This window comes from Aedes aegypti, chromosome 1 (assembly GCF_002204515.2).
Source record: "Aedes aegypti strain LVP_AGWG chromosome 1, AaegL5.0 Primary Assembly, whole genome shotgun sequence".
Taxonomy (NCBI): Eukaryota; Metazoa; Arthropoda; class Insecta; order Diptera; family Culicidae; genus Aedes; species Aedes aegypti.
The window spans coordinates 168,227,518-168,495,767 of record NC_035107.1 but is presented as its reverse complement, the minus strand read 5'-3'; the positions used below and the strand labels follow the sequence as shown (position 1 = coordinate 168,495,767).

The following is a 268,250-nucleotide window of genomic DNA, read 5'->3' as shown; positions in this document are numbered from 1 at the left end:
TTTTTTTCTATACCGGGTACGAATTGAAAATCATAAAAATACCGAACCTTCAGCTTTTCGATTGAAAACTTCTGAGGTTCAGTAATAATTTTTACTTTTTACTGAACCAGAGAATTTGTTAATATAGAGAAGCGCGAATTCTGAAACCAAAGGTTCCAATTGAACCGTCAAACGTGGTTCCAATCGAGCAAATTCAATGAGACTCAACAAGATGTTACGCAAAAGAGACGATGGATGTGTGTTAGTGATAAGCGATACGTAAGTGACGTCATTGGTAAGCTTTGTTTTTTATGGCGACTGACAGGATGACACGCACACTAAAATATTGTTTGAATGACCTCAATTATTGCAAATGTTATTTATAAACAAAGTCAAAATTCTCTCCGCGTTTCTCTAGTATAATCATATTCTCTGTACTGAACTACGGTAGCTGTCAGACCCAATTTTGCAACATTACCGAACATGCCGAAAAGTCAGTAAAAACAATTACCGACTATTCAGTAGTTGATGTTTTTTACTGACTTGTCGTCAAAATCAAATCAAAACAAACTGATGCGCATGCGGGAATGTGTCAAATGAGAATCCCCTGATGCTGTAGAATCATTCGGCGCCAGGAGACACGTCTTTTGCAACCATACTTTTCCTGCACCTATTTTGCGCTTTCTCGTCGTAAGTAGTAGAAATTTAGTGACAAACTCAACTATTTTAAGCAACCAAAAAGGCTCAGCACGATTTAACTGCTAACGTTGGTAAATTCGGTTGGTTTTCATACAAAAGGTAAATTCATCTGCATCATTGAGTTTGCCTCTTGTATGCAAACCAAATAATAATGATTTTATCACTCATTTTTCGATTACTTCCATTGAAATATGATCATACTGTAGATGTTAATTCTCACGAAAAATGCTTAATAAGGGACATTTCCATGTCGATTGTTTTTTTTTTTGTATAGATTTTTGAAGAATGGGAAACTATAAAGCGAGTAAAAACGCTCTACAATTTTACTGACTAAGTCAGTAATATCCATTAATCAAAACTTATTTTAATTTACTGAGTTTTTTCGGTAATCGTAGAAATTACCGAAAAATCCGTAGTTCCAAAACCCAGTAAAATTTTACTGGGGTCGGTAATCTGAATAGTGGTTTCTGCGCTCGTGTACATACACGTTACATGTCACCAACACTACTTAAAGAGTGCTGGTGGAAAATATAAACAAAGATCAGCTGTTCTCAGCAAAATCAAACGGCAGTATTTTCAACCAGCAAATTTGCGCATGTGTTCGTGACACCGCTCGGCGAGAGCTCAATTGGCTGTGTAAATTCCTCGAAACTGGGTACACTACCACCAGACCACCCGGTCTCTTCCCAAAAGGATGCAGCGGGTTCAAGTGGTCCCTCAAACATAGTGATTAGGAGGAATTATGAGGAATGCAAAATTCGACTCCACTAAAAGTCTGCATCGCACCTTAACACGATGTTCGAGAACAATGAGCAAACGTCTTCCCCAAGTCGAGCAAACAATAGTCCAGCTCGAGTGGATGCTGTAAAGGAAACACCGCTGATTGCTGAGATTGCTACCCACAACGAGATTGATATGCTGGCGATTGATGACGACCAACATGAGGATCTAGGGAAAGTGTACCAGTTATGGCCATAGTGGTTCCCTATTTAGCCATATGTAAAATTTTGATAACTTTCACATTTTAAATCTTTTTGAATGCTTTAACATCAAGTTATATCTTAAATCTAACTGCTACAACACACACAATTTTTCAAAATTTGAAGACATGAAAGTAATCACGTATGGCGAAATAGGGAACCACTATGTCCATAACTGGTACACTTACCCTAGCTCAAATTCACAACGAAACCCCAACGTGCAGCAAAAATAGTGCGCTGTCCACCCATTTACGAGTACAACAAAAGTGTGACCGAAATCAATGCGATTGCTACCTCATTAGCAATTAGCAAAGGCGACTACATTCAACGCATTGGCCGAGGAGCGATACAGATCACAGTGAAAAGTCAAAACATTTTCAACACATTCGTTTCACACTGCAGAGATAACGAAATTTGTTCCGTCTCCCCGCCGAAATCCCAAACAGATTTGTTCTATCTGGTTTGCCAGTGTTCAGCATTGAAGAAGTGACCGCAAAATTGAAAACTTGTGACGTTGATCCACTAAATGTGAAGATGTTAAGGTGAAGATGGATCGAAGCCAAAGTTCAAATTTTCAAGAGCACGGATCTGGAGAACCAAACATCCTTTTAAGCTGAAAACCTAATCGATTGGTCATCACCAGCTAGTGACCAATCGATTAAGTTTTCAGCTTAAACGAAAGTTTGGTTCTCCAGATCCGTGCTCTTGAAAATTTGAACTATGGCTTCGATTTATCTTCACCTTAAGTGCGTCGTCGTCTGGCGATAGTGCTCTGTTCGCGGTTGCCTTCAAACGTGGAACATGCAAACTGCAGGAATTGAGGAAAGTTCGATACTTATTCAGTGTAGTCGTTGATTGGCGTCTATACTACAGTTAACTCTCCCTTACTCGGTATTCCGTATCTCGATATCGAGTTAGAGAACCATAGTAAAAGTTGGTTTTCATGGCTAACTCGATGGTCCCTTGGAACGCAATTGAACTGCTTTCGTGTTCTGTAACTCGATACCTCCCTAGCTCGATGGTCCCTTCAATAACGAGTAAGGAAGAGATGACTGTAAAACAAAATCATCGATATCGTACAGTGCTACCTCTGTCAGCAGTTCGGACACGGCATAAGTCACTGTAATCTTCAACCCAAATGTGTCAAATGCGGGGATCTACACTTGACGAAAAACTGCACGATTCTGAAGAAAGTGAAGGTAACTTCAGGTCAAAATAACGATGATCGTACTCTTTTAAAATGTGCAAACTGCAGTCGAAATCACGCAGCTAGCTACAGAGGATGCCCCACTAGACTACCTTACTTGAAACGGTTGGAAGAGAAGAAAAATCAAGCTCTTAACAGTCGAGCTACGTCCACTCATATTGGGCGTCCACCATCAGCTCCTGTGCAACCGGTGTTTTTTTTCGCAAAAAGTTAGGGGAGAAGTTGGAGCCCAAAACTCGAAGGTCCGAATTCCTGAGCCTCGCCCGTGAACTTTTCACCAGACTGTCAGTTTGTACAAAAGGTTCTCGCTCTTTCGGAGCTGATGGCGAAGTATGTTTGCAATTGATAATCTAGCATCAGCAAATGTCTTGAATTGGAACGGGAGATCTTTACGTAATAAAGCTCCTGAATTATTCGACTTCATGATATCACACCAAATCGACGTGGCAATAATAACAAAAACTTGGCTGCAATCGAGTAACTCGTTTACATACGGTTCTTTTTCCTGCATAAGATTGGATAGAGACCCAAACTTAGCACAACATGGAGGAGGTGTAATGATTGTGATTCGAAAGGGAATCTCATACGAGTGTATTGACAACTTAGGGATGGTACACAAATTATGTCACGCTAAATTTCAACTTTTACGACCCCCTCCCCCCCCTTTGTCACACTTTTTGTATGAGTCTTCCAAAACTTTTGTAAGGCTTGTCACGCTTGGCTTGACCCCCTCCCCCCCCTTGGAGCGTGACATAATTTGTGTACGACCCCTTAAGCATGATTCGCTGCTGACAAGTAAATTCTCGGCCTATGTTGATGCATGGAAAATTTCTGCAAGGAATCGATCAAGAATGCGCTATTTTTCTGATCGCAGTACGCAGTTGAAAAGTTGGTTGGTTGGTTTGACTTTATTAACGAGATTTTTAGCCCTAGGCTAGTTCATCTCGGGACCAACGGCTTTACTTCCCTTCCGAAGGAAGTCGTCACTATAACTTTTTACGTCATAAGTGACTATGTCGGGGATGGGATTCGATCCCAGGTCCTCGGCGTGAGAGGCGAGTGTTCTAACCACTACACCAGGTCCGTCCCCTAGTTGAAAAGTAATGCCAGCTCAAATGGGAGTCGCTGTAGAAAATTTCTGCAAGGAATCGGTGAGAAATTTCTTTAGCGATTCAATTTTAAGCTAGGTATGCTGTTCAGCTCAAGAAAGGTAAAAATTTCTGCGCAAGTAATGGTCAAGAAACTTTCTACAGTGTGCTCCATTTGAATTGACATTTCTTTTCAACTGCGTACTGCGATCAAAGAAAAATGCTTTTCTTGAGCATTTCTTGCAAGAAATTTCCCACGCATCGAGATAGGCGATTACTTTTCTGTTGAAGTGCATACTTCCCATTAGGTGGCAAATCAGGCTTTAACCTTTCAGTTGTCGCGCGGTTTGCCACCGCCAGAACCACCACGCTGCTGTTGTTAACGAAAAGCGAGGTTTTTTCACCAGTGTTGTACAAAATACAACAGCGCGACTACTGAAGTGTTAAATACAAAGTGCATAGATACAGTAGGCGTAATTATCAACACCGCTTAAACTTTTATACGATTCCAATCAAACGAGCCCCTGTTTGTAAAGGCGATTTCAACACACGACATCGAGCTTGGAACTGTGTGAAAGCTAATAAAGCCGGGAATGTTTTGCACCGAACTGCCAGGAATTTCGGTTTAACCATTCACGCACCAGAATCCCACACCTACATCCCCGCTGGAAGAGGTAATCCTTTTACGCTAGACCTGACTATGTCCAACAACAGATTCAACTTATCAGTACCGAAAGTGATCCACGACCTGTCTTCAAACCACCTCCCAATAACTTTCGCGATTGATATAGAAATACCATTCAATCTGACCGTTCATCAATACCGATGCAACAATCGTGCAGATTGGATTCGTTTCCGTAGACAGTTGGATGCAAAAATTTATTTGTCGGATAGTGTAGTCACTATAATTGATTGCCCAGAGAAAATCAACGAAGCAATCGACTCTCTGGCGGAAGCGATCTCCGAGGCTGAAGCTCTCTCTGTTCCGCTCGTCAACTTATATAAATACCCCAACCCTTCCAATGTAAGACGGCGCCAATACTATCGGCGAAGAAATCCAGTGATGGGAATGATCGTGTCAACTCTAAAACTAAGAATCCAAAGGGAAGTAACAGAACACAAATTCCGTAAATTTAGCAATATGCTGGAAGAGCTGGATGCTGGTAGCAACCAGTTTTGGAAAAATAGCAAACAACTGCGAAACAAGTGTAATCCACCTCATAAAGTCGGGGAATCACATATCGCCTCACCAGCGGGAAAAGCGGAAGCACTCGTGGTAAGTTTCGCAAAAGCTCATAGGAACTTCTTGACAGGTGACTTCAACACCAACACTGCATTGAGTGAGTATATACAGGAGATCTCTCTACAACCAGATCTAAATACAGATGCTAGTACCTACGCTAAACCCAAGGAAATACGTACCATTATACATAGGATGAAGTCGAAAAAAGCACCCAGTAAAGATGGTATAGGTAACATCTTATTGAAAAATGTATCACGCAAGGGGTTAGTCTTCTTGACAAAGTTGGTGAACCCATGCCTCAAATTTTCATATTTTCCTGAGTCCTGGAAATGCGCCACAGTTATTCCCATAGCCAAACCGAATAAAGATATAACCGACCCTGGTAATTACACAACACCAACGCTTTTGCCAACATAAAGTCTGTAGGAATAATTCTCCTCGACATTGAGAAGGCGTATGACTCTGTGTGGCATGAAGCGGTAGTGTTAAAACTACATCGAAGCAGATGTCCTACATATCTCGTAAAAATAGTGCTCTCCTTCCTTAAGTGCAGATCGTTTCGAGTCTCTGTAAATGGTAACCTATCGAATGCGTTTGATATCCCTTTTGGAGTACCACAAGGCTCGGTTCTTAGTCCAACTCTCTTTTTAATTCAGACGTCATCATGATCGATGGAGTAGTTTACACATTCTTTGTCGATGATACAGGATTCTTGGCGATCGATAAGGACCCCGAAATAATCGCTACGCACCTATAAGCAGCTCAAAATTCACTTGAACAATTCCAAAGGAAATGGCGCATAAAACGGTAAAACGAAGGCGATATTCTTCACCAAAACACGTTCACACAGACTTCTATCTTCAAGACAGATTAATGCAGGTGGTGTTTCTATCCCTTGGAATGAAGAAGTCAAGTATCTAAGAGTGTTGTATGATAAGAAACTATCGTTTAATAAACATGTGAACTATAGCATTAAATGCAATAAACTGATTCGATGTCTGTAGTCCATGATAAAGCGGCATTCTAGACTACATACGAGTAACAAAATGTTAGGTACTTTACAAGAGCATTTTTCGGGCAGTAGGGTGATGTGCTAGTATCCACCGTATTAAGCATTGATCAGTGAGAACTGCAATTTTTCCAGTATTGCAGTGAATGATGCTGATACAAACCGATGCCAAACAAATCTTTCTTAAAACGGCTTTAGCATTGTACAATAACATTTTGATAAATCTTGATCTCTTTTTGGAAATAATGCAAAGAAAATGCATCTTACTGTATTCTCAATTCGTCGTATCGTTTTCAACTCCGTCGCAATCAGTTTCCAGATTCGTCTCACAACTTACGGCTCACTGTGTGTATTGAGTGGTTAAAACACAACATATCAACGCTATAATAAAATGTTTTACTAGAATATATAGATCTTCTGGCATCTCCCTCCATTCCTTCAGCATGATGAAATATACTAATTTCCTTTAAAATTAATTGTTCGTCATCAAAATTCCGTCCGAACATATGAACACAATTTATTTTGACCGTACAATTATGGCATTTGCTCACAGTACAGCGAAAACAACACAATCAAAGGAGCCGTATTTTTACGTCGAGCGTCTCGCACACATTGATGCGCACAAGCTTTTTTTTTTCTCAGTACGACGGATTAAACTTTGTTTACATTCTCAATTATTCGCGGCGTTTGAGGAAATTTCGTAAAATTTGGTGATTTATGGAAGTTTCACGGCGTGTGATTGGAATGAAATCCTTCAGTGAAGAAGTACGAAGGTTTTCCATAGTGAAAATAAGTGCCCGGTGAAGTAAGTCACCCACCGGGGCGGGAAGAAACTTGTGTTGGAAAGTGGTGTGGCTCAGTCGATCGCTAAGCATTTCTCTCAAATCGTGTTCGTCCATGCGATTTCGGTGAAAAAGTGTAAAGTGGATAATTGAACTGAAGTTATTTACCGAAATACAGTAGTTTTATTGCATTTTTGGTGTACAAGTGTGCAAACCATAACAGTTTTCACAAAATTACACTTGGATAATGAATCTATGTTGCAGGTAAGTTTGAATATCCGCCGTAGTGGAACAATTAAAGTTTGATACGACGAATAGTAGGGCTTAAGACGAAGTAGAACAAAACCCTATTTGTCTATGGTGTACCAGCATGGAAAGACTGCGCAGTTTAGCATGTATTGAAACGATAGAAGAATTCATAGAAAAAAATATGTACAAATTTGCTTCAAGTTGTGCTATGTCAGAAAATCCACTTATTCAAGAATTATTGGCAACCCTGTGATACTAGTATGTAAGATAAATTAAGTAAATTCCTGAGTTTTTTATTTGTGATAAGACTTTTTCCTCATCTACCTGATTTCATTGTTGTTGCAATCTAGTCCTTTAGTGCTGAAGATATCATAAAGTATAAAGTTACAAATGAAAGTTAACCAAAACACTGTTAAGTATAGAAATTGTAAACTGTATTACTCCAACTTGCATTGAACAATGAATAAAAAAATAAATAAATATTTTTAACGAGCAATCGTCAATATAATTTTCGGGTCATCTGTTCGCTGCCCTTGTGCAAGTTGTGACGTCATTTTTGACATTTTACTGTGCTTCGTAAAACCAAAAATCCCGAAAAAATAGTATTAAGTGTTGAATAGGGTCCTAAAGCCCTGTTCCGAATTTAGTGCCAAACGCTTAAGTTTAGGCCAAAAACACATGTTTACTCTATTTTCTAATGTTTTCCGTTGGTTTAAGTCGAAAAAACATTTTTTTAGATTTTGCTATATCCCTAGGCTTAAACTCAAATTTTGGGTGTATTTTGATTTCCGTGTCCCTTCCGAAATGTCAGATAGGAACAACCCCAGTGTTAAAACTAAAACCCCTGTGGTGTTTTTGTCGACTAAGCGAACGTCAAACATGATCTCAAGTGTCAAGGTTCATTTATGGACCCAATTTTTAAATTAAAGTTTAAATATGTTATAGCCGTTATTTGAACGGGAAAAAATGCTAAAATAGTTGAATTAACATGCTCTTTCGGGTTTTTAAATAAAAACAAGATTTTATTAAAAATTTTAGGACCCAATTGGCTTGCTTAGGGGTATTCTGTGTTTTTTTACATATTCTGATTCTACATTAAAAATTGAGCCAGAATCCAAAGTTTCATATTTTTCCGTGCCTTCTTTAAAAGACGCCGACACGTTAATGCTTCCAGTGGGCGATTTGCCCTTTGAAGGAAGCACCAAAGTTGGTGGCATTAATGTCCTCACTGGGACAGAGCCTGCTTCTAAGCTTAGTGTTCTTATGAGCAGTGTTGAGAAAAACTCAATTTCTCATAAATAACTCACGCTTGAGATTTTCGATGCGTGAGTTGTCAATCATGCAACTCAGCAGTCAAAAAATCATGGATGAGTTGTCTCACCTTTCTGACTCATTGTCTCGTATTTCCACAGTTTACTCACACACGGCAATATTTTTTTGTTAGTCTGGTAAAATTATAGTAATCCTTTCTAACGTAAACAACAACACTCGGGTTTAACGAGTTTTTGATGGATTTTGCGACTGAATCATTTTTTTACGGTTTGAGTAGATTGAGTGATTTTGCATCAAAATCTCAAGCGTGAGATTTGCGAAGCAGATCTTCAATGAGTTTGCTCTCACGGGAGAGCGTATTGATTGAGATTTGAGTGTGAGTCTATCAACACTGCTTATGAGCACTTCCACAGTTATTCACTGAGAGCTTTCTTTGCGCACATTTTTCTCTCAGAGAGTTTTATAATGTTTCTTACCAGGACATGACTAGACATGTTTGAACAAAATTCTTCAAAAGCTCCGAATTGGACCGACCCTGTTTCTTTTCGGACCCCCCATGTTTTAATTCTAGGGGCATTCCTTAGGCGAGTGGTTAGAGTCTGCGGCTACAAAGCAAAGCCATGCTGAAGGTGTCAGGGTTCATCATCGTAAATGTAAATGTGTAATGTGTAAATCGTAAATGTGCTCTAATTGGGTACAGTCAACTCCCTAACTTGATTTTGAACGTATAATCATGTATGAGAGGTATCGAAAAGAAGAACACTTGTTTTTCAATGTTTGAACTTTTTGTTATTTTGACAATAAATAATCTAGAAAGTCATTTTAACTTTGAATATAGGAAAATTTCAACACATTGAAACTTTGCATAAAAATATAGGGATAGAGAGGTGATTTTCTATGGAATACTGAAACAGACAGCATCGAATCTAAGTCTAAGAACATCAAGTGGTAGAAGTATCGACTTACATTCAGGGGTCAAAGTATGCTATATTGAATGGACTGCACACACCATCGAGCAAGAGAACAAAAACACAGAAACTCAAGTATCGTAATCCGGGGTATCATTGATCAGTGGGGTAACATTGATCGGAATGACTCATCTCGCAATAAGTTGGTAGCATCATTTATTGATGAATCATTTCCAAAGCATGAATGTTGCTTGTCTTTCTTATATTTATAAGCTATTAAAAATTAAGATTTTTGCAAAAATTGCGTTAACTTTATGTGTAAATTTGTCAAGTTTGCGAAACAATGATTTCAATGGTTAAGGATGACACTACCGAAGATTCATGTCTCACATAAGTTCTGCAAGCGATATGAGCAAGTGAAATGCGATTCTCACTAAAAATGGCATCGCCGAAAACGATTCCGCTGTCAAAACTTTTATAAGTATGTTCAATTAGGCAACATTAACGAATTACTGTTAAGAATGTAGAATTCCCTTAGGAAATTGGCTACCTTTAGGCGTATTCCGCTGTTCGAGATGTTTTTAATTTTAAAATAACTCAAAAAGTAAATGAGATGTAAGCGTTTGGACATCATATTGGGCTTCAGGGGCCATGATTTATGTAAGTAACGACATTTTCAATATTACCGAACGTTGTTTACATGGATGATCAATGTTACCCCATATCAGCTAAATGAAAAATTCACATAAAACATTTTTGTAAACATGCTTAAATATTTCAAAAAACAAAATACAGTATATAGTCACGAGCTATGGGTGGCACTACTTGTTTTAAATACATGAAACTCACAACATTTACATTTTTGGATGAAATATTTAAGAAATATCCTAAAAACTGATCAATGTTACCCCGGATTACGGTACCTAAGGGAAAGTTTACTGCAGTAAACATGTATTGTTTTCACAGGTTTTCACCACTCGTAAACGTGTTTTGTATTGTATTGTCAAACTATTTTTTGATTGTTGTTTATTTATTGATGATATTATTTAATGATTTCTCTATTTTTTGGTGGTCTACCGTATATCTTTGATTTTTTACGAATACTTTTTATTGGCAGCAAAATAAAAAAGGCACCATTGATCAATATTGCAACTTTTATGATTTGCCACAATGTCGAGGAGACTTTCACGAGTCCTCGGAATGGGCTGAATGCTCGTTGGAAATGAATCTTATCAAAAGGTCCGGTTCGGACCAATACACATTTTGTGATTTACAAACTAGTTGAGCACAAACAGTGCAAAGATGTATCAAAACCACATGATCAGATAAAAGCTTGAGCTGAAGGGGTTCGATTAAAAACTAACACAGAAACATTGAAGAATTATTGTTGCTTACAATAGCTTGGAAATTTTGCTAACCGGCAGTACACTAGAGTACTTCAAAACAACGAACAAATATAAAAAGCAAACGAAATAACTGAAAAGCGGCAAATTTATTGTATTATCTTATATCCAAACCAGACGGAGGATAGAAAAACTGTACACACGATCTTTACAGTAGCGCCAGTATTGAGCAATGTTTGATGCGCCACATTAAAAGCTAAGTATTCTGTTCCGCTCAAGAAGTGTAAAAATTTCTGCCCAAGAAATGGTCAAGAAATTTTCTACCCTGCCCTTAGGTGATGGGATTGACGGTGACTTATCAAGTGATTACATATTGTTGATATTGTGAAAAATTACTCTAATGCTAATATATTGATCGCGAAAATAATCGTAGTTATAACTTATAAAATGTAAGCTAGTCTAATAGTTTTAAGTTAAATAATGACATGTGTTTCAATGCTTAAATATATTTTACACTTGATTTCTTACACCTTCAGCATGAGTTTAGTTACTGTCGCATGATCTAACACCAGATAACTACGCGTAATGCTGGAGGGACGGGCAGGGCCTACTACCAGTCTCTACTAACACTCAAATCACTAACAAGACTGGGAAACCGATATTTCTAATACAGTCGAATTTCGTTCGTTGCACTACGTTTAATTGCACTTCGTTTTAATTGGGCTCTCGTTAAGTGGGCTATAGCCCACCTAAAACGAAGGCAAGCGTCACTTTCTGACATAAACCGCAATTTGTCAATGTTGGTAGCCCTGAGTTTCTATTGTAATCGGTGTTTTGACAGCTCAAAACTTAGCCCGATTAGTGAAAGTCTTTCACTAGTCGGGCCACGGGTTTAGTGCAACGAACGAAAGTTGACTGTAGTAGTATTAGTTCAATATACATATTTTTTTTTTCAGTAGACCACGACGCGCAAGAGTTGGTGCGGGTGGTCTCTACGTCTCACAGGTCATTGAAAATAGACATTTATGTTAGGTTCATTAACAATGTAGTAATTATTACCTTAGTAATACCGTAAGGTGCCGTAATTCAGCGCATCGCCTAAATACGCGTATTTGGTATAAAATTTGTCGAAATTTGAGAAAAAAATTTGAAATTTGCCCATACCGCTTTTTGTATATGCTGGTAATGCATCATAATTCCAATTGAAATTATCATTCACAATGATTTACGATTTTTGAGAAATATTCCAAAATGTTCTGAATTACGGCATTTTACGGTATTGCGTTATTTAGTAAGGTAGGTTGTAGCGGTATTAGAGATAGTTTAGTAGTGTTACTGATATATGTATAATAATTAGAAAACTGATGGCGCTGTTGTTACTGAAATGTTTCATTTTTAAATATCTTTTATAATATAATATTGTCGCACCGCCACCAAACCGGATCGCGCCAGTGAGACTCGCGACGCGCCTCAACTCGCGCGATTTTAAAATCAGTTTTTTAGTGTGGCGCTGCATTCTTACGATTTTTATGAACACAGCGCACTATTCACATATTAGCTGCGACGCACGGGGCCCGAGAAAACAATAATTATAAATAAATGTTGGTCTTGATTTCTACCGGATACATAATATAATATAATATTGTTGAACAAAATGGTGTAATTTATAACTTATTCAATTCTTTAAGCATTTTTGCACTACTTTGCATTTATCACACCAACACTGGCGACATTAGCGTTCTTTGGGTAGTATTTCTGTTATGTAGTAGTAACCTCTATCGTTTTATTCTAACGATCATAACATAATTATCGTGAGCGTAGTAGTGGAAATAACATAGAAGTAGCTTTTGTATTTGTAGTTAAGGTATCATGGTAATAGTTCCCTGTCCTTTGGTTTAGAAAGGGGTATGGGCGCGTTCTGTCAACTTGGTCGAGGCAGATTTCTTGTGTGAACAAGTTACAACATGGCGTTCTAAAGTTCCAGAATGAAGTGTTGTGCATTTGAAGATGGGATGGATTCGCGTTCGTGCTTTACTTCTGCTTATCTATAAAGTTATATACAATAACTGACCCTTAGCTTAACTATTTAAATTAACAGTTGCAAATACAATAATCGTTTTGATCTTACTAACATGTCGTCGCGTTACCATTCTGAATGGCCGTTGAGAGAATATCACCAAGAACTTCTCACATGCAATAAAGCTGGATTGTCATACATTGAAACATCAAGGTTCTCGCTCTTTCGAATAAATTTTATGTGGTTCATAATCTGTTTCAGGGATTGTTATCGTGGGAATGTAAAGAGCGAATTTTGTATGACTTCAATGTACGCCAATACTGCCATAAAGCATGTAACAATCACTAACATTCCTTCTCTCTTTATCCTTGTTTTCATATCTAACCCGCTTCGAGGGATAATTCATCGAAGAGGAAAGGCATCTCTTATCATGGCAGCGTAATGGCCGAGAAAACGTCGGTTTGCGGTCGCATCTCTCCATCCTCGGTTCTGCCCCACGCTCGCCAAATCGATACGTACTTGATCCGCCCACCTAGCTTACTGTACTCCACGCCTTTGATAAGTATAAAGTTTCTGTAATCATTGAATACTAATTGAAAGGTAAATCAAATGAACTTATTATTTAACTAATAACAAATTTGTTCCACAGAGCGATTTACAAAACACCACACAAAATCCCTCCTTTCACATATACTTAGGCAAAACACTTCACTACCGTTATATGTATGACTGATTCATGTTCTTTCGACCTTGCATCATTCATACGTGTAGGGGAAGTCTAGAGTAAAAGCAAAACTTAAAGAACCTTCTGGTCAAAGATGTTGCGTTGCCTACTTCCAAAACTCCAAATCCCCCGGTGTATTATGGACGGTATGAGTTTTCAAACTTATGCTGGAGACTTGGCCCCTGACCCCCTTGTACATCAATAAAATAAAATAAAAAAGAAATTTTCTACAGTGAGCTCCATTTGAATTGACATTTCTTTTCAAGTGCGTACTGCGATCACAGAAAAATGCTTTTCTTGAGCATTTCTTGCAAGAAATTTCCCATGCATCGAGATGGGCGATTACTTTTCTGTTGAAGTGCATACTTCGCTAAACGCTTTTTGTATGAATAATCTACAAATTTGGTATGAGCTGCTACATTTTAGACACCCACCCACCCCCTACAACGTTAAAAAAATTGTGAACGGGCCCAAATGCTAAGTCCACTAGTTGAGGACCTCTCCCTCCCCTTCGTCAGAAATTCGTGAAACCCCTTTTCCCCCTTTAATACTATGTTATTTATGAACAACCCCTTAATGCAATGCTAAAGCCTGATTCGCTGCTGACAAGTAATTTCTTGGCCAATCTTGATGCATGGAAAATTTCTGCAAGGAATCGATCAAGAATCCGTTTTTTTCTGATCGCCGTACGCAGTTGAAAAGAAATGTCAGTTCAAATGGGAGTCGCTGTAGAAAAATTCTGCAAGGAATCGGCGAGAAAATTCTTTAGCGATTCCTTTTCAGTAGCAAATCAGGCTCAAAGAAAAAAAAAACGACCATGAATTGATTGTATAAAATGTAGAAAACAACTTACTTTATTGATCTGATCTATATAAGTGTATCTTCGGATCTTATGTACTCCCCAATATCAGCTTGATGGAAGCATACTGTTACCAAGGGATCAGCAAGTTTGCAGTCTGCAGTCGATTTTGCCGCCACGCCGAATCCCAGAGGTGTATCGTTCATCGACATCACAATTACGCCTTGATACATGGGGGTATTCTCCGTGATTCTGCCCAAGCCGGTTTTGGTAATGTGGTTTCCGTACAGGAACTGCTGCTCTGTTGAGGGTTTAACCCAGATCTTGTACTGAGCATACGGCGCCAAAAATGTTAACGCCGTGATGTGAAGGATGAATTTGTTTCCTTTCGTAAATTTACCGAAACACGTACCGAGGGATACAAGCTCATTCTTCTTGAGGCCTTCAGCAAGTTTAAGAATCTTCTCTGATACATAGTACACGCGGGAGTTCATTTCCCTAAAGCAGTAGGTTCCATCTGGTCGATCGATTAGAAGCTTCACGTTTGGTCCAATACTGAAAATTTGAAGATTAAAATGATGCCATAAAACATAAAACAAACTACTTACTATTTAGACAGCTTCTCAAATAAGATTTTTGTTTTCTCCTCCGTTAAACGTTTCATATTTATTCTTGTTTTTAATTAGAACTACTTACAGAAAAGTGAGGAAAGTTTTTAGGAATTTTTCAAACTTTCAACCTGCAGCACGTTGTTTGTTTTTAGTTCAACACGCTGCTGTGGACCGGACTGATGATGAAGATTTGACAGAATGATGATGACAGTCGAACACACTACCACATTCGAATCAGCACGCTAATCAAATTGTACTCATCAAATGGAGATTAACACTCCCAGGTTAACACCAATAGGCCTGTTCATCTAAACGGAGACGGAATTCAACTCAATTTTGGGTTGTTTCAACGCAATTCCGTAGTTGAGCCCAATAACTCAATTTTGGCTAAATTTCCAAGGTCCCCACTAGGTAGTTTGGCTTTAATTACAATAGAAAAATATACTCAATTTTGGGTTGATTTAACGCAAAATTGAGTTCTTTCGACCCAAACATAAAAAATTTGGCTTATTGGGCCAAAGTACCCCCATTGGGTAAATGCAGCTCTCTCTATTTTTGACAACATTCGTGTGGGAGAATGAGAAAACCGAGAGATTTTGGGTTGAAACTATAATCGATATACTTAATTTTGGGTAAAGTAAACTCAAAAATTAGGTAAAAATATTTCTCCGTGTACACTTAGAAAATCGAGAATAGGCAGCATCCATTTATAGGCCTTTTCATGTGACAGGTCCGTCTATGCATTTGTTTACATCGGTAGAGGCTCGGTGCATACACGAGGCTGTCATTTTCATAGAAGAACTGTCAAAGAGCTTCCCGATCAGCTGTTTTGGAACGTCATGTGAATAGGCCTATTACAGGCTATCGACATGATGGAGACACCATCTTCTATGGTGACAGAGGGCTCGATTGGCTTGTCAGATAGATCGGGCCCAGGACATCCTGTCTACTGCAAATCGCTGCAGTTGATATAGGGCATGTCCATTGCCTGATTTATTACGTAACGCTAAAATTGGAAAGGGTTCATTCAAATATTACGTAACGCAAAATGTTTCAAATTCGTACCCCCTCCCTCCCCCACGTAACAGCTCTTGTATGGAAAATTTTATATTTTTGTATGGACAGTAACACCTTGCAAGACCCCCTCCTTCCCCCTGTTGCGTTACGTAATATTTGAACAACCCAAATGTTTACCCCCCCCCCCCTCCGTAACGCTTTTTGAATGACAAATTTTAAATTTTTGTATGAGCCGTAACGCTTTAGCACAGACAAACAGACGTCACACTCTCACCATTGTCCATCGACCACCTTTTTAACGGTCGATATAAAATTATGGTAGGTGGCCAATCCGCCACCCGCAGCGCTCGCATCGTTTTTGTTCGCGTTTGACGTTTACACACTACCGCCATCTGTTGGCCCGTCGGCCAAACATACTAATTTTAGCATTGGGCGTACATGTCCTCGTGACTATGATTTTGATCGAGATTTGTTCTAAGTGTTACGTCTGTTTGTCTGTGGCTTTAGCCTACTCCCCCTCTCCCTAGAGCGTTACGTAATTTGTGGATGCCGCCATACTAGTTCACTAACTAGTATGGCGTATGATTAATATTGTATTGTGCATTTCTTTCACAACTGGACTATCGCAGAAGTTTTTACAAGTGCGGAAACGCTAATAAAAATGATTAATATTGTATTTATTATTTATACTGCTTCGCGACTAAAAATGTGTAGCGGGCCCCCCGGCTTGGTCACTGGTTTTTTTTCGGAATATTGATCAATCCTTTTCTTCGGGACTCGAAATCCAGTTTCGTTCGAAGGGATTTCTAATGGAACACAGACACGAAGCGGCATTCTGACAGACTCAAGCGGCAAGGAGGTAGGTGAATCATCTTAGAGCAGGGAAAGAAGTAAGGAATAGATTAGTACGCGTTTGCAAAGGAAAAAAAAATCTTTGTCTTAGAATGTAGAATAGTCCTAGGGATACTCTTTACGCTAGCCAAATGCCTACTGCAAGTTTTTCTTTGCTTCACAAATAAAAACTTAATTTAAGGGGGGGCGGATGTAGCGGTCCTGCCGACCGAAAGAAGCATTCCCCTCCCCGTATCGAATAATTCGAAAGATCAATGATCACCATTGATCTAGGAAAGAACCCTTTTATTTTTTCGATGATGTTCCACGCAAGTTGGTGGATTTCATCAGATGTGGGTTTTCACTAGGTTAACTATAAAACAAGCGATGTAAGCAGAAGACAAGAACCTTACTGCTTGTTGCTCGTTAACGTGCTCCAATGCCGGAGAATGTTTTTGTTTTAATTTTGTTTGTGTGTCAACAGCGCTGACTGAACGCCCCAACAAGGTCTCGATCACATGGCTGTACTAACTGAGCCAGAGCAACGCTCGTTTTGGCTTTTCTCTTTTCTCTCTTTATTTTCAGATTGGAAGATTGAGTTCCCCGCGGGAGCGCGATAAAACGCCCCGAACGCTGGCGGTGAGGGCGCTGTTCTGACGGTCTGTTCCAGGCGTTCGTTTTCGACATTTTCGTTCAAAGCTCAGTGGGCATTTTCTGCCAAATTGACGAGCGGGCCAATTCGGGTCGAGAGTGTTTGATAGTGATATAAGGTGGATAAAGTATAGGTGGATAAAGTATATTTCGGGGAATTGGTGGAACCACCCACATACGCGATCAGAATCGAGGGAAAAAGTGAAAGTGTCTCCATCGATTCCTTAAGAACGATTCTAAGGGCGGAAAGCTAGTGAATTGTGACGACTTTTTAATAATAAATAAAATTGTGAGAAGAAAAGGATTGATCAATATTCCGCAAAAAACCAGTGACCAAGCCGGGGGGCCCGCTACAAATGCATGAACCAACGTGTGAAGTTCGATTTTTGACCAACTTCGCCGCGCACTACATACAGACTGGTAGCCAAAAATATTTTTTCCATCAAATGTCGTATTTATGAGTTTTGTGATACAAATTTGATGTTTTATTTTCAAAAACAAGTTTTCGAGAGTAACTTTTGAATAGGGCCTATAGCGAAATAATAAATTTTTGTTACTAATGATGCATATGAGCCATTTATGCGATAAACGTTTTGCAAACCATTATAAATGTTATAACTTACAGAGAAATGATGATACGAATGATTGAGTGATGTTCATTTATTCTCTGAATACTTTTTTTTAATAGAAAATGTTTAAAAATATTGTACGGCGATTTCCAGATTGGACTCGACTGTTCAGAACAGCCGCTCACTAAAATAGCCGTTCCAATAGTCGGTGAGGGAATTGACAAATGAATCTGTCAAATTAATTCAAAGTGACAGTCAAGATTGACAAGTTAACATCTGGTCTCAGTTTGTTTTGTACCGCGGTGCCCGTTGGTGTTTCGGATCATTATCCCTACATCAGGGAATCATACGCGCACGATAAGTACGATTAAAACTACTTTATTCGCGACACGTTAAAACGGTACATACAATATACTTGCGAGACGTAAACAAACTGATCTTAATGGACAACACATAGAGCACAACGACAACCAAATTAAAATACATAGATGCGCTTCTCATGCATCGCACATGACAGTTATGCTCTGCCAGTGCGAGCCCAGCGGCGTGCGTGGTACCATAGGGTACACCGCAATAGGGTTGTCCACAACATCTCCCCTCTTAAGGCGAAACTGGATCATTTTCCTGTGAAATTTTTTTGATTTCCCCTGAGCCAACTTTTGCCTTTGCACGCCGATATCTCGCAAAGTTGATATGGAAACGCAAAATTTGGAACTCGTCGAAAGATGGGGAATTTTACAAGGAAAATAATCGCCGAAGACACTATATGTGAAAAATGCGTTTTTCGCGAGATTACCATTTTTCTAGGGAGCGTTCCACGGAAATTTTCATCACCCAGTAGTATCATACACATGCGTGTATGTGTAAACCAAGAAACCAGCAGCAGATGACCGGTTTGCTCGGTCGATTACGGACGGCACAAAACGGAGAACGAAAATCATCAAGGACGGGTGGGATATTTGAACAGATTTCTGCAGCAGCAAACACATTTTAGCCATAGACTGGCGGATTGATGCAATGAGAGAGTTGGCATCATTCCTTCTGTACTCGTTTGCCTGTTGCAACCGTACAACCGTTGTCAATTTGTTTGGCTCTATAAAATCATCATTCGCAAGTCTATAGAAATAGTGGCTATACTCGCTATTTGCATTGCGTTGAAGCGTGAGCGTAACTTCTATTTTGAGCAAATCGATTTACTCTGTTAAGGATTTATTAACGTGAATATCAATAATTTGCAACAAGATTGTTCATGGTGGATCAGATTAGATTATATTCTTAGGTATTCAATGGCTATAAATTCAAAACTGCTAGTTTTGAGTACAACCAAGAAACACATACGAGAAGCAAATTGTTTCTAAAAATGGAGGAACTGTTGAGGACAACGAAAAATACTGAGATTTCCTTTCCACTTTTGGTCGATTTACAAATAATGGGGATAATTTAAGTAACATAAGACAGTCTGAGAATTATCGGATTTTCTATGTTGTTTTCTGGATTAGTAATGAATGCTCAGGAATACTGAACCAATGATTCTGGCAGTGACATATATGATTTTTGCAAATATAAAGAAATACTGGAATAGTTTATTGATGATTTTTTATCACATAATGTTTAATATGTGCAACATGGGAATACTTCAGATTCACTGTGAGTTTCTTCAATAATTTTCAAACTTTTCGTTATTGTTTCGAGCTGCTGGAATAATATTTAAGTAAATCGGTAGTTCCCAAACTTTTCGCGGACCTCTAAAAATGATTGAGAGATCATCAGCACCGAAAGCTTTTGAAAACTTTTGGTTAGTTGGTTGGTTTGACTTTATTAACGAGATTTTTAGCCCTGGGCTGGTTCATCTCGGGACCAACGGCTTTACTTCCCTTCCGAAGGAAGTCGTCACTATAACTTTTTACGTCATAAGTAACTATGTCGGGGATGGGATTCGATCCCAGGTCCTCGGCGTGAGAGGCGAGTGTTCTAACCACTACACCAGGTCCGTCCCCTACTTTTGAAATATTCATTATGAATCAACATAAACCTTTCAAAGACTCACCTACACGGAGAAAATGAAGTACTCAAAAGTGAGTTCATTCCACTCAATTCCGGGGGTTCGTGCGTTAACCTAATTTTGAGTTGATGGGGTAGAAGTTGTTTTCATTTGCAGCCATGCAATAAAATACCTACTGGCTAAGTTTTTTTCACTCAATGAGCCATTTTACGAGACGTTTCGGAACAGCTGATCGCCGCAACGGCGTCAATTGACAGGAGACCTGGGATTAAATCCAGCGTGATTTTCAACAACGCCTCATCTTACCAAACGTGGACATGGAGAAAATGACAAAAATGAGATCCAAAAATGTTCGTTACTACAACATTACACCTATTTATTGTATCAGCTATTTCTTTGTTACCCATATTGCACATAAAAAAGCACTTTTGTGATCAGAAATATTTTAATAATTTTTCTCCATTTAAGTTTTCGCCTGGATGAAAAGCTACGCTAGAAATGCGCACAGTCATCAACCATCATCATCACGAAAACTGACGCCGATGATTGAAAAATCCCACACGGAGACGGAATTCAACTCAATTTTGGGTTGTTTCAACGCAATTCCGTAGTTGAGCCCAATAACTCAATTTTGGCTAAATTTCCAAGGTCCCCACTAGGTAGTTTGGCTTTAATTCCATTAGAAAAATATACTCAATTTTGGGTTGATTTAACGCAAAATTGAGTTCTTTCGACCCAAACATAAGAAAAGTTGCATTTACCCAAATTTGGCTTATTGGGCCAAAGTACCCCCATTGGGTAGATGCAGCTCTCTCTATTTTTGACAACATTCGTGTGGGAGAAAGAGAAAACCGAGAGATTTTGGGTTGAAACTATAATCGATATACTTAATTTTGGGTAAAGTAAACTCAAAAAATAGGTAAAAATATTTCTCCGTGCAGGTCTCCTGTCATTTGACCAGGCTTCGTAAAATGGCTTATCGGCAGATCAAATAACTCAACTTCCAGTACTGTGCCACTTACTCAAATTTGAGGTAACGCACTAAGGTTCGGTTTTTGGGTTGTTTTGCTCTTCGCTCTCTGACAACAATAGAAAGAGCGAATGAAATAGGGAGAGAAAAATAACTCAAAAGTAAGTTAAAAAGTACTCAAATATGGGTTTTCGGTTTTCTCCGTGTAAATGTTTTGTCTGTAACCCACCACAGGCGATGCAAGAATTCTTCCAACACACTCAATCACGATTTGCTTGTTCGGTAATTTTTTATACTGGGTACGAATTGTAAATCATAAAAAATATCGAACTTTCAGCTTCTTGATTGAAAACTTCTGAGGTTCAGTAATTATTTTTACTTTTTTACTGAACTACGGTTGCTGTCAGACCCAATTTTCCAGCATTACCGAACAGGCCGAAAAGTCAGTAAAAACAATTACCGACTGTTCAGTAGTTGATGTTTTTTTATTGACTTGTCGTCAAAATAAAATCAAAACAAACTTGTGCGCATGCGGGGAAGTGTCAAATGAGAATCTCCTGCTGTAAAATCGTCCGGCGCCGGGAGACACAGCTATGACAACCAATCTTTTCCTGCACTTATTTTGCGCTTTCTTGTGGTAAGTAGTCGAAATTTAGTGAGAAATTCAACCATTTTAAGCAACCAAAAAGGCTCAGGACTGCTTACGTTGGTAAATTCGGTTGGTTTACATACAAGAGGTAAATTCATCTGCATCATTGAGTTTGCCTCTTGTATGCAAACCATCCAAATAATGATTTTGTCACACATTTTTCGATTACTTCCACTGAGATATGAGCATATATACCGTAGATGTTTATTCGTACGAAAAATGCATGTCGATGTCCATGTTCATGTCGATTGGGTTTTAATTTGTATTGATTTTTGAAAAAAGCAGTATCCGGAAAAGCAAAGCATGGAGCATGGGAAACTGGAAAGCCAGTAAAAACGCTCTACAATTTTACTGACTAAGTCAGCAATTTCCATCAATCAAAACATTGTGATTTACTGGGTTTTTTTAAATTTTACTGGGGTCGGCAATCTGAATTGGCTGTGAACACCATTCGAAGTTCACTAAAAATCTTACCAAGAGTCATTCAAACATCTTAGTAACGTTTGATAAGCAATTTCTAAATGATCATACCACAATCCAACAAAAATCAGTTGGTTGAGAAGATTTCAACAAAAAACTACCGACAGAAATTTTTCAAAAGTTTTTACAAGATTAACCCGAGAAACGTTGTAAATTTGTTTTACAAGATGTTAAATATTTTTTCGGGTATACCCAAGGCTTCTACAAAAATCCGCGAAATCAAAATATATAATGATTCCATCTCTGCAAGCTGCTTCGAATATACTAAAATACTTTTCTAATGAGCTTTTAAGGAACCAGATAACAGCCTGTTTAAAACCCTCATGAAAGTGAATGAAATTTCCAACACATTATTTTTAAATTATACACCGCACTCGTGTGCAAACCCACCGTGCAAAGTCACAACACGCAGCTGTCAAACTGCACAGCATAGAAACTTGTAAATAGTAGCATAAGAGAAATAAATCAGTTGAAATCGTCATCCCGCCGCGTTTGCACACACAACTTGTTGCGTTCGGTTTTGTGGTGTACGAATGGTTCCCGCGGGTTAATAAACCAATTCTTATTCTCCCGTTTGTGCTGTGTAGTGTGGTGGGAAAACACTCCCCCAAGAAATTGAGCCAAGAAGGGTAAAGAAAAGGCCAATTCCAGTACGAGGAACAGAATCCTCATCTCTTAGTACGAAGAGTGGTTAAGTGCTTACCATAATTTGGTCCTTCGAGCCGGATATTGGACCGCCGGTGTTGTGAAAAGTGTCCACCGAAGGCCTAGAAGAGGCAAACAATCACGCCACTGATGCAAGTTTGACTGCCGCTGTGAAGAATCAGAAAAGTGCGCAGAAACTGATTCCCGATAGCGTTTGTACGCCAAGAACCGCCATCTCGGTTAACAGAAGTGCGATTTCCTCAGAAGGTCTCCCATTTTGCCAAATGCCCTTGCCGCGAGTGAAATTCAACGAATAAAGTCAATCACTCGCCGTTCAACTCCTGACGGCTGTTAGTGTGTGGTTATCATCTGCTGCTGAATGCACAGTGGGCCAAAGTGGTGAAGTGGGTGAACGAAATTCGAGCAAGATAAAGTTTTGCAAATCAACAACATTTTGATTGTTAGACTATTTTTGGATTTTTTGGCGGTGGAAAAGTGTGTGTGTGTGTGTTTGTGAAAAAGAACTTCCGGAAAGCATAATGGCGGAAGAAGCGAAGACCATTGATGAGTGGCAGCAGAAGAAGCAGAACGTAGTGGATTCCGTGGCTTTGTTGGAGTACTACGTGAAGAACTTCGACAAGGAAGAGTCCCGCAAGGAGCAGGTAGAGGCTTGGGCTGAGAAGCTTGAGCGTTTCTACGATGACTTCCATCGTATGGCTGTCAAAATCGAAGCCTTGTCATCTGAGGAGGATCCCATCGATTTAAAAGGTGAGCGACAGAAATTTGACAGTAGATATTATGGCTTGCGCGCATTCTACCTGAAGCAAATGGCGAAGGCCACCAGTACCTCCTCTTCCAATCATACCCAACCCGGCATGTCAATGAATATTCGGCTTCCCGAGATCAATCTCCCGAAATTCAGCGGCCGTTTGGAGGAATGGTGTGTCTTTCGCGATTCATTTCAATCTGCTGTCGGTTCCCGGAGCGATATCGGTCCTGTCGAGAAGCTGCACTATCTTAAAGGACTTGTTCAAGGAGAAGCGGCACGGATTCTTGACCCTATAAAAGTCAGCGAACAGGGCTACAAAGACGCATGGCGGGCACTCAAGTTGCGCTTTGAGAATAAGCGGCAGCTAATCAAGTGCCACATTAAGACGCTCTTCGATACTCCAGCAATGTGTGAGGAATCGTCCGATGAGCTCCTGGCGCTGGTCGATCGCTTCCAACAGCAAATCTCCGTGCTGAAGAGTTTGGGTGAACCAGCCGACAAGTGGAGTTCGTTACTGGTCTACCTACTGACGATTCGCCTCGATCCTTGTACGCTCCGAGAATGGGAGAACTACTGCACCAGGCTCGATACCGACAACATCGCATCCGTTCTGGGAGGAATCGCTTCAACATCAAGCAACATTGCTGATGATTCGACTTCCATGCCATCGTACGTACAGATGGTGAACTTCCTCCAGAACTATTCGCGAGTCTTGCATGCTGTCTCCTCAGCTACGTTCGATACTTCTCTTCGTCAATACACCAAGTCCCCGACAAAATCAGCAGGATATCTCCTCGCATCGACGCCGAACAAGGCATCTAACCCGATATCATCCAGTTCCAGTCCCAGTAAGCCGGAAAGGCATTGTGAAAAGTGTGGTCAGAATCACTTCCTGTTTCACTGTCCAGAGTTCCAGAACCTAGACGTCAGCTGCCGGACCGACCTGGTAAAGCAAGGAAACATGTGCATGAATTGTTTGCGCTCCTCTTCCCATATCGCCCAAACATGCTCGGGCACCCGCTGCCGAGTCTGCTCTCGAAAACACCACACGCTGCTTCACACGGATGCCAGCGATATCATGCCCACTTCTAACACTCAGTCTACAGATTCGACTTGTTACGTCGCCCTCGAACAAGTCCGTCCAAGTACGGAGCCATCGAAGTTCGTTTCTCAGCATCTAATTCAGCAACCGTCAACTTCTACTGCTTCCGTTAATCCTTATTTCAGTGTTCATGACACTACCGAGAATCTCCAGTGCGCGCTGGTTTCGCAATCCCAAGCCGCGATCCCTGGAACCGTCTTTCTTCCAACTGCGCTCGTGAACATCCGGAATAGTAGAGGCCGTACCATCACCGCTCGTTGTTTGCTGGATTGTACGTCCCAACGAGACTACGTGTCTGCCGGACTGTGCGACAAGCTACAACTGCCGCAAGTTCAACTACCACTACCGATCACTGTCAGCGGAATTGGCAACACTACCACGCTTGTCGAGCATGAAGCTAAAGTGACCGTTTTCTCACGGGTGTCGCCAATATCCGTGGAAAGTTCGATGCTGATCCTCCCGTCGATTACCACGAAGCTGCCACATTGTTCCGTCAACGTTCGTCAGTGGTCGATACCACATCACGTTAACCTCGCTGATCCAACCTTCGCTGTCACCAGTAACGTCGACATGATCCTGGGAGCTGCCCAATTCTTCCATATTCTTCGTGACGGACGGATTCCTCTCGGCAACGATCTGCCCTTGCTCCAGAACACTGAATTCGGATGGGTGGTCTCCGGAGAATATGCGCTGGAGAATCATGAAAATTCCAGTAACCGTTGCATCAACAATCGAGGCACCCTCGGAGAACCTACCGAGAATGCTCCTCTCTGGTCGAGCGGACCTTCATGTCTTGACGAGTTGGACCACTCGAGGCTACCCAAGCACGTTCCAGTCAAATCAAACGCTTTGGAAAACTCCGAAGACTGCTCGATCGTCCTGCCATTAACTGAGAAGGTTCATCACAAAATGAATCTTCAGTTCCAGCTTGTGAACGACGAACTCATCGCGATGAGAGAGCACCATGTTGATCCCGGCTTGCCGTTGTCATGCTCTTCGGCAGAAATTTCGGTCTCTTGGCGGCCGGAATCTGGTACAGCAGAGCGTCTACTGTCACATAATTCCCGTCCACGCAAAACCACCAACACTTCTCCAGTGCGAGTCACCCAGGTGCAGTCTTTCGAATCCGTCGGCACTGTTCTTGCCACCAAGGTTGTTCACCAAGATATTCAACGCCAGCCTCAGCCAATTCAACAGTCACAGGAGAAAGATCACGCGCATTTACTGCGACAAGCAGCAAACAGTCCGCCAGAAGATGGCCCTCGCTCGGGGTATAGAGCCGCCGGACGAGTTCCCGGCCCCTACTCGGGGAAATGAGTCGCCAGACGAGTTCCTGGCCCATGCTCGGGGGAATCGAGCGGTTCCTGATGCAACTGTAAAGAGTTAAGCCTTCCATGTGGGTTCGCCCCATGGACCGGACTTAACCTAAGTTAAGTACCACTTTTTTTCATTTTCGTTTCCAACAATTTGGCCACAGATGTTCCGCTTTTCTAGCAATGATTCGTTACCATCCATGGAAATCCCGGAGCTGGAGAGTGGCCTGTGCCAGCTGCGCCACACGTGTACGCCAATTCCAGCTGAAGACTTCTGTCCGAAGAAGTTCCTCCGCCGATGATAAGGAAAAATCACGAAATTTCATGGCGGCCGGAATGTTTAAAACCCTCATGAAAGTGAATGAAATTTCCAACACATTATTTTTAAATTATACACCGCACTCGTGTGCAAACCCACCGTGCAAAGTCACAACACGCAGCTGTCAAACTGCACAGCATAGAAACTTGTAAATAGTAGCATAAGAGAAATAAATCAGTTGAAATCGTCATCCCGCCGCGTTTGCACACACAACTTGTTGCGTTCGGTTTTGTGGTGTACGAATGGTTCCCGCGGGTTAATAAACCAATTCTTATTCTCCCGTTTGTGCTGTGTAGTGTGGTGGGAAAACACTCCCCCAAGAAATTGAGCCAAGAAGGGTAAAGAAAAGGCCAATTCCAGTACGAGGAACAGAATCCTCATCTCTTAGTACGAAGAGTGGTTAAGTGCTTACCACAGCCATTGAAAAAATTCGTGAAACTTTTCATCATTAACTCTACAAAAATCTTGTCCGATATCTGTCAAGAATTATCCTGATGGAAATAGTGAAGAATCTCATTTTGTTCTTTTGAATCCCGTCAAAATTTCGCTGAGGAACTGCTCAGAAGCTTTTCGAGGATCTCATCAAGAAGCTGGTGAAATCTGATATGGATTAGGCCAAGAAAAATTTGCCAGGAATTTTCCAATAACAATGCTATAGAAATGATGTTCATTCTGTTTTCTAGTTTGCTCTAAAAAACATGCAAATAAATGACCGTACAATTCGTAGTTGCTACTCCATGATTGACCAGAGCAATCGAAGTTGCACAGGGATTTAGTGAATGGGGCTTGGGATTAGCTTACCATTTTTCAATGTGACTAAAAAACATGCAAATTTTGTGAGGTAACGTTATACTGCACATCCCGCTAATTTGAACGATACTCCATGCAAACCATCGGGGCTTATTTTTAATTTGAACTTGTAGTTACCCTAAGCACAACGAAAAAACGTGTTTGTTTTGGATTCTGTGTCCTGTTTCACAACGTTCCATTTCTCTTCAACCATTTTTAAATTGAACGATTGATGGGGTCTTCCTTAGCCGAGAGGTTAGAGTGCACGGCTACAAAGCAAAGCCATGCTGAAGGTGTCTGAGTTCGATTCCCGGTCGGTCCAGGTTCTTTTCGTAAAGGAATTTTCCTTGACTTCCCCTGGGCATATTCTTCTTTCTGGCATTACGTCCCCACTGAGACAGAGCCTGCTTCTCAACTTAGTGTTCTTATGTGCAGTTATTAACTGAGAGCTTACTGTGCCAATGACCATTTTTGCATGCGTATATCGTGTGGCAGGTACGAAGATACTCTATGCCCTGGGAAGTCGAGAAAATTTCCAACCCGAAAAGATCCTCGACCGGTGGGATTCGAACCCACGACCCTCAGCTTGGTCTTGCTGAATAGCTGCGCGTTTATCGCTACGGCTATCTGGACCCCGCCACACGATATACAAATGCGAAAATGACAACTTTGGCAAAGAAAGCCCCCAGTAAATAACTGAGAAAGTGCTCATAAAAACACTAAGCTGAGCAGCAGGCTCTGTCCCAGTGAGGACGTAATGCCAAGTAGAAAAATGTGATCGAGTCCTTTTAAATAACGATCACTTGCAAAATAAGCGATGTTAAAAATTCCTCTTATTTACTTATCAATTCAAAACTGACAGTTATATAAAACAGCTTCGCGGACCCCCTGAGAAATCTGCACGGCCCCCTAGGGGTTCACGGACCACCGGTTGGGAAACTCTGAAGTTAATAGGAAGGATAATTTTGACATTATTTATAAATGTTACAATAAATTACAATATTTTCAAATTATTAGTACCTAATAAAATCTTCTGAGAGTAATATTGAGAGAAATAAATATGGAAGTGTTGAGATTACTTCAGAGTTATTCGAAGAATAAGAGATTATCTTTATTTTTTGATGTATGATCAAAACTATAGATTAGATATTTGGGGGATATAAGAATGTTTAAGGCTTATGACAAATTTTTTGATAATTTTTAAGAAGTTTGTGAATAACGTGGTATTTTTGGGATATTTTAGAACGATTTATGAATGATAAAAACTCTTAGGATAATATTTAAAAGATATGGGAACGCTTGATAATTACATGGGACTCTCCGATTCTTGATTTTTTTTGAGGAATACAGGTATTTAGATTTTTTTTTAATTGGTGAGAGGACGAAAAATCTAAGAGAATATTTGAAAGGAATGAGAACATTTGAAAATATTTGTCAAGTTATTTAAAGAAAGCGATGTATTCTGACAATATATCTAAAGACTTGGTGAGTGATCAATACTTCTGAAAAAATATTTAATCGTATTAGAAAAATATTTCTGATATTATTTCTGAGATTTGTCTTAAACCCTTTAAAAATAAGCAAGACATTTGTTTTCAACATTCAACTTTGACCAAATGTATCCAAAGAATCTTTTAGAATTAGGACTCATCAAATATTGAAAAATATTCTTAAGGTTGTATTTAATCCTCAATTCGCTCAGAAGTATTTTCTGAATTTCTCATCAACATTCGAATTTGTTGTGAAATTCTTCAAGAAATCCAAAGCAGTAACCATAAACAAAGGAATAATATACTTTAATCTTAAACTAATTCTGAATATCTAGAATACTCGAAATCTTTTATTATATGATAATTAAATCATTAATAAATAATGAGTTGTCTGTAATGCTTAGAATGCAATGTTCAGAAGTTATCTAGACATTTTTGGTTCTCCATTCATATTCCCAGTTTATTCAAACATTCTCTCAGAAATATTAAAGCATTCACCAACTATTTTGGATTTAAAACAATTTCCTATCGTCCTTCAAAAATTTTGAAATAATACTAAAATAATAATTGTTAACGTTCAGCGTTCATATATGCATTTCTCAAATATTCCGAAGTATTCATCAATAAATCAATAGTACAAGGATTGCTATTGATTGAAGCTTCAACAAATTCACAAATATTCTATAAAACATCTCATTCTCCTTCAACATTCCCAGATTGTCCCAAACATATTACCAGAATTCTAAAGAATTCACCAATAATTTAAAAACAATTCAAGTATATTCTGTAATCTTCAATAAGTTCAAACATTAAATTAAAAAAAAAAACTTATGATAACACTTCTTCATTCCCAATTTGTCTCGAAATTTCTTCAGAATTTCAAAGTATTAACGAACTATTCATAAATTTTCTGTCATCCTTAATTTATTAGGGAAAAAAATTCAAAAATCTCGTCAGCATTTCAAATATGTCCAGACATATTTCAAGAATTCCAAAATATTTTCAAATAATTCACAAATAATCTTAGGGTTCCAAGTGATAATCAGTTATTTCAAATATATTCTAGGAATAATGTTCTTCAATACTTATTTCTGATTCATTGGTGAATAGTTTGGAATTCTGAAAAAATGTCTGGACTAATTTGGAATGATGCCGCTTAACGAGGGATTCTTAGGTTATATCTGAACTAATTGAGGATTACAGGGAACTTTTAGGTCATTTTTGAATTTTATAAAATGTTTCATACTTGTAGATGAATACTCTGGAATACTGAGAGAATCTCAGAACGAATTGGGCATGTTAAAGAATTACCAGAAATTGCTAGATTAGTTCATAACCAAATAAAGATCACATTAAATTCTTCGAATATTTCTGAATCGTTAGTAAATACTTTTGAATTCTAAGATACTTTCTGCACAAATTGGGAATGCGGAGAACAAGAAATCCTAGAATATTTCAGAACCTAATGAGAATCACAAAGAATTTTAAAAATATATTTGAATTGATATTGTATACCTTGCTATTCTTAGAGAATGTCTGGACAAAATTTTGGATGTAGACAGATAACGACAAATTCCTGGAATATATCTGAATCGATCATAGATCACGAAAATATTCTTTCTGAAAGTATTTCAAAAAATAAGGATTAACTAATTGAGAATCACAGAGAATTGGTAAATTATTGTTGTTGAATATTTTGGTATTCTGAGAGAATGTCTGGACATTTTTGGAATGTTAACGATTAACGAGAGAATCCTAGGTTGTTTCTCAACTAATTTAGGACTCCTAAATTAGGAGTACAGAAATTGAATTTGCAAGATTATTTTTAAGATCAACAATTTACTTTGGAAATCCTGGGAGAATGTTTCAACGAATTAGGAATTTTCAAGGATAACTGTAAAATAACTGTTGGAGAATTTCTGAACTGTTTGTAATACTTTGAAATTCCAAAAGAATGCCCAGGCAAATCGGGATTGTTGATGATAACGAAAAATTGCTTCTTGACGATCTCAGAGAACAATAAAAATATTTTTGCATTATCCACATTTTTTCAATTGCTGTTGAATAATTTGGAGATTTGAGATAATGTTTCAATTGAGAATGTTGAAGGATAACGATCAATTCATAGAATATTTCTGAACCATATGAAGATCACCGAGAGCCCTGAGAGTATTTTTGAATTTTTGAAAATACATTGAAATAACAAGAGAATGTCTGGACAAATTGGAAATGTTGAAGGGTAACCTGAAGGTTAACATAGACCTCTAAGATCTTTTACGAAAAGTTGGTAAATACTCTGATAAGAATAACGAGAACTTCTCAAAATATTTCTGAATATTTTTTTCTAAATTGTTGAAAAATAATTTGTAATTCTCGCTTTAGACTAATCGTAAATGTTGAAAAATAACAAGAATCACATATAATATTTATGAACCAAATGAAAATCACAGAAAATGCAAAGATTATTTCTGAATTTTAAGTGAATATTTTGGATTTCATGAATAATGCCTGTACACATTTTGAATTATTGCGGATTCAAGAGATTCTTAGGATATTTCTTAGCAAGTTGAGGATTACAGGAAACTTTAAAATTATGTTTAAACATGCAATATTGATATGGATTGTTCGTAAATACTTTGGAGGTTTGAGAGAACGTCTGAAAAATTGAGAATGTCGAAACATAACCAGAAATTCATAGAATATTTCTGAAATTATTAAGGATGCGTAATTCTGAAATGTTGGTAAATACCTTAAAATTATGGGAGAATGACTGCGTCATTTGGTAAAGTTGATAGATATTAAAAAAATTCAGAATTTGTTTAAGCTAATTGAGAACCACATGAATCTTTGAGTATTTATGAATTGTTGGTTAATACTTTGAAATTCAGACAAATTTAAAATGTTAGATTCTTAGGTTATTTTAGAACAAAATATAAAAATAAAGAATTCCAGGGATATTTTTGAATATTTAAGATGATTGTTTAAATGTTGATAAATACTTTGGAATTCTAAGAGAAAGTCTGAACTTATTTGGAAAGATATACATAACGAAATATTCTAAGAATATTTCTTAAGAAATGAAGGATTGCAGAAATGTTCAAGCATATTTCTGAATTGTGTTTACAAACTTTGACAATCTGAGAGAATATCCGTACAAAGTGGCAATGCTGAGAGGAAATTGTTTTGAACATTTTTGTTCCTATTGAGAATTTTAGAGAATCCTGAGTGTATATTTGAATTGTAGTTGAACACTTTGGTTTTATGTGAAAATGTCTAGACAAATTTAGAATATTGATGATAACGAGCAATTCGTAGAATATATTCAAACTAATTACGTTACACAGTGATCTATAAGAGTATATCCAAATTGTTAATGAATAATTATAATGAAATTCTGAAATAATGTCTGGGCACTTAGGGAATGTTGAGAAAAACGAAAACTTTGTAGTATATTTCTGAATGTATTAAGCATCACAAAGAATTCTTGGATTATTTCTGAATTGTTGTTCAATATTTTGGAACCCTGGAAGAAAAAAACAAATTAGGAATACTGGTGATAACAAGCAATTCCTAGAACATATCTGAACTCACCAAGGATTTCAGAGAATTCCTGGATTATTAAAAATTGTTGTTGGATACTTTGAGAATCTGAGAGAACGTCTGGAAAAAAATGTTACATGGAAAGATAACGAGGGATTCTTATGTAGATTCTAAACTCATTGAAAATAACAAAGATTGCTAAGATTATTTTTTAATTTGCAAGATGATTTTTTAATTGTCGATGAATACCTTGGAATTCTGAGAGGATATCTCAAAAAAATAGGCGTATTGAAGTATAACGAAAAAACCCCAAAATATTTTTTAATTAATTAAAACGCAGAAAAACCTCATAACGTATTTCTGAGTTGATGATGAATGCTTTCAGAATCCTAAGAGAATATCTGAATAAATTTGGGGACGTTAAGGGATTACCAGAAATACTTAGAATATATCTGAACTAATAGAGGACCACATAAATCTCTAAGCGTATTTTAAAATTGTTGTTGAATACATTAAAATTCTGCAAACATGTCTGGGTACATGGGAAATGCTTATGATGACGAGAAATTTCTAGTACCTTACTTTTTTTTTTATCTTTATTAACGAGATTTTTAGCCCTAGGCTAGTTCATCTCGGGACCAACGGCTTTACTTCCCTTCCGAAGGAAGTCGTCACTAAATTTTTAGTGACTATCTCGGGGATGGGATTCGATCCCAGGTCCTCGGCGTGAGAGGCGTGTGTTCTAACCACTACACCAGGTCCGTCCCCTAGTAGTACCTTACTGAACTTATTCAAGATCATAAAGAACTCTTGGACTGTTTCTGAATTGCTGGTCAATTCCTTAGGAACTCTGAATGAAATTTTGGAAAATTTGGAAATGTTAATGATTCAAGACTATTTGTAAATTTATAAAGGATTTCAGATAATGCTGAATTATTTTTGAATTTTTGTTGAATACTTTGATTATCACAGAAATAAATTAAAGTATTTCTGAATTGTTGATAAATAATTTGGAACCCTGGGAGAATGTCTGAATAAATTTAGAACATATAAGCATTATAAGAAATACCTAGAATACTTCTTAGCTTATTCAGTATCACATAACTCTTTGAGAGAATTTCTGAATTATTGGTATGTCTGCAAGAATGTCTGAGCACGTATGGATCTTTAATGGTAATTAAAAATTTCCGATATTTTTCTGAACCTATTGAGGATCACAAAGAGCACTTTGATTATTTTTGAATTGTTGTTTAATAACTTAGGCATTTTTTGGAAAAACTGGGAATTCAGATGATAACGAGAAATGTTTAGAAAACTTCTAAACTGATCGAAGATTTTTGAGTATTTTAAAATTATTATTAATTCGTTGTTGGATACTTTGAGAATCAGAGAGAACGTCTGAAAAAAATTGGTGTATTGAAGGATAACTAGAATTTCCCAAGAAATCTGAGCTGATTGAGTAGAAATCTATGACAATATTTCTGAATCGTTGTTGAAAACTTTAGAATTCTGAGAGAATGTCTGAATAATTTGAAGTGTTGAAGGATGACCAGAAATTTCCAGCATATTTCTAAATAATTGTAAGACAATACAGAACTATAAGATTACTTCTGTATTATTGGCGAATATATTGGAATGCTTGGAGAATGTACGGACAAATTTGGAATATTTACGGATAGTATGATTCCTAAGTTGTTTCTAAACACAAGAAAGATTACAGAGTACTTCAAGTTCTCTGAATGAATGAATTAATTGTCTTTAGTAACGAGACTTTCAGTCATCAAGTTCTCTTGTAGTTCTGAATGTCTGAATTTATTTGAAATGTTGAACATAACTAGACATTCCAAGAATATTCCTGAACTAATGAGGGATTGCAGAAATGTTCAAGGATATTTCTGAATTGTTAGTAATTTGAAAATCTGAGAGAATATCCGGACAAAATGGGAATGTTGTGGGAAAATTTCTGATCCTATTGAGGAGTATAGAGAACCCTGAGGTTATATATGAATAGTAGTTCAATATTTTTGGATCATGTGAAAATGTCTAGATAAATTGAGAATGTAGATGATACCAAGAAATTCCTAGAATATATTCAAACAAATTGCGTACAACAGAGTACATCTAAATCTTTGATGAATACCTTGAAATTCTGAAAGAATGTATGGGCACATATGGAATGTTGCTGTTAGGGAATGTTGAAAATAACGAGAAAATTGTAGTATATTCTTGAATTTATTGAGGATCACAAAGAACTCTTTGATTATTTCTGAATTGTTGATCAATATTTTGGAACTCTAGAAGAAGTTTTGTACAAATTGGGAATGCTGATGATAACGAGAAATTCCTAGAATATTCCTTAACTAATTGCGGGTCGCACAGAATTAAAGTATTATTTCTGAATTGTTGATAAATATTTAGAAAATATAGAAAAATGCTTAGAAAAATGTGGCATGATGACGGGACAAATTTGAAATGTTGAAGAGTAATCAGAAATTCCTAGAATATTTCTGAACCATTTGAGGATTATAGAGAACTACATGTTTTCTTCTGAGTTATTGGTGAATATTTTGTAATTCTAGATATTCGTATGTTTATTCTGAACTAAGTAGAGAATTACCTAAAATATTTCTAAGCTGAATTAGGACTACAGAAATCTCTGAGTTATTTTATGATTTGTTAGCAAATAATTTAAAATTATGCAAGAATGTTTGAATACTTATGGAATGTTGCTAAAAAATTTACAGTAGGGGGAGATCCCCCAGTACCGGACACTTAAGCCACTAAATTCATAATTCGAAAAATATTGATTTTATGGGCTCGTGTTACCCATTTATGATAAATATTATCATTTTTATAGTGTACAAAAATAAATTTGAAAATATAAATATGAATTTTGACATTGTGTTTTGATGATGTATTTTAGTACCAAATTGATCGATCTTGAAAGGTGGCACCCAATGCCGGACACGATCTGGAAATGCCTCGAATTCTGTAAATTTGAACATCATTGAATGTATACACTATAGAAATAGTTTAATATTACCAATTCAATGCAATTGCAACATTTACAAAAATAATTTAAATTTTTCTTAGTTTGCAAGATGCCTATCAAAAACTTCTTTCATATATGATGAAAAATAGCACATTTTACGATGTTGTTAAGAATGTTTATTCTTCTTAATTTTATTGCATGTTTGATATCATGGTCGACGGAACCCATGAAAAATGAAAGTATTTTGAGACACTGATGCAATAATTACAAAGATATCATATAACAAATCAAGCTGTCCGAAACTGAGGGACAGGAGGTGCTTAACCAAAATTGTAATTTGTCCATATTTAGTTCAATTATGGTACAAAATACATTCATACTATCAAATTAGGATTATGTTCGATCATGCTTGCGGGATCCAAAGTATTTTTCCATATTTAAAATAATTACTAAATAGGCTCAAAATTAAGAAGATACGTCAATTTTTTAAAGATTTTCAAACTTTTCTACTTTTTTAAAAAGGGATGCATATTTCAAGGATGTGTTATTCTACGCAAACATTAGTCTACATAATAGCTTTCTTTTCTACTAATACACCATCTTGATTGGACCATGATTTCTCAATGTTTCAACTTTGTCCGGTATTGGGTGCTGTCCGGCACTGGGGGATCTCCCCCTATATTTCTTAACTTATTGATGATCTTAAAGAACTCTTTGATTATTTCTGAATTGAGGAAATATCTGAATAAATCTTTAGTGTGAAAGAATAACCACAAAATTTTAGAATGTATCTGATTTATTTTAGGCTTACAGAGATCAACAAAATTACTTCTGAATTGTTGATATATAGTTTGGAATTTTGAAACAATGTCTGAATAATTTGAAAATGATGATTTCTCCTGGAAATTCTTGAAATATTTCTGAACTAATTGAGCTTAATAGAGATCTCTGAAGCTATAAATAATTTTTGTCAAATATTTTGAGATTACGAGAGAATTTGTGAACAAATGGTAAACTTATTTTGCAACACAGAGATCTGTGAGAGTTTTTCTAGATTGTTGTTGAATACTTTGGAAATCTGAGCGAATGTCTTGACAAATTTGAAATTTTGAAGGATTATAATGGATTCCTTGAATACTGATTAACTAATTGAGGATCACAGAGAGCTATAAGAGTAATTTAGAATTTTCAGATGGATTGATGGAATTTTTAGAACTTACAGATAAGTTCTCTTTGATTCTCAATAATTTTAAAAATAAACTAAGAATATCTCAACATCCATCATAATTGCAAACATGTCTCGACATTCTTTCATAATTTCAAGCTATTCATTAATAAATCAGAAATAATTTAAGAAGTCTCTATAAATCTCAATTAGTTCAGAAATATTTTAAGTATTCCTTCAACAGTCCTAATTTGTTCAAACATTTCCTCTATATTCCTCCAACGTATTTACTAACAATTTCGGTATTCTGTCAGAGTCTCTCTGACCATCTAGTTATTTGCAACTGACCCAAATTGTCCAGATATTCCATCAGTAAAACAATGAAACTACCAACCATTCATAAATACTCCCAGAGGTCTATGTGATCCTCAACTCTTTTGAAATAAATTCTAGAAATTTCTGGACATCCATCCACATTCCCAATTTGTTCATACATTTCCTCATAATTTTAAAGTATTTTTATAAAAATCATATATACCCTCAGAGATCACTGTGATCCTCAATTGGGTTAAACACATTTTATATTGCCTCAATTTGTTTTGATATATCTTGGAAGTTTCTCGTTATCCTTCTTAATACTAAGTTTGTTTACGCATTCTCTTGAAAAAAAAAACAATCTTGAAAATACCAAAATATTCTTATAGTTCTCTGATCCTCAAGAATTCATGATATTCCTTCAAAATTTGAAATTCGTTCAGATATTTTTTCAGAATTCCAATGTATTCAAAAATAATTTAGAAATACTCTCACAGATCTCTATGTTGCTCAATTAGTTTAACGTTTGTCCACAAATTTTCTCATAATTTCAAAATATTTTCCAAAAATTATTTAAAACCTAAGAGATTTACTCTTTGATTGAGATCTTTGTTATCCTCAATTGAATCAAAAATATTCCAAGAAATTCCAGGGGAATTGAACATTCTCAACTTATTCAGACATTGTTTCCAAATTCCAAACTATATATCAACAATTCAGAAGTAACTATGTTGCTCTCTGTAAGCCTAAAATAAATCAGATGCATTCTAATTTTTTTGGTTACCTTTTATCACTTAAAATTTTATTCAGATATTCTTTCTAAATTACAAGGTATTCATCAGCAACTAAGAAATATTCCCAAAGATCTCTGTGATCCTAATTTGTTCAGATATATAGTAGGGTTTTCTCGTTATCCTTCGACATTCAAATCATTTTCATACATTCTCTCAGAATTCGGAAATATTCACAAACAATTCAATAACAATCTTGCGAACTCAAAGGTTATCTTGAAGAACTCTGTATTCCTCAATGATTTCAGAACGAATTAGGAATCTCGTTATTCGTTTATTTTACAAATTTTTCCAGACATTTTCCAACAATTAGTACTCTGTGATCCTCAAATGGTTCAGAAATATTCTGGGAATTTCTGGTAATCCAACACTCCAAATTTATTCAGACATTTTCTCTGAATTTCAAAGTATTCAATAAAAAAAACAGGAAAATTCTTATAGATCTCTGCTGAATAAGTTTAGATTTTTTTTTTAAGAAAATCTCGTTATCCTTCCAAATTTATCCCGACGTTTATAAAATATAAATATAATATAAATATAAAATATTTAAAAATAATCTAAGAATTCCCTAAAATCTTCGATTAGTTCAGAAATGTTCTAGGAACTTCGCGTTATCAACTGCATTCCCAATTTGTCCAAAATTTCTTCCAGAATTCCAAAAATAATCAAAGAGTTTTTTGTGATCCTCAATAAGTTCAGAAATATACTGGAAATTTTTCGTTATCAACAACATTCTATAAGTGCCCAAAGATTTTTGCAGAATTTTAAATTATTTACTAGCAATTCAGAAAATACATTGTAGATTTCGGTAGTCTTAATTAAGCTTTGAAATATTCTATATTCGATAGTTCTTTAACATTCCAAATTTATTCAAACATTCTCTCAGAATTAAAGTATCCATCAACAAAACATAAATAATATCATTTATTTCTGTGATTTTAAAATAATTCCTCAATATTCTAGGAAATTCTAGAAATACTTCAATATTTTAAGGAAAATCTTATTTGTTCACATATTTTTTTCAAAATTCCATAAACATTTATCATAAATTCTAAAAAAATCTAGTACATAAATAATTTTAGAATTCTCTACTTAGTTCAGAATTAAAATACGAATCTCTAGTTACCCGTCCAGACATTCTTCAAGAATTACAAAATATTCACCAGTTATATTTTAGTTCTCTATAATTCTCAAATGGTTCAGAAATATTCTAGGATTTTCTGATTATCCTTCTTTCAAATTTGTCCAGTTGTATTTTAAGAACTGAATGTATTCATCAACAATAAAAAAAAACCGTCATCATGCCACATTTGCCTAAGCTTTTTTCAATATTTTCAAAATATTACAATTCAGAAATAATCTTTAAGTTCTCTGTGATCTTCAATTAGTTAAGGAATGTTCTAGGAATTTCTCGTTATCATCAGCATTCCTAATTTGTACAAAACTTCTTCCATAGTTCCAAAATATTGACCAACAATTCAGAAATAATCAAAGAGTTCTTTGTGATCCTCAATAAATTCAAGAATATACTACAATTTTCTCGTTATTTTCAACGTTCCCTAACAGCAACATTACATATGTGCCCATACATTCTTTCAGAATTTCAAAGTATTCACCAAAGATTTAGATGTACTTTTAGGGATCTCTGTTGTACGCAATTTGTTTGAATATATTCTAGGAATTTCTTGTTATCATCAACATGCTCAGTTTATCTAGACATTTTCACATAATCCAAAAATATTAAACTACAATTCATATATACCCTTAGGGATGCCTTTACTCCTTAATAGGATCAGAAATTTTCCTTCAACATTCCCATTTTGTCCGGATATTCTCTCACATATTCAAATGAATTTACCAACAATTCAGAAATATCCTCGAACATTTCTGCAATCCTTAATTAGATCAGAAATATTATGGAAATGTCTCGTTATGTTCAACATTCCAAATCAGTTCAGACATTCAGAATTGCAAAGCTTTCACCAACGATTTAAAATATTCTTAGAGATCTCTGTGATGCTGAATTTGTTCAGATATATTCTAGGAATTTCTCGTTATCCTTCTACTATCAAATTACTTTTAGGCAATTTCTCAGAATTCTGAAGTATTCGCCAACAATTAAAAAACAATCTTGCAAATTCAAAAATAATCTTGAAGTTCTGTTCTGTCTTTCATGAGTTCAGAAACAATTTAGGAATCTCGTTATCCGTATATATTCCAAATTTTGTCCATACATTCTCCAAGAATTCCAATAGATTCACCAATAATTCAGAATGAATCTTATACTTCTCTTTAATGCTCAAATAATCTAGAAATATTCTAGGAACTTCTGGTCATCCTTCAGCACTCCAAATTTATTCAGCTATTCTCCCAGAATTCCAAAGTTATCAACAACGATTCAAAAATAGTCTCATACATTTCTGCTCAATCAGTTCAGATTTTTTAGGTAATTCTCGTTATCCTTCCATATACCATTTTTTTCGAACGTTCTCTCTGATTTTCAAAGTATCCAACAATAATATAACAATAATTTTAAAATTCTCTAAAATCTTCGATCAGTTTAGATATTTTCTAAAAATTTCTCATTATCATCTGTATTCCCAATTTGTCCAAATATTCCTAGAGTTATTAAATAACAATTCAAAATAAAATCGAAGAGTTCTTAGAGATCCTCAATAAGTTCAGAAATATATCGGAAATTCTTAGTTTCCATTAACATTCCATCCGTGCCCAGACATTCTTGCAGAAATACCAACAATTCAGAAATTCTATTAGAGATTTATGTGATACTAAATAAGCTAAGAAGTATTCTAGGTATTTCTGATAATGTTTATATATTCCAAATTTATTCAGACATTTTCCCAGGATTCCAAAATATTCATCAACAATTCAGAAATACTTGAATTCATTTCTGTGATTCTCAAAGTATTTAACAACAATTTAAAAATAATTCAGCATTATCTTAAATTCTCTATAAGTTTACAAATGATCTTGGATCATCAGCATTTCCAAATTTTCCAAAATTTCATTCAGAGTTCCTTATGAATTGAACAGCAATTCAGAAACAGTCCAAGAGTTCTTTATGATCTTGAATAAGTTCAGAAAGTTACTAGAAATTTTCGTTATCATCAACATTTTCCGTGTTCCCAGACATTTTTTTTCAGAATTTTATTGTATTCAACAATAATTCAAAAATTCGCTTTGAGATTTCAGTGGTCCTCAACTAGTTGAAAGTATTTCTGGTAATCCTTTAACATTCACAATTTATTCAGATATTCTCTTAAGATTCTCAAAGCATTCATCAACAAATCAGAAATACTCTATGAGATTTATCTGCGTTTTAATTAATTACAAATATTTTTGCCCAGACATTATTTCAGAATTTCATAATAATTATTCATTAACAATTTAGATATACTCCTAGAGATCACTGTGTAACGTAATTAATTTGAATATATTCTAGAAATTTCTCGTTATCATCAATATTATAAATTTGTCTAGACATTTTAAAATAAAACCAAATTATTCAACTACAATTCAAATATACTCTCAAGGTTCTCTATAATCCTCAATAGGGGCCTTCCTTAGCCGAGTGGTTAACGTCCGCGGCTACAAAGCAAAGCCATGCTGAAGGTGTTTGGGTTCGATTTCCGGTCGATTCATTATCTTTTCGTAATGGAAATTTCATTGACTTCCCTGGGCATAGAGTATCATTGTACCTACCACACGATATACGAATGCGAAAATGGCAACTTTGCTCTCAAATAATAACTGTGGAAGTAACGATGTGGATAACGAAAAATTTCCAGTATATTTCTGAACTTGGAACTCTGGAAGAAATTTTGGACAAATTGGGAATGCAGTTGGTAACGCGAAGTTCCTAGAACATTTCTGAACTAATCGAAGATTTTAGGGAATTCTTAGATTATTTTTAAATATTTTATATTTATATTATATTTATATTTAATAAACGTCGGGATAAATTTGGAAGGATAACGAGATATTCTTAAAAAAAAATCTGAACTTATTCAGCAGAGATCTATAAGAATTTTTTTTTTTGAAATTCTGAAAAAATGTCTGAATGAATGAATGAATTTTCTTTATTAGAGAGACTTTCAGCCCTTGGCTGGTTTGTCTCTTCGAAAATGTCTGAATAAATTTGGAGTGTTGGATTACCAGAATAATTCTGAACCATTTGAGGATCACAGAGAACTAATTGTTGGAAAATGTCTGGACAAATTTGTAAAATAAACGAATAACGAGATTCCTAATTCGTTCTGAAATCATTGTATCCTCAATGATTTCAGAAACAAATTAGTTATCTCGTTATTCGTTTATTTTCGAAATTTGTCAAGAGATTTTCTGAGATTTTTTATATATTCACCAATAATTCATAAGTAATATTTAAGTTCTCTGTACTCCTCAAATAGTTCAGAAGTATTCTAGAAATTTCTGGTTTACCTTCAACACTCCAAATTTATTCAGACATTCTCTCAGAATTCCAAAGTATTCAACTATAATTCATAAATACTCAAAGATCTCTGATCAATAAGACCAGATTTTTTTTTGAATTTTTCGTTATTTTCCCGACGTTTTCTGAGATTATCAAAATATTTAAAAATAATCTAAAAATGCTGATGATAACGAGAAATTCCTAGAACATTCCTTAACTAATTGAAGATCGCAGAGAACTTAAAGATTATTTCTGAATTGTTGGTAAATATTTTGAAAATATTGAAAAAAGCTTAGGCAAATGTGGCATGATGACGGTTTTTTTTAATTGTTGATGAATACATTCAGTTCTTAAAATACAACTGGACAAATTTGAAAGAAGGATAATCAGAAAATCCTAGAATATTTCTGAACCATTTGAGAATTATAGAGAACTAAAATATAACTGGTGAAAATTTTGTAATTCTTGAAGAATGTCTGGACGGGTAACTAGAGATTCGTATTTTAATTCTGAACTAAGTAGAGAATTCTAAAATTATTTATGTACTAGATTTTTTTAGAATTTATGATAAATGTTTATGGAATTTTGAAAAAATATGTGAACAAATAAGATTTTCTTTAAAATATTGAAGTATTTCTAGAATTTCCTAGAACATTGAGGAATTATTTTATTATTTATAATAAATGATATTATTTATGTTTTGTTGATGGATGCTTTGGAATTCTGAGAGAATGTTTGAATAAATTTGGAATGTTAAAGAATTATCGAAAATACCTAGAATATTTCAAAGCTTAATTAAGACTACCGAAATCTACAATGTATTTTCTGAATTGCTAGTAAATAATTTAAAATTCTGCAAAAATCTTTGGGCACTTATGGAATGTTGCTGATAACGAAAAATTTCCAGTATATTTCTGAACTTATTGAGGATCACAAAGAACTCTTTGATTATTTTTGGAACTCTGGAAGAAATTTTGGACAAATTGGGAATGCAGAACTAATCGAAGATTTTAGGGAATTCTTAGATTATTTTTAAATATTTTATATTTATAATATATTTATATTTTATAAACGTCGAGATAAATTTGGAAGGATAACGAGATTTTCTTAAAAAAAAATTTAAACTTATTCAGCAGAGATCTATAAGAATTTTCCTGTTTTTTTATTGAATACTTTGAAATTCAGAGAAAATGTCTGAATAAATTTGGAGTGTTGGATTACCAGAAATTCCCAGAATATTTCTGAACCATTTGAGGATCACAGAGTACTAATTGTTGGAAAATGTCTGGACAAATTTGTAAAATAAACAAATAACGAGATTCCTAATTCGTTCTGAAATCATTGTATCCACAATAATTTCAGAAACAAATTAGTTATCTCGTTATTCGTTTATTTTCGAAATTTGTCAAGAGATTTTCTGAGATTTTTTATATATTCACCAATAATTCATAAGTAATATTTAAGTTCTCTGTACTCCTCAAATAGTTCAGAAGTATTCTAGAAATTTCTGGTTATCCTTCAACATTCCAAATTTATTCAGACATTCTCTCAGAATTCCAAAGTAGGTATTCAACAATAATTCATAAATACTCAAAGATCTCTGATCAATAAGCCCAGATTTTTTTTTTGAATTTTTCGTTATTTTCCCGACGTTTTCTGAGATTATCAAAATATTTAATAATAATCTAAAAAATCTAGGAATTTCTCACTATCATCTGCATTCCCAATATGTACAAAATTCCTTCCAGAGTTTCTAAGTTATTCTACAACAATTCAGAAATAATCAAAGAGTTCTTTAAGATTATCAATAAGTTCAGAAATGTACTGTAAATTTTTCAGCAACATTCCATAAGTATCAAAACATTCTTGCATAATTTTAAATTATTTGCTTATAAATCATAAAATAACTCGGAGATTTCTGTAGTCCAAATTCAGCTTAGAAATATTTTAGGTAATTCTTTACATAGTTCAGTATAAACATACGAATCTCTAGTTATCCGTCCAGGCATTCTTCAAGAATTACAAAATATTCACCAATAACTCAGAAAAAAGCATGTAGTACTCTATAATCCTCAAATGGTTAAGAAATATTCTAGAAATTTCTGATTACTTTTAAACATTTCAAATTAGTCCCGTTGTACACTCAGAATTCAATGTATTCAACAAAAATTCTAAAACAAACCGTCATCATGCCACATTTGTCTAAGCTTTTTTCAATATTTTCAAAATATTTACCAACAATTCAGAAATAATACTTTAATTCTGTGCGACCCGCAATTAGTTAAGGAATATTCTAGAAATTTCTCGTTATCATCAGCATTCCCAATTTGTACAAAACTTCTTCCAGAGTTCCAAAATATTGATCAACATTTCAGAAATAATCAAAGAGTTCTTTGTGATCCTCACTAAATTCAAGAATATACTACAATTTTCTCGTTATTTTCAACATTCCCTAACAGCAACATGCCATATGTGCCCATACATTCTTTCAGAATTTCAAAGTATTCATCAAATATTAAGATGTACTTTTAGGGATCTCTGTTGTACGCAATTTGTTTGAATATATTCTAGGAATTTCTTGGTATCATCAACATTCTCAATTTATCTAGACATTTTCACATGATCCTAAAATATTAAACTACAATTCATATATACCCTCAGGGCTCTCTATACTCCTCAATAGGATCTGAAATTTTCCCTCAACATTCCCATTTTGTCCGGATATTCTCTCAGATTTTCTAATTACCAACAATTTAGAAGTATCCTTGAATATTTCTGCAATCCCTTATTAGTTCAGAAATATTCTTGGAATGTCTCGATATGTTCAACATTTCAAATAAATTCAGACATTCAGAACTCCAAGAGAACTTGAAGTTCTCTGTAATCTTTTTTGTGTTTAGAAACAACTTAGAAATCAGCATTCCAATATATTCGCCAATAATACAAAAGTAATCTTATAGTTCTGTATTGTCTTACAATTATTTAGAAATATGCTGGAAATTTCTGGTCATCCTTCAACACTTCAAATTATTCAGACATTCTCCCAGAATTCTAAAGTAATCAAGAACGATTCAGAAATATTGTCATAGATTTCCTCTCAATCAGCTCAGATTTCTTGGGAAATTCTAGTTATCCTTCAATATACCAATTTTTTTCAGACGTTCTCTCTGATTCTCAAAGTATTCAACAACAATTTAATAATAATTTTAAAATTTCCTAAAATCTTCGATCAGTTTAGAAATTTTCTAAACATTTCTCGTTATCATCTGAATTCTCAGTTTTTCCAAAAAATGCCTAAGTTATTGAACAACAATTCAAAAATAATCAAAGTGCTTTTTATGATCCTCAATAGGTTATATCGGAAATTTTTAATTACCATTAAAGATCCATACGTGCTCAGACATTCTTGCAGACATACCAATAATTCAGAAATTCTCTCAAAGAGTTATGTGATACTGAATAAGCTAAGAAGTATTCTAGGTATTTCTGATAATGCTTATACATTCCAAATTTATTCAGACATTCTCCCAGGGTTCCAAATTATTCATTAACAATTCAGAAATACTTTAATTTATTTCTGTGATAATCAAAGTATTCAACAACAATTTAAAAATAATTCAGCATTATCTGAAAACCTTTTTAAATTTACAAATGATCTAGGATCATTAACATTTCCAAATTTTCCAAAATTTCATTCAGAGTTCCTAAAGAATTGACCAGCAATTCAGAAACAGTCCAAGAGTTCTTGAATAAGAGTCTTGAATAAGTTCAGTAAGATACTAGAAATTTCTCGTCATCATAAGCATTTCCTATGTTCCCAGACATGTTTTCAAAATTTAATGTATTCAACCACAATTTTAAAATACGCTTAGAGATTTCTGTGGTCTTCTATTAGTTCAGATATATTCTAAGTATTTCTGGTAATCCCTTAACGTCCCCAAATTTATTCAGATATTCTCTTAGGATTCTGAAAGCATTCATCATCAACTCAGAAATACGTTATGAGGTTTTTCTGCGTTTTAATTAATTAAAAAATATTTTGGGGTTCTTTCGTTATACTTCAATACGCCTAATTTTTTCAGATATCCTCTCAGAATTCCAAGGTATTCATCGACAATTAAAAAATCATCTTGCAAATTCAAATATAATCTTAGCAATCTTTGTTATTTTCAATGCGTTTAGAATCTACATAAGAATCCCTCGTTATCTTTCCATGTAACATTTTTTTCCAGACGTTCTCTCAGATTCTCAAAGTATCCAACAACAATTTTTAATAATCCAGGAATTCTCTGAAATCCTTGGTGAGTTCAGATATGTTCTAGGAATTGCTTGTTATCACCAGTATTCCTAATTTGTTTTTTTTTCTTCCAGGGTTCCAAAATATTGAACAACAATTCAGAAATAATCCAAGAATTCTTTGTGATGCTTAATACATTCAGAAATATACTACAAAGTTTTTGTTATTCTCACCATTCCCTAAGTGCCCAGACATTATTTCAGAATTTCATTATAATTATTCATTTACAATTTAGATATACTCTTATAGATCACTGTGTAACGTTATTCGTTTGAATATATTTTACGAATTTCTCGTTATCATCAATATTCTAAATTTGTCTAGACATTTCACATAAAACCAAAGTGTTCAACTACAATTCAAATATACACTCAGGGTTCTCTAAAATTCTCAATAGGAACAAAAATGTTCAAAACAATTTCCTCTCAGCATTCCTATTTTGTACGGATATTCTCTCAGATTGTCAAAGTTTGTAAACACAATTCAGAAATATGCTTGAACATTCCTGCAATCCTTCATTTCTTAAGAAATATTCTTAGAATATCTCGTTATGCACAACTTTCCAAATAAGTTCAGACTTTCTCTTAGAATTCCAAAGTATTTATCAACATTTAAACTATCATCTTAAATATTCAAAAATATCCCTAGAATTCTTTGTTTTTATATTTTGTTCTGAAATAACCTAAGAATCTAACATTTTAAATTTGTCTGAATTTCAAGGTATTAACCAACAATTCATAAATACTCAAAGATCTATGTGATTCTCAATTAGCTTTAACATATTCTGAATTGTTTTAATATCTTTCAACTTTATCAAATGGCGCAGACATTCTCCCATAATTTTAAGGTAATGTTGGTGAATACATTTCAGAATTAATAATTTCAGAAATATTCTATGAATTTCTGGTTATGTTTCGACATTCTCAATTTATCAGACGTTCTCTCAATCCTCCAAAGTGTTTACGAACAATCCATATCAATATTGCATGTTTAAACATAATTTTAAAGTTTCCTGTAATCCTCAACTTGCTAAGAAATATCCTAAGAATCTCTTGAATCCACAATAATTCAAAATTTGTACAGGCATTATTCATGAATTCCAAAATATTCACTTAAAATTCAGAAATAATCTTTGCATTTTCTGTGATTTTCATTTAGTTCATAAATTTTCTATGTGATTCTTGTTATTTTTCAACATTTGCGATTAGCCCGAAGCGAGAATCACAAATTATTTTTCAACAATTTAGAAAAAAATATTCAGAAATATTTTGAGAAGTTCTCGTTATTCTTAGCAGAGTATTTACCAACTTTTCATAAAAGATCTTAGAGGTCTATGTTAACCTTCAGGTTACCCTTCAACATTTCCAATTAGTCCAGACATTCTCTCATAATTTCAATGTATTTCCAAAAATTCAGAAATACTCTCAGGGATCTCGGTGATCTTTATTGTTCTCTGAGATCGTCAAGAAGCAATTTTTCGTTATCATCAACAATCCCGATTTGCCTGGGCATTCTTTGGGAATTTCAAAGTATTACAAAAAAATCAGAAATTCTCCTATAGATGTCTATGGTGCTCAATAAGTTGAGTGATATTCCAGGTATTTCTGGTTATCTTTGAAAAATCTTAATTCGTTGAAACATTCTCCCCGGATTTCGAAAGTAAATTTTTGATCTCAAAAATAATCTTGCAAATTCAATACTGATCTTAGAGTATTCTGTACTCCTAAATTTGTTGAGAAACAACCTAGGATTCTCTCGTAAACATTCCAAAGTTGCCCAGACATTCTCTCAGAATACCAAAATATTCAACAACAATTCTGAAATAATTTACCAATTCTCTGTGATTCTCAATTAGTTAAGAAATTTTCAAGAAATTTCTCGTTGCTATCAACACTTCCAAATTACTCTGACAATCTATAATAATTTTAAATTATTCACCATCTATTCAGAAATAAAAAATAAAAATTAACTGATTATCTTTAGGAAGAAAAAAAATTTCGGCCGCTGTTTATCCGTCTTTATATTTTGAAATACTTTCAGAGAGAATATTTTTGTGATCTATGATCGATTCAGATATATTCCAGGAGTTTGTCGTTACCTGGCTACAACCAATTTTTTTTTTTTTTGGACTTTCTCTAAGAATACCAGGTTTTCAACAACAATTTAAACATATTTTTATAATTCTTGGCGATCCTCAGGATTTCTTGTCATTATCCGCATTCCCAATTTGTGCAGAAAGTATCATTGAATACAAAAGTTTTTACCAACGATTCCGAAATATTCGAAGATTTTAATGCGATCTTCATTTAGTTACGAACTAATCTAGCAATTTCTGGTTGTTCTTAAACATCTTCAATTCATTCTGAGATTCTCTCAGCATTCCAGAGTATTCATCAAAAAATATGGAACATTAAAAAAAATATCAAAAGTAGTTCAGAAATAACCTAAGAATCCCTCGTTATGCGTCATCATTCCAAATTAGTCCAGACATTTTTTCAGCATTCCAAACTATTAAAATTAAAAAAATGGATTTTCGGAACATCTTAAAATCCATTAAAAAATGGATTTTCGGAACATCTATTCAAAAACACCAAAATTATAAAAACTTCAAAATAATCTTATAGTGCTTTGTGAAGTTCAGAGCTTTTCTTCCCTTTATTATTATCCATTCAAATATGTCCTAAGCATTTGCCAATATTTCAGAAATACTCAACGAAATCTGCTTTGAAAAATCAGAGCAGATTGAGGTTCAGAAATATCACATATTTCCAATATGTCCAGGCAATCTCCCAGAATAGCAAAGCATTTACCAACAATGCAAAAATAATCTGAGAGTTGTCTTTGATTCTCAATTAATTCATTTTATGCTTTAACAATCTGATACTGATGGAGAATGAATGGACTTCCCCGCTATTTGGATTCTTTCGATGGCAAAACGAAGTTTTTTGTGGAGGAGCTGAAAATCAAACCCATGATCACTAAAATTTTATGCAATAGATATAAAAAAAATGTTGCTCACATTTTGTTTGCCCAAAAATCGTTATTGTTTTTTTTTCAATTTTTATCAAACGTTTCGCAATACTTCTTATAATTTATTTGATACTAGTGAAATGGAAAACTAGCCTATATGATTTCAAAACCGTGTAGATCGAATTTTCGATTCACAAAATATAGTTCATATCTATGCTATATAGTTCGTCGGAAATAACAATTCTCAAAAACTCATATCTATGACTATAGAGAAATTGACTGAAAATTATGATATTTTGCCCACTGTGACAGGCTACCAAGGTCGTTCAGCCTAAAGTAAGTTATTTCAGTTCCTTGAGTAATTGTTTTGTTAATGTCCACTCGATTATGGCATTCTTACATTTTCCGTTATTTGAATTACACGCGATTACAATACTCCCCATAGCGGTACTTGGATGAGCTCACTACTACCAAGAAAATTTGAATTTGAAATCTGGCTATGTAAATCCCAACGGAAAAGCCTCCAGTTTCGCCTTAATAAAGGTGGTACGAGTCAAACCTGACTGGCGGTCTTCTGGTACGTGAAGAACGCCTAGGAAGATCTACCATCGATTCCACTTCGATAGCGGACTCGAAATCGGTTGATGTTGACGTTGCTGATGACGAAGACATTGACGGGACAGCCGGTAGTTCGTGACGTGGTGTAGACGATGCACAAGCCGGCTCTGAACCTAATAGGGTAGACTCGGGACTGGAGACTGACACTGCTCTTGGCGAAGGCGCAGATGCAGCTGACGTTGGAGTGCTTGGTGAAGGACTTGGCAGATTCCAGGCTTCCAACAGAATTTCGAGTGGCAGCGAATGCTGGCGAGAGGTGGCTTGACTGGCGGATTGCTTCGGTGTCGTATCAGCAGCTTGACGACTCCGGAGTTGGTTGATATGACGTCTCCAATCTTTTCGACGACCTTACCGGGAACCCACTTCCAACCGTTACGGCCATGGAGCTTGGCGTAGACGGAATCGTTCCGGTCGAAAGATCTCGGCAGTTTGCCGTCGTCAGTCGTTGGCACCGGTGTTCTAACCGGCGGAGGACGCAGAAGCTCGAGACACGTGCGGATTTTGCGCCCGAACATGATCTCGGACGGCGATTTCTGGTCCCGTAGAGCCCGGTTGGGCGTGCTTCGGTACGTCAAGAGAAAGATGTCCAAAGCTTCCTGAATGGATCCTCTCCCCTCTCGAATTTTCTTCACGGCTCGCTTGAAGGTGTCCACAAACCGTTCCGCTTGGCCGTTCGATTGTGGGTGGAACGAAGCCGTTGTAAGATGTTCAATGTCGTTGGAGGCGCAGAATTCGGCGAACTCGGCGCTGGTGAACTGGGTACCATTGTCGCTGACCAGCGTAGTTGGCATGCCCAGCCGCGCAAACAACCCACGGAGAATGCTGATGGTCACCGTTGAAGTGATACGGGTCGTTTGGACGATCTCTGGCCACTTGGAGAACGAATCGACGGCGATTAGGTAATACTCGCCTTCGATCGGACCGGCATAATCGACGTGGACGCGCTGCCACGGTGCGGTCGGTTTGGGCCACGGCACTGATGGAGAGTGAGGAGCTGATCTAGCTACGGATGCACACGGTTGGCATGATCTGACGAAGTCGACGATGTCAGCATCCAAGCTGGGCCAGTACACGTAGCTTCGTGCGAGGGCCTTCATTCGCTGCATGCCGGGATGGCCGCGATGGAACTGTTCCAAGCACCGCTTGCGATGCAGCGACGGGATGACGAGCCGGTCGGCAAACATGAGGCACCCGTCTACCACTGAGAGAGATTCCTGTCTGGCTTGGAATCGTTGAAGATCGGACCCTGGCAGTTTGGACTGAGGCCAACCGTTTTGGACGTAGTGGTAGACTTTGTGGAGCAGTGGGTCCGCCTGGGTACTTTGCGCGACGGCTCTGAAATGGAGAGGCAACACTTTAACTGAACCAGAAAGAACTGACCTGAGATCCTCTTCTAGGTTGATGCTGGCGATGACGTAATCCTCGTCGGGTTTCACGTGCTGGTTGATCAGCCTTGAGAGCAGGTCCGCGTTGCCGAATTTGTGAGTGGCACGTATTCGATATCGAAGTCGTACAGCAGCAAATTGAGCGCGAAGCGTTGGAGCCGGTTGGCAGTGTAGTAGACCGGTATTCCCTTTTCGGACCCGAAGATACGGAGCAGCGGCTGATGATCGGTTTGCAACCGAAAGTGCCGCCCGAAAAGCATTTTATGGAACTTCGTGATGGCGAAGACGATGGCCATGTAGGTATTCGATGATCACCTCTCCACTATACACACACCTTGGTTCGCCCCTGGTGTTGCCATACCTGACACATCGCCTCATATTGAGCGCGGGAACATAGAGGAAAAGTTCATTCCAAACCAAACTTTCAACGAAGCAAGTTCGTGCGTGTTATTTCCTTTCTTTCAATAAAAGTACAGTTACTAAAGTAATCTTGCGTGTGCAAATTCTTTCTGTACCGAATTCCTTACGCTGTTATCCACTGTGTGGTTTGCTCTGTCCGCTCGTCAGGTTATGACCCCAGCCGAATTGGTACAGAAAAAGTGGTGAAGGCATTATTCCGGAACAGCTCGTGCGCGTCGCTGTAAAACAGCTCGTGCGTGTAGTGTAAAAACGTTTGGAATCGTTCTCCAGTGTTGTGGACCTGCCGTGTGAAAATGAGTGATCTAAAGTTTGCGATTCCGAAACTGAGCGGAACGAATTGGCAGACGTGGAAGATCCGCTTGGAAAGTTTGCTTTCATGCGAAGATTTGTGGCATGTTATTGCCGAAGAAATTCCTGGAGAAGATGAGCGTGACGATAGTTGGGAAAGTGCAGATCGTAAAGCAAAAGCTACGATAGTGTTATTGCTGGAGGACAACCAGCTACCGCTCGTGAAAAACTGTGTATTCGCTCGGGATGCATTTAACGCTCTCAAGGCCTACCATCAGAAGACGTCGCGGTCAGTGCGTGTGTCTCTTTTGAAGAAATTGTGCTCAACCAATCTTCCAGAACATGGTGACCTTGAAAAGCACCTTCTGGAAATTGATGATTTGTTCGATCGATTAAGTGCCGCGGGAACGGAGCTTGATAAAGACACTCAAATTTGTATGTTCCTTCGTAGTTTGCCTCCATCGTTCGACGGTTTGGTGACGGCATTAGACAGTCGATCGGATAATGACATATCTCTTGACGTGGTGAAGTCGAAATTATCGGACGAATATCACCGGCGTCTGGAACGGGATGCTTCCACTTCAAAGGTGGAAAAGGCGATGAAATCGGTGGGCAACACGCCGAGAAATGATACGCGCGTTTGTCATTTCTGCAACAAACCGGGACACATCAAACGGTATTGCCGCAAGTTCTTGTCGTCGCGTAAGGACAACGAAAGTGCTCCATCGGGTGCGAGAAGAAATGATGGTGCAAAAGCGAAAGCGGTGCAAAGTGAAGGTAGTAGTGTCGCTTTCAGTGCCGATAGTGAGGTCAGTAGCGAAAGTTCGCGTGCGTGGGTGATTGACAGTGGAGCCAGTGCCCACATGACAAACGACCGATCCTTCTTCAAGTCGTTGCGTGAGTTCGACGGCGGACTGATAACGTTGGCTGACGGGAAGAAGACAGCCATTCGCGGCGAAGGCACCGGTATTCTGTTGGGTATCGATGGACAAGGAAAAGTGAAGCAAATAGAATTCGGTTGCGTGAAATTTGTGCCGGGACTTTCGACCAGTTTAATTTCGGTCGGGAAACTGATTGAGAAGAAACTTGAAGTGAAGTTCAACGATAAAGGTTGCCAGATTGTGAATTCCGGCGGATCGGTAGTGGCAACAGGAAATCGTTGTGGTGGATTGTACAATTTGCGTCTTGCGGAGCGGTCAATGGTTGCGTCAGCTGGATGCCACCGGGAGGATTGCCAGCACCGGCGGCTCGGCCACCGTGATTGGGCGGCCATCGAGAGGATCAATAAGGAGCAGCTGGCAACAGGTATGAGTGTGACTGATTGTGGCTTGCGCATTGTGTGCGAGTGCTGCTTGGAGGGAAAATCGTCCCGATTCCCTTTCCTCGAAGTGATTGAGCGGAAGTCAACTCAGGTGCTCGATATCGTCCACACGGATCTCTGTGGACCGATGTCAAACGTTACGCCCAGCGGAAACAGGTATGTTCTGAACCTAGTTGATGATTTCAGTAGATTTACCGTTACGTACCTGCTGAAAAATAAGTGGGAGGCGGCGGAGCCTATTAAGGCATATGTGCGATGGGTAGACAACCATTTCGGGAGGAAGCCACGCGTTATTCGGTCCGATGGCGGTGGCGAAATTAACAACAAGGAGTTGCGGAAGTTTTATCAGGCGGAAGGGTTACAGCCTCAGTTCAGCACACCGTATTCCCCCCAGCAGAATGGTGTGGCTGAGCGGAAGAATAGGAGTCTTTCCGAAATGGCCACATGCCTGCTGCTCGATGCGGGACTAGAGAAACGTTTTTGGGGAGAAGCAATACGTACTGCTACGTATCTGCAAAATAGGTTGCCATCCAGATCAGTGAAGCAGACGCCGTATGAATTGTGGTGGGGGCGTAAACCAGACTTGAGACACTTGCGTGTTTTTGGCAGCGAGGCTTACGTTCACGTGCCGTCTGTGAAGAGGACCAAGATGGATAGCAAGGCGAGGAAGCTGACCTTTGTAGGCTACTCAATGGAACACAAAGGATACCGTTTCTTGGACCGTGAAACCGACCAAATCACCATCAGTCGCGATGCAAGGTTCATCGAGTTGAAGAATGGGAGTTCGTCGGTGGAGGTGCCGATTGCGGCGCCAGCTTTAGGTGAAAAGAAGAAATCCAATGGCAAGAATCGAGGCGACCAACGTGAAGATGAAGAAGACATCCAGCTGCTACCGCTTATAGAGAAGAAGGAAGAAGATCGAGCGAGCAGTAATGGAGAATTTGAAGATGCAGAAGAAGGCGAATCACCCGTAGTGCGCCGGGGAGTTCGGTCGACGAGAGGAGTTATGCCGAAGCACTATGAAGATTTCATTGTGGATTTCACAGCCTGTGCAACGGAGGAGCCAAAGGACTTCCGAGAAGCGATGAAGACAAACGAGTGGCGTAGTGCCATGGAGGACGAATTGGCATCTCACGCCAAGAATGGGACCTGGGAGCTCGTGCCATTACCACCAAACAAGAAGGTAGTTGGTTCGAGGTGGGTCTTTAAGGTCAAACGTGATGAGAACAACAAGATTGTGAAGCACAAGGCTAGGGTGGTAGCGCAGGGCTACACCCAATCGTTCGGCGAAGATTTCGATCAGGTGTTCGCTCCTGTTGTGACCCATGCAACGTTCCGAACCTTTCTGGTGATAGCAGCTAAACGGAAGCTTGTTGTTCGACATTTGGACGTCAAAACGGCGTATCTTTACGGATCATTGGAGGAAGAGGTATTTATGAGACAGCCTCCAGGATACGGAGCTGAAGGTCAGGAGGAGCTGGTCTGTCGGCTTAAGCGAAGTATATATGGATTACGCCAGTCGGCAAGATGCTGGAACAGGAGATTGAATGCAGCTTTGGTGAGACGAGGATTCGTTCAATCGAAAGCGGATCCTTGTTTATACGTACGGAACAACAATGGAGTCAAAACGTACCTGTTAGTGTACGTTGATGATTTCCTGCTTGGATCGTCTAGCGAGGAGGAGATTCGTCGGATTTGTGAGAGCCTTAGCGAGGAGTTCGAGATTAACTGCCTAGGAGGAGTCCGTCATTTCTTGGGCATGGAAATTCAGCTAGAGGAAGGTGTCTACCAAATCAGCTTTTCAAACTACATTGATAATCTGATCGGGAAGCACGGAATGCAAGAAGCAAAGACGGCGAAATCACCGATGGACATTGGTTACCCGAAGCAAACAGAAGAAGATGGACTGTTCGAAGATACGACCAAATATCGCAGCCTAGTTGGAGGATTATTATACCTGGCCGTGATCGCTCGGCCGGATATTGCTGCTTGTACTGCCATCTTGGGATGAAAAGTGAGTGCACCATGTGAGTCGGATTGGTCGGCCGCAAAGAGGGTCTTGAGATACCTCAAGGGGACGAAGAACTATAAGCTACGACTGGGAGGAGACCTTGATCAACCACTAGCCGGTTATTCGGATGCTGATTGGGCCGGCGACATGGAGAGCAGACGTTCAACAACCGGATACGTCATATCGTTCGGCGGAGGAGTCGTGTCGTAGGCAAGTCGCCAACAAAACGCAGTTACGCTATCAAGCATGGAAGCTGAGTATGTCGCTTTGAGCGAAACATGCCTGGAGACGTTGTGGATGAGGAAGCTACTCAGTGACTTCGATGAAGCTCAGGATACTCCGACTGTCATCAAAGAGGATAACCAGGGATGCTTGGCGTTTGTGAAGACAGAACGATCAAGCCGCCGTTCTAAGCACATAGATACCAAGGAGCGGTTCATTCGGGAGCTATGCGATAAGAAGGAGATTGTCCTGTTTTATGTCCAGCCGGGGGAAAAACCAAAGTAAAGGGCGGAAGCAGCGAAGTACAATAATCGAACCTTAGCAAGATTTCCTTTAAGTTAAATAATGAATTTAAACACTTGTTAATACTTTGTTAGCCGAATGCCAAAAGAGAACTCTCTGAAGGCCTGTTTATTCTTTTATACCCTTAGCATATTGTTACAAACGTTATGTAACACTTCATCAGTTGTATCGTATTTGTATTGGTGTTTGATAATAGTATACATTTTATAGCAACTATACACTGTATAAAATACCTAACTAATTCAGAACACAACAACTCCTCCACCTTTTAGTTGTTTCATATCCGAACTCGAAAGGACTAAAAGTAATCTGAGTTTATATAATAGTCTATTAAAATTCGATAGGAAAATTTTCCTTACATGCAAATTCATTTGAAAGTATTTCTTTACTTATGATATATAAATGCATCGTCTTTCTTTTCTTTCCTTACTCTCTTCGAACGCCTAGGTGGCGGTTCCACCCAATCGACAGGCTTTTTTCTTTTACCAGAAGACTTTTCTTCTTGGTGATATCTATCACTATAGCCTTCATTCACTGCATAGCCTATGGAATCAGAAACAGGATCGTTCGTTACACCAGCCGGTTTTTGCTTGGATACTATGACGTTCGGACGAATCTGTGACCCCTGACGATCGGCAACTCCTGTTGTCCTAATCTGTGCCCTGTGGGCCGTGGCCACGACGCTTACAATCATAACCTGGAATAAGTTTTTAGATATTTGTTTTAAGTAAGTTGCTTTTATCCATTTGGCTGGATGGGTAGGCTTATGATTCTGATACCAGATTTCATCACCTTCCATCAGATCAGCTAAAGGATCTTTCCGTTTCATGCTAGAAACGATCCCTTGCTGGTTATCCTCATTGGAGTTATTAGCCGGTTTTAGTAAAAGTTTTTTATAATGTTTTTTTGGATTTAAGAGATCAATTAGCGTTTTGGGTAGGTAAGAAAACACTTTTTCCGATGGAAAATGTCCATCAACCGTCAATGAATTGTTTCTATAATTGATTAAAAACAAATTAATCAGATCCTCCAAATCCAATTCACTATGCTCAGGTTCCAATAGAAACTTTTTCAATACGTCTTTTACCGTTCTTACAAATCTCTCCGCTTGACCATTGCTAGCTGGATGGTATGGAGGGCTTTTGAACACTTTAATTCGTCATCAAACGTCAACATCCTACCGCAAAATCGATAGTGTTTGGAGGGGATTTTAACCTCCAAATTGCCAAATAACCTCCAAATCATCACCTCCAAGTTAGTTCCAATACCCTCCGTTATATGAAATATGGTGGCGCGTGAATCGTCGCAAGTTTATCGTTAAACAGTTAATACCTTGTTTCTCCAGAAAAACTACAAAATCAAATGAATTGAATGGGGGACCACCGTCTGAAACTAACACATCAGGGAGACCGAACCTGGCGAAAAATGACACTAACTTTTTAAGGACTTTTCCACAATCTGCACCTTTTTTCATCCATTCTACTTCCACCCACTTTGAGTAGCTATCCACTATCAATAAAAATGTGTGGGTGGAATAATGGAAAAAATCAACATGAATTCTGCTAAAAGGTCTAGTTGTAAGAATCCATTCGGACTCAACTTTGCAATTTGGAACCACTTGCATGCTGTTGCATACGTCACACTTTTTTACAAAATCCTCTATCTGTGAGTTTATGCCAAACCAATACACGGACTGCCTCGCCAACCTCTTCATCTTAACAATTCCCGCATGGTTTCCATGCAATAGATTTAAAACTGGCCTTTGTAAGTCTTTGGGAATCACCACACGGTCTTGATATAACAAGCAATCATCAACTATCTCCAAGTCATGCTGATTTGCAAAAACATTAGCAAAATGTTTCTCAATTCTTTGCGGCCATCCATTTTTCATGAAGGACATGACTTTTAGTAAAAAATCATCCCCTCTGGTTGCAATTGCTACTTTTTCATGGTCCAGTGGAACATCTTTGCTAAAATTTATGCTTCTTATGAAATCCGTACATAAGGCATTTGGAACAGATTGGGGCAAAGGAAAACGGGAGCAGAAATCCGCGTTTCCCATCTTGGCAGAAGGTCTGTAATGAATCTCGAATTCATAAATGGACAAGTCTAAAACAAATCTTTGTATTCTTGTAACAAAAATGGAATTTTTCCCTTCCTTGCCAAAAATTCCCACCAGAGGTTTATGGTCTGTGAAAACTAAAAATCGTTTGCCGTAGAGGTATTTATGAAATTTCTTGATGGTCCATACTAAAGCAAGAGCTTCCAAATGCAAAATGGGGTACGATTTTTGACATTTATCTAAAGAAAATGAAGTAAAACTAATCGGTTTTTCAACTCCGTCGATAATGTGGGCAATGACACTCCCCAGTCCATATCCTGAGGCGTCCGAAACAACCACTATTGGCTTGTTTGGGTCATAAAACTCAAGTAAATCAGTTTTTAAAAGCGCATTCTTTGAGTCCTCAAACGCTTTATTGCATTTACTGTCCCAAACAAACTTGACATCTTTTTTTAACAAGTTGTACAAGTGGTATAATTTTGCAGAGAGGTGAGGTATAAACTTTTGATAGTAATTAATCAAGCCCAAATAAGACTTCAGTTCTGTTACGTTTTGGGGCACATTTGCATTTTTAATAGTGGAAATTTTATCGGGACATGGGCTTAAGCCCTCTTCACTAATAATATGTCCCAGATAACCTAACTCCTTAACAAAAAACTTGCATTTATCTAAATTAACCTTGATATTTGCTTTTGATAACCGGGACAGAACCTCATGCAGCTTAGAAACACAATCTTCAAAATCTTTCCCGGCAATAAGCACATCATCCAAATAACAATAGACACCTTCAATATTACGCAAAACTTGATCCATTATCTGCTGAAATATGGCGGCACTTGAAGAAGCCCCTTGAGGTAATCTGTTGTACGTGTATAAACCTTTAGTTGTAATAATTACCATAAACTTTTTTGAGCGATCTGTTAACTCTAGCTGGGTATATGCGCCTTCAAGATCAAGAGCACAAAACATTTTACAACCCGCTAATCTTGCAAATAAATCCTGTGCAACTGGAAGTGGATAAGTATTAGGAATAATCATTTTATTTATTGATACCTTGCAATCTATCACAAGCCTAATTTGGTTATTCTTTTTCATAACAATTATTACGGGAGAAGCCCATTCGCTAGTCTTAATCGGAGTTATTACCTTTTCGTTTTCTAATTTGTCCAAAAATTCGTCAACTTTGTCCCTTAACCTGTATGGCACATCGTAAGCTTTTTTAAATATAGGCACTTCCGTTTTCAGGACTAGTTCAGCTTTATATCCTACAATAGGAGTTGAAAAATCTTTGACAAAAACTTTAGAAAACTGTTGCATTAAATCATTAACCACTGCCTCATTGCTATCAGTAGCCAAACTATTGATAACAGAAAAATTAGAAAAAAAATTTCTCCAATTTGGAAAAAGGACATCCAACCAAGTTCGGCCCAACAGAGGAATAAAATTATTATTGCAATTTAGCACTAAAAGTTTTAAATTTGTCTCTTTTCCCCTAAACTTGACCGAAACCATTGCTTCTCCAAGTACGTCAAGTTTTGCGCCGTTGACCACCGCCAAGTTTTTGCTGCATTTTTGTAAAGATTCATCAAATATGGAAAAATATTGTCGCTTATTTATCACAGTCACCGCAGACCCACAATCTATCTCCATACTAAGCATTTTGCCTTCCACAGCCAGCTCCAATAGACAAGGATTATTGCTTTTGTTATTAGAGGTGATATTCATGCATTCTAAATCTTCCTTTTCGCTCTCACCTTCGTCCATCTCCTCATCTTCCGTGTCCGAATCCTTTGTAGTCATCCTGTTGATCAAGTCATGCAGATCCTCGTCTACCGTTGGAATTGGCTTCAAGCTTTCAACCATGTTGACCGCGTCTCTCTTTAAATTCTTCAACTTGAAGCAGCGCTTTTTTATGTGACCTTTTATTCCACAGTAATCACAAATTAAATTTGAAAAACGCGATGACCTTCTGTTGTCCTGATTACGCCATCCTCCAGGCTGTAACGACCTTGATTTATCCCAATGGCTGTGCTGCCGCTGATAGAATCCTTGGCGCGTTGGCCATTGTCTGTACCCTAAACGGCTCTTAACGGAGCCTCTAGAATTTTCACCCTGGTTGGCCAATTCAAAAGTTGTGGCTAATTTTCTCATGGCTGTCCCAACCGTGTTGGAATCCGCCATTTTCAAAGATGCTATTTGATTCCAGCTTCTTTCCCTATTTCCCAAAGCTTTTGCGTTTGTTTCGGCAATTTGCCACGTCGTAATTATCTTTTCAGCCGACTCCAACGTCAGCTTTTCTTCATTTAATAGCCTTTGTTGGAGGGCTTTGTCATTAACCCCAGCTACAATACGATCCCGTATAGCCATGTTTTTAAAATCGCCGAAGCCGCAAAATTCGGCTTGAAGCTTCAATGCTAAAACAAAGTCCTCTAAGGTTTCCCCAGATTGCCTGATCCGGGAGTTAAATTGGGCTCGTTGTATTACATCGGGCTCCACCTTGTCAAGTCTAGCTTTCAATTTCGAAACAATATCCGCATATTCAGCGTTATCTAATGCGCCATTTGGGTACAACAGTTTGAGTTCCGAGTACATAACTGACCCTCCTAATGTTATCAAATGGGCTTTTTTCATATCATCGGTAATGGCATTGGCCTGGAAACAATAAGCAAGCCGCTCTACCCAGTCACAAAATGAGGAACCCTTTCTGTAGGGCTCTATCATTGTAGCCATTCCGTTTAATGCCATGGTAAAAAAAATACACAATCTGAATTGTTGAGTGAAAAAAAAAACAGTCACCAAAGGACCAGCACACAATCCACAAATCCAATTTATCACACAAAAGGCAAAATTAAATGGCAATCGTGAAAAGTAAGTTTTGTTTCGATTTCATAGATCAGTTTTATCGATTACGTACAGCAGCAAAATAGCAAAAAGGAAAATTCCAATAAGAATGCTGTCGCCTTATGCAAAAATAAACAAAATGACTCACCGCTTTCTGCTTAGGGGAAGTGGTGGTAAAATGAACAGGGTTGGTAAAATGAACACCGTGTCTTTTACCGAGAAAAAACAAATTTCGATGATTTTTTAGCACGCACGGGCGATTTAGAGCATAAATCTGAGCGTTCGAGTTGATACGTAGGTCAATTGAAGTGGAAATATCAACGAAAACTAAGATTTTAGAAAATCACGCTTGAAAATTAGAACTGACGTAACTTTTAGCTCGGAAGACTTGAGGTTTTTCAGTGAGGTGAATATCGTTATGATATAATGTCAAATCTGATACTTTTAGAATTCTTTTTGAATAGGTTACAATCATTAATGGATGTATTTTCGGTGGGGCAATAAAAAATTTCAAAAATATTTGTTTTGCTCACGTTTTTTGCATGGTGTTCGTTTTACCACCAACCGCTGTTCATTTTACCCACATAGTGCAAGTAAAATGAACATTTGCATCGCTTTTTGATAGCGATGAAAATATATGAAAATTCAGCTATTTTAGTCTGAATCTATGTCGCTGCTATAGATTACATCCCTATTTTTGATGTTATGCGATAGAACTTTACAAATTTCTCGTTTTTCTATCAGAAACAAGATGATTTCCTTAAGGTGTTCATTTTACCACCCCTTCCCCTACTCACTCGTCTATCGGTCGATGAACTAACCCGAGTGCAACGACCCCGTTTCTCGAGGTTAGGCTGTCTTGGTGGAACTCCGTTTATCCGTTGAATGACGTAGGAATTCGCCTGGTGTTCAAGGATCGCGGGGGCGAGTCGTGGGGTCGCTTTTCCTGCACAAACTTGCTCTACGGTTTCTGCGTGGGGCACGAAACCTTGGATGGAACGAATGACGACGAAAAATCACAGGATCAACACCACCAGAAAAAACTAGATAATTATACAAAAAAAAAACACTCTTAAAACAAAGCCTTTGATTTTTCTTCAACTGCACGTCGTACTAGAACAATGGCCTTTTATTAAGGCAATATAATGCGTCGAAAACAATACACTGACGCTATCATAGAAATTGATCGATTCGGCTGCTACCACTGCAATTTAGCCACTTAAATATTAGCTGAAACCTAATTTCCACCACAAGTTGCTTATTTCTACACCGGGAATTAGCCGGTCTTACTTACTCCGGAACTACCAAAAGGAACGAAGATTACCTCCGCGAACTCCCGAACCCGTTGTTTTTTTTTTTTTTGTCGATCGCACGCCAAAACCGCACCGTCCGATAAGCCGTCCGTACTCCAACTGAACTGCCAGCTAACTGACAGCTTTTACTTACGCCTATGGTGCGTTGATGTCCGGTTGCCTCGTCGCCAACTTTTATGTCCAGCCGGGGGAAAAACCAAAGTAAAGGGCGGAAGCAGCGAAGTACAATAATCGAACCTTAGCAAGATTTCCTTTAAGTTAAATAATGAATTTAAACACTTGTTAATACTTTGTTAGCCGAATGCCAAAAGAGAACTCTCTGAAGGCCTGTTTATTCTTTTATACCCTTAGCATATTGTTACAAACGTTATGTAACACTTCATCAGTTGTATCGTATTTGTATTGGTGTTTGATAATAGTATACATTTTATAGCAACTATACACTGTATAAAATACCTAACTAATTCAGAACACAACATCCTGGAGTACTGTTCTACGGTTGATATGCTGGTTATCTTCGGTTGATATGTTGATATCTTCTAACGAAGCCTCTGGGACCATTGAAGCATCAGAAGTTCTGCAACATGCTAGGGTTCCGGATGAAGACGTGAAAAGGCTACTCATCGCGGAGGAGTGTATGTATTCGATGATCATCTCTCCACTATACACACACCTTGGTTCGCCCCTGGTGTTGCCATACCTGACACATCGCCTCATATTGAGCGCGGGAACATAGAGGAAAAGTTCATTCCAAACCAAACTTTCAACGAAGCAAGTTCGTGCGTGTTATTTCCTTTCTTTCAATAAAAGTACATTTACTAAAGTAATCTCGCGTGTGCAAATTCTTTCTGTACCGAATTCCTTACGCTGTTATCCACTGTGTGGTTTGCTCTGTCCGCTCGTCAGGCCAAACCTTCACGGTCTGGCTGGCTGTAGGCTTGCTCTGCTTTGGTGAGTGCTCTAGAAGCGTGCTGGACGACCCTGATGGTTCCGTCGGGGAACTTGTGGCTGATTGTTGCCCCTAGACCAACGGAAGAAGCGTCGGCAGAAACGATGATTTCCCGCTTCGGATCGTAGTGCGTGAGGAGCAGATCCGAGGAGAGTATTCGCTTGAATTGTTCAAACGCTTTCTGGCACTCAGCGGTCCATTGAAACTTCGTCTCAGCTTTGAGGAGATTGTCGAGCGGGTATCGTAGCTTGCGCATGTTGGGGACGAATTTGCCATAATAGTTGATGGCCCCCAGAAAGGAGCGTACTCCGGATACGTCGGTAGGAGGCGGCAGCTTGGTTATCGCCTCGATTTTGGCCGGATCCGGACGAAGCCCACGACTATCGACGACATGCCCGATGTACTGCACTTGCTGCTTCCGAAACGTGCACTTGTCGACTCGAATGGTGAAGCCGAAATCTTCGATTCGCTTCAAGACAGCCCGTAGATTGCGATCGTGCTCTTCTTCTGTTCTACCGCCGACGATGACATCATCGAGATAGCCGGACGTACACTGCAGGCCGGCTAGCATCGTATCGATGAGTTGCTGGAACGCACCAGGCGCGATCTTCACACCCGGCGGGAGGCGGTTGTAGGAGTAGAGACCACGATGCGTGTTAATGGTGAGCAACTTACGATGCTGTTCATCGACTTCCACCTGTAAAAAGGCGTCGGACAAATCTATCTGACTGAAGACCGTACAGCCAGCCAACTTGGCGAAGATGTCGTCCGGAAGTGGAAGCGGATATTGGTTCGGTTGGAGAGCGGCGTTCAAACCCGTTGAATAGTCACCGCAAATCCGGATTGAACCGTTGGCTTTGCGAACGACGACGATTGGAGCGGCCCATTCGGAATAGTCGACCGGGGTGATGATGTTGAGTCTCTCCAGACGGTCGAGCTCTTGATCGACGGCGTCGTACATCGCGTACGCTACCGGACGCTTTGGGCAGAAGACGGGTCGAACACTTTCTTTCAGCTCCAACTTCACTTTGGTTTTACTGCACAAGCCGAGCTGCTCGCTGAATACCTTGGGAAATGCCGACTTGAGTGCAGACGTAGGAGAGCCCGATACGAAGGTGTCCATGGGAACGGACCAAAGGTTGAAGCTGTCCACCAAATCGGAACCGAGTAGGAGTAGCTGTTTCTCGGTGACACGGATCAACTCACGTCGTGTACTTACTCCGATGGTGACGTCGCACTCGAATTCTCCATCGAGCGACAAGATGTTGCCAGAGGCTGTCCTAGCGTTCACTGTGGCTGGTGTTAGAGCAGGGCTGCCAAGTTTCTGCCAAATTTCGCTGCTGATGACTGTGATGTCAGAGGCGGTATCGAGTTGTAGCCGAATTTTGGTCCCCGAAAGGCTAACAGGAACGAATCGGCGACGCTGTTGCACGCTACACACGTCTACGACTACCACCTTCGTTGACACATCTGACTTCCTGCGTCTGCTTCCAGGTTTTCGGAACTTGGCACTGTCGCAGTACCCCTCGCGATGTCCGAACTGACCACAATCCGAGCATTTGTGATTCTTATAACTGCAGTCTCGGACGAAATGCAACGCACCGCAGAGCCAGCACGGGGAGTTTGGCTTCTTCATGGTGTCACTGGAAGGACGCTTTGTCTCACGGTCACGCTTGCTGAACCTCTTCCCACCAAACTTGCGAATTGCTTGGACTTGGTCGTACGGAGTCGGAGATTCTATCATAGCACTGTCGTGCTTCAAGTTGAATAGCCGCTGACACTCCTCGGAGAGCTGCTCTAGGGTGACGTCGTTGTTGTCCTCGATTTTGGTGAGGAGACGAGTTCAGATTTCGACGTCATTCTCCGATTTCAGGCCGCACACGTAGACCAAGCACTTGAATTGCTCCTCGGAGAGCTTGCCAAGCTCGAATTCAACGCAAGCTTTGTTAACTCTGCAAGCGAACGCCACATGATCCTCTGAGGGATTTCTCGCTATTTGCAGGCATCGATATCGGCGACTGATTACCGATTCTTTTGCACCGAAGAGGCACTTTAGCTTGCTCACGGTCTGCGCGAAGGTGAATTCCTTCGGGAGTTTCGGTAAAATGTAGCTCACATACCTTTCATGTTCCGCTAAGCCCAGTTTTCGCATTAGAAGGCGAACTTTTGCTTCATCGTCCAGCCTAGCAGCATCCTTCTCGAAGAGATCGTCGTATCTCGAGTACCACGCATCGAAAGTGACGTTGCTTTCGGCCTCGTACCGGAACTCCTTAATGTTGCTCGCCAAGGAATCAAGGATTTGTTCCGGGTTAGGTGGCACTTGAACGTTGATAGACGATGTGATGCTACGAAGAAACTGTTGCTGCTGTTGTTGTTGATCTTCGGTATCATTATGCCGCTGAACTAGTCGAGCCAACAACTCATTATGCTGGGACATTTGCTGCTGCATCATCTGCATCATTTGGATGAGCAGAGCTTCATTGCCGGCAGGGGCTTGCGGTTGTTGTTGGAGGGGTGGGAAGGGTACATACTGCTGATGCTGCTGTGCAGTAGAAACGGGAATGAACGGCTGCTGCTGATGGGTTGTTACGACGGGAACGAAGATTGGCTGCTGCTGCTGATGGTGGGCCGCCGGCACGGGGTTGATTGGCTGATTTAATTGCTGCCGATTATTGCTCACTCCCGGGGGGTCGACACCATTTCTTCCACTCTGTTCACGATCGTCGTCAGCCATCGCACTCCACTTACGTTTCTTCCGCGCGGGTGGCGAAATCGTGGGTTAGTTTTTTTCACGACGGAAAAACTACCCGCACTCGCGAATTCTCGTCGCCACTTTTGTACCGCGGTGCCCGTTGGTGTTTCGGATCACTATCCCTACATCAGGGAATCATACGCGCACGATAAGTACGATTAAAACTACTTTATTCGCGACACGTTAAAACGGTACGTACAATATACTTGCGAGACGTAAACAAACTGATCTTAATGGACAACACATAGAGCACAACGACAACCAAATTAAAATACATAGATGCGCTTCTCATGCATCGCACATGACAGTTATGCTCTGCCAGTGCGAGCCCAGCGGCGTGCGTGGTACCATAGGGTACACCGATAGGGTTGTCCACAACAGTTTGTTTTCGAAATTTATTGTTCAAACAAATCCAGAAGAAGATTTCATTTATTCATTTTTGCGTTCGTTTTTGTGATTCAGAAGCATTATATTAGAAAATGTGGAGCACAAACAGGCAAGCTCTAATACAAAATACAACTGCCTTTACGGGTACTACTATCTTGGACTGTCTCTAAGTCAACTGGCTCTTATTTACCACAAATCGAAAACAACTGTCTCGTTATGGATAAAAGCCTACGAAGCGGACAACACATTATCGACAGCTCAACGAATGAAAACTTTCCGGAAATTGGGTCCTAAAGCCCTGTCCCAATTTTAGTGCCAAACGCTTAAGTTTAAGCCAAAAACACATGTTTACTCAATTTTCTAATGTTTTCCGTTGGTTTAAGCCCAAACAAATTTTTATTAGATTTTGTCACATCCTTTGGCTTAAACTCAAATTTTGGGTGTATTTTGTTTTCCGTGTCCCTTACGAAATGTCAGATAGGAACAACCCCAGTGGTCGAACTAAAACCCATGTGGTGTTTTTGTCGACTAAGCGAACGTCAAACATGATCAAAAGTGTCAAGGTTCATTTATGGACCAAATTTTTAAATTAAAGTTTAAACATGATATAGCCATTATTTGAGCGGGAAAAATTGCTAAAGTAATTACAGTAACATGCTTTTTCGTGTTATTAAATAAAAACAAGATTTCAATACACGTTTTAGGACCCAATTCGATGAATTTAAGCGATCTTGGATTGTTGAATTGTATAAAAAGTGCCCCATACTATACTTAGACGAAGCCCGCCAGAGGTTCCGTAACCATTTTGGGATTACCATCAGTGCTTCTTCCATTTGTAACATTCTTCATGCGTATGGCATGACATGGAAAGCGTTAGAACGTCGAGCAGTACAAATACGTGAGGATGATATCGTTAGATTTACCAACGAACTAGCATGTTTTGAATGGAGCTTCGTACAAGTAGTATTCCTTGATGAAGTCGCATTTGCAAATCGCGAAATGTTGCGTGGTCATGGCTATGGAATGAAAGGTAGAAGTTTGGTTTACCGGGGCGAGTTCAGAAGGAAGCCAAGAGTATCTTGTCTATGCTTTTTGGAAGAAACTGGAATTATTGAATCATTTGAAACTAATGGTACATTTACTAGGCAAAAGTTTTTCGACTGTTGTCGTAAAATGGCACTCCATAGTAACAAAGTAAAGAACTATCCGGGGCAATACTCAGTGTGGATTATGGATGGGGCTCGCATACACTGTGATGCGAACATTGTTCAATACTTAAGATCATTAGGAATCATTCCAGTATTTTTGCCAGCATACTGCCCCATGTACAATCCCATTGAGATAGTATTTGGACTTATCAAGCGATACTTAAGACGACATTACATTGAAGAAGATAAAACGCCATTGCCTTTGATTATTGGAGCTACTCTTACGAAATTCACAAGCTATACAATTGTTCTAAATTATTCAAAAAATGTGGGTATTTTCCATATGGAAAATTCGATCCATCTGCTGTAATGTAATATGTTTAATTAATTGCTCTGTATAGTTGAAATTGATGAATAATAAATACATAAAATAATTTGTTTTTAACATTTATTTCTCAAAAATGATTGATTTTGAACATTTATCTCTGAAAAAAAAAAACGATTTTTTATTCTGGTAGCTCAAGTTCAAACATACCACATCAACTCACAAATAAATCATTAGTCCTGATGATCTATATCTTCCAAATCAGCCACCCGAGAGACGAGCTTTCGGCTAAATTCCGTTTCCTCCGGTGGAAGAGATGTTGCCATTGCATCCAAAAGAGATCTTGAGCTGCTTATTTCTGCCTTCATTTCATGAATTTGGATCTGAATCGTCGATGCCAATTTGGCCAGCGAATCAACTTTCTCGCATAGATCATTTACTGTTGCAAAAAGATGGTCGTTCATGTTGTAGGCAACCTTTAAACCTTGCCGAGTCACTTGAAGATGCGATCCTTCTGATACAGGTGGTGCGCGAAACAAATGCAGATAGTCATCCGGTGGAGCCTCATACAACAGTTTGTCTCTTTGATCGGCAGGTTGTGCCAAAATATAGTTTGCCCATTTCTCCCATGAAGACCACAGTGCTGTGTAATGAGAGTGGATTTCCTTCATCTGCGTGACACACTCAAATAATTCTTCCGTCGAAGGTGCACCAGCCCTGTCTTTCTTTCCCGCATTAAGCAGCTGTTTATTCGCAACCTCCCATACAGAGAGTGACGTTATGGACACTGAATATTTGAAAACATGGACCTAAATTTCTTTCTCTCTCCAACCGGTTAATAACTTTGTATTTTCTTGAATATCTTCCACAGTGTACAGTTTTTTGGTTTTTGCGTGTTGAAGTAAAACAAACTTATTCAAATCAGTCCTGTCTGTTGACTGCTTTGGGGACCATTTCACCAGCTTCTGTTCATCCAATATTTCCACAATTATCTCCCGGGAAACATGACGCTCGACGTTCTTCCAAATACAATTCAAAACTTCTTCCACAGAGTTTCCGAATATATTCACTGTGTCCGCAATTTCCGGCAAATGTTGTGTTTTAAAGCTTCTGACAAATACTGCACCAGTGAAATGGTATTGAACATCCTTAAACTCAGTGGCCGATCGATTGATGGTGATGTTTATCTGAGATTTTCCGATGTTTGCTGTTCGTTCCGTGCTTGTACCTGGTTCGTCCTGTCCTTCTTGGAAGCCGTCAGAAGTACCGTCATCAAGAGGATCGATAGAATCTTCAAAATTCGCCAACTTGTCCTCCAAATATTCAATATTGGTAAAGCTCTCACCATCGGTATCAATACCGGTAGCTCCGCCACTTTCCGAGCTAGTTTCCAAATAGCTCATCCTAAAACGAGATATTAATTAACAATCCTGTCAATATTTAACCTGTAGTGAATGGAAAATGATTCTTTTCAATCAATAAAATACTCACTTTATAGAACTAATGATTAAAAAATTACAAACTCAATGAAATGTACACAACAGCAACTGAAATGAGTAGGCACTGATTGGTTAATGTTGTTGTTGTGATTGTGAATGGCAGACGAGTTTATAGGGGTGATTCAAAAAAAAATTCTTATGAGGGGTGATGCACGGAAAGAAAAATCGCCGTAGAAATCTCACTTCGAATCCAATGTTGAAGAAAAATCACAATATTGGAAAAATTCAAAAAGCCCTTAATTAAAAAGTGCAAATTTGTGCAGCTAAATTCTTTACGATCCTTTAGTTTACATCTCAGAGTTCCCTTGGAAATAAATTTTAGCCTGGGACAACTTGGGACAAAAAAGTATGGGATGTGTAATGTAGTAGTTTCGGAACTTTTGAGAACAATCCAATTTGAGTTTCCTTTGAATCTTTTATATTTTTCACGGATCGTCACTTTTTCACACCTCTCTACTATAATGGCGGTCGCAACAATCCTCCCTCCTTTCTCACTTTCCCCCTCACCCACTCTCTCGGTGATGCTCATCCTCGCCCTAGCCTATGTCGCACGAGGGGTGCGCCACTACATCCCCCTTAACACTTCTTGATGTAATGTGGCATATAGTTGTCGAACCAAGCTGGTTCCTTTCTCTTCCGCTTCTCTGGTGCAGTTAATTCATCTGGTGGTTGTCGGCAGACTAGCAAAACAGTGGGAACAGTTTTCTCTCGGGAATCACAAACGCGGTTTTACTATTATAAAGAATGAACGAAAGAAACAACTTTATTATCTTTACTGTTACACAGTCGAATATTGAATGAAGAACACTCTGATGGTACCGTCGGTGGTTAGCCCGACTCGTATGTATGGGTGTGTAGCAAGCGAAAGAGTGTTACCTGATGCGGCTCACTCGCCCGCTGCACAGGGTTGTACTCGGTGGGAGTTGGTGATTGCTATACTGCAACACTCCTCCTCAATCTCCAACTCACAGTTTGGTACGGCTTCCTCTTTACCACTTCTTCTTGAATCTGCCGGTGCCTTCGTGATTTTCCATCACTGCATCCAGCACTGTCTTGGATATCCCCGGTTTCGTAACGGTCACACCATCGTTTACCTGCTTCTTAACTTCGCGATTATCAGTTGACTCTTTGGCGGCGCACATGGCAATGCCGACCACGTAATCCTTTAGCTTGGTAGGCATCATGTTCCGCGTCTTCCGATATGGTAACTGCTTCTTAGAATTTCCATTCACTTGCTCCTCCTGAACTGCTGCATCGTCTAATCCTTGGAAATCTCCATCCACGTTAGCATCAGAATACTCGTCATCCGAAGAAACTTCTGCTTCCGGCAATCCGTGCTTACGCTGAGGCTCTCGTTTCGAATCATTACGGGTATGGATGATCTCAATTTGAGTAGAACCATTCTTCCACTCGATGAAGGTTGCATCTCTGCTTACAGTGATCGTATCTGTGGCGCGATCCAAAAACCGATATCCTTTTCTGTCTTCAGCGTATCCCACAAAAGTTAGCTTTCTCGATCTGGGATCCAGCTTGCGCCGCTTCACGTCTGGAATGTGGACGTAGGCATCACAACCAAACACACGTAGCCGATCCAACTTTGGTTTCGAACCATAGAACTTTTCGTACGGTGTACCTTCAATCACACGAGACGGCAACCTGTTCTGCAAGAACGCTGCTGTGCGAATAGCCTCACCCCAATACTTTTTCTCCATTCCAGCATCTATGAGCATACAAGAGGCCATCTCCTGGAGTGACCTATTCTTGCGTTCTGCTACTCCATTGGATTGGGGTGAATACGCGGTGGTAAACTGAGCAACAATGCCTTCCTTGGCATAAAAATTACAGAGATCTTTATTTACGTACTCACCGCCTCCATCAGCTCTGATGACCTTCGGTTTCCGGCCGAAATAGTTTTTGCAGAAGTGGACAAATTCCTTCACTTTCTCCTTGGCCTCCGACTTCTCTTTCAGCAAATAGATAACAGTAAATCGACTGTAGTCATCGATTAGGCTCAGGAAATAACGATTGCCACTCGGCGTGGCGGTGTTGAAAGGCCCACACAAGTCTGTGTGAACGAGATCCAAAATCTGCTTCGCCTTTCTTTCCACTACACTCGGGAACGGCTTGCGCGCCAATTTCCCTTCGAGGCAGGTTTCACACACCTCATCTCTTCGACACTCCGTTACGATCATACCACTTCCAAGTTTTTCTTTAATTACTTTGTTCACAGCATTTGCATCTCTGTGGCCGAAACGCCGGTGCCACAAGTCATGACACATCTTCGTATGACAATTACCGACCGACTGCATTGCCTGTTCCACTGATTTCAGTTTATACAGTGCACCGAAACGGTCACCCACGACAACGACGCAACCCGAACTGTTCACAATATCGCAACCGACATCCGTGAAGTGCACTACGAAGCCTTTACTTGCCATTTTTCCAACAGACAGCAAATTACCATCCAGTCCCGGAAAAAAAAGCACTTCGAGCAACCGTATTTTAACCGGCTTACCATCACTGTCGACACCTTGAATTAATCCTTCTCCACTGCCAGCGGTTTTTGTTTTCTTCCCGTTAGCTAGCACTACATCCGCTCCGGCACGTTCCACCAGCGAGGTGAAAAAACTTTTATCACTGGTCATATGACATGACGCACCACTGTCCAGAATCCAGGCATTTTTCACAGCTTGCCCCGCGACAAAACATAACGGTTCACTCGACTTTTGCGCTTGCTTTGCTTTCTGCAGTGGCTGTTTACTGTTCGAATCCGAATCACTATCACTCTGCTGTGTTGCCAAAAACTTGCGACAAAATTTCTTCACGTGTCCCGGTTTCTTACAAAAGAAACACACTCTGTCCTTGTCACGCTTTGTGTGCATTTTCATCGCTTTTTCTTGCACCATTCCATCAACCGAGCGATCGACGCGACGCTGGTACGCATCCAACAACTTCGACTTCACAAAATCAAGCGTAATATCCGCGTCGGCCCGGCTTTCTAAAGCCATCACGAGATTATCGAAACTGTCCGGCAAACTTCTCAAAATCATTGCCACTTTGAGCGTATCATCGAGCTGCTGGCCTACATTATCGAGGCGCTCAAACAGCTCATCTAGCACAACAAGATGTTTTTCCATATCACCCCCCTCGGCTAGATTTATCGAACACAACCTTTTCAAAAGGGACACTCGCGACGTCATATTCGGTTTTTCGTGGTATGTCTTCAATGACTCCCACACATCTTTCGCACTTTTCTTCTTCTTGATGATACTGAACTGCGAGTCTTCCAAGCATAATCCGATCGTTGCAACGGCTCGCTCATCATCTCGCTGCCAGTCATCATCATCCACATCTTCCGGCTGCTCTGCACTGACCACACGCCACAGTCCTTCGCGAATTAGCAACATACGCATTCGAAAACTCCACGACTGCCAATTTTCATTATTCAGCCGCACAAACGAGAGCTTCGAGAGATCCGCCATTTTGTTGCTTTTCCTCCTGCACCGATGTCACAAAGCACTACCCGGAACGCTCAACCACACCGAAAAATCTTCCGACCAAAACTCTACCACTTTGGAAAACGAACGATCGCTTTTCCAAACATCCACTGGGCACCATAACCTGTCGGCAGACTAGCAAAACAGTGGGAACAGTTTTCTCTCGGGAATCACAAACGCGGTTTTACTATTATAAAGAATGAACGAAAGAAACAACTTTATTATCTTTACTGTTACACAGTCGAATATTGAATGAAGAACACTCTGATGGTACCGTCGGTGGTTAGCCCGACTCGTATGTATGGGTGTGTACAGCAAGCGAAAGAGTGTTACCTGATGCGGCTCACTCGCCCGCTGCACAGGGTTGTACTCGGTGGGAGTTGGTGATTGCTATACTGCAACAGTGGTGCTTGGCGTTCCGAAGAATCTATTGGAGAAACAGAGCGCTGTTCATTTTGGGGTTTGTTAATTCCGTCCAACCCTCTGCTGATGTCATAGGAAGTAGTTGAGGGTTCAAGTTTTTTCATGTGTGCTGAATTTCTCCTGAACTCTTTTCCAGACGTTAATGACTTAACAGTTACGTCTGCTCCACGTTTGCTAAGAACCACAAATTCCTCATTCATAAATGCTGTGCTCAACTTATTATCCTTCTTCATTCGTTTAAGGAGTACAGTGTCCCCCACAGCAATATCTTTAACCGATGCTTTTCGTTTTGCATCACTATACTCTTTCCCTTTTTCCTTCTGAATTGAATCTCGTTCTCTGGTATCCTCATCATCGACCCGAAAGTTTGTCAAATGTGGAAGTTTTGTACGTATCTTTCGTCCAAACATCAGTTCAGCAGGAGAACGGCCTGTAGTAGAGTGGATTGAAGAACGATATGTGAGAAGGAATTTTTGAAGCTCAACTCTCCAGTCTTGTCCGAGTTCCTGAGATATTTGTAAACGCTTGAGAATGGTTCGATTTTGTCGCTCTACTTCTCCGTTCACTTCACTTAACTGTGGGGCATTATCAGCGGTAAGGGTGATTGGAATTCCAAATCGACAAAATATTGTTCGCAGTTCTTTAATTGTGCACTCAGCTGTAATACAGGTCATCTCACACACTTCAAAATATCTGCTGTAGTAGTCTATAACTACCAACAAGAATTGGCCTTCTGGAAGGGGGCCAAGGAAGTCTATTGCAATATCTTGCCATGGCCCCGTTGGTAAGTCTCGACGTCTCATTGGTTCTGGAGCATCGGGAGCGGACACAAGCATACACCCTCGGCATTTGCGAACATAAGTTTCGACTTCTGCGTCCATCTTAGGCCACCAAACAGAAACACGTAAATGGCTCTTCATCATCCGGGTACCAGGATGACCTTCGTGAGCTAGAGATAGAACCTTTTGTCGTAGAGAGTTGGGCACGACAATACGATCTCCTCGCATTAATATATTGCCAACTTGGCATAGCTCTTGAGCAATCACTCGGTACTCTTTTGGAAGATCGAACAAACGACCGCATGAAATCTTGTTAAGAATCTCCTGTATTTCCTCATCCTGCCGACATAGCGCCTCAATTTCTTCCCATCTTATCGCAGCATTGTTTGCTGCAACGTTTGCAATTTCATTCACGAACAGTTCTTCCGAATAATCGAATGGTGTCGGGTCTAATGTAGACAGTCGTGACAGGACGTCCGCCACATTCTTCTCTCCTGCTACATGTTTGACGGAGTAGTCGAAAGCCTGTAGCCGTAGCACCCACCTTTCGATTCTGGCACAAGGTTTCGATCGTGATGCGAACAAAAACTGTAAGGCCTTACAGTCTGTGACCAGAAAAAATCTCAAACCTAGAAGATACATTTGAAATCTTTCCACCCCCCACACGGCTGCCAAAGCTTCTTTCTCCGTCTGACAGTATCTTTGTTCCGTCTTGGTGAGAGATTTCGATGCGAAACTAATGACTCGGTGATCCCCAGCTTCGTTTGTTTGTGCCAATATAGCTCCCAATGCGGTAGGACTTGCGTCCACTATGACGGACGTGGAATGGTTCGTATTGAAGTAGCCCAAGCTCGATGTGTTCGAAAGTGCTTTTTTGATTGCATCAAAAGATGCTTGATGTTCACTCCTCCATTCAAAATGTGCGTCATGTTCAGTCAATCTCCGTAGTGGTTCATCTAGGGCTGCTAAATTATTAATGAACTTATTCATATCTCGCGTTTAGTATCATAAGGGCGTAACTGCAGTTTGGAAGAAACCGAGAAAATCGATATTGAAGTTTTCAACAAACAAGAAATTCACGTATTTTTTTGTTTTTAAGAGAATTTATCTGAAAATTTATACAAATACTATCTCGACATTAGAGTATCCGGTGCCAAATGAAATTCACGTAAAATATGCTGGAAAATGAAATAAATTGTAGTTACGCCGGTATGTCGCATTGGAAAAAGTTACGCCACGAAGCAAAATCATTAGTTCAACAATTTCTATAACACTAAACAGACTCTGAGAGTCTCTAATAACTTTTTGTTAAAATTTCAAGCCTACTGGAATAGAACCAACTTCTTAAGTACGTACACTTTGGACATATTTACAATTCTTTCTTCGAGGCCCATGTTGGTGCTCAAGTATCGTTTACAGCTAAGATACAGGGAAAGTTTGTTTATTTTTAACCAGAATTGATCGAATTATTACAAGTTATTGTACACTGGCTCCAGATTGTCCTTTTCTGTTCCTACAACATTGCATGTGCTGGAATCCGCTGTGATGTGTTCAATGATGGTAACACAAATTTACTGAAAAATGTTTGGACTGCTTTTTTAACATCACTCACCTTCAACTGCAGCATATTCCTTTACCATTTCTTAAGGTGTAAACCATACTATATCTCCGAATGCATCGAACTTTAGCAACTGTGCCATATCGTGTGTAAAATGAAGAAATAATGCGGAGCAGTAAATATTTTCTGTTAGACATTTTGTAAACACGGAACAGTATCGCAGTTGGCGTAACTTCAACAGATGATGATAAGAAAAGTTACGCCTGACGTATCTTTTTTCCCATTGCAGTTCTGTAGTTACGTCAAATTATGTTTTTGAAAATATGGTATTTCTAGAATGTTTTTAGTAATAATTTTTGGTAGGGTTATAGTTTCGGACCTATAGAATTCAAATATTACGAAATCTCATTTCCCGCCAAAACTGAAGATACGCCCTTATGATACTGAACGCGAGATATAATTTGCAAGCCCTAGGAAGCTTTTCACTTCCGAAACATTAAGCGGTCGTCTAAAAGAAATAAGTGCGTCGACTTTGGAAGGCGAAGGGCGGATTCCATTAGCCGAGATCACGTGACCAATAAACTGCAGCTCAGGAACTCCAATTACACATTTTTCGTGGTTCAAAACTACCCCTCTATTGTGGAGCCGTTCATAAACCTTGTTTAAACGCACGTTGTGCTGTTGTAAATCATCGCCTTCTACGTAAATGTCATCCAAATAGCAAACCGTACCTGTATCAGTGTACTTTCATATGAGGCCGTTATGTAAAAAACATATATTGTCCACTTACCCTCACATCCGGCTAATATCTCCTCCATCACTTTCTGGAATATTTCCGGTGCGGACACTAACCCAAATGGAAGCCTCTTAAATCTGAAGAGTCCCCGGCTAGTAATGGAAGTTGTAATGTCGCGCGATTCTGGAGCCAGTTCTGTTTGCAAAAATGCATCTCGAATATCAAGCTTACTGCCCTTACCAATTCGTGCAAGAAGCTCGTCAACTACTGGCATAGGGTAACGCTCTCGCAGAACCGCTTCATTGACGCGTCTCAAATTCAAACAGACACGAGGTTCACCGTTGGATTTACCCACTACGACTAACGGAGAAACCCATGTAGTAGGCCCTGTTTTGACCTAAAATATTTAACAAAACGTCAGTGAATAGATATTACGCTTAAGCCAATACAACTCTATTGTTAAACAATGCAACAACCAAACAAAAAAAAAATGCGATTCATTTGTTTAGTTTTATTTTTAATATTGCAATGAAGTAAAAAAATAAATTAATCAATCAATGATTTAACATTTAGTCACCTCGATGATATCTTTCGCCAACAACTGATCCAGCTTATCATTCACAGCTGCCTCATACGGGAGTGGTACACGCCGAACTGGTTGAAATACTGGTTTGAATGAAGGATCCATATGAATCTGGACTTGAACATCCTTTATTTTCCCGAACCCTTCGGATTTGTTATCCAGCAGATTCACATCAACGCCAATTTTCAGGATTCCAAGTGCTTTTGCTGTTGTATCGCCCATAATACATCGTTCACCTTCCTGCACAACGAAGAATGTGGCCATTTCACTTCACACGACTTTGGCGCGGAACGATCCCAGTACATCCAAAGGTAAATTGCTTCCATATCCTTTGATGATCTCACGACATCCTTTCCGCATATCCGTAACTATGATTCCTTGATGTTTCAGTTTCTCCCATGCTGTTGAGTGTATCAAGTTTACGTCGGACCCAGAGTCTATTAACAAATTCAATAGCACTCCGCCAACGGTGCACTCAAAAACATTGGAGTCGTTGCCGAAATAGAAACAGTAATATGGCTTTTTATGCGGGTTTGACTGATGCGGTGTGCCTTCTACGAACAGGTTGTTGTTTGAGTTGTCGTTCTTCTCAACTAAACGCACTTTTTTAGTATCTGACGATGAAAATCTCTGCGCTGGCCGTTTTCTGCAAACAGCTTCGAAATGCCCTGTTCTCTTACAACGACGACATGTTTGGTTTCTGGCTTTGCATTCGGGAGAAGACGAGATGTGTCCTTTAGTGCCGCAGTTGAAACAGGTGATTTCTCGATTAACCTGGAACTTACGGCTATGCCCAGCGGGGATTCTATGCATCTCTTTGCGCGCCTCAATACGATACACCTTGTCTGACAATGGTTGCTGCACATTGAGTGAAGTTAGATCGGTGACTTGTTGCTCAACGCCTTCCAACATGGCACCCATTCCTTCGACTTACGTTAGCGAAACATCTCTCTGCAAAATACGGCGACGCAGTTCCTCTGATGCACACCCTTCTACGATAACGTCCAGCACAAAAATCTCGGTTAACACTTCGCGCACATCAGCAGCATACTTTTCCAATCCGCAATCTGCCAATTGCTGCCTGATGCGAAGCACAAAGTGGGCAAATCTTTCGTTCTTCTCCTGGCGTATTTTCCTCAACCGACAACGCTCCAGAATGTACTGTCGTCCAGGCTCAAAATATTCATCCAGTTTAGATACAGCAACATCGTACCAATTGGGTTTAGTTGAAATGAGCGGCAACTTATCGACATCTGGTAAGTTCTCATACACCCTTTGAAGCTGCTTACCACCGAAATGAAGGAGTTTAGCACGCATTTTCTTCTGGTCGAAAATATCGTACGCTTCGAAATAAATTTCCAAGGCCGATTTCCAACTTTTCCATTCCTTTGCCAGCTGATTCTTCCCAATCTCCTCACAGCGGAAAGGAGGAATGGGTCGTGCTTCATCGATCTGCAAAATGTAGCATATAAATAAATAATTAACACATTTATTTACACTTCTGTTCCGTTCAATGTTAGTTCGACTATAGACTCCATTATTACAGTAATCTTATTAACTTCATAGTTTGACAATCAGACAATAAAAGCCCCTCAGGTCACGTCTCTCTTTACTTCTCAAAGTAATATTTTATCTTCCACTCAAAAATCTACTCCTCAGAGTACCCTGTCGATCGACACATGCCAGCTCCTCAGAGCGATCGTTTGTTTATTTTCCATGTCCTTCAATCAAATTTCCTCAGAAAATTTTCCTCTCAGAACATTTTCTCCTCAGAGACAACTTCTATAATTCTTCTTTCGGCCAAATACTTCCAATCTGCACTGCTCACAGTCACATCACTCACTGCAATCCTTCTGCATGTCGCATTACATTGCAACATCTCACATTGGATGTTGCTTCAATTCATCCACAAATTTTATAACCTATCAAAAAAAAGTGGTATTACGCCCTGGGGTGCTAATCAGAAGATAAGCTCACGCAAAATGCCTTTCACTGCACACCAATTTTATTTTCTTTCCCAGTTTTCAATTACTGCCAGATCACTGTTACTCACCAATTTGTCCATCATCCTCGTCGCCAGATGTAGTAGTTTCGGAACTTTTGAGAACAATCCAATTTGAGTTTCCTTTGAATCTTTTATATTTTTCACGGATCGTCACTTTTTCACACCTCTCTACTATAATGGCGGTCGCAACAATCCTCCCCCCTTTCTCACTCTCCCCCTCACCCACTCTCTCGGTGATGCTCATCCTCGCCCTAGCCTATGTCGCACGAGGGGTGCGCCACTACATGTAAAGTTTCGATATAAAAACAAATATATTTTTTTCAGTGCACTCCCCGCATTTTTCCGACCTAAAGTACGAATTTTTATTCCATTTTATTTTTCTTATATAGCTTTTTGAATAAGCTTTCGGACAGTGTATAAAGATCTGTATAAAATATTACGATTATACAGTATATTGTATTCAATGTGTACCTTGTATTTGCATTGAATTCTTCATTTTTCTTAAAAACTATAACTTTGACATACTCTATCAATTAATATATAAAAGATCTTTCTCTGATATTTCAGGAATAACTTAATAGAAGTGTTTACTATGGAATGATGCACGAGAAAAACCTATCAGAACGTCATTTTTTCGATTATTGGCCACCTGATCGCCCATAGTGCCGCGTCGCAAGTCACTTCTCTTTAGTGCGCAGCTATGCCCTTCGCCGTGTGCATTATGCGCTCTATTGAGAATCGAGTTGCGACACGGCGAAGTTGGTCAAAAATCAAACTTCGCACGTTGGTTAACCCATTTTTCAACGCGAAGCAGTATACCGGATACCCCCGTTGGTTTGACCACATTTAATCTGAACACTTTTTAATCTGTACCCCGCTAATTTGCACATCGTTCAGATTAAAAATGGTTCAAACGTCATTTAGCTCATGGAACGGAGTGAAGTGAGATGGAACGCCGTGGAACGGAACGCAGAATCAAAACAAAACAGTGAAAGAGGTAACCAGAAACACGTTTCTAGGGTGACTAGATGTTCAAATTAAAAATGAGCCCCGATGGTTTGCATGAGGTACCGTTCAAATTAACGGGGGTGCATGGTATTTCAAACGAAATGCTTCATTTTTTGTCACTCACAAAATTCTCCCATTCGAGGCTAGTTTTAATGAACATTTTTTCATAGATGTCTTGAAAATTTATAATAGCTGACTGCGTCAAACCACTAAAGAGAAGTCTAGGCTCTTTAGTGGTTTAACGATTTCAATTGATGATTTGACTTTTCCATCTATGATTTTCATGAGCTGTCCGTAATTCGAATCAAAGTGTCCGGGATATGTGGCGCAAGTAAGGAAACGTCCCGAATAAGAATCACGAAAAGTTCATTTATTGAAAATTGTTCAAGTTGCGAAATCAAAACCATCACCCACCATTCGAAAGTTAAGTGGCTTGATAACGCGAAGTAATCATAATAAATGATTTATTTTATAGCTCATCAAAAAGCTATACTTCACTGAGGCCTTAAATGTTCGTAATACGAATCAAAACGGTATACCGTTTAATAGTTTTTTTTATCAACTTGATGTGGAAACAATATCCTGAACGAATATAACATTGAGCCACTGTATTTAGAAATTTGATCAACACTTTGATGATAAATCTAAGCTATAAATTATGGCAGTGATATTAAAAAAGAATTGTGTTCTTAAGTATATGATCATTTATTTTGAATAAATTATTGCCTTATCACAGTTATGTATTACATATGTATAGACTTTCATTCATGCAACTAAGTCACATTTGATATCAACACTTTTGTGTTGCTTGCATTGCGGAAGATTTTTTTTATTCATAATGTTTGCCTCAATTTGTGTTCCTATTTTTGTTTTCCAGGACACTGCCCTAAGGGTAAAATTCCAATTTAAATAAAAAAGTAAGCAAAACTGAAAAAAATGCAGTGTTGTTGGTTTTTACATTCTTAAGCATTGTGCCTTCTAAGCTCTGGTGCAACATTGATGTTGATTATTTATATACTGCTTCGCGACTAAAAGTCGGTTAACCAACGTGCGAAGTTCGATTTTTGACAAACTTCGCCGCTTCGCGAGTCGCTTCGCTATAGTGCACATCTATGCCCTTCACCGTGTGCATTATGCGCACTATTGAGAATCGAGTTGCGACGCTGCGAAGTTGGTTAAAAATCAAACTTCGCACGTTGGTTAACCCATTTTTCAACGCGAAGCAGTATTGCGGCGCTCATTTTAAATCCACATTCAGCGGCGGCTGTAACGCGCAGAAGATATGCGCGCAATTCAAACGCAACAAAGTAGGCTTGGATTTTTTCGTTCTTCATTGACGTAAATGTTTCAAGTTTGCTAAATCTGAAACATTTGGTGATTTTCATTTTCACTGCGACAGTATATCGACATTTTCATATATTCGCATCACGTTGATTAATCTTGCAGAGCACAATATAACACTTCAACACGGACGAACAATCATGAGGCACAAATTATTCTCATCAATGTAAATATTTTTTAGTTGGACATACTTGACGATCATGCTGATGCGACTTCGTAAATATTCAATCGATTCTTTTTCTAGCTGTTACGCCTGTTTGTCTGCCGGTGATCCACATGTCATTTTAAGGTGAAAATGTTTGAAAGTATCATGTGTATCTAGGTTTGAAGAAAATAAAACTAAAACAATATCAATGCGTAACCTCCGCTGCGTATGCAAAGCCTTTCATTTCATATGTATAATTAGATGATTGTACAATACTATGTTATGGCCTGGCGAAAAATTTACATTATGTCAATTTTAAGACTTGAATTTTGAGGATTGTATAAATTAGCAGTGATTGATTATTCTAGCAGGTAACTTTGGTTCACTACTGTAAAAATAGTAAGCTGCTGTACCTTTTTTGCCTTATGGATGATCAAGGGCACTTATCACTGGTTATCAAACATTCAAAAGAATTGTGCACAATATGTACCATAAGAATATTCTCAGTGATTCGGTATTTAAGGTACGTATCAAATACACAACCATTGGTTTGATTCACCATTCGCGTATTAATATTTACAACAAAAAGTCTATTCTCTACACTTTTTTCATTCTCATCATTTGTGTTCGCACAAATATTTTAAGAACTGATGTCGCAAGTTGTTACTACAAAAACAAACATAATACTATAGATGTTATAAACTTCTAATATTTTATATCTGTAAAAAAGAGACTGGAAAGATTCAAGTCCTACTATCTAATAATTTGGTTAAATAAATATTAAATCATCGTTCAAATATGTGCATATACAGTGGAATCGTTCTGAATAGTTGTAGTATTATGTTTGTGTTACTATGTAACAATAGTGTACTTTCTTTAATAAGTAATACTGATTTTTAACCTGAATTGATGAAAATAGAATCATATGAAGTCTAAGCACTCAAAACCTGCTTTGGTTTGTAAGCTTTTTCTTTCATCAGCTCATCTAGATCCTCTTCTCGATAGTACACGATAAAGTCCACGGGAGACAATCCTTCGAATACTGCACAAACGCTGGGTTTCAAATTGTAGAAGAACAATGGTTGATCACGTTTAGCAAAGTCTTGAGTAATACTTTCGATCACCGTTGCGGCGGTATAGTCTGCACCGTACACGTGTGAGCAGTCTATCACAACTGGAAGCGACTGACGAATGGAATGCTTCGTCACCAGATTCCTCACATAATCCACCGAAGGAAAAATAAGACAACGGTCGGGGGTGATGATTAGGTATTCTGTACCGGCAGGGCTCTATTGAAAGAATAATATTCTTGTATGTTATTTAACAGGTTACAATTATTTTATAATCTTACCGTTAACCGTTCGACATTGATCTTAGGTCTAGCAGCATGATATAGAATGAAGATGACGTTCAACCCCACTCCAAGTAGAATACCGATTTCTAACGGTAGAGCCAAACAGGCAATAAACGTTCCTAGCCCGGGAATCAAATCACTTTCTAAAAATAAATTAAAATAAACAATATAACATTTTTTAATACGGCGAAAGGTCTTTTTATTGGTTGAGTAGTTACAAACATGTTGATATTTGTAGTGTACAATGTTTTAACAAAAACACGATTTAAATTTGAACATTTGGTAAACCAAGAGAAAACCCAATTGAATTTTTATTTATTTTTTTCCAAAAGTTTCCAAAATTTCAACAAGAAAATATTTATTTTGAATGATGACTTCTTCTTCTTTCTGGCGTTACGTCTCCACTGGGACAGAGCCTGCTTCTCAGCTCAATATTCTTATGAGCACTTCCACAGTTATTAACTGAGAGCTTACTATGCCAATGACCATTTTTGCATGCGTATATCGTGTGGCAGGTACGAAGATACTCTATGCCCTGGGAAGTCGAGAAAATTTCCAACCCGAAAAGATCCTCGACCGGTGGGATTCGAACCCACGACCCTCAGCTTGGTCTTGCTGAATAGCTGCGCGTTTACCGCTACGGCTATCTGGGCCCCTTAATGATGACATAATAACATAATGACGCTCGCTTTCTGCCATTAATTTGAATGTTTTCTATTTATCGTAAACAGTTTGTTCACAAATTGCAAGGGAGATCATGGTCTTATAAGTTGTTTGAACGAACATAGATAGTTCCATCGCACAGAATTTAATAAAAATGTGTTTCTGGAGTCAATTATCAATAAGGAATATGACAATAAAATAATCTCTAGAAACCCAATTAAACTGAATATTTAAAAGCTACCAATTGTTGTATGGTTGAAAATTTCACCATATTGCTTTCAATTTATACACTTTCAACAACATAGTTCCAATACAAGTAGAATTCGTTTCTAATTAAAGCAAATACCTATAATTGTTGTGCATAGGATTTGTTTTTTCTCGTAAAGAAAAAAGCATGGCCTCAATTATTTAGGCTTTTATGGAAAATGTGCTTCATTATATTTTTTTAAGTAAAATACTTACTCTTAGTTCGCCACATGGGTTTCACGACTTTTACTTCCACCATGAAGACGACCGCGGCAATTATAATAGCAGCAAGTGTGGCTTTCGGGATGAACGAGAAATATGGCGTGAAGAACATGAGCGAAAGTATTACAAGCGCACCAGTATAGATGTTCGCGAGGGGCGTACGGACCCCCGAAGCGTTGAACACCGCCCCACGGCTGAGAGCTCCAGTTCCTGGGAAACCTTGGGCAAAGGAATTGGCAACGTTGGCAACTCCAATAGCGATTAGCTCCTGGGTAGCATCGACGGGTTTGCCATTAGCTGTTGGTTTAATCAAACATTAGAACGGTCACTCGAAGACAATTTGAAGTCAAACTTACAGAAAGCTTTACAAATGGCAATGTTTTCCATAAGAGAGATCAATGGCACTACAATCAATCCCGAACCCAAACTAGAGACCATCTCCGCGAAGCTTTCCTCCCGACCACTGGCTGTTTGGTTGGCGTTAAGAGTAAATGAAGGAACTTGAAACGATGGCAAACCGGGAGGAATATCGCCAATCAGTTTGAATGGTGCCGAAGCTGACGATTGAAATACATATCCTATGGCACCGCAGACTACGACTAGAATGGCATTGCGCGAAGTTCCAATCAACCACATAAACTTATTGATGATTCGATGTTTCTTTGATTTGAGATCGTCTTCGTGCGGTCCCACCTTCAGTCCTGCTACAATCTGGAAGAACGAAACGATTACCTGTAAGATACCATTAGAGTTGAATTTGTAGATAAATACTTACTCTCATGATCAAGAGCACCGCAATGCAAGTTAAGCCAAGCACGGTATCCCACGCTCGAATGTTGTGGATATCTTTGAAGATGGATTGCCAGATCTCCAAAAATGTAGTTCCTTTCGCAGTTATTCCGAGTACGTCTTTGATTTGGGACGTTACAATGATCAGTGAAACTGCAGATGTGAAGCCCGAAGAAACGGGCCCAGATACGAAATCCACAAGAAATCCTAATCCGAAGATGCCCATCACCAATTCAATGACTCCAGCTAGGAAAGATAACAGGACTGCTTTGTGGACGTTACCACGTGCCGTTTGATAGGTCAGTAACGCAGATATGGCAGATGGCCCCATTGGGACATCTTTGCAACTACCGAGGAAAATGTACACGATACATCCTACGAAGGAACCATAAAGACCATACTGTGGACAAAAAACATCATTAGTTTTCCAATTTTATTTTTGAGATTCTTATGTAATTGTTAGTATATGCGAATACATTTTTGAATGATTTTAAGGAAATTATATCCTTTAAGAGGAAATGAGGAATCAAATATTTGCAGAATTTGAAATAATGAAAACTAATTTTATGCTCTATGCAATGGAGGTTTAAAAATGATTAACCTTTAAAATAACGAACTACAGGTTTTAATTTTTATTTTTTCGCAGCTCGATCAATATTCATATGGGTCCAAAAGCTTTATTACAATTTTTGTACCAAACGCTTAAGCACAGACAAACAGACGTAACACCTAGAAAAAATTTCTTCAAAATCCATCGCCCAGTTTACACAATAATCATCTGGTAGGCATGTTGCACGACAAGGTGTTTCGTGCAACAAGATCGGCAGATGGCGGTAGTGTGAAACGTCAAACGCGAAGAAAAACTATATGCGCGCCTCAGTGCTACAAAAACAGTACTTTTCAGAACTTTTCAAAAACGGTACTTTTCAGTGCTACAAAAGCAGTTATTTCAGTACTATTTTTCTACTCTTGATCCCTTCACGATCCTTGTTAACCCGTGCCTTCGATTTTTTGTTGGACCCGTTAGCGAAAGCCAGCGGTGGTAATCCTTCTTGGGCACCGTCTTGGGAAAAAACTAGTAATCCTTTATGAGAGAGATTCGCGGAAGCTGACATTTCTGTCAAAGTGTGAGCCAATCGAGCAGCGAGAAGTGTCAAAGCGTGAGCCAAACGAACACGCGTTATGTTTGTTTTGAATTTTTCTTGAAGAGTAATGTAATCCGCTTGAAATTATTTCGTTAAAAGTTGTTTTGCATAAAGCAAAAAATATGAAATATTTTCCTTTTTTTTATTTTCATTAATGAGATCTTTAATTGTTGATTTTTTCTACTGTTCATTAGTTTAGAAATGTAGCTCAAAGATCTATAACGAAACAAAATACACCTTTTAGCAATGAGGAAGTCATGTCCGTGTTACAATATTATTCTCGACGACGAGCAAAATCAGCACTGCTGGTCTGCTGCCAAATCATTCCATTTTTCTTCCGCTTATCTCTCTATAAAGGATCACTAGAAAAAGGAGGTCACGTCTTCACATGGTTGCAACTACAAATAAAAGGAAGGGTGAATCTCTGAATTCACAACTTCTTTCCAAAAAAGTGGGATTTAAAACTGTCACTAAACGTGGCAAAATGGAAAAAAGGACTTTTCTCCGGAGTGCTCACATTATTCCAAGAATGAAATGGATAATGCTGATAATTGCATCAAAATGAGCAATCAGTTCGATGCTTTCGACAAATTTTCCAAACCGAAGCAGCCTCTAGCCCAGGCTCTTTGATTCAAGTGAGGAAGCAAAGTGTGCCGCCTATCGTGGTCAGTTGTTCCTAATTTGGGGGATGTAGGCAAGAGATCTTGAACTCCATTAGGGGAATCAAGGTTTCCTTCCAAATCACAAAGAAAGGAGACTGTCGTGTTTTGCCGGAAACTCTTAAATATCGCGAACTTCTTTGCAAACATCTGGAAGAGAATAAGCACAAATTCTGACAAAACTGAACATTTATTCAAAGTCGTCTTGAAAGGTCTCTCAAGTGACTATAAGTCATCTGAAGAGATCAAAAATGGAATAAAAGATTTACTTGGATTTTCTCTCCAGTCCAAGTAATCATAAAGAAAAAGATCCAGTATTGCTCGGAAAGGCCTTTCTCAAGAATTTTATTTAGTTTACTCTAACAAAAGTAATTTAAATAATGTTAAAGCTAGACTTATGTTCGATTTTCAAAATTAAACAATTTTAATTTAGAACTTACTAGTCCAATAGAAAATCAAGCTGCTCAGGACTTCGAAAACATTCTCAATCAAGATAACATTTTCAAAAATTCCTGGGTGACTGATTTGGAAGAAGTGAGAACTATTATTAAAAAAATCGAAAATATGAAAGCCCCTGGAGATGATGGAATTTTCTACATCCTCGTTAAAAAACTTCCAGGAAGTAGCTTATAATTCTTAGTTGATTCTAACAAATGTTTCCAGTTGGTATATTTTTATGACAAATGGAAAAATGCTAAGGTTGTATCAATTTTGAAACCAGACAAAAATTATGCAGAAGCTTCTAGTTATCCTCAAATCAGTTTGCTTTCCTCCGTCCATCCAGTTCGGATTCCGCCATGGACATTCGACCACTCATCAACTTTTACGTGTAACAAATTTGATTCGTTCCAACGAATCTGAAGGCTATTGGTCTTGCTCTTCTAGACATAGAAAAAGCATTCGACAGTGTTTGGCATTGTCCAACAATACATTGTAAGAAAAATCCAAAGTCATCTGTCAAATCGTACACTTCAGGTTAATAATCAGAACTCCACTACCCATAACTGCATATTAGTCACATTCGATATTTTTGAAAATTTAGAGTTAATACCGTGGAGAGCCATCAAATGATATGGCTGTATGCGTTTGAAATGCAAATATCAAATGCGGTAAGATTTTTCACAAGAAAAGCGGTGTCAAAGATAGATTTTTCTTGCTGGGGCGGCGATGATTTCTATAATCGTTGCTAGGTGTCCTTCGATTGTTTTGTGTTACCGCATTTGGAGGACGTTTAGTCAAGATTTGCATCTCAAATACAAACAGCAATATATACTTTCGATAAACATACTTAAATCTGTGATTTTGTTCTAGCAAATTAGAAAAAAAATACCAAGATGTTTTGTCACATTGGTAATTGTAACCGCATAACAGTCACATTGAGATTACGCGTAAGCCTCGTAATGCACTAGCAAACCAATTTCTATCAGGATTATTTTCTGAATATTCACCCAATATACAATATGAGCTGAACAAATTTTTAGCCTCAAAGAAATTTTAGTTTCTTCCCATACTGCCATAAAATGCACACTTGGTGCTCCTTTTACTCAATGCCTACTTTTGTCGAATGTTACAAATATGCAGTTATGGGCAGGTCCAGGTCTTACAGACTTCCTGTAAGAGCTGGTGTTCCTCAAGGCAGCATTTTGGGACAAATATTATACAATATTTTCACATCTGACTTACCTGAGTTATCTCAGGGATGTCGAAAATCTTTGTTTGCGGATGACACAGGCCTCTCCGCCAAAGGTAGAAGCCTGCGTGTCATCTGTAGTAGATTGCAAAAAAAGGTTTGGATATTTTTTCTTCATAGTTGCACACAAACTTAACTAATAGTATTCCCAAAATAATATTCCACCAAAAGCTATTTATTTGAAACCTTCCTATTTCGTGTATCATTAAGGTGAAGATGAATCGAAGCCAAACCTCAAATTTTCAAGAGCACAAATCTAGAGAACCAAACATCCGTTTAAGCTGAATACTCGATTGGTCACTAGCTGGTGATGACCAATCGATTAAGTTTTCAGCTCAAACGGGTGTTCGGTTCTCTAGATTTGTGCTCTTGAAATTTTGAAGTTTGGCTTCGATTTATCTTCACCTTAAGCCAACAACTCGATTGGTGGTGTCGAATCTGTGGTTAATTCAATTATCAGTGTAAATGGCACTACCGCAACTATAGGAACACCCACAACTAATGGGTCACATACCCTAGTATCCAATGTTGAAACATTGGAACAAATGTCAAATAAAATATTTAATAATTTTAGACATAAATCGTTGAATCTTCTATTGCCACGATTAATGCGTTATATATTAACGTTAAGTTAGGTTATGTAAATTGAAAACTTTTTTTTTCTCTTATAAGCAGGTGAAATTAACTCATCTGTAAAAATTCTGAACTGCTACGGCAAATGAAATGTAATATGTTGTTAACCAAATGTTAGTAAAAGCTTAATTTTGTTTCAGAGCTAGATATAAGAAGTGGAAGTAATGTTTGAAATGATGCTAATAAACAAAATAGTAACTTGGCTGGCTCATCTAATAAGTATACAATCGAAATCTAGTAACTATTGAATAACATTCCATAGAGCACTAGTGATAGTTTGGGACAGAGAGGTTCAAATGGAAACATCGAAATAATTCATTCATACAGTAAGCCAGTTGACTAACAACTTACCGCAGCGGGAAGCCCGGCAATACCAGAATAGGCGAGCGCTTGAGGAATCACAGTGAGGCCGACGGTTATTCCCGCCACTAAATCTCCTACAGCATCTGTGCCGTTGTAGCTGTTATAAAAAAAGATAGTGAAAACAGATTATACACGTTGCGTGACCACAAATCAATCAATCTGGAAGCTTGGAAGTGTATACAGTAATTGAATTAATTATTTCAACGAAAGCTCCCCGATCATCTATTGCTCACCTTGGAAGCCACCTTAAAATTGGCAATCGTTTGAGTAACATTTTCCTAGAACAAGCACTTTTAGCTTTGCGTTGGCACCATTGATTGACGTCTTGCATGCGACTGTCGGCGGAAATTTTCTGTCCACTTGATGATACTGAAAAGAATAAAGTAAGATATACAGTAGGGTCTCCCAAAATTTCACTTTATATGGCAATATGGGGCCTTAACTTTTAAATGGTTACAAAATTTTACATAACGATTAGACTTTTAGAGGTTGTGTCAGAGAGATTTTGAATATACCGTTTTGATTCATATTACAGACACTTAAGATCTCAATGATTATAACTTTTCAAAAAGCATAAAGTCAATCATTATGAATGATTATTTTGCTTTATCATGTTTTGGATACACTTCACTTTTGAACGAGGCGTTTAAAGATTTTGTTTCCGAAACTTGAATAATATTTAACAAATGGAAAATAATCCAAATACTTTTGGAGACATATATCTAGAAGTTTTTTGGAAGAGTCTTGTACGGATATCTGCAGTACAATCTCCAAGAACTCCAAGAAGAATCATTTATAAAATTTATAGAAGCATTATTTTGAGACCTTTTTCAGGGATTCTTATGAAAACTTCTTCAGAAAACTTTTAAAGGGTACCTTAATTGTGTTGCTTAAGGAGTACAGGAAATTGTGTCACAAATTGTCCAAAAATTTTTGCCATAGATGAAGCCTCCATGGGTTTCTTTAAATATTCTTAGAGTTATTTTCAGGTATTATGTTTTTAAATCCTTACGGAAATTACACCCGAAATAAGGTGATAATTTCAGGCATTTTACTGATGATTTTCAAAGAATCCCTTCCCTTTTTTCAATTTCCAGACGTTAGCTCATTAGTTTTCTTAAGAGAATTTAAGAAATTTTTCAAGTTATTTATTTAGAAAACCCCCTAGAATATCTAAAACTGGAACGAAAAACGAAATCATCACGAACTTAATTATCGGTTTCTTTTTTCTAGGATTCCAGTAGAATCTACAAAATAACTCTTGTAAGTAATTCCAAAGTTATTTTTGAAGGAATTCTAAAAGGTTGTGTGGGCTTCGTGGCCGTGCGGTTAGTGTCGTCAAGGCAATGAGCGCATCGTGTCATGAGGTGTGGGTTCGATTCCCGCTGCAGCCATTGAAACTTTTCGTCAGGAATGTTTCTCGGCTGTACCATTGGAGCATGCTTGTCCGTTGTCTAGTGTTAAGTTACAGTCTGTGCAGCTAAATGGCTGAAGACGGTGTCCGTGTCTTTTTTTTAATAAAAAGATTTAGGCCAGCCTAAAAGAATGTTTTTGAAAATTAATGGGAATCTCTATATTTACTCCAAATACGTCAAATGAAAACTTTCAAACCATATCATGTATGAAAAATATTGTGACTGAACAGAATCCTTTTTTTTCACATTTAAAATCTCGTTGGTCAAAACCACCAGAACCAATTTCAGCCAGATATTTAACTTCTGTTTCTAAAATGAAATCAAGCGAAGAATACATGGTTTAAAAGTGTCTATAAGAACTTGTGGATAGAACTTTGGAGGTATTTCTACGGTGAGTTTCTATAATAGCGATATTACTGAATGAATATTGTGAGGAACACCTGAAAAATATTATGGAAGTTTGCTCACAGTGATTCCTAGTTGAATTCGAGGAGGAGTCATGGACAAATTCATAGCTAAATTTCTGTTACATTCGCTGTTGCAAATCGCAGTTGCAAATTTTCAACAGTCTTCGACATTTTTTTTTTGTGTAATTACTAGAGGCAGTCAGGATGGAATGCTTAGCTTAACGTAATTTAACAATGAAAGCCTTAGAAAGGTGTTTTTAGAATATTTTTGATTAAATTCTTAGAGGAGCCTTTAAACATTACTTTCCGGAGGAGTTTTTGAAAGAAAACCTACAGAAAAATGGTGAAATTCTATAAGAATCCTTGCAATACTTACTTGCAGATATTTTAAAATAACTCCTACAATAATTCTAAAAACATATCTTTGAAAAATGCTGAAACTTCTGAAAAAAAAAATCCTACATGTATTCGCTGAATTTTACTAAAGTTCCTCGTCCTTTGTAACAATGAGAGATTTTCTCCTCTCTCTCGCTCTCTTTGAATAGGGCGATATTCATAACTGAAAAGGCAATAGATGGCTCTTTTTCAGTGGTAGTAAAAACGAAATCCTGAAGCAAAGAAAGCTCTACGGAAGATGAACTAAACACAAAAAGTTATGTGTTAACTTTACACTTGATTTCTAATCACTACTTTTTTGATCCAGTTTCCAAATTGCAAGTAATTTACGTTTTTCATTATTTTCCATACGTTTTGACAGTTCTCCGACTACCATTCTTCCGTGCGCTTGTGTTGAAAGTTTGAGAAATTTGAGAATCCAGCGTAGCGTGATCAGTGGGAGGAATACAAACAACAGTGTCGTCGCTCGGCGGCCGGTGAAAGAAACTGAATGTTCGAAAGGTTGTTGCCTGTACTTTTTGCCGCTGGCGCCAACTGTTAGCGATTAAGAACGAAATAAACAGTCGTTACCCTATTATGACAGCTTATGGGAAGTTTTTTACTATAGATCGAAAGACAATGGGTGATATGAATAAAAAACGATGAACTTTACTACATGTAGCATCTACTCAAGAACAAAATCCACAATGTTTACTACACTTTTGGTATGAATAAAAAACTTTTCCGGACATGTAGTACTTACTACTTTCGAACATGAGCAGTGACTGAAGCTGCACGTTGAGAAATTTCCATTTAGAGTGCAGAGTGATTCTGCACGTAAAGAACAATCTATTCAGAGTGACGCTTAAAATTTATACAATCATGCATATGAAGAAAATGCATGGAATCTAATCGATTACGCGACAATAGGGTAACGACTGTTTATTTCGTTCATAACCGCTAACAGTTGGCGCCAGCGGCAAAAAGTACAGGCAACAACCTTTCGAACATTCAGTTTCTTCCACTGGCCGCCGTGCGACGACACTGTTGTTTGTATCCCTCTCACTGATCGCGCTACGCTGGATTCTCAAGTTTCTCAAACTTTCAACACAAGCGCATGGAAGAATGGTAGTCGGAGAGCTGTCAAAACGTATGGAAAATAATGAAAAACGTAAATTACTTGCAATTCGGAAACTGGATCAAAAAAGTAGTGATTAGAAATCAAGTGCAAAGTGAATACATAACTTTTTGTGTTTAGTTCATCTTCCGTGGTGCTTTTTTTGCTTCAGGATTTCGTGTTTACTACCACTGAAAAAGAGCCATCTATTGCCTTTTCAGTTTTGAATATCGCCCTAATAGGGTAACGACTGTTTATTTTGTTCATAACCACTAACAGTTGGCGCCAGCGGCAAAAATTGCAGACAACAACCTTTCGAACATTCAGTTTCTCTTACCGGCCGCCGAGCGGCGACACTGATGTTTGTATTCCACTCACTGATCGCGCTACGCTGGATTCTCAAATTTCTCAAACTTTCAACACAAGCGCATGGAAGAATGGTAGTCGGAGAGCTGTCAAAACGTATGGAAAATAATGAAAATCGTAAATTGCTCGCAATTAGGAAACTGAATCAAAAAAGTAGTGATTAGAAATCAAGTGTAAAGTGAAAACATAACTTTTTGTGTTTAGTTCATCTTCCGTGGTGCTTTCTTTGCTTCAGGATTTCGTTTTTACTACCATTGAAAAAGAGCCATCTATTGCCTTTTCAGTTTTGAATATCGCCCTATTGAAGATCAACGGAATCTTAAAGGTTGTTATAATAATTACAAAGATTGATTTTCAGAATTACAAATATTCAAACAATAATTCGCAGGAATCCCACCGCAATCTCATAGATTCTTACAGAAATACCGTCTCGAAGATACCCATAGAATTCCAAGAGATTAATATCCGGAATCCCATTCCCACCCCAATTCTAGAGTTTTTACCAGATTTCTTATATTTCAGAAATATTATGTGCGTCGCGAAAAATTCTCGCGCTGACGATCTTAAAAAACGCTTGTAGATCGTCGCAGTTACTTCAAATAGTGTTGGTGCCTTCTGCGCGATCATGCCTTAGACAATCAGGAACAATCGCGCAGAAGACACCAAAACGATTTGAAGTAGCTGCGACGATCTACAAGCATTTTAAGATGTTTTCAAGATCGCCGTCGCGATAAATAATCGCGCAATGCACAGTATTCCTAGAACGGTATTTAAACTTCCAGAATTATCATAAAAAATCCGACATCCCTATTGGAATCCCAAAGTTCCTACAGGAATTCCGGAATTCCAAAGGAAATCTGAGAATCTGGGATGTCAGAATTTACACGTAAAATTCAGAATTACATTATAAATATCTGAATTCCTACCGACATCCTAAAATTCCTAGAAAATAACGTAATTATCGTAATGACAGAATTCACACGGATATTACAAATTGCTACTGCCGGTAATCTTACCGTAATTTCAGAATTGGCGGGGTGAATGTTTTCGTAACCTCAGAATTCCTAAGCAAAACTCAAAATACCTTCCGAAATATCAAAACTCATATCGTTTTCTCATGATTTTTACTCAAAAGTAAATTACTCCATTCAATTCCGCAATCTCAAAGCATGTGTAGCAACCTCTGAAGCTAACTACCAGTAGCTTTGTAGTCAATGCTACCTTTATTCATAGCAATGCGTTGTTTGTAGTATGTTCGAAAGGTGTAGAAAGGAAAATGACACAAACATGTTCCACTCGTGTTCCACATATAGCGTTTACTACCGAGAATGTAGTAAAATCAACTTTACTACATTTTATTCATACGGCCCAATGTCCTTGGCTAGTGATACCAAAATCGGAACAGAAGAGGATAATGTGGCTCAGTTATTTATTAATGAGAAAGTGAACAAAAAGGGTTTCTCAAAATTAAATAAGTCATTTTGAAAGGTTACGCGAGAATGCCTGGCAGTGATGTGTGGAGTAATTTCCGGAAGAATCCGAGCAGAAATGTCTATAAAAAATTAAGAAGTAATCAATAAAGTTTCCTGAAAGAAATCCCTGAAATTCTCAAGGGTATCTTCGAAAAAAACTGCTAGAAAATTTCTTTCATAAAAATCTTTAATAATTTCTGTAGGAGTTCTTGAAGAATCTTCGAAAAATTTCCTAGTGCAAATATTTAAGAAATTTTCATTAACTGAAATATTCTCAAGGGTATCTTTGAGGAAAAGTGCTAGAAAATATCTTGATTGAAATTTCATTAAAATCTTTAATAATTTCTGCATGAATTCTTGAAGAATCTTCGAAAAATTTCCTAGTGCAATTATTTAATTAATTTTCATTAACTGCAATTTCTTAAAAAGTAACGAACTCAGAAGTAGTTTATAAAGGAACATCTGAAAGATGACTAGCAGCTGCATTAAAGCGGATTTTCGTGCAAGGCAGGTTTAGCACAGTCAACTCATGAAAAAATGCTCCAGGAATTCTTTGAAAAAATCCTTGTGTCAGTGAATTCATGGCATAATTCCATAAAATTTACCAGTTTGATTGAATTTATATTAATAAATAAAGAGTTCTGTACTACAGTACCAACATAGTTTAATGAATTTATACAAATAATATAACTGTGAATTTCAAGTAAAAACAATAAATGCTTCCACCTAAATACATGAAAAAATACATGATAAGCTCTATTGTACACCATAGTATGGTGTATAAGATCAAATATTAAAACAATTGTGTTTGTTTGTTCGGGATGCTAAAAACGAATACTCGTCTAAGATACTCATACAAATAAGCGAGAAAGAATCTCAGCTGTTAAAGGGCTCAATACTAGTACTTAAATTATACGTAAAGTGAAAAACTTACAGATGAATTCATTGGACCCGGTAAGACCTCCATGAGGTTCTCCGTTTGGCATTGTTATGTCCAGCGACGAGCAATTCATTCCTTCATTGATGTATGATCCATCCGGGCTGACGTGTGATCTCATCTTTTCCACAGTATTGGAGAACTTGGACAAAGCTTTTATGGTCTGTAAGAAATGGGACGAAAAAAGTAACGTTAGAATAATGATATAATCAATTAACCACAAAACAATTGTCAGATTTTACAGTTACATATTATCTTATTTATATTGCTTCGCTAGAATTTCATTTTTTTTTTTTTTATAATTCAGAGTTCGTTATGACCCACTGTAGCTTGAACTGTTTCATATACAAAATAAATCAAGCTACAAACAACTAAAATTTCTACTACGCTAGTTTGTAACAATGAAACGATGTTTTGAGTTTTTTTTTCAATGCGTTTGATTTGAATCCGATTGGTCGTTAAAGATCTCTTTTATAACGAACAAATGGCTGCCGCCAGCAACACCACGCTTGTGCTGTGAACAATAAGCGTGCTTTTCAGATTGTGCTCTTGAGTTAATAGTAACTGACTTTATGCTGGGAATGCAGAAATATTTTCATTACATACAATGTACATTACCTTCATTCCAAACATTTCAAGGATATTTTTTGAATATTTGAAGCTCAAATCTTCAACGAGGCGGCTGACAAATGAAGCACAAGAAGTTCACAGAAATCTAATTCCACTATATCACCAATTCACAACACTCCTAAAACAGGACGGTTTCTTCGCAAACTTTAAAATTTACAACTATAAACACTGGGTATGTACTTCCTTCTCACGAGGAAAAAACTTGACGACTGAAAATGTTTGTGAAGTACCTATTTTCTTATGCACAATTTTCTACCAGTCCATCAAAGTAGTAGGCAATTCATAATATATTTACCCCCTCCAATGCGCCGGAAACGAGACATACAGAAAAGAAAACCAGTTCGAAAGACGCAACATGGGACGGTGATTGCAAAACTTGCCGCCGTACTCGTGAAAGACGCACCGTCTCGACGCATCTAGGGGTTACTGGGAATTTCCAGACCAATCTGCCTCAAGCTGCCTCGAACAGTGACGGCGCCGAAAGTCGAATTCCAACGGGCGCCGCGGCGCACAGAGGAGTTGCTGGAACAAATTCGCGACATAATTTCAAATTTGAAAAAAATAGGTTTTTGGTCCTGCTATATTTTGCTATATTTTTACTATATAGCTGAATGGTATGCCACATGTTGTGGCTACATTGAAAATATGTCAAAAAACATTGAAAAAATGTGTTAAAAGTGCAAAAAGGAAAGTTTTACAATGCTTTTTCCTTCTCTTTTGAACATATAATTAGAACCTTCTTTTTTCTGCTATGAATTTTCTAAAATTGATATGGTTTTTGCTACATTTTCTACATTTTATGTTTACAAATACAAGACTAGCTTCTGCACAAAACTTTCCAAACACTATATTTTTTTCTTGTATTCTTACATAACAAATTACGGTAAACGACAAGATCCGAAAAAGTTTCGATCAAAGTGTAAAACTTGGAGATGTTATCTATCAGTTACAACATAACACTCTACCGCTTATTTCCACTTAATTTTCAACATTTTGAAAATATGAATTTTTAACATTTTTCCCAAACTGAAATGCTTTGGATGAGATACATGGTTTACCACTCCATGTCTTCGTTTTAAACATGAGAGAATTCAAAGTTACATCGCATTAATTAACATAAAGAATATAAATATTTGCATATGAGAATCCTTTGGACTGCTAACTAATTATCTTCAATTTAAAAGAACCATAGGATAATGTCAGCACTATAGATTTCAAAGTCCTGTTCTAAGAGTTGTATGGGATCAATTCCCAGGTATGATGGAGATCTAAAGAATGTTCATTGAGCTCATTTCATGTCATTTTATTGTTTAAGTATGCATGACATGACATTTTATTGTTCAAGTATGCATGGCATGTTTTTTTAATTCTTGAAATTAGTTAGTTAGTTTAATTAGAAATTAGATGTTAAATTTAAACTTAATCATAAATTTATCTAGTAAGGGTTATGTATATTCAGACAGGTGATATCCAGTTCAGGTATTATAAGGTAATATTCAGTTCAGATATTAAATTCCATAATATTAAAAGATGATGAGCCAATCTTGGCTTACAGCTTTGTTTGATGCGGTTCATATTAACAAAACCTCGGAAGTCGAAATAATCCGATGGTAATATTTTTAAATTTGTTAATCAGGTTTTTACCCAAGAGTGTTTTATTTAAGGATACATAAAAATTATACTAAAGGCATCAAAAACAATGCTTCAGATAAAACACACAAATCATTTCTATTATTCCATTAACATTAATTTGATAATGTTAATTCCATAATGCACAATGCAATATTTCAGTGTATTTCCTTCGGAAAAATAATATCTCATTTTTTTTTTAATTGTACTGCAGCCACGTATTTTTTTTTGTCAAAAATTCTGTATCAAAACTAAGTTTGCATGAGCTGAAATACCAAGGAAGTGCGAAAAATCTAATTTTTCATCAAGTGTTTGCCCCCCTAGCGAGCTAGGAGCTTACTTATTTGTTCCAAACAATTTTCAACTATTTCTCATCTGTTGCAAGAATATTCAAACAATTGGTTATCAAAAATAACTCAAAAACTTTATACCTATAACAGCACGTTTTTCAATACAATAAGTGTCACTGATATATGTCCTGCAACGGTTCGAAATCAATTCTTATTAAACTTTAACCTCTTTTATTCAATATAATAACAAGAACAAAAGAAGCTCACTGAGGGTAGGAAATAGTTTTGGTTATCTTTGACCCAAATTACTCCTGTGTGCCGCGGCAGAATGGGCTGTGTCTGCATAGTGCACAGGGAAATTATCCGACCCCCGGCAGACACCTTGGAACCTGATTGGACAGCATTTGATAACTACGTGCGTCACTGTTTTTAAAACTTTAAACGTCATTGCGTTGATTGGACGAAAGGTGTCTGCCCTAGGTCGCGTGGGTGTGTTTTACGAGAGAAAAAAATGTGGAGGTCTGCGATAGGCTTTTTGTTGTTGTTTGGAAATGCAAATCACGTGCTGAGCGATCGTTATATTAGCAAAATCATATTAATTTGAGTAGTGTGGAAAATATTTGCAGTAACGAAAGAAGGACATCGGGGCAAATTGATGCTGATCCGAAAAGGTTAAATGCGAAGCGTTCAAGGGTATGTTCACAATTGTTTGAGCATGAAGTTAGTTCAATTTGTAAAATATCGTCATTTAGAGTAAAATTGGATTGAAACGAAAACGTAAAGATAGCGTTGGGTTTACCTAGTAGTTTGACTTGGACAAATTTGCCGAGTATGAAAAATCTGCAATATTTCCAAAGCTATGCAGAACATGAAATACAATATGTATAATTGTATGAAAATAATAATTTTAATACAAAATACTTTAAACACATATCTGGAAAGCATGTATGATTTATTGATGAGAAATTGAGACATTTAACAACATTTTCTTAAAAGTGCCGCGTCGTAGTTTATTAGTGTTATATGACAATCTAATACATCCACAAGGCATTTGAAGACATTATTATGTACGAGTTTAATTGTTTCATACACACCAAAAAAAACTTAGATTTACACGTAACGTTATTTTAGTTTCAATCATGTAAAGCCATCTCTCATGTATTATTCAATGATAAAACCTATAAACACATCTATTATATACAACATTGTTACCAAATTCCTTAATATTGAACTCTCAAAGAATGTTGCTTGCAAAACGGCTCGATTTACATGATTTTCCCGCTGAAAATTCAATCATAAATAATGCACATGGAATGACACGCCGTCGATCCATCCATGTGCATAATTTTTGGCAGAATATTCAACGTAGAATCATGTAAACTGAGCGATCCTGTTTTCAATTTCACTTTCAAGATGCAAGAAAGCATGCAACATTGGCGAATGTTGGATGCAAGATCATGAAATGTTTCAGTTTCACTCAAGTTTGCAAGCATTCCTGAATGCAATGAGGCAGTTTACATTATTTATCGTTTAATATCAAATGATAATTCGATTCACATGACAATCATGAAAGCTTACGTGCCATGTAAATTTAAGATTTTTTTGCTGTGTACGATCAATTGATCCTTTGAAACCGTTATTTTTGCATTTTCGCATGGTAATAGGCTGTTTTTCATCACGCCAATCTGTCACGAAACGGCCTACTTTCCTGAACTGAATTATGCAATGTGGTAATAGACATTACTCAATTGAAACCAGTGCTGTAATGATTCATTACGCAACTGTTTTGAGCTGCGTAATAAATCATAACACAACTTTTTTCAGAAATTGTAAAATAATGGTGAATGCATTCCGATATGCACAGCAAAAAAAATTTTAAATTTACATGGCACGTAAGCTTTCATGATTGTCATGTGAATCGAATTATCATTTGATATTAAACGATAAATAATGTAAACTGCCTCATTGCATTCAGGAATGCTTGCAAACTTGAGTGAAACTGAAACATTTCATGATCTTGCATCCAACATTCGCCAATGTTGCATGCTTTCTTGCATCTTGAAAGTGAAATTGAAAACAAGATCGCTCAGTTTACATGATTCTACGTTGAATATTCTGCCAAAAATAATGCACATGGATGGATCGACGGCGTGTCATTCCATGTGCATTATTTATGATTGAATTTTCAGCGGGAAAATCATGTAAATCGAGCCGTTTTGCAAGCAAAATTCTTTGAGAGTTCAATATTAAGGAATTTGGTAACAATGTTGTATATAATAGATGTGTTTATAGGTTTTATCATTGAATAATACATGAGACATACATGGCTTTACATGATTGAAACTAAAATAACGTTACGTGTAAATCTAAGTTTTTTTTGGTGTGTGATTTTCGATACCTCCGAGTGGTCTTCTACGAAATTGTAAAAAAATGTTGTACGCAACGCGTTGCAGAACTCGATTTTTACAGCACTCGTCGTAATTATTCAATTCGGAATGCCTCGTTGGATAAATGCACGACTCGTGCTGTAAAAATCAGCATTCTGCAACTTATTGTGTAAACTTGGTGTCGTAAATTGAAAGTTGTCTAGTTTATGACATTGTGAAATTAATGCTTCTTAAAGAACCGTTTTGTTTCTAATGGATCATTGAAGGTAACTCTTTCGGCACTTACGGCATCAAAACAGCGGCGCTATCATATATGGGATTTAACATTGTGACAGCATAGCTGTTATGTGAAACACACAAGACTGCGGTGGCGCTATCTGTGCTTTTCATAGCGGCCGTTTTGGTTATTTTAATGATTCAAACCGGACACTATGATTATTTTTACATTTTCAATAACATAAACTTAAATTTTCCTCTGAGTATATAAGAATTCTCCTCAAATGGTAAGTAAACTATTGTATCCCATTGCTGTGATGTGGAAATAACCGAAGAATGCATCAGTGCATGATTAATTGTGATACATTTTTGGAGATCGGATTAAGAAACAAATTATCTGACTGATTCGAAAGCCGGAGGTTTGACTTTGAAACATTTGAGGGAAGAAAATGTGTTATATTCGTTTCTGGTGAGATAAATCAAGAGTATATCAAAGTATGCATTGCATTGCATTGTAAGTCCAAGCGCTGATGATCATCAGTTTTACCTAAAAAAATCTATCTATCTGGCGAATTCAGCGCATCTCTAGACTCGAGACTTTTGTGATTATGTATACAGCCATTCCATGGAAAACCGATCTAGTGGGTCACCGAATTCCGTGAAAATTTGCTATTTTGTTCCTTATCCGAAATAAGGATACACGTGTTTTTGGATTTTTTGATTATGGTGACCATTTCCGAAATGGGGTGACCAGAAAAATCGCGAATTTGCTGAATTTTTATTTTAAAAAAATATTATAACTTTTGAACCGCTCGACCGATTTTCAATCTTTTTGGACGAAAATAAGCTTTCATTCCATAAAAAAAAGATTGAAAATTGGTTGGACTGTTCAAAAGTTATGATATTTTTTCAAAAATAAAAATTCTAATGCGCTGAGAATAAGATAAGAATAAATAAGAATTCTAATGCCGATGAAAAATGACTGTTTTTTTATTTTCAAAAAAATATATCTCATAAACTAAAAAACATACATCGCTGAAAATTTGACAGTGAACGTAAAATTTTCTGAACTTTCAAAAAAATAAGAACAGCAATAGCCCCCTTGGTCCCGAGGCCTTCAAAACACGAAAAAACGGAAATTATTGATTTTTTTTCATGTGAAAAAAAAAACAATTTTTGTGAAATTTTATATTTTCCCTTAAAAATCAAAAACTAGCTTCCATTTCGTTCAAAAAGATTGAAAATCGGTCGAGCGGTTCAAAAGTTATATTTTATTTTAAATAAAAATTTTGCAAAATCGCGATTTTTCTGGTCACCCTATTTCGGAAATGGTCATCTTAATAAAAAAAATCCAAAAACACGTGTATCTTTATTTCGGATAAGGAACAAAAAAGCAAATTTTCACGAAATTCGGTGACCCACTAGATCGGTTTTTCATGGAATGGCTGTATAGTAAACTCTTCAAAAACGTAATGTTTAGAGTTGGTGAGTAGAATTTAATACAAAATATGCAAATATAGCGTCAAAAAAAGTTTCCGGAATCCGAAGCAGATCAATAATAGAATCCGGATTTCAAAGTAAGACACATGATTTATTTTTACATATTTAAATTTTTTTGCAATATTCATTACACCATACCAAAAAATAAATCATACTAAGCCACAGTACCTTAATCGATATCATTATTTATAAAGTGTCCAGATTTCGACTCTAAACGGTATTTTGAATGATCTTAGTCTGGGAGGGAGAAACCGATACAAAATTTATGTACGTCAAGGTGAGCCGAGATTCTGCTGTCACGAACTGTCACTGTGAACCCGGATCTCAAAGAATGGACAAACATGATAAAAGTGCGTAATTGATCGAAACACTTATGCATTTCAAAAAAGTTGACAACAATCGGTTGAAAATCAGTTCCTGCACACCCGAAAGCAATGTCATGATGGCACCTTTTAATTTGATCTAATATAAAGTACTGAAACACGCATCTTTTTACTCTTTTCCAATCAAAATTAAATACACATAAAACTATGGCCCTTTTCCATGTTTGTCCAGAAAGATCGACGGTACACAACAAAAAAAAACTAGCGATTTTTCCTAAGCCTGCCTTGATTGTCGTTGATGAGCGAGAGTTATCTGGAATAGTGTTGTTTTATGTTTCGTGTATAGTATCTGTGCCTCCCTCCCAGATCTTAGTATTGCTGTTTGCATTTGAGATGCAAATCTTGAGTAAACGTCCTCTAAATGCGGTAACACAAAACAATCAAAGGACACCTAGCAACGATTGTAGAAATCACTGCCGCCCTAGCAAGAAAAATCTATCTTTGACACCGCATTTCTTGTGAAAAATCTTACCGCATTTGATGTTCCCGCATTTGATATTTGCATTTCAAATGCACACAGCAATAATTGACAAGATACGTGTTTCCATAATCGGACCATCTTTTGAAAAGTTACTCTAGTTACAAAAATGTTATGGTATCGTGTACGTTAATCTCAGCAATGCTTCAACTATTTTTTTTTGTTTTAGGCTTTTAGTGAAGGGAAAAAGTTGTGCTTGCTTTTAGCGTTGTGCCGCTCCGCTGAGGCCCTCCCTGTTTTTGTGAGATGCAAATGTGTCTTTTTTTTTGCGCAGCGATTTTCTGGGCTTCGTATTGAAATTTTCGAGAACTTTCTCTGTGTTGGTATACATTGGCACATTATCAAACAAATTCCATAAAAAAAAAATTGGTTTTGTGTTTAAAATAACTGTTTAATGGCGAGTCGAAAAGGTTGCAACAATGTTGCATGCTGTGATTGTCATGACAATTTTGCTTTTGATTGTATCCTAATCCGCAAAAGTTGGGATGAACGGTTATCAGCGAGCTTGCTTTGTTGTTTGTTTTTGGTCTCCTTTGGTGACAATTTAATTCACTGTTCGAGTGGCATCATTATGACCTGGGAGGGAGAAACCGATACAAAATTTATGTACGTCATAGTGAGCCGAGATTCTGCTGTCACGAATTGTCACTGTGAGCCCAGACCTCAAATAATGGACAAACATGATGAAAGCGCGTAATTGATCAAAACCTATTTTTGCATTTCTATAAAGTTGACAACAATCGGTTTAAAATCAATTCCTGCACACCCAAAAGCTATGCCATGATAGCACCTTTTAATTTTATCGAATATAAAGTATTGAAACACGCATCTTTTTACTCTTCTCCAATCAAAATTTAAATTAAATGCACATAAAACTATGCCCCTTTTTCCAAGTTTGTCCAGAAAGATCAAAGATACACAACAAAAGAAAACTAGCGATTTTTCCCAAGCCTGCCTTGATTGTCGTTGGTGAGCGGGAGTTATCTTGCAATTTAGAAAAGTGTTGTGTCATATTTTGTGTGTAGTATCTGTGCCTCCCTCCCAGATTATGACCATATTTGTCCATCAACAATGCAAACCATCTGTTATGTTCTACAGACGCCTCCACACCTCGATATCAAGATACGAGATAAAGTGAGATCGAGACAAAGAAAATATTGTTTAATGAATAGTAGATTGCAAATCACTTTGTTACCTGAAGAATAACGAAGACGCCATTTCGTGATCCTCAATAGGGTCCTAGAATGTTTAATGAAATCTTGTTTTTATTTAATAACACGAAAGAGCATGTTCCTGCAACTCCCGCTAAAATAGTGGCTATATCATATTTAAACTCTAATTTTATAATGGTTAAAAATATGAGCAACTTTTGTTCATGTTTGACGTTCACTTTTTCGATAAAAGCACCACAGGAGTACAGTCACTCTATTCACTGTCTGGCGAATAGAAAATCCCAAGAACTGGCAACGTGATAATCTCACTAAAATCGCTGGCAACTAAACAAAATGCTTAAGCCTTCAAGTGACTTTCTTGCTTAAACAAAGAAAATATAATATGTTTCCTCGATTAACCAATGAGCTCCGATAGTTCTATACACCAGACTGTGAATTCATATACTCTATAGAGTTACTGTACACAAGGTTTGTAATTTTAACACTGGCGTTGTTCCTGTCTGACATTTCGGAAGGGAAACGGAAAACCAAACATAACCAGAATTGGAGTTTGGCTTGAACCAAGGTATGTCACAAAATCACAAAAAACAGTTAAAAAAATGTTTTTTTGTTTTACTTAAACCAACGAAAAACATTGAAAAATTTAGTAAAAATGTGTTTCTGACCTAAATTTAAGCGTTTGATACTAAAATTGGGAGGGCTTCAGGACGCTATTGTGTTCAACAACCAAAATCAACTAAAATACAACAAGAACACATCGAGATAAGGAAGATGCCGAGATATGGAGAGTGTAAATGTACTTATTTAGAATGAAGGGACCGACGAAATCATCGACATAGGGAGAGATATCGAGAAGAAGAACATCGAGCCTGTATAATAATGTATTCTAAGTTTGGAATAAATTTCGGTGGTCTAGGATGGTTTTTACATATTGACCATTTTCACTATGAACAATTAAAATTATCCATTACATTCTGTAATAAGGAATTCTTATGAGTTTGTAAACAAACGCAGCTGCTTAAGGTGATTTCCATGAACTGACCTTTTTTACCGATATTCCGGATTCTCCGAAGAATCAGATTGTTTACCATTGGAGTCAAATAGTCCTCAATACGTGTGTGCCTATCCCTTCACTGAAATTTTCGAAATTCGGTTGAAGTAGTGCTTTCGGTTATAAATTCGGTTGAAGTATCCTTCAAAGTTTCAAAAATATTAGTTTTAACTTTTTTAAAATTTAATTCAAAATTTAAGGTAAAATGGTATATGAATTATTAGGTTATAGTAACAAACATGAACATTTATGGTTAAGCACTGATTTGTAGAGAAATTTTATCGAATGCCTAATAAGTTATTTAAGTTGTTATTGAAAAATTGTAAAACATGTTATTGTCGAGTATTCTTTTGGAAAATATGTTTCGCTCGAAGATCTTGTAGGCATTCAGTACAATATTTGCAATAAAATCGTAAAAGTTACTTCGAAGAATTTTATATAAAACTAGTGGTCCCGGCAAACTTCGTTATGTCATCAAGTAGGCTGTTGAAAAATGACATGTCCTATCCCATCCAAAATGACAGATTAGTTTTATCTTGTTCTTTCGATTATTCCGGACTTTTCTAAACTTTTTATTCACACGATCACGTCGGAAACCTAGATGAATAAAACACTAAAAGAATTGTGCAAATCCGTTGACCCGTTCTCGAGCCATTTCGTGACGTACAAACACCATTCCATTTTTATTTATATAGATATCCACGAAAAAAAGGTTTTCTCCAAAAAACGACGAATAATTTTACGAGAAATTGACGGATTTCTTGTGAAATCTCAGCAAGAAGATTTAAAATCTTGCACTGCATTATATTTAGAGATACGTTTGGAACTTACCAAATATCTTAAAAGAACATGCAAATCATCATTTAGATGAGCCCACCTTCTTGATTGTGCATCGTTAAAATATTTCCAGAAAAAAATTACAAATCACCCAAATAACCACTAGCCTGCTTATTTGCCATATAGACCATATAGGACTATTATACGGCTAAAAAAGGGCAAGTTAGCTGTTAAACAGTCCTATATTGGCACGCAGGGCGAATCAAAGTGATATTTGGTTATTTGGATATGTCAAAACTACCATAGAAAATCCACCAGTATGCCACCAAGAACAGCTCTGTTAGCTCAGATATGAATTAATCAGTGCCAGTGCAATGATTCTAGTGGAAACATTTAAAAACCAAAAGAGCAAAACTCAAAGAATTTAAAAATGAGTCGAACAAGGAACTCTTAAAGATTTTTCAAAGATTGCACTAACACTTTGGATTTTGAAGAAATGCAAAGAGAATGCTGATCTGGAGAAAGAAACCCAATGAGCACCTCTTATTATCAGATCTTCATCAAGAGCTGCTTGGATGGCATTAAGAGAGAAGTGAATATGCCATTTAATGTCATTTATCAAAAATTGATGATTGTTACAGTTATATTAATAACTGTAGGATTTAAGCAATCTCAGATTTGTACTGTATCTAGTTCAACGGAATAAAGCAATCATTCCGCAGACTGAAGTAAATGTCTTTACATTTTGACGACAAAGAATTTTCATCAACACTTTTTGTTGCAGTGGCTTGAGAGGTCGTCACGGCACCCTAGAGGTCCGTTGTCCTTCGGTTGCCCTAAATGTTTTCTACAATGTTGGGTAAGCCTTATCAAGGTTCTAATATAAGTCATCATTCATTTCTTTGAGTTTATCGTTCGTTGGCGCTTATATGCTGAATTAGAAAAACGGTTGAACTCCACGTTCTGCTTGGTCGCCGCCATCCTAATTGATATGGAACTTGATTCAAGTGTTGTCGATGGGTTCCACCGTTCGAAATTCATGTACTTCGTTTTTTTCGCCAGCTTATTTCCTGGATAGTTCGTTTAGTAATAAATATCGCAGTTTTTTACATTAAATTCAACTATTGTGAACCAATTTCGGCTTCAAATGATTATCCATTCATCTTGAACGGTTAAATTATAACATCACTCAAGTAAACCTACTGTTTGTGAATCATGTTTATCTGCCAATTAGTATAGTATTGCAAAATGAAATCCACTTAACAGTTCAATCATACCTTTCACACTCGTTTATTTTACTTATCTCCCTGTTTGATCGACTGTTTACACATCCAAATGTGTTAAATTTCGAATACAAAAGAGCTAGAGATAATGTAAATTACCCAAATCAATGTTTGTATGCCACTGCTAATTGAAACTGCAGCTTTATTATGCAGAAAAGCTCAAACCAGTTTGATTCTAAGAAGCCTATGGGCTGTCATATTTTGAATACCGTAGGATAAAGATTTTTGATTTTTGGTAATGTAATTAAAAAAATATTGCACAGTGTAACAAAAACAATAATTTTGGAAAAATGTAGGAAAAAAATCTGTGGATTGAAAAAGCTCAAAATTTTAGTTTAAAATTCTTTGACAATGGCACTTGTATGAAGATCTAATTTTTATTATTTGAGATACCCAAATACATGTTGGCGGTGATATAATTACAAAATTTGCACTACCTTGGAAACAGATCAGACCACTTGATCAACCACGCTATAAACTTTAATTAGAAATTTTCTACATTTCATATCTCACAGTAAGAGCCGCGCGTATATTTATTTTTGTATTTGAATAATGCCTTCTGCAGGTCATTTTTCACATAATGTGAAATGTATAAAATGATCGATGGATTTAGATGGCATAAATGATTCATTGGCTATACTGACAGACATCTAATTCATTTTGAGATAATAAAAATACCATAAGTTAGGGATGTAGCCAGCTCGGTAGATTTTGTAGATAGTGAAGACCTCAACTCTGAAGTACTTCAAATACCCTAAATCAGCCCTGCAAAACCTTTTCGAAACCAAATTGTATGGCGACCACATTCAAGCGATCATATTTTAAAATTTACCAGAGCTAAAAAGTTTGTTTGGTGAAACTAAAGAAAATACATTTACTTCTAAGCATCTTTCTCTTACTCTTACTTTACTGCCCAGGATTCTTTGAGAATTGTGCTCCGATTACATAAGAATCTTTCTGAATCCTTTTATACAAGATTTTGCTACATTTAAAAAAACCCAGGCCATGTTTCTCACTGAATTCCAGCAGCGTTCATAAAAAATATTAAGTAAGATTCTGGAACAATTCTTTCTGAATATAAGACCGAATTATGTATCATTCTTATAAAATCCTAGACATCATTCTTGTAGAATCTCATAGCTTCATTGCAGATTCATAAATATCATAAACTTTAACTGTAAAAATTTCAGTTTCTAATTATTTCATATTTTCTTGGGTCTTAAATATTTCTAAAATATTTGCAAAAAGGAATTAATCATTTCACGAAAATAAATAATTTTCCAAAACTGAATGTTTTAAAAATATTATAATTGTCCCATGTTTATTTGGTTTCACATATGCAAAATGAATATGCACATTATATTTAAAATACTTAAGACAAAAATTTTCGTATCCAGAAACTAGCATGATATTGATGGATGAAGTTAACTGAAATTCATATTGATGATTATTGACTGGAATTCAGATTCAAATATTCTTGGATAAGGCTTTCTCAGTCAAGATTGCTACATAAAGAAAATATTCACATGATTCTCTAATGCTCAAGCCCGTTCTCAGACAAAGTACTGTTTAGGATAATTGGTAAATTTTAGTAGCTGATAGTATCATTTCATTTTGGCGATTAAATTGTACAAAACACAAATGTCACAATTAGTTTTTGATGACAATTGCAAAAACATTGTATTTTTGAAACATTATTCTTCGTGGATTTTTTTTAGTAATTTACAGTTTTTTGGTTAAGTTTGATTGGCAATACAAATTTTTGTATGGTTTATAGTTTTATCCAATGAAATTAAGAAGAGCTTGGTGATGAGTGCTACACTTTGATACTGTTTTCCGTTAGTTACAAAACATATCAAGAATAAAGAAAATTGCATTTTTTTACCAAAAACCGTGAAAACTCAAAAAGATATCATCGCAAAAAAAAATGTCAACCGAAAAAGGGTTTCTGCAAAAGTAAAAACGAACAATAACGAAAATTAGAAAAATCTAAAACAAAAAAATCATAAGACATAGAAAAAAAAAAAAGCATTGTCCAAAACGTAATAAGGTCAATTGAGGGAAGCAAAAACTGATATTTAGATCAGAAACACAAATTTGGATATCACAGGGTTGATTTAATATAGAACGAGACCACACCTTAAATTTCCAAGAGCACAATTCTGGAGAGCCAAACACCCATTGTTCGAATCATTTTCAGCGTAAGCTCAAGTTTACAAAAGCTCTAGAAGGTACTTCATCCTTCCCTCGATGGTTTCTTCAGCATATAGTAAAAGAGATTTCACTGTTACCTTTTTTGTGTAAATACAGACCTTCTTCATCTGGGTACAGTGTAATCATACATTTTTTATAGAACACTTAACCTTCTAAGTTTTCCATCATAAAACTGTGCTTAGATTATTAGTACATTTCGGTTATCTAAACAAATGTGAATAAGGTACCTTATTTGTTCACAGGATATGATATGATTTGTTTGTTAACTGCACTTTCACTGGTGTTCTTTTCGTGATACTTAATCAGCTTGAAACAATGTATAACTTCTTTGTTGGTCGAATCACTTCGCTAGTCCCCACGCCCACTTATTGGGATAACTAACAACTTTATTCCACCACGATCGAAATACGACTGCGCAAGCTGAGCCTTTTTTACCCCATTGATATCATAACAAACCCTCGCTCGGGTATCAAACAGTACTAACAACAGTGCCCTGCAACAACTACACTACGGGCAGCGTGGTTGATTCCTAACACCCGCAAGCGTGGCTATCATGCCGGTATGCTAAACAGTAGGCACAGAGCAAAGCTCCCTGTTTCCCACTAATGTGTAAATATAATTAGTAGGGCTCACTGTTCAACTGCACATTCAACTTTAACTCTAAGCACACTTCGAGTTACCAGTGCAGTGGTCAATCTTCAACCTGGTTGGGGGGATTCCGAGTCGAGGGTGATACGCATCGTCGTCTGTGGTTTTGCCTGTTCCGAATCACTTATTTATTACGACTGGCAAGTACATCGGAGGCAAAAAGTCACCCGGTTCCTGACTTACAACACGTTTCCACACGTGTTTTCTAAGCATGACAGAATTCCCGTCGATCACGTTTTGATAGTATGGCAGATCAAGAATGTATGGGAGTATGGAAAGATTATACAGAGCCGCGCTACTTCACATGTACATGTCGAATATTTTGGATTAAAAGTCTCCGTGGGGAATTTCAGGTCATAGATGAAATTATATACAGAGATAATTAACTTTTATGACTTATTTAGCGCCCACTGGAAAGCATCACAGATAACCATTCAATTTTATGATAATCGCTGTTGTTTTCTTGGATAAGGCTCTTAGAGAGGTACCGGATACAGCTAAATGCAGTACAATCTAAAACATTTCATGACTAGATAATGAACTAACATCTGAAATCAGCCTTTAAAATCCAGCAACAAAGATTATCCACCCAACTAAAGAGTCAACTTAAATTATTTTCATGTTATTTGTATTACAGTTTGGACAATTTTAAATCAACAACCATCCTTTTTAACTTTTGACAAAATTGTACGAAAAATGATTTCTGGAACTACGCTGCAGAAAGTATTGTCGAATATGTGGAACGGGGTGCAAGAATCGATTGGTTCAACAAGGAGAGCCAGGAGGTATTGGAGGAGAAGAATGCAGCGCGAGCTGTAATGCTGCAGCATGGTACGCGCCAAAACAGGAAGCGACACAGAATGAGGCGGAAACAGCAAACCCGCCTACTCCGGGACAAAAAGCGTCGCCGGGAAGAGGTAAAATGTCAAGAGATGGAGTTGCTGTACCGTTCTGAAGAAACGCGGAAATTCTATCAGAAGCTCAACGCAACCCGCAGAAGGCTTCGTGCTGCGATCTGAAATGTGCGGGGATGAGGATGGGAGCATCTTGACGGACGGACACGATGTAATTGAAGGGTGGAAGCAGCACTACTACGAATACCTGGATGGCGCAGAAAACACAGGCGCAGAAGGTGAGGACAGCGTCACAGTGGGAACCAACCAGCACAGCGGACAGTGAGAACCAACCAGCTCCCACGATGGGAGAAGGGATACCATTCAACAGCTCAAGGCCGCTGGCAAGAATGGTATGGGAGCCGAACTCATAAAGATTGGCCCGGAGTGATTGGCCGCTTGTATGCATCCGCTTATAGTCAGAATCTGGGAAACGGAACAGCTACCGGAGGAGTGGAAGCAGGGCGTTATATGGTCCATCTACAAAAAGAGCGACAAACTAAAGTGTGCCAATTATCGTGCAATCACTATCGCCGCGTGCAAAGTGCTATCCCAGATTATCTTCCATCGTCTATCATTTACAGCAAACGATCTCATGGGAAGTTATCAAGCAGGTTTCATCGACGGTCGCTAAACAACGGACGAAATCTTCTCCGTGTGGCAAATCCTCCAGAAATTCCGTGAGTACCAGGTCCCTACGCACCACCTGTTCATCAATTTCAAGGCGGCATACGACAGTATTGATCATGTAGAGCTATGGAAGATCATGGACGAGAACAGCTTTCCCGAAAAGCTCACAAGATTGATTAAATCAAGGATGGACGGTGTGCAAAACTGCGTAAAGGTTTTGGGCGAACACTCCACTTCTTTCGAATCCCGATCGAGACTACGACTTTCGTACCTGCTGTTCAACATTGCGATTGAAGGTGTCATGCGGAGAGCCGAACTTAACAGTCGAGGTACGATTTTCACGAGATCCGGACGATTTGTCTGCTTCGTGAATGACATGGATATTATTGGGAGAAAATATGAAACGGTGGCAGATTTGTTCACCCGCCTAAAACGCGAAACAACAAGAGTACAAAGTACATGTTAGTACGCGGAACTGAGCATGACAGGGCCCGTCTAGGAAGCAGTGTCACTATAGATGAGGATACTTTCGTGATGGTTGGCGAGTTCGTCTACCTCGGATCCTTACGGCTGACAACAACGTTAGTCTGGAAATATGAAAGCGCATCATCTGTGCAAGTCGTGCCTACTATGGGCTCCAGAAGAAACCACGGTCGAGAAAGATTCACCCCCGCACCTAATGCACGATGTACAAAACGCTCATAGGGCCGGTCGTCCTCTACGGGAATGATACGCGCACTATGCTCGAGGAGGACCTACAAGCTCTTGAAGTTTCGAACGCCAGGTCCTTAGGACGACCTTCGGCGGCGTGCCGGAGAACGGTGTGTGTCAGCAAAGGATGAATCACGAGCTCGCCCAAAACTACGCCAAACCCAGTATCTAGAAGGTGGCCAATGCTGGAAGGATACGCTGGGCAGGGCACATTGCAAGAATGGCGGACAACAGCCCTACATAGATGGTGTTCGCTTCGAACAAGAAGGTGTGGCGCTTTGCGAGCTAGGTAGATTCACCAGGTGCACCAGGACCTGGAGAGCGTGGGTCGCAGTCGAGGATGGAGAAAGGCGGCCATGAACCGAGTGAATTGGCGAAACATTGTTGGTGAGGTTTTATCAAGTTAATTGATGTATGATCAAATAAATCAAAAAAATAATGGTCTCGAAACTTTAACACATTACATCGTTGAAGCAAGAAGCTTAGCAATACCAATGTAAAATTCGAATCTGTGATTACATACTACGGTCTTAAACTACTGATATGTCTTAAAAACGTGGAAAGAAGGCAATTTCAACGTACTCGCGATCCTGCTGTGAACAATATATGGCAGGCTCTGCAAAAATAAATTAAAAGGCGTTTTACTCAAATCAGAAACAAAAATTTTGAAAATAAATTTCTCAGCTGTACCCTGGCTATAAACTCTTTTGGAAGTCATCTAAAATTTTGAAAAAAAAATTAAAAGCCAATTCCGGCATTGAAAGAGGAAGACAAAATATCAGGGCAAGGGGTGGTAAAGTGAACACCTTAAGGATACCATCTTGTTTCTGAGAAAAAACGAGGAATTTGTATAATTCTAACACACAGCATCAAAAATAAGGAGGTTATCTGAAGAAGCGACTCGAATTCAAACTAAAATAGATACATGTTCACATATTTTATCGATGCAAATGTTCATTTTACCTGCACTATGTTGGTAAAAAGATCAGCTGGTGCTGTTAAGATGAACATCATGCAAAAAACGTAAGCAAAACAAATATTTCGGAAAATTTTCATTGCATTTCTGAAAATATATCCATTAATGATTGTAACCCATTCAAAAAGCAATCTAAAAGTTTCAGATTTGACATCAGATCATAACGACATTCACCTCACTGAGTTTTTTTTATTTCTACGATTGACAGGAATGTCTATTATTTTCTTCTTCTTCTTCTTCTTATTCTTCTTTTTCTTCTTCTTCTTGGTATTAACGGCCCCACTAGGACAGGCCAGTAGTGTTTGATCCGTTGAATCTGCTGCATGCTCCTTTGAGGGCGAGCGACGGAATCTGGATCAATTGTGTCCGGCTCGTGTTTTTCGGGAAAAACGAAAACAAAGTGTGCGGGTGAAAATAGAATCGAAGTGTCAGTAGTGTTTGATCTGTTGAATCTGTTGCATGCTCCTTTGAGGGCGAGCGACGGAATCCGGATCAATTGTGTCCGGCTCGTGTTTTTCGGGAAAAAACGAAAACAAAGTGTGCGGGTGAAAAAAAAATCGACGCGTCAGTAGTGTTTGATCCGTTGAATCTGTTGCATGCTCCTTTGTTAGCGAGCGACGTAATTCGGATCGTGTCCGGTTCGCATAGTAACTGCACTATCGGTATCGATCATCTGTGTATAGGTTCACGTATTCATCTAAAATTATATATTTATCGTTTACCAAAACGAATCCTTTCCCATATCCAAACTCCCAGTGTTTTCTTGTGGAAGTGCAGAGGACTCCTCGGCTTCCATAAAGCAAATGACACGTCAACATTTCCCTACCATTCCCAAATTGACCTGCATTCGGACGCAGCTGGCGCCGGTATTGTTTGTTATAATAATGAGAGCACCAGTACTTACACATTGAAGATGCTACTGATCCTGAGTAGCATCTGTTGGTTCCCTGTGTAAGTACAGCTGTTCTTGCAATAACGGAGTAGCAACTGTGGGCGGTCATTCATGCTCATTCTCATGCATTAACGGCCCCACTGGGACAGAGCCGGCTACTAAGCATTGTGTTCTAAGAGCACTTTCACAGTTTTTAACTGAGAGCTTTGTTTGTAATAGTAGCCATTTTTCGCATTCGTAGATCGTGTGGCAGGTACGATGATATCCCAAGAAACATTTGCCTATTTTATAATCATTTATTAAACAATTTTTCACAACTACATACTGAATAGTTGCTTTATTATATTACTTTGCAGCTGCTACGCACACATTGTTCAAGCAAATCTGGCGAAATTATTAGGCTACTTATCATTTAGTGATTGTAGTAATCATGTATCGTAATGATGTTTATTAAGGTTGCACTTAGCCTAATAAGGACTGTTGATTTAACAACGCTAATTTAATAAGCAACATTATTGCAGTTTAATTCAGCATCATGTTTAACAAAATTTTAATTATTTCCATGTGAAGCCTTTGTTCAGGCGTTGTTCATACAAATTTGGAGCAGTTATAAAGCGTGTCATTGTATATTGACTTTGTTCTATAACTTCAAAATCGCTTTAAAAGCATTTATCTCAGCTTTCATTCAACTGCTACAAAATTAATTGAAAACAAATAAATGACCAAAAATCGCTTAACACTGTACTTCAAATGCAGTGTATACTTTTACCATGAATTAATAACCACTTTCAATAATTACCTGGACACTGGATTCAAACTCGAGACCTTCCCATCGTCAGCGCTATACCTTGCCATCTGCGCCATCCTTGAATTCATATATCAGCCTTCCAGTGCTCAATATAAACCTCTTGTAGCTGAATATTGATCATGCTTGAGCTTCTATTCAACAAAGTTTAATCAACATCCCGCCATCTTAGCCGTTCTGGTCCTGTTGTCGAGTATGGTAACAGGGTCTCCCAACCCTCTCACACGGGCAAGTATTCATCGTTTAGTAGCTCTTCTCCGCTTGATCAGTTCTCACGTTCTAGCGCTGTGGATCCCTCTGCCACCACGAGTAATCGCTTGTATAGTCAAATCGCTGCGACCATGAACTCCTCATATCTGGAGTCCGCCGACAATTATCTCATTTCCATCGACGGCCCTTCAATAGAAGCTCACGGCGCAACCCAGCTATTTTCACAACCAGGACGCACTGTGTACAGCTTTTTGGAAGCCCCTGATTCCTCTAGCGAAGTCGTGCCATCTCCCGCCATCGCTCAGCACAGTCGTCCTGGTCCTTTAGCTAGATGCGGATCAGGGGTCTTCCATCGCGCACTCACAGGCAAGTACATTCAAGCCTCTGTTCCTTCGTCGCCTGATGCGCCCTCAATTTTTAGTGTCAACGACGATATTTCAACTTCATCTGCTGCTGGACAACCAGAACGCATCGTAGAAAGCTTCATGGAAGCCCTCGATCCCTCCGCTACAGTCCTGCCTCTTGCTGCCCACGTTCATCACAGTCGTTCTGGTCCTGTAGTCGGTAACGGAGAGAGGGTCTTCCAACAACCCGACTCTGGCGAGTATTCACCTGTTTCAACATGCACTCATTCGACACCTGACGCACTATTGCATTCCAGAATAAGCGAACCTTCGGCAGCGACTTCGAAACTAGACATCGTTCTGTACTACCAAAATGTCGGCGGCATGAATACAAGTATCGACGATTATCGCTTAGCCGTCTCGGATGCCTGCTACGATATTATCGTCTTAACCGAGACTTGGCTTGACTCTAAAACGCTTTCTAATCAGGTATTCGGATCCGGTTACGAGGTATTTCGTTGCGATCGGAATCCAAACAATAGCTGCAAACGCACCGGAGGCGGTGTTCTTGTGGCGGTTCGCTCTGGACTGAGAGTGAAAGCTCTTGACAACGGCCTGTGGAGGTGCTTGGAACAAGTCTGGGTATCTATCCAGTTCGACGGTCGTACATTGTTTTTGTGCGCCTTGTACATTGCACCCGATCGGGTGCGCGACGTCGAACTTATAATGCTCACTGTCAATCTGTGTTCTCTATGATGGAGTCAGCATCCCCGACGGACGAAATAATCATTGTCGGTGACTTCAATCTTGCTGGTGTTTCGTGGAAACCGTCTCACAGCGGTTTCCTCTACCCGGACCCCGAGTGCTCGTCGTTCCATGCCTGTGCGATTAATCTGTTGGATAGCTACAGTGCCGCCACATTGACTCAAATCAATCACGTTGTCAATGAAAATAACCGTAGTCTGGATCTATGTTTCGTGAGTTTCCAAGAAAAAGCACCAATAATTTCCGAGGCTCCGTGCGCCTTAGTAAAAGATGTCGCTCATCATCCTGCGTTGATGATATCTATTGAAGGCTACCAGATATCCGAATTCGACGATCGCCCTGCCTCTGTTTCGTACAACTTTGTGAAAGCCGATCATCGTAGCATTGCAGATGTCCTGTCAAGTATCGATTGGGCAACTATTCTTGACCCCCGCGATGTTGAAGTCGCTGCAATTACTTTTTCAAATGTTCTCTCATATGTCATCGACAGGCATGTACCAAAGCGCATACATCTTCAAGACGCACATCCTCCCTGGCAAACAAAAGAGCTTCGCCAACTTAAGTCGCAGAAGAGAGCCGCTTTAAGGAAACTAACAAAGCATCGAACGCTTCCTCTAAGGGACGATTATGTGAGGATCAATAACGAATATAAAAGATTAAGTCGCTTATGTTACTCTCAGCACCAGCGAGATATAGAGCTTAAACTTAAAAATAAGCCCAAATCCTTCTGAAAATTTGTAAATGAACAACGTATGGAATCTGGCCTTCCGTCGTCTATGGAGCTGAACGGAGAAATCGCATCTACCACGCAAGAAATCTGTCAGCTGTTCGCTGAAAAATTTGCCAACGTTTTCAACGATGAGGGCATCACCGAGGACCAAGTAAGCCGCGCAGCCAGTTATGTTCCTCTGAATGGTGAATCGTTGAGTGCTATCGACGTACAATTCGACGCGATCACCAAGGCCACTTCAAAGCTCAAATCCTCAAATAATCCGGGGCCAGACGGTGTCCCCTCCGCACTCCTGAAAAAACACATCGACAACTTGCTAGTTCCTCTCCATCATCTTTTTCAAATGTCGCTTTCCAGTGGCACTTTTCCGTCCTGCTGGAAAACCGCATACATGTTCCCAGTACATAAAAAAGGAAGTAAACACGACGTGAATAACTACCGAGGAATTGCGGCGCTGTGTTCCGTCTCGAAACTTTTCGAGCTTGTCGTTATGGAACCTTTGCTCTCACACTGTCAGCAGTATCTCAGCCCCGACCAGCATGGTTTCACTGCGGGCCGGTCAACTACCACTAATTTACTGTGCCTCACATCCTACATCACTAATAGCATGACGGAACGTACGCAGACGGATGTCATATACACCGATCTCTCTGCTGCATTCGACAAGCTGGACCACGCTATCGCGATCGCAAAACTCGACAGACTTGGTGTCAGCGGCAATTTGTTATGTTGGTTCCGGACGTACCTCACCGGTCGTCAATTATTGGTTTCAATTGGCGATTTCAAAGCTAGTAGCTTTTCTGCTTCTTCTGGCATCCCACAAGGTAGCCATTTGGGTCCGTTGATCTTTCTGTTGTATTTCAACGATGTTCATCTGCTAATCAAAGGTCCTCGTTTGTCTTACGCCGACGACCTAAAAATGTTCCTACAGATCCGCTCTACAACCGACTGCCACTTTTTGCAACAACAGATTGACGCTTTCGCTAACTGGTGCTCTCTTAATAGGATGGTAGTTAACCCAGTCAAATGTTCAATTATAACGTTCTCACGACTGAAGCAGCCGACCCTATTCGCCTACAGTCTGTATGGGACGATTATCGAACGCGTTAACCACGTGAAAGATCTGGGTGTCATCATGGACTCACAATTGTCTTTCAGGCAGCATGTGTCGTACACCGTAGACAAGGCGTCCAGAACCCTTGGATTTATCTTCAGGATCGCCAAAAACTTCACGGACATCTACTGCCTAAAGTCGCTTTATTGCTCCCTCGTTCGTTCCACTCTGGAATATTGTTCTGCAGTCTGGTGTCCTGCATACAATAACAGCGCCGAGCGAATCGAGTCGGTTCAACGCCGCTTTCTACGTTTTGCGCTTCGCAAACTACCGTGGACGAATCCGTTCCGCCTACCTAGTTACGAGAGCAGATGCCAACTAATAGATCTCGAGCTACTCCGCACGCGAAGAGACACAATCAGAGCTTTGACGATCGCCGATACGCTTCAGGGACGAATAGACTGCGCATCAATCCTCGAACAAATCGACTTGAATGCTCGACCACGACTGCTCCGCAATAGTTCGCTCCTAAGGCTTCCTCTCCGACGGACGAACTACAGTACTAACGGTGGGATCAACGGATTACTGAAACTTTTCAACCGAGTCGCATCTATCTTCGACTTTCATCTCACTCGTGAGTTCTTACGTCGAAGATTTTCATCCTTTTTTGCTGGACGAAACAACTGACAACGGCTTTGAATGTGCTTTAGATTAAGTTTTAGCTCTTGACTTCCATATGTGTTATTTGTAGATTTGACCTTTCTTGTCTCGATTTGTATGTACCAACATCATTGGGGCCTCACTTTGCCTGTTGATGTAACAAATAAACAAATAAACACGTGCTATGCTGATCAACAACTGAACAAGCGCATTACTTCTGCTGCTGTTCAGTACTGATGCAAGCTGAATTCAGTCGGCTATTTATAGCGCACAGTGAGAAAATTTATGACAAAGCTGGTCAAAAATAAAGTTTATTCACAAAGTAAAAACAGTTTGAAACTATTAATTGAATTTCATAATAAGTTTTAACTTGTTAAAACTTTAATTTAATTGATCATCTAAGTATACTGAAACTCGATAATTTCATATATTATATTTTTCATTAGGTTAATATTTTAATCATCTGTCGTATTTTTACTATTTATTAAGCATGATAGAAATATAGAATATATTTCAATCATTTGTATGTTAAACGTGCTCTTTTTGTTTTTCAAAATCCTACATCAGAAGACTGATTCAAAATATTTTCTAAACATAATTCATAATTCAATTCAATTGTATTGAAAAATGATTGTAACCAATATGTTTTTATATATTAGTAAGTTAGTGACGAATTCGCCAAAGGCGAAAAGCCACTCAAATGAAGATAAATAATAATAATATTAGTAAATTGAACATTGCAATACATTATGAATACAACGCAATTTTTAGATATTTTGTCCACTTTTCGTAAATTTGGCTATGGTGTGACCTCTTTTGTAAGGCTTATTTGTTGCTGAATAATGTGTTTATTAATCGTTATTTTGGCCTTCTTTGGATTAACTGCTCGGATGATATATCTTTGTTGAATTGGGATTTTATAAAATACCTATTCAGCTTTTAATCATGTTCATGTTAAGCATGGAAACAGCTGAAGTACGAAGCAACCAAAACGTTAGTTCGTCTCCTGTACATCTGTTTACACAAATATATTTGTTTGGTGGAATATTGGCTCTTTAATAGAATGAAAAATTACTTGTTCAACTCATTAGTAAAACAATCTTGATAAGTCGACAGAGATGCTTTGGAAAGGTTTAATAAGTGTTGATTCTACTATTATTCATTCCAGTGAAAAATGGTGAACATTGACATAAATTTGGTTCTAAATAGCATCGTCTCAGCTCTTTCAAGGGCATTTTTTCAGCTGTCACCATTATTCAACAATTATCAAATATGTATGTTTATTTGTGACTCTGAACTGTTAGTTGGGTAACTTTCATGTAATTAATGTTTAATTATTATTTATACTGCAATTATCATTGAAAATGTTATGATTAGTAACTATTTCCGATGTCAATAACGTCGCAGATGATGATCACTACATTTGGAAAATTTAAATTATGATCTTTTTTATACAATGTGATTCGAACTTTACCGTCGTTGATCCACATGTCGCCTACATGTCTGAGATTTGATTGAGAAAACATTTGAAACATTTGAAAATAACATAAAAAGACATAATATGTTTTGCTTGAATAAAAGCATACTCATATACTGTTGTTCACATTGTTTATAAGTTTTACTAATCATGCTGGTCAACATTTTAAATATAAGACACTGAAACTTTTGTAGATTTTTTGTTAATCAAATGTTCAATATTCTACTTAAACGATGGCTACAACCTATAGAAGCTTTTAATCAGTCAATTGTTAAACTTCTTATGTGTTGTAGAACAAAAGCTACTATATTTGCATTTCCGGAGGTTTATTCAGCTCTTACTCAAAACACAAACTTAAAGTGAAATAACAGCTTTTTTATAAGCGGAAATTAATTTTATTCAATTAATGATTCAACTAAAAATTTGTTCAGCAATGGTTACTGCAATGCGGCTTGTATTAAACACGTAAGTATCTTAAAAGCTACCAATTGTTCCTTGGGTACTCTATGCCCAGGGAAGTCGAGGAAATTTCCATTACGAAAAGTTCTTGTACTGACCATGAATCGAACCTAGACACCTTCAGCATGGTTCTGCTTTGTAGCCGTGGACTCTAACCCCTCGGCTAAGGAAGGCCACACATATCTCGATCTCAAATTCAGAGACATTCATAAACTTTAATTATGTTGTAGAAAATCAAGAAAAAAGGGGTATCTTTGGCAAAGAAAGCTCTCAGTTAATAACGGTGGAAGTAAGCTGAGAAACTCTCTGCCCAAGTGGGATGTTATGCCAAGAAAAAGATGAAGATGAAGAACAAGCAAAAATCATTGATCATCGTTTCAGATTTGTCAATTTTATGGAAGGAATATAAAATCAGCTATAAAATAATTGAACCATTCATCCAGCTTTTATTTTTCAATCTTCTAATTACATCGTGTGGTTGTATTCTAATTGAATAAGCACACCTCAAATAAAACTGCGATTGAGTGACTACTGATCCCGATCGGATACAAAAAATATGAATAATATCGAGCCATGCACAATAACAGCGCATGAACGACCAGCCATAAGTAGGTATTGCTGCTAAAACAAAAACAGTCGATAGTATCACAGCACAGGAATAGGTTGTTAAGTCATAGACAATGGAGATTGTGCTGATGAACGGTGAAATGTGCAGTGAAACGATGCGATAAAATGGATAACCTTCTAGTTTGCGATGTTTATATGCACTTTTTCTATAGTCAAGAAAATTTGATTTACTATGTGAATTTTCATAGTTGGAGTTATGTTTCGTAGAGCAATAAGCTGTTCCATAAGAATTACATCAATGACATTTTTGATTTATGGAGAGGAAATTTACCCCAACATTGGTCTAATTACCCGAGCAGAAGAAAATAACTACTGAATACCAAATTGAGGTATTCAATACCAGATAATTTCCAATACTTACAACCTGAATGAGGTATGAATGAGCCCTGCATAAGAGGTAAAATACCTCAAATAATACCTTATGTATATTCTACAAATACCAAGCTGATAACTAGATCAGGTATTATAATACCTAAATAATACTTGATGGATTTTCATATAAAAGTGAAATATTTCAATACCTCCAGCAGTCCTCAATAGCTATCGAAAAAAATGAAGTATTTTTAATTGTTTTTCAAATACTATTATAATACCAAATTGAGGTATTGACAACTGAACAATACCTAATTTTGGTATGATACCAAAATATGGTATGCATAAGTTATTGGGGAGTTATTTGTTCCTCCTCGGGTAGTATCACGTAGATTAGTTTATGATAATTTAAGGCCGCCTCCCACACGTGGACTCTTCATCATGGCATAGCACAGCAGAACTTGCACTATCCTGCACACCAAAAAAATCTTAGATTTACACGTAACGTTATTTTAGTTTCAATCATGTAAAGCCATCTCTCATGTATTATTCAATGATAAAACCTATAAACACATCTATTATATACAACATTGTTACCAAATTCCTTAATATTGAACGCGAAACGCCTTCTCTCAAAGAATGTTGCTTGCAAAACGGCTCGATTTACATGATTTTCCCGCTGAAAATTCAATCATAAATAATGCACATGGAATGACACGCCGTCGATCCATCCATGTGCATTATTTTTGGCAGAACATTCAACGTGGAATCATGTAAACTGAGCGATCTTGTTTTCAATTTCACTTTCAAGATGCAAGAAATCATGCAACATTGGCGAATGTTGGATGCAAGATCATGAAATGTTTCAGTTTCACTCAAGTTTGCAAACATTCCTGAATGCGATGAGGCAGTTTACATTATATATCGTTTAATGTCAAATGATAATTCGATTCACATGACAATCATGAAAGTTTACGTGACATGTAAATTTAAGATTTTTTTGCTGTGTGGATTCACACCACAGTTTCCTACGTTATGCTCTTGAAAATCTTCCTTGGAACGACTCTTGTAGGATTACTCCGTACAACGACAGATGAATGCTGGGAATCTGTACTATCTTCATAAGTATCTGATTTTGTGGCAGGTGGGTTAATGGGAAGTTCTTTCCTGAGAAACAAACGAATAATGATTATAATGTTAAAAGAAAGGCCGAGATAGCTGTAGGAGTAAACGAGCAGCTTTTTAGCAAGATCACGCTAAAGGGCATGGGTTCAAATCCCGCTGATCAAAGATCTTTTCGGATTGTACATTTCTCGATTTCCCATGCCACAGAGTATCTTCGTGCTTGCTACACAATATGCAAAAGCAAAAATGATCAATTGGCAAAAATTGCTCTCAGTTAATAACTGTGGAAGTGCTCATAGAATTGTAAGCTGAGAAACAAGCTTTGTCCTACTTAGTTGGAATGCAACTCTATAAAAGATGAATATACTTAAAGCAAGGAACTGAAGGAAATTCATATAGAAAGACCACCCCTATATACCAACTTGGTGAAGCCAACCGGTGGCGGTGGCAGTCTAAAGAGTGGCGTACTAGTCGGCTCTGGACCAACTCCGAGCTATGCAGATGACCACTAGGCCATCCCTCATTTTTATAAAATTCGAAATATTATAAGTTCGTCATTGCAAAGTGCTTGTTTTGGTAAGAAAAAAAACAGGTAAAATTTTGAAGTTCCTACGTGGACGCCTTAAAGGTATCAGGTGTACATGGTCCCCGTGCGTAAATCGAGCTCGCTGCTCTAGTGCACGCTTCGTGAGTACGAAAAGTCACTAGTAACAAGTTACCCTGCGCGCGTTGATAGGGAGCATAGAAGTTTTTTTTTCTTTGTAGTTGTTAATTTTGGGTCAGCGTGCACCGTTATAAAGATGTACGTAGTATAAAATATTATTTTAGTTAGTTAGTTCCGGTCAATTTGTCAAATCTGGTAAATACAAACTTTTATTCCTTTATTTTCAACATTTACCAAACTACGTTGTACTGGCGAAACTAATAACTTGTTTTAAACAATGAAAATCTATTTGATATAACATTCATAATTACGAAGGAAATAAACTTTTATGATGACCATCAACACGCACAGGAGAATGTGTAACTAGCTGCTTGTTATACCCATGTAGCGTGCAATAGAGCAGCGAAACGGAAATCTGTTATACAAACAAAACAATATGAATCCAGAATATATGTGATTATATGGCAAGAAATAAACCTGCATAAAACCAAGACGCATTAGGTAAACATGATCATTTTAAATTGTGCATGATAAAGTGTCCTGCGGAGGCTCAGCAAATTTAGAAATTATTACGGATGTTGTAAAAACATCGAAAATATCTAAGACTTTTGATCCAGCACTTCCACAGTTATTAACTGAGAGCTTACTATGCCAGTGACCATTTTTGCATGCGTATATCGTGTGGCAGGTACGAAGATACTCTATGCCCTGGGAAGTCGAGAAAATTTCCAACCTGAAAAGATCCTCGACCGGTGGGATTCGAACCCATAACCCTCAGCTTGGTCTTGCTGAATAGCTGTGCGTTTACCGCTACGGCTATCTGGGCCCCCATGAAATGAAATGTACATCAATGAAATTATCAGAAAAAGAAACAATTTATCTCTGAGAAATAGAAGGTTTAAAACATTTCATTCACGAAACGCGACGCGAGACAAGTCAGTCGGACATTGTCCCGTAGATGGGCTACATCGTGCCCAAAACCGGTCGTCAGAAAGGTAATTTTTAAACTTTCTTGACGTTTGTAAGAACCAGGGAGTGAAATTATCGGTCACGGCGATAATCATAAGCCTATCGCTCAAACCGATTTTCCGCAGAAAAGAGACGTGCGATAAAGACCGTCCAGTACTGCGAGAGTGTGCTCTCAAGAGATCTGCAGCAGCGAATTTATATTATCAACAGCAACGAAAAGTTGGCTTCCTTCTTTTCTACTCGTGTTTCGTCATTTTGAGTGTCCTTCGCTTCCGCATGTAGCTTTTATATACCAAATTTCTCTTCCCATTCGTTCAGCTGGCGTGGTCGAGTGGTTATGATGCACGCGCGTTTTGAAAACGTTTTTGCTCATGGGCATGGGTTCGAACCCCGTCGGCGGCAAACATTTTTATTATTTCCCTTGTGATAATTATCGCGATAAGTTTAGAGCTTAGCTTTTTTTTTTTAAGCAATGGGGGTATAATCTGCTCAACAGACGCCGTGTGGGGTTGGGGACCATTTACTACATGCAAGCAGTAAACAGGACTACACCCCCGACCCACTAAACCATTTCCATTGCCGCCAAACCCTTCGTCTCTCCGGGACCACCAAGAAGGCATTGCTTCGGAGAGGGGCTATTGCACATCGCATCCTCCAGGTTAGCTGCGTAGCCATGCAGCAACGAACATCGATGACACGCTTAGGGGGGTCCACCAAGGTAGCATGCTGGCGCTTTGCCAGCTTCCCAGGTGGTCCTCACCTCCCGTTGTCCGCTGAAAGCGGGCAGGGTCGACCACTACGCCCGCGCCCAGCTGCACCGCAGGTATCAAGAACTGATACTGCGGGCTTCGCAATTTGACCTACTGAAGGCTCAGGCCCTATCAGCTAGCACCAGCTGGGATTGCTGACGAAGGGGCCTCCACCTGCCCCGAACAACCAGAGGCTCGTATCCAGCCCAGTAGGCCGACGCCACGACAGCAGCGCTACCAGGATGTTCTCCCCGCGGCCACTTAATCGCTGTAAGGGTCGATTTCGACCGTAGGGCACCGGTACGACCTACGTAGCCGACTGCGAACCCTTGGACCACTTGTTGTTTAGCGTCTGCACTAGCCACTCCTCGAGTCCACCCGCCACCTCCTTTGCAGTTCCGAGACGATGTGGGTGATAGCCGATGAAACGGCATTCCAGCCAAACTCGTCTTCACACATCCTCTGGACCAAATTGTCCGAAGTCGTGTCCCGACCGCATGTGGCTAACATGCGGTCACGCATTGTGCGGAAACGCGGGCACACGAACAAAACGTGTTCCGCCGTTTCCTCTAAACCTGCACAAACTGGACATTTCGGGAAAACCCGCATGACCGAAACGGTGTAGATACTGTCTAAAGCAACCATGGCCCGAAAAGACCTGTCAGGTGGAATGTTAGTTCCCCATGGCGCCTATTGACCCAGATATCTAACCTCGGAATCAACCTGTGAGTCCACACTCCCTTGGTGGAACTGTCCCACGCACGCTGCCATTTGACCATGGAGGCCAGTCTGGCAGTCCTGCGTATGCCTCTTGTGCCGCGCATTGAGAAGCACTCTATGTCTTCCATGATAAGGATACCAATAGGCACCATACCGGTGATGACGCAGAGTGCATCGTGTGACACGGTACGGTACGCGCTCGCAACCCTCAGGCACATTAGCCTATAAGTACTCTCTAGCTTGCTACGGTAGCTCTTGGTACTTAAAGCCGTGCCCCAAGCCGGGCCACCATACCTCAGTATGGACGAGGCGACACTGGCAAGAAGCTTTCGCTTACTGGCGTACACCGCAGAGCTATTGGACATCATCCAGGACAGTGCCACAATAGCTGTGGAGGCTCTCTTGCAGGCATAACCGACGTGGCTACCGAAGGTAAGCTTATCGTCGATCATCACCCCCAAGTGTTTGACGGAGCGCTTCGAAGTGATCGTGCAGTCGCCTACACTGATCACCGCTTGCTGCACCGACTTTCGGTTGTTGACAACAACCGCCTCAGTTTTGTGGTGAGCCAATTCCAGTTTCCTGGAGCTCATCCACTCCTGCACAATTGCGATCGAGTGGGCTGCAGTCAATTCCACTTCTTCGATCGATTCACCGTAGACCTCCAGCGTAATATCGTCGGCAAAGCCAACGATGACCACACCCGCCGGGAATTTTAATCTCAACACCTCGTCGTACATGACATTCCATAATACCGGACCCAGGATGGAACCTTGCGGGACTCCTGAGGTTATGTGAAAGCACTTACGACCCACCTCTGTGTCATAGACTAATACCCGATTCTGGAAGTAACTTCCGAGAATCTTGTACAGGTACTCGGGTATCTCCAGACGCAGGAGCGCATCGGCAATAGCCGCCCAACTGGCACTATTAAATGCGTTCCTTACATCCAGAGTCACTACTGCGCAGTAGCGAATCCCCCTCCTCTTACGCTGGAGTGCTATCTCAGCGGTTTTCTTAACCGTCAGAATAGCGTCTACGGAGGACTTCCCTTTCCGGAAGCCGAACTGGTTGCTTGAGAGACCATTTACACTCTCAGTGTACCTCAACAGTCTGTTGAGGATGATCTTCTCGAGCACCTTGCCCGCCGTGTCAATCAAGCATATTGGTCTATACGCCGACGGGTCACCAGATGGTTTCCCCGCCTTTGGCAATAATACCAGGCTCTGCCTCTTCCTCGCATCTGGAAATACTCCCTCGCCCAGGCATATCTGCATAGCAGATCTGAACATACCGGGAGCCTCCAAGATGGCGACTTTGAGGGCCAGGTTTGGAACTCCGTCCGGACCTGGTGCCTTCCCCATGCTTAGGGATTTTGCAATCCCTACAAGTTCCTCATCGGTTACTCTATCCTCATCGCCAGCCCCAATCCCCGGCTGTCCTACAAAAGGAGGCCATGGGCTAGGGTTGTGGCGCGGAAAGAGCCCCTCGATGATCCCCTCCAGCATCTGTGGAGATTGCTCCGTAGGAGCAATTGCACCTCTTGTCTTTGCCATAACGATCCTGTAGGCATCACCCCACGGGTTCGCGTTGGCACTCTGACAGAGTCCCTCAAAGCAGGCCTTTTTGTTTGCCCTTATCTCGGACTTCAGCGCAACTTTGGCAGCGGTGAACACCGCCCGTCGTTCTTCACGCTCCTGCTCGGTACGTGCTCGCTGTATCCGCCTCATGGCCCGTAGGCAGGCACGGCGCAGGTTCGCAATTGCTTGAGTCCACCAGTACGTCGGTGGTCTCCCATTTCTAGGGTGGACTTTCCTAGGCATGGTCGCATCGCACGCACGCAAAAGCACCGCTACCAGTTCGTCCCCGCTTAGGCCGAGTAGGTTACGCTCACGACGGAGCGCCTCCCTAAGTACTTCGTCATTAAAGTACGATGTCTTCCACCTACGAGGGCTTGGCCGTGACCTAGCCGCTTCCTCTACGCGCTGCCTGCTGTTGTTGTAGTCGATACTGTAGCGAACCGCCAGGTGGTCGCTGTGAGTGTAGGCATTGTCTACCCTCCAGTTCGAACTACTCGTTAGGCCAGGACTACAAAAAGTAACGTCGATAATCGACTCCGCTCCGTTTCGGCTTTTGGTACCAACATTAGCCAGATCGACATCTAGCACGGCCAGTGCCTCTAGCAGGATTTGACCTCGCTGGTTCGTGATACGGCTTCCCCATTCCACGGCCCAGGCATTGAAGTCACCCGCTATTACTACTGGCCTTCGCCCTGTCAACACGGTCGTCATGCAGTCCAGCATCTGCGTGAACCGCTCGGTCGACCAATTCGGAGGCGCATAGCAGCTACAAAAGAGGACCCCGTTTACCTTGGCGATCACGAAGCCCTCGTAGGTAGTAGACACCAACTCCTGGACGGAGTATTTACCCGTCGTCCATATCGCCGCCATTTTTCCGGATCCATCCACGACCCAGTTGCCGTTGCCGGCGGGTACTCGGTATGGGTCCGATATGATGGCGATGTCCGTCCCCCACTCAGCAACTGCCTGGTACAGCAATTGCTGAGCTGCGTCACAGTGGTTCAGGTTCAGCTGCGTTACCTGCACTGTGACTTTTCGTTAATGGATCGTTTGAAGGTCGGGCACCTTGAGCCTCCCGTTGGATGATTGTTGTTCACGGACTTGCCGGAACAAATCAAGCACTTGGGAGGGTTCTTGCAGCCTAGTGCCTTATGACCTTCCTCACCACAACGCCTACACAACTTGGTCCTATCAGGGCCTTTACAGCCCCAGGACTTGTGTCCTGGTTCCCTACACCTAAAGCAGATCACCGGTTGCTCATGTATGTTCAGTGAGCATACTGACCAACCAACCTTGATCTTGCCTACCTTAGCGGACTTATTTGCGTCCGCCACAGGTAGGTGTACTAAGGCCACCTGAGTACCTGCCGGACCTTTTCGTAGCTGAACGGCAGCGGTGGGCACCTGAATCTCGCACTGTTGCCGCAGTGCTGTGACGAGCTCTTCTGCGTTGGTGATCTCGTCAAGGTTCATCACCTTTAGAATCACTGACTGCGTCAGAGCCCTCACTTCGACACCCTCGCCAAGGACCTCTTCCGCCAAACTTTTGTAGGCGGCGCCCTTGCGCTCCTTGTCGCGCTTAAGCTCGAGAATCATTTCACCTGTACGAGTGCGTCTGACACTGCGTACGTCGGCTCCAAGATCTGCGATCTTCGCGTCACTGCGCATCGCCTTCAGGACTTCCGAGTACTTGGACTCTTCCGTCTTGATGATGATCGCATCACCCTATTCGCGCTTGGCACCTACCCTCCTACTTTTCTTAGGCCTGGTATCCCTGCGCTCCTGAACTTCCTGCTTCTCCTTCTTCTTCTTTCTCACTACGGTTGTCCAGGGGGCGTCCCCCCCCTGATCCGCCCTAACCTGTGGTGATTGAGGACCTTTCAAAGGTCGCAACCCCCTATTCCCATCACTCCGTGAAGGGCCAGCCTTTTCGGGCCCACCCTTCTCGGCTTTCCGGGACACCTGGCTGGGGTCCGATTTTCCGGCACTTCTGCCGGTTTTCGGGATTAATATCCGCCTGGCCTTGCGAGCGCCGCCGGGTAGCTCCTCCCCTGACGGCTGCCTCGCGCGCTTCTGCGATTGCTTGTTGTAAGCATTCGCTTCCGCACTTTTGGGGCTACCCGCGATGACGAAGGGCTCCGTCTGGGTAGACTTCGGCACCTTCAATTCCACGGATTCTGCCGCAGCCACAGTCGCCATGGGTTTAGCATGGTTCTGCTTGGCCGCCAACATCGACTTACGAAGTCTGAACAGGGCCTGCTTGAGGTCCTTGCTGATGTTAGACTTCGAGGACGCAAAGTCAATTATGGAGTCGAGCTGCTGTGCAGCCACTTCCATCGCAGAGAGTCCATCTCTACTTTTATTGATGGCCCTCATCAACCACGCTCCATCCATAACCTCACCCGATGCGTTAGCCGGGGATGAAATATGGTTTCCAGCACTGGCACTACGTGCACTGCTGCCTCCTCCTGCCCCAGCAAACATATTTGTTCACATAATTGAGATTCAACTCGACAAAGTGAACGCTTGTTCGGAAATGAAAGATTGTTTAAAATGCATAGAGTCCCTCTATGTGAACAAATGTGGAGACCATATACGTACATTCCAAAAAATGCAGTGTGGTGAATACAACTTCAGACGAGTTCGTTTGAAGCTTTCAACAATTTCGTATATAATAGTATTTTGCACTTTATATGACTTTGTTTTAACAAACAAACAAAAAAATAAAAAAAGTAAAACAAGTTAGCTACAAGCCTCCACGCAATGATCTTCAGATCTCTAATCATATTGGCTACCACTGTTCCGTTCAGTCACTATGGAATGACACGGAAATATGGCAAATATAAAACCAACAGTATAACTCATCTGCACGTACGTCTACCCCATCCATACTGCCACCCAGGTTTAAAAGAATTTGTCGACGGTACATTTCGTAAATACATCAGAAAGCTCCAATAATTGTCACAGTTTTAACATGTTCTTAATAATTAACTTGTTTCTCATTAGATTATGATACATTAGCCATTATGTTTATTTCCCAGTGAAAAATGTTGTTCACATATTAGATATCGCATATGCGGTAACAACAAATGATTGAAAATGCACGAATTTTCTCTATTCGCATAAACTTGGAGGCCATATTAGGCAATTCATCATATATTTTGTTACATGAAATTATATGATTTGTTTAGATGCAAATTGAAATCAGATTAAATTAGTGGCTTCATAAACAATTTAAATCAATTCAATTTTGCATCATATCCAATTCCAACGTAAACTGCACATTAATACAATTTGTAATAAACATCCTTATATGATCTCTGATTTGCTGGGGCTTCCGCTCTCCTCAACGGAGACCTAGCTAACCCACTTCTTGCGAAGGGGTTCGCTTCCCTACTACTGCTACTACCTGCACTACTACTATTATTTTGATTTTGGTTTAAATTTGTATTCATGATTGGATCCCACGAGTAGCACGGGAAAAGAGGTCCACCACGCCAGAACCCTGCATTAACGCGGTAAGGGACAAAATACTCTGAGGGGTGCCCAGGTGCCTCACAGGCTCCGTTAATGGCCGAACATCTTTTTCACCCCTTCGACCATTCATTCCTCGGCTCGGTTTTTTGCATCACACCTTGAATTGGGGTTACCCCGTTTGGTGGACTCTTACCACCGGAACAGGTCGTCCGTAGTTCTATTCTATACGCCGGAACTACGCGGTAAGGTAGCTTAGCTTAGCTTAGACTGACTACACATATCAATGGTTGCTATTCCATGATTGACCGAAGTCAGTGAAAATGCACAAAGAATCAACTAGAAGTTCGGCTGGGATTGGCCATAATCTTCTTCAGTGTGCATAATTCAGTGCCTCTATTTATACAGGGTCAATAACGGCGCCGGCCACGTCCTTGCAGTCAGGTGGGATTGGGGGAAGGAATGTTAGTGTGTAACCTTTGCTATTTGGAGACCGTGTTTGCCTCTGCATCTCCACAAAGGTTACTAGGAGGGATGTTTGTTAATGGGGAGGATTAGACCATGATAAATAATTATTTGTGAGATATAAACATGCTTATATGTAAATATAATATTTTCATTGGATATGAACAATATTTATGTAGAGAAAAATTATGCCGACACTTGAGGTGACGAACCTTTCAAAGTTTGTTGAATAATGTGAAACTTTCACAAGTCTACACTTGTAGTGTCGAACCATTCAAAGTTTTTTTTTAATTACAAAAATAAAGGTAAAAAGAAGAAGGTGTTTCGAAAAGAAAAATTTTGACATAAATAATTTATGAATCAGAGTTTATATCGACACTCACAGTGACAAACCATTCATAGTTTGTTGAAAAATCATATTTACGTCTCACCGTTGTAATTATTAAAGGTGCAGTCATACATATTTTATAGATCAGAAATAGTAGCATGAAACGAGCTCACCAATTGATCCGTTATCCTTGAGCAGCAACAATCCACTTTCAGCTTCACTCGTTTGCCCGGCTATATAAAAGCACTCAGAGAAAATAGACGCGCGACCCGAGAGAGAAAACAACTGACGACTGCTCCGGCTTTCTTGACGCACTGCCCAGGAGCAAGCGTCAACAGCGAAAGATCGAAAAGGACTAATCGAACGCGGCACTTTTTCACTTTACTTGACCGATGCGCGACATGTTTGATCCTGTCCTCATCGCCGGCCCTCGCTGGAGCAAGCGTCAAGGTCGAAGGCTCAAACACAACTAACGGATCACGCCACTTTTTCATTTTCACTCAACCGACGCGCGACATGTTTGATCCTGTCCTCATCGCCGGCCCTCGCTGGAGCAAGCGTCAATGTCGAAGGGTCAAACACAACTAAGCGATCGCGGTTTTTTTTCACTTTCACTCGACCGACGCGCAACATGTTTGATCCTGTCCTCATCGCTGGCCCCCGCTGGAGCAAGCGTCAAGGTCGAAGGCTCAAACACAACTCGATAATTATCGCGATAAGTTTAGAGCCGATAAAGTTGGATCAGTGCATATGATCGGATCGATCTTGGATTTTCATCAGTACAATGATCAACAATTATAGCAGTTCACGAAACCTGTTTCTCGCAGATAAAGGCGGAAACTAATTGTCGGAGAGTTCTGTTTGATCTTTTGACCTTGACGCTTGCTTTTGCCGGAGCGAGCGACGAGGGCAGGATCAAACATGTCGCGCGTCGGTCTAGTAAGTGAAAAAGTGGCGTGATCGGTAAGTTCGGTTGGAGTAAGTGAAAAAGTGCCGCGATCGGTTAGTTCTTGTTTGATCCTTCGACCTTAACGCTTGCTTCTGGGCAGTGCGTCAAGAAAGCCCGAGCAGTCGTCAGTTTTTTTTCCTTTTCGGGTCGCGCGCCTATTTTTTTTCTGAGTGCTTTTATATAGCCGAGCAAACGAATGAAGCTGAAAGTGGATTGTGGCTGCTCAGTCAAGGATAACGGATCAATTGGTAAGCTCGTTTCATACTACTATTTCTAATCTATAAAATATGTATGACTGTACATTTAATCGTTACAATGGTGGGACGCAAATATGATTTTTCAACAAACTATGGATGGTTCGTCACTGTGAGTGTCGACACAAACTCTTATTCATGATTTATTTATGTTTAACTTTTTTTTTCAGAACACCTCTATGTGTCGGCATAAGAATAAGAGTGTTCTATGATGTCCCAACCAATCGAGTTTTTTTTTTCTTTTCAAATGAGTAATAATATAATAACACATGCTTTCGTCCTGACAGCTTTAGGAATGTTACATTTAGGTATTTGTTCAACAAACTTTGAATGGTTCGTCACCTCAAGTGTCGGCATAATTTTCCTCTACATAGAAATTGTTCATATCAATGAAAATATTATATTTACATATAAGCATGTATATATCTCACAAATCATTGTTTATCATGGTCTAATCGCTTATCAAAGTGAATCCTGTGACCCAACGATCCTTCCCATTAACAAACATCTCTCCCAGTAAACTTGTGGAGATGCAGAGGCAAACACGGTCTCCAAATAGCAAAGGTTACACACTAACATTCCTTCCCCCAATCCCACCTGACTGCAAGGACGTGGCCGGCGCCGTTATTGACCCTGTATAAATAGAGGCACTGAATTATGCACAATGAAGAAGATTATGGCCAATCCCAGCCGAACTTCTAGTTGATTCTTTGTGCATTTTCACTGACTTCGGTCAATCACGGAATAGCAACCATTGATATGTGTAGTCAGTCTAAGCTAAGCTAAGCTAAGCTAAGCTAAGCTAAGATAAAGGCGGAAGCTTATTGTCGGGTAGCTTGAAAAATGCCTATTTTCGTCTCATTTCCGCGATAATTTCATTCACTGGTAAGAACTATAAGTGTTATGTCTTGTCTCGCGTCGCGTTTCGTGAATGTCGTGTTGTTCTTACGTTAGCACAAATCACACAAATTGATAGTTTAAAAAAATTCTCCCATAAATTTGTAAAAAAATATACCATGACCCCACAGTTATGGATCGAATAGTGTGGAGTCCAACATATAAAATTCAATAAAACGACATGGAAAACGTAAAATTGTTATTTAAAAGCACGAATTGAATCGTTTCAAATTGGAACTTCGGTTAGTAAACTGTTTTGAGTGTAATATTTACATAGGATTGCATAAAAATTAAAAATTGTATCGGTTTCTGAAAACCATATTATGGATCAATTTTCATATTATGGATCAAATTGTGGCATTACGGATCAGTGCGCAAAATCAAGAGATTTTCAACACAATGCATCTGTATTGCATGATTTGGCGAAAGTTAACAATGTGTCACATATTACTGCAAAAAATAGCAGTGTTAGAGCTGGAAACAAGAGTAAAATGCCCTTTTTTGTGATACTGCATTGTAGTAACTGTGACATGAACTGTTTTTGCTCCACACCAAGTTTTCCACCCATTTTTGTCTGCTAAAAAATGAAATTTACAAACCTTGATGTTTTATTAGTTTTATCCTTAGTGCTATTGTCTGAAAATGTCGAATCCAATGCTTAAAATGGCAGAAATCTACATTCTTTGGAAGTGATCCATAACCGTGGTAAACAATCATTTCCTGGTCCATATTATGGATCACTAGTTAGAAGTGCTAATATTCGGTATTTAGAATCAACAATCAAGAAAAATGTTTTCCAAAGAATTCATACTAAATCGAAGCGAACGAGCATGTTTTATGCTATAAAATTTGAATTTTACCATCTGTGAGAGCTTATGAATGCTGACGGCACTTCTTACAGAAAACGACCATATAATTTATTTATTTATTTGATTCATCAACAGGCTGTAGTGCCCCAATGATGTTTTACTTAATACGTTTACAATTAATATACAAACATTTATACTGACATTCAACTCAACAGAATTTAATTTTACAATATACGGCGATCATGTATAACAAACAAGCAAACACATTTTAAGGACATGGATGTATACTGCTGTGATTCACTCAATTAACGTTGCGAATTTCCGTAGGTTTCCAAGTACGTCGTGGATAATTGAAAAATTCTCGAAACATAACGTCGACCGGCCAAGTGTTCGTTTCGAGCGCCTTCTGCTTATACTTCCCATCGATCACCACTTTGTACGATGTATACTGAGAATAGTTGTGAACGTTCCATTTCGGCACCAGTTTAACAATTTCGATCTTCTCAGTTACTTCGTTGATTCCTAGAGATTCGATGACCATCCGAGTAGCTTCTTGCTGGGAAACAGTACAATCGATATTCGATAGGAAAAGGGAAAAATCATTGCTTCTATCCAGTATAAGGCTGTTGGCATCTGAAGAGGAATGAGTGTTATTTGTAGTTATAGATGCATTCATCCTAGAGCCGCAATTAAGTTTCGATAGTGGGGTAGACTGATGAGTTGGATGTTGTATCGAGTTAAGCGTGTCTTCTTGAGATACTTGTGCAACAGTTGGAACTTGCTTAGATATCAGCGTAGATAAGGAATCCGTGATGCTCACTAGCTTTTCCTTTATATCAATTATCTCCTCTTCAATATTTACGGAGGAGCAATCACTTTGCATCTGACGAGAAACCTGGTTGTTGAACACGTCTAAACAATCATCGCACAGCCAAATCACGTTTTTTAGGTGACATCGAGCAATCGCTTCACAAACTCCAACACATGCAGCGTGGAAAGACTTCAAGCAGCTTCCCCCGCAAACTACGAATCCTCTCTCTTGACAGTTGGTAGGTAGTGAGCTCGAGCATTTTGGGCATTCCATTGTTGCTTCAGATTATGCACAGCAAAACGATAACAATGGTGTAAAATGAGGTAATCGGAATTGACAAATTTCTGAACTTATTATGTCGAAACTGATCCAGCAAATTTACCAACGTGTGGTTCACTAAGAGGCGAAGAAGCAGAGTCGAAAATATTGTATTAACGCTATAATTATCACAACGAAATATCGAAACAAAAACTGAGCAGTGGACAGCGATGCCTTCGTTAACGACAACCAACAATTACAATTGCTGTGTGGTACCAACTAAACATTTGTCAAATACACCGTTATTTAGCGTTTGAATGTTGTGCTAAACATTTGCTTTGAGCGAGTTATTCAATGTTGAATGCCAAAGTGATCCGTCACTGTGGGTGATCCGTAACTGTGTGGTCATGGTATATATATTTTCCGAATTTTTTACAATTTCTGAATGTTATGGTTTGGTTAGTCGTAACTTATCATTTTAAATTGCCAGAATTTTCGTAAAGTTAAATGGTTTTCAGTTAGTGTAAAACAGTCTGTTCATAAATTTTAAGGTAAACCTATCAGGATCATGCTAAAATTTTAGTCTAGGATTTCGTCAGAAAATCTGGTGATATCCTTTGAACATTGTACCCATGACAATATGAGAATGACAACCGGTATTTTCACATTATTTATTAGAAGTACTCAGGCTAGTATTCTGTTAGAATGACACCAAGTTTTATATTAAAATCCATCGATATTGTGTTTATTACGATGATTTTGGTTGTTCTGTTTTCAGCAGCTTTGTTTTTTTCGTCAAGGACTGTTCTTTATAAGTTATAAATTATAACCGACTGGGCTCCAAATTCGTATTTTTTGCATGAACGTTTATCTCTCAGTCGCAAATCAAAGTTACCAAAAAAATTACCGAAAATTTCCAAGTTCTATCCTCCTCAAGGACTTTGCCAAGGATTTCATATTAACAGTATTCTATCTACGGTGAAATTTGTTTCAGGATTTCAATTGATTTGTACTCAAGATTTTTTAATATTTTTTGGGAATTTTTATAGGAATCCAGCCTATGCTTCAGTAAAGTTCTTTTTTAATAACTTGGCTGTGACGGACTTCAATTGTACAAGAATTCATCATGCTGCGGAATGTGGTAAAACTAAGTACCTAGTTTCTTGAAAAATCGATAGAAAAAGTCTAGTGTGCGGAATATGAGCCATGTTCGGAAATTGAGGCAAAACGGAACGTTGCGCACTGATAGAAAATAATCAGAAATTTCTACTTTTTTTCTACTGTTATGCGTATGCAATTCTTTTGAAACTTTTGAAAATATCGTCAAGTATGTTACGCGTTTTGGCGCCCCCTCGAAGGCTGCCGCCCTGGCCAACCGCACGCTACGGCACTGCATAGAATATCCAATCTTAAAACATTGGAACAAATGTCAAATAAAATATTTAAGACAAAAATCGTTGCAACTTGCAATCTTCTATTGCCATGATTAATGTGTTGTATATAGGATATGTTATGCTCTATGCCCTGGGAAGTCCAGAAAATTTCCTTTACGAAAATATCCTCGACGGAAGAGATTCGAGTCACGACCCTCCGCTTTGGCTTGCTGAATAGCTGCGCATTTTCCGCTACGGCTATCAGGGCCCACTTTGGAAACTTCTAGATGCTTAATTAAGTAATATTTGGCCATAAGAAGTATTATAAAACAATCGTTTTGCCTGCCCTTAGTGAGTTTAGAAAAAGAGCGGGATAAATTTTCCCCAATTCCTATCGAAAATACTAAAATAGTATTTTCTAGAACGATTGCACATTTTGAAACAGGCGTATTTCATTGTGGTTTGGATAACACCTAAGCAAAATTAAATTGTATTTTTCCGAATACAATAACCCTCTCCTCAGTACTTGTGTTCAATGGAGGGTCAAGTGTTGCCAAATTTCTTAAATGCTTCGTAAGACATATCATTGAAAATCATTTCGATTACGATAACAATATTTTATAATCATCGTGCAATTTATGTTAATGGAAATATGCTTACTGGAGATTCTTTGCCCGAAAAATCATCAAAACAAGATTTCCCTGCAGAGATACGGACAAATCTAGGAAGGGGAATAAAGTCTCCCCAATATCCCCCACTTTATCGTCAAAACAGTAACTATTTAACGCCATTTAACTTTTACCTATGCGGTTGCCTAATCAAAGATCTTATTCAATTAGTAGCATATTGACACCCATGCTTCCTGTTCACGCATCGTCTATGAGCAATTAATTTGCGTTTGATTAAAATCGCGATCAAACAAGTCGCGCGCACCGTTGTGATAATCGTGATGAAACATAGCGGTCAAACCGGACACGATCATGCTCGTTGACACAAACACTTTTGGCGTCGTCCATAAACCACGTGGTCCTCTATGAAGAAGAGAGTGGTGGGGTGGTGATACTGGTCAAAGACCACGGTCCACACAAATTTGGAAATTTTGTATGAAAAAAGAAACACGAGTGGAAGTAGGGGTCTAAAACCCAAACAGAATATCACGTGATTTATGGACAACCCCTACGGGACCTCCAACGCCTCTGTAAGGTAGGAAATTTGTGCTGAGAAAAATTCCATATTTGTAATGCTTTCAAGCGGCATACGTTTTGTGCGCGGGTGGTAGGTTAGTTCCCAGCACTTGATCCGTTATGAGCAGACACGAGTCTCACTCCAATGCAACGAATGTAAGCCGGTAAAGCTGTGAACTCCACCCTCATTTATGCCTTTTATACTGATCTACACGAGTATGGTTGAATAATTTGATGCAAAATCTATAAGCGATTGATTAATGGTTTGCACGACGCGGGGATTACGAATCAATACCAGACACGTGTTTAGGGGTGATCACAATTCAAACCTGTTCTGAACTACCGCTATGTACATAACTTTCCCATATTATTTTTTCTGGTCCCGACTAGGACAAAGTCTGTTCTTCAGTTAAGTGTTCTATAATCACTTTCAGAATCATTTACTACAAGCTTTCTGGATTTCTTAAAAAAAAACTAGGCATTAATCACTTCGAGTTATTTTAGATAGAAAGTTTGAAATTGTATGTTTCTTGAGGAATGGATGGAATGAAAAACATCGTCCCCTATGAGTGTGGTTCTCACAGGTTCTCACAGTTCAAATATAGGGGCCTATTTTTAAAATCATGCAGATTGATGTGACTCGTCTGTAGTCACTGTCGATCAAAGTGAGCATGCTGATTTCAAAAGTCATTTCCGCAAAATTTTCAAACAAAGTGTGTAAATTTCCATATGCTTAGTAAAGTATACATTAAAACATGAAATTTGTGATGAGAAAAGGTGTTGGCTCGAAAACCCATATGGGACAGTTATGCTTTTATGAGTAGCATAGGTGTTGACGGGTGATTTCTGCAATATGTGAGCTCACTTTGATTGACAGTGACTACAGACGAGTGACATGAATCGATTTATAAAATAGGCCCCTTTTAGTTATTTAAACGTAAATATAAAGACTTGTTTCTGCCCATTTTCAAATCGACCACAGTTGGAACCAAATTGTTTTTTTTCTATTCTAATTTCGTGATATTCTGATGAATAATCGAATTGGCATTGATTATTATATTTTTCACTCTTTTTAATATATTCGAGTAACCTACACCAAAGAAGGCTACAAGCCGTAGTCGAAATACGCGTATCTGTCAAGCGTAAGCCAAGGTACTGTATTTGTTCGGATAGCAAGGTATGTATTTGTTCGGATAGCAAAGCAGCCTTGAACGCTTTGAAGTCTAGAACTTACACATCAAGACTTGTTTGGAAGTGTTCCAAGCTACTGCAGCAGTTGTCCTATCGTAATAAGGTTAATCTATATTGGGTTCCTGGCCATTGCGGAATAGAAGGAAATGAAAAAGCTGATCAGTTAGCAAAACAAGGTTCTTCCATGCAATTTATAGGGCCCCAACCGTTCTTCGGAATGGCCTCTTGTGCTCTGAAAATGCAAATAAAGAGCTGGATGAAGGCAAAAATTAAACTAAACTGGAAGAACGCAATGGACTCTCGTCAGTCCAAACGATTCATCGAACCAGACGCCTATCAAACGCTGAGGTTGTTAAACCTCAATAAACACGATCTAAGTTCTTATACTGGCTTATTAACAGGCCACTGCCCCAGCAAACGTTACCTTAAAATTATAGGTAAATTGCCAGAAGATATGTGTCGTTTCTGTAAATTAGAAAGCGAAAGCACTGAACATTTGTTGTGCAAGTGTGTTGCACTATCCACAAGCGTTGCAGATATTTAGATAAAGGCTTGCTAGAGCCTAATGAAATTCAGTACTATCATCCAAAACAGGTACTACATTTTATCCGAAACGTAATACCTGATTGGGATGCACGCCAATAGCTGTGGAGATAGTTACTTCATATAGAAACATATTTCTACAGTACGGCAAAAACAAAGAGGATAACACCACAATAGATCAACTTAATTTCAGTGGTACTGAAATCTTGTTTTTTATTCCATATTTTGAAAACCATCGAAGCATCAAATGTGTGAAACAGGACAGTAAGTAAGCAGATTAATAATTTGTCTGGTGTAAGAAAAAGCGTACTATGATGATGAAAGATGAATGGGATATGATTTCTAATCCTTTTCTGGTGCTAGGGCAGCGTCCATTTATTACGTAACGCTAAATTTGGAAATGTTTGACCCCCTCCCCCTCCGTAACGCTTTTTGTATGAAAAATTTCAAATTTGTATATGAGCCGTTACGCTTCAGCCTACTCCCCCCCTCCCCCTAGAGCGTTACGTAAATTGTGAATGCCGCCTAGTGAAAATCATTAACGCATCGAAGATGCAGATTGAGATAAATATATACCTCCTACTGATCTCCTGTGAAAAAAGATACAACTACAAGCACTCTCAACTTTTTCGGTAAAAAATACTGGATTTTTGACTACCAAAAAAGTCAATACTGTCAAATGGAGTAACGTTGAACAGGAGATACCTTGTAACATATCGACACGATACAAAATTTATGTTTCTTGCAAGATTAAGTAGATTTTTTGTGATCTCTTTGTTTGATTATTGGCAGATTTTTGTTCAAATGTGGATTTAGTTTATCGTTTTGTGCTTAAGCTGAAAGATAAATATGTTTCTTGTTTTCCATTCCTACTAAATGGTTAGTATATGAAGTTGTACGTTTTTACTTAAAGTAGCATTGTTGATTAGTAGTGAAGCCTGATAAAAAAATCAGATTGTCTACAGTTTAATAAAATTAATAGGCAAATATGAATATTTTTGTAGTTTTTAACGTAAAAACTTTTGAATTCTCATCTATTGTTTAAACTTGTAAATATAATATTTAAAAATATGAATCTTATTATCCTTAGAATCTTTTCTATGGATTCTATAGTTTTTTTTAGAATAATAGATAAGTTCCAGTATTACTAAGAGTAGTATAAATATTTTGATATTTCGAATGCCTGAAGTATGTTTTCCGGTAACCATTTGAAAACACTTGGTCTAGTCTGTCTGAACACCGACCAATTGTGCCTAGTTCTTTGATTTTTTTTTGGTTTACTCTAGCAACTTATTATTAGATATACGTATAGGTATATTTTAGAAAATTCAATGGTTTACATCAAGTAGCACTGTGTGTTGTAAGTTACACCACATTCTGGGAGGCTTGAGATATGCACATTTTCGGGATTAGGATACCCAACTGTTTATAATTTATTTAAAACTTTTGATCTTTTGTCTATGAAGCTTTGGAGCTGAAAAGTGTTGCAAGTTACTCCGTTTGACCGAAACCTAATAAAAATGATCAGAAATCTAAAAACAGATAATTTATTTAGAAAAAATACACAAGATGTTCTTTAAATACTGTTTACCGATAAAAAATAAAGCACAATGATGTTGGCATTGCATTCACGCGTGGTAACAATTTCCGTTTACCGACTTTTACGACCCACAAAAAAGAAAGGATACAGCAGATTGCCAACAAAGTTTTTTGTAATATGCATACAAATGCATGCCCTTAGAAGAATAATGGAAATGAAGAACTAGTCAACTAAAAATCTTTAAATAAAAGGTTTTACAATTTAACCCTCTCTTTCCCATGACTTTGATCGTCTATATCTTTATAAAATAAGTGTTTTTACCAAAGTTGTTCGAACAAGCAATGTTGCAAATCGCCTAATTTTTTTAACACTAGTTTTTAATTTATTTTTCAAAAGTAAATTAAATGTTTATCAAATTAATTATGTTAATTATTGAAACAGTTAATTGGCTGTTAATCTTTTGAGTATGGAAATATTTTCTAGTAACTGTATTCATCTATTACTGTTTGTCTCAAGTTCGTCGAAAATCAATGGAGCTCTAGTGCTAATCATGGGAAAAAGAGAGTTCAATAAAAAATGCTTGAAATGTTTACCAATAAACATAGTAATTAACATAAAATGCACAATTGAACAACCCTATTCCGTCACTGTATTCAACTGATCCAGTATTGATAAAAACCTGTTATAATTAATTAACACGGTCAACCATTAATTTACCATATTTTATGGGTTTCTTCTCTAAAACTAACACAGGGAAATAAGAAAAGCGGATTTTGAATATAATGCATACAATTGGGTGATAGGATTCTTAATCATCGAAAATTCAAGACACATGTCTCCAAAGGGTCTATCAAACACATGTCTCAATGCGTATTGAGCGTCTCGTTTATCAAATTAGCTGAATTATTCATTCGGCATCCGGCCACGATTCCCCTGAACTAGTTTCTGTTTCACTGCCATTCGGTCAGTAGTTCGAACTGTATTTGTTTGAAATTATAATGCCCTCGCATATTCACACGCCATATAGTTAATGCACTGAGCCAATATGTATGGTGATTACTTAGGCATAAGGAATGTTAACAGATAGAAAAAAAACTGGAATCCAACAGCTGGCAAACTGCCTCGAATGAATCAATCTATACCAAATGACATGCGGATCTTGTAGAAAAAGGGAGCGGACATGCGGACCTTGTATGAAAATTGAGTTCTTTGCTATTATCAGTACTGGAAATATCTGTGAACCCAACTGCTTGCTTGGTTCACTCGAGTAAGGTGTCTGCCCTTTCCTAAACTGAAAAAAAAACTCACATGTCTAAGCTGTGAACGTGATAAAAAAAATAAAAGAAATATACAAAACTAGTCAATACCAACCAGTTAGACCGGAAGCTGGATGTATGGTACTTTTACACTTAGGAAGCGCAATCCTATCAACATTCTCTTCAGCCACAATTACGTATCCAGTAAATGACAAATTATCTCGCTAGCACACTTTCACGCGGAAATTATTACCCACTAACAAGCCAGACCAGCGTTACGTTTACCACATGATCTCATTTTCTGGATCGGCGATTCCGTAAGTAGAATTGGGATCATAGTAAATTATTTTATCTTGCTCTAATAGTCGAAATCGAACATTACTGTGGATTAAATTTTCCATTGATTGAATTATTCAAATAGTTTTTTTTTTATTCTTTATTAGTATCATTCCGTGTACTGAAGAAAGTACGAAGCTGTTTTGTTCTCTTTTATGTAATCAGTTGGACATCGTCCTGTAGATGGGCAACATCGAGCCCGAAACCGGTCGACGAAAAAGGTAAATGTTTAAATCCTTTTTATGTTTGTAAGAACAATAAGTGTTGTGTCCAGTCTCGCGTCGCGTCTTGTGAGTGTACTATAGTTCTTACGTTAGCACAAAATCTTAAAAATGAGTATCATTCCAAACATTACATTTATTCCTCATATCTAGGTGTTCTGTATTAGACAACACTATCAGCCTACTTTGGTATAACAATATTAAGCTTTTGAGGGATTCCACGGAGGCATGCAAGTCGATTCTGATCGACCATTTCAAAAATATCTGAAACTTTGCACAGTTTTTCAGTTCCATCTAAATCGTCATTTTTCGATATCAAATCTTCAAGTTGAGTCACGACTAACTTTTCAAAAGGGTGTATGTGAAAATGGTTCAAAAATATTAAAAAAGCTGCACAGCAAAAACGGTTCGTTCGATTGTTAGATAACTAAAGAAACAAAGTTAGACAACTAAATAAAGATTCCAAAAAAAAATACACACAGTAAAAAAAATTTTTTTTGCATTAAAAAACATCATTTTTGTCACAAGAACTCAAATATCTCAAAACCCTATCGGAATACCAACGTAATTTTTTGAGGGAAAACGGTCCATTATATTAGCTATCTACCATAAAAATTTGGTGATGGTAAGCCAATAAACAAAAAATTTATGACATTTCAAATATTTTACAAATTTGACACTTAGTGAAAATTTTTTTTTTTCATTGCTAATTTTTTTTAGGACCGCAGTTTGTTGCTGAATTTTTGTTAAGGGTATCACATGAGGTTAACAAGTTGTTTTCATGATATTTTATTTAATTATTCATAACTATTATAGCATCTATTAAAAAGTTAGACGCGATCCAGTGTTGTGATCTAAAGTCTTGATAGTGTCATATTTTTTATTTTACGTAACTGAAGAAAAATTCTCTCAATAGTGTTGAAACCTTTTGATAAAAGAAACCTATAAGAAATCTAATATTGAAGACAAAAGCTACAAAAAAAGTTTTCTATACAGGTATACGACTAGTTTACCTGCAAAAAGTTTACCTCGTAGAGAACAAGGCGGGTCTATACCCAGGTGATCTAGTATACGTAAAGCAGGTCGGTTTTCTCAGCGCTGGTTTTCTCCACAAAGTTAAAATCTGATTACACCTTGGTATAGACCCGCCTTGGTAGAGAATAGACTTTGTTAATCATATTTGGGAGAAAGCGAGTAACTTCAACAACATCAAAAACATGATAGGTACATACCATGAACATACTCACGAAAAAGCTAAAAATATACTACCACTATGGTTATAAAAGATTTAATTGTAAAATTTTTCTTCAGTCAAGCAAACGACACCAAACTAGTCAGTAAAAACTTAAAAGTGATTTTGTTTATTAAAATCTAACGAGCAACATGAGTAGTCGCTTCTCAACTGTTGCAGGCCGTTTGCAGAAAAAAAGTGTTCGAAAGAGCTACGAAATCTCACCGAAAGCACCATAGATAAACTGAAGCGGCTGGTTATTCTCCAATGTCTACATTGAATACAAATTTACGCATTTGTACGTCCTGCCGTTTAAACGTTGACAAACGGGCAATCTGTACATCATCGGTGGATCAGGTTGGAGGAAGTTCGAAAACAACAATAACTGAGGAATTACTAGATGCACCGACAACAACTGAGGAGTTACCAGAAGTACCAAGTGCAGATAGTCTTGCTACGGTACCATCAGCGACATCTGTTTCAACAAATCAATCAGAAGATGAGTGCATCCAGAAGGTCAACATCGAACGCTTCAACGAAGGGATAGCTGGAATAAAAGTGACTCCGATTAAATGGACGAAGATGGGTTACGTCAATTATCCCGAGAAAAAATACCGTGAAATCAACGAAGCTGTACGAAGAAACCTCTTCAAATTAGGACCTGAGGATGTGAAAAATACAGACTACGATGATGTAATTATGAATATGAAGGAAAGGTTCTCGAATCTAGCCACGACAAGGAAAGAAAAATTATTGATTTTGTCGATGCTGCCAAGCTCGTGGTCTATTCAAGACGCCATTGATGAGTTCAAAACCAATAGAAATACAGCAAAAGAGGCAAAACAATTCAAAAATAACTGTCTTGCAACCAAAAATGCTAGGTCGAGTACTTCATTAACAGATGAGACAAAAGAAAAAATAATTCAATATTTTGAAGACGATGAAGTAAGTAGAGCTATGTCTGGCCAAAAAGATTATGTATCTGTAAAAAAAGATGGAAAGCGTCAAGCAATCCAAAAACGATTAATGATGACTACTTTGAAAGAAGCGTATACACGCTTCAAGGAAATTAACGAAATTATTAAGGTAGGTTTTTCCTCATTTGCAAGCCTTCGTCCAAGGCAATGCAAGCTTCTATCCAATTCAGGAACACATAATGTTTGTGTGTGCACAACACACGAAAATATTAACCTAATCTTACATAGTTTGAAAAGAATCAATTTATCAAAGGATATTAAAATGTTAACTGGTAGTCTTTTGTGTGAAAATACAACATCAAATTGCTATCTACGATCTTGTTCGGATTGTCCAGATTCTTCATCATTGGAAAATACTTTATTCGCTGAGTTTGAAGAAAATTATATTGATCAGTTATCATTTGAGCAATGGGTGACCACGGATAGGTGTGACCTAGAAACTATTGTAAAACCTGTAGATGAGTTTGTGTCATTTTGTTGCTTGAAATTAGAAAGTTTAATTCCTCACGACTTTATTAAAACAGAGCAATCCCGCTTTTTAAAAAATACATTACAAGATGGTGAATTTTTAGTCATTTGTGATTTTTCTGAAAACTATAGCTTTGTATTGCAAGATGAAGTGCAGTCCCATCACTGGAACGTACAACAAGCTACAATTCATCCATTCGTTATTTATTTCAATGGAAGTACGCAAATTGAACATTTTAGTTTTATTGTAATTTCCGAAGATTTAAGACACGACTCAGTATCTGTAAATTTGTTCATTGCCAAAATGATTAACTTTTTACGCGTTGATAAGGATAAAGAAATCAGAAAGATATATTTCATGTCTGATGGAGCAGCATCGCAGTACAAAAACCGTAAGAATTTTTCGAGCCTATGTCAATTTAAATCAAAGTACGGAATTGATGCAGAATGGCATTTCTTTGCTACGTCACATGGCAAAGGTCCTTGTGATGCTATTGGAGGAACCATAAAGCGCATGGCCACAAGAGCAAGTTTAGCCAAAGAACGTGAGCATCCAATTAAAACTGCAAAAGTACTATTTGATTGGGCGAATCGCAGATAAGAAGAAGATTTAACAAAATTATCATTTTGTTTTACTACTACTGAAGAGTACGAATTAACGGCATCAGAGCTCAGCGAGCAATATAATAACGCGAAAACGATCCAAGGAACCCAAAAATTTCACTGTTTCATTCCATTGTCAGAAAATAAAATTAAAGCAAAACTATACTCGAACTGTACTGAAAATGATGCAAAAGTGTTCGATATTGTAAAAAATTTGAATAACAATAAATAAATAAATAAGTATTAATAAAATGTTTTCATGATCTCATAACGCATACCCAAATCCAAAACTTTTAAAGTTCATATATAACATTTAGAAACTCATCGATCATACTCTAAAAAAAATATCATGGTCAAAAAAAAAAATATTTTCGTGTAATCTGTTAATTCATTTTAATTTATACATATATACATATACATATAATATTTATACATATACATAATATTTATACATATAATATACATAATACTAATGAATACATGAAAACGACTTGTTTAATTCACGCAAGGCCCTTAACAATAAAATCAGCAACAAACTGTGGTTCCCGTAATAATTTACACCGAAAAAAAAATTTTTTTTTTCTACTAAATGTGAAAATTGTGACATGTTTGAAATGTCATAACTTTTTTGTTTATTGGTTTACCATCACCAAATTTTGGTAGATAGCTAATATAATGGACCGTTTTCCCTCAAAAAATTACGTTGGTATTCCGATAGGGTTTTGAGATATTTGAGTTTTTGTGTCAAAAATTATGTTTTTTAATGCAAATTTTTTTTTTTTTTACTGTGTGTATTTTTTTTTGGAATCTTTATTTAGTTGTCTAACTTTGTTTCTTTAGTTGTCTAACAATCGAACGAACCGTTTTTGCTGTGCAGCTTTTTGAATATTTTTGAACCATTTTCACATACACCCTTTTGAAAAGTTAGTCGTGACTCAACTTGAAGATTTGATATCGGAATATGACGATTTAGATGGAACTGGAAAACTGTGCAAAGTTTCAGCTCAATAGAAAAAAATGAATTAAAAAATTTACCAAATGTTGGTGCTGTTGCTTGGAATCACTCTTTTATTAACATTTTGTTAACAAAAAAATACATTTCATTTGCCGTAGCAGTTACGAATTTTTACAGGTGAGTTGATTTCAACAGCTATGAGAGAAAGAAAAAAAAACGCTTACAATTTAGGGTCGATGTACCAATAGCCGCATAGCTAAGAACAAAAAATCGTAGAAAATCGAAAAATAACGCTAGCGACATTATTTTTACATCATCTGAAAGCTTTTTATCTTGGTTTTGTAGGAAAATTATGAAAACCACGAAAACTCAAATGTTTGTATTTATTATCGCGTGTGCCACTATAGGAATACATGTGCCAATAGTAGCACTATTTCTAATTCCTGTTCCTATAGTAGCACTAGCATCACGGCGTTGGCAAAATACTTATCAAAATCGTATTTTTACAAAACTTTTATATTTTTCCTACACAGCGTGGATCAAAAGCTTTCGTTTGATTTAAAATAAGTTCTTATTTCATCAATTATTTTGTATAATAAAAAATAGTTTCTCTCAGTAGTGCTACTATAGGAACAATAGGTTAACTATAGGCGCAAGGGAGCTCAAATTTTAAGCAAAACTAATTATTTCGATCATTTTTTGAAAAAAATCAAGCTGTGTATAAATGGTACTTAGATTAATAGCTCCTGACCTTCATGTCAAAAAATATTTTGAAAAGATTTATAGCAAAACGGCCGTAAAAAGCCACTAGTGCGACTATAGGGGACTGTCCACTAAGGGAACACCGACCCTACTTAACCTAACTTAACCTAAATATATAACGCATTAATCTTGGCAATACAAGATTGCAACGATTTTTGTCTGAAATTATCAAACATTTTATTTGACAGTTGCTGCAATGTTTCAACATTGGATATTATATGTAATTCATTAGTACTATACCAGGGAGGAAGCGTCAGAATCATATTCAAAATTTTATTTTGAATCTTCTGCAGAGCTTTTTTCCTGGTATTACAACAGCTAGTCCATATTGGTACAGCATACAAAATAGCTGGCCTGAAAATTTGTTTGAAGATCAAAAGCTCGTTCTCAAGACAAAGTTTCGATTTCAAAAAAAGACAATTTACACCGTCTTCAGCTCAAGGCTGCACAGACTGAACGATCGCAAACATTAGGCAACGCACAACACGAAACACCCAGTAGCCCAATGATGAATTTTTCGTTTGACGAAAAGTTTCCACCGACTGGAGCGGAAATCGAACCCACACTTCATGACACAATACGCCTAAACGACTGCCGCCGTTAACCGCACGGCCACGAAGCCTACCTGTTAATAAGTGGATACACACATTTTATATATTTGTTACATTTGGCTTGACTGTGATTTTTGATAGTTAAATTTGTATCTAGCATGAGCCCTAGATACTTAACTTCATCTGACCAATTTATTGGAACCCCTCTCATCGTAACAACATGTCTACTTGAAGGTTTCAAATAAAGAGCTTTTGGTTTATGTGGGAATATTATTAGTTGCATTTTGGAAGCATTTGGAGAAATCTTTCATTTTTGCAAGTATGTAGAAAAAATATCCAAACTTTTTCGCAATCTACTACAGATGACATGCAGGCTTCGTCCTTTGCCGGAGAGACCTGTGTCATCAGCAATCAAGGATTTTTGACATCCCTGAGGTAATTCCGGTAAGTCAGATGTGAAAATATTGTATAATATTGGTCTCAAAATGCTGCCTTGAGGAACACCAGCTTTTACAGAAAGTTTTTCAGACCTGGAGTTCTGATAATTAACCTGAAGTGTACGATTTGACAGATAACTTTGAATTATTCTAACAATGTATGTTGGAAAATTAAAGTTTTTTAATTTTACGATCTTGCCATCATGCCAAACACTGTTAAATGCTTTTTCTATGTCTAGAAGAGCAAGACCAGTAGAATAGCCTTCAGATTTGTTGGAACGGATCAAATTTGTTACACGTAAAAGTTGATGAGTGATCGAAAGTCCATAGCGGAATCCGAACTGCTCATTGGCAAAAATTGAATTTTCATTTATGTGGACGCTCATTTTGTTCAAAATGACCTTTTCAAAAAGTTTACTGATGGAAAAAAGCAAACTGATTGGACGATAGCTAGAAGCTTCTGCAGGATTTTTGTTTGGTTTTAAATTGAAACAACCTTAGCATTTTTCCATTTGTCAGGAAAATATGCCAATTGAACACATTTGTTAGAACTATCAACTAAGAATTATAAGCTACTTTCTGGAAGTTTCTTGATGAGGATGTAGAAAATTCCATCATCGCCAGGAGCTTTCATATTTTTGATTTTTTTAATAATTGTTCTTTCAAATCAGTCTTCTAGGAATTTTCGAAAATGTTCTCTTGATTGATAATGTTTTCGAAGTCCTGAGTAACTTGATTTTCTATTGGACTAGTAAATCCTAAATTAAAAATGTGCGTGCTTCCAAACTGCATAGCAAGTTTTTGAGCTTTTTCCCAATTAGTTAGTAATAATTTGTTTTCCTCTTACAATGCCGGTATTGGCTACTGAGTTTTTTTTTTCAAAATTTTAGATAATTTCCAAAAGGGCTTTGAGCCAGAGTCGAATTGAGAAATTTTATTTTCAAAAGTTTTGTTTTGTCATTGTGAAAATCGTTTTTTAATTTCTTTCTGCAGATTCTGCCATATATTCTTCATAGAAGGATCGCGAGATCCTTCTCCTCATATTCAAGTAGTTGACAATCTGATTTCCATAGTGACCTAAGAATCCACTCATTGTCGGGTCAGTTTTAAACAATCGCATGTCTAGTTTTCTGCTTCATCCATGTTTGTCTCCTTAATCAACTGTAGTGACCTTAGGACCCAACTTGGGCGATATGACAATATTGAGAGTGAATGTCTTGCATTGGGTTTCTGAGATGATTTCATGACGTTCAAGTAGCCGCATATCTTGTTTCGGGTCTAATTTACATTGGTTTGTTGGCCTCTCCTATTACCAGTAAAGTACTTCGGGGGTTTAAGCTTGAAATTATACAGTTTTACACAATAAAAAAATAAATTAAAAGAGTGGTATTTATAATGAAGTACAGACAAACAGACATAAAACTTAGAGCGATTTGCTTCAAAGTCAATTATGTGCAATAAGACTTGCAGAAGGCGTTAGCGTAAATTTTCAAACACCAGTGAAAACGATGCACATCTGTAACCCCTCTACCGGCAGCTTCAGTTTTTACCTTTTATGTTTCTGGCACCAGGCTGAGCAAATAAAGATCTGGAAAACTCTAAAAAACCTCATATCGTAATTTTCAGATTTCTCCAAGAATACTGATCCGATTTGTATGATTTTTTTCCACAATAGCTCCTTATTACCTGGTATTGTATAGTACACAATTTATTTTTGGATAAATTGGCCAAAGACAAAATGGCCGCCAAAGATATTTTATATGGCGAATGTCGGTCCCCCAAGGAAGATCGGAATATCTTCAAATCTAGATCACCAACGATTATTATCGGCACGGATTCTTAAATTAGAAGAGATTTGAATATTTTTTTTTTAGCGGTAAAAAATGAAGCTGCCGGTAGAGGGGCTATGAAACATAGGATATTCGAAGTGATCGTTTAAAGCGTGGTCTATGAAAATTTCGTCAGTTGTACGTCTGTTTGTCTGTGGTACTATGTAGTATTACAAAAAAATACTTCGTATTTTCTCCAATTTTCTAGAACATACTTGTAAATTTTGTTAAGCCTGTTGAATGTACTCATGATTTGATCCTCACAGGGATAAACTCCAAATGTACGACAATGCAAATGTTACGCTTAAATGCAGATATGGGTAGTTATTGTTAAGCAAAAAATGAGAAATTAAATCTATCCATTCAACGATGTACCTGTAAGATCTTTAGTAACTGCTTTTTCCTACAATATACAAAACAGCATGTTCACAATCTGTATGTCATATTGATCATCAAATGATTGTCGGCAGTGCCAGCTCATGAATCAGGTAGCAATAATTTAAGTGAGCATGCTTCTCTAACTAAAGTATCACCGGAATAGTAGAAAAACAAATATCCAAAGCACACAAACTGCTACACTAACCTAATGACGTTTTCAGAGACAGCGAGAATGACCGTTCACAGTCGCAATGCTGAAAGTAACAAGTTAGTAGCTGAAATACTACGCGAGACCGTTTGCTTTCCATGCACGTACAGCGACTAAATATTTCATCATTTAGTTCTCAAGCTCAGTGATGAAACAAATTAGTTCCAGCTGATCGTCACAATTCAATTGTCGGTTAAATGTCGGGTTCCAACCAGTATTGCACGATTTTCATAAACACATAATTAATATGCCTCGTGATATCTTAGAAACACGTTACAACGTCCAATTGCATATGAAGTTTGTTCAAATATTTATGTTAGGATGTACAGGTACGGGTTACTATGTATTCAATTCTCTAATCTAAATTGCTTAATCAATAGCCTTCAGCGTTACGAATCGTCCATTAAGTACGACACGCTAGGGTTCTCGACTAGGAGACAAACAAAGTTTTAGGATTTGAAACTCCCAAATTTTGCATTACGAGATGAACAATTGCCGCCCCCTTACCGCAAAATTTAAAGATCAATTATTGCCCTTCACAAGTCTACCCCCCACGGTCAAGTTTAAGGTAATTTGCGTCTACTTTCTATATGTAAACAAAACGCCTAATGACTCTTATCGCGACTGTTTGGAATTACATAAAGCAGTGTGTTCGGCTGTGGCCGGAATAATGCATCCCCTAATGCGAGACGGTGAACCTAGTATTGCATGATTCATACGAAAAGGAAATGAGATATGGCTAGGTTGAACTATGGGTACTGAAAACGGTACAGAGGTTTAAAGTAGCCTTTAATTAGATTTCTATCACGTTATACCTTATGTTCTTCTTCTTCATATAACGTCTCCACTGAGACAAAGCCTGCATATCAGCTTAGTGTTCAATAAGCACTTCCACATTATTAACTGAGAGCTTTTTTTGTAAAGTGGTCTATGAATTATTACTTATTATAATGAGTTGGAGGATTTTGAAATACAGTCAACTCTTTATAACTCGATATTTGAAGGGAATATCGAATTTCGAGTTGGAGAGATATCCAGTTGTATAATAGAAAATCATTGCAAATATGATTTTTGGGACCATAGAGATTTATCATATTTATAAAAACTAGAAAGAAGTTCGAACTGCTTTTGGTGTGTCAATCATATTTTCAAAACTAACCTGATCCTCCTATAATTTAAGTGTTGTAGATGCACTGGAAATACGGCTGTGAAATTTGGGTCTTATCTCAAAAAAAAAAACAAAACACTGCGTTCTCATAGGCCTGACTTGGAATATATGAAAAAGATTGATTATATACATTATCCTTAGGGGAAGACGGGGTAAGACCGCCCGCCTAAGCAATTTAATTCATATGTCAAAATCAACAATCAATAAAAACTTGTTCGACGCAGCATGTCGTTTTTTGAAGCCTTAGGCATGATCAAAAAATATAACAGATGTTGTATTTGTAAAAAAATATTCATTTCTTGAAGCTTGAAAAAGTGATGTCTTATTACGATTATTTTTAGCGACGGGGTAAAACCGTCCACCCACGGGGTAAAAGCGACCACCACGATTTTCGTACACAATTTTGCGCAAAAGTGTATCAGTTCCCTGTGATTCTAAAAAGGATAATGTTTCATGAATTCTACATTGATTAACGTAGATATCGGATCATTCTTAGGGTTAATTTATTAAAAACACTTAGATATATATTTATTTTCACCTTGAGACACCCATATTTTGGAAAAATCGGTGGGCACTTTTACCCCGTCTTCCCCTAGATCTTTTGAACATCATGAAGTTGGTGTTAATGATATTTACACAAGCAAATAGACTTAACACTCGAATTATTTTTATCGTGCAGCAAAACACTTCTAATATTTAGTAGTTGACGAACGGCTCACCCGTGGTGCTTGTTTAGCTTTTGTTTGAGTTTGACGTTTTCACACTACCGCCACCTAGTTCCCGGTTAACACAACATGTTCAGCATTGGGCGTTAATGGTTTCGTGATTATGTTTCAAATTGATAATTGCTTTGGCTGTTACGTCTTCTGTCTGTGATATTTATATGCCCCATGAAGATTTTTTCTAACTATTTTTTTTGTTTCTGAATATACCTGTAGTTGATCCCTCAACCCTTTTGATGTTGAAAATGGCCATCATTGTACTTTTTGGATAGCTCAGATTATCTGAATCACGTTAAGAGCCAGTTCGCGAGAGCCGCAACCCCTTCTTGTATCGATGTTCTTCGATCAGGCTGAAATTTTCAGGCATCGTTCTTCTACATAAGAGAAGATGTTTTGCAAAATATTAGACTTTAATATTAGGGGAAAGTGGGTCAAAATGACCCTCAATGATTTCATGTCACTAATCATGCAATATCACAAAATCTGATATAACTTTAGTAAAAAAGCACGGACTATGTTGAAATTTGGCATGATTACTCTACGCTATATAAACTTTAAGATAAGCATGGTATTGTAGGGCAACTCATGGGCTTTCATTTGATTTAATCCAGATATGACGTTTCACAAACTATCGAAAAAAAAAAATTTTTCGGGGTAGTGATTTATTTTTTTTAATGCAAAATCAATTAAACTGCTTATAGCTAAAGTAAAAATGCACGGATTTGTGTGAAATTTGGCATGTTTACTTTACGTTATATGAGCTTCAAAATAAACATGGTATTTGGATTTAAAAAATGTTTAAAATCGAAAAAAAATGTTTTTTATAAATTCAGTTTTTTTCTTAATCGACTTATTTGTTGTTAACCGAACTAGGTCAAAAAAAACTAAATATGAAGTTTTGTAGGATAACTCAAGAGCAGTCATGGGAATGGTAGGGGAAATCAGGGTAAAACCGACACTGTGGGTAAGCTCGACACCCTTTGATTTTTCATGTTTAGAGCAGATTTTTATGCAGTTTCCACCACGCTCTATCTTAACATGTGAAATGTTGTGTTTCGAATGACATTACAACTGACACTACCAATAAACTGCCAAAATAAACAACAAAATCATATTGGATAACATAGAAGCAACAGCAGTTGCAATATTTTGCTGTTATTCTTTAACTATTTCGCATGTGAAATTTTTATAAAGTCATTATTTGTTTTGCGTCTACGTCATCATTTACTATTATTACGTTGATACAACATGAAGGAGAAATTAATTTCTGACTTTTCGACAGCTGAAAACGTTATTGAAAAATAAATGTCCACTCGGGGTAAGATCGACACTTTCATTTGGGGTAAAATCGACACCTTACTTTGCTTCATAATCTAACTGCAGGGAATCTTTCTAATCGGAAGACTATCTCTGTAGTTTATGTAAGTCTTTATTTTCGAATTCCAGTGCAGTTTACGGATTGCGAACTTGTTAACATGTAAAATATGACACTATATGACTTGCCACAAGCTATCATTAAGTATTAAAAAATATTTCTATGTTATCACGTTTCAACTTATTGGATGAAGCTTAAAGATGTTTTTCTCATTTAAAATTGAAGAATTAATAGAATTTGAAATATTATCACATAAATTAATCTTATTGTTTATTTACAAACCATGAGATTCGACAGTTTTTCTTATCTAAAAATGATTACACTTTTCTGTTTTGTTAGAATAAAAAAGTATTTATTTTTACAATCAATCATTCGCTACAACTTCATCTTCGTAGGCATTCCATCAACACAAATTAATAATATCCATGTGCATTCATCCCAATTTTATAATCTCAACATTGGACATCTGAAATTTTTACATATATTTAGTGGATCTTTGGCCTCTCCTCAATAATTTACGTAATATGTGATTAGTCCTTTGGAGGAAGGGGTCATAAATGTCGAAAGTCATGTTTAAAGCATTCTTTTAAATATTAATTGTGATGGTGATGTTCACAACGTATAAATTATACTCAAAGTGGATGTGTCGGTTTTACCCCAACAGGGTGTCGATCTTACCCGCACTCTCAATTGTCTCACCTAAAAATGATGAAATATCAATTTGATTTAAATCACTATATAACCTTAATATATCATCTAGCGATCGCAAGGATTGATAGATTTATAACCAATATTTGATTCTACAACAATTTTAGGTTCGTTTAACAAGCGAAAGTACACAAATTTTATCAATAAGCTTAGGGTGTCGGTTTTACCCCGAATTCCCCTAATAGTAGTAGGCTTGAATTTCGAGAAACTCACTTAAGTTTTCCCAGTACAGTAGTTCAAAAATGTGAATCTCATAAAGTAGCCTACGTTGGGTGCACGACTTTTCTAAATCATTAGTGTCATTGAAGACTCTAAATGCGGGAAATGCTGCGGGAGATAGAACATTTTTCTATATTAATTTTGGATTGCCCTTAGCAACGGGTATTTTGCTATTTTTAAGGCTTTTTACCTACAGCAGCGATGGGTGTGAGCTTCGCTAACTGTGAATTGCTTTGCTTGGCTACTGTAGAGTGAATTTCAAGATTTTTCCCAACCCTGCTCTAGAGCTTTCATTCGCGGTGTACCGTGGTGAATCAAAGTTCAGACGGTTTCAATATCCGGACACTCTGATAATATTTACCAATAAGATGCTTAATTCAAGTTTAATATGTTTATTTTATTTTTTTCCTTGTTATAAACATGACTGATCATTTCACACGCATTTATAATTCTGTTACCGTAAATTCGTGTGAAATTGATCAGTAGGGTGAATTTGATCACCGTGTCACACGCTTTAATTTCTTACTAACAGAGCACTTATATCTAGTAAACCTGTGGTAAATGAGCATTGTTTATCGTGACTATTGTAGAATTATATTTTGTAACCCTTTTTGCGTTAAAGAACGTTCATATCAATAAAAATAATGGAAAATTCCAAAATCATGTTTGGTGTGGTATTGACAGATATCCATAAACTTTAAGTTCGAAAAAAGGATTTGGACATGGTGTCAGGCTGAAAGTTTGTGAGGATGCTCAAATACATCCCAAGAACAGAATGTATCATCGATACTCGTACCAATTTGACCATTTTGTTGAAATAATTGAATTTCTGTTAGATGCTAGGAAATTCTATTGGAAATTGCCTACATTTAGGCGTTTTCCGCGGTATTCTTCAAGGTTAATTATTGAATGTCTCCATAAATATTGTATTGTTGAGAATTTAGACATGGATTCAGAGACCCCAAATTAGGTAGAATTGTTTTCAAAACTAACAATTATTGTATTAACGAGCGATCAATTTCACTCCGAAATAGGATCTCACGATTTCTTATTTTAAACATAATTTTTACCACTACGATCACATTTGTTAGAAAATTTCAGTACATGGGTAAATGAGGTTCACTATCGTACTTGTTTTCCTGCATTCAGTTGTTTGACATCGACAACATTCTAGAAAACACACCTGAAAAACCGAGAAAAATGATCAATTTCACCCGAAATTACGGTACCATTGACAATTGATTGAAAAAAACGAAAAGGTTACTTCAAACGAACTTCTATTCTCCGTGGTGAACTTATATTAGTGAAAGTGTAGACGAATACATCCATAACGTTTATACAACAATATTGAATGAAAAATATGATTTTTATATAGTTATTGTAACATAATAATATACAAAATTATAGTTTACTAGTTATTAAAGGCGTGATATATTTAGATGATTTTGAAAAGCTTTGCATTCAATTTTACAATTTCATGTTAAAACATAGTTGTTCGCGTTTTGATTCAATAGTGTCCGGATTTATGATTAACTACATTTTTCGTTGTAGTGTTTGAACTTAATCAGGTAACCAAGTTACAATGAGCACAACTTAAAGCTTGTCAACTATCTCATAATAATCTATAGTTTTTCAAGATGTATTTATTACTTTTCAAAAAGAAACCCATTTGGCAGAACTATACTTTTCTTAAGGGAAATATGAGTCAAAATAATCCCCAATATTTTTGTGTTGGAAAATACACAGAACCACAAGAACTACTGTAACGTATAAACGAATTTTACTCAAAAATATGTTTTTTTTGTAGAAATACACAATTTTCGTGCAAAAATGCATTTATAGAGAAAAAATGCAATTTATAACAATCTTCCTCTCACTTTCCCTTTTTCGTGAAATTTGCAAACATCAAGGCCATTAAAAGTCAAAATCCCATTCAAGATATACACAGTACAGTGTCTCATAGCAGCCATATGTGCAGTCAGTCTAAACTTAGCTAAACTCAATTATTTACAAAATGATCTCTAGCAGACATATAATTATATAAGGTACACAGTGTACTACACACACATGTGGCCCTCCCAATCGATCCCATCAAAACATTACAAAAAAAATATGCGGTAGCTGATTCCCAACCAAACAGTGTGAGAAGAAACAACACTTATTACTAGAGTCTGCCAACGACATTGGTGCAATGCCTAATTGTTATCCACATCATCACTTTCGCAAGGAAGTGTCATTTTTTCAGATATGGCAGCGGCAACACGGTATGATAAAACCGGTATTACAACTACAGACAAGAGGCCTCCATACGCTGCTTATACCGTCCGAATTTTGATTCCCAACGGTACACCTCAAATGAAAGCCCTTGAGTTGCCCTACAAAACTTCATATTTAGTTTTTTGACCTAGTTTAGTTGACAAAAAATAAGTCGATTTGAAAAAAAATAATTTTACAAAAAAAAACAGATTTTATTTGTCAAATTTTATACAAATCCGTGCATTTTTACTATAGCTATAAGCAATTTAATTCATTTTGTATTAAAAAAATAAATCATCACTGGTTATTTTGTACCACTTTCCCCTAATATAAAAATCTGATTTTTGCGAAATATCTTCTTTTGTATAGGAAAACAATTCCTGTAAATTTCAGCTCGATCGGAGAACATCAATACAACCTCTCTAGGTAAGGGGGTTGCGGTACTCGGAAAATGGCTCAAGTTCAAACCTGGCTCAAGTCACACCGAAATTTTTTTTTACAAAATTTGTGAAACGGCATATTTGGATTATACCTCAAATGACACCCCATAAGTTGCCCTACAAAACGTCATATTTAGTTTTTGACCTAGTTCAGTTGGCAAGAAAAAAATCGATTTGAAAATCACTAAAAAATTTTATGAAAAACATGTTTTTTCGATTTGAAGTACTTTCAAAATTCATATACCATGCTTATCTTAAAGTGTATATAACGTAGAGTAATCAAATTTCAACTTAATCCGTGCACTTTTACTAAAGTTATATTGCTGTATGCGTTTGAAATGCAAATATCAAATGCGGGAACACCAAACGCGGTAAGATTTTCAACAAGGAAGGCGAAGTCAAAGTTTGATTGTCTATGCTGGGTTGGCGGTGATATTGATCATGGTTGCTAAGTATCCTTTGATTACTTTGTGTTGCCGCATTTGAAGCCCATTTAGACTGCATTTGCACGTCAAACGCAAACAGCAATATCAGTTTTTGTGATTTTGCATGTTTAGTGACATGAAATCTTTGAGGGTCATTTTGACCCACTTTCCCCTAATACAAAAATCTAATATTTTGCAAAACATCTTCTTTTATATAGAAGAACGATTCCTGAAAATTTAAGCCTGATCGGAGAACATCAATACAACTTCCCTTGGAAAGGGGGTTGCGGTTCTCGCGAACTGGCTCTTAAAGTTAACGTTCCTGTAAATCATCTAATACTCGTGCAGCCAGTGTTGTAAGCAATCACGGTAGTCGACACGTTTTCGCTGATATTCGGCATCGCTTACCTTAAACATGCATAACACGAGCGATCAAACGAATGTCGAAAAGAAAAATGTCAATTGAATGTCACTGACCGCGATAGCTTCGCTAGGAAACATTACGGTTTTGTTTGTTTCTGTTCTGCTTTCACTGTATGTGTGTCGCATTCGACATAATAGGCAAGATCAAACTATTCATGTTGTTTAAGATCCGATGTCTGAATTCTATGCAAAACTTATAATTCGTGTAAGCCGACATTCAGTTGATACTTTTTTGTGTTTGTCGACGTTCATTCTACAGCTCGTGCTTTGATTGCTGACCATGGCAACGAAACGAACGTCGCGCAAAGTGTCGAATGTTTACAGCACTGCGTCGTGCGTACCCAAAATTTGCATTAAGAAAAATCTAAATATATTCAACAGTGCTCAAAACATTAGTTGAATATCCAAGGGCTGGAATCATCCTGAAACGTAGGACCTAAAAATCTTCATTTCTTACGACAGTGTTCTCATTCATTCGGATAAATGCTTGAATATAGAAAGCAATGATTCATTTGATATACAGGTAAATACTAATATAAGTGATTCAAATATTTCATGATATTACATCCTCAGAGCAAGTAGTTATGAACCTGGGCAGAGATCTGAAAAACAAAAAGTTCAGATCTCAATGTTCTTGTGTTATGTATTGTATAAATAAGTAATTGTGGCCAAATCAAGTTGCTCCAAAATTTAAGAGATTTGTTTGCGGAGATTCGAAAAATATTTCATCATTTTTAATCAAGACTAAAACGGCAAAATCGCCAAGTACACGGGGTCTAGCAATTGCCATACTAGCTTTGTACTAGCTATATATGAATATCCAATCAAAACGGGACATCCTTTTTGAGAATTAAATATGGTAGATGTACCAGTATTTGCCATAGTACCAGTGTTCACCGCCCCAGATTATATACCGTGTTAGGACACAAATAGGCATGAATCGTTTCGTGTTCATTGAATCAGATTAAAACGAGGTGTCAACATTCTCAGAAACCTTTCTTTTACTACACCGACACGATAATGCTTCCAGTGGACAATTTGCCCTTTGAAGGAAGCACTACACTAGACAACGGACTAGCATGTAACGCCCAGTGGCGCAGTCGAAATACGTTGGTTTGCTTACTATTTAAACGTCTTTCTACCTCATTTTGCCACGCTGTTCCTAACCCTCTAATGCCCAAATTTTTGTTTTCGATCTAAACATCTATCGATCTAATTTTTGCTATCTAAATCGATCTAAACACGTTTTGGGCAACGATTTATTTTTATTTATAAATTATGAATTTTAGTTTTTGATTTCTAATTTTTATTTTTGAGCAGATGAAAAAGAATAGTTTCATTTTTCTTCTTCTTGATAGGTTGATGATAGAAAAATATAAAATGTACAAATTTTGTATTACATGTTAAATTAGACCCAGACATTTGTAGGTCATAAAATAATACAATTTTGCAAACATTTTTCCAAAATACAAAAATGTTTTAAAGGTCGTATAAAATTTTCCTAATATACGTGTTATGGGACAAAATCATTTTGATTTCTAAACTTTGAAAAAATACACAAAATTCCAAGGTGTACCCCGTCTAAAAGCGGGGTTGGGTATTAGAGGGTTAATTCGTCACCTTCCGTAGAAACTGTAAGGTGGCGAATTAAGGAACAGACATTAAAACACATTTTGAATACTGGTGCAAGTGATCCAGTATTTGTCAACACGAAAACAAAGTTTTTGACCAGTTCTTATTTTTTCCTGATAAACTAGGATTGAAAGCTTTCATTTTACCCTTAAGAGCCCGAGACGTACCTTCAATTTTGAAATACCCACAGTTTGGAGACCGCTAGATCAATTAATTTGAAACAAATGTAAAATTTAATGCGGTTAGTTGGTCTTACAATCCTTGGGTGGGACATCCTCCCCCTTTTCTGAGTAACGCAAAAAGCGTGGACACGAGGGTGATTTTTGGATTCTAATTGTTTATCTTAGATATTCTTATAACAAAACGTTCTGTTTGGAGTGGGTTTTTGAACAAAATGTTAGTTTTGCCTTTTGAGGACCTGGCCACAATGGAACCGGTACCGGAAGTTCCGGATTATTACCTAAAAATCATATCATGCGACATATCAATTCACACCTACGCAGTTGGATACGTTCAACATCTCCCCTTGTGAGAACGATTCACAAGGCTGAATTTCGTTTGATTTTTTGAAAAAGTTTGACCCGCCACGCAATATTTTTTTGCGTGATTTGGCATGCAGTTCAAAAAAGTTAAGCAGGTGGGGATTTTTTATTATTATCGGACAGTTTAGACCGGAGGTATTCCGATTTGTATGAAATTTTCACCAGAGGTTGAGCTCGTGGATATATGACCAAAAGTAAAATTTAAAGAAAATTATAGTGGCCTGTTTTCCCGGAAAACTCTAGATGGTTTTTTTCACGATTTCCCTGTATACCTCAAATTTTAAAAAATCATATATCATGAACTATGCATCGTAGAACCAAAGTCTTATAGTAAAATTAAAAGGATTTTTTCTCAGAAATCTATTAAAAATATAAAAAGAAAATAATTTCCCGGAAAATTTTTCTCCATGGAGAAAATTGTTGGAAAAATAGCGGAAAAGCTATCGTCTGTATCATGAAAAATTTTCGAAAAAATAATTTTTATTCCATCAATCCATACTCTAACTTTCATCCATAGACGCCAAAGTGGTATCTTTTACCATTTGCGACAGAACTAAAAAAACGATGACCACCCGCACGCTTCCTATAGAAAAATGTGTTCTATTGTGGGCCTCATAACCGTGCGCTAACGGCGGCAGTAATTTACACGCATTGTAAGTGTAACGTAGTAAACCATCCTTCCCTTTCCAGTCAGAAGAAGCTTTTCGTCATTCAGAGCACTCTCCATTGATGGGCCTGTGGGGTGTTTTGTATGTCCTTTATTCGTAACCTTTACTTATGAGAATAACAGTATTTAATTGAAAATGATGCTAACATTAAGGCTAAGTACCCTGTCAATCGTTTTAGCAGCAATGATGACTTTGCTGCTTGCAATTTCAAAGTGATAACTCAGTCTTGATAGTTTCTAATGGCTTGAAAAAGTATCACTGTACGCACAAACATGCCCAAAGTATGCTGATACTGTTTCAGCTGCGTCAGTGCAACACCAACTGATTTCATTTGATTCGAATTTGCAACAATCATCATTCATCAACGGTGCGTACAAATTTCAATGACGGCCTACTTCGCCTTACAAATAATTTAAAAAAAATGCCCTACAGTCAAATTGATGCCAATGAAATTACATTTTGTCGCTATGAGTTTTGTTTTATGAGCAAACAGTTTAAAATAAAGAGTATTTATTATTATTTTTATTGTGAAGTAAATTTGGTATGTAACTCTAATGCTCTACTTCTGCTAAAACATTTTCACTACAAAAAAAAAATACTATGTGCCATCGCTTTGAATTTCGTTTTATTGTAAAATGTATTTTTCAAAATGCTAGGAAGCACCGTGGTGAATCAAAATCCGGACGGTATCAATATCCGGACACTTTAATTATATAAATAAATTGGAGTAAAAATTAAGTGATAATACGTTAAATTTTCATTTACTCCCTTTATTAGTAACAATGCTCATCAGTTAACATTCATTTCAATCTAGTTATCATCGTCAAATAATTAATAAAAATCAAAACAAATAATCGTTCGTGTCGGACGTCATTTCGTCGTGGTTCAACTTTAACTCAGGTTAAACGATCGGTAAACGCACGAACATCGTTTGATTGAATAAAAAGCTTGTGAACTATATTTTTATAAAAAGTTTCAACCATAAGTATTAAAGAAGAGATGTTTTAAAAGTTTGGTAACTCCCCTGTTGTTAAATTAGTTGGAAATACATATTTATCGGTGCATAAAAAGACTGTCCGGGAATATGAGCCAATGTTTAAAGACCCGGACATTATCTAAAAGACCCACGTTTAACTAGTGTAAGTGAGTTTCAAGAAAGAAGAAATACTAGAAAACTTGAAAAATAACACTGGAAAGCGTAGTGAGTTATCGGAATTCTATTGATTGTGAAAAAAAATCGTGTATTGCTTTCATAATAACAGTTCGAGCCACATCGAATGTAGTTCAAGCCACAAGCACTGCTAAAAGGGTCTTGGACCAGTTTGGCCACTTCCGGAACATCCGGGGTGCCCTAGCGGAACCCGTAGTAGAAGACATTGTCAATTTTATTCCAAAACACATCGTGTGACAGCTCATTTTTTATGATTTCTCATAACGAGATGTCTCATTACTGCGGAAAGGGTCTTGGACCAGTTTGGCCACTTCCGGAACCTCCGGGGTGCCCCAGCGGAACCCGTCATAGAGGACATTGTCAATTTTATTCCAAACCACATCGTGTGACAGCTCATTCTTTATGATTTCTCAAAACCAAATGCCCTGTTACTGTAAAATGGTCATTGGCCACTTTGGCCGCTTCTGGAACCCCTGAGATACCCCGGCGGAACCTGTAGTAGGGGACAATCCCGGTTTTGCTGAAAAGTGCATCATGCGTCTGCTCATTTTTCATGATTTCTCTTGAATAGGCTATCAATCGGCATAAAAACAGTTATTGGCCACTTTGGCCTCTTCTGGAACCCCTGGGGGTACCCCGGCGGAACCTGTAGTAGGGGACAATCCCGGTTTTGCTCAAAAGTGCATCAATGGACTGCTCATTTTTCATCATTTCTCTTGCATAGGCTATCAATCGGCATAAAAACAGTTATTGGCCACTTTGGCCTCTTCTGGAACCCCTGGGGTACCCCGGCGGAACCTGTAGTAGGGACAATCCCGGTTTTGCTGAAAAGTGCATCATGCGACTGCTCATTTTTCATGATTTCTCTTGAATAGGCTATCAATCGGCATAAAAACAGTCAATGGCCACTTTGGCCTCTTCTGGAACCTCTGGGGTACCCCGGTGGAACCTGTAGTAGGGGACAATCCCGGTTTTGCTCAAAAGTGCATCAATGGACTGCTCATTTTTCATCATTTCTCTTGCATAGGCTATCAATCGGCATAAAAACAGTTATTGGCCACTTTGGCCTCTTCTGGAACCCCTGGGGTACCCCGGCGGAACCTGTAGTAGGGACAACCCAATCAACATTGGTTGCTGAATAACAGCTTATTCAGCTAAAATGCTGTTTACAGAGCTCATTTCAGTTGAATAAACTGTTATTCAGCTATCAATGTTACTTGGGAATCCCGGTTTTGCTGAAAAGTGCATCATGCGACTGCTCATTTTTCATGATTTCTCTTGAATAGGCTATCAATCGGCATAAAAACAGTCAATGGCCACTTTGGCCTCTTCTGGAACCTCTGGGGTACCAAGGTCCCCTGATACATTGCTTTATTCTCTGCGGTGAGAGAAAAAGAGGCGGTAAGATGTGTTCCGCTTCATTCCATAGCATGTTGACATTTGCGTACGATCTTTTTAATAGATGCAAGCGGGATATGAAATCTCTTTCAACGTCGTAATCCCGATTCAGTTTTGTTATGGTTGATAAACGTCAATGCACTAGGCCGTTTAGAAGCATTGACGGTCGTTGTGTACGGCTTATTGGCACAGGGCTTACAAGCACTAAAATAAAGCGTTATATACTCATATACGGCCAATAACAGTGCCTGAGGATCACAGTGCCTAAAAGCATTCGAAAATGTTTTATGAAGCTAGTAGGCACTGAAAATCCATTAAATGGCTCATATATCGCTTATAACAGTGCTTGTTGGTTACCTGGGGAGTCATAATCTTGTTTTTGGATTCTGATTTCTACCCGTGCACAATCTAATTTGTCGCCTTTCTTGTAGAGGGGGAATATTACCCCTTCCTTCCACTACTCCAGTAGCTTTTCTGTTTCCAAAATTGTGCCTATCAGCTGGTACAGACAAATAACCAGCCTCTTCGGGCCCATTTTTTTGAGTTCAGCTCCGATACAATCCTTACCAGCAGCTTTATTGTTCTTGAGCTGATGGCATTCGTAACCTCCCTCAAAGTAGAGGCTGGTTGGTTTCCATCGCCCGCAGTACTGACGAAGGCATTTCCACCGTTATCTCGTCTTTCATTGCCTGTGCTCTCAGCGCCATTCAGGTGTTCGTCGAAATGCTGCTCGCTGCTTCCACCTTTTAATCACCTCACGCTCGTCCGTCAAAATGCTCCCATCCTCATCTCTGCACATCTCGGCTCGCGGCACGATGCCGTTGCGGGATGCGTTGAGCTTCTGATAGAACTTACGTGTTTCTTGAGACCGGCTGCAGCATGACCGCTCGCGTAGCATTCTTCTCCTCGTGAATCTGCCTACATTTCTCGTCAAACCAATCGTTCCGTCGACTCCGTCTCACGTACCCGACGTTGCTCTCAGCTGCATTGTTGATGGCTGCTTTCACTGTTCTCCAGCAGTCCTCAAGAGGGACTTCATCCAGCTCACCCTTTTCCGGTAAGGCAGCCTCGAGATGCTGCGCGCACGCAGTTGCGACATCCGTTTGCTTAAGGTGAAAATGAATCGAAGCCAAAGTTCAAATTTTCAAGAGCACGGATCTGGAGAACCGAACATCCGTTCAAGCTGAAAACTTAATCGATTGGTCACTAGCTGGTGGTGACCAATCGATTAGGTTTTCAGCTCAAACGGATGCTTGGTTCTCCAGATCCGTGCTCTTAAAAATTTGAACTTTGGCTTCGATTCATCTTCACCTTAAGCCACGACGGAGATTTTTGGGCGCAGTTTAACCATCAGCAGATAGTGGTCAGAGTCGATGTTAGCGCCACGATAGGTCCTGACGTCGATAATGTCGGAGAAGTGCCGCCCATCAACCAGAACGTGGTCGATTTGTGATTCTGTCTGCTGTGATGATCTCCAGGTGTATCGGTATGGAAGTCTGTGCTGGAAATAGGTGCAACGAATGGCTATATTCTTGGAGGCGGTGAAGTCAATTAGTCGTAAGCCATTTTCGTTCGTCAGCCGGTGGGCGCTGAACTTTCGAATCGTTGGTCTGAACTCCTCCTCCTGGCCAACCTGAGCGTTTAGATCTCCTATGATGATTTTGACGTCATGGCTTGGGCAGCTGTCGTACTCGCGTTCGAGCTGCGCGTAAGAAGCGTCTTTATCATCATCAGTGCTTCCGGATTAAGGGCTGTGCACGTTTATTATGCTGAAGTTGAAGAACCGGCCTTTGAGCTTCAACTTACACATTCTCTCATTGATCGGCCACCACCCGATCACGTGCCTCTGTATATCACCCATCACTATAAAAGCTATTCCCAGCTCGTGTGTGTTGCCGCTGCTTTGGTAGATGGTATGGTTAACTCTAAACGTTCGCACCATTGATCTCTTCCAAAACACTTCCTGCAACACTACGATGCCGAATCCGCGGTCCTTCAGCACGTCGACAAGTATGCGTGTGCTACGGCTGGCTAGCAGGGCCTGGTACCATCCCCATTGATTTCCAGAGGATCAATCCCCCTAAATGTTCGGAGGGTCATAGTGCATAGTTTAACTTAGAATCCTTTTCTGGCACTCGGGCGATGATCAGACCTTTGACATGGGGAACAGACGCTGTTGTGAGCCGCTCCTAATATGGAATACAGACGCTCCAGGTTTGCAGAAGCAAAAGCAAAAGCAAACCTCCTTCCCTGTCAGCATACGACCAAAGCTCCCACCGGGGTTGGTTACCCGATCTTCCCTAAGGTTACTTTTACCCCGGCCAGTATCGCGAGGAGGTAGGGATAGGAGTTGCTGGGCAAGAGGCTACGGTCCGCACAGAGGGGTCAATTTTATTCCTTCAGGTACGCGAGGCACCTATGGTACGCCATGCCCAGCCATTTACCAACCTTTGCTGACCAGATGATAATTGATTTCGTGAAATTAATTCTTTCAATGTAAAAGGTTTTTTATTCAAACAAAATATTGACAGATTGCATTTAAAATGCCCTAAGGAAAAATACAAAGAATATGAATATATTTCTTTGATCGAAGAAAAAATATTATTATTCACATTATCAAAGTTACGCGCATACTATCTGGAACACCATATACTAAGATCTAACCATGGATGAAGAGAAGGTAGTGGAAATTCCTACTATGTCTTCAGTGAATCAAATTGTCATTAAAACAGATGCACAAAAAACAACAAAGATAGTGCGCTCACAATTGTTTGTTTTAACTTTCACCGATTCGGATACAAACTCAAGAAAAATTGTGATGACACAGGGAGCAACATTAATGGAACCTTTTCAACTTGTGTTTAGTGTAGTCGTTATCAGTTATTTTGAACACAAAATCATTTTTTTAATGGTTGTTATTCGATATTGTGGCAATGTTTAGCAACATTAGGGTGTCCCATTTTTCCCCGACCATCACGGATTTCATCTCCCCTAGATTAATGGATTCCTTTTATTATGGGAAGACTTCCTGCAAAATTTCAAGTCAATCCATCAAAATCTCGAGCATCACAATGGATTTTTCGATTTCGAGCATAATCGGTTATTTGTCCATAAAATTGCATGCGAAAAATTTGTATGCAAGAAAAATCTCCATAGTATGCGACGTGTTTTTTTTTTCATTGAAATCAAACAGCAATCGTGTAATAATCGACGGTTATCTGCTCAAAATATTAAAACTACTTAGACCAGAAAAAAGCTTCGTCACTTCCTGGGCTGTTCGTTTTACACACACTTGGAAACATGGCTTGATGTATATGCTCCTGATACGACGCTTCATTTAATGAACATCCTGCGCCGATTCTTATATGAGTTTTACACAGACGACGGCTGGAATTAAACTACAACCGGTTTGATAGATTTTACTTTAAATGTAATGCTTAAATTAAAGCTGATCTATTAACAGAAAGAATAATTTCGGTTCAACTCTGTCATACATCGATTATAACTGCTGATTTGTAGGCTGATGACTGTGACTCTCATACGGTACGAAACTCTAACGATTAATGTTATATTAAATTGGAATATTCTTGAAAATTAATATCAACGATGTACTAGCATGCAACTGACGATACGGTAGAAACGTTTGCTTCTTGATTAAAAATGAACTGGAACTTCCAGTCAGAATGCGTCTAAATGTCCAGCAATTAGGTATAACTCCTCAGGTAATTGACGGATTTCACGCCAACTCGACACGCGATTGGCAGCACCCCTTCAGAATTCAATGAAACTTTCTGGATGTCAAAAGTATGTGAAACTTATATACTTTGCATATTTTGTTTTTTTTTTCCAAAATACGATCTAGACTAACATTTGGAAAGGGTTAAAGTTTTTTTACTATTCTTTTATAAACCCGTGTAACTCTTTTATAAACCTGGTAAATCTCGAATGGGTGTATCGTTGCTTGGGAATTATTCCAGTGATATCCTTAAGCAGCGTTTTGTATGATAAAACTATAATTTTCAGAACAGTCACTAATTACCAGTATTTTACCTTGTTTTAAGGAGTAATATTGACCCTTTCCAGACACCTGTCAAGATTGGCTTTGACCAAATAAGAAATGAAATATTATTGTTATATCTTTCCAACCATAAAAAACCCATCGGATTGTTGGACGGAGTTGATTTTCTCATAAGCGGTTTGGTGGGAGTTCAATTGTATTTAATTTAAATAAAAAATCTGTATAACTCCGTTGTATTTCTTTTAACTACTCCCAATAAAACAAATATAATCTATTTTGTGATTAAATCTAATTTATCACTTGAAAATATGATCAAACTAGACTATTTAAAGCGAAATAAAAATTAAATAAAAAAATCATTTTGGACTTAAAAAATTCGATGTTAGAAAAACTTTTTTCCCTAAAATATGCCCAAATTGCAATGTATGGACGGCTTTTAGTAAATTTACTTACGAAACTTTCTTCTTAAGGATGATCAACATCTGAAATAACCTTTTTTTTTTTTTTAAATCGACTTTGAAGTTTTGAATCATGTTTTTTTCAGTGTAGAAAATGTTTTTTTTTTATTTTTTCAAAATTTTTTTCTTAAACTTTAGGAATTCTCACGACAGTCCCCCATACAACACTTTTTTGTAGGTCTTACCGTTTTCGAGTTATACGGGTTTATAAAAAAAAAGTAAAAAAAACTTTGACCCTTTCCAAATGTTAGTCTAGATCGATTTTGAAAAAAACAAAATATGCAAAGTATCTTAGTTTCACATAGTCTTCACACTCAGAAAGTTCCATTGAATTCTGAAGGGGTGCTGCCAATCCCTTTGTCGAGTTGGCGTGAAATCCGTCTATTTTTATCAGGATCTTCAATCAATAATCAATCTTGAATGTTTTTCATTCAATCAGAACACTGCCCTTCTACGCCTGCTGCTGAAGAAATACATTGTCCACTTAATAAAGGAGTACAGAAATCTCCAGATCGATTTCCAGTCCAAAGTTCCAACTTCTGGTCTTGACTACATATGCTGAAAAAATAATATAATATAGGATTTCAGTGCTAGTAATGGACCCCTTAGTAGCTGAGATTCTATCTCCACGCTTTTCTGCAATGATATCTTGGATTGATATACGTTTTGTGCAGCCTATCACCAAGTTCAATGTCTTAACTTCATATTGCGTCTTCAAAAAACACAACATCATTCGATTTAACCCGCGAAATACTCTTTTGGTAAACTGTTCTCCTTATGCCTATTATGGACCCCGCCTGTGTCCATAATAGGAATGTTTATAAATTTGACGTTTCCTATTAGGGATGGTCCACTAATTTTGAGACCTCAAACAATTTCGTAAGGGTTGTAACGCTTGGCTTGACCCCCTCCCCCCTTGGAGCGTGACGTTATTTGTGCATGACCCCTTATGGACCCTCCATTTGATTTCCTTGTAATCCGGCTCGCTGCCGACGTGCCTATCATGGACCCCCCTGGAAATGCTAATTATGGACCCCCTTGTGTGGTTTCATTTACAAAACTGTTCAAATATCTGTTTTTATGTATCTCAGACCAAATATTTTGCCTAAAACTGCTGACCAACAATGTATTTTTTTTATTTTATGTTGTTCTGTAGGGGTCCACAATACGCAAAGAGTCCATAACCGGCATCGAATCCCTATAAATAAAAAAAAAAACAAGATATTATAATAATTATAAACAGCCATTTGAAAAATAATCAACAATACAATAAGGAATGCCTTATGCCGGGAAGTTCTGCTGTCATATAAGGTTAATGTTTGTTTTTTTTTTTTACAAATTTCACCGCACAATATGATGATTTTTTATTCCATGCAAGTTGTTTGCATAAAATTTAATGCCCAAAATATTAAATAATTCACATTTCGAAAATCCCATTGCGATGCTGAAGGTTTGGCTTGAAATTTTCCAGGAAGTCTTCCCATAATATGAAAAATCCATCAATCTAGGAGGAAACAAAATCCGCGATGGCCGGGAAAAATGGAACACCCTAGGCAACATTGACAAAGTTCTCGAAAATTGCAAAGCATAGAAAATCGCTACAAACGCGGTGAGCGATCATTGTCATATTCTGTTCAAGTTGCGATAAATTGTAGTTGCGAAATAAGATTGTTGACAACAATAGAAGATAACAATATTTTCATTGCAACGTTTTGGATGACAATTGATACACCTTTTGCTTTTTCAAAAAGTGTATCTCTGTATGAACAGTTTTCTGAGTGGAATTCAAATTTACCGCATTTTTTTTCTGAAAAATGTACCTAGTCCAGTAAACATGTTTTTACTACAATTGACGATGCAAACAGGAGTGACTTTTCAATAAACCAATGTGTTTTTTTTTTCTTCGAACGTTTTCTATGCGTCAGACGAGCGTGGATCAATCAGTTACGACCATCGCACAGTGGGACGGATTGGGGTTTTAGGAGGAAAGATGGAACTCACGCCTTCAATTGTGATTTTACGTAAAAATGATGTTCTACAAAGTTGTTCCTATTTTAAAAACAATTTTTTTGGTCGGAGCGAAAATTAGGGTAGTCCTTTGTAAAAAAAGATAATCATAAAAACTTTTTTATTTAATGAAATATTGGTACAGTTTGTTCTACAAAGATGAAGATCAGAAAATTTTAAACTGATTTGACCAAAAAAGTTTTTTTCTAGCTCAAAAATTGACCGATTTAGAGCATTTTTCGCTTTTGATGTAGGGTGGCCCTTCAAAAATAGGTTTTTGTGTTTTATTTTTATTATTTCAAGTTTTGTCAGAAAGTTGTCTTCCCATCACTTTTAGAGCTGATTGAAATGCAAACATACAAGATATTTGAAACGAATAGATACAAGAATCTTTTCGTCATGAATATTTAATTTACTTTCATAGACATAATGTATCATCGATACTAATACATACTATATACGAAAGCAAAATGACAAATATGACAAAGAAAGCTCTCAGTTAATAACTGTGGAAGTGCTCTTAAAAACAGTAACCTGAGAATCATAATCTGTTCCAGTTGGAACGTAATGCCAAGAAAAAGAACATTAAAACATTTTTTTCTGATGAAGAGTTATAGACTTTTTTATAACAAAAAATAACATTTTATGGGTTTATAGAGCAGGGGAAATAAAAAAAAATCGTTGATATAATTATAGCGTTTTTTAGCTTAAAATATGAATAAAAATTGTATTATTCGTCGGCTGACTGGATCATAAGTAAATAACTGTTCAAAACAGTTTTTGATCATCTTCCAATACAGCTCTACGTATCAAATAATGCATATGATTATATTCCTTAATCTGGACTGTAAAGTCAGCATCGTAATCATAAATCATACTCTAATAATCAACCATTTCAGGTACGCTTTATCTCCTACGATGCACAAATTACTTGTAAACGGATTTCCGGTAATTAGAAATTCGTTACTCCCAATCAGAATGTTTCCCGATGAGGCTGGTGAATCCCATAATAAAAGTGTTCGAAAGTTTAAGGGGATGACAAATTCAACCGTGAGCTAAATTAGATGTTAGAAGACTATTTTCCTTATTTTTATTGCTAACCTCCTTTGAATATATTCACAAGTACTTTTATATAAATATAAAATGAAATATTTTGTTATTCATATTTAAAGCCGAAAGGAAATTATTATCATGCAAAAAAACTTTCTGTTTGCCTCAAATACATCTACAAGTGAAACAATGTTTGTTTTTCATGAAAAATGTTTATAACTCTTCATAGAAAAAAATGTGCAGGCCCCAAAATATGCGTTTCAATCAGCTCTACAGGTGATGGAAAGGCAAATTTGCTGAAATACTTTAAATAAAAAAAAATAAAACACAAAAACCTGTTTTTAAAGGACCACCCTAGATCAATAGCGAAAAATGCTCTAAAACGGTCAATTTTTGAACTAGAAAAAAATTTTTTTGGTCAAATCAGCTTAAAATTTTCTGATCTTCAACTTTGTAGATCAAACTGTACCAATATTCCTTAAAATAAAAACAGTTTTTATGGTTATCTTTTTTTACAAAGGGCCACCCTAATTTTCGCTACGACCAAAAAAAAAGTTTTTTTAATAGAAACAACTTTGTAGAACATCATTTTTACGTAAAATCACAATTGAAGGCGTGAGTTCTATCTTTCCTCCTAAAACCCCAATCCGTCCCACTGTGCATCGTTTAAACGAGCACCGACCCATCTCAGGTGAATGTAGCTATTGAGGTTTGAAAATGCAGAGCACGTGACGAGTGTTATTCCCGTTTAGTGGCTATGAAGGATGACGTGGGTCAAAGGAAGCGATCTTGTAGGTAATTGAATGAAATAAAACCGGTTAAAACTCGACTTGTGGGGCTGGTGCCGGTAATTCACTGGAAGTGGGACGACCTTGTTCGTTTCTTGTGAATCACCGTGTGAAATGGTGACATTACACAAGAAAGTCGGAACTAACACGATGAAAAATGTATCCAAAAACAGATACACATTTATACAAAGAAATTGTTGTACGCACAAAAAATAACACGGTTCAAAATCCGGCATAAAATCATAAAGGGAATGCCATGATTCACTTTGGCAATGGGGGGTTTTCCGGCTATATTATCTGATACTTTGCAATAGGAAGCAATTCAATGCTTCAAATATAATAATTAATAATTATAGACAAAAATCGTTGCAATCTTCTATTGCCACGATCAATGCATTATATATCTAAGTTTATTAAGGTTAAGTTATTTGAAAGCGTTTTTTTTTCTCTTAATGAACAGTCATTTTATAAAGTGGACACCTTGTGCATGCTATATCTTTTTAATTTATTAATGAAATCGCAATCGGTTTTCTGTACATTGTTCGACTAATGTTGTACAATGTTGTGATAATAAAAAAGCCACCAAAATAAGTGAAGTCTTATATAAAGTCGACTAAGAAACAACCTTTAGAACGGTCGATTTTTTTAAGGTTATCGAAATCAATTATTTTTTTAAATTGGTTGGAAAATTCGACAATATATATATTTTAATTTTCAAAAAAAGGCTTGTTCTTATATCAAGTTATTTTTGGAGCAACAATTTTCTAGATATCATAAAATCATTTTCACCGATTTTTTAATGTGAAGATAAATCGAAGCCACACCTCGAAATGAGCACAAATCTGGAGAACCAAACATCCGTTTGAGCTGAAAACATAATCGATTGATCACTAGCTGTTGGTGACCAATCGATTAAGTTTTCAGCTCAAACGGGTGTTCGGTTCTCCAGATGTGTGCTCATTTTGAGGTGTGGCTTCGATTCATCTTCCCCTTAAGAGAAAAATATTTGAAATTTAAAGGAAGCTGATATGAGTAGAATGTTTAGGTTTAAAGTACCGTGGACGTACCATATTTGACGCGGTTAAGGAAATTCTGAATTCAAACATTTGTCGAATCATCAAAATCTGTTCGATTTTGTTGAAATTTGAAGTTATGTTAGCTCAACTATTATAAAATTTGAGAAAAATCAGTAAAAATATATGAAACGTTTTTTTTTTTCTTTATGTCTTAATGACTTTTTGTGTAACACATTATGTTCCTAAATTGTCGCACCAATTCTTCAATGTGCCTAATTTGACGCACTATGTTCCTTATTTGACGCACTAAAAAATAATTGCTAAAGACGAGAATGTACATAAGTCAGCGGGTTTCATGTCGTGCTCCGCGGAGCACTTGGTGCTCCGCGAAGCCTTGGCAGGTGCTCCGTGAAAGTTTTTCAAATTTGTACCAATGCCTCGAAATCGACATTGATTCTTCTTTAAAGCTTATTGATCAATTTCTCTTCATCGTTGCTCTCTTTGCATGATTGCAGAAAACTGATTCACTTTTCACAACATGTTATTGTGCTGTAAGATAAAGAATCACTAAATCTTGTTTATGGACAAGAAATAATACAATTTTTTTTTGATTTGGCGAAGTTATTAGCAAATGAGGGTCGATGAAGAGAAAAAGATCATGTCAGTTAAGCCCTGTTGAAGGAATAGTGTTGAAATAACTCACCTTTTAGTTTTAAAATACGCTATTAGTCATGCTAAACCAAGTAATACAGTCAAAGCTCGTTAGTACAACATCTTTTATAGCGACAAAAGCACTCTATACGGATATTTTTCGATCCCTTGAAAAATAATTCAATGTTATAACTGTTCTCTATAACGACTTTTCTGTATTACGACGGGCACTTCCGATGTCTTCATAACAAGCTTCGACTGTATTTGGAATTTCTAAAAGTGCAAATTTTAAGAACAAAACATCCAATCGTGCTGAAAATTTGAACGATTAGTAACTCATTGATTGCGATTAGATGGATACTCCCGGGACATCCCGGGACAAAAAATCTCGGGATTTGACAAATTTCGGGATTTTTCGTTTCCCGAGATTTCTGTCCTGACATCCCGGGATTCCCGGAATGTACGTAGAATTTGATGAAAACCACCTAATTTTAATAAATAAACAATGACATTTTTCCGCACTATCAAATCTTATTTGATAATATAGAAAAGCATCGTGAAAAAGAGAATAAACGACTAATTATTTTTATGAAAAGACCAATTTACCTACTAAGAAACACATATTTTTATTTGTCTAGTTCACGGGCCCTCCAAGCGTGTCAACCCCATATATATGAACCGTGGCCAACATGATTTTGACATTTTTGGGAAATTGACACTTTTGGGGAATCTGACTGTTTTGGGTTGTTCACGTTAACTTATAACTACTCATTATCGTGGGTTTAAGCTGGGTAAGGCGCATAATGACGAATTTGATTTTAGTGTGCTATTGCTCAAAAGTAACACGAATCCTAGAAATATGCAAGTAAATGAGTAAACAATTGTGTAAGCCACTGAATAAAGGCAGAAACTATCTTCAACGTGTTTTTGTTGTTAGCTACGGGGAAATCGTCTTTTGCTGGCCCCCTGGTCTAGTTGCAAAGTTTCAATGCTTTTCTCTACATTAGCCGATTTCATCATCCTAGGCTGAGAAAGCTTATTTGAAAGTAAACCTAAACTTCAATAAATAATTTTGGGTAATTAACTGTTTACATGATCTTCAACAGTGCCTTCAATGATCTTTAATCGTTTTCTAGAAAGTTTTGATGACTTTTCAAATGTTTAAAGCAAATTTTCTTTGATATTCTGACTTAATTTTTTACCATACTTCCATTCCATAAGTTATAAAGAGAATTTGAAAAGCGAACCCGTAGATAGTCAAGCTAAGTTTTGATTTTTGTGAAGTTGCTTCATCTGAATAAGAAAGTCATACATGAAATGTGATTTGTTATTTCAACCAAATTACTAGTTTTATTGAAAATTTGAGAAATACCGGGATCCCGGAAATTTCCCGGGATAAGCTTAGATTTTCGTCCCGAATCCCAAGACGAGCAAAATGGCTGGGAAATGGACACTCTAATTGCGATCAATCGATGGAATTATCATTCAAAATCACTGATTGGTCTCTAGATTTGTGTTCTTGAATTCTTAAGAAGCTGGTCTTAACTCATCTTCACCGTATGATGTCGACGACGTTATAGTGGATTACGAAACCCATTTTTACGAGTCGATCATTATTAAACTTTCATAAACCTCAGATATTTTACGAAAACGTTTACCGTTTGGGCTAAGATTTTGTAACTGGAAGATTGAACATATTCTGCCGGTGAAAATGTTTCCATACATGTTGTATGTGACAGACACCCTTAAGGTAGAAGATATCCATTTTTCCTGACAGAATATTTTGAAACTTTCAGGGTGTCAAAGATTTGTTGGGGTGCTTATCGTCGAATAAAAAATCTGAGGTATATGCAACTTCAATTTTCAACGAAATGTTGGCACTGTGATACAAAACTAGAAATATTTTACGAGTTTCATCAATATTATGAATATTTTCGTGAGTGCTGAACTTGTGCTTAACCCATTCAGACCATTAATGAAGACTTAATAGAAAATGTTTCGCTGCAAAAACTCGCTCAATTGTTCGAACTAACAGCAAAAGTCGTTTCCAATCTACTTTAATCGTACTTTAAGATTTTTGTAGGAGTTATAGGGTCGTTAAGGTGTAAAAAATCTAGATATCAAACGAAGCGATGATGAAGAACAGGTGCTCCGCGCAACAGTTTTATTTCAAGAAGTGCTCCGCGATACAAAAAGGCTGAAAACCCCTGACATATGTTATAGTAATTAATAGCTTAATTAATTGAAAACAGCGCTTTAGAATGAACATAAGAGTCATAAAATTTAGAACTTTTGGAAAAAGTTTTTAATTGACGCTATCCGGAAGTAACTTTTGCTGTGCGCCCTGTTAAAGTGAAAAAATAAAACCAGCGATTGAGTTCAATCCATAGTCAACCATTATTGTTCAGTTTAATGTATTCGTGGAAAGTTTAAAAACTACGTTGCGCTGGAACAGGGAGTAAAGTTGCAAAAAATAAGAAAAAATGGTCGAAAACAATGTATAAATTTTACTAATCCAACCATTTATCCAACACCTCGCCTGCTGACGTGATTTATTTGAAGCTCCCTTGAAACATTAGAGGACGTCAATAAATCACGCAAAATTTTACCATTTTTTCTACATTTTTTTGTATGGAAAATGCAAAAAAATGTAAGAATCGTTGCGTTTTTCTGACCCCACCCCTCTCTTCCTAAAACGTCACGTAATTTATGGATTGCCTTTTACATGTGATTATATAAAGCATTTGGTTGTCCTGCGGACGAATTTTTTTAATGCAAGCACAATATATATTTTTTTTATATTTTCGATCCAACATTCTGTTCAGCAAATAATAAGGAACATGGTGTGCCTAACTTGACGCACAAGATTTTCATACAAAAATAAGTCTACACCCACAAAAATATAAAACTTATGATGTGAATAAGTGAATAACTTATGAATTTTTGAATAAAATAATATTACTGACTGTTATTGATGATATTGCTGTAAAACAGCGCAATATTTTCACCTAACAATATTTAGCATATACACTAAGAAATGAGAAAATTGACGCACTTGTCGGATGCATTTTCAAATAAATTTTATTTTTTTCCTATTATTAATCAAACATAAACTTCAATAACATGTAAATGAAGATTAGGCATTAAATTTTCGAGTGCTAGTCTGAACTAGAATTAATGTATGATAAAATTAATTAGAAAATGCGTCAAGTTTGGACCCGCGTCAAATATGGTACGTTCACGGTACGTCCTGACAGAAGTACTAAACTAGTATTATTATGTAAAATTATCTACGCCTTCATAGTTCTATACGTTTATTTAGTCCTCACGTCACATTTAAAGCACAATAGAAAAACAAATGCTTTATTTTCAGAAGACCTTTCAAAGCACAATGAGAATCACCAAATTTAGCAACACTGCTTTTATGAAATCCAATTTATTTTCCATGTATTACTTTCATAATATGTTGTTCTGCGATTACCGATTGAAAATAAATCACAAAAGTGACCTAGTGTCTGAGAATGATGTAATATTATTTATTTTTTTAAAGCTCTATCTTTAGTAAAATAATAAAGGATACTAACATACAATTTGTTCATAAAAATATGGATTTTTGTTATGCGTAAAGTAATGCTCAACTTTGACAAACAGCTTTTCTTAGGTGTTTTGGAAAAAAATAGTTCTTCAACCAAAAGCATTTTGTAAGATCTTATGTTTTAATAACATTGTAGAATAATAGTTAAACGATGCACAGAAAATCGATTACGATTTTATCTATAAATAAAAAAAAAAGATATAGCATAAACAAAGTGCCCACTTTCTAAAATGAACAGTCTTTATAAGCAGGTGAAATCAACACACCTGTAAAAAATCTAAACTGCTATGGCAAATGAAATGTAGTATGTTGTTAAGAGTGTTGATGAAGGCTTTGAAATGATGTACCGTAAAATCGGGTGTAATTGATCAGAAGGGTGAAATTGATCATCGTATCGCACGATTTTATTTATTCCTAATGGAGCACAAATATCAATGTAACCTGCAGTTTGTCGTAACTATTGTCGAATTGTGTGTTGTGAAGTTTTTTGCGTTAAAGAATGTTAATTACTATGAAAATAATGTAGAATTTTAAAATACGGTGCATTGTTGACAAACATCCATGAACTTCTAGTTATAAACAAGGATTTGGACATGGTATAAACCTGAAGGTTTGTGAGGATGCTAAAGATATATCCCCAAACCAGATTTCATCACCAAAACTCGTACCAATTAGCTCATATGGTTGAAATAATTGAATTTCTGTTAGATATCATTGAATTCCTAAAAAAATGCATACATTCAGGCGTTTTCCGCGTAATTCTTGAAATTTAACTTTTCATTATTTCTATAAATTTTGCATTGTTAAGAATTTGACAAGCATATTCGGATTCAGGGAGCTCAAATTTATCATATAGAGTTGTTTTGGAAAATTAACAATAATGGCATTGACAAGTGATCAATTTCACCCCGAAATGAAATCCCTTGATTTTTTATTTTAGATATATGTGTGTATGTGTATGTGTAAATTTCGTTACATGAGTCGATGAGGCTCACCTTCGTACTTGTTTTCCTGCATTTAGTTGTTTGGCATTGTCAACATTATAGAAAACAGACTAGTAAAACCGTGAAAAATGATCAATTTCACCCGAAATTACGGTAATGTTTGAAATGATACTAATAATAAAATACAAAAAAAAAACTAGAGATTAGTACAGGAATTTTGATAAATTCCTGGAATAATTTTAATTTGATAATTTGAAAAAAAAAATCGCGGACTATTAGAAGGGTTTCAAACGTTTAATTCATTGTCAGATGGCTTTCAAAACATGACTTCATCTTCTACAATCGGCATAGTTTTGTAACATAAAAAACTGTGTCACAAAGTAGTATTACTACTTTCGTAGTTTACGCGATTGATCCTATTTTCGACGACTCAAATTTCGTTCATATAAAGACGGATATCATAGTGCTACAAATTTGATTGGTTTCTGTTTATAATACACAGCTTGTTTACAAATTACACAGAAATCCATGGTGCGGGAATGGACACTTGGTTGTCTGAACAAACATTAATGAACTTTTTCGTCTATGTTATGTTGTCTGAATTCCAATTTTTTTTCTAAATGTTTTTCCAAATACGAAAATACGGGTTCGAAATTTACCAGATTTTTTCAAAGTCAATTTCGAACGATGAAATAATGAAATAATCTCAACACCCCTAAATCCAATTCAATATTTTTTAGTCTAAATTCAATCTAGCAGAAATTACCCAAAATTAAAAGCAACTATTTGAGCCCAGGTTTTTTGTAGAATTTTAATTTATGTTAATAACTGTTTTTCGGGTAATCGTATCATTCGATGGTGAAAAGTCATTCGATAGAATAATATTCTAGGAGATGACATTCTGTGAACAGTGATGCAGTCTTCAAAATGATGTCTCTAAAATAAACATGATGCAGTATCACTATAAATATAATACGAATTATATGATCAACAGATATAGAGGATGAGCAACGTATACAAGTTGCAGTCAGCAATTATACACTTGCTTCTGCTAATCCATTTCAGAGCATATTGATTTGTAATCACGATATATTCGCACGATAAACCAGGTGTACAAGCGCTCAGAAGCGCGTGGCAATTATTATTAGTGCTATATCATGTTCATCTCTGAATAGACAATAGATTTGATCGAACGAATATCTCCCATCAGTTTTTGCATGAGCTTCCAGCTGCGTGTATCCGCTATTATGAAGTAATAATCAAATAAACAATAAATACGAGCAGGTCAGCAACCGTTCTAATAATTTTTCCACTTTAAAATTTTCCATTGCAAATCCTTGTTGTATGATTCTTGTTGGAATGCATTAATTACATTAGGTTACAGCAATCTTGAACTTATGTATATATAAACGTCGTATTGAGTTGTTACTAAAGAATAGGACTACATTATTTACGTAAATTTATTCAAGGAATTTCAAAATAATATAGAAACTGCTTTGGTAAAAATGCATAATAACTCATCTTAAACAAAATTGACATTCTTGCTCCATGCCACTTTTTTTTCTCATATGCCACTTTTTACGTCTCATAGTTAAACATTCCATGTTTTCTAGTTTATAGATTACACCAAGAAATTTCTCCGAACAAACAATATCGCTAAAATTAACGGTTTGGGTGCTATTCAAAAGGCGCACGAAATCAACAAAATCACGCATAACTTATAATCTCGCATTAAAAGCCATTTATAACCGAGCGCATAGCTCATTGTTTTTACGCAAATGAATGGATCTAGATAAAAACTATCACAACTGGGAGATAGAGGAGGACCTTCTCTTCATTATAACATTATTAAATAACGTGTAAATCTATTCGTTTGTTCAAAAACAACAAGCTTGGTTACCAGTGAGATCATAAATTAAGCCAGAAATAAAACATAGTGCACTGACAATTTATGATTTTAGAAATATAGGTACAAAGCTTTTGAGTAGATGCTACATGTAATAAATATAAGCGATTTTCATTCATACCACCCAATGTTCAGGTTTTCGTTAAGTGCTGAACATGTTTGAATAGGCATAACAAGAGAAGATTATGAGTATGTAAAATAAATGGGCCTACCTTTTAATACACATGGATAAAATTTGATTTTCCACAATGGTCCACAAAGCACTCAACAGCATGTTAGATATCATTTATATTCTTTGAATAGTCTTGCCATTGATGTATACCTGTAAAATAAAAATATGTGTTGATTATTAGAACTACTAGAATGATTTGGATTTCAATTTAGTCTAAGATTTTTGTATGAACTGTGATATTCAGGCGTTTTTTTACAATATTGTCCTTAGGTAAGTTGTTAATAAGTGGGCATTTTCAATCCTGGAATGAACTCATGTACAGTTCGATGAAACGAGAATTTATAGTACGGAATCTCGACTTCTACTGCTTCGATTGACCGTAAATTTTTACCATAACGCAGAAATCACTTAAATTTCAATCAGCGGAAAATTCACAACACAAACTATTTCGTTTTCTTAAGTCTCCTATTTTACCAAACAAAGGCATTTCTTTAATTTTCAAAAAAATTTTGTTTTCATTGTTTCATTGTTTTCAGAATTTAAAATGATTGAAGAATAATATTCTACAATCTTATTTGTCTAGCCAAATTTGAACAATTTGGTGGTTGATATGTTGCTCTCAATATATCAATTTTTAATTTATTTCCAGTTCCAAATTTTACCCAATAAAGTGACCATATTTATTTTGCTCCAAAGCGGGACAAAATGTGTTCGTACATACAGCTGTTCTACAGTGGAAAATATGTTGTAAATTGCAAGACTGAGAAGAAGAGGTACAAAACAGAATAGATTGCAACTTTTTAAAAATCCCAATAATTTCTGTGAAGCTACAAACTAACAGTTCACCTTACAGATAAGGTCGAAACAACCAAGCTCAAGGATTCATCATCATGTTTTCCCTTTTTATATATGTAACAAGCAGCGCTGTTCCCAATACCGCTTTTATTAATTTAAAGCTTACATTTCAGTTTGATTACTTTTAAAATTGACTCGTTAAGGATAATGACTAACAGAATCCATAAAATCTAGAGAAACATACAAATTACATTATATTACAACAGAATTCATACATATATAAAACTCAATAAATTTCTCATAGGATAATTGTATCAATTATTGTAAGATGGATTTTCATAAAACTCTCGACAGCTTTCTTACTCATTCGTCCTTACAGTTCATTAGAACTATCGACCATTTTCGGCCTAATGACCCTTTCAGCCTAATAGCATTCGGCCTAACAGAATAGAACCATTTAGCAATTCATATCTAAATTTGCTTTTACTAAGCTTGTACACTCGGGATTTGTTATACTTTTCCTAACAGTTTATTGAAATCAACGACCTGTTAGTTCACCGCAAAAAGCGACAGTAATGCCAGACGAATTAGGCAAAAAAAGATCAAAACGTTCGCACAATAAAGCTAAAACTAAGTTTAGTTCAGGTTATAAAATAAAAATAAAAACATTTGCCTCTGAACCAGTTTGCTGTGTATTCTCATCTTACCTTCATAAGGAAATGGGTTTTGAGCGATATTATAGCAACTGGTATGCCAGTTTTTACTGCAACGTTGACAAAAAAAAAAGCCAGTAAGCATTCAATTGTATTTTTGTTACTTCCTAGTGGTCGTAATGTAATTGATCCAACCAAATAAATCTATATACAGAGACTCCAGTTAATCTAACGGAAAAGCTACTAATTGCCATTATGAAGCTGTCCAATAATTACGTAAGAATTTTTTTACGGCTTTCGAACCATTCCCCATGGTAAGATGTTTTGTATGAAAATTAGAAATAATTTGCATGGAACGTAAGAAATCTCAAACCTCACCTCCCCCATGTAATTGTGTTTTTTTTAGATCTGGAACACAAAGTATATGTCCTTATATCATTGATACAGTCAATTCTCCCTTACTCGATATTTTGCATCTCGATATCGAGTTAGAGAACCACAGTAAAAGGTGGCATTTGCACTGGTTTTGTGTTCTATAACTCGATACTTCCCTAACTTGATTGTCCCTTCAATATCTAGTAGTGTCCATCCCGGAACATCTTGGGACAAAAAATACCGGGATCTGAGAGATTTCGGAATTTCCCGTTTCCTAGGATTTAAATTATGCCGTCTCGGGAACCCTGAGATTCCCGACATGAATGTAAAATACAATGAAAACCAGTAAATTGTAATGCAAAACAAAGATATTGTTTCACAGCTCATACTTTATTCAATAAAATAAAAAAGCGTCATAAAGGAAAGAGAATAAATAGGTTTTTTTTTCATTAAAAGGCTAAATAATTAAAAGCATGAAAAATATGTTTATTAGTCTTGTTGCAAAGTTCTTAACCCTAGACTGAGCAAGCAAATCTAAAAGTACAACTCAATACCTAATTTTTAATAATTAACTTTTAGTAAGATCCACTACAGTACCGTCAAGTTACCAGTTGACGTGCACATATTATTATTTTGTTGACAAAATAAGGTCAAATTGGTGAAATGAAGTAGTTCTTCTCACAATTCATTTTGAAAAAAAAAGTTTATGTAGTCAAAATCATGTGAATTCGTTTCATAATGAGAATTTTGAACACTCTTAATAGAAATGCCAAAAATTCACATTTTACATTTTAACGTTAGAGTATCGAATTTTACATAATTTCAACAAGTTTTCGCTGCAGATTCTACTAAATACACCAAAACCTCTTTTTACGACCTTTATCGGGGGGTTGTAAGAAAACGGTCGTAAAAAAAATCAGGGTTATCGCAGATTATAATTATGTTTTTGAAAAATGCAACGTCTAAATGCGGAAATACTGATTCGAGATATTCGGCAAAGTTGAAGCATGGGTTGAGAACTTTCCAAAATGGCCGTTCAAGTTTTCATATTTGGGTAATAGATGGCAACACTGCTCGATTGTTATCAAAAGAGCTAATTTTATGAGGGTGTGATATGCAAATACCAAAAATTTTTAAAGATAACGATACTGAATGTTCACCAAAATTGAAGGAAGTGTTGCGTGCCATACAGTCGGCCGAATCACAAATGTTCATGTGGCTGGCAACACTGTTTAAGAAGAATAAAGAAGGGATCAAAACCATAAAACTTGAACGGAACAGAAAATTTCATGAAAGGTTCAAAATTTCGTCGTAGCTGGCAGCACTGCTTAAGTGAAATTGCACCACCAGCCAGTACAAGTGTGCATGCAACTTTTGTTTTGCGGATATCTCAGGATCCTGACCACTTAAAAAGATGGCGTCTTGGGCAAAATTATTCAGTATCTCAAGGACTATCATTATTCTAGCCAAGAGATTCGAGATTTTGCCACCAGGCGGCGCTAGTGAGCATAGAACTTTTGTTTTACGGATATCTCAGGATCCTGACCACTTAGAAAGATGGCGTCTTCGGCAAAGTTGTTCAGTAGCTCAAGGACTATCATTATTCTAGCCAAAAGATTCGAGATGTAGCCACCAGGCGACGCTAGTGAGCATAGAACTTATGTTTTGCGTATAGCTTAGGATCCTGACTACTTAGAAAGATGGCGCCTTCAGCAAAATTGTTCATTAGCTCAAGAACTATCCTTATAAAAGCTATGAGATTCGAGATTTTGCCACCAGGCGGCGCTAGTGAGCATGAAACTTATGTTTTGCGAATATCTCAGGGTCCTGGTCACTTAGAAAGATGGCGCCTTCGGCAAAGTTGTTCAGTAGCTCAAGCGCTACTATAATAAAAGCTATGAGATTCAAAATTCTGCCCCCAGCCGGCGTTAGTGAGCATGAAACATTTGTTTTGCTGATATCTCAGGATCCTGACTACTTAGAAATATGGCGTTTTCGGCAAAGTTGTTCAGTAGCTCAAGGACCATCATTACTCTAGCCAAGAGATTCGAGATTTTGCCACCAGGCAGCGCTAGTGAGCATCGAAATTTTGTTGCGGTTATCTCAGGATCCTGGCCACTTACAAGGGAAGGTCACGATGGTGTTACACGGGGTTTTCAACCGGACTATTTTTGTTAGATTTTACATGTCGAAGTATGAAAACCCCAAAGCCTTTCGGATGATGGACCAGTGCTGTAGCCAGTAGCGGCTCTGAAAGGGTCGATTTTGTACGAATATAATTTTATTAAGTGGATTGAAAATTTGTCAAAAATATTTTTCTCGGTATTTAGTACGATAGTAATGAACAGAACTGACATTATTGCATGTTTATAATGTATTTTCATGCCATTGGCGTAACTAACATGGAATATGGGAACCAAAACAAATTTGGTTCTATTAGAACAGTATACCAATAACAATCGGAATGCGTTTCCCGACTGCGCCTACGGCATGGAAAAATACATTTTAAACATACATGAATGTCAATTCTGTTCTCCACCATCACAATAAATTCTAAAAAAAAATATTTTTGTCAAATTTCCAATTAGCTTAATACGTACAAAATTGTTCCTTTCAGAGCCCCTCCTGGCTATACCACTGGTCCATCACCCGCAAGGCTTTGAGGTTTTTCATATTTCGACATGTAAAATCTAACAAAAATAGTCCGATTGAAAACCCCGTGTAACACTTACGTGACCTTCCCTTGATAGAAAGATGGCGTCTTGGGCAAAGTTGTTCATTAGCTCAAGGACTATCATTATATAAGCTGTGAGATTCAAAATTTTGCCACCAGGCAGCGCTAGTGAGCATCAAAATTTTGTTTAGCGGTTATCTCAGGATCCTGACCGCATAGAAAGATGACATCTTCAGCAAAGTTGCTCATTAGCTCAAGGACTAACATTATAAAAGCCATGAGATTCAAAATTTTGGCACCAGGTGGCGTTAGTGAGCATGAAACTTTTGTTTTGCGATTATCTCAGGATCCTGACCACTAAGAAAGATGGCGTTTTCGGTAAACTTGTTGATGCCCTCAACTTTGCCCAAGACGCCATCTTTCTAACTGGTCAGGATCCTGAGCTATCCGCAAAACAAAAGTTCTATGCTCACTAGCGCCGCCTGGTAGCAAAATCTCGAATCTCTTGGCTAGAATAATGATAGTCCTTGAGCTACTGAACAACTTTGTCGAAGACGCCATCTTTCTAAGTGGTCAGGATCCTGAGATATCCGCAAAACAAAATTTCGATGGCCACTAGCGCCACCTAGTGGCAGAATTCCGCAATTCAATGACCACCATATGTTAGCCCTTGAACTACTGAACAATGTTGCTGACCATCATGATCCTCTATTTTGAATACTAATTAAGATATTCATAATTTATAAAAACGGTCGTTAATCTGAATTTTGGTCGTAAAACGAACCGTCGGTAAAAAACGGTCGTAAAAAGAGGTTGGAGTGTAGTAAAATGTATTTCATCGGCTGAGCTCTAAGATTTTATGCAAATTTGAATTTTATATACCTTAAATTTGAATTTAATGTTTCAGTCGAACCACAAGTGCACGGTGAATTGACCTTTTTTTAATATGTATGGTTCCTATTACCTCGCATTAGTGAAAAGGCATGAAATTATTGGGCAATATTGAATTTACTTATATGTCATGATTCTACTACCTAATTTTAAAGTTTTGAGCGAAATTGAAATGATTTGGAAAATACAGTTATACCTCCTAAAGACTGTGACGAACTCCTTCCTTCAAATTTTATTGAAGTTCGAGTACATGCTTCAGAATTATTGTTCCATGCGTGAAAGATGTTTGCACTTACTATTTTAAATTTGACTAAACATCGTAAAAATCTCTGCCTTATGTTTTTAATATGATTTTGTGTCTGAAAAAAATAAATCAGCAACAACAATAAAAGAAAATCTCCCAAACTTTCAACAAACCCAAGCTTTACGATGATTTTCCTTTCCGTAATCCATGTCAATGTGCCAAAAATGTGGAATAATAGTGACATTCATGCTATGAACTTGAACTGCATTCATTAGCATTAATAAATCAAAGTTTTTTCAAAAATAATCAAGTCTAGATATCTGTCCATAAATAATGAACTTTCGATGTGTTTTTGAATAAATGATATGTTCTGTTACTTTTAATCTGTCTCCCTTTTGCGGGTTTATAAATTATCGTTCTTGCAGTCCTGTATTTTTTTAGCAATTGCTAAATGTTTGCGCTCACATTACGGACGGCATCATCGGTTGCTGTTTCGCACCAACCGAGCGGCGTGCATACGAAAGTTGATTCATTCAACTTTCGTATTGTTCATTTCCCGCCTATCCATCTGCGTTATCATCAGCCCAGCGTGATGCTTCTCTGCTTTGGCGGCAACATCCAAGCGCGCCAACTACACAAAGCAGAACGCGCGAAAGTGATATTGTTTTCCGTACTGTGCACCTATAAAAGGTGCACCCGATTTGTATATAGAATACAGTTTCTTCCATTCCCCACCGAGTAGACACGCTGCCTCTCGGTGGCAATAAAATCAATTAGTAAAGTTGAAACAGTTAATCCTTTCGTCGTCGTCCCCGTCATTCCACCACACAACGTAGGGCTCCACCTTGGACGAAACATTAGTGCCGTGACCAGGATTGGTCGCCAAGGAGCGACCACGAACCGACCAAGACCAGGATTGATCGCACCGCCAGCGATCTCGAAGCGAAAGTGTAAGTGAAATCCCGACGGCGATCGAAGACAACGTAACCATTCATCCTCTTACCGAACCAACGAGTCCATCAGTGAAACAGTGAAACCTCCTTCCGGACCGTTGTGTCCACCAAGTTCATCTTCCTTCCGGACTGGCGTGTCCAAACTCGGCTCAAGCAAATCATCCTTCCGGATCGGCGCATCCACTATCCAAGTACCAAACCGGCAGTCTATTATCAACCCTCCGAACCGGCGTGTTCACATTCGGACTATGTGGCATCATGTCCGACGGCCCATCCCTCCTTCCAAACGATCGTGTCAATCGGCAAAATTCCATTCACCTGCGTGTGGATCTTCCGAAGCTAGGCGCTTCATTTCCAACACGATCATCGGCAGCATCCGTTGGCGCTCAGGAATTCCGACCTTCCACTCGGCGTAGTCAGGTCACGCTTGTCGTCCGTCAAGCAGGAATCTCCCACTGGTCAACTACCAAAATACCAAACCGTGATTCCAACAGACGTTTCATCCGTTCCATTGGTCGAATCAAACGGTCACCCTTTTCACCGGCGTTGTGAAACTTCCGAAGCTACTGCTTCATTCCGATTCGACCAACGGCAGCATCCACTGGCACACGGGAATTCTGGCCTTCCACTCGGCGCAGTCAGGCCAAGCTACAATCCACGCAGCAAGAATCTCCCAACGACCAGCATCAGTACCACTCCAATCCAAAAACAACATCCCAATAGAATGAGGCATCAATCGATCGGAGCATCTAATAAATTACCATCTCCATTCAAACGGACCGCCCCGGCAACGACAGACATCCAAATCCAATCCTACCTACGGCAGTCATCGATCGAGCGAGCAAAGCAGTATTAGAAAACGAATTTTCAATTTCGTTTTGAGGCGCCGGGATGTTTGCGCTCACATTACGGACGGCATCATCGGTTGCTGTTTCGCACCAACCGAGCGGCGTGCATACGAAAGTTGATTCATTCAACTTTCGTATTGTTCATTTCCCGCCTATCCATCTGCGTTATCATCAGCCCAGCGTGATGCTTCTCTGCTTTGGCGGCAACATCCAAGCGCGCCAACTACACAAAGCAGAACGCGCGAAAGTGATATTGTTTTCCGTACTGTGCACCTATAAAAGGTGCACCCGATTTGTATATAGAATACAGTTTCTTCCATTCCCCACCGAGTAGGCACGCTGCCTCTCGGTGGCAATAAAATCAATTAGTAAAGTTGAAACAGTTAATCCTTTCGTCGTCGTCCCCGTCATTCCACCACACAACGTAGGGCTCCACCTTGGACGAAACACTAAAGGAACCATTTCCTTCACACATTCCTACTAGGACTCCAAAATGTATAAAAATCAAATCTGTAAAGGAAGCGTTATTGTCACAGATATACAGAGCTAAAAAGAGATTTATTTACACGCATGACATATTTTTGAGACTATTACTTACTATATGGAACAAACCAGAAGTGTTTGCATGCATTGGTTTAAAAGTTATCATTTTTAAAATTTTACAAATTAAGTTCGGCACAGTCCTTATAACATGAAAATATAATAATTTAGCCATTATTTAAACTTTTTATGGCTTTTATTGTAAATGAAGAATTGAATATACTTAAAAATGAGTACGCACTCTACTAGCAACATAATTGCTCCACCAATAGCGTTTCTTCAATATACAAAATTAAACCATGATGGAAACCGGACGCACGGTAAATAGTGCACCTGCGTACATGGTAAATGGTCACTTAGAACAGTACGAAGTGATCTTAACATTTATATTTTTTTTGTCTTTTTTTTCTTTGTATAACGTCCTCACTGGGACAGAGCCAGCTTCGCAGCTTAGCGTTTTTATGAGCACTTCCACAGTTATTCTTTGCCAAAGTTGCCTTTTTTGCATCATGAATCAACATAAAACAATTTTTTCCATAATCATTCATTTTACTGACAGGAAATAGTAATCACACTGTACTGTGGAGGATGCCCTGGTACTCCAATGACTCGGTTTATGGTTAGATTCTATTTAGACTCACCCAAAATATGGCTTCATCCCGACTCTATGACATTAACCCGAACACCACTACCCCGAATGCCGTTACAGGGTGTCCCAGAAAGTATGGGCATGACTTCACCATACTGCCATTTTAAGACTAGATAAAAACTTGATTTTTACACATTTGATTACTGTACCCAACAAGAGTAGATTGCGATTTTTTAATAAATAATTTAATTATTAATGTGTTGATTACGTAACCTTTCTTTGAAGCATCTTTTATCAGTCTTGCACAAATCACATTATTTTTGAGTGACTTTGTTTTACAAAATTTGGTCTATTTCAGAAACTGCGTATAATTAAAATCTGTAAAAATATGTTTATCAGCGACGATATGATATTTGATCGGACTATCACTAATTCAAATTGAAATTTTAAACTTAAGCATATAAAATTTGTATTGGAACTAAAAATCCGATTCGAGCCGTGGTCCTGTGCTATCCGCAAAACAAAAGTTCTATGCTCACTAGCGCCGCCTGGTAGCAAAATCTCGAATCTCTTGGCTAGAATAATGATAGTCCTTGAGCTACTGAACAACTTTGCCAACACTCTTTCTAAGTGGTCAGGATCCTGAGATATCCGCAAAACAAAATTTCGATGGCCACTAGCGCCACCTAGTGGCAGAATTCCGCAATTCATGACCACCATATGTTAGCCCTTGAACTACTGAACAATGTTGCTGACCATCATGATCCTCTATTTTGAATACTAATTAAGATATTCATAATTTATAAAAACGGTCGTTAATCTGAATTTTGGTCGTAAAACGAACCGTCGGTAAAAAACGGTCGTAAAAAGAGGTTGGAGTGTAGTAAAATGTATTTCATCGGCTGAGCTCTAAGATTTTATGCAAATTTGAATTTTATATACCTTAAATTTGAATCTAATGTTTCAGTCGAACCACAAGTGCACGGTGAATTGACCTTTTTTTAATATGTATGGTTCCTATTACCTCGCATTAGTGAAAAGGCATGAAATTATTGGGCAATATTGAATTTACTTATATGTCATGATTCTACTACCTAATTTTAAAGTTTTGAGCGAAATTGAAATGATTTGGAAAATACAGTTATACCTCCTAAAGACTGTGACGACTCCTTCCTTCAAATTTTATTGAAGTTCGAGTACATGCTTCAGAATTATTGTTCCATGCGTGAAAGATGTTTGCACTTACTATTTTAAATTTGACTAAACATCGTAAAAATCTCTGCCTTATGTTTTTAATATGATTTTGTGTCTGAAAAAATTAAATCAGCAACAACAATAAAAGAAAATCTCCCAAACTTTCAACAAACCCAAGCTTTACGATGATTTTCCTTTCCGTAATCCATGTCAATGTGCCAAAAATGTGGAATAATAGTGACATTCATGTTATGAACTTGAACTGCATTCATTAGCATTAATAAATCAAAGTTTTTTTCAAAAATAATCAAGTCTAGATATCTGTCCATAAATAATGAACTTTCGATGTGTTTTTGAATAAATGATATGTTCTGTTACTTTTAATCTGTCTCCCTTTTGCGGGTTTATAAATTATCGTTCTTGCGGTTCTGTATTTTTTTAGCAATTGCTAAAGGAACCATTTCCTTCACACATTCCTACTAGGACTCCAAAATGTATAAAAATCAAATCTGTAAAGGAAGCGTTATTGTCACAGATATACAGAGCTAAAAAGAGATTTATTTACACGCATGACGTATTTTTGAGACTATTACTTACTATATGGAACAAACCAGAAGTGTTTGCATGCATTGGTTTAAAAGTTATCATTTTTAAAATTTTACAAATTAAGTTCGGCACAGTCCTTATAACATGAAAATATAATAATTTAGCCATTATTTAAACTTTGTATGGCTTTTATTGTAAATGAAGAATTGAATATCCTTAAAAATGAGTACGCACTCTACTAGCAACATAATTGCTCCACCAATAGCGTTTCTTCAATATACAAAATTAAACCATGATGGAAACCGGACGCACGGTAAATAGTGCACCTGCGTACATGGTATATGGTCACTTAGAACAGTACGAAGTGATCTTAACATTTATATTTTTTTGTCTTTTTTTTCTTTGTATAACGTCCTCACTGGGACAGAGCCAGCTTCGCAGCTTAGCGTTTTTATGAGCACTTCCACAGTTATTCTTTGCCAAAGTTGCCTTTTTTGCATTTATATATCGTGTGCCAAGTATTATAATGTCCAGGAAAGGCAAGGAAATTTCTATTACGAAAAGATCCTGGACCGACGGGGAATCTAACCCATGCCTTTGCTTTGTAGTCGCGGACTCTAACCACTCGGCTAAGGAAGACCCCATTTTTTTGTTATGCATCACTAATTGTAGATTTGTTTTCTGAACTATGGTCGGAAATCTAACAGATCATAAGGTTAATTGTTGATTAATCACGCGACAACCGGAAAGTTAAACATATGTACGCTAGATACTTCTCTGAATGCCGTAATATTCATAGACGTGCAGATGTACAAGACTAGAAATACTCTGGTAATCAAAAATTACAATTAACAATCATCAATCAACATAAAACAATTTTTTCCATAATCATTCATTTTACTGACAGGAAATAGTAATCACACTGTACTGTGGAGGGTGCCCTGGTACTCCAATGACTCGGTTTATGGTTAGATTCTATTTAGACTCACCCAAAATATGGCTTCATCCCGACTCTATGACATTAACCCGAACACCACTACCCCGAATGCCGTTACAGGGTGTCCCAGAAAGTATGGGCATGACTTCACCATACTGCCATTTTAAGACTAGATAAAAACTTGATTTTTACACATTTGATTACTGTACCCAACAAGAGTAGATTGCGATTTTTTAATAAATAATTTAATTATTAATGTGTTGATTACGTAACCTTTCTTTGAAGCATCTTTTATCAGTCTTGCACAAATCCTATTTTTGAGTGACTTTGTTTTACAAAATTTGGTCTATTTCAGAAACTGCGTATAATTAAAATCTGTAAAAATATGTTTATCAGCGACGATATGATATTTGATCGGACTATCACTAATTCAAATTGAAATTTTAAACTTAAGCATATAAAATTTGTATTGGAACTAAAAATCCGATTCGAGCCGTGGTCGATTTGAAAATGGTCAAAAAACAAATCCTTAAATTTACGTAAAAACATGAATATATCGAAAATTAAAGTTGCCTATCCAAGAGAATAGGGATTAACCTTTCGTAAATCTGAAATGTATAATTTTTATTATTGTTTAAAATACCTGAAGAAATATAACTTCGTGATGTTGTCTTATGAGAAGTGTTCAACAGAACAGAAGAATTCAACAGAAGTGTTTAATTTCAAGTGTTCTCTAACAAAGCCAAATGAAATTTCATACAAAAATTTATGTAAAATATCTTTGATACAATGTTCTTGTACTCACCACGGCGACAGATTTTGATAAAAACATATTTTACTAGTTATTTTAAACAAAAACAAAATGTAGGGTCTGTGCTGACCAGATAAGAATTGATCTTCTAAAACAAAATTTTCAATGTAAACGATTATTAAATCAAACAAACTGATCAGAGAAGCTGGTTGAAATAGCCTATAGAAAAATACAAAAATATAAAACATGTGATTGTTTGGAAAAGTACTATCATTTTTATTATCAAAGTCGTGCCCATACTTTCTGGGACACCCTATACACCGAATGCCACTACCCTGAACGCCATTACTCCGAATGGGTCATTATCCCGAACGCCACTACCCCGAATGGGTCACTACCCCGAACGCCATTACCCCGAAAGCATAGTGTTTTGAGATTGATAATTTAATGATGTTGTGGGATCTAAATAGCCATAACTAAGTGCGCAATAAGCTTGTGGTGAGGTTCAAATCTGATAGTTGAGAATTATTTAGATCTTTAAATTATCGAATTTCCAGGGCATAGAGTATCTTCGTGCTTCTCACACGACTGGGGTTGTTTGGGCACGTCAGGAGTTAATCATCAATGTTAACTTCCTCTTCCCGATCAGCCTAGATAGCCGGGTAGTGTCGGTAGCGGTTGTTTCAATTGACTAAGAATTAACAGACGACAAAAATCCGAATGCAACTCTGTCACAGCGATCGGTGCCGCTTAAAGAACCAAAGCACCCTAGCCCAAACTAACAGGAGTGCCAACCGGCACATCAGAATTGATGCCAGTGAGATCCTGATTATGGCATACTGGTAGCGCACGACTAAGGACAAGTAACGGTATATGTACTGGATAATATGCTTTGAAGCTGACAGCGGCGACATTCTACTCCCTTAGTAGGGTCGGGTGACACTGGCCAGAAACGGCGAGTGGGTTAATGGCGCAGGCTGCCCCCGTCCCGTAAAACCATGGCAGGCCTTAGAGTACGTTCCAAATCCGTCGCCTGGTTGTGCCAACTGGGCGGGAGTAGGCTCAGATGCCATTACCTGACCTGCGTCGATCAGGCTCTCAACATAGTACCCTATAAAGGACTATGTCAACCCTAGCATGGCCTCCCTGCTTGCATAGATAACCATGGGATCATATAGGCGACTACTCCAGCGGAGATGGATAGCGGCTCTTAGAGGGACCCATAAGAGATGATCAACCAAAACAAACAACTAGCGGAATGTGAAGGAGAGGCTTCTGGACCTATCAGTAACCGGCTAAGGTTCCCGCCAAGGAAGGAGGCGACCAACATCAACTTTAGTGAAAACAGTGTGGACAAAAGCCTAGATACTGTGACGACAGCAGGCTCTGGCCGGTCCAGTGCAACATATGAGGTGACCGATGGCCCGGGACTAATCGAGGCCATGGGTCGCAATAGGGCGTACCTCCCTAAAATGCAGGTAGCTGCTGAGCAACTTGATGTCATCATCGAGTTTGTTAAGAGCAAAGCAATATCAGCAAAGACTTGAAAACAAGTCTACTGAAATAGCGACAATCAGTCCTAGCTGCAAAGCAGGACTACGAGAAAGCCAAGGAACAACTTGGAAAAGTAGAAGGCAAAAAAGACACTAGGTCGTGTCAGACCGAAGTTTTTCCTTCACAAGCAACGCGAATATATCTGATGATATTATTCGATACGCGATGCGGAAGAGGGGACCTTCCGGGGATAAATACTAGACGAAAAGACGTATGTTGCTAAGGGAAAAGTGACCTACGCGGCCATCCTCCAGAGCGGAAAAGCTGGCACGAGCCAAGCCCCGCGATCAAGAGGACATGGCAACAAAAGAGAGGCCAACACCAAGCCTAAGGCCAAAAAAAGCCAAGAAAAAGGAGCCACGGGATAACCCGAACCAGGCAGTGCATCCACAGGAACCACGGACGCAGGGCAACAGAAACCCGTGGATACGAGTTGGAAATAAGAAAAAACAGAGGAAACTGAAAACGGAGCCCAAGGAGAGCGCTAAACCGAAAACAGCGAACCGTAGGAATTTAGGCGAAGCCCTCGTTATCAAATCGGAGGAAGCGAAATTCGAAAGCGAAAATTCGAAAATCGAAAGCGAGGTTCTTAAGGCGATGCGAAGCACGGAGAAGCTATCGCCATTGGGCGCAGACGTGCGGAGAACTAGGATTGGCGAAATGATCCTAGTCTTAAAGAAGGACGCCAAGGAAAAAGGTGCAGTCTATAAGCAACTGGCACAAGAAGTACTTGGCGACGAGGTTGATGTAAGATCCCCTTACTGCTGAAGCGACTCTCCAGTGTAAAAATCTGGATGAGGTCACCGACGCAGCGGAGGTCTCGGCTGCTCTCAAAGTGCAGTGTGACATCGACGTAGCCAGTAAGGCCATCCACCTTAGAAAGGGCCCGCAGGGCATCCAGGTGGCAGCAATCAGGCTGCTGGTCGCAAAGGCCAACAAAGCGAAGAACTTGGACATACTCAAGGTAAGCTGGTCGGTTTGCCGGCTGAGCATACAACAGCCTCCTGAAGTTTGCTTCAAGTATTTCGGGAAAGGCCATAAGTCGTGGAATTGCAATGGTCCCGACAGAAGTAAGATGTGCAGAAAATGCGGCACCGAAGGCCATAGGGCAAGCGATTGTAAGCAAATCGTTAAAGGCTGAGCTACAATGATGTGAGCGGCAACGCGGCGCGGCAAGATTTGATAGTTAACCCATACATTTTCTGTCAAAACCTGCCGCGCCGCGTTGCCGCTCACACCATTGTGGCCCAGCCTTAAGTGCCTAAAATGTGTCGACAGAGCAGACAACGGACACTTAACGGGCGGACCCAAATTTCCGGGCACAAGCGGAGTATCAAAGCAGCCAAAACGGAAGTAACACAGTTAAATTTAAGGTGAAGATGAATCGAAGCCAAAGTTCAAATTTTCAAGAGCACGGATCTGGAGAACCAAACATCTGTTTCAGCTGAAAACTTAATCGATTGGTCACTGGCTGGTGGTGATCAATCGATTAGGTTTTCAGCTCAAACGGATGTTTGGTTTTCCAGATCCGTACTCTTGAAAATTTGAGCTTTGGCTTCGATTCATCTTCACCTTAAACCACTGTGATGCAGCCCAGCAGCTGCTTTGGCAGTCAGTCTCGGAAACCAAGACTGACGTGGTGTTACTATCGGACTCATACCGCATACCAGCCAACAACGGGAACTGGGTGGCGGATAGGTCTCAACAGCTAGCAGCTATAGGGACGACAGGACGATACCCAATCCAAGAAGTAGTCTCTAGCTTAAATGACGGTTTTGCGATAGCAAAAATCAACGGCGTGTTCTATTGCAGATGTTACGCGCCCCCAAGGTGGTCGATTGTGGAATTTTCCCACATGATCGACAGGATGATAGCCGAACTAACTAATCGGCAGCCAGTAGTGATAGCTGGCGACTTTAATGCATGGGCATTGGAGTGGGGTAGCCGCTGCACCAATCAAAGAGGCCAGCTATTGTTGGAATCCCTGGCCGCATTAAATGTAGAGCTGGCAAATGTGGGTTCAGTGAGTACCTTCCGCAGAAATGGTACAGAATCGAATGCAGAATAAGCATGAAAGCACACTGCCCATAAACGCATGTCAGTCCCACGATTGCTGGATATCCTATTCACATGGGACAATTATGCGTTTATGGGCAGCACAGCGCACTATAAATTAAGGATCGCCTGTGAGGTGGGCTTTAACCACCCCATCCATATGAAACAACCGCTGCCGCCACTACGGAAAAAGAAACCCAAGCTGCCTGAAATGTTTCATCCGACCCAAAAAGATACGGGAATTTAATTGTTCTAGTTTAAAACTATTTTGCCCATTAAACAAAAACGTTGCGAAAAATAAATAAATCATTACCCCAACGTCAAAATATATCACACATCCCACTTTACGACATAGGGTAGGACGTAAATTGTTGAACGTGTAAATTTTTCGCCAAATGTAGAACAGTCCATGCTTTCAAATTGTGTCGATCAATAGTGTGGGACAAAATTCAGATTCTCGCTCCAATCCACTTTTTCGATTTATTTTGGGTCTCCTAACAACTTGTGCAGCTTTGTAAAAGTTCAGCTCGATCGGTAAAATCCTTTATTAATATTGTATTGTATTTGTATGGGATTAAGAATGGGAAAACTTACTTTTGCAAAGAAAAATCACCAGAGGTCGCCCATTGACCTCTATATACACGATGAAGAATATTATTGAAGGCCAAACAATCACTCACTTGTGAAAAAAGTTATGAAAACCGATTGTCAAGGTGGCGTCGATTTCCATGTAGAGAAGCAACAATAATAAAACATTGGGAGAAATTTCAAGTTCAATATTTGCCTTGCGGTTTTCTAAAATATTCTTCATCTTAAAATACCTATCGATGAGGTCTGTGCTCATAACCTCTGGCGATTTTTCTTTGCAAAAGTAACTTTTCCCAAAGTAAATCCCACACACTTTGAACGGCTGTCGCTAAAATATAGTTTCACCATTCGAGCTGAAATTTTGCACAGTTATTACGGGGTCCAAATGACACCTATAAGGTAGATTGGAGCGGGAATTATTATTTTTCATTTAACCGTGTACCATGCAAGAGGTCATCATCTGGCGAGATATTAGATCGTTCAACAATTGACAATTTACCTTAGGTAAAACTGGTTTGCGGTTGAACGGTTGGAGAAGGAGCCTTACGAAGTGACGCTAAATACTGCGACAAGCTTTCATGAATCAGTGAGAGTGATCCCCCGGCCATCACGTGAGTTCTCTGAAGAACTAGTTTCATCTGGTTTATTTTCGTCATCGCGTTTTTTCAACCCACGACATGGATGTGCGTAGTGAACCTTGGGTCGCATTGATGATTTAGAAGACTAGCATTATTCTGAAATATTTTAAACTTTGCAGAAAAAACTAGCGATCGGAACTGAATTTGATATATTTCCTAATTTCGTAGTCTTTACGACTAAGCTGAGATAAATTATTCATTTGACATGCTAATTATTCTAGATGATCGGAATTTTAGCTCAAACTGTTCGGCATTCGAAATCAAATTGTAGTTTCTAGTTTCAAGCTTATTCTTACAAAGGAATTCAAATTTCAATTATGAATCAACCTTTCGATAAAGCGTTCAATAATCAGATGAAAACCAACCACTATAACATACTAAATTAAAAAGTGACGACAATTAAAAAAGCTATAAAAGTAATAACTAGTTAGACAATAATTTAGCATCAATCCCAAAGGCTCAGCAAAATTCGAACTCTTAAGTTCATGTCATCCGCAAACGCCTATGATCCATAAGCAATTTATTTCATTCCATTTTGAGTAGCATCACAATAAAGATTACTCTACGTTCCGTTGTTTGGATATCAATACGGAAACCGTTGCAATGTGTGGGCAAAACTCTCAATCGGTTTCAAGGTTCTTCCGAATGCTTACGGTTATCAGATCACACCTTGATCTGAATCAGACATCTTCCGTAAGCAGCTGCAGGAGAAAAGGAAATTTCTCGCCACTTTATATATGTTTTGGAACATTAACGGCGGTACGTAGCGCTGTATAAAGCCATTTTTGTATACTTATCTCGTTTTGCATCAAATGAATAATTGAACAGAACACATATAGTTAATCACTTGCAAATGCGTGTCGCATGCAAAATGTTCTCAACATACCCACAGCGATGCCTCCTGATTGAGTGAAGTGATCGATCGCAATAAACTGAGCTGATTCGCAAACCAATAAAAATAAATAAAATACTTCCACAAATCAGCTGCTCGTGATGCGTGACAAACATGTGACTGAGAAGTGCTTGGAATGTTGATTAAGTTACGATTATGTTGTTGCTAGCGGCCAGTCTGTCTAGACCGCGAGATACTTGACTAGACGGGATCATTCACGTGTACGCTCTAGCTGTAAATTCACCTATTTTGTACCACAGCAGCTATCGTGTTTGACCTTAACCGGCAACGGTTCTGTAGCCGGCGGGTAATAGATCTCTGTGCTAACAAAAATCTCCGATCTAGCATCCGAACTTAATTATGTTTATTAGTGTGTACTATGCGTACTTACACTTCCGTGCAAAAGTTGGGGACAACCCCTAAAAACATACGAAAGTGCATTGTCCATATCTCTGGGAATACACGTCTAATTGGAACTCTCTATGGCTCATTCGAGAGACATTTTACATTGACATCTTTCACTTCGTAGGTTGTGACATTTTTAAAAAGACACACTGAAAAAACGTGGCCAATTTTATCAGCATTGGATCGAAAAAAAATTGTAAACCAAAACATTAGAACCGCAATAACATAATCTATGAAAGTCAATTTAAAATTTTCGCGGACGATCTGAAAACTGTTCAAAATTATATAAACAGTAATTGAAGCTATCCGGGTTCACCCCTTAACATGATGTATGTATCGTGTAAAAGTTTGGAGATACCTAAGACGCATGCAAATCATTTTTGTAAATATATTTGCCATTCATAAACCGTTTTCAAAAGTCTATGGGTTATTTGAATGTTGAAGTAGGAACGTATATAATTAGTATAAGATTTTACAGAATTGTCGAGTTTTGAGCAACCTTTAGGGACCACAAACTATTGCACGCATAATACATCAATTTGAAGTAAAAGTTTATAGTAAACAAAATAAATTTTTGTATGGCAAAATACCTTCGACTCACTGCCTATTGAATGAGCTATAGAGAGTTCCATTTAGACGTGCAATCCCAGAGATATGGACAAAACTTTTTTGTATGTTTTTTAGACGGCGATCCAAAACTTTTGCACGAGAGTGTACTTAGAACAATAATGCATATAAAAGCCATGCGGAAGCTGCCGCTGATAGTGCAAGATGAATAAGCAGTGAGCAAATTCACTTTAGGTTCGCTCGTAACGTTAATTTGTCAGTTCAGCACACTAGTACATAACTATAGAGTAAGGTAGGACAAAATATTATTTTAACGGTTTTTAGCATGATTGAACACAAATGTTATGAATGTCATGTCATAATAGTTTGAATGCCTTACAAATAAGAAGCTTATACTCCAAGAATTTTAAGAAATCTTGAGATCGACTGGGATTTGGAACGTAAAGGATATTACTTTGAAATAGCGTCCTAAGGTCCTGTCCCAATTTTAGAGCCGAACGCTTAAGTTTAGGCCAGAAACACATGTTTACTCAATTTTAAAAATTTTTTCGGTAATTTAGGTCCTTAAAACATTTTTCACGGATTTTTAGATTTTGTCACGCCCCTTGATTTAAACTCATATTTTGGGTGTATTTTGTTTTCCGTGTCCCTTCCGAAATGTTAGGTAGGAACAACCCCAGTGTTAAAACTAAATGCCATTTGGCGTTTTTGTCGACTAAGTGTCGACATGATCATAAGTGTCAATGTTCATATTTGGACCCATTTTTGAAATAAAATTTTCAATATGATATAGCCGTTATTTGAGCGGTAAAAATCTCTAAAGTGATTACAATAACATTCTCTTTCGTGTTATTGAATAAAAACAAATTTTCATTAGAAATTTTAGGACCCTATTGTAATTTTTGACCAAAACTCCATCACATAGAATCAAATAGCATAAGCATAAGCATTGACAACCGTACAATTCGTAATTGCTACTCCATGATTGACCGGAATAATCAATATTGTACAGGGAATTATCAGATGTAGCTTGGGAGTAGCATACTATCTTTTTATTTTCATTTCATTGGTTCTACATCTTCAAATGTACAATTTTGAGAACTCCAAACTCAGTAATGTCAATAACGGCGCCGGTCACGTCCTTACGGTCATCGGGGAAGGGAAGGAATGTTAGTGTGACATCCATTACTACTAGAGACCGAGATCACCTCTGCATCTCCATGGTTTTCACAGGAAGAAGTTTTTTTTTTGTGGGGGGGGGAGTCAAAAACTACATGATCAGGATTCACCTGATGCGATGCATGTAGCCTCAAATTAAAATAAAATATCTATCAGTGCGTCGACAATTTAATGTCGAGGTGTTCAAATGTTATTTTTAGTAATTGCGATAAATAAATAATAGAATATGTACGTTAGGGTGATGCAAATTTTGAAATTTTAGCTCCCCTATGCTTAAACGATTATAATTTTGGTAAATGGCATCCTCCCAAAGTTTGAAGTGATTCGGAAGAAATTTGACTGTGCACACGCCATTTGAAGTTTATATGGAGATTACTATGGAAAACGCCAATCTTTTGTGTTCAGCCCTTAATCTCTTCATCATAAAATTTTATGAAAACGTGAACAAATTCTTCTAATGTGAAATCTTTCCAGCTACAATTTTGCCGAAGACCACTTTTTGATTGGACGTCAGGATAAATTGTTATTCATCATCATAAAGTTGGTTTGCATGTAGCATGCTTCACCAACTGTTCGACAGGCAACAGTGGTGCTCCTGGCGGGCAGAATGGATCAAAGTAATCCAGGCTACTATGTTCTACAGCAAAAAAGCAGTGTTACTCTGAAAGTAGTTAAAGGATCATCTCAGCATGATTCATACTTTGTTATCAATAATAACAAATTATCCTTACGTCCAATCAAAATGTGGTCTTCGGCAAAGTTGTAGCTGGGAAGTTTTCACATGAGATGAGTGTGTTCACTTTTCCATAGATTATTATGACGAGCAGATAGAGGACTGAACACAAAAGGTTTGCTTTTTCCATAGTAATTTCCATATAAACTTCAAATAGCGTGTGCACAACCAAATTTCTTCCGAATCACTTCAAATTTTGAGAGGATCATTTTCATCATAATTGACTTCGTTTAAGCATAGGGGAGCAAAAACTTCAAAATTTGCATCAGTCTAATGTACGTGCAGCTTAATTTTTCTTATATAAAACAGGAAGAAGGGCTGATGCCGACACTAACCGTAACGATCATCCATAGTATTTTTTTTTAACAAATAAATGAAACATTGTCACGACCAGGGATCGGGAATCCTGAGAAAATTGAGAGAATCTCTCACGTATCGCTCTCTATAACTATCATAACATGCAGCACTTTTTGCGAGACTGTTTATCGTATACTGCTGCAACTTTGATCAGATCGGGGGGATAGCAGTGCGTGATAAAACCCCTCTAAATAAGTTCCAAACTGGGGGGGGGGGGGGTTCTATTGCTATCGGGAGTTCAGAGATTGTTTATCGTGCCAGTAAAGTAAAACACCTACCCCCAAAGGAAAACAAGCGAAAAAATGGATTTTACCATCGCTCTCTCTTTGGGGCTTTTGTTCGCTGCTCCTATTTATCAGACTTGTTACAACTTGCCATACATTGTCGATCATAAACCGGGGATGGGATGTTTTTCTTCGCTTGCTTTGATCGTGCTTCAAAATCAAAAGAGAGTAAATTCTGCAATGCCTGGACACGATACAAATTTGTGTTTTCACAAACCTGAAATGAACTTACCAGTTGGTAATCTATCCCCGACTGAAGTCACAATTTCGGCATCAACACGCAAAAACTGGGAACCGAAACACAAAATTGATGATCCAGGAATATTTTAAAATCCAAGTCTCTTGTAAAAATCTGGAATCTCAATCTAATGTTAATACGTCAATCTAGTTTGAAGGTTGATTAGATGTAATCGCCGCTGACAGCAAATCCGCCAAATTGAATTCCGCAGAAAATCGTCTCAGAAACGTAGAAACTTTCCAACGAACATTAAATGATCCAAATTCGATGATTCTTGCAATCCTCTAAAATTTTCTCTCCTCAAACGAGAAAAAACAGTCAGACGCAGAGAAAACAGCTTCTTGCCTTGGCAAGGCCTACTACAGCTCTTTCTCCATCACATAGAATCAAATAGAAAAACTTTAATATTTTTCTATGCAAATGCGCCCTTGCCTATCGTCAAGTTACTTTGAAGTGTATTTTTTAATGCTTGGAAAGCATTTGATGTTCGGATAATGGGGCGAAAACCCGAGTCGTATATTAACTATAAATTTAGCAAAATGTGCCTGATCGCGTTACAAGTAACAAACAAACCTATTTTGTCGAATTTGTGATCAAAATTTAATGTTGTTTTTTTTTTAAACATCACTGGTAAAAAGCATTCATGTTACAAAATTTTGAATATTTCATATAAGTCAGTGATCTTTTGCCCCAAACTAGTTTAAAAGATTGGACAATCAATGTTCATATTGTTACAACTAAAAATACACTAATTATTTCACGCTGTATTGAGGCTTTTTCAATCTCCATCCCTTGTCACGCGTTTTATATCACACTTCAAAAACTTTTGTAAGGCTTGTCACGCAGTGCCTGACCAGTGACCACCTCCCCTTTTTCCCTTGGAGCATGGCATATTTTGAGCAAGACTCCTTATAACAAAAAATGGCAAAATTGTAGTCAATATACTGAAGTTCCACTGTGTGGTATTCATTCTTTTTTCATCTGTTTTAGTCGTTCTGGAAATATTGCTTTATCCATTAGGGTTTAACTTTCTACTCAACTCATTCTACACGTCTATTTCTGATCCAAAACCGTTCACTCTACATTGACTAATACAAATAGATAAGATGAAGTAAATATGAAATACACTCATAAAATGAGTATGGCTGCATCAATTTTACACAACAACAAACATTTACAACTAAACGCAAATTAGACTAACAGCCCCTTAAACAAAATATGTTTTATAAAATAACGTTTTGCCAAAAAACAACCGAAGTCTTAAATAATGAATGTGGAAGTTTACACTGAGACACCATAATTGAATAATTAATGATATTCATATCAACAGGCAAGTTGTTCTTCATTGCTCTATTACTACGTTTGAAGCATTTCCATTTATAAGGAAATATGCAGTTATGCATGTAAGCTTTTGTGCGTTTATCTCGGCGAAGTATATCAGCTGATACAGAAACCCCCTATGGGCATGCATATATGGTCAGTAACTGGAACTTTAACTATACATGCCGGCATACTACCATCAATGGTGCTCACGCACGTGTCGTGAATCACTTGTCTCTTATGACAGCTCAACGGAATAACTAGACACCGATTGCACCTATAACGCTTTACAGCGTTGGTTGGTTGTTGTACAATAAATTACAGCAATTAGTCGACAATAAATAAGTATTAATTTGCTACTTATATCTTTTTATTGAAAAAAATAAATTTCAATTGATTTTTAGCGATATGCAAACAATGACTAAGTTTACAATTTAGAAGTATTTATAAACAATTATGTTCATGTACATAAGAGAAGAGAACCGTTGAAAAAAAATAAACAACAATGTTAATCCCGTAACGCGGGGCAAAATAGGTTTGTTGCAAATTGTTTATCAGAGAATGCAAATGTTGCAAATTTTGTATCTTTGAAACAAGTACTGGCACCCAAATGTTGTGACTATTTATTGTATCGTAACCATATATTGCATAAGCATATACCACTTGGCACCAAACTGTGGCCCGTGGTGGTCGTTGAAGGGTGATACAAGATTTAAAGGCCATCGATTAATTTTCCCAGTTCAAGAATATCTTTGCAGCTATTTCTTGATGATGAATGATAATTTTTGGTTGACCAAGGGTCTTCCAAGCTACCTCTAGCTCTTAAAGTTCTCATCGTTCCAGGGTATCCCAAAGATCGCATTTCTTCAGAGCAGGTCATCTCATTGATGTTTTTCTTTGCTTCAAGAGAAACAAAGAAAGAGTTCAAAAAGAATATCAGAGGTTCGTGTTTGTTATTCCCGACGGATGTTAAAGTTTGATAGTCCTCTGATTTCGAGAAGGTGCAATCTCATGTAGACGCATACGTAGGCCTCGAACATTTCTAGAAATCATACGGTTTGCTGAGTTCTAACATTACACTGAAATTTTGTTGGATTTACTTAGATGAATCTCCTTGTGTTTAAATTTTGGTACTTTCGACGATCGTAAATTGAAAGGTTTCAAAACCCTAGTGATAATTGGCAAAAATTATCGCGATTTCTTTTAAAGTGCCTCAAAGTCTTGCGTACCCAGCGGTCGCCCAGCAGCGCGGGCGATTATGCTGCAGCAAGGTACTTCAACGCAAATCGTGGTACATAACAAACAGAATCGAAGACAGCACACCAATCTATTCCGAGATAAAAAGCACCGCTTGGATTGCGATGAAATGGAGCAGCTGTACCGTTCTCAAGAAACGCGTTAGTTCTACTAGAAACTCAATGCATCCCGCAAAGGCTTTGTGCCGCGAGCCGAAATGTGTCGGGATAAGGATGGATGGAGGTATCTTGACGGACGTACGTGAGGTGATTAAAAGGTGGATGCAGCACTACGATGAACACCTGAATAGCGTAGAGGAGGAAGACTAAGGCATCAGGAGAAATGGTTTCATCAGTACGGCGGATGAGGGAGACAATAGGTGAAGTTAAGGATGCTATCGAACAGCTCAAGAACAACAAAGCAGCTGGAAAACATGGCATTGAAGCGGAACATATTAAAATGGGCCCGGACAGGTTGGCTACTATTCTGTCTGGTATCCGGAACCAGAGAATTTCACTATACTACGACCAACCGGGAGGAACCAACGTAGAACAACACTTTAAATTAGTAAACTTTTTCAATTACCACATTCGGGAGGGGAATTTCTGGAGACTCAAAATAATACTTGTTGATCGATTGAAGTTTCAAGTAGAAGAGAGTCAGACAGCTCGATTTATTTAGTTTTATACATTTGACAGCAGTGTTGCCTGCAATGCTGCGCATACGCTTACACTCACGCAGCCGTATGCTCGCGTTAATGATTGTTGATGACTGAATACACTCTAAAGTGTATTCAGTCAAGATGTTACTTAGTATACATTAGCTACTTGTCTGCACCGATTGATAGCCAGGATCTGGGATACAAAACAGCAGCCGAAGGAGTGGAAGGAAGGAGTAATATACCCAATATAAAAAAAGGGGAAATGTTAAAATGTGAAAACTATCGAGCGATCACCATTCTTAACGCAGCCTATTAAGTGCTTTTCCAAATCATCGTCCGCTATCTATCGCCGCTAACAAGCAAATTTGAGGGAAGTTATAAAGCCGGTTTCGTGGGCAGGCGATCGACAACAGACCAAATCCTAATGTTGCGGCAGATCCTCCAAAAGTGTCGCGAAAAAAAAGTGTTATAACTCTGCAAACATGTACGAAAATTCCAAACAAAATTAACTCAAAAGGGATTCAGTTCTCCAGCAATATCCTTCATTAAGTTTTGAAGAATGAGTTTTCACTATGGGATGATAATTTTGTACTTACATTACAGAACTATCGTGTTTGGGATATTTTTCAAAATTTCTCCATAATAATTTCCACACAAACCTACATTGTCATTGGACCACCTTTAAATTACCACCGAAAAAGCTGAAAATTTCACAGAAATCTATTTTTATGATAAGTATGGTAAGTATGGTAAGGAAGATATGGGAGATTGGATTATCGAACATTTTCAAATTTTGAATTGCCCTAGTGTACCATGTACAAGACGCTGATAAGACCGGTAGTCCTCTACGGGCATGAGACGTGTACAATGCTCAAAGAGGACCTGCAAGCGCTAGGAGTTTTTGAACGTGTGCTTCGGACGATCTTCGGTGGAGTATGTGAGAACGTCGTATGGAGAAGAAGAATGAACCACGAGCTTGCGCAAATCTACGGTGAACCTAAACCAGAAAGTCGCCAAAGCTGGAAGGGTACGATGAGCGGGGCACGCTGTGAGAATGCCGGACAACAATCCTGCAAAAATGTTGTTCATCTCGAATCCGACCGGTACAAGACGAAGAGGAGCACAACGAACTAGGTGGTTTGAACCGAGTTAGTTGGCGTAACATTGTGGCGCATGTCATGTCTTGAAGGACATAGCGCCATCAAAGGTAAGTAAGTAACCAAACGGTCCGCGCCATGTTTTCTTACGGCACCAGGGCCACCTTATATTCAGTCGGGCTGAGGATCACTGACATAAACACTAGACGGTTTATTGAAGTAACAATTTCAGAAGTCAAAAATATTGTTTGAAAAATAGAAAAAAATGTATTTTCCTAAAATTTTAGCTCTTTAGACCTTATTTAGCCATTGTGTTACTGAAATGTCTAGCCCGCTAAGATACGAAGACGATATCAGGAACCTGAACTTCCAGCATGGTCAATACTGCTTCAGGTGATCAATTTGCAACTTAAAATAAATATTTTGATCCAGTTGCTATTTCGGATTATTAGGCTGTGCGCATCGCAATTGAAAATTATTAGTGATTTTGTTTTGTATTCTTATTATTTACACTCCCAGTTCTATTGGAACCATACCAAAATTTAACTTAAATATGGTCTATTTTTAATGTAAAGCCTTGCTTTGGGCTTCGAATTACTCTTACTAACATACGTGTGTATTATTATGAAAAACTTCATATTCAAAAATTTAATCTTTGAAAATTTAAACTTTTTTAAAGATATTTTTGCATCATGCTTTCTTTGACAAAATTTAAAAGCACATTTTAAAGAACATCTTATTTTTTGTGTGTTAAGAGTTTAGAGAAATTGGGTGCCAAAAAAGCTAAAATAAAAAAGCCGATTTTTCAAATAAAAATTCCATAGATATTTTAATCGCGACGGCATGGTTTTCTGTAGCAGCGGACGTTAAAGGTCATTATGGTGAAGATGAATCGAATCCAACTCTCAAAGAGCATAAATCTGGGCAGCCAAACATCCGTTTGAGGTGGTATCCACAAATTATGTAACGCTCTAGGGTGAAGGGGGAATTGGCTCAAGCGTTACGGCTCATACAAAAATTTGAAACTTTTCATACAAAAAGCGTTACAGAGGGGGGAGAGGGGGTCAAAAATTTCCGATTTTAGCGTTGCGTAATAAATGGACGCTGCCTAAGCTGAAAACTTAATCGATTGGTCACTAGCTGGTGGTGATCATTCTATTAAGTTTTCAGCTTAAACGGATGTTTGGTTCTCCAGATTTGTGCTCTTGAAAATTTGAGGCTTGGCTTCGATTCATCTTCACCTTAAGATTGAATAGGTAATTTAAGTAGAACCTTTGGTTGATAATTGTCACCAACTGGCACTTTTTTTCCTCTTGATTATGCATTTCAGTATTAACACGTGCCTTTGTCATACGAATCAGACAATTACATGCAGGTGCCATTTCTTTAGCTTTGATAGTTGCTTTGGTAATTTACTGGCAAATTAGACGATGTGCAATCGGTAAAGTATCATAAGGTGGTAACCTTCTTGAAACAATTGGTGCTTGATATTGAAACAGGAAGGTCAGCGAAGGAAGTGCAAGCGCCAGATAAATATCCTGCAGTTTATTATTCTACTTTAATTGGCTTCATTAGTTTAGCTATCAAACCAAGTTAACCACATTGTTACCTCATATCAAAATGTAGCTGAGACGCCTAACTTCACGAGTTTGCAATAAAGAAGAATATAATCCAGGTTGAAATTGATCAGTGCTTCGCCACCTTATTTGACTTATAATTTTTTTTAAATTCAGGTTTTGCCAAAAAAGTATCGAAACAAAAACAGTACCCGTTTGATTTCTGTCAGTCAACGCGATTTACAACTAATCACCTATATCATGTACGCTTTAAGAGTTGTTAATCTTCTAGATTGAAGAAATAAATACCGAAAATCCGCATGACACACCCTAAAGAAAAAAATCTTCATAAATAAACACATTTTAAGTTTTTAGTTTTACGTAGCCTTCGACTTGTCTTCTTTTTGATGTTACGTTCCATCCGGAACATAGCCTGCTTCTCAGCTTGGTGTTCTATGTGCATATATATCAACTGAAAGCTTTCTCGGCCAAACCGGGATCCGAACTCGTCACCCTAAGCATTGTCTGATTGACTAGAGTGCTGTAGTCTTAGTACCAGCGAGTTATTCAGGAGCGAGTAATTATATGTTTTCAAAGGCTGGGGATGAGGGGTGTGTATGCAAAGTTCGCAGAAAATAACTATTAAAATGCTAAGGAACACCAAGATGTTTAGTAGGATCTGGCTCTTTTTTGGCAATGTATATGTATGCAATGCTAACATTTTTGGAAAATGCATAGATTTAAACTTATTATTAGACATCTACAAATTAAAACATTAAATGTTTGTGATGCTAATGAACTGCTAAAGTCCCTTAAAAGGAATTGTACAGTCAACTCTCCCTTACTCGATGTTCCGTATTTTAATTTCAGGTTAGAGAACCATAATGAAAGTTGGTTTTCATGGCTACCTCGATGATCCCTTAGATCACATTTGCACAAATTTTGTGTTCTATAACTCGATACCTCCTTAAACCGATGATCCCTTCAATATCGACCTATGGAGAGTTGACTGTAATTGAGTTGGATGAACTGCTACATTTTACTGTAGGCATCATATATGTACTTGCCCTATGTACCGTAGAAGTCGAATATGATTGAACAATTGCCCATTCTCTTGAGAAGATGAAACAGTTTTAATCATGTTTCCAATCTACCAAACACTTAGAATACAGATTTTAAGCAACAATCTTTCTAAGCAACAGATCAGTATCTACCAAATGAAACCAACATAAATGCTCGTTTCTTGAAAGCACCAAAGAGGAAATGTTGTATAACATGTTTGCATGAGCGAACGTGGACTGTCATTATCGTTGCGACAGTATGAACCAACAACATGACTAAAAATAACTGCCTACATGGAGTTGCCAATGCAGTTGATACACAGGTTTGATTTCTACTACTAGCGATAGAGTGTTAAGCGTCTGAACCGTTTATAGCCCAGAATAGAAAAGATGCTGCTGGCAAAATCTTTCAGATGCCGTCGATGATAGATCATCGGCTGAAATTTTAATTGACACGTTGAGAAAATCTAAAAATCGTATAGAACCAGTTTCATGACATGTGATAAAAAATATAAGGTAAAGGCTCCAATATTCAACATGAATGTAAATTTTCAGTCCAATCCAAAATCCACAAACCAATGCCCTCTATATGATTGTTTTGATAATTTTCCTACGAGTGCTAACCGTTGTTCGTTTGCCTGGAAACCACTCAAATAACCATATAGCACTTTAATTCGACTTGCGTGCCAATATAGTGCTATGATGCAGCTGACATGCCCTTATTATCCGTATAATAGCCTTATAAGGCCAAAAGGGTGAATCAGCGGGCTAGTGGTTACTTGGGTATTCGAAAAAAACACATACAAAATACACAAAAATATACCAGTTTAATGAAGGCATTGATTTTGAAAAAAAATGACAAAATCATAAAGTGTTTAACCTCCTATAAATATCTTTTATGAAAGCTCTATACTGTCCGTAACTGCATATTTGTCACATTCGACATTTTTGACAATTTCGAGTTAATGCCGGGGAAAGTCATCAAATGATAAAATACTTTCGATCAACTTACTGAAATCTGTGAGATTGTTCTAGAAAATTCGAAAAAAATACCAAGTAGTTTTGTTACATTGGTAATTGTAACCGCATAACAGTCACATTGAGATTATACATGAGCCTCATAATGTAGTACCAATGAAATTTCTATCAGAATTATTTTCTGGCTATTAACCCAGTATGCGATATGAGTTGTACAAAATTACAGCCTCATATGAGCATGTTTGAGTTTTTGGTAATTTTTAGAAATTTTAGTTTCCTCCCATACTGCCATAAATGCACACATGGTATTCCATTTACTCAATGCCTACTATTGTCGAATGTTACAAGTATGCAGTTATGGGCAGTATAGAACTGACACAAAGTTAGGACGTGTCTTCATTTTTCGGCGATTTTTCTGTTACCTAAAATACACCCCAATAGGCATTCATTCATTTAACAAGCTCCATTATGGCTGTTTGATTCAGCATCATATTTAATAACATTTTAATAATTTTCATGTCCATTGATTTTGAACCAGTTGTATTTTATTAACGTTTTTTAATGGAATTTACGGTTCTTAACCATTTCCCGGAAAGACATTTCCCGGAAACCATATCTCGGATACATCATTCCCTGGAAAGACATTTCCCGAAATGACCCCTTTCCCGGAATAATCCATTTCCCGGAAAGCTATTCAATAGTAAATAAAATAAGTAATTTTCGGTTCTATACCATTTTTTAAAACAAAGTAATATCAGAATCATGAAAACAATGTGGCAAGCTACAAGAATACTTTGTAAATAGTTACTTTATTGTCATAGATTAGTTTTTCGACGTTGATGCCAGCAACGAGATGCATTGAAAAGAATTGTCAAAGTCACCCTATAAGTGCCCAACAACAGGCAACGTGATTTTAACTTTTGTACTTATATTTGATATTCTGATGTGAAAATCAGTTTTACCGACTACCTTAGTGGCACAATAATCAGACATATTCCAGCGAATCCCATAATAATAAGTATAATGAAGTAATTTTGAAATAGAAAAAATATACAGTAGTTTCTCGATTTTATCATTGTTCGTTTTAATATCGCTTCATTATTTCACTCTCGATTTTAGCACGGTTTTCTGTTCGATTTTATCACGGCTCAATAATAATCATATATCTCTTGGACCCATCTCCAATATAATTTTCATTTTATGTGCTCTATTTCTGCCATATAAATCTCACATTTTGATGGAAATTTTAAAGCAGAAAAATACATTTTCATTTTATCACGTTTCGGTATATCACGCCAAAATTTTTTGGATCCGTGATATAATCGAGAAATTACTGTATTGCAATTTTAAAGATAACCTTCCGTTCTACTGTTGAACAGAAAGCTACCACAGTTGTCACATTACTGATTTTCACAGAGCATCATCGATCGGCTGCGATGATACCTTGGAAACAACATTGATGACTGTTGTTTTTCAAAGCTTTGTACTCTACTAGCATACTTTGATTGGAAGGTTTCGTTCAATGATACAATGATTCTCAAGCCTGTGGTAGAGCTTTGACAGCTGTGGTAGGACTTGGCGGCTACCGCAAAACGGAAAATTTTCAAATCGAAATAAATTAATAATTCTATCCACCATATTTTCAGCTAGTGAGCGAGGTTATGTATTGGGCTAGATTTTTTATAAGATAGAAATTTTAAACAGGTAGATTTTTTTAAAACAGTCTGCTTGCAAGGGCCCTATTTTATAAGTCGAGTCGACCAAAACGACTATAGTCACTGTCGACCAAAACAATGCACTCGACAAGGCTCTATCACACGAGTTTCTCGACAGTTGTCACTCTATGTGACATGATTACTACACACCAAATTTTAAGTTTGCCTTTCAGCAAAATGAAATGCTGGAATGGATTCAGCAATGCATATTTTGCTGATAATTCAGTAAAGTAAACTTTGATTGCTGCATATTCAGTAAACTTGGAGTTTACTGAAACAATCAGCAAGACATCTGTCAAAAACTTGTAGTTTTTTCTTGTCACCAAAAAGATGGTTCTTCCATTCTATAACAGGCGTTTGTAAGTATTAAAAATCTTTTCAAAATATAGAATCATTTTACGTTTGTTTCTGTTTTCAGATATTGTTATAAAATCCATTCGTTAAACCGGAGGAAGAATCAGATTGCTACAGAATAACACCGAAATATGCTGGAGTCTTCACCAACTCGTAGAACCTATTGGAAACAAATGATCACGAAGTCTTTCATAGAGCAACGCTTGGTGGCAAATAGAGTGATAAAATTACATTTTTGCAATTCCGTTGCAAATCAATCAACTTTTCATTGAGAAGTTGATCAACATAACGGCCTACTTTTCCTACTGAAAAAACAATGCTGAAAAGTGCTACTTTTCAGCACTCTTTTCGGTGCTGAAAAGTAGCACTTTTCAGTACTGTTTTGGTAGGCATCAACCGAACAACCCAGTCTCTTCATGCCATGTGTGCTTATTTGTGCGACGTGTGAGTCGAGACGAGTCCTTCTCACCTCGGGTGATGTGAAGCGACTAATGTTAATCCAATGGGAGCGAGTCGACAATTGTCCCACATTCGCCTCGTCTCGCCTCACATGCCGCGCAGAATAAGCGCAATTGCATTTGATTCTAGATCCGTTGTGCGATCTGATTCCGACAGGGGCTGTCCATTAACTACGTGATCAGTTTTTGGGACTCCTGGCCAACCCCCTCCCCCCTCGTGGTCATTTGTCCATACACAAATTTATAAAATTTGTATGGACCGTGATCATTGGCCAGACGCTCCCTCTCCCCATAAATGACCACGTGATTCTGATTTGGAATCGAATAGTCCAACATTTGTAGTCAGCAACTGTTTGTGCTGTCTTACCTGATTTCAATGGGAGCGTGAAAACTTGTGACATTCATGGGTAGGTACTACTGTATCACAGCCTACGTGATTGAAAAATACTGAATTGATACTAGGCATGGATGTGTGCCCATGTGGGTTTTCTTGAAATGTTTGTTTGTGCTTTTAGAGTTCATCCATTTGAAATGACATTTTTCGAAATAGCAAAAAATGTTGTAGGCAACTCGTTGCAAAACTCGATTTTTTCAGCACTCGTTGTATTTATCCAACTCGGCGAGCCTCGTTGGATAAATGTACAACTCGTGCTGAAAAAATCATCATTTTGCAACTTGTTGCCTAAATAACTATTATTGTACAATTAAAACATGTGACACTATAAAGTATTACCTTAGCGTGGAATCATAAAACATTTGATTTATTTAATCGAATTCACGAATGACTGAAAATATTTTAATTACTGGTTGATCAGCAAATGCGTTTACGCATTGCTGAACGTTCAGCATAAGAGCTGTCATTTTTCTGGCAATCCAGATTGCTGAACGATCAGCAAATTTTATTTTGCTGAATGGATTGCTGAATTTACAGCACAAAAAAAAATCAGCAAAATTTTGCTGGTTACCAGCAATAAAAATTTGGTGTGTATCATAGTCTATAAGTGACTTCTGAGCTGCCTACACAGCTAAAAATATGTTGTGAATTTCAATTTTTTTTAATGCACATATTTGGATCCAATGAAAATAAAGACAGTATGGATAATAATAATATTATCCATACTGTCTTTATTTTCATTGGATAATTGCCCTTCTTTCATACATAGGCTGTTCTTTCGAGTTATGCTGTTAGAACAAATATAATAATGTCCAAACTGATACACAAATCCATCAACATGAATTGCAATTAAAGCTACTGTCATTATCATAGAGAATCACCCTTCTTTCGAAGGCTGCTAATATTAAACATCAGAAATTTTCCCTTCTTTTAAACTAAGGTTAGTAATTGGATTGGAGTAATTGGATTATACCAGGGCTGGGAATGGTAATAGTAACGTGAATAATATGACTTTTCGCAACACTGGATTATAAAAATATGTCACGCACAAATTGGACCAACTACCTTCTTGTCAATTTTGTAAGACAAGCATTCCCACAGTGATTAACTGAGAATATTATTTGCCAATTGACAAAGAAACTCTATACCCTCGAAAGTTGAAGAATTTTCCAATCCGAAAAAAACCCTCGATCGGCGGAATTGGAACCTGCGATACTTAGCTGTGGTCTTGCTGAATAGCTGTACGTTAATCGCTACGAATATTAAAGTTTTTGTAAGCCGTTCAGTTCTGACATTCTCACCGCAAAAAAAAAACAAAATCCGCGAAAGATTATTTTTGGTGCATTCCGGTAAGTGGCATTCCGGGAGATGGGTAATTCCGGGAAATTGTTTTTTTTTTTTTTGGAAACGGCAGTCCGTAAAATGTCATAGAATCGGAATTAACATTTTTTTGAGCTTATTCTGACCCTAATTGAAATGAAATTTGTTAAGCATTGAATTTATTGTTTCTGCCTTCATTTACTAAAACAGTTGTTTGGTATCCAACAAATCTGAGTTATATTTTATTACCACCATGCAGCTTAACAGCTCTGATTTGTTCAGCTTGGCTAAGTAAAGAATAAATTCAAAAGGATTTGGTCTCATCATCCCATTTGAGACTCAAGATTAATACACCAGTTTGTGGCATAACAAAACGCGCAGAGTTTTGTATTGAAGGCCTCCTTTATAAGTTCTGACTCGGGCCCCTGAAGTTCAAGTCCAGCACTGTGTATATGTTTCAAATGCATTGTATTCAGCATTGTGATAATTGATAGTGGAACTGATAGAATTGAGAATAAAAATGTAAAAATTGAAACCTAACAAAAACATGCTCAGAATCAAAGTCAGAGTTTGCTACCAGTTGGCTTAAATAAAGGTTAACATTATTTGGATACCTGTACGATTTTATGATTAACAAGTGTTCATTTACTAAAAGCGAACACCTACAATATCAGTCTTATTGCAATCGTATTTCGTTTATTAAGAGTTTAATGCAGTCTACTTTCTAGCACACAAAGATGCATACCGTAACTATAATCAATCAATCTAGAATTTCCACTCAGATGACCCTATCGTTTCAATATGCAACTGCCCGCTTGTGGAAATTAGCTAGCCGTATCGTCTTCTTCGTAAAACAATAGAATTGTGTAATTACACATAGCACATTAGCTCACGTATAACAGCTGGCAGTTTCTACCCTTCGCGTGCACGTTTTCTTTCTGTGTTTTGCCCTTTTATGCATTCCGATTAAACTACTACCTGTTCCACTATCAACTAGCCAAGGTGTTTGACTGCTATATAGCCGTAAAATTACGCGGTTTAGACAGCAGAGGTAGTTATGACGATACTATCAAGAATTTACGCAAAACTTTCATGCTCTTTCTCTCATCTAGACGCTCAACGTAAACAGTAAGCACAACTTATCATTTGCTTTCGAATTTATTATGCAAATAGGTTATAGATATAACTCTGTGATCTAGTGATTCATTTATTTAGAAAGTGGGATTCAAATTTTATTTGAAATAATTAACGGTCATTATAGAACGCTGAACCCTGCATTTTGTGAATTCAAAAAGTCATATCGTTCAAGCTACATACAAGCACTCTTATTTGAACTGTTCACGTCAGGTGGGAGCAACAAAGGGGTATCATTTATTTGATGCCAATTATTACGAATCACAAATCATTGCGAACAGTTTTCCTGTTGAATGATGAAGAATAATAAGAGCTAAACTGACTTTCGTTTCAAATGTTTGTTCTGATATATGTACATTAATTAGCTAAATCGTTACAATCGAACAATAATCGATGGTGAATGCTTTATCTATATAACAATCAATGTATGTAGGAGACGCATCGTATAGAGATTTGTCCATTAGCGAGTCCATCTTCTACGGTCATGGTCAAATGACTTGCTCGTTTGGGGGACCCGGCTTCATTGTATGAACAGGAAAATGCAGGTCAAGTGAACCCGACAGCAGCGTTTATATACCACCAATATGTCTTCAAGGATATCTACAAAATCCTTGAATAGAATCTTAGTGGTAAAGTTGTATCATTTTGGGCATGGATAAGTTCATGACATCGCCCGAAACAAGTGTTCCTGAAAGTTGCGTATATTGGTGTGCTCAATGGATTTCTTTGTAGTTGTCGATGTTGTGATATGGCTTGGTTTACGGTTCAATTATACTTATTTTTGATTACGAGAAAAAAAGTCAAGTTGAAGCGGACGAACAGAAATGCCATATACAAAAAAAAGCCGCGGGGAAGTGCGAAACCGCATCATGGGCAATGTGAATGGATTGTTTTGGCAACTGGTGGCAGTGGATTTGCTGAAGTATGCAAGTATACCGTCTGTACTGATTCTTTCACTTTTTAAAGCTAAGTTAGATCGGTACTCTAAAAACCGCAAGGTCAAGTGGACGTTGTGGTTTCAATGGTTTTAAGCATGTTTATGGCACTTGAAAGCATTCTGGGAAGCATATTTAGGAGCGTTAGATTCATCATCATCATCATCATCATCATCATCTTTCTTTTTTTTTTTTTGATGGTCCCATAGGAGTTTTAACTTTCGAACTCCTCCTCCACCCCATACGCTTCTTGCAAAGGGGAGGCTTACAAGACTTGGTTTATCAATTTGATATTTGATTCGTAGTGTCCTCATGTGTCATCGTCTTCTATGCGTTATTAGATTCGTCTGGCTCCCGCGTATGTTCATCGTCTTGTTTTCTTAAGTTTCCATCAGATTTTTTATTAATGGTTTACATTTCCGCTTGAATCGATTTTCATTAGTCTCATACTTTACTTCATCTGGAAGTGAATTGAAAAATCATTTGAAAAATAATGAATTCTGTGTTCCCGTCATTGTCAAATTTGGTAGTCGAAAGTCATTTGCTCTTCGTGTCGCATATCGATGCACGTCTGATCCGTATTGCACGTTCTCGGTCAAATTTTTCGGTGTCAATCCATTTCTTATCTTAAAAACAAGAGTCAGTGTTCGAAAGGTTATTCTCTCTGATACTGACATCCATTGTAGAACTACTCTCATTAGTCGACTTGAAGTCATTCTGTCACATCCTAATATTAATCTCATTGTCCGATTCTGCACAGTTTGCATCCTTCTCATTTGTCGTTTTGAAGCCAGAAACAGTATCGAAGCGCAGTATTCGAAATGTGGGGCGATTAAAGTTTTATATAGCATTATTTTGCTATCGAACGTCAGATATTTGTTGATTTTACATAACATTCCATACTTTGATGCTGCTTTGCGTATTATGTAGTCAATATGTTTGTTGAAATTTAGTTTCTCGTCAACTATTACTCCTAAATATTTCACCAGTTTTAGAGTGCTTTGTGAGGCCCAAGCAGGACAGTTCGGTTTTGCGTCGTCCGATCGATTTTGCTCACGATTTCGCGCGTTTTCGTCGCCGGAGAATATTTTTTTCCCTGTTGTGGAGCGTCTTGCTGGGTAGGTGTATGGGAAGGCCCAAGCAAGACGGTTTGTTTTCGGGACGCCAAGAAGTTTTGCTGTCAGTGTCAGTTTTGTGTTCAGTCGAGAATGGATTACCAACTGGTGAGTTCGTTTCATGCTTATGATAACACATTTTTTCTTGAAAGCGTAACTTCTATGTAATATTAAAACAAACTTTGTATGGTTCGTCACTATAAGTGTCGGCATTATGCTATTTTCTTATACAATTTCAATATACATATATTTTTCTCTTTTTGACATTATTAACAATTATCTTACACGCTAACTTCAAAGTACCCATTAATGGGTACTTTCGTACCCATTTTCCACTTAAGTGGCTTAACTCATTTAATGGGTATATCCCGTTTACCCATTAAAGAGTATTCAACCGGAACTTCAAAAAATGGGTATTTTTTACTCCCCTGTTGCTGATCAGAAAGGGGTACAAAATACCCAACTTTTTGAAAAAAAAAAAATGCTGCTGGTGTTTTCAGTATATCGAGTCAATAGGATAAGATAAAACACTGAAGTCTTCATTTAATAACTAGTATATTTCAATAATTAAACAAACTACCATGGCGTCTGGAAATAGTTGAGACAATTTTTGTCCTCCTCCTGCGAGCAGTGCACTTGTTCCAGACTCCGGGTTTTGCTGCATCTGGTAAAGTTCAAAGAAATAAATAATGCTTCAATCAATGCAATCACGCAGAACCAAAAAGTTGCTTTAATGATTTACCTTCATGATTTGATCAATGTTTCACTGTTGTAGAACACCTTTTAAAACGTAAAGTTTGATAAACTTCTTCAATTCAAAGCACTTGACAAATAAAAAATGGTCGCTGATATTACCCATCTTTATTTGCGCTAAGCGATGTTAATTAAGAGTACGAAATACCCATTTATTGTTTTGGGAAATGTACCCTTCTTTTGACAGCTTCGTATCGGCAATAAAAAAGAGTACATGGTACTCATTTGGTGGATACTTTCAAGTTGGCGTGTATGGTTCGTCACTACAAGTGTCGGCATTATTCCTGTTTCATATAATTTAAAATATATACATGTAATTTTCAGTTTTCGTCATTAATAAAAACGTCTTTTGAATTGTTCGACATTATAGATGTTGACGTATTTTTTAAAGCTTCTACCAAAAACTTCTCGAGACAAAAATACAAAACTAGCTTTAAATATAAGTCGTATATTTCCCCCTTGTCCATGGATCGCATCACCGACCAGAGGTGACTCCCAGATCTTCTCCTCCATCACTGATAAACACCCTTCCCGTGGTGATTGTGGAGATGCAGAAGTATTCTCGGTCTCTAGAAGCAACAATCATTACACCCTAACATTCCTTCCCCATCCCAACTGACTGTAAGGACTTGGCCGGCGCCGTTATTGATCAATAATATTAGATCTGCTAAAATTGCACTTCGAGAGTAAGCGGAAACTCCCATCCCTTATTCATTTGGATCGTAGTGCAATTCTTACCAGTTCCGATCAATCACGGAGTAGCAACCATTGACATGTACAGTCAGTCTATGCTATGCTATGCTATGCTATGCTATTACTCCTAAGTATTTCACCAGTTTTACTTGCTCCACAACCTCACCATCAATAGACAATGTATCCAAATATCCGTTCCTAGATTTGTTTGTTATTACCATATACTTAGTTTCTGTTACATTTAACTTCAATTTCTTGATCTTCAACCATTCCGTTAACTTATTTAGTTCAACCCTCATTACCGCATATGCTGCTTCAATGCTGTCTGCAATTACAAACAATACTGTGTCATCAGCAAACAAACTCAAATTACCCAACGTTACTACATCCTTGACATCGTTTATGTATACAGCCATTCCATGAAAAACCGATCTAGTGGGTCTCCGAATTCCGTGCAAATTTGCTATTTTGTTCCTTATCCGAAATAAGGATACACGTATTTTTGGATTTTTTGATTAGGGTGACCATTTCCGAAATAGGGTGACCAGAAAAATCGCGATTTTGCAAAATTTTTAGTTTTTAAAAAATTATAACTTTTGAACCGTTCCACCGATTTTCAATCTTTTTGAACGAAATGAAGGCCTAAGATTTTAACTTTTCATGAAAAATATAAAATTTCACAAAAAGTGTGTTTTTTACATGAAAAAACTCAATAGTTTCCGTTTTTTCGTGTTTTGAAGGCCTCGGGACCAAAGGGGCTATTGCTGTTCTCATTTTTTCTTGAAAGTTCAGAAAATTTTACGTCTACTGTCAAATTTTCAGCGATGTATGTTTTTTAGTTTTTGAGATATATTTTTTGAAAATAAAAAATCAGTCATTTTTCATCGGCACACACTGTAGGTCTCAGCGCATTGATTTTTTTTTTTAAATATCATAACTTTTGAACAGCTCAACCGATTTCCAATCTTTTTTTATGGAATGAAAGCTTAAGATTCTAAGTTTTCAGACAGAATTAAAAAATTCGAAAAAAAAAAATTTACATGAAAATTTTTAAAAATTTCTAGTTTTTTTTGTAATTTTAATGTAAAAAAATATTTTTTCAAAGCTTCATATTTTTTCTGAAAAGTTGAAATCTTAAGCTTTCATTCCATAAAAAGAGATTGGAAATCGGTTGAGCTGTTCAAAAGTTATGATATTTTAAAAAATAAAAAAAATAATGCGCTGAGACCTACAGTGTGTACCGATGAAAAATGACTGATTTTTTATTTTCAAAAAATATATCTCAAAAACTAAAAAACATACATCGCTGAAAATTTGACAGTAGACGTAAAATTTTCTGAACTTTCAAGAAAAAATGAGAACAGCAATAGCCCCTTTGGTCCCGACGCCTTCAAAACATGAAAAAATGGAAATTATTGAGTTTTTTCATGTAAAAAAATCAATTTTTGAAAAATTTTATATTTTTCCTGAAAAGTTCAAATTTTTAGCTTTCGTTTCGTCCAAAAAATTGAAAATCGCTCAAACGGTTCAAAAGTTATAATTTTTTAAAAAATAAAAAAATTTCAAAATCGCGATTTTTCTGGTCACCCTATTTCAGAAATGGTCACCCTAAACAAAAAATCCAAAAATACGTGTATCCTTATTTCGGATAAGGAACAAAATAGCAAATTTTCACGGAATTCGGTGACCCACTAGATCGGTTTTTCATGGAATGGCTGTGTAAAATAAAAAGAATTGGCCCTAGCACGCTACCTTGTGGAACCCCTAAGTCAACTCTTCTGCACTCCGATTCTTGTCCTCTATATAAAGTACACTGCATTCTCATAGTCAAATAACTTCTAAACCATTCAATAACCTTTCCACCAATTCCAAGTTTTCCTAGAGTATTGATCATTTTTTTTCCTGTCAATTGTTTCAAAGGCTCTTTTTAAATCTAAAAATATGGTCATAATAACTTTCTTATCCTCTAGAGCTTTTTTCCATTTAAAAAGTAGCAAATTTAAAGCTGTTTCACAAGAATGTTTTTTTCTCACCCTCACCCCTCTAAAGGCAACGGTATTTTTTCAGCTTCCTAGAACACATGAATAACTATAACAATTGAGATTTTCGACATTTTTAGATCATTGTTTGAATTCTTAATTTGAGTGCATTTTGGCACACGATGTCTACTTCTATACTATCACTGTCAAAAATAAGGTTCCAGAAAAAAAATCTATTTTTTAATTTCCCTTGTTTGTGACTATCGGTTTTGGAGATATTACCATGTTTCTATTCGATATAAGAATATTTTGACCGCCATTTTATTTGAATTAATGTAACATGGGTTCGTATAATATTAAGCTATGAGTGACTGCCCTGAAAAGCTCATACAATTTTATCAATTATAAAAATCGCAATAACTTATAGCTATTAAGGCCCAAGTAAAAATGGTGCAAAAGTCTAAACTTAAAAAGCAGTTTTCTCTTTTTGAATAGACAAATCGAAGAAAATAAAAACACACTGCCCTTTTATTTGCCAAATAAAAAGGCTGTGTGTTCTTATTTTCATCAATTTATTGTTTTAAAAGGAGAAAACTGCTTTTTCAGTTCTGACTTTTGAGCCATTTTTTCTTGCACCTTAATATAGTCTTTTTTATGCTCAAAAACATCTGAAGGAATCAGTTAAGTCATAAGGGTTCTACCAAATAGACCACACTCAAAATGTGACTTGAAGCTTCTAAGATGGAATCAAAAAATCCGCAGAAAATTTATTCAAAGATTGGGCAAATAAATCACTGAGGATTTTGTAATAAATTTACCTAGAATCTTTCAAGAAGATTAAAACCCGGCATCAATTAAAATCATTGAAAAGAGTCCGCTAATGGCCTACTCAAAATCTGTCAACATTCTTAGAACAAATGGTCGGCGTTAAGTCAGAGTGGACCAAGTGACATTCTTCATATTTTGAGAAAAATGGGTTTAAAGTCTAACGCTCTGTAATTTTTGAACTCGTTTAAATTTTGGTTCAATATTTCTACACGCCTTTATGTTACTTTCAAACAATATAATGTGAAGTGATAATCATGAAAAATCATAATCCAAACCTCTAATAGAACGATTTTTTGATGGACTATTTGTACTTGGTCCACTCTGACTGAACTAAAGACCACCGTTCAGTGAGTTGGTTCACTCTGACTGCACAATTTCTAGGAAAATAACAATCATTTAATGCTTGCATGTTCAAATTGGGTGCATATCTCTAAGATAAACAGATTATCGAGACCCTTCGACACGAGTATCGTGAATTCCTAAATAATCCATATAGTAAATACCAAAATCAGTGACATTACGATAGCTTGAAAATGAAGGTTTCCCAGGGTAAGGGCATTGAAGACCAGAAATATTCAAATATGCGTTCAGTCAGAGTGAACCAAGTGAAAATATTGAGTACCGACCAAAATATGCTGGCCCAATAAGCGGGTCCTAGAACATGCCATACATACACCATAGGACAACCGTAAACTTCTATCGGACTCTGAAATTAACTCAAAAAAATGCAGTAATCTATCATTTTTTTGCTTTTCAACACTTGGTCCGCTCTGTCTGCACAGAATTTGTTGCAATTTCTGACCACCCATCCGAATATGGTAAATGGTCAAAAATCAAATTCAAATGCATCGAATTAAGCAATATTTATAAATTTCTATTGATGGATGAGTAGAAGAATGATTCGATGTCGAAAAATCAGACAAATTTCCAGAAATGTTTTCATTTTCTCACATTCCTCAGCGCGCTGATCATTTTCGCTGTTATGGTAATAAGCACTTGGTCCATTCTGACTGCACACTTTATCGATTTTTGTTGATCATCCAAAGTAAATTTATTACATATCTCTCGCAGTTTACAGCATTCCTCAAATCTGATCAAAGTGTAACGGAGGTAAGTTAATTTCGCATCTAATGAGAGAATAATCCAATTTTTCCAAGTTTTGTACTTGGTCCCCTCTGACTTAACGCCGACCAAATGTGCCGGTAATCTCAACAAAAGCTTATTAAGGACCTTCTCTGAAATTTTGCAAGGATCTTGTCAGCATCCATCCAGAAACAGTAACAGTAACTGACAAGGTATCGGAAAGAATCTATTTACTTATGATTTACCCAGAAATTTTCAAATGATTCTACTAGGCTGCAACCGATTGAGGCAACTCAAATTGCAGAGCGTTATCGATAATAGCTGTGTTAAAGGTTAGAGTAAAGTGGGACAAACATTTGAGTGGGGCAAGAGTTTCTGTTCAAAGTTTCTAGCTCAATACAAAACAAATATTATAAATTTCATGGTAGTTCGAATGCTATTCAAGTAAGCGACTTTCACGATTGAGGTTTGAAAATTTTATGACTATATGTTGTTTTTCGACTTGGAAATTGTAATTTTTGATCGAACTTTCATTACATGAAACAAAATGAAAACATCTTATTACATTTTTTATGTGAGGACCTTCCTTAGCCGAGTGGAGTCCACGGCTACAGAGCAAAGCCATGCTGAAGGTGTCTGGGTTCGATTCCCGGTCGGTCCAGGATCTTTTCGAATGGAAATTTCCTTGACTTCCCTGGGCATAGAGTATCATCGTACCTGCCACACGATATACGAATGCGAAAATGGCAACTTTGGCAAAGAAAGCTCTCAGTTAATAACTGTGGAAGTGCGCGTAAGAATACTAAGCTGAGAAGCAGGCTCTGTCCCAATGAGGACGTAATCCCAAGAAGAAGAATAATAAGAAATAGAAGATGTAAGGGCGTTTCTAGGCATATCATAAAGATGCTTTGAGATGAATTAGTGTTGACATTAATTCTTGGAATCCATTTTTGACCCAAAATGAGGCGAAAGTTCGAATCAGCGGGTAAAAGTTCGACACACAATGCGGGGGAAATTTCAAATTGCCTAGAATCCATGTTACTTTTAGTTTAGCAAAATATGCCAATGTGTGGTATTTATTTTTTTCATCGTTTTTTTTCTGGAAATATTGATTATTCCACTAAGATACAATTTTTGCCCCACCTTCAATACAAACAGGCATAGTAAATATTACACGAAACGACAACACTGATGATATTGCTGTTATTTTCACACGTTAAGACACCTTCTTCTGTCAAAATTTCATTCATAAAATAAGCGATCAGCTGTTCAATATTATGCATCCGGTAGAAATCAAGATTAACACTTATTTGAAAGTATTGTTTTCTCGGGTCCAAAGCGTCGCAGCTAATATGTGAATAGTACGCTGTGTTCATGAAAATCGTAAGAATGCAGCGCCACACTAAAAAACTAAAAATGTGGCGAGTTGAGGCGCGTCGCGAGTCTAGCTGGCGCGATCCGGTTTGGTGGCGGTGCGACAATAACGTCTGGTAAAATGGACTATGGACCGATGCACAAGTTTACTATCTGACGTTTGAGCGGTGCCGTGTTATTTACGTGACCATGGCAACGAGTGAATTCGGCACCGCTCAAACGTCAAATTAGTGAACTCGTGCATCGGTCCATTACAGAATTCATTCTGTTCTGATTTGATTTTGAAGTACGATCGAAGCAAGCACAGAAAAACATCCCATCTGTATCGCTCCAAGTTGCAACAAAATTGATAAGTTACAGCAGCGAACGAGAGCCCTTAAGAGTGAGTGATAATAAAACCCGTTTTTTTTTCGTTTTTTTTACCATTGGGGTAGGTATTTTATCTCACTGACATGCCAATCAACCCCCAAGCATCCTTTTCAATAGTGCCCTTAGATTTGGAGCTTGTTTAGATGGGTTTTATCATGCACATATCCCCACATATTCCCCAGACTCTTATGATGGGTTGTGAATAATGATTGTTATAGAGAGCGATATGTGAGAGACATTCTCGATTTTCTCAGAAACAAGGATTGAATTTTGTTAATTCATATTTGGCCATCATCATAGGCTCATTATCGCCCTGCTTTTGAATTATTCCTTTGTGGACATAGGACATCCAACATTTATCGTTGAAGGGGGTTGAACCAAGCGTGACAGGCCTTACAAAATTTTCGGAGGAATCATACAAAAAGTGTGACCAAGTGGGGGGGGGAGGTGTCGAAAAAGTTGAAATTTAGCGTGACATAGTCTGTTCCCCATCCCTAGATGCGCTAATACTCTAGTAGGGGAACTGGGGGTAAAATGAACACCCTAAGCAATTTTCATGTTTTCTTGCTTATGAAGCTGTCAGATTCATTTTCAATTGCTCAGAATTGAAGAGGGATGTTTATGCAATGTAACAAGATGAAATATTGTGATAGAAATAGAATTTTATCAACATTCTTATAATTTTGAAAATTTCTTTACACAGAATCAATGTTCCAAACATTTGGTTAAAATGAACATGTAACGGGAGTAATATGAACATATACTTGGGGGTAAAATGAACATACAATGGGGGTAATATGAACATTTACTGGGGGTGAAATGAACACATGTTGGGGGTAAAATGAACATGTAGTGGGGGTAAAATGAACACCATTCAAATTGTACGGGTTGCGGTATAATTCTCGGCATTTGGTACATGATCAATGCATATCTCACAGACATTCCGGAATTGATGGAACGTTTAGCCGCGACCATTTGGATGTCTATCCATGTCTGTCTTTGTATTTTCTCCGGAAAACTCTCAGCATCTGAAATCAAATCCGTCAGCATTCGTCCTGCCATGGTGATCATATTACCCCCATCTCGAGTCGTTCATTTTACCCCCAAAGAATCAACATATTCAAATCATTTGTTCTAATAATTTAGAAGATAAAAATACTTTAAATTTCCGTCTACTTATCATAAATACTTTAAAGATATGGTGTGCTACGCTGTTTAATAGGTTTTTGATAATTTTAATCATAAAAACCTTAAGTTCCACTAGTGAAAAATTACATCATATGAGAAAATGGAGAGACGTACTTTGTTTTTGTTTACTTTTCCGTCTTTTGACAGTTCTAGATCACTCTAGAGTTGTCGAAATAGTTCCTTAGTCTGAGGATTAAGGATGTTGCTATATTTTGCGTAGATTTATAGCATAATTACCGTAAAACACAAACCTGTTCATTTTACCCACAGTTCCCCTAGTAGTCGAATCTCGTTCGTGGCCGAGCGGTTAGTGTCGTCTGGCAGTTAAGCGTATCGTGTCATGGGGTGTGGGTTCGATTCCCGCTGCAGCCATTGAAACTTTTCGTCAGGAATGTTTCTCGGCTGTGTCACTGTCCGTTGTCTAGTGTTAAGTTGCAGTCCGTGCAGCTAAATGGCTGAAGACGGTGTCCTTGTTTTTCAGAAATGATACTGGAATTTTGAACAAAATAGCCGATATTCACATAGGTTTACAATTTTTGCCTCCGAGTAGCGAAGAAAAAAAGAAAGAAAGTTATCCCTGAAAAGGAAAAAAATAATTTCGATTTGACCGGCACGTAATACTTTGTGCATGCTCATGTATTTACATACACATTATCCAAAGTTACCCCAAAATCGAAAATCGACCTTGAATTATATGAATAATTATAGGTGGACTGAAAATGAAACAAACATTAAAAATCTTTAAACTGCAATCGATTATTAAGCTACCAGTACTTGTTTTGAAAAGAATAAAATAAAAATCTTGAAAACAAACTGTTTCGGGGTTTTATGCATAACGAACTATTTCTGATCCTTTAACAATAACAAAAAGGTTGATTAGATCATTTACGTTCTATATGTAAAATATCGCAAAGCCGAACGCACAATTATCCAAACGCGATTTAACTATGTAGGTATTTAGTAAGAAAATGCCGGTAGCCCGACAACCGACAACACAACAATCCTAGGGCTATAATACAACTCTTGATCTGTAGCACGTGCGTGTATTTATTTGTAGTTGGCCAGATTCTAAATCAACCGCTGTTAGTTGTTCAACAAAACAAAATCAATCTATTTCATGAGAAAAGCATTTTCGGAGTTTCTAAACAAAATAATTGACTTTGGAAGGGTAGATCTATTTTAATATGTTATATGGTTATGTGAAAAGGGCGTAACTACCATTGCAACGTATTCAAAAGATATTTATTAGAATGCACTACATAGTATATCTATCTATCTATCTTCTATATAAATAAAAATGGAATGGTGTTTGTATGTCACGAAATGGGTTGAGAACGGTTAAACCGATTTTCACAATTCTTTCACTGTTGTATTAGCCAAGGTTTCCGACGTGTTCGTGCGTAGAAAAAGTTTTGGAAAGTCTTCGGAATAGTCTTATAAACGGTAGAATATTATTGTGTCATTTTGTATGGGAGATTGCCTGCCATTTTTCAACAGCCTACTTGATGGCAGGACGAAGTTTGCCGGGACCACCAGTATAATAGATTTATATATACAAAAAATCGAAAAATGGTTTCAGGAAAAAAAATTGTGTATTTTAAAATTGATCAAACTCCCAGCTAATAGGCGAGTGTGTTTCAAAAGAATTTAGAAAACTATTGCTTGTAAACAATCTCTCTTACAAGTTAATAGATAATGTTTCAACAACCAGCAATCGATCATTTTAGTTACGTTCGGCGATATTAAGGTGATTATAAAACGAAGCCAAACTTTGAATTTTCAAGTGCACAAGACGAGAGAATCTGACAACAGTTGGCGTTGAAAATCAATCAAATTGCTTGCTTGCTGGTGGTGACCAATGGGATAGATTTTCAACGCGGAGCGCTGTTTGGTTCTCAAGTCTTGTGCTCTTGAAAATTTAAGGTTTGGCTTCGTTTTATAATCACCTTAAGCAGGAAATTTGAAATGAAAGATAAACAAAAGCAAAATGTTGAGTTATTATAAATTGAAAAAAAAAACTTGCCGGTCTAAATGGTGTTCTTGCAAGTCAGCTTTAAACTAATATTATATACATATGTACGTACTACTAGTGATACATGATTTCTTTAAAGTACAGAGTTTTTATGATTTACAGATTAACTTGAAACTAGTTGTCCCGGCATGCGTTGTATTGCCCAGTGAGCTCTTAGATAGGCTTTAAAAAACCCTGTTCAAAATGTCTAAATTGTATTTCACATGTTTCCCTCATTTTCCGTTGGATTTCCTGAACTTTTATCTCCCATGAACATGTTGGAGTTGTGGAGGAATATAACAGTGGAAACAAATGAAAATTTGTTGACCCGTTCTTAAGCCACCTCGTGACATACAAACACCATCCCATTGTTATTTATATAAATAGATAGATAGACAAATAAAACCGTATTTTTTGTAGTAAATGTGAGCATGAAATCAATGATTAATCATAAAAGCCTACCTTTTGGAATGTTCAGACAAAAAACAATTCAAACAACGTCTCCAACTGTGAAAAATGCTTTATTTTTCACGCTGCCAATGTCGACCAACCGAAAAAAAGTGGCTGTCCGCTTCACTTGGTTCTATACACTGCACTGAACTACCAAGCTGATTAACCACTGCACGAGCACACGATAATTGCAGCTGTATACATTAGAACACTGCCCACTAAGTAGTTATAAACTAAATTTGCAATTACAAATTTATTAATGCAGCTAGTATTGACACCTTGCAGTTAAGTCTAATTCACACTCAACAACCTAGTAGTTTTGAGCCATTGGCTATTGCACAGCGAGACAAGTATTACCACTCCGTTCTCGAGTTTCTCAACGAAGTCAACGCACTCAAACTTCCGTTTAATTTTCCGAATCAATCACAATTTGTCTTGCAAACGTTTGCACGCACGTGTAGAAAAAGCTACCCTATAGCTCAGGTAAAAATGCGTCTAATTCAATCGCGATCTCGTATACAACTGAAACTTCAGCGCCAAACCAAGCTGCCATGTAAAGCTGCCGACCGCGCCGTCCGAAGAGCGAAGCAGGCGGTGTGTAAACAAACCATTTTCCGCGATCGTCGTGTTCCGTTGCGTCTTTACTGTGAAACGAAGCAGACAGCAGAACTTACCTGCACTCCCGTGTAAAAGTTTAGAAACACGCCATAAACCATACAAAAGTGGTTTGTCCATATATCTTTGATTCCATGCCTAATTGAAACTTTATGGCTCATTCGAAAGGCTTAGTTAATCTTACTTCGTAGGTATTTAACAACAAAAAATGAATTTTGTATACTAAATTATTCTTTGAACTTGTTACCTTTTTTTAAAACAAATACACTGTAAAAAATGTCTACTTTTTCAGAATTGGATCGATCAAGTTTTTGAATCAATGCAATTAGAACCGCAAGCCTATATGTTTGTGAAGAACTTGCAAAGTATAGTCGAAAAAATCTGAAAACTATTTAAAATCAATAAAACAGTTATTCAAGTCATCTGCAAAAGTTTGGAAAATTACGTAACGCAAATATTCGTTATTTTTCACCCTATGTTAAGATAAGTAACGTTTCATCGAACTCCCTCACCTCTAATTACGTAACGCTCACTCAAGACATTACCCCATGTTTTCAGATTTATTAGAAAAGGAAGATTGCACCGTGAAAATATGTTTCTTGTCAAAAAAAATAATTTTATTTCCTCGTCTTCTTCTTCTTGCTTCCCCACTGGGACTGAGCCGACTACTCAGCGTAGTGTTCTAAGAGCACTTCCACAGTTATTTACTGAGAGCTTTCTTTGCCTAAGTTACCATTTTCGCATTCGTATATCGTGTGGCAGATACGATGATACTCTATTCCCAGGGAAGTCGAGGAAAATTCCATTACGAAAAGATCCTGGACCGACCGGGAATATAACCCAGACACTTTCAACATAGCTTTGCTTGGTAGCTGCAGACTCTAACCACTTGGCTAAGGAAGGCTATCAAACGCATTTTCTATATTTGTTACGTAACGGTAACCGGAACCTCCTCCCCTCTTTTTGTTGTAACAATAAGTAACGGAGGCTTAACCTCCCTCCCCTTCATGCGTTACTTATTTTATGTACGATGCCATACACCCCATTATTTAACTCATGATGAACTATAGATTTTTAAATTTGGTCGAAAAATAGCTAAGATATTAACAAAAACAAGACCCAAAAATTGTTGCACGTTGATTTGAATGGCTGTTTTAATGATTTAAAATATTTTTTTTTTGAATTTGTTTACCGGCATATTTGGTCTATTTTGCTCGACAAGACATGGTGTATTGGTAGTTTCATTCTAAAAACACGTCAAGCCGTTCCCATAGGGGGCGCTAGCCCCAAGGAAGGACGTTTCAAGTAATAATGTTTCATATGGTATGCCCGCTTCAACATCTAATCCATTTCTTCTCGCCGTTCCCTTACGGTACCTATCCATCTAGTATTCATTGCTTTCTTCTCCATGCTCCCTCTTACTTTAAGCAAAATAGACCGACAAATTCAAAATATAATTATCACGGTCGATACCTTTGGATTTGAAATAGTTTTCAGATTTGTTAGTCAATACTTTGCAAGTTATCTCTAAATAATATAGGATTACGCATACAAATTTCAATGACGGCCTACTTCGCTTTAAATGTGGGGTCTATCCAAAGCTAAGAAATTTAAAAGTTTAACTTGAAGAGTGTAATTTAACACTAGACAACGGACAAACATGCTACAATGGCACATCCGAGAAAAATTCCTGACGAATCGTTTCGATGGGTGAAGCAAGAATCGAACCAATACTTATCGTACAATGCGCTCAACTGACGTCAGTCTGACAACACTTGGACCATCCAAGGGTTTCCAGTGTTACTTTTGGAAAATTCTACCTACAAATTCAAATAAATATTTAGTAAACCATATTCCCAACATAATTCGCCAAAATACCTACGTTGTATGATTAACTCATTGCCTTATTGATCCCAAACGCGCCGGGTAGAGATCGCGTAAACGCGACGCGCAACTCACCAAACAGGTAGAACGAACCGAACAGCTGATCAACATCCATCGCCGGCATCATGCTTTGTAGGCGAATAAATAGGTTGAACAACGAGATGCGTCTCAAACGATCGAACGAAAAGCATTATTCTATTTGGAACTTTGAAGTTTTTGGCGTTCATAGATTTTATTTAACCCGTTGTCTGTATTCTGGGGCCAATATGACCCACAGGCAGAGAAATACAGTAAGGTACCATGGGACAAGTGGGTAAATGAAATCGTATACATGAGGTTCATCTAATCCTAAAGACTTTAATTTACAATAAATGTGGTCGTGTATATTTTTTAGCTTAACTCCAACCAAATATAAGCAGTATGCTGACTGTGAAAACTTCCCGTAGTTGTGTATAACTAGCAACTCGACTGAAATATATTGCGATATTAGATTTTGACAATGCTTACAAACTAATGAATTCTTACAAATTGGTTTCCAACTCAACCGGTGTAAAAGCACTTACGGATGATTTCTTCTCTCGGTACTATTTGCTATACGTAGGACATAATTAGTGTGAATATCAATTCAAATAATATTATGCTTAACTTACGACTAACTGTGCCAATATAAGAAATAAATGAAAATACTAATTCAATCACTGCCACAAAGTTCTTCGATGTAGGTTTCTTTAGGAATACAATTTATAAGACAATCTAGGGAATTCATTAATTACACTATAGCACGTAATAATTCAATTTATGAGTAGACAATAACAATAAATTTAAAGAATTTAGCCGATATTTAGTTATTCACTTGTATGCACGCTGAGTCATATTTCTTTTGTTCAAGCTTCTCGTTTAACTTTTTTTTATTTCTTTATTCTCGTCGTTTAACTTTTTTTTATTTCTTTATTAGTATTATTCCAAACATTACATTCATTTCTTATATCTAGGTGTTCTGTGTTATTGAGTAGTGTTTGATCCTTTGGTCGCGTTGCTTGCTCCTGCGGGGGCGGGTGATGCGAGCAGGATCAATCGTGTTGCGCGTCGCTCGCACGGCACGATAGTATATAAGAGTCGCGGATCGCGTGATTAGTGTTAGTAGTGTTTGATCCTTTGGCCGTGTTGCTTGCTCCTGCGGGGGCAGGTGATGCGAGCAGGATCAATCGTGTTGCGCGTCGCTCGCGCGGCACGATAGTATATAAGCGTCGCGGATCGCGTGATTAGTGTTAGTAGTGTTTGATCCTTTGGCCGTGTTGCTTGCTCCTGCGGGGGCAGGTGATGCGAGCAGGATCAATCGTGTTGCGCGTCGCTCGCGCGGCACGATAGTATATAAGAGTCGCGGATCGCGTGATTAGTGTTAGTAGTGTTTGATCCTTTGGTCGCGTTGCTTGCTCCTGCGGGGGCGAACGATGAACACTTGTTCGGCATACAATTCATTTATCGAATAATATCGCGAATCCGGTCAGGCGTGAATATATCAAGGATCGCATCATCAACTAAAGATGACTCCCAGATCCTTACCTTATCCCAATATCCTTTCCATGACAACTATGGAGATGCAGAAGATTCTTCGGTCTCTAAAATCAATAGTTGTTCAACTAACATTCCTTCCGTAACTCAGGTAAGTCATATATGAAAATATTGTATAATATTGGTCCCAAAATGTTGCCTTGAGGAACACCAGCTCTTACAGGAAGTCTTTCAGATCTGGAGTTCTGATAATTACCCTGATGTGGACGATTTGACAGATAACTTTGAATTATTCTAACAATGTATGTTGGAAAATAAAAGTTTTTTAGTTTTACGATCAAACCTTCATGCCAAACACTGTCGAATGCTTTGTCTATGTCTAGAAGAGCAAGACCAGTAGAATAGCCTTCAGATTTGTTGGAACGGATCAAATTTGTTACACGTAAAAGTTGATGAGTGGTCGAATGTCTATGGCGGAATCAGAACTGTTCATTGGCAAAAATTGATATTTCGTTGCTGTGGGCCATCATTCTTTTCAAAATGACCTTTTCAAAAAGTTTACTGATGGAGGAAAGCAAACTGATTGGACGATAGCTAGAAGCTTCTGCAGGATTTTTGTCTGGTTTTAAAATTGGAACAACCTAGGCATTTTTCCATTTGTCAGGAAAATGTGCTAATTGAAAACATTTGTTAAATATATCAACTAAAAATGATAAGCTACTTTCTGGAAATTTCTTGACGAGGATGTAGAAAATTCCATCATCACCAGGGGCTTTCATATTTTTGATTTTTTTAATAATAGTTCTCACTTCTTCCAAATCAGTCTCCCAGGCATTTTCGAAAACGTTCTCTTGATTTAGAATATTTTCGAAGTCCTGAGTAACTTGATTTTCATTGGACTAGTAAATCCTAAATTAAACCTGTGCGCACTTTCAAACTGCATAGCAAGTTTTTGAGCTTTTTCGCAATTAGTTAGTAATAATTTGTTTTCCTCTTTCAATGCCGGTATTGGCTTCTGAGGTTTTTTTCAAATTTTTAGATAATTTACAAAAGGGATTAGAGCCCAGGGTCCAATTGAGAAATCTTATTTTCAAAATTTTTGTTTCTTAATTGTGCAAAACGTTTCTTGATTTCTTTCTGCAAATCCTGCCATATAATTTTTATAGCAGGTGCGTTGAAATTGCCTTCTACTCACGTTTTTAAGGTGGATCAAGAGTTTAAGATCATCGTCTATAATCACGGATTCAAATTTTACTTCACATTTTGGAATTGCAATGCTCCTGGCTTCAACAATGGAACTTGTTAAAGTTTCAATATCAAGTTTAGTTTGTAATGAAATGTTAACATCAAGATTAGAGTCAATATACGTTTCATATATATTACAGTAGGCTCGAAAATAATTGAAAGTGGAGCAGATAGGATTGAGAATCGCTTCATGGGACATTTGAAATGTAACAGGGACATGATCAGAATCAAAATCAGCATGAGTAACTAATTGGCTACAAAGATGACTAGAGTCGGTTAAGACCAAGTCAATCGTAGAGTAGATGGATTTCTATTAGAGGAAAAACATGTAGGGCTATCAGGGTATTGAATTGAGAAATATCCTGAAGAGCACTCATCAAATAAAATTCTGCCGTTGGAATTACTTTGAGAATTATTTATTGACCGATGTTTGGCATCAAAGTCACTACTGACAAAAATATTTGACTTATTGCGAGTCAATTTTCGCAAGTCAGTTTGGAGCAAATTAACTTGCTGTCCAGAGCATTGAAAAGGCAAATAGGCAGCTATGAAAGTATATTTACCAAGCTGTGTTTCAACAGAAACACCTAAAGTTTCAAAAACTTTAGTTTCAAATGACGAAAACAGTTGATGTTTTATACTCCTATGAATGATGATTGCAACTCCCCCACATGCCCCATCAAGACGATCATTACGATAAACAAAAAAGTTAGGATCTCTTTTGAGTTTTGATCCAGGTTTCAAATAAGTTTCGGTAATAACTGCTATATGCACGTTATTAGCTGTAAGAAAATTAAACAGCTCGTCCTCTTTATCTTTCAGAGAACGAGCATTCCATTTTAAAATATTTAAATTATTATTTGGATCCATTAGAAAAACGTAATCCTTCCATCAATCATTAGATTCAATTGTTCAGTTAGAAAATTAAAATCAGAGGCAGACATATCACTTGAAGTGGGCACATTATCTGATGATTTCCCATTAGAATTTTCGGTAGACGAAGAAGCGGAGTAGGAGTTACCTGTGGCGGTAGGGTTTTTCCCATTTGATTTGAAACAAGTAGAATGGGTACGCATAGTACGAATAGGGGAGGAGTTCAAATTACCTGCTACGATATCGGAAAAGGATTTTCCGTGGGTAAATACATTCGAAATTGAAAGATTCGAACGGCTACCCGACGGTGAATGTGCATGATTATGATCTTCCTGATGGGTATGATTCATAATCAAACGATCGTTAACTGAAAAATGAGTATTGTTCGATACTCTACCAGGCAAATTCCGGAAACGACCGTTATCGTAACGGATATTATCTTTCATCTGCCTGGCACGAGCCTCAACGACTCTCTTGCGCGAAGGGCAAGACCAAAAAAATGACTTATGATTGCCCTTGCAATTGGCGCATAAGAACTTATCGGTATCTTCCTTCACTGGACAGACGTCCTTGGCATGAGAAGAACCTCCGCAAATCATGCATTTAGCATCCATGCGACAATTTTTTGTACCATGACCCCTCTTTTGGCACCGACGGCACTGAGCGGGGTACTGGTAATTTGCTCCAGGTTTCTGGAAATGTTCTCATGTCACACGGATATCGAACATAACTCTAGCTTTTTCTAAAGCTATAATATTATTTATTTAGATCTTTTTTGTTAAAGTGAACTAAATAATATTCTTGAAAAAGCCCTTTCCGGTTCGAATCCCACCGGTCGAGGATCTTTTCGGGTTGGAAATTTTCTCGACTTCCCAGGGCATAAAGTATCATCGTGCCTGTCACACGATATACGCATGCAAAAATGGTCATTGGCATAGTAAGCTCTCAGTTAATAACTGTGGAAGTGCTCATAAACAACACTAAGCTGAGAAGCAGGCTCTGTCCCAGTGGGGACGTAACGCCAGAATGAAGAAGATTAATTCCATTTTTGATCTCTTCAGGTGACTTATAGTCACTTGAGAGACCTTTCAAGACGACTTTGAACAAACGTTCAGTTTTGTCGTCATAAGTAAAAAAATTGTGCTTCTTCTCTTCAAGATGTTTGAGAAGAAGCTCGCGATCTTTAAGAGTTTCCGGCAAAACGCGACAGTCTCCTTTCTTTGCGATTTGGAAGGAGACCTTGATTCCCCTAATGGAGTTCAAGATCCCGCAAATTCGGATCAACTGACCACGATAGGCGGCACTCTTTGCTTCCTCACATCAATCAAAGAGCCTGGGCTAGAGGCTGCTTCGATTTGGTGTTCGGAAAATTTGTCTAGAGCATCGAACTGATTGCTCATTTCGATGCAATTATCAACATTATCCATTTCACCCTTGGAAGAAAGTTCGCATTCCGGAGAAACGTCCGTTTAGTATCAGTTTTAAATCCCACTGCACTATGGTCCAGGAATCAGTTTTACGCGGAAAGATGCATTCTGAGCTTTAGAATGAAACATTAGACAAAAACGGTCTTCTACAAAGTTGTTTGTATTAGTTGAGCCCTTTGTTTGGTTTTATTGAAAATTAGGGTGGACCACATTTTCATAGAAATGGTTAAACTAACTTTATTATTTGTAGAAATTATATCATACATGCTTCAGCAAAGTTGTAGACCATTCAATTTCAAGCAACTTTGCCAAAAAAAGTTTGTTTGTATCTCTTAAATTGACCGATTTAGAGCTTTTTTCCTATGGTGACATAGGGTGGTCCGAACAAAACTGGTTTTCTGGCTCTAGAGTTTTCAATTCAAGTTTCTCATCAAAGTAGCTTATGAAACACTTTTAGAGCTTTAAAAAATGCGTAATTTGGTGAGTGAAGAAACTCGCTATCTCCTTCCGTTTAGGAGTTATTATTGTTTTTCTTCCAAAAACATGCCTACTTTGATTGTGAATTTCTCTGATTGGGGCAAACATAAAATATATCTTTTGACGGCGTTCAAAAGACAAAATAAAATTGTATATTATAGCAAAAAATTACAGATGTGTTATTTTTGTAACTCTAATAAAACGTCTTGAAAGTCAAACATTTTTTATCACAAAAACTTTAATAACTTTTGAACTAAAATAGATATTAACAATCTTTTTGCATGAAAATTTGCGTTTTGTTAAGTTCTAAAAGTCGTTCATAGGCGACTTTGACGAGAAAATAATATTAAAAAAACTAGAGTTAAAAAACTTATTTTTGTTGGACCACCCTGCGATGATTAGGAAAAAATGCTCTAGATTGGTCAAATTTTGAGCTATAGAAAAACTTTTTTTGGCAAAGTTGATCAAAATTTCAAGTTCTACCGCTTTGCCTAAGAGCATATACTAGTATTTTTGCAAATAAAAAAGTTGATTATATGATATGTGTGATATTGTGGACCACCCTAGTTTCAAATGAAACAGCATGAAAGCTTACATTTTTAAAAACAATTTTGTAGAAGATCATTTTTGTCTAAAATTTCATTTTCATGCTCAAAATGTAAGAAATACATACCATGAAAATCTTCAAAATAGTTTTAGAGCCCTATCTTTCTTATTTCAGATTTCTCGTCAAAGCGGTCTATGAACGACTTTTAGAACTTAACAAAGCGCAAATTTTCATGCAAAAAGATTGTTAACATCTATTTTAGTTCAAAAGTTATTAAAGTTTTTGTGATAAAAAATGTTTGACTTTCAAGACGTTTTATTAGAGTTACAAAAATAACACATCTGTAATTTTTTGCTATAATATACAATTTTATTTTGTCTTTTGAATGCCGTCAAAAGATATTTTTTATGTTTGCATTTTTTAAAGCTCTAAAAGTGTTTCATAGACTACTTTGATGAGAAATTGTAATTGAAAACTCTAGAGCCAGAAAACCAGTTTTGTTCGGACCACCCTATGTCACTGCAGGAAAAAAGCTCTAAATCGGTCAATTTAAGAGATACAAACAAACTTTTTTTGGCAAAGTTGCTTGAAATTGAATGGTCTATAACTTTGCTGAAGCATGTATAATAAAATTTCTAGAAATAAGAAAGTTAGTCACACAATTTCTATGAAAATGTGGTCCACCCTAATTTTCAATAACACCAAACAAATGGCTTAACTAATACAAACAACTTTGTAGAAGACCATTTTTGTCTAATGTTTCATTCTAAAGCTCAAAATCCATCTTTCCGCGTAAAACTGATTCCTGGACCACTGTGCACTGTTTTGGAAGGTTGCAACCATGTTTAGTGAATAAACGAAAGGAGACGTGACCTCCTAAGAGGTTTTTTTTTCCAAGACGGTGTCCAAGAAGGATTATCAACGCTAGCTTTCGCCAACGGGTCCAACGAAAAATCGAAGGCACGGGTCCAAACAAGGATCGTAAAGGGATCAATAGTAGAAAAAATAGTACTGAAAAGTACTGTTTTAGTAGCACTGAAAAGTACCGTTTTTAATTTTAGCACTGAAAAGTACTGTTTAAGTAGCACTGAAAAGTACTGTTTTATTGCTTTAGGTAGTTTTTAAAAAACTTCCAAGGCAGAGAGAATTCGTGTACGCCCAGCACGAAGGTACGATGCGCACTGGTGTATATTTGGCATACCTAGTGATTGTACTCAGTACATGACGCAACTGGTCTTGGTTTAAATATTTTCAAATTACATGTGGCAATGTAAATTGCAAAAAAAAGAATCTAGGTAATTATTTGTGATCGAAAACTTTGGAAAAATAATATGAATGAGATTATTGGGAATTTGTTGCATATTGTCCTTTTATTGAGGACACTTAGAAATTCTATAATATGTTTGATTGAGATGAGGATTGTTAAAAGTCTTTGATAGAATATAGAGTGTTTTGATATTATTTATTGTAAAGTGTTTGTGGTCTTCGTAGCCGTGTAGTTAGTGTCACCAGGCATTTAGCCACATCGTGCTATGGAGTGTGGGTTCGATTCCCGCACCGGACGGAAAACTTTTGGTGAGGATTTTTAACGATTGTGCCACTGGGCGTTGCATGCTAGTCTGTTGTCTAGTGTGGTGTTTTGTTTAAAGGGCAAAATGCCCTTTTGAAGCATTAAGGTGAAACAGTTTCAAATCGACTTCTAAGATTGCACTAAAACTTCAAAGGTACAAATCTCGCGAAGAAAGCATCCAACAGCAGTGCACTTTTTATTTTGGCTTTGTGCACTAGCAGAAAGCTTAAAATAAGAAGATCAGAAACGTTTGTCAACTATTTCTCCAGTTTAGTGCCTTTGAAAACGTGAGTAGGGGCACAAGGCGGCCATTGTGCTGGCCATCTTTGGATTCCGATATGTTTCACCTTAACGTGTCGGTGCCTTTTTTAAGTCTATTGTAAAGTCTTTTTTCAAAGAACTCCGGAATATTTGAGTTGTTTTTTGTGAGGTTTTGAAAAATATGTGAATGGAATACGGAATTCAGAAAGGTGCTGTAAATTTCATGAATTAATTTATTATTTCATGAATGATATTCTAATAAGAAATGAAATAAAGAAAGAAATTTTATGAATGAGTTGAGTGTTGCATGAATGATATTTGAAAAATATAAGCGATTCTAAATGACATTATAAAGAATGTTTGAATGAGATGAACATTTTTTTAATAAGTCTGAAATATTTGAGTATTTTATTGATTTTTTTAATAATTCTGAATGCACGTAAATTTAAATCATTTAAGAATTTCATAGGAGAAGGTATCGACCGTGATTGTTTTAATTTTAATTGTTTTATGGCTCTAGCGGTCATGCGACTCAAAGCTAAAGGGAGTCTATAGAAGCAAATGATGGAAACGAATAGGTGCATAGGCGTCGCAAGGGAGCGACAAGATTGAAATTTAATTAGGTGGTGAAAATTGAGCAAGCCATTTTAAAGTCAGTAAGCATCGAAGCGTCCTGTATTTTGCCTAGCTTCTCTACTGGAAAAGGGTTGGCTCAAAGCTTTGAGCTTTGCTACCAACACAGGCAAAATACAGGAGGCTTCAATGGGATTGCCGTCAGTATAAGCAGCCGTTGAGTGTTCTCCGCTGATACACACCACGTTTCACTGGCGTATAACAGCACAGATTTGACGTTGGAATTTAATATTCGAATTTTGGTGCGTTGACTAATCTGACTGTTCTTCCAGATATTTCTTAAGCTCGCAAAAGCAGCCCTCGCCTTCTTGATCCGTGCACCTATGTCGATCTTGGTACCGCCGTCAGACGCCAGTTGGCTACCAAGATATTGGAAGTTTTCGACGTTCTCCACTGTTTGCCCGGCTACTGTAAAGCTGGAAGGGCCGGCCGTGTTTACATCCAACGATTTGGTCTTGTTGACATTGATGTTGAGACCTGCCGCTGAGGAGCGTTCGGCAAGATCGTCTAGCTTACTCTGCATATCAGAGCGCCGTTGAGCTAGTATAGCAATATCATCAGCCAAATCGAGATCATTTAAGTGCTCCATAGTAATAGGCTGCCACAGCAGCCCACGGTTTTGTTCACGGTCAATGGCGCCTATCAGGATCTCGTCAATTACGATGAGGAACAGTAGCGGTGATAGTATACCCAACTAACATTCACTCATTTAACAAACACCATTATGGCAATTTTATCCAGCATCATGTTTTATAACATTTTAATAATTTCCATGGCCAACCTTTGTTAAAGCATTGTTCACACAAATTTGGAGAAACTTTAAAGCATGTCGTTGAATACCAACTTTATTTTTCAGCTCTAAAAACGTTTTACTAGCATTTAGTTCAGCTTTTATACGGCTGGCCTAAAAATAATTAAAGACTAATAAAAACAAAAAAAATATTTTTCTAGGCACTTTATAAATGTAGTGTGCAGTTTTATTATGATAGTATAACAATCTTATTTAAAAATCGCCTGAATACTGGATTCGAACTCGAGACCTTCCAATCGTCAGCGGTATGCCTTGCCATCTGCGCCATCCTAGAATTGATGATTATACCGTCCAGTGCAAAATATAAACTTCTCATAGCTGAATATTGACCATGTTCGAGCTTCTATTCGACAATGTTTAATCAACACATGGTACGCTAATCTACAACTGAACAAGCATATTATTCAGCTGCTGTTTAGTGCTGATCCAAGCTCAGTTCAGTCGGCTATTTTTAGCGCACAGTGAGAAAATTTATGTCAATGTTGGTCAAAATAATGTTTATTTACACAAAGTAAAAACAGTCCGAAATGATTAATCTAATTTCATAATAAGTTTTAGTTTGTTCAAAACTGATTAATGTAGAAAGTCTTGGTCGGAGTAAGTGAAATAACGCCCGAAATCTCTTCAAATCGATTTATTTGTTAACTTTACACAGCGATAAAAAATGACGCACGGCGCGAGCGATCTCGTCAAACTAAAAACTGATCATAACGGAAGTAGCAAAAACACAGTAAAAAGTTTTTCTTTATTTCGGGGTAGGGGGATAACCCATTCGCCCCACACGGCCTTTCCTGACTTCACTTCCGGCCCGGAAGTGCCCACGGCTTCACACAGTCTCCAGCGGTTGTTGTTCTCTTCGGGCCTTCCGCTTCATCGTCGAGCTTCCGAACTTCGTACCGGTCGTTTGGCAAAACGCCAACTATTTCGTATGGGCCAAAGTACCGGTGCTTCACCTTTTGGCCGACTCCGAACTGGGTCCTCGGGATTGCAACGATGTCGCCCTTCCTGTATCCTTCTGCCGGCTTACGACGAAGATTGTAATACTTCCGGTTTTCTTGCTGGATTTTCTGGATGTTTTCGTTCGCCATCTGTCGCAATTCGTATCGCTCCTCTTCAAACTGGTCCTGGATCTCCTTGTTGAGCAGCTCATAGAGGACTTCATCCTCCTTCGTTCGCATTTTCACTCCAAGCAGTAACTGGAATGGACTCGTCTGTATTGCTCGTTGCCAGCTGTTGTTGAGACATTTCTGCACAGGAACGACGTGTTTGAACCATTCATCAGGTTTCGTCACAGACAGCTTGGTCAACATCGGTATTATGATTCGGTGCACCCTCTCAACTTGACCGTTTCCTCGAGGGACACCCGTAACGATCGTATGCAATTCAATGCCCTCTTCATCGCAAAACTTGTTGAACTGTGTCGATGTGAACGCAGCTCCGCGGTCACAAATAATACGTCTTGGGTTTCCAAAAACGTCGGTAATTATACGGAGTTTCTTGATCACCTCATCAGCAGACGTCGACTTTGTGGCGAACAACCAAACAAACTTGGAAAAAGCATCGATCACGGTCAGGATGTAATTATACGATTTTCTGGTGGACGGCATTGGACCTAGATGATCAATGTGGAACGTATCCATCGGTACGTCACCTTTGGGAATCGGTTGCAGCTCACCTTTCGGCTTTCCTCTCTTCTTTTCGCCAACGATACAGGGAACGCACGCCGCGATGCACCGTTTGATCTTCTCCTCGATGCCTGGAATGTAGTAATCGGCATCAATCCTCTCTGTCGTCTTCTTCACACCAAAGTGCCCTTTCTCGTGCGCCGATCGAATCACCTCAATCTCCATAGCTTCTGGTACGAACACACGTCGGTTTCCATCCTTCTCCTTGTAAAGTACCCCATTCGACACGGAGTAGCCCTCAACGGTTCCTTCCTGTTCCAGAGCTATTTTGATTGCTTTTACCATCTCGTCGTCGTCTTGAGCAGCACGCATCTTCGCACTCACAGCAGCAGATATAGGCAAAACGTATGCCCTCGACAGCGCATCAACGTGGGGCATCTTGTCTCCAGATCGGTGTTCGACATTGTAATCAAATTCTGCCAAGATTCCTGCCCATCTTGCAACTCTAGCATTCACCCTCTTCTTCAGCATGGAATCCTTGAACGCCATGCAATCGGTTACGATTTTAAACTTACGACCCAGCAAATAGCAACGGAACTTTTTAACAGATTCGATCACTGCTAAAGCTTCTAAATCGTACGAGTGATAATTTTGTTCAGCCGGGGTCGTCAAACGGCTGTAGTAGTAGCATGGGTGAAACTTACCGTCATCGTCGCAACGTTGCATCAAAATACCTGCTAGGGCCATCTTGCTGGCGTCTGTGTGGACCTCCGTCTCCACATCCGGTTGGAAGATCCGTAGAACTGGATAACTAGCAAGGATATTCTTGATCCTGTCAAAAGACGCTACAGCTTTCTCATCGAAGACAAAAACACTCTCTTTCTTCATTAGGTTGGACAGCGGACGTGCAATGTCGGCAAAACACGGAACGAACTTTCTAAAATAGCTTGCCAACCCGTAGAAACGTTGCAGCTGCTTCACGTTAATCGGCTGGGGAAAATGCTTCACCTTCTCGATTTTCCCTGGAGCGGGCTCCACTTGCCCATCGTACACAGTATCCGCTCTAACGAAGGTACGGTGCTGCCATCTGGAAAAAGTTTACTCTATACGTGAAGCGTCGAAAATTTAACCCGGCAAGGTTTAGGAAGTGAAATTTCAAATGCTTATATAAAATTAATTATAAGAGCTATTTAAATTCTTCTCAGTACTTGTTGATAGACTATTGATGGGCTACATTATGGACACATTATTTTGATTTTTATATTTTATCCTCAATATTCTGCGGATTCTATAGCTTATCATAAATCTAACCCCGTACACTTAACAGAATTTAATTAAATTTAGTTTTGAATTTTTAGAAGCATTTGAAAATTGACTTCCTATGCTTTGCCATGTAAAGAAATCGGAGCTTCACGCATACGGTCAACTGTGGTAATTGCCTCTGTCATCGCGAATAGCCGATGTATTCAACTCGACGTTGGAGAAACACACACTTTTTCCAGTTGAACACCAGTCCGCCTTTTTCCGCAACACTCATCACTTTCTTCAACAGTTCGAGTCCATCTTCTTCCGTCTTGGAGGGAATAATCACATCGTCCACGAACACTACTATTGTGCCATCGATTATCAAGTCTTTAAACACATCACTGATGAACCGTCCAAACGCATTGCCGCTTGTGCACAAACCGAACGGTGCACGCAGAAATTCGTACTGCCCTTCACTAGTGACGAAGGCAGTGTACTTCCTGCTACTCTCTTCCACTGGCACGTGAAAGTAGGAGTTTTTCAAATCCAGCGTAGTGTAAACTCGAGCGTTTGCCAACTGATCAATTTGCTCTTCAACATTCGGCATCGGGAAATTGTCACGGATCACCTTTTTGTTCACTTCGCGAAAGTCAACACAAACGCGGCGCGAACCGTCCTTCTTCGGAACTACTACCACTGCACTGGCATATTCGCTTTCCGACGGTTGAATGATACCATTATCGAGCCACTCGCTTATTTGCTTTCGCACAATCTCCTTTTCCAACGGAGCAAGACGTCGGGGGCATTCACGCACTACATCGTTATCTGCCAGCTTAATCGACAGAGGATTTTTCGCGGTCACAGTGGTATCCGGTTTGTACTGCTCGATAATCTTCATCACGTCCGATCGATACTGATAGGGTGGATCACTTTATCGATGCACATTTGATGTGCATCAAATGCAAGAAATGCATTTTTTATCATCAAAACATCAACTTAGCACTGATAAATGAGATAACAATCAAATTGTCAAGCTAAGCGAGTTGTTGATTGTTATTGATATAATTTTCTCTGCAATCCTAAATAATATTTATTTTCTTCTTCCAGGTCTTTTTAGTTAACCGGAGTAGATAAACGGCGAAAAGTCTTACGAACCTATTTAGAACAGTAGAAAACATCACAGAGGGAACTCTTGGCCATTCTAATGGAATGAAGTACTATAAGAACTAGGGATACCGTGCCAGTACCATATTATAGACAGCGCCATATTCTGAACGGCCCGTTCCTTATGTTGAACATTCATTGTTTTTACATCCAAAATAGTGAACTGTCAGTTAGAAACATGATTCATTGTAACATTTCAAAACTAAAATACATGGTTAAGTTGTTTTTTCAACAAATATTATACGTAAAGTTCGTTTGCTGTCCATAATAAGGAACAATTGGTGTTCATAATTAGGATCATTGAGTTATTGGTGTCCATAATTAGAAACATGCATGCGTCAGACTAACATATGACTTTTTAAATAATTGATAATTGATCGACGTTTTATTTTAATCTATACGTTTATTTAGATATTAGACAAATGCAACGGTAAGACAAACCAATATCCCAGCTGTTGAAATCCTTAATAATTTAAGGTATTCATATTGGATTTTCTTAACCGTTCAGAATATGGTGCTTGCACGGTTAATGTATGAAGAAACATATATAATCAAATTGGTGGAAGGAAGTTGCAGAAACTTTTTAACCACTCGAGTTCCAACAAGGCACATTGCAAGCGTTTAAAGAATACAAATTTGCTACTTGATTACGGATTATAGCACGGAACTGAAAAGTAATAGATCTACTGGTGCGTCCATAACACGTTGGTTTTCAAGCAACAACATTTTAAAATACTTTGCCGGGCTTTTTCAGAATGAAGTCCCGTATTTTGCGAGAATCCTGCTTAGAATTCTGTGAAAACTGTTCTTAAGATTCCGTCAGATCCCCACCGAGACTCATTTTAAAATCCTGCTCTGGAATGTGGAAAAAATTGTTTTCTGTGTAAGAACTTTTCCGGATTCGGAATTGGCTAGGATTATGTCACAATCTTGTTTAACATTTTGTGAAAATCCTGCTCAAGTTTTCCATGAAATCCATGTTAGAATCCTGTCTAAAATTGTATGATCTTTAAATTTGCCTCTGAATCTGTCAATTATTTGTTATAATTTTATTCAATCAATGCCTCAGTAATTTGTGAGGATAATTTGTTCAATGAGGTTGCTCTTGGTTCTTAATTTTTTATCGAAATTATTTGTTCAAACTTTTTGTTTGAAAGTTGTTGGATTTCATTGTATTAAATTCTCATAATTTTTTCGACCCTTTTATACTTGCTTGACTTATTATTGAAAATTTAGAAAAGTCAAGTAATAATGTAAAGATATAATTGAACAAAATTAGTAGAGGTGAGTTAGCAGAGGAGCGAAAGGGCCAGATATGGGAAGGGTCTTCAAGTTCTCCACGAATCGCACAAAACGAGGCCGCAAACCGTACATTGGGCAGGACTGATTTTAGCTTTAGGTTAACTATACAGTAAATCAATAGTACACGAATATTTTATTCATATATTAGGGATGCCGGTTTAAAATTTTCGTTTGCTTTGGGGGTATAAAGGACCAGTATCCACAGTCCCTTCTTTCCTTTTATTTTGTATTTCGTCTTCTCGCGCGGAAGTTGCACTGAAGATATATGGTCTCTCAGTTCCAAAGTATGCTTGTGTTTCTCTCTGAGGTTTTGTCAGCTAACAGCAATAGGATTTTGCTCCTCCGAAACTGCGACGAAACTATTGACATCAACTGAGATTGAATCCTGAGAATAATCCTTACATAATTTCTTCTGGCTAGTGAAAACATTACGTACCGGAAATCAGTCGTCACGGAAAGCGGATGCCGTTATCCGTTTTTTGACCCTTAACGACTGTGATCACTTTTTTGAAGGATTCTATGGGTCGTAATATTCGAGCATGAATTTAAGAATAACTTCCGCAAAATGGACAACGTCTTTGGATTTGTTTTATCTACCTCAATAGTTATGTTCAGTAGCTGAAAAAAAAAAACGTTTTGGATTATTGCTCTCATTAGAATAGTGATTACCCTTCAATTTCCGGAAATCCGTGACAAGAATCACATCGAATTGTATCGAACTATGTATGTTTTGGATTTTCAATTTCTCGATACATCATCAAATTTGACATATTTTGTTTTCGCTAGAGATACGATCTAAAGTAAGCCATGAGCTTCGTACGAAAAAAATGCATTTAAATGCAGATAATTTTTCCGATGCATCGAATGCATCAAGAGTGATCCACCCCTTGTAGGGTACCGTTAGTTCATTCTCATCGTACTCTTCGATCCGTCGGATCCACTTCTCATCTTCTTCTTCCGTGGCTTTGGGCGGATATTTTCGTACACGCACACCATCCGGGGTGATCGAGTAATTTACACCATCGAGAAAGTCCATACCGATCAGCACTTGCAAGTCGATTGCATTTTGAGGCACAACGTAAAAACGAATTTCAAAATCTTCATCTTCGATTTTCGCGTCCAACACTACCTCTCCGCAAACGATTTCCACCTTCCCACCGTATCCGCGCACTTTCTTATCGGATCGTCCCAGCTTGGTGCCACTCTTCTCAATATCCAACCACAAATCCTTCCGCATCAATGTGATTTCACTTCCCGTATCAACAATGGCCGGTACTTCGTAGCCGTTTATTTTCACACTGACGGCCGGTTGAGATTTGTTCACTTTTTCGATCGTGTTTACTTTCGCACTCTTCTTTTTCGTGCTCTGCTCTTCGCCTTTCTTGGCACACTCTTTCGATAGATGCCCGAAACTGTTACACGAAAAACATTTTGGGCCGTCGCCTTTCTGCGGACAATCACTGGCAACATGCGTTGGATCGCCACAGTTGAAGCAGTGCCGTTTTGCTTCGGATTTCGCCTTCGTGTTTTTCTCCTCCCCTTTCTCACGGCGCTCTCGTTTCTGGCTGGCGCTGAATCGACCGTCGGATCGGTGTTTCTTGACCGATTTCGCCTGTGCTTTTTCGTATGTGAGCAACTTTTCCTTCAGCTGTTTGATGGTGTGTGCCTCGTACAACATTGAGCGATGGTACTCGTCATCTGTCACGCCGTCGACGATGTATTCACAGATGCTCGCTTCGTCGAGCTCGATAGCAAGAGCAATCCGTTGCATCTCATAGATGTAATCTCTGGTCGGCTCGGTTGGCTTCTTCTTACGCGCTGCTAGCTGCGAATGCACGTCGCACGCTCTCACGAGAGGTGCAAACTCGGCAATTAGAGCTCTTTTCAACTTCGCAAATGTGCCCACATCGCGCTGGGTGAACACAAATCGTCTCGCGGTTCTGGACAACTTTTTCCGGAGCATAATCAACCTTTGCTCGTCGGTCCAATATGCAGCAGCTGATATTTCCTCAAACTGGCGGATCCACACTTTTACGTCTTGGCCGTCTTCAGCACCGAAAGATTCAATACTGTCCTCGACATCGCGGAAAGAATACGGTCGGGAAGCTTTGCTCGGAGTCTTCTTGCTTTTCGGTGTCGAGTGCAAAGCTGTGTGGAAAACTCTTCCGGCGTCGCTGCTACTGTTCACTTCGTCGTTTTCGTCGTCATTGTGGTGATTACCCGCGTCGTCGGATGCACCACTCATGCTGCCGTCGTCGTCAGCAGCGTCGTCGTTTTCGTCGTCGTTGCTGGAAGCGTCGTCTCTGGGATCGTTCTCACCGTCACCAAGGCTGCCGTCGTGCACCTCGTCGTTGGTGCTCTGACGATCATCGTTTGCAGGTGTATTGGTGTTATGAGCAACAATTCTCTTCGCCATCTCTGCTTTGCTGCCTCTCGTCGTAAGGCCCAACTTTTTACACTCGCGCTCAAATCGATTTATTTGTTAACTTTACACAGCGATAAAAAATGACGCACGGCGCGAGCGATCTCGTCAAACTAAAAACTGATCATAACGGAAGTAGCAAAAACACAGTAAAAAGTTTTTCTTTATTTCGGGGTAGGGGGATAACCCATTCGCCCCACATTAATTATCTTAAATAATTTTATAAATTATAGTTTGATTATTTTTATATTTGTATTTTTCATAAACCTATTACATATGCATTGAAGTAAAAGTTCTCTGTATGAATATATTTGAATCATTTGAAGGGTTAGTCCTCAGAACCCACCTGAATAGAAAAATATTCGAATATCTTGATGCGATTTATATTTTCGGAAATGACCAAGTAAATTATTTTTCTTAGAGCGCAGTATTTATTCAGTTGTGAAGAAATGTCATTTCAAATGTAGCTGGCTATAGAAAATAATTTAATCAATTCTGTCGAAGAAATTTCCATTTTTCTTGTACGGAAAAACATCCCGAGCAGGCGGAAAAAGCTTAACAATAGAAAATATAATATGGATAGCTAAAAGTGATATTAACTTGATAGAACAAAATTGGCATGTCATATTTAGATTCTGCAAGATTTTACCAATAGCTGCGAGCTATTCATTAGATCTGCGTACATCAAATTTTTCATAGGTTTAGAAGTTCCAGGAACAACATTTTGATATTGTCTTCAGATATTTTATCTCTTATGTCAATCAAGTCAATATCACGCTTTGTTTGTCAGTACTTTGCTCCTACTCGGAATACTTAGCTTAAATGTTTATTTTTGTTTTTCACAATAATTCTGCATTTCTGGAGACTGACCATGTTTACTTTCTGAACAGCTATTTCAAAAGTTTTAAGAAATCATAATTTATGAGCTTTGAAATGCATTCGGAACTCAACACGAATTTCGGATATTTTGTCCATTTTATGAAATTTAGCTATAGTGTGACGCTTTTACAAGGCTTATTTATTGCTGAATAATGTGTTTGTTAATCGTCATTTTGGCCTCTATTGGATCAACTGTTCTTTTAATATACTGAAGCTGAATTAGGATTTCATAAGATACTTATTCAGCTCTTATTCATGCTTATGTTAAACATGTGGGAATAGCTGAAGTGCGACGCAAGTAAAACGTTAGTTCGTCTTCTGAATATCCTTTTATACATATACATTTGTTTAGTGGAATATTGGCTTTTTAATTGGGGGAAACATGTCTTGTTCAGCTCATTTGTAGAACAATCTTGACTAGTCGAATGAGTATCTTTGGAAACGTTTAATAAGTGGCGATTCAACTTTTGTTCATTCTAATGCATAACGTTGAACATTGATCTAAGCTTGTATTAAAAAAGCACCTTCTCAGCTCTTTATAGAGCAATTTTTTTATTCAGCTGCCATTACCATTATTGAACAATAATTAAACATGCATGCTTGTTTGTGGCTCTGAATTGTTGTGTAAATAAACATTATTTTGACCAACATCGACATAAATTTTCTCACTGTGCGCTAAAAATAGCCGACTGAACTCAGCTTGGATCAGCACTAAACAGCAGCTGAATAATATGCTTGTTCAGTTGTAGATTAGCATACCATGTGTTGATTAGACATTGTCGAATAGAAGCTCGAACATGGTCAATATTCAGCTATGAGAAGTTTATATTTTGCACTGGACGGTATAATCATCAATTCTAGGATGGCGCAGATGGCAAGGCATACCGCTGACGATTGGAAGGTCTCGAGTTCAAATCCAGTATTCAGGCGATTTTTAAATAAGATTGTTATACTATCATAATAATAGTGCACACTACATTTATAAAGTGCCTAGAAAAATATTTTTTTGTTTTTATTAGTCTTTAATTATTTTTAGACCAGCTGTATAAAAGCTGAACTAAATGCTAGTAAAACGTTTTTAGAGCTGAAAAATAAAGTTGGTATTCAACGACATGCTTTAAAGTTTCTCCAAATTTGTGTGAACAATGCTTTAACAAAGGTTGGCCATGGAAATTATTAAAATGTTATATAACATGATGCTGGATAAAATTGCCATAATGGTGTTTGTTAAATGAGTGAATGTTAGTTGGGATTTATGAGAAATTTGAAGTTAGATGCCTTTCCCCATACAAAATAAAACGAGAAAACTTCTGCTGATTAGGGCCCATTCACAAATTTCATAACGCTAAAAGGGGTGGGTGGGTGTCCGCGTGATGTTACGGCTCATACAAAATTTATAAAATGTTCATGCAAAAAGTGTTACGAGGGGGTGGGTAGGTGTCGAAAACAACCATTTTTGGCGTTATGAAATTTGTGAATAAACCCTTAGGGCTCATTCATTTATTTCATAACGCGGAAATTGGCCATTTCGGACATCCACCCACCCCCTTGCAACGCTTTTTGTATGAATATTATTCAGTTTTTGTATGGACCGTAACATTGTTTGGACACCCACCCACCCCCTCCAGCGTTATGAAATTTGTGAATGGGCCCTTAGGCTGATTACAAGAGCAAAGCGGGTAATCCATTCGCGATGATGAATACAATTACCACAGTTGACCCTATGCGTGAAGCTCCGGTTTTTTTACATGGCAAAGCATAGGAAGTCAATTTTCAAATGCTTCTAAAAAATTCAAAACATTATTTAATTAAATTTTTTTTAGTGTACAGGTTTAGATTTATGATAAGCTATAGAATTCGCAGAATATTGAGGAAAAAATATAAAAATCAACATAATGTGTCTATAATGTAGCCCACCAAAAGTGTATCAACATGTACTGAAAAGATTTTAAATAGCTATTGTAATTAATTTTATATAAGCATTGAAAATTTCACTTCCTATACCTAGGCTTACCAGAAGAATATTTCAGGAAGGAGGATATATTGCTTTACTGGTTTTGAAAAAGGAGGACATTTTAAAAATATGACAAAAATTTATTATTTTTGAAGTTTAATAAAAAAAAATGATATTGTAAAATAAAAATAATTGAACCATTTGTTCAAGAACCAGCAAAATTCAATTCAAAGAAAGGTTCAAGGAAGCAAGCAAAAATAAAAAAAGATTCTGCATTGAAAAAATGTTAGTGGTAGATTTTCCTATGCCACTTACAACAATGACAATGATCAGACGAATCTTAGTTTTTTACTTCTTATACAAAACTTTAGTTACACATATTCTATTTCGGAGATGAACCAGCCAAGGGCTGAAAATCTCCCTAATAAAGATAAATAATAATAATAATATTCTATTTTACTCTGAGAAGTGCAAAGATTTTATATTTTCGTTTTTTTTTTCTAAAAAGTATATTTTTGATTAAGGATCTCTTGTATTGTTAAATAAAAGGACTTGTATTCTGTTTAAGACCTAATATTAAATCGATGCATTGTAACGTTTTTGCAGATGGTGTGCCTCTTTCAGAGAGATTTCCATAGAAACGATTATATCTCTACCTTTTTATTGTTAAATGAGTACATACCTACATGGACCAGTATTTTCCATTATCATAACATCATTTTATCAAGAAGAACTAAACTAAAACCCTTTAAGTCTGTGTGATAAATTTGCTATAATATAATTTCAATATCATATTATTATGATAGATATCATATTATTACGTATAGAAAAAAGTGAAAATTCATCAAGCTTAACATTGGTTTCAAACTAATAATTCCTTCATTTGTATCCATTACTGATAAATAGCTGGAGATTCTCAAGAATAAGTAAGCAGAAAACTAAATAATAAATTTTATTTTCGATAATTTTAAAAAGGAGGACATTTTCAACTTAAAGCTAAGTATGCTGTTTCGCTCAAGAAAAGTAAAGAAATTCCTTGACTGAAAAGGTCAAGAAATTTCCTACAGAGAGCCCCCTTTGAAGTGACATTTCTTCTCAACTGCGTACCGTTTTGATTCATATTACGGACAGCTTCAAATTCCGGACACTCTCGTTTGTATGGGAAACATTTCACACGAAATGTTTCAATTTTCGCCGTCCAAAAGTTCTCATTTTCGAGGCTCGTTTTATTAGGTTTTTTCCAAAAATATCATTGCAAATTTATAATGCCCAACTAGCTTAGACGTCTCTTAAGTGGTTGAACGATTTCAATTGATGATTTGACTGTTCCATTAATGATTATCATGAGCTGTCCGTAATTCGAATCAAAGCGTCCGGAATATGAGGCAAAAGTGAGGGAGCGTCCGGAATAAGAATCATGAAAAGGCCACACGTTTTGATTTATTTTAAAATTATTCAAGTTGCGGACGCGTATTCTTTACCCACCATCCGAAAGTTAAGGGCTTCCGACGCTCGATAACGCTAAAAAATCATACAGAATGATTTATTTTGTATGGTCCATGCTGGGTTATACTTCACTGAGGCCTTAAGTGTCCGTAATATGAATCAAAACGGTACTGCGATCAGAAAAAAGTGATTTTCTTGACCATTTCTTGAGAGAAATTTTCCACGCATCGAGATAAGCGATTGCTTTTCTTGTCAGTAGCAAACCGGCCTTAAAGGAGGACGGGAGGACACATGGTCAAAAAGGAGGACATGTCCTCCCGAAGGATACCATCTGGTAAGCCTACCTATACCTTGCCAGGTAAAATTTTCGACGCTTCACGCATAGAGTAAACTTATTCCAGATGGCAGCATCGTACACTCTGAAAATAATCTATACTAACTAGTTTAAAAGTCACACTAAATGACGTTTCGCCTGGTTGACCCCAACTCTCGTTTAGGTGCCGGTTAATCGAGCCTAGTATAAGTTGAAAATATAACGAACAATGTTTAACTTGGATATAATTGTGTTCAGATTAACAGATTTGGGCTTCTGGATTGTTTGCGAGCTATCTGGAGTGGAAAAAAGCGAAAACTAACCTGATTGAAAGACGAAGCGGACCCATTTATTTTAATCTAGAATCTACTTATTATAATGTTATTGGTGTACATTTGCATTTTTCACCACAATCACTAACAAATGTTCCGGTAAAAGTTAATCTCCATCGTCTTCTGGATCTCTCACAGCGCATCTTCCCGGCTTTCACCTGGCTCTTCTGCTACGCTGTATTTGGCACAATTTCGTTGGTATCTTGTTCGGAACAGCCTCTAAATCGATTCCGGATCGTTTCCTTCCTGATCGACATTGCCGATGTGTCTAGAAACGATAGAAATTGAAGGAATACACTGAGTTTTTCCGATTAGAAACAACTTCTACAAAGTCGATGCCTGTAGGGCCACAATTATTGGAAATGGCTTACCTTTTCTATCCTCATATCGTCCAGGAATGAATGGCGTTTCAAATTTAATTCCTTGCTCGAGGCACACACGTTTCCAGCAGCAAATATTCAATTAAAATATCACCTCGACAAAACTGACGGCGTGGAAAAAAAAACAATGATGGTGGGCAAGGGCTGGAGTTACACACTGGTCAAATTTGTCACCCGTTAAACTTGTTTAGTTTTACTTATTATGCCAAACATGTATACTTTCAAAACTAGACTGGGTTTGAACTTGATGAATGACAAAAATGATTATGATTTAAACTATCGATGTTTTGATCGGATTCTGAGTGTACATTCGTAAATCGATTTGAACTTATATTTTGGGATTTTGGGTAGTGTGATTTCTACGTGCACTCTAGGTATACTGTGACGTTTGGTCACCCTACTGACATTAAACGTCAAAAAGACATTTTCTGCCATAGAGTGTAAACAAACAACCCCGTGTGTGCGACTCAGAGGGTGTCAGTATCAGGCTGGTTATACAATAAAACTTCGTTTCAACAGATAAAATTTCCTTTTAATAAATTTCCCATTAAAACTGTAGGTATTTGCAACTTTGTAAGTTACATTATTCGATAAATAAATAATGAAAATTAATTCCAGATTACAACATGTCCAAAGCAGCAGGCAGACTAAAAACTCTCAAGAAATCTATCGACAAAATCAACCACACCAGTAAACTTCGCACAAATATCCCGGCCGGTTTGGCTGTGGCAGGGCCTCCACTTGGTCCGATGCTCGGCCAGCGCGGGATAAACATTGCGGCGTTCTGCAAGGACTTTAACGAACGAACCAAAGACTACAAGGAAGGAATCCCTCTGCCGTGTCGGGTAGCGGTCACATCGGACAGATCTTACGAGCTCACAATCCACTCTCCACCTGCCACATTTCTTCTGAAGCAAGCGGCGGGAATTCAAAGAGGAGCCATGAATCCCGGCAAGGAAGTGGCAGGAAAAATCACACGCAAGCATTTGTACGAGATCGCCCAAATTAAGCTCCAGGACCCGCCCAATGCCCTTTTGACGCTAGAGCAAATGTGCAAAGCGCTGGTAGGAATTGCTCGGACATGTGGAATCGAAATCGTCAACGAATTGGAAGCGGCGGAATATCAGACATTTCTAGAGGAGAGAAAACAGATTGTGGAGGCGCAGCGTAAGGAGCTACAGGAAAAGAGAGAAGCTAGAATGTTGCGCATGGGTTGAAAACAGTTAAGTTCGGTTTGTAGCCGCTGAGATATTTTAATAAAACTTTCAGCAAAATATATCAAGTGATTGTATTCTATTTATCACAAGCAATCGTGGTGCTTGAGCTGCTGTGTATACATTAACATTAAATCGACTTTTAAGGATCTTTTTGCATTACAAATCAATTGCAATTGCTCTGTGTTAAGGTGAAACAGCTTGGAATCCAAATGTATCAGAACTTTGAAAGCACAAATAAAGCGTGCTCTGGATTAAAAGCGTAAGTGACATGATTGATTTCACTTCATCGTTCCTTTCTTCCGCGAATAAAGTTGACGATATGCAAGTTTGATTGAACGATGCAATCTTGAGTCCTAATGTGAAAAAATGAGATAAAACATGCACTGCCGTTATACGCATAATTGTCCCATGTTACTTTTTATGCATTTTGACTTTTTGTTTAGCTGCTGTTTTGGAAAATCGTTTTAAACATCTTCTTACGTTGGTTTTACATCCCATTTGGAACACAACCTATTTTATGTGTTTGTATTATCGGGATGCATTCATCATTTATGCGAGCCTGGCGTCCAATTTGTTTTAAATTTTCAATATCAATATATTATTTTCCATCCGTTTTTAATGAATTTCAGTTGAATTTCCAGGGTCGATTAGAAATCCTTTATAAGAGAGATTCGCGGAAGCTGACATTTCTGTCAAAGTGTGAGCCAATCGAGCAGCGAGAGCTGTCAAAGTGTGAGCCAAACGAACATGCGTTATGTTTGTTTTGAACTTTTCTTGAGGAGTAATGTAATCCGCTTGAAATTATTTCGGTAAAAGCAATTTTGCATGAAGCAAAAATATGAAATCTCAATTACTTTTTCAAATCGACGTAAGTAACTTTCATACGGTTTTGAGAAAATTAATTCAGAAGAATCACAACTTGTCTTCTAAAACTGTTTTAAAATGAATCACCTTTTTAACATTTTTTCGCAGTGTATGCCACTTAAATTTTGCATACAATCAGCTCACGTTCAAAAACTACGTAGTTTCTATTATTTCCCAAAAAAAATAATTATACAAAATCATAAGCCGTTTCATCAAGTTACTTTCGACGTTTTTCTACCAGTGTAAAATCGGCTCAAGTAGTGTTCTGTTTTGATTCGTGGTTAAGTCACTTTGTCTCTCCATACAGCGGGGCGGCGAAAGTAGTGGTTAGGTTGCGAAAGTTGAAAATCTTACTTTCGTCGTTTTGTAAATCCCGAAATTAAACGTTCTAAAAGTGAAAAGTTAAGTTAGTACAGAGCGGTACGTGTAGAATTCCGCCTGCTTAACACGTAGGATCGATAAAGTAAGTTTGTATACTTTTTTGACTTGAGTCTGTATGAATAAGTTTTCGAGAAATGTTTTACTTTTTTCAATTTTTGTCAATGCGATTTTTAGTTTTTGATTTTTTTGGCTGTTTATTAGTTTTGATATGTAGCTCAAAGATCTATAACGAAACATAATACACTTTATAGCAATGAGGAAGTCATGTCCGTGTTACAATATTATTCTCGACGCCAAGCAAAATCAGCACTGCTGGTCCGTTGCCAAATCATTCCATTTTACTTCCGCTTATCTCTCTATAAAGGATCACTAGGGTCGATCACAAAATTCTTCTAGTTTTTGAAATCGCGATCATCAATTAGAAATGTACCGAATTTTGGATTCATAACGGGGAGTACTGAAGTTATCCCACTTGAAATATCAGTAATTACTTTAATTTCGAGTCCATGGCTTGAAAGAAATCAACTTCATGATTTAGCAAACCAATTCAAAATAAAAATATTTCGACCGTTTTTGGATGACTTGGCCACATGCTGTTGTTCCAAATACCGGTTCACTGGTAGAAGTGGCCATTATATTGACGAATCAAAAACCTGGCTTGCGACACACACATTTTCATGAATTTGAAAATTAAGTCTAAAGGTGGTTCAAATGTATTTGAGGAGGAAATGGGCACTAAACTGTCAGTTCTGAAACCATGCTGGCAACATCAAACTTCATAAATTCCCAAATCAAGGCTAAAGAAGCGTAATTTAAACGTTCTTGGATAACTTGATTACATGCCAGGTTCTAGTCGAGTATAGTACACGACACGCCTTACAGTTGAGGTCAAAATACGCGTATCTGTCAAAAGATACAAACTCTAGTGGAATTAAATGATACAATACTAAATTCGATTTTTTATTTACTTATTTCAGGTTGTTTTGGATACCCTGTTCCCCAGAGGAAGTGGTCATTATATTGACGATTCTGAGACCTATCTTGTGACATATCAAACTTCATGAATTTGCAAATCACGTCAAAAAAAGAATAATTCAAGGGGTTTTGGATGACCTGGCCACATACTGGGTTATTCCGGATAACTGGTTCTTCGGTGCAAGTGGCAAATATGTTGGCAGTTCTGAAACTTAATTTGCGATGTATCAAATACCATGATCTTGCAAACCAAGTCCAAATAAATGTCAAATCGTGTGAAGATTTGGGTCGTGAATTTTGAGTTAAATATTTACTCCGCAGAATAACCTTCAATTTGCAGATGAGTCTCTGTCAAGCCTGCCGCTGGAAGAGTCGATATAGAAATTTATCACATCTTATAAATTCTCTAACTTACTCATCCACTCTTTCTTTCACTAACTCATACATTTTCTCATTATCACACATACAGAAAACTTTGCTTTCCATCCCAAACTATAAAATCGTATTTCTTCACTTTCCACACGTGGCTCCGTTTGGCACATGTCACTTGAGCCTTCATTAGGTGCCTTAGCATAGTCTTGAGGATATACGTCCTCTACATTTGATACAAACTATACGTAAGAACGTAAGAAGCCCGCAGTATCAGTTCTTGATACCTGCGGTGCAGCTGGGCGCGGGCGTAGTGGTCGACCCTGCCCGCTTTCAGCGGACAACGGGAGGTGAGGACCACCTGGGAAGCTGGCAAAGCGCCAACATGCTACCTTGGTGGACCCCCCTAAGCGTGTCATCGATGTTCGATGGGTCGGGGGTGTAGTCCTGTTTACTGCTTGTATGTAGTAAATGGTTCCCAACCCCACACTCCCGGGCCTCGGTCCGGAGTCTGTTGAGCAGATTATCCCCCCATTGCTTAGAAGAAAAAAAACGTAAGGACGGTTATCTACAGCTGTATGCTTAGCACATAATTGGTCCCTACTATTGGTGGGACTGTTATGCGTAGAAATTCACCAAAAACCCCGTATTTCTAGGCATAACCGTCCCACTTTGAATTTCGTTGCTAAATTTACTTTATTCCCATATGGTGATGGCTCGTTCTGGTGATAGCTGTCTATCAACAGCTGAGTGTTTTGTGACATTTTGGCAAAATTATCGGACATTTGAGGCGTATAGCAGGTGCTTTTGCACCTCTAGCTCGCCCGTCAATGCGTAACACCCATAATACAAACTCTTGACTATAATGAACATGCTATTCTTTATACTATTGTAAAGATTTTAATTTGTTTTACCACACACTTGATAAATACGAGGCCTAAATGTGTTAAAATCTTTAAACGCTAACTTTTTCTTGATTGCATATTTTGGAACATGGGACAATTATGCGTATAACGGCAGTGCATGTCACCTTTTTTCGCGGAAGAGAAGATCGACGAAGAGGTATCGATCATGTTACTTACGCTCTTATTCTAGCACATTCTTGAAATAAGGATCATACGACAGTGCATTTTCTATTTTATATTTGTGCATCAGTAAAAAGTTCAAAATATGGAGATTGACTTCGTACGTTCAATATTAAATAAATAGAAATTTTCTACCGACGATGGTAGTGGCGCAAGCCGGCCATTTTAACATCTTTCCACGCGCAGCTATTTAACGAGACCAATATGAGGGGCGTGTCTTCGAATCCCACCGGGCGAGGATCTTTTCGTCAAGGGAACTAGCTGGTTAAAATCCAAACCAATACCGCAGAATGGAGGTATAGCATGTGGTATTTATGCTCCATACTACTTGGTTGATTTTTTAACCCTTTTTTTTTTTCTTAGAATTGTGAACCATTGCTTTCATCTGGACTAATTTTTGTTTTGAAAGTTATGAAGGAAATTTTCGGTATAGGTAAGTTATGGAATTTTTAAAGTAAACGTTGATAAATTTGAGATTTGAGTGGATTTACAGCAGAATTCTTAACGCAATCGTTGGAATTTCTATGTAAATTTCTGTAACTGTTCCTAAAAAAAATGCTTAACAAATTCTTGCCGAATTCTTGGTTAATGATCAGATGAAATTCTTGAAGGCATTTTTAACGAATTCCGGCAATTCCTGGCTTATATTCTGAAGAAATTTGTTAAATTTTCTTGATAGGGTATCTGGTTCTCTACCAAAAATAACTCGAGATCCTATGTGCAATGCATGGTCTTACATAAAAATCGTTGTTTTCCGGCTAAAATTTGTAAAAAAATTGCCTCTATTTCGGCGACAATATTTCCTAGAAGCCTGGAAAAAATCATGCAATTTATCAAAAATTTCTACAAAATATTCTCCTTTCTTGGCACGGTAAATGGCTGGGCATGGCGTACCATTGGTACCTCGCGTACCTACAGGAATAAAATAGACCCCATTGTGTGGTCCTTAGCCTCTTGCCCAGCAACTCCTATCCCTACCTCCCCGTGGTACTGGCCGGGGTACGAGTAACCTTGGGGAAGATCGGGTAACCAACCCCCGGTGGGAACTTTGGTCGTATGCTGACAGGGAAGGGGGGGTTTGCTTCTGCAAACCTTGAGCGTCTGTACTCCATGTTAGGAGCGGCTCACAACAGCGTCTGTTCCCCATGTCAGGGGCGGCTGATCATCGTCCGAGTGCCAGAGAAGGACTCTAAGCTAAACTGCGCACTATGGCCCTCCGAACATGTAGGGGGAATGGTCCTCCGGAAATCTAGGGGGTTGGTGTCAGGCCCTGCAAGCCAGCCGTAAAAATACACCAGCACAGGAACGTCAACGAGAGAATACGGACCGGAACAATCGGCAAAGACCACAGTGACGAAAATGGACTTGCGATTGGAAACTCGGTAGGTGGAACTGCAAATCTCTCAACTTCATCGGAAGCACACGCATACTCTCCGATGTACTGAAGATCCGCGGTTTCGACATCGTAGCGCTGCAGGAGGTGTGCTGGACAGGTTCGATGGTGCGAACGTTTAGGGGTAATCATACCATCTACCAGAGCTGCGGCAACACACGTGAGCTGGGAACAGCTTTTATAGTGATGGGTGATATGCAGAGGCGCGTGATCGGGTGGTGGCCGATCAACGAAAGAATGTGCAAGTTGAGGCTCAAAGGCCGGTTCTTCAACTTCAGCATCATAAACGTACATAGCCCTCACTCCGGAAGCACTGATGATGACAAGGACGCATTTTACGCGCAGTTCGAACGCGAGTACGACCGCTGCCCAAGCCACGACGTCAAGATCATCATAGGAGACTTAAACGCTCAGGTTGGCCAGGAGGAGGAGTTCAGACCGACGATTGGAAAGTTCAGCGCCCACCGGCTGACGAACGAGAACGGCCTACGACTGATAGATTTTGCCGCCTCTAAGAACATGGCCATTCGCAGCACCTACTTCCAGCACAGCCTCCCGTATCGATACACCTGGAGATCACCACTGCAGACGGAATCACAAATCGACCACGTTTTGATCGATGGACGACACTTCTCCGACATTACCGACGTCAGAACCTATCGTGGCGCTAACATTGACTCCGACCACTATCTGGTGATAGTGAAACTGCGCCAAAAACTATCCGTCATTAACAATGTACGGTATCGACGCCCGCCTCGGTATAACCTAGCGCGACTGGCCCAACCGAACGTCGCTGCCGCATACGCGCAGCATCTCGAGGTAGCGTTGCCGGAAGAGGGCGAGCTTGACGAAGCCCCTCTTGAGGACTGCTGGAGCAACATAAAAGCAGCCATCAACAACGCAGCCGAGAGCATCGTCGGGTACGTGGAAAGGAGGACATGTGACGATTGGTTCGACGATGAATGCAGGCAGGTTTTGGAGGAGAAGGATGCAGCGCGGGCTGCAATACTGCAGCAAGGAACGCGACAAAACGTGGAGCGATATAAAAGAAAACGAAAGCAGCAAACCCGCCTATTCCGGGACAAAAAGCGTCGCCTGGAAGAAGCGGAATGTGAAGAAATGGAACAGCTGCATCGTTCACAAGAAACGCGAAAGTTCTACGAGAAGCTTAACGCATCCCGAAAAGGCTTCGTGCCGCGAGCCGAAATGTGTAGGGATAAGGACGGAAGCATCTTGTCGGATGGACGTGAGGTGATTGAAAGGTGGAAGCAGCACTACGATGAACACCTGAATGGCACGGAGAACACAGGCGCCGAGGGTCACGACAGCGGAGGAAGTGGCTACGTTAGCACGGCGCATGAAGGAAACCAACCTGTCCCCACATTGAGGGAAGTTAAGGATGCCATCAACCAGCTCAAGAATAACAAGGCCGCTGGTAAGGATGGCATTGGAGCTGAACTCATCAAAATGGGCCCGGAGAGGTTGGCAGCCTGTCTGCACCGGCTGATTGTCAGAATCTGGGAAACGGAACAGCTGCCGGAGGAGTGGAAGCAAGGGGTCATTTGCCCCATCTACAAGAAGGGCGACAAACTGGAATGTGAAAACTATCGTGCGATCACTATCCTGAATGCCGCCTACAAAGTGCTATCCCAGATTATCTTCCGTCGTCTATCACCAATAACAAATGAGTTTGTGGGAAGTTAGCCGCTCGACAACGGATCAAATCTTCACTGTACGGCAAATCCTCCAGAAATGCCGTGAATACCAAGTCCCAACGCATCACTTGTTCATCGATTTCAAAGCGGCTTATGATAGCATCGACCGCGAAGAGCTATGGAAAATCATGGACGAATACAGCTTTCCCGGGAAGCTCACAAGACTAATAAGAGCAACGATGGACGGTGTGCAGAATAGCGTGAAGATTTCGGGTGAACATTCCAGTTCGTTCGAATCCCGCCGGGGACTTCAACAGGGTGATGGACTTTCGTGCCTGCTGTTCAACATCGCGCTAGAAGGTGTCATGCGGAGAGCCGGGTTCAATAACCGAGGTACGATTTTCACAAGATCCAGCCAATTTGTTTGCTTCGCGGATGATATGGATATTGTCGGCAGAACATCTGGAACGGTGGCAGACCTGTACACCCGCCTAAAATGTGAAGCGACAAAAGTCGGCCTGATGGTGAATGCGTCAAAAACAAAGTACATGCTGATTGGCGGAACCGAGCGCGACAGAGCCCGCCTGGGAAGCAGTGTTACGATAGACGGGGATACTTTTGAGGTGGTTGATGAGTTCGTCTACCTCGGATCCTTGTTAACGGCTGATAACAACGTTAGTCGTTGTACCGGTGTGCTCGCGTCTATGTCCAACTGAAAACTGCCGTAGTTCAATCGCTCTCTTATACACACACACACACACATTCATTATCTCTCGGTGTACAGATCTGTCCCATGACCAAAGTAACTCACGTTTCAGGTATACTAGTTTTGCGCACAAGATGAATGTACATTTGGTAGAGATATCACTTCGATACATCCCTCCTTAAGTTTGGAAATAAAATCTACAATATCAAAATACTCGAAATCATTTATTGACAGGTTCATGATTTAGTAAATATCGAGACAATGTTTGAGGTTCATTGATACAAATGAAAATCTTTGTATTTACCCGGAGCATTTCTATTCCTTCGCGGACGAACAATATCTTCTGTCTGTATTTCTTTACAGCTAGTCTGTGCGCGTTCATAGTTAGTCTCATTACAACCTGGCTGTGAGTCATCGTTGAGAACCTCTGTCGAAGATGGCTGCACATCGGCGTCGCTGGATCTTTGTAATGGCAATTTCTTCAAATGAGTTCGGTTTCTCGTGTATTCCTTCCCGGTTTCTTTAGATCTGACCTCAAGCTCGCTTCCGTTCACGTTGATTACTTCAAACTCCTCTGGTCGAAAGTTAGGTTGCGTCGATCCCAGTTTCAAATTGCGCATCAATACGGTGTCACCGGCTATGATGTTGTTTTCTCTAGCATGTCTATTATCATTAGCATATTGCTTCTTATGTTCTTTGATTAAAGCATCCCGTTCCTGTGTTCCTTCAAAGAATATTCTGGTAGGTTCCTGTATCGTAGGGAGGTAGCTAATCAGCTCTCGATTAAACATCATTTTAGCCGGAGACAGATCAGTTGTTTCCTGAGGGGTTGAGTGATAGAATAACAGATATTCGTAAAGATCTCGCTTCCAATCGGTATCTTGAGCTACACTGATTTTAATCCTCTTCTTCAAGTTACGGTTCTGTCTTTCGACAGCGCCGTTGCGTTCTGGCCAGTATGGAGTTGTTAAATTTAGATGGATGTTGTAAGACTCGCAGAACTTCCTGAGCTCAATGGCGCGAAACTGAGGGCCATTATCAGTTGTTATCGATTGAGGGATACCGAACTTACTGAACATTTTCAACAGTGCCATAACCACCATCGAAGATGTTGGATGTTTCATTGGTTCGACCATGGTATATCGGGTTGTGTAGCAAACTACCACCAGTAATGAATAATCATTGGGCAGTCCTTCGATAAAGTCCATTGCCACATCCTGCCATGGAAGAGTAGGTAATCTTCTTGCCATGGGACATGGTGGATCAGGTTTCGCCATCATAGCACATTCCTTACACGCTTTTAAGGTTCTTTCTACTAAATCATCTAGCCCTGAAAATAAAATCAGAATACTTAAGTTGCACGAAAACAAACCCCTTTTTTTGCTACATTCTTACCAGGAAACCACAACCGCGACCTTAAGTGTGCTTTCATTGCAGTTGAACCTTGATGACCAAGATGTGCTATCTCTGTGACTCTTTTCTGAAGAGCCGCAGGAATTACAATCCGATCTCCCCGTAGTACCAAGTCTCCGTATTGGGTCAGTTGTTCTTTGATACCGAGGGTTTTAAACTGAGCCGGTACGTTAGTCCAGTCCTCGGTTGCTAAAGCTTCACGAATTTTGCTTAAGTCGATATCTTGTGCGCTAGCTCGTTCCAATTCATTTTTGCTAATCCTACATGGCTGCATGTAGGGTGTTATCCAGCTTACAGTATCTGTTTCAAGAACTTGATTGATCTGGAATGGACAGAGCCTTGAAAAAGCATCTGCAACGTTTCTGTCTCCTGGTTCGTAACGCGTATCGAAGTCGAAATTCTGGAGGCGTAATATCCATCTCTCGATTCGAGCGGATGGCCTCGATCGCACACGGTCAAGCAAGTAGACTAGCGGTTTACAATCCGTGATGAGGGTGAAACGCGTTCCGTAGAGATATATGTACAATTTTTCCATTGCCCATATAATTCCGAGACACTCTTTCTCGGTTTGACAGTATTTGATTTCGCAAGGGGTCAAACTTCGAGAGATACACATGACCGGTCGGATTTCATTATTCTCTTCTTGGGCCAAAACGGCACCAAGGCCATTAGGGCCAGCGTCGGTTATCAAATACGTTTTATCACGTGGATCGTAATACTTAAGCGTCCTTTGATCAGCTATTGATCTGGAAATCAATCAAAAAAAAGTTATTCAAAATGTTAAATTAAAACGTCAGCACAACTAACTTTTTCAAATCATCAAGTTCCTTTTGGTAGTCTGTTTTCCAGGAAAACGGAGTTCCTTTATGCAGGAGTTGTCTCATATTATGGGTACGCTTAGAAAGGTTTCCAATAAACTTTCCAAAGAACTGTACAGTAGGGCGGTTCAAAATTTGAAAATGTTTGAGAATCTAACCTCCCATATGTTTCTTACCATCCTTACCATAAAAACAGTGTTCTGTGAAATTTTCAGCTTCCTAGATGGTGATTTAAAGGTGGCCCAAAGACAATGTAGGTTTATATGGAAATTACTATGGAGAAATTTTGAGATATGTTCCAAACACGCTAGTACTGTAATGTAAGTACTAACTTATTATCCCATAATGGAAACTCATTCTTCAAACAGTACCCAGAAGTGATCGGAGCACGCATATCCAAGAATGCTTTAATTTTGGTTTCAGTCAGGCTCACACCATATTTTGAGATTTGGAAACCGAGAAATTCAACGCTTGATGCTCTCAAAACTGACTTCTTCTCGTTGACTTTCAGATTGTAGGTCTTCAAACGTTCAATGACTAACGCCAAAATACGATCATGTTCTTCTACTGAATCGGCGAATATTAATATATCATCCAGATATATTATAACACCTTTGATTCCACTGATAAGATTGCTGATTGTCTTTTGGAATAATTAGGGAGCACTTTTTATTCCAAAAACGAGTCGTGTGAACCTATATAGCCCGCTTCGTGAAACGAAAGTTGTTATATCGCGGCTTTCTGCATCGAGCTCAAGATGGTAAAATGCGGACTCCAGATCAAGTGTTGACAGCATTTCCGCTTTGTGGATGGACGATAAAGCTTCCTCTATGTTGGGCATCGGGTAGTTTTCAGTTAATACTGCCTTATTTGCTGCTCGAAGATCGACACAGAGGCGAAGCTTTGCGTCGTTTTTCCGAACAGGAACTAACGGAGAAACCCAGCTAGTTGGATGTTCCACTTTCTCTATTATCTGTTGGTTCAAAAGTTCTTGTATCTGGTGTTCTACTTCTGCTTCCATAGCAATAGGTAGACGACGGATTGGCTGACATACCGGCGTGATGGAGGAATCGACATGTATTTTCAACTGAATACCGGGCACTTTCGGGAAAGGCGATGATGTTTTCGGTTCAGAAATTGTGTTTACTTCATTACGAACGTCGTAACCAATTTTCAACACACCAAGAGCAAAAGCGGTCGATTTGGATAGCAGATTGGTTTGCCCGTTAGGTGAAACAAGAACGTAACTCCAAACGCCGTTTTCATCTCCTGGTATTTTTATTTCAGTTTCGAAAGCCTTGCTGAAATAAATAGGTTCTGACGATCCATATCCTTGGTATTGCTTGCTTTCCTCCAAGGCTTCACGCTCGTTGATAATCTCTGCACCTGCTTGTTTAAGTTTTCCGTATGTTTTCTGCGTGATGATATTTGGTGGCGAGCCGGAATCAACCAGCATCTGTACCTTCACGCCTCCCACATCAAAAGCTAAGGTTTCGCTTTTCTCTCCAGCATTGACGCAGTATAAACCTTTCTTGTATGCTGGTTTGTATTTCTTTGCTGGTACCAGATTTTCATTTCCTTCCCATTTACGTTTTTTCGGACAGCATATTTTGAAATGGTCGAGTTCCCCGCAAACGTGACATTTTACGCCAGATGCTGGACATTTGTTTTTGTCACGCGCGATATGGCCTAAGCGATTACATTTGAAACATCTCACAGCTGATTTACTAGGTTGTACTCGCTGTACAAGCTCGTGTTGAACCGACTGAACTTCTTTTACATATGTTTTACACTGAGCTTGTAAGTCTTCCATCGCTTTTCCGAGCTGTAATATTTCCTCAAAAGTTTTCTCCTCAGACAACAATTTCTTGCGGAAATCCTGGGACAGACAGCCTTTGATTATTTGATCAATTGTGGCATCATTAACGTCGTTAAACTCACACCTATTAGCTTGTTCTCGAATTCGATTAACAAAATTGTCAAACGATTCAGTTTCTTCTTGTTTGATACCGCGTAACAGATGCCGTTCGTATCGTTTGTTTGTCTTAGGCGCATAGTATCTGTCAAGCGAAAGTATAATCGACGCATACTTATCAGCTCGTTGTTCATTGATGCCTGCATCATTCAACTCCGTGACCATAACTTCATAATGGACAATTTTCTCATACTGGTCTTGCAGTTCAATGCCTCCGAGTACCAACAAAAGATCACACTTCTCTTCTTCCTCAGTTATCTTACTTAGTTTCAAATACCGCTCGAGAGCTCGCTTCCATTTGAGCCAATCGCTACGAGCGTCGCGTCCCGGTTTGAACGGTGGAACCACTGATGCATCTAAACGAAATATTCAAATACAAACTATCTTAGATCATTGTGATGATTAATCATTAGGTAAAAGTTCACCAAAATTAATGCTAATTGCATTACAGTTCTGCATATGCTACCCATATGCAGGTGTGCTGCCCACACAATAGCTGGCTTTTACTTCTGCATATGCTACCCACATGCTATGTGTGCTACCCACACTTTCTAGCTGCTGCATTTTCGAGATTCACATTTTCAACTAAATACACAATGCCACAACATGCGCTACCCGCATTTCATACATATTTACCGAAAGATAAAACACAATTCAAATACCCCGTAAACAGACCCCAACCTGTTATGGCAACCAATGGAATTTGCAGTGTCCAAAGTAATGAAAAGCAATGCTTCATATTATTTCCAATGTGCTTTGAACTATACATGATCGTATGAGCATTTTTTTTTATTGAGAAAATTTTTCTGTACATTTCGACATGTTCATTGACTTCATTTCTGTCCAATAAATTAATTGGAACAAAACTGAAAATCATTTTCTTAAAGGGTCCTGTCGGGGAATCGTCCGACCGAAATTGATTTTGACCTCCACTCGACCTTCACCAGAACGTACCTTCCTTAGTCCTTATCCAATCCAAATCCTTGTTCCTGGCAGTCCTTGATCCTTTCTTCCTTCAGATCCTCGTCATCCTTGTGCCTTCCTTCGCATGCAGTTAAACACAAACAGTTTCACTTAAAACACAGACTTTATTACATTAAAATACACTACATAACTTTATTAATTACGACACTATTTATTCTTAAGGCTAACACATTAAACTTGGACAAGGGTTCGCCCCTTGCGACTGTTCGCGACGACGAATTGGTATGAAGTGATTCTCTTGATCATCCTCTGGCTCTTCTCTCGATGACCAGCGATGACCATCGGATCCGCAGTAGTAGTGGCACGTCGGTGCGAACCGGGTCACTAATACGACCGTAACCGGAACAGTAGCGCAATTACGATGTGATCGCACTTGGAGTCCCTAAAACTCTGTGAGTGTAGTTACGGTTGGCTGCATCCATATAAATGTTGTATCTTGCAGACATCCTCACCCACCCTGAAGTTGCTGGGAGACTTCTGAAAAATAAAGAAAGAAAACCTCCTCTCGATGCACTGGATGGAATCTACGAAGTCTGTACTAATCCTCTTGAGCTTGGCTTGGCAATATACATAATTTGACTACTGGTCGTTTTAAAATTCCAGTTGCTGTTCGTACTGTAACGACTCTAGTGACTCTGTCCTCGCCTGGGTGTAACTCATGTATTCGGCCCATCTTCCACTGTGTAGGTGGTTGATTAGGTTCAACAATGACAACTAATCTCCCAACTTGTATATCTACTGCTGGTTGCCAATGTTTTGATCGAGCTTGAAGTTGGGACAAATATTCACGGCGCCATCGATTCCAGAAGTCCTGTAATTGCCGCTGAACACATTGGAACCTCGATAGTCGGTTGAGTTGAATATCGCTGAGATCTGGATCGGGCAAGTCAACAAGTGATCCTCCAACTAGGAAATGAGCCGGTGTTAGAGGTTCTAAATCCAACGGGTCATCAGAGAGTGACGTCAAAGGCCTGGAGTTTAAACATGCTTCTACCTGTGTCAACAAGGTGACGAAATCTTCTTGAGATATTGGATTGCATCCAAGAACTCGTAGCAGGTGGAATTTCGCCGATCGAACGGCCGCCTCCCATAATCCGCCGAAATGG

The 268,250-nt window shown here is 37.9% G+C and overlaps 3 protein-coding genes and 1 long non-coding RNA gene across 7 annotated transcripts; 1 reads left to right on the top strand and 3 right to left on the bottom strand.

Annotated features, from left to right (window-relative positions):
- Positions 1–14,322: 14,322 nt before the first annotated feature.
- Positions 14,323–15,113, bottom strand: LOC5566095 (60S ribosome subunit biogenesis protein NIP7 homolog). The gene is made up of 2 exons (XM_001650404.2): positions 14,908–15,113; positions 14,323–14,854 (listed from the first exon to the last, which is right to left on the bottom strand). The coding sequence occupies exons 1-2, from the start codon at positions 14,961–14,963 to the stop codon at positions 14,368–14,370; spliced, it is 543 nt and encodes a 180-aa protein (XP_001650454.1). The 5' UTR covers positions 14,964–15,113; the 3' UTR covers positions 14,323–14,367.
- A 65,740-nt stretch (positions 15,114–80,853) lies between these two features.
- On the bottom strand, positions 80,854–228,917 carry LOC5566091 (sodium-independent sulfate anion transporter). Of its 3 annotated transcripts, none has more exons than XM_021853299.1 (9): positions 228,405–228,917; positions 94,799–94,964; positions 88,946–89,081; positions 88,701–88,809; positions 84,209–84,622; positions 83,790–84,144; positions 83,428–83,730; positions 82,300–82,445; positions 80,854–82,237 (listed from the first exon to the last, which is right to left on the bottom strand). In XM_021853299.1, exons 2-9 carry the CDS (start codon positions 94,920–94,922, stop codon positions 81,881–81,883), a joined length of 1,944 nt encoding a protein of 647 aa, XP_021708991.1. In that variant the 5' UTR covers positions 94,923–94,964; positions 228,405–228,917; the 3' UTR covers positions 80,854–81,880. The 3 variants fall into 3 exon arrangements, with proteins under 3 accessions (XP_021708991.1, XP_021708987.1, XP_021708981.1); XM_021853295.1 differs by lacking the exon at positions 228,405–228,917 and adding an exon at positions 109,039–109,262; XM_021853289.1 differs by lacking the exon at positions 228,405–228,917 and adding an exon at positions 95,420–96,008.
- Positions 228,918–252,924: 24,007 nt separating this feature from the next.
- LOC110679185 lies at positions 252,925–253,613 on the bottom strand. The gene is made up of 2 exons (XR_002502286.1): positions 253,301–253,613; positions 252,925–253,197 (listed from the first exon to the last, which is right to left on the bottom strand). It is a non-coding gene; the product is annotated as an uncharacterized LOC110679185 (long non-coding RNA).
- Positions 253,614–253,712: 99 nt separating this feature from the next.
- Positions 253,713–254,585, top strand: LOC5566081 (39S ribosomal protein L11, mitochondrial). 2 transcript variants are annotated; one of them, XM_001650402.2, is made up of 2 exons: positions 253,713–253,864; positions 253,928–254,585. In XM_001650402.2, exon 2 carries the CDS (start codon positions 253,936–253,938, stop codon positions 254,524–254,526), a length of 591 nt encoding a protein of 196 aa, XP_001650452.1. In that variant the 5' UTR covers positions 253,713–253,864; positions 253,928–253,935; the 3' UTR covers positions 254,527–254,585. The 2 variants fall into 2 exon arrangements, with proteins under 2 accessions (XP_001650452.1, XP_021708971.1); XM_021853279.1 differs by having other exon boundaries at positions 253,737–253,868.
- Positions 254,586–268,250: the final 13,665 nt, after the last annotated feature.

Bases quoted from the DNA above. Each gene is read 5' to 3' on its own strand.
- LOC5566095 (XM_001650404.2), bottom strand. From the start codon at position 14,963: ATGAAACGTTTAACGGAGGAGAAAACAAAAATCTTATTTGAGAAGCTG. The intron at 14,855-14,907 runs GTAAGTAGTTTG...TCAAATTTTCAG, and splicing joins TTTGAGAAGCTGTCTAAATA to TATTGGACCAAACGTGAAGC.
- LOC5566091 (XM_021853289.1), bottom strand. The intron at 88,810-88,945 runs GTGAGCAATAGA...TTTTTATAACAG, and splicing joins ATTTTAAGGTGGCTTCCAAG to CTACAACGGCACAGATGCTG. The intron at 84,623-88,700 runs GTAAGTTGTTAG...TTTTGTCCACAG, and splicing joins TTGCCGGGCTTCCCGCTGCG to TATGGTCTTTATGGTTCCTT.
- LOC5566081 (XM_001650402.2), top strand. From the start codon at position 253,936: ATGTCCAAAGCAGCAGGCAGACTAAAAACTCTCAAGAAATCTATCGAC.